General features: G+C 38.6%; 8 protein-coding genes, 1 long non-coding RNA gene and 1 pseudogene across 18 annotated transcripts; 5 read left to right on the forward strand and 5 right to left on the reverse strand.

Annotated features, from left to right (window-relative positions):
- Positions 1-200: 200 nt before the first annotated feature.
- PRDM13 (PR/SET domain 13) lies at positions 201-9,037 on the reverse strand. Its single transcript, XM_012444183.2, has 4 exons — positions 8,689-9,037; positions 6,958-7,089; positions 6,525-6,645; positions 201-2,816 (listed from the first exon to the last, which is right to left on the reverse strand). Exons 1-4 carry the CDS (start codon positions 8,830-8,832, stop codon positions 1,087-1,089), a joined length of 2,127 nt encoding a protein of 708 aa, XP_012299606.2. The 5' UTR covers positions 8,833-9,037; the 3' UTR covers positions 201-1,086.
- Positions 9,038-24,127: 15,090 nt separating this feature from the next.
- On the reverse strand, positions 24,128-25,586 carry LOC105711441 (uncharacterized). The gene is made up of 3 exons (XR_001106008.2): positions 25,006-25,586; positions 24,670-24,851; positions 24,128-24,498 (listed from the first exon to the last, which is right to left on the reverse strand). It is a non-coding gene; the product is annotated as an uncharacterized LOC105711441 (long non-coding RNA).
- An 8,571-nt stretch (positions 25,587-34,157) lies between these two features.
- On the forward strand, positions 34,158-34,688 carry LOC105711438 (U1 small nuclear ribonucleoprotein C-like). Its single transcript, XM_064360371.1, has one exon. The coding sequence runs from the start codon at positions 34,158-34,160 to the stop codon at positions 34,686-34,688; it is 531 nt and encodes a 176-aa protein (XP_064216441.1).
- A 3,185-nt stretch (positions 34,689-37,873) lies between these two features.
- LOC105711445 (small ribosomal subunit protein uS3-like) lies at positions 37,874-39,219 on the reverse strand (annotated as a pseudogene).
- A 6,056-nt stretch (positions 39,220-45,275) lies between these two features.
- CCNC (cyclin C) lies at positions 45,276-73,795 on the forward strand. Of its 3 annotated transcripts, XM_012444185.3 has the most exons (13): positions 45,276-45,511; positions 50,871-50,977; positions 52,136-52,220; positions 52,383-52,452; positions 55,288-55,339; positions 63,936-63,991; positions 64,814-64,849; positions 65,534-65,625; positions 66,260-66,327; positions 69,700-69,779; positions 70,984-71,102; positions 71,955-72,049; positions 72,549-73,795. In XM_012444185.3, exons 1-12 carry the CDS (start codon positions 45,480-45,482, stop codon positions 72,004-72,006), a joined length of 849 nt encoding a protein of 282 aa, XP_012299608.1. In that variant the 5' UTR covers positions 45,276-45,479; the 3' UTR covers positions 72,007-72,049; positions 72,549-73,795. The 3 variants fall into 3 exon arrangements, with proteins under 3 accessions (XP_012299608.1, XP_012299607.1, XP_012299609.1); XM_012444184.3 differs by lacking the exon at positions 71,955-72,049 and having other exon boundaries at positions 45,284-45,511; XM_012444186.3 differs by lacking the exons at positions 45,276-45,511; positions 50,871-50,977; positions 52,136-52,220; positions 52,383-52,452; positions 71,955-72,049 and adding an exon at positions 52,680-52,753.
- A 7,895-nt stretch (positions 73,796-81,690) lies between these two features.
- Positions 81,691-98,044, reverse strand: TSTD3 (thiosulfate sulfurtransferase like domain containing 3). The gene is made up of 5 exons (XM_064360372.1): positions 98,026-98,044; positions 93,522-93,704; positions 83,779-83,952; positions 83,524-83,683; positions 81,691-82,947 (listed from the first exon to the last, which is right to left on the reverse strand). The coding sequence occupies exons 1-5, from the start codon at positions 98,042-98,044 to the stop codon at positions 82,875-82,877; spliced, it is 609 nt and encodes a 202-aa protein (XP_064216442.1). The 3' UTR covers positions 81,691-82,874.
- Positions 98,045-99,157: 1,113 nt separating this feature from the next.
- Positions 99,158-176,253, forward strand: USP45 (ubiquitin specific peptidase 45). Of its 4 annotated transcripts, XM_021665520.2 has the most exons (18): positions 99,158-99,188; positions 104,730-104,839; positions 106,198-106,370; positions 107,414-107,517; positions 111,002-111,102; positions 125,816-125,958; positions 126,347-126,442; positions 131,450-131,580; positions 138,545-138,632; positions 145,361-145,442; positions 147,236-147,327; positions 148,856-148,912; positions 149,248-149,391; positions 160,764-161,430; positions 163,364-163,461; positions 168,076-168,162; positions 170,516-170,669; positions 172,789-176,253. In XM_021665520.2, exons 2-18 carry the CDS (start codon positions 104,740-104,742, stop codon positions 172,917-172,919), a joined length of 2,448 nt encoding a protein of 815 aa, XP_021521195.2. In that variant the 5' UTR covers positions 99,158-99,188; positions 104,730-104,739; the 3' UTR covers positions 172,920-176,253. The 4 variants fall into 4 exon arrangements, 3 of the variants coding, with proteins under 3 accessions (XP_021521195.2, XP_064216889.1, XP_064216888.1); XR_002477599.2 differs by lacking the exon at positions 160,764-161,430; XM_064360819.1 differs by lacking the exons at positions 170,516-170,669; positions 172,789-176,253 and adding an exon at positions 169,435-169,998.
- On the reverse strand, positions 167,274-167,784 carry LOC105711446 (small ribosomal subunit protein eS25-like). The gene has a single exon (XM_064360821.1). The coding sequence runs from the start codon at positions 167,715-167,717 to the stop codon at positions 167,337-167,339; it is 381 nt and encodes a 126-aa protein (XP_064216891.1). The 5' UTR covers positions 167,718-167,784; the 3' UTR covers positions 167,274-167,336.
- Positions 176,254-180,832: 4,579 nt separating the features above from the next.
- On the forward strand, positions 180,833-206,933 carry PNISR (PNN interacting serine and arginine rich protein). Of its 4 annotated transcripts, none has more exons than XM_012444187.3 (13): positions 180,833-180,942; positions 189,453-189,539; positions 191,134-191,252; positions 193,309-193,497; positions 195,091-195,314; positions 196,712-196,883; positions 198,300-198,490; positions 200,997-201,134; positions 202,152-202,251; positions 202,970-203,023; positions 204,171-204,341; positions 205,263-206,349; positions 206,583-206,933. In XM_012444187.3, the coding sequence occupies exons 3-13, from the start codon at positions 191,165-191,167 to the stop codon at positions 206,611-206,613; spliced, it is 2,445 nt and encodes an 814-aa protein (XP_012299610.2). In that variant the 5' UTR covers positions 180,833-180,942; positions 189,453-189,539; positions 191,134-191,164; the 3' UTR covers positions 206,614-206,933. The 4 variants fall into 4 exon arrangements, with proteins under 4 accessions (XP_012299610.2, XP_021521203.2, XP_064216890.1 ...); XM_021665528.2 differs by having other exon boundaries at positions 191,138-191,252; XM_064360820.1 differs by lacking the exons at positions 204,171-204,341; positions 205,263-206,349; positions 206,583-206,933 and having other exon boundaries at positions 202,152-203,063.
- A 5,760-nt stretch (positions 206,934-212,693) lies between these two features.
- COQ3 (coenzyme Q3, methyltransferase) lies at positions 212,694-237,772 on the forward strand. 2 transcript variants are annotated; one of them, XM_012444190.3, is made up of 8 exons: positions 212,694-212,867; positions 223,307-223,433; positions 226,212-226,364; positions 228,630-228,729; positions 229,955-230,197; positions 234,298-234,457; positions 236,024-236,277; positions 236,773-237,772. In XM_012444190.3, the coding sequence occupies exons 1-7, from the start codon at positions 212,762-212,764 to the stop codon at positions 236,242-236,244; spliced, it is 1,110 nt and encodes a 369-aa protein (XP_012299613.3). In that variant the 5' UTR covers positions 212,694-212,761; the 3' UTR covers positions 236,245-236,277; positions 236,773-237,772. The 2 variants fall into 2 exon arrangements, with proteins under 2 accessions (XP_012299613.3, XP_012299612.3); XM_012444189.3 differs by lacking the exon at positions 236,773-237,772 and having other exon boundaries at positions 212,696-212,867; positions 236,024-236,494.
- The last annotated feature ends 16,944 nt before the right edge of the window (positions 237,773-254,716 follow it).

The following is a 254,716-nucleotide window of genomic DNA, read 5'->3' on the forward strand; positions in this document are numbered from 1 at the left end:
TTTTCTTCTTGAAGGTCATGAGCTTCTTTCAGTAAACATGAAAACACTTAGCATGATTAACAATAGTTTTAGAAAACAATTGTTTTGCCTGCTGATTGGGAGCCTGTGAAATGCACATACCGAAAATGGTATATTCCCGTGTTATAATACAACACTGCTTGACACTATTTTATGAATAATCAAAGCATTCAAGTCTCCAATTATTTATTTATTACGGAGTCTCCTCGGAAATTGTTTTCAAATTAAACTACTTCTTTAAAATATCTGTTGAAATCACTAAGTGAACAAACTTTCGTTTGTTTCTTTATTTTTCTTAAAGATTGCACAATTTGGAACCAAAACCAAAATACTATATCCACTGTACAGAGTCATTATAAAACAACACACACATTTTTATTCTACCGAATAGAATATTTTCTTTAAAATTATATATTGCGTGCTCTTAGATTCATGCTTTAGATATTTTACATTTTTCATTATTCTCTCATAAATAATTGCAACTTGACCAATTTGTACACCTGCTACCACTATATATTCAATGGGGCAAGGCATAGTCTTTGACATGAGAATAGATAAAACGGAAACCAGTGTTTGAATGTCACATCTACCCAATTGTGACTAGTGTTTTGCCTATGCAATGAAATGCTAATGTAAAATACACACAAAACGTCGTTTCAAAAGGCACAATTTCCTCCACAGAAAAGTACAGCTTAAAAATACGTGGCAATTAAAATCTGCGCCCTCGAGGGCGCTGTGACGTTCACATTGATGTGGTCCTGACCACCAAGCGCAGACCGCCTGGGCGATTCAGGGTGAGCCCATCCAAGAAGTCCAGCGGCCCGGGGTGAGGAGGTACTGGTCGCCCTCAAGCTGTCCAGGTGGACAGATTTACCCCACCTCTGAACTGTTGCTCTGAGTTTCAGCACCAGACCTGGGACCTCTCACGGTTCCAAATCTGGCGCCCTCTCAAAAATAAAAAAGGTTTTGTCCATTGGGTCCCTCTTCCCACCACCAGGAGTTCCTCTTCTCCGAGAATAGACCCTCGACTCCGCTCGGCCCTCGCGCGCCCCTGCCCGGGAAGACTCGTTACAAGTCGCGCTCGCCGCCGCCCCCAGCCTCGGGGTCGCTCTGGTCGTCTGTGTAGCAGACATCCACGTCACTGTCTTCGCTCTTGGGATCCCCAGGCTCCGGGGGATAGCCGGGCTCGGGACCCGGGCCGTCGCCCGCCTTGGCGAGCAGACTCTGGCCGGGGTGGCGGGACTTGACGTGTCGCTCAAGGTCCCGGCGGCGCACAAGTACCTTGCCGCAGAACTCGCAGCGGTAGGGCGTGTTGCCCTCAGCGTGCAGCCGGATGTGCTTGTTGAGATTGCTGGGGTCGCCGAAGGGCCGCAGACAGACTTTGCACTTTAGTGGCTTGTAGCCCGTGTGTGTCCGCATGTGGATCTTGAGCCCGTACTTGCGCGAGTACAGCTTGCCGCAGTAGAGGCACAGGTGGCCGGTCTTGGGCTTGCCTGCGCCGCTGCCTCCGCTGCCGCTGCCCCCAGTGCCGCCCGCTGCCATGACAGCCGGTGGCAGCGTCCCCGAGTCCAGGCGTCCGCGACCCTTCCCCGCCGCCATCTCGGACAGCTGCTGATTGTGCATGGCGATCTCTCGATCGATGCTGGCCAGGGAGCCCAGCTCGGAGGGGCTTAGGGCGGCCGCTGCGGGCCCGCTGAAGTAGGAGATGGACTCGGGATACTTCAGCAGCCCGCCGAAGTGCAATTTGAGTGGGTAATAAGCGGTGGTGGCCGGTGACCCGTACAGCAGCTCCCCGTTGTAGACTGTAAAGGCCGGCATGACGGCGGGCAGGTGGCTGCACTCACCACCGGGATAGGCCTTGAGACCGCCAGTTTCGAGGGGCGGCAGCGCGCAGCGCTCGAGGGGCAGCCCAGGCGCAGGGGGCAGCTGTGCGTATCGCGCTCCTGGCAGCGCGGAGGCGGCGGGCGGGGCGCGCTCCACGTGCTTGAAAGCGGACGCCTCTTCCGGGGAGAGCGAGAGTAGAGGGAAGCCGCGCAGGGCCCCAGAGCATGGCAGACCAGGCGGCGGCGGCGGCGGCGGCGGCGGGTCCCCCGCGAGTAGGCACTTGGGTTGGTGGTGGTGGTGCGCATGGTGGTGAAGGTGGTGGCCTGCGCCGCCGCCCGCCGAGCTTTCCCCGTTTCCGGGGCGCCCGCCTGCCCGGCCCCCGCCCAGCAGCCTGCCCAAGGCAAGGCCGGCCCCCTGCTTGCTGCCGCTCTCCTCCCGGTAGGGGTCGCCGTGAGCGGCCGCAGACGCCCTCGCTAACCCCGTGGGCTTGAAAGCGGAGCGCACCGCGGGGTAGAAGGCCAGGCTGCCGACCCCAGCCGAGGAGCCGCCCACGATTCCGAGGAAGTGGCCTTGTCCTCGGGCGGCCCCGCTCATGTCCAGGGCACGGTCCAGTTGCTCCTTGCCCTTCTTGGGCTGCCCCCACTTGCCTGGGGTCGGCGAGGCCGAGGGCGCGGAAGAGGCCTCGCGCTTGATGCCCTCCCGCGCCCCGCAGGCCTGAGCTGGTGGCGGGCCCTGGGGGTGGGGTCGCAAAGTTCCTGCCTGGGAAGGCGCGGCGAAATCGGGCGCCGAGGGTTTCGGGGAGAGGCGGAGGCCATCAGCCGCTGAGACGGCGCCTTGGCGAGCCGCTTGTTCGTGGTGCAGGAAGGCGCCGCCTCCGCCGCCGCTGAACACGCAGTGAAAACGCAGGTGTGCCTTAAGGCTGTTGGGGTATCTAAACGTCCTCCAGCAGTACCAGCAGATGTAGCGCTCCTCCCCTGGGTAAGAAAGAATGGAAAAACGACACGGTGAGAGGCGAACCAGCGAGACTGAAAGAGAGCGCCAGTGCACCCTAGGCAAAACCCAAGTTTTGACCAGCGGTATGGGGAGAGGGTGAAATGTAAGTTCGGTAGCCCCACTGTATCAAGGACCCCGAAAAGCCCCAAATTGCCAACTCATCACTGTCTCCATCCTCTGGAACTACTCAGAGGCCAAGAAAGGTGACCGGAGCCTTTCCAACGAAGACTTCCTCCGGGCCATCCAAGCGAAATCTTCGTTGGAAGGGCAGCACTCAGGCAGGCTGGCCGGGTAAGAGCAAAGAGCAGCTGTTGCTTTAAATCAAGTGTTGAGGCTGTGCCGTGCCTGGGCCCATCTGTTGGCGTTTGCAGAATAGGTGGCGTATGTCAAGGAGTTTGGATAAACTGAACAAAGACCAATCTAATGGTCGTGAGCGCCTCATTACCAGGCGAGACAATATCCTGTATGTATAGGCCATATGTAATCATTCCTTTTCATAGAACAATGTCTTTTGTGTCCCCTACCCACCCATTTCACCCTCTTCCAGCCTTAAACACTTCGCCTGAGGTTTTCCTGGAGCGTGACCAACTGAAGGACCACATAGGGACTATGATTTGCCATTCTTCAGAATTATTGTTATCTTTATTTCCTCTTTAACCCTATTTAATTTGCTGGGAGAAAAGAAAAAAATCTTATACCCTGATACTCTAAAAAGGATGATGATAATCTAAGAAGGATGATGTTACATTGTCTTGTCTTGGCTGCCATTTGGTAATTAACTCGTAGATAGCTGCACAAATCCAAGCTTAGTAAAGTCTTTGGAGAAAATATGTTAGTTTTTTAATATGAATATATATAAATTATATAGCTCGATAAATAGATATAGATACTTAGCTTTTAATAATTCTGTACCAGGCACTATATACGTGTTTGGTGTCAAATCTTTTTTTGTGTTTAGTGGTATTAGCGTTAGTTTTTTAATTTTGCCAGAGTTTGTGAACACAATCAAGAGACACATATATGAGACATTCTGATCACATGCTGAAGTTAATTTCCACTTAAGGAGTCGCTGTGGAGAGAAATTATCTTGCAGTTGGGATTCTTTTAAAATATAGTTGATTGATAATACTGAAGGGAAAGATGTCTGTGAGAAAGAAATTAGTTGAACCGCAAGGAATTATCCAAAATATACATCAGTCTCATAAAATTTAACAGGAAAGTTAAATTCTCCCTTCACATATACAAGCAGCTCAACTTTCTGAAATATTACTATAAAAATAACAATAGGGAAAAATTCCAGATCTTCTTCCTTTTATGTATATTAACTTCTCGGTTTACATAACACAAGTAGCCTCCCCATGCCCACCCCGTAATACCTGTGAAAACTCAAGTGATGAGCACTCTATTCCAACTGAGTCCAAGGAGAGCAGAAAGAAAAATGGGGAGAGGAGTATGTGCCTATGAGACACTATCCTAATTGTTTATAGAAGACTTAGATAAAACCATTTCAATGTTCTGTTACTTTATACTAAACATTCATGTAAAATAAATCTTGGGAAAAAAAGAGAGAGAATAGACCTCCTAGGTTCTCTTGGTGGTTATGTTGTCTTAAATAACCTTCCTTCCAAGTTCAGAGCCTTTCTCTTTCTCATTTACCACTTTTGAAAGAGGGAGTTTCCAGAGTCTGCCGCAAAATGACTCAGCTCAATGCAAAGCCACATAAGCTTTTTTCTTAAAATGAAGGGGCAAGATTTTCCTCCATCTTAGTATGAAATTAAAACCCACTGAAGTTAGCTAGTATTGGGAGAATAGCAGCCATCCCTAATCATTTTTTCCTCTTTCCAAGCTTTAAGCAACATATGCTTAATATATAGTTTTTTCAGTTATCCTAACCAACTGACATGTTCTCCAGACTCTGAGATTCAAATCATGCCAAGAGTATGAAACACATTTCACAAGTGACTGCCTCCTTTTCATGTAACTCTAAGGTGGTCAAGAGTTCGAACTTCTCCAAGCTGGGGAAGTCAGGGTTCAAAGTCACCCATGCCTTCTCACCTCCAGAAAAAAAAAAAATGGTGTTTATTTTGACATCTGTTACCATATAATGTTTATAAGCTCTATTGGCTGAAAGGAAAACACAAGGACCACTATTCCAGTTGCTTTTGTACTATTTGGGAGTACCTAAGAAAGGGTATTCTGTGCAGAAATGGCTGGCTCCTAAAGGTGAGTGGCCCTCCAAATTTTATAGTGGCAGATTTGAGAGTTCTCCACTATGCGGCTTTTATTATACTTCTCTTTTTACTGGAAGAAGTTAACGAGAATTTATATAATGTGATGCAAGGAAGAAACTATTTAGGATAATTTGAATGCTATACATACAAAATGGACAGAATTAACTTACAGAAGGTGGTAATATGTTAAAGTCACTCTTAGTTTTGAATAAACTTCATTGTCTTATTCATAAAGTGTTTCCTAATTCACATATTTGTATTTCTCTAAACCTATTTCTAAAGTTAGGATGTGACTGAGCAGACAATTCAGGAGAAGAGCATGTTAAAATAATTCACAGCATTCTTTTTTATGTTAAATAATAAATGTGTCTTTAGGAGAAAACAGACAATTGGCAAGGAAAAAAAGCCATGGAAGCTTTATGTATGGAAATGAAGTCTCCAAGACCTTAACTATTCTAGCACCTCCTAGACTTCTTTCCACAGGAAGTGTTCTTGTGTTCAAGGGAAGGTTTAAAAATGTTTTTCTGTTTAGTTACTGCACCTTAATTTGCATAAATCCGCTCTTGACTTTGGAAGGAATCAAATAAATCTGAGAAGAAACTGGGATACATCCCAGATTCAAGTTAAGTAGGCAGGGGGAAATGAATAAATACCACTTAAATGGAAGGGTCTCAGTACCTGCCAACTGACCAGCTGTAAGTACCGTAATACTTCTAAAATGCCGTAGAAATGCATTGCTCTCCTGGAAAGCCAGTGGAGAAGAAATGTCCTTGCACTTTGTAAAACCATTCCAGGTTTGAGTATACTCTGTGGAGCTCATCATGTAATTACTGTAACAACAGCTTAAGGCTCCTTTTTTTTTTTTTTTTTGAGACAGGATCTCACTTGTCACCCAGGCTGGCATGCAGTGGTAACATTACAACTTACTGGAGCCTCGACCTCCTGGGTTCAAGTGATCCTCTTGCCTCAGCCTCCTGAGTAGCTAAGACTATAAGCATACACCACTACACCTGGCTAATTATTTTTTTATTGTAGAGACAGAGGACTCACTGTGTTGCCCAGCCTGGTCTCAAACTCCTAGCCTCATGATCCTCCTACCTTGGCCTCCCAAAGTGCTGGGATTACAAGAGTGAGCAGCTACCACATCTAATTTTTTCATTTTTAGTTGAGTAAATAATTGTCTCTTTGAATATGTAACAGAAAAAGGACGGCCCCATTAAGTTCATAAAGCATGCTTTTTCCCCTAACTTTGTGAGCCAGATTACTACTATCATTGTTACTGTTTATGGTTGATTTTAAGGAGGTAATGGCAACCTCTCTCCTCTTTGCCTTGAAATACAAGGAACGTGAATTCTGTTTTACGTAGGTCGAGCTAAAGGCCCTTCAAGTCTAGGGACTCGCTTCAAGTCAGGAGGAGGAGGGCTGGACTCTCCCCATCCAAGCTTTCAGAGGGGGTACCTTTCTCATCGTGAGTCGGAGTTGCTGTCGTGGGGATGTCGAACCACTGAGCCAAGGAGTTAGAATACCACACTGTCAGCTCCTCCCCTGGCTGGACGTCTCGCAATGCTCGGTAGAAGATCTGGGATGCAAGGAATAGGACAGTTTTCTGTCATTTCCTGGGTAATCGGTCAAAAAGCAACTGAGAAGAAAGGTTCAAATCCCAACTCTGATGCTGTGTGACCCTGGAGAAGCTACTGGAGCTCTCTGAACTTCACTTCCCTCATCCTTCAATGGAAAAACAATAGTATCTACCTTATAGGGTTGTTGAGACTTTTAAATGAGACATCTAGCTAAAGCACTTTGCTATTACTATTGTTGGCCACCGCAGGGACAATTAGGTAGATTGAATTGGCGGTGGGGTGTGGGGGATGTGGGGAGAAGCCCGCAGTACCTGTCCTCCGGGTAAGTCTGCAATAGCTTCCAGAGTCTGTTCCTGGGAGTTTCTGGCTGCCCGGATTAACCCTATCCACTCCAGAGGGGAGCCCCCCGACTCGTCCACCAGCTCCCCTCTCACCATGCGCACCTGCAACACAAGCAGTGGTCGTTCTCCCCCGCACCTTGGCCAGGCCCACAACCCAGACGGAAAGTTTATCCTCTACCCCCACCCAACACAGCAAAGTGGTTGGTTTTGGTTTAACCAGACCACTATGGGCTACTGGGAGGAGGAGAATTCCTTAGGACCTTGTTTGGGGAAGGGAGAAGAGTGAAGTCTACCTATGCTAACAGTACCCCCGCTTTCCTGCACCCCACCTTGGCAACACGGGGAGGTGGGAGGAGTGTTGAGAACATCCTCCCTGCCTGCTTAGGCACCTCTGGTACCAAGTTGCCCCCCACACCCTACCCCAGCTCTCTCACTTGCAGTTCTGAGAGAAGCCCTAACATACCAGGGCAGAGACATTTCTAAATAGGGCCCAGAGCGTCCCCCCGACAAACAAACAAGCAAAAAAAAAAAAAAAAAAAATTATCTCATGCCTCCTTTATTCTGTGTGCATCCCACCTAGGTGCCTGTGAGCCCTGCAGCAAAAGTCTCAGAATAAAGCGCAAGCAGGGGAAAAGCTTGCCCGCAGCTGGCAGGCCGTTTAAAAGCAATTAAAACACGTTTAAAGAGGAATGCTTGGTGGGCACCAAGCCCTGCTTTAGACTGTGGTGGGTAGCGTGATTGCAGGAGGAGCGAGGTGCAAGTCCCGCTGGCTGGACACCGGAGCTATTTCTTACTAGAAAGCTCCAAGCAAAGCAAGCTAAAGCCAAAGAAGTCAAGGTCTTCCCCTCTGCCCCAGCTTCTGCCTTCATTTCCTGGTCGCTGTTTGACGACCTTTGGCCGCTGGGACCACCCATCCCCCCCAAAGCGGGCGAGTGCCTTTAAGTCTCTCTTGTCAGGGGTCGCGACGGTGTTGAGGGTTGGGGAGTCAAAGCTGGTGGTTTGGCCCTGGAGCCTCCCGGTTGGGACTTTGGACTCTCAGAGCCCCGCTGCAAGCGCTCTGACCCTGTGCCCGGTGCGGATGACCACCCTTCGCCCTCTGAGCCCGCGTCAGAGCCAGCATCTTGCTCATCCTCTCTCCATATGCCCCAATCACACAAGCCGACATCAGCAAGGGAAAAAAATATCTGGGGAGCTTCTAGGAACTGAGAGCCTCCCAAAGATTCTTTTTTCCGGAAAAAAAAAACGGATTAAATTATTTTAAAGTTAAATTAGGCCTCAAATTGACATATTGAAGGGCAGAAGGGAAGAAAGGTTCTCGATGCACTGCGCCCACAGAAAGAGGGTGCTTTTGCAGAGAAAGCTGCGGACAGGGTGTGGTGGGGTAGGCTTCCAATCTGACTGAGGAGACCTGAGAGCGCAGGGGAAAACGCAAGCTGCAAATGGTCCCAGTATCTACAGCGTTCAGCGCACCCCACCCAGGGCTGTCCCCTCTCTGCCATATTCTCTCGTCTCAGTCCGACCCCTTCCAGCTCTCACAGTTAAAGAGACTACTTGCTCAGAATAATAGGAGTCCCTTTCCACCCGGCAGAATTAGCAGGTAACGACTCAGTCACTCTCTTTCTCCATTTCCTCTCTCTACCCCTTTCCCGGGTCAGGGGACTGAGGCGAACCGCAGAGGGCAGAGGTCTGAATGGCCAATACCTTTTTCTTGGGCCCGGGCTCCCTGCGGTCTGACAGGTACTTGCCCAGCTTGAAGGTACCGGGCACCGGTCCGAGGCGCAAGCCGGCCGGGATGCAGCAGTCGGCACTCACGCTGGTGGCTGGAGCTCGGGCGGTTGCGTGCATTGTTGCCGCCGCCGCCGCCAGGCAGGCGCTCGGTTGCGCCAGGTCCTCAGAAGGGCGCGAGTGACAGAGCTGGAGCTGCGCGCTAGCCAGGGAGCCGCGCCCCGACGTGCGTCCTCCGCCCGCGGAGTGACGCGGGCGGGCATGCACTGCGCCTTTTCAATCGGGGCGGGAGCCTTTTGGCACCGCGAGCGCAAGGGCGCGGAGTTTGGTGAGAGAGTTGCGCTGCGAAGCAGCTGCAGAGTCCCACCCGAGAGGGTCACATGGAGTGGTTCCCTCAGCCCCCTGCATAATCGAGGCCTCTGAATGGCTAGCACACAATGGTCCAGGCGACCTTCCCATTCCTAAAAATCCAATTTGTCAAGGGCGAAGAAAAGGCACTGGTGAATCAAAGGTCCGGCGGGACCATTAATCCTCAGCATGGGGTATTGTCCTCGAGACAGTTACGATATTTTAAGTGACAAATCCACTGTATAATTTCTCCATAAATTTTACTTCCTTTTATTGTTCCCCGACAAACCAGTTTTGGGAAATAAGTGACTACTTTAAGTCTACTTGGCTGATTCCTTTGAGCCTTGGTCTACTTCAAAGATTTTTAATTCTCTCCCCTTGGCTTTATTGTAAAGGAGATTAAACAAAGAGATGGAGGCTGTTTGGAGGACTTGTTAACTTCTATTGATTTCTGGCGTGTGCCATACAGAAATTAGGCAGGTACTTGATGGGAAAACACCAGAAAACACCTACACTTTTTAAATAACGACCATATTACCATTTCAGGGTATTGGGTTCAGGCCAGTCGTCTATTTAGGACCACTTTAATTGTCACCTCTGTCCCATTTCGTCCCCAAATATGATGAAGCCTCCAGAACAAGATGAGAAGGCGAGGTCAACTGTGCATCACTTTTCTCCGGTGCACCCTGAGCCTGCACTTTCTCTGGAGAATGGGAAATGGCCCCAGAACCAACAGTTTTGAAAGAGGATCCTGCGCCTCTGTCCGCGGTCCAGGGCTGAAGAGGAAGAAGTTCTACCAGTGGGTTAATCACATCCCCTGGAAGAGGTCCTTGGACTAACTCCCCTAGAACCAACATCCTGGACTTTTCTGTTTAAACACGCACACACACACACACACACACACACAGAGAGAGAGAGAGAGAGAATAAACAAAAACAAAAAAACACGCAATCTGTTAAAGGCTGTGGAGAAGAGGGGCGAGGTGGGCGTTTGGAACAACTCTCGCTTACACCTACTTTGTGAACTAACAAGACGTTGTACTTCAGAGTTAAACCGGAGAGCTCCCCGTTTTCTTTTAGGGAAGCCTCCTATTGGCGTGAGGACATTTATTTTCATAAATAGTAGCCGAGTAATCAAGTTCACCAGGTATTTGTGACTCCTGCGAGCACCTGCCGCGTGCTGCTAGTTATGGGCATAGCTCCCGAAATCCTATGCAGCCAGCACCCGAGCCCGATGCAGTTTTTCCAGGAGAGGCCTGAGTGGTGATGTATTTCCAAGCCTAGCGCCAGAGGCCCAATCACTGCACAAAAGGGAGGAGTGCCCTGAGCAGCGCCCATGCTAAGTTCTCCTCCAGGCTTTGCCGGCTGAAGGTCAGCTGGAGTGATTGTGGTTAGGAAGAGTGGCAGGACGCAAGGTGGCGACATCTGCAACTCAGCAGTTTATTTGAAGAGGGTCCTCAAGCTCCGTGTGGTACCCCTCACTCGAAACCTATGTTCAACACACTGGACAGGGCCGGGACACTCGGGATCATTCACTCTGTGCTCTCCCACTCAAGACTCGGGGAACCTTTAGTGGATTGCTTCGGAGCCTCAGCCTCCTAGTCTGTAAAATGGGAATGATGGATACAAACAGACCCTTGGCCCCTTCTCCGCGGTTCACTTAGGTTTGTAACAACGATCTTTAGAGTGAGTGCATTCTGGAAGCTCCAAAACTTGTTGTTTGCCTAATGGGAGAAACCGGGCCAGGTCAAAGGTCTCAAGTCTAACCATCTCAAGTCGGACCGTGGGAGGACACAAGGGCGGCCGGCCTCCGGCCAACTCCAGGGCCTGTGTATACATGGCTGCCGAGGCAGAGAAGAGCCGCTTGAAAGGTCTGGAGGGCCACACACTGTGGCCTCTGGGACCGACCGTGCAGCCACACCATGCCCAGGCCACTTTCTGAGGGAGCTGTCACTGATTTTTCCTCTGAAGCCTACGATTGCGCCTCTGAGGGCTTCGAAGGCTGCCCTCGACGGAGGAGAGGGAGCCTTTGATCCAGCGGCCCATGAATGGCAAAAACCGGGGGAGGGGAGGAGGAGAGGAAGCCTCTCCGAAGAGTGGAGGGCAATAAATTTAAGCCATGAACATGTCCCTCTAACCTCTGGCCTGGCGACTCCGGGATGACACCCAGTTTAAATTACCAGCACTGCAAGCGGGAAGGGGCGAGCGCGGGGCCTGGGTTCGGGGCGCCTCCCCGGCACTCCTTAATGAGTGAAAAAGCGTGAACGACACGCGAACAATTTTATCAATAGGACCATGTAAAGGCCGACTGTGAGGAAAGTTATTTATTAATATAGCCAATTGTGGCTGGTTCCCAGCCCCGCGAGAAGAAAGAGACTGCGCCAGAGGCATTCACACCAGCTCGCCGAGTTTTATTCTGTCCTGTGGCTCAGAGTTGAAGTTCCCCAAGTGAAATAAATTGTCGACAAAGGAGAAAAGGAACACATTTTCTTTTATTTTTCCTCCCCTAAAAAGCAAGGGTGAAACCAATCTAATGTGCCCAGTGGAGCAAGATGGGCCATGAAAGGCTGGGTGTTAAAAGTAAAAGCGGGCTGTGCAGCAAATGGGATGGAAAATTAAATGAAATTAAATAGCTTGAACGGCCGTATTGTCCCTTATTAAAAAGACACATTAATTACATGGTCTCAGCCTTATTCAAAGACAATGTTGAGACTCAATCAAAACATTCCACTCGGCTTTCCCCCACCCCCCGACTTAAAATGGGTGTCCAGAGGCCCCTTTAAAGCGAAATCCCTCCTACGCCAAGGTGCCGGGAAAGGCGGTTTAGGGGCGGTCCTGCTCCCTGCCCACCGTGGAACCTCACGGGCAAGTCTCCCGCACCGGTAACAGGTTGCCCCAAGCAGGCTGGAATGCTCACGTGCAGCCGCCGGCCCTCCGAGGGGCAGGCTGCGGGGAGCTAAGGCCCACCGGCCCGCAGCTTTCGTACCTCGCAGCTTTAGGGAGCGGCCCCGCCCGGCTTATAGTCGAGGCTGAAAGCAGAGCTGGGAATGCGGCCTGCCCCGAGCACGTGTGACCTGACTCGGCTCCGCCTAGAGGAAAGGAAACCCTAAAGACATTGGGGCTGAAATGAGAGGCTTCTATCAGAGCACACTTCTCCGGGGCTGCACGTCACGGTCGCTCAAAGGCCTTGAGTTTCAGGTCCCCACGGTGACCGAGTGAGCTGTCCCGAGGGGCGGGGCTCAGCCTTGGAGACCCTGGTGCTGGTGACTCACCAAACACCCCTCCCTCCCAGGTCGGCGTGGAATCCGAAACTGAGACCAGAGGAGTCCTGAACCCGGGGATGCAGGGAGCCGCACGGGGGTCGGAGACCCGAGGCGAAGGAGATTGGGGAAAGCAGAGACAGGCCTGCAGGCCCCGCGTTCAGTAGCAGAATTTTGGCCTGAGGTGGCCTGGGCTGCACCCCCCGAGGGTGTCCGCGCCGGCCGGGCGGGCGGGTCAGCTCGGACCAGCTGCGCGGCCCCCGAGGCGCGGGTGGGACATTAAGGCCGAGTCTGAATAGGGTGGCGGCGACGGGCTCTGGGAACGCCACCAGATGACACGCCGGCGATGAGGCCATTTTTCCCTTAATTGCGTGGCCGGTGGATGCGCGGCGGCCGGGAGGCTCCACAGTGGCAACCACGACGCAGCCCGGACGCCGCTGGTGGGTTTTGTGGTGCCTTTTTTTGTTGTTTTTTAAGTCTTCCTTTGGAAATGGCTCAATAAAGTATTCAGAATCCCTCTCAAGTTGCCTTTTAACCGGAGTTCTCCAACTTATTTCTTGGTTCTTTCGGTTGACATGGTGCAAAGAAAAGTCAGAGAGCGTGTTGCTGAATTGCAATGTCTCGGGGCACCTCCACATTCAGCGCTTCTCTGCCGGCCGCTACCGAATGAGCCCGCACTCAATTCGATTTTCCTTGCTGTTGGGCACATTTAGGAGCGCCTCTATTTGTGAAGTTCATTTCTAGGCAAATGTATTCAAGAGCTGATGGGAATGAATAGGACCGTGTGTCAGCCGCCCCTAATTGGGATTAAAGCACTTAGGAGCATATGCAGAAAGTGACAGAAATTCTCAGGTTGCATTGTGTTCAGACTTCCACCCGCTCGGACACTCCTCCTCCAGGGGAGATTTATAAAGATTGCACGGAGAAACTGAGGAAAGGAAAGCGAAACGGGAAACAACCGGGCTAATGGCTCATGATGGGGCTGCGGTTCCGCAAGTGGTGTTGACAGCTTCTGAGAAAAGATGCTGGGGAATAATTGAACGCGGGCGGGGGAGCAGGTCTGAACTCTTTAATCAGAAAGGCGGAGAGTTAAAAGGCGAAATAAAGATGTTGAGATTCCCAGACCGTTTCCCCCCACTTTTTTTTCTTTTCCTTGAAGAGCCTGGATTCATTTCTTTTTATCTCTGTCCTTTCACACTCACCCTAAATAACATATCCTCTCTTGGAGCAATAATAAGAACAATTTGGTACTCGAATTAGAGAAAGGAAAAGTCACAAAAGAAACAAAAATATCTTTTTTTTTTTTTTTTTTGGTATGTTGAAGACTTCACACCCAAATAAATCAACAAAAGTATTTTCTGACATATGAATGTGTGTGTGTAAAGTATACACACGCTATGTTAAACACAAGCAGAATACGTATTTATATAATTCAGACTATGTATAGGTATATGGTGTGGTAAATCTCCACCTGGAAGTGGCTGCTGAGTTTCTGAGCTGAAGTGACAAAGCCTCCTCCAATCCCCTGCTCTGTCACCCAGGCTGGAGGGCAGTGGAGTAATCATGGCTCACTGGGGCCTCCATCATGGTTCACTGCAGCCTCGACCATCTGGGCTAAAGTAATCCTCCCATCTCAGCCTCCAGAGTAGTAGCTGGGACTATAGGTGTGAGCCACCACACTCGGCTTTTTTTTTTTTTTTTTGAGATTCCAGCCAGGCTGGTCTCGAACTTCTGGGCTCAAATGATCCTCCCACCTCAGCTTTCCAAAGTGCTGGGATTACAGGCGTGAACCAAGGCGCCTGGCCCACAAGGACCTTTAAAACTTGAAAATCAACATGTAACTGAGGCTGGGACAGTTGTCTAAGCAGAGAGCAGTGACCGCCTCTTTTAGCCCTTAAGGAGCAGAGAAGCCAGAAAGGACCAATGAACACTAAACAAAAGAATGAGGAGGAAAGCAGACACTTCTGAAATTATCTGGATGTTCTTGTCTGGTTTTTTTTTTTTTTTTTTAATTCATCTGCAAACATCAGTTCCTAGGAAGAGTGGGAGACTCTGGTTGTCTAAGCTCAGGATAGGAGAAAGAATTCTCACTATATTCCTTTTGGTATCATTTTGGATTTGAAAAATAAGAATATATTTTCAATTAAAAGTTATTCTTGCTGGATGTGGTGGCTCTCACCTATAATCCCAACATTCTGGAATGCTGAGCCTGGGGGATTGCTTGAAAGTTTGAGACCAGCCTGGGCAACATAATCAGACCCTGTGTCTACAAAAAAAAAATTAATAGTAAGTTATTCTTGATATTACATTTTTAAAATCTATATAGGGGCAAAGGGAAAAGAGGGAAGAAATTAAAGGAATAGCAATGTGGGAATGTGAAGAAGAGATGACAGCCAGCAATTTTTGTAATCAATTCCTATTCAAAATTAGGCTCCCAAACTCACTCTAGAAACACCTGCTAACCACAGGCTTAGCCATGGTGAGAAGCTGTGTTCTCCAACTACAAAGGAGATTCTGGGTAGAAGGGATGACCATGTGACAGAGTGACAAGCTCCCCCCATCCAACCATGTCAAGCCAGGAGTGGAATATTTTCTTCTTTTTCAGTTTCTAAAAACTTCCTTCTCCCCCAGGCTAGCCCACCTCATAAAGAAAGAACTTGTGAATTTGTGTTCAGGAGGCATAGGATTTTCCTTTAGCCCCAAATCCAGTTTTAAACTTTTTGGAAAGTAGTGCATATCAGAGGAAGCCGGCCTGGCAGACATCTTGGTACTCCCCGGGACAACCTGTGAGCAGTTCGAGTTCATCCAGTGGTCATCATGATAGCAAAAGAAACAAAACAATACAAATTTCCAGCTTATTTCACAACTTCAAGCCAAATTTAGGTTTATAACCAGCAACTTCGAACAGCAATTAGAAAGTTCAGTATTAGGATCTGTGTGCTCTTCTACTATTACCACTAATTATGTGTTTGATGCAATGCTATAACTCGTGTTATCCACACTCATGTTATTTATATGCATGGACAAATGAGGATACATTTCAATTTCCCAAAAGTATATTTGAATTTTATATATCCTTCATTCTACAGTAGGATAAACATTCAGATAACCTTTCCAACACATAATCACAATCTAAAATTTTGTTAAGTTTACAAAGGTAAATTTTATGTACATACACATAAAGATATTTTTTAAAATAGTTTTATTGAGATTCACAAGCCATAAAATTCACCCGTTTAAAGTGTACAGTGTTTTTAGTGTAGTCACAGTTCACAGGGTTATACAACCATCACCACAATCTAATTTTGGAACATTTTTCATCTCCCTCACTCAAAGAAAGCTCGTACCCATTAGCTCCACTCCCCAGTCATCCCCAGTCTATCCAGTTCTAGGCAACCACCAATGTTTTTCAGTCTCTAAATATTTGCTTATCTGGACATTTTATCTAAATAGAATCATACAACATGTGGTATTTTGTGATTTTTTACTTAGCATGTTTTCAGGGTTCATCTATGTATCAGAGTTCATTTCTTTTTATTGATGAATAATATTCCATTGTAGAGATATATCAAATTTTATTTATCCATTTGTTAGTTAATAGGCCTTTGGGTTGTTTCCACTCCTTTGCTATTATGAGTAATGCTATTTTGAACATTGGTATACGTGTGTGTGTGTGTGTGTGTGTGTGTGTGTGTGTTTTATTTTATTTTATTTTATTGAGATGGAATCTTGCTCTGTTGCCCAGGCTGGAGTGTAATGGCACAATCCCGGCTCACCAACAACCTCCATCTCCGGGTTTAAGTGATTCTCCTGCCTCAGCCTCCCAAATAGCTGGGATATCTGGGATTACAGGTGTGTGCCACCATGCCCAGCTAATTTTTGTATTTTCGATAGAAACAGCATTTCACCATGTTGGCCAGGCTGATCTCGAACTCCTCACCTCTTGTGATCCACCCGCCTCAGCCTCCCAAAGTGCTGGGATTACAGATGTGAGCCACTTCACCTGGCTGTTTTTATTTCTTTTGGATATATACCTAGGAGTAGAATCACTTGGCCATATAATAACTATGTTTAATTTTGGGGGGACTGTCAAACTGTCTTCCAAAGCAACTACACCATTCCACATTCCCACTAGGAGTGTACAAGTCTTCAGTTTCTCCACATCCTTGCCAACACTTATTATCTGTCTTTTTAATTATAGCCATCCTAGTAGGGATGAAGTGATGTCTCACTGTAGTTTTGATTTGCATTTCCCTAATGACTAAATGAATAATGCTCGGGCATACTTTCGTGTGCTTTTTGCCATTCATATATCCTTTTTAGAGAAATGTCTATGTAGGTCCTTTGCCCATGTTTTAATTGGGTTGTCTTTTAATTATTGAGCACACACATTTTTTATAACTTTTTAAATGCCCAACACATAACAGGCTATTAGGCTGAATGATCATAACAATACTATGAGGTAGAATTTGTTATCTCTCTTTTACCCATGAGGAAAGCTTAGAGAGGTTAAGAAGCTTGTTGGGGTCACACAGTAAATGATGGAGACAGAATTCCTCTCACATCTTTCTTTTAAAGTCCAGGCCATTTATACTTGACCTCACTGCATTAAGGGGTTTAATTGATATCACAGGTCTGTTCTTCTCTATGCAAATGATTAAGTTATCACGGGATGTCCTAGTATCTGAGAGAGTGGGCTCTGCAGTCAGAGTGTCTACATTCAGATCCTGCATCTGACACTTAGCTATGCAAACTTGAGCAAGGGTAACCTTTCTATTCTCCAGTTTCTTCATCTGTAAAATATGAGTAATAAAAAGACCTACTTCACAAGTGCTCAGCAGAGCACTCAAGACATAGGATATACTCAGAAATGTTACTTATTAATATTCTTATAATGATACTATGCTTACCATTTACTGAGCCCCATGATAATGTATTGCACTGTTAGGCTAGGAATTATATATGATAAATTAAATGGAGCAGGACTTCTGGCACCAGAGGCTACTTGGGCAGTCAGATAAGATACAGTCATTCATAGCTCAGTGCAACAAATAATTGATGAAGGGAAGCCTTTTTTATAGATGTATTCTATCTCATAAATGAATAAAGAGTTTGAGAATTCAAGCATTATTGTTTTGCAACCCTTAGTGAAATAATGAATCCAGGCAATGATCATCAATGATGGCCAGCAGCACAAAAAGCAAGACAACTACATATTATGTGCTTCTGAATGGAACTAGGCGACACCGCCTGTGAAATAATCTTGCCAAAACAAGCAAGCAAGCAAATAAACAAAATCAAACCTGAATCTGATTGTTCTGATAATAGAAAATAGAAAGGACAGATGAACATAATAAACAAATCCACAGGATCCAATCAGCAAAAACAAAACAAAACAAAAACAGGCTGTGGGACCCTCTACTGGACAAATCATTTTTATTTTTAACAAATAAGTTACAAGGCAAAAGGGAGAGGGAGGAGGAACCAATACACTTAAAGAGATTTAAAGAGTGTGATGGTTTAAAAATATGTCCACAGATTCTCTAACAATTCACGCCTCAAAAAGCGGAAACTTAAGCGTGAGCAAAATTTAATCACTTGCTTGTTACAAAGAGAATATGGCAGAAGTGACGATGTGTGGTTTTTAAGACTAGGTTATTTCACATTCCTCCCTGATATCTCTAGAACACTGAGTAGATATTTAATGATATTAGGAATTAATGTTAATTTTAAATGAAATAATTTTAGTATGGTTATGTTTTTTAAATCCCTATTTTTCAGATACATGCTGAAAAATATTCACGGAAGAAATACTAGGTCTAGGATTTGCTTTACATGATTCTAAGGTGAGAGAGCAATGAGTAGAAGTATAGATCAGGATTTTTCAACTTAAGCACTATTGACATTTTGGACTTTGTTGAAGGGGCCGTCCAGTAAAGTTATGATATTTAGCAGCATCCTTGTCTCTACCCACAAGAAGCCAGTAATATCCCTCCCCCATTGTGGTTCCAGACATTGCCAGATGTCCCTGAGGGACAAAAATCATCCTCCATTGAGAACCACTGGGTATAGATGAAACAAAATTGGCCACAAGTTGATAATTGCCCAATTTTGTGACTGATGAGTACATATGCATTCATTACAATATTCTGTCTACTTTTGTATGTGTTGGAACTTTTCAAAATAAAATATTATTCAAAAATAAGATTTCCAGTAGGGGAGAAGAGATGTGAGGCAGGCAGTGGGTGTGTGCACATTCTCTCAAATCTGAGAGGAAAAACCAAAAGCAAAAACAGGTTCTTTGCTTCTGTAATCTTTTAAGAAGCTATACCAGAGATGGGCTAGAGAGAATGTGCTGAGTTGCACGGTCTGCAATCTAAATAGCTGCCTGGAATCTTCACAGCTACAGTGGTACTCTGCTAGACCTAAGAAATCCACAGGCTTCACAATTTAAAAAAAAAAAAAAGGTACATCTGTGGCATTAAATAAAACTCTTTCACTTCTTCTCATTTGGAATAGGAACCACCAAATGTGGTCTGCACTTAAGTCAATTATAATGGTCTGAATTCATTTTATTTGTATACATACCCTCGTTAAAAAATCAGTGAAGTTTTTCCACATTCATTCTTGACCTTTGAGCCTCAAAGTCATGTTTGGAAGATAGCATAAAGGAGAAGAGTCTTCATTATTATCCCTGAGTTTGGGGATACTGTGCTCCTAACTTAATATCCTAAGACATACCTGGATCAGTGAGGGTTCTGAGGTAATGTTGACCTGTGTCCTCCCAAAATTCATATGTTGAAGTCCTACCCACCAGTACCTCACTCAGAATGTGACCTTATTTGGAGATAGGGTCTTAACAAGATAACTAAATTAAAATTAAGTTATTAGGGTGATTCCTAATCTAATATAACTGGTGTTTCCATACGAAGAGGCATTTGGACTCAGACATGCATATAGGGAGAATGTCAGGTGAACATGAAGACAACCACCCATAAGCAAACAGAGAGGTCTAGAATATAGATCTTTCCCTCACAGCCCTCAGAAGAAATTAATCTTATCAAAACCTTGATTTTGAACTTCTGGCCTCCAGAACTGTGAGACAATATTTTTTTTTATTTAAGCCACCCTGTTTGGTGGTACTTGGTTAAGGCAGCTCTAGCAAACTGATACAGGTACAAATACCAAAAACCCTCTGTGAATAGTTGAAGCAGAAAAAAATAAGAGGTGGTTCTAATTCTATGAAAATGTAAGAAATACTGGTTTCAAGGCTACTCCCCCAAGAAAACCCAAATTAAACCATAAGATGGTTCAGCTGAAGATACCACAGCCATGGCACAGAACACAGACCCAACAAATTGCATGGCTACCTCTGAGAATGGCTCTCCACCTCTACTGCCTCAAGAAGTTTGATACTCTGCTGTTGACCTCACAAAAAGGGATTCCACACAGGCATTTGCTTTTTCACATTACTTATTTCTAAACCAAAGTCTTGGGTGGTAGTTTCTGACTTAGAATCTAAGCCATATTGCTATGTCCTATATGCAATAAGAAAGCTGAGAAAATGAGCATCTGATTTATAAATAGGGAAAGGATAGAGCCAGAAGGTAGGATATTCCCAGTCATAGTTGAAAGGTTTTCATAAGCATGATACAACTTCACTACATTACCTTAGTCACTGTAACAAAGTCTTCTATTAGCTTCCCAAGTATTCATTTTTTCCATCTTCTAAGAGAACCCTGATTGAATTATATCACTGCTAGTTGCATTGCCGTCTGGTACAAAGACTGTCACAGCTTCTATGTGGCTATGTAAGTTCTGGTCAATAAGATGTATAAAGAACTGTCTTTTAAGACTAAGGAGACAACTCAGCCCCCTTTTGACTTTCCATGTGCTTGAAATGCAGACATGATGGCTGGGGCCGCAGAAGCCATCTTGGTCCATGAAATGAACCTGTGTATAGAAGCCATGTACTGAGGATGGCAAACAGAAAGATAGAAGGAAACAAGATCCCAGACGACTTAATGGAACCACCACACCAACCCTGGGTTACCTATGACTAGACTTCTTTTAGGTGAAAATAAACTCTGATGTCTAAATCACTACTTGGCAGGGGGAGGAAGAAAGTCCCTTCACTCAAGGCTGATAGCAATCCCGAAGTGGTACTACTAACATATGGAAGGTGTTGGTTTGTTTCCTTTTGGGGGTTGGTTTTGTGTGTGTTATCAATGAATTAACTTTTTAGAGTTCCTTGTAATTTGTATTCATTTTTATATGTGAGAGGTTTATATATAAATAAACCTTTTAAAATATGATGCTATTGATTTTATTTTACCAAAAATATTTGGAGAATAAAAACAAATGTTTAAGTCATTAACATAGAAACTATTCTTCTGAAAATTGCTATCTAATGTTTAAAAATAAAGACATCCTTTGAATCCAGGGCATCATTGCTGTGCATTTATGAATTTGCAGTCTGTCTTGATTCATTTTGTGTTGCTATAAAAGAATACCACCAACTGAATAATTTACAAAGAAAGGAGATTTATTTCTTACAGTTCTGGAGGCTGGAAAGTCCAAGAGCATGGCACTGCCATCTGGCAAGGGCCTTCTGGCTGTTTCAACCTATGGCAGAAGGTGAACGGACAAGAAGGAGCTCTCGAGGGAGCAAAAAAGACAGAAGGAACAGAACTCACTTTTACAATAAGTCCTTCTCCCAATAACTAAGCCATTCTCAGGATAAAGATAACATTAATCCATTTATGAGAACAGAGCCCTTGTGACATCTCATTAGGCCCCATCTCTCAGAACTGTTGTATTGAGGATTAACTTTCCAACCCATAACTTTAGGGAACACAGCCAAACCAATAGCATGGTCTGTGGTCTAAATTCCAGATATTTTCAACCCCAACATTTAATTATATTTTAGTAGATGTTTAATGAAGGGTATTAAACTATTCACATAGCATCTATCTTAGTAAGAATTGATAAATTTATTCATTCCTAATCTTAAACCAGCTGTGTGGTATATTTTAGGCTTCCAAGGGAAAAGTAACAAATGCAAAAATATGGCAAGTGTAGGGAGAAAAAGTAGGTTCTCATCACTGAACATGAAAGAGATATCCATACATGTTTCCAAGGTCAACCAAAGGCTATCCTTATATGGTTCTTAATTTTATCACTGATGGTGATACAGAGGACTTTAAAAAGTTTAAGCTGCTTTATCTTGAGTTATGTGAGAGTTGAGATGATTTGATATAAATAAATAATAAGAAAGAATTCAGTAGAGAGCAATAGATGATAAAGGGGTGGGAGAGAAAAAAGGAAAAGTAGGGAGGAAGTGAGAAGCTAATAGAAAGAATTTTCTATACTTGGGCAACAGATAAAGATGGAATGATTTGCTGATTAGTATAACTGAAAACATGGCGGGGGTGAATTCTTCAGGACTCATCTGGATTAAATATTTGATAAGAAAAAACATAATTCAGCAAAAGTCTTTCTCTTCTATGATAACATGACAGACATTTCAGTGCCTACTCGCCTCAAAAAGTGGAGCTTGACACAGAGCAGCAATCAGAAGCTACTTACTCTTTCATCATTAGACCAGAAAGGAAAGGACATGTTTTTTAGACTATGTTGCTGAGTAATTAATGGAGTTGACAAGTTGAAGGCAATTTTCTGGTTCTTGTTTTAACAACAACTTAACTTTGTTCTTTATAACACAATGATGCTGGGTAAAATAAAACCATTGACAGAGAATAAGTCAGGACAGGACCCAGTTGCTTCTGAATATGAAAAATACCTAGAAAGATGTTTCATCTTTTTCCTTTACCTAATTCTGTTGCCCTCATAGCATACATGAATTAGGTTTTAATTACTTGTTATTAATTTTAAAAATATATCATAAATTATGCATAGCAAAAGTTTTATTCTATAGAATTGATACCTCTCATTTTTACATTTCACTCGGTCACAGCTTACAGAAGTTGTGTAATATTCCCAAAAAGAATGACTCTTTTGATTTTCACACAATTTTTCCAGTAACTGTTTTTACCTCTCTTCAGGGGTTAATTTCCTGTAGTAAACTATTACATAATCCCCAGTGAATCAAATCTCCTGGTATTCACGTTCTTGTATAATCTCCTTTCACAATGATTCTAGGCTTTGCCATATGACTTTGTCTGGTCAATGAGACATCAGCAAATGTGATACAAGCAGAAGTTTCAGTACTTGTACATTGTGTCATGCCCTTTTAATATGCTATTGATTGCCATATGAAGAAGCTGGATCCAGTCTTCTTAAAAGACGACACAGAGTGTGAGGCCCAGCCCCCAGATCGCCACCAAATGATTATAGCCAGTTAGTGAGCGTAGGTGAGACCAAGAAAAGATCCATCCAGGTAAACCCAACCCAAATTGCTGAATGGTGAACAGATACATTGTTGTTTTATGTCACCAAGTTTTAATAACCAATTAGTTATTCAATGACAAATAATAGATAGATAGACCTCCTCTGAATGAATATAATTAAATACAACAGAGAAAAATGGTGTGGGGGACTGCCTTGATTCAAATAATCAGTGGTCTAGGAATGTAAGAAGGTAAACTATTTAGACAAGAGATAGCCAACAAGCTGGGGATTGTGATTGAGCACAAGTATGAGAGATATTAAGATATCAACCAACAACCACCGTCCCCATGTGTTTTTTCTAACAGAACCCTGAGTTTGTGTATAAAGTGGTCAAATGCTTTAGGGAAGGCAAAGTCCCTCCAAAGTCCAAGAGGTGAATCTGGAATCTGGATTAATTTAAGTCAGTCGCGGTAGTTCCTTTACCCTCATTTGTGACTGATTTAGGAATGGGCATGTGAAACAATTCTGGCAAAAAAAAGTGAGAGCAAGTGTTTTAGAGGTTCCTGGGAACGGTTTTCTTCCATCTTAAAAGGGGTGTCTAAAAGAAAACAGTCTCGATTATTTTTGTCTTTGGATGTTTTATGAGAATGAGATTCTTAGAAAAGCAGCAATCAAATGTGAGGAAACAAACCTGAGGACAGAAACCAACACGAACATCAGAGAACAAAGAAATGTTAGGTGTTTATTTGAATAATTAGGCAACACTTCCTGTAACCTAAATGCAAGATGTGGGTATTTTGCTTTGCTTCTTTCTCTTGCACATTGGGAATTGAAATGAGAAGATGTTTTGACTAATTTTTCTAACTAATGTTTTGCCTCCTATGCTTACAATTTACCTTTAAGTATTGTTTGGTCTTTTTAAAACTGGTTAGAAACTTGTAAGAACATTACAACTCTATCCCCTTTTCTGAAAATAAATGCAAACAATCGATTCTACATTCTCGATACAGGAAAGGTTACAATGAACGCTAGAATCTCAAAAAGATTTCTCTCTCTGGAGCAATACAATTAGATTTTCCAGTGAATAAATGCGTCATCACCGACAAGAAATTATTGCTCAGGGCATAAGATTCTACTTCATTCCATCAAAGTGTTGCTGAAGTTCAGAAAGCACCTTTAGATATATAAACACAGACGTGGGAAAGGAATAAAGTTGTGAGACTCCATCAGTTTCCCCATTTGGTTCTTGAGCCCCCTTATAAAATTGTCTGACCTCAGGCATCTGCGAAAATGCAGACGCTGAGGAAGCACGGACAGAAGAGCGTTGCGGATCTCTGCGGGCCCAGCCTAGGCCAGTGCCTTGCAGCCGATGACTGATGTCCCAATCCCTGGGGGCTGGGGACTGGGGGCTGGGGCGACGCCACGCTGCTTTCCCGGGAGCGGGAAGACGGACTCCACCAGACTACCGAGCTCAAGTGCAGAAAACTCAAGGCCCGGCCTCTGCCTGTGTGCGGGGCGCCCAGGGAAGGAAGAGAGCCCTGGCTTCCTCTGGGGTGGAGGGATGGGAATGGTAAGGACGTAGCGCCGGGGTCCCTCTCAGATCTTGGGGCTGGAAGTGCAAGCCGGTCAGGCTGTTTTCCTACGAGGACGGAAAGGAAAGGCTAGCTCGGGTCTCCTCAATCCCGGAGCCCCGCGGAGGCCCCGTTTCTGCGCTGGAAAGTCGCCTCTTCCCTGCTGTGTCTACCCCATTGTCTCAGGCCGAGCTTATGCCCTCTTAGGGATCGGCTTCTCTCGCCTTGGCCCTGGGATGTCAAATCCTAGAAAACAGCCTGCGGAGACAGAACCGCGAGCTGAAGGGCAAGTGGCCACGCGCCTCCCGGCGGGCGCCCTCAGCTGCCTCCGGACAGCGGGCAGAGCTAGGCGGCTGCGTCCGTGGGCACCCCTCCCCCGCCGGGCACCACCGCCCCGCACTCGCACCCTGCACCCTATCTGTTGCCTACCTGGTGCCTCTTATCCGCCTCACACTCCTCGGGGAGCGCCGCTAACTTGCCGGGGGCACCGCTCAGTGAGCCGGCCTTAGGGTCCCGAAGCTCCCACAGCGGGACGAAGGCGGGGAGGGGAAGGAAGGCAGGTGCCTGCTGTGAATGTGCCAGGCTGGAATTGGACTCCCTAGGCAAGAAGCCTTTTAAAATAATTTCATTAAATGCTTTTTTACTGACGACAATGACATCAATAGTAATAAAAGAGATGCTGGCGCTCACATTAGTCTGTAAGAGTTAGCGGATCTCGGTATGAGCCTCATTCACGCTTTCCATGAACACTCAGTGAGTACTTACCGTGCGGCAGCTCTGCTGGTGCTTGACTAGCAACATCCTAGCCCCTCCTAGGCCTCTCAAATATGAACTTCTCCAGTGTTTTCAGGAGCACTGCAAGGTACATAGTTTTCAAAAGATCTGGAGACCCTGGTGACCATGGCAAAGAAAAGCACGATCGGTCATACACAGGAAAAGGATGTTTAATTTACTTGCATTGTTCCAGGCTCCATGCCAGAGTCAGGCCTAGGTTTTGATTCTTTGATGTACCAAAGTCAAGGGTTTGAGGGACGTCAGTCACTGCCCTGAGGAAGACTAGGAAGACTGGAAGGATTATTTTTCTCGTGCTTACTGTTTACCTTTTTTTTTTTTGAGACGGAGTTTTCACTCTTGTTACCATGGCGCGATCTCGGCTCACCGCAACCTCCGCCTCCTGGGTTCAGGCAATTCTCCTGCCTCAGCCTCCTGAGTAGCTGGGATTACAGGCACGCGCCACCATGCCCAGCTAATTTTTTGTATTTTTTAGTAGAGACGGGGTTTCACCATGTTGACCAGGATGGTCTCGATCTCTTGACCTCGTGATCCACCCGCCTCGGCCTCCCAAAGTGCTGGGATTACAGGCGTGAGCCACCGCGCCCGGCCCTTTTTTTTTTTTTTTTTTTTTTTTTTTTTTTAAGACAAGTTCTCCCGATGTTGTCCAGGCGGGACTCAAACTCCTTGGCTCAAGCCATCCTCCTGCCTCAGCCTCCTGACAGCTGCGAATGCCATCGTGCCCTATTACTTTTGTTTAAAAAGGTTTGAATATGTAAAATCAATTCTATTTAGTCAAAGAGTTACGATTATAGCTTAACCTGTAGTCACTATAAACATTCAGATCCTAAGAAAAAGCACCAAAAAATGATGACTGTGATTGTGAACAATTGATTGGTTTCCTGTGTCTATAGTGGACAATATTATGAAGCACAAACAGGAAAACATGTTTATTAAGAAGGGTATCTTTTTTCTTCCAGGAAACTCTGTAGGTGAAAATGTTGAAATTGTCAGTTGAAATATCTGGTGAAGTCTACATTACCATCAAATAAAATGCAAGTGACAGGAGAGTACTGATGTATATTCCTCTCGGGAGATTAACTCTCTCTGTTAGTTCCCCCCGACACCCCCACCCCTGAATTTGCCAGCAGCCTTGGTAGGGCCGTCCGTATTTGGGGATGCCGGGCAGACGTAATTTGGCTTCAGAGCGCCTTGCTTAAGCAAAAGGGTGTGTGTACGTTCCCCAGGCGTCCGAGGACGGACAGGCTGGCAAAGGCTGACCATGGGCACCGCTGGGAGAGGACACCCAGGGCTGGCTGCTGTTGCTACTGGGGCTGCTCCTCCCCGCCCCGCCCCTCTGCCGCAGCCGCGCTTCCTCCTCTGGGGCTCTCGCAGCTGTTTAGGTTTAAGGTACGAGAGGAATTTCAAGCTTTTTCTGATCCTACCCCACCCGTCCCCACCCTGTGAGACTGGCCTCTGGGCACCACCGGCTCTTCTGTCTCCATCCAGTTCAACCCGAGGCTTGGAGAGGAAGCCTCACAGCTGCGATTCGACCCTGCACCGGCCGACCGAGAAGAAAGTAGCCTGCGGAGGCCCTTCCGTCACCCGGCGCCGGCACGCGAGGGAAGACGCCCACCGCCCAGCAGCGCAGCCTCGGCTTTTGAAGCTGCCCTCTGTGCACTCCCCCCGGCTTCCAACCCCATGAACAGAGCGGGCTGGGTAAGGTTGTGCGGAAGCAGTGACCCCGAGGGGAAGAATTTTGTTTCTATTTGAGGCCCCGCTGCGTTTCTGGTCCCCAGCCTGGAGCAGGCGGAGCATTGCTCCCCAGAGTCCCACGGGCCTGGGCCACAGCTGGGCCGACGCGGTCGACAGGTGTGTGAGGCCGAACCCCGGAGCAGCGGGAGGCGGCTGGGAGCCAGGGCAGAACGCCCGGGGCGCATCCTCAGGGAGGAATCATCTGGCATTCAAGCCCCTCTCGGGTCTTTTGCTGGCTCTGCAGGTCGGCTCGCGCACCGGGAGCCCGAGGAGCAGAACCTGGGCAGGCCAGACTTTGCAGTCGCGCACGCCACCCAGTGCCCGCCTTGCGCTGGTCTCAGCCGGCGTTCCCTCTATTAGGCAGATCGCTTAGCGCCTGGGTCGGTTTTAGTTCTCCAGTGTCTCTCTCCAAAGGAAGCGCAGTGTAGTCCTTACCTCTCTACTCTCAGCTCCTAGAGCGATACCAGGCACACAGCAGCGCACAGTAAAGTATTGGTTCTTTCATTTAACAAGTGACTGTCGAGTGCTCACTGTGTCCTAAGCACTGCAAGGCCTCTGACCTCAGGAAGCTTAATTTCCAGTGGGTTGGATGAATGGGAAAATAATAAGGTATTGTTCTTGCATTGCTATGAAGAAATACCTGAGACCGGGTAATTTATAAAGCCAAGAGGTATAGCTGACTCACGGTTCTTCAGTCTTTACAGGAAGCATGGTGCTGGCATCTGCTCAGCTTCGAGGGAGGCCTCAGGAATCTCATCATCGTGGTGGAAGGTGAAGGGGGAGCAGACACATCACATGGAGAGAGCAGGAGCAAGGGAGAGAGGGAGAGAGAATGGAAGGTGTGATTGGAGGGATCTTCCACAGTGATCAGCTCTGTGTCCTGTGGACAAATTACATGCTTTCTATGGAATTTAGTGTATTTTCTCTTTGCCTAGGTAGAAAGATCTGTCTTTTAGGTATAAATGTAACCTGCAACTCCAGTCTTTTGGAAGAGGCCTCAAAGAGGACAAAAAATGAATAAAGTGAAAAGGGGTACCCAAACAATCCAACAATTAAAAACAACCCCATAGCCAAGCACAGTAGCATGCACCTGTAATTCCACCTACTCAGGAGGATAGTTTGAATCCAGGAGTTTGAGGCCAGCCTGGGCAATATAGTGAAACCCTCATCTCAAAAAAGATGCTAGGGCTAACAACATGTCCCATTTTCCCTTTTCACAAAGAAGCGGCATGAGTTTAAATCATATAAACTTTTCTCTGTTCTTAATTTAGATCAAGGATTGCCAATCAAAGGATTTAGAATCACAAATCAGGTATATCCTGATAACCTCACCCTGATGTGGGAATACCACTACCCCAATACTTCTAGCTTTCTCTTAATCCACTTTAGCTTCTTGCTTTGAAAAAGACCTGCGAGGCCTGAGGTAAGAGAAAAAGGACAATGTGTTTCTTCCTATGTTCTTTGAACAGAATGCCCCTGAGAGTCTAACCTCTGGGCGGCACACTTTTTTCACCTCAGCTCCTGAAAATGACTTTGTAAAGGAAAACTGATTAGTTTGGGTAGAGGGGTGATGGCGTCAGATTAAAAAGTCAGAAAAATAGGTTCAGGGAAGTAAGACCAAATGAAAGATCTTGAGTTATTAGTCAGACTTTTACTAGGTTGTGGAACTAGGTTTACAGTCTATGATTAGGAGGTCGAGCTATTTTTTTCCAAAAGTGTAGCACCCTGTCTCATGGGCCTCTTTGAACTTAGATTTGGGGTCTGTAAAACTTTTCATTTTTTTAAATCACTTTTTCTGAAGAACTCCATTCATAGTCCAATACTAGGAAGTAGGCCTAGCAGTTATTGTTATTCTAATTTTTTTAATGAGCCTCAGATAAGTTACTCATCCAAAGCCACATAGTTGGTTAATAGAGGAGCCCTTGTTAGCATCTGGGTCTGACAGCTCAGCATTCTGCCCATCATTTCTCAACAGGAAAAAAATTTTTAAACTTAACCAATAAATATCTATTGAGGACCTATTAGTAGCTGAGCACAGTAGGAAGGCCTGTGGAAGTATGCTATTTGCTGGTCCTTAATATATTCAACATTGACACATACCTGCTTTGTTCCTTCTCGGCACTATCAGTATAATATAGAAGTCATACACACTCTAGGCACACAGTCTGGAATTACTTCCTGGTTCCAGCATTCTACGGGCACACTTCATTTTATTTTCCTTCACACATATTGTGTTTTTTACAATAGAAAGTTTGTGGCAACTCTGCACTGAGTACATCTATTGGTGCCATTTATCTGTTATGGTGATCTGTGATCAGTACTCTGCGGTGTTATTGCTGCACTTGTTTTGGGGCTCCATGAACCACATTCATATAAGTCAGCAAACGTAATCAATAAATGTGTGTGTTCTGACTGCTCTACTGATTGGCAGTCCCCATCACTCCCCCTGTCCTTGGGCCTCCCTATTCCCTGAGACACAACAATGTTGAAATTAGGTCAGCTACACCCTACAATGGCCTCTAAGTGTAGGGTGAAAAGTGAAAGTGTTCAAGTGAAAAGTTGTAAATCTCTCGCTTTATATGAAAAGCTAGAAATGGTAAGCTTCGTGAAGAAGGCATGTAGAAAGCCAAGGCAGGCCCGAAGCTTAGCCTCCCACACCAAACCATTAGCCAAGCTGTGAATGCAAAGGAAAAGTTCTCCAAGAAAATTAAAAGTGTTATTCCTGTGACTACACAAATGATAAGAAACCAGAACAGCCTTATTACTGATGCAGAGAAAGTTTGAGTGGATTGGATAGAAAATCAAATTAGCCACAATATTCCCTTAAATCAAAGCCTAATCCAGAGCAAAGCCCTAACTCTCTTTAATTCTGTGAAGGGTGAGAGAGGTGAGGAAGGTGCAGAACAGAAGTTTGAAGCTAGCAGAGGTTGGTTCATGAGATTTAAGGAAAGATGTGGTCTCCAAAACATAAAAGTACAAGGTGAAGCAGCAAGTGCTGATGTAGAAGCTGCAGCAAGCTATCCAGAAGATCTAGCTAAGATTGTTGATGAAGGTAGTTATACTTAACAATAAATTTTCTGTGTAGGCAAAGTAGCCTTCTACTGGAAGAAGATGCCATCTAGAACTTTCATAGCTAGAGAGAAATCAATGCCTGGCTTCAAACTTTAAATGACAAGCCGACTCTCTTATTAGGGGTTAATGCAGCTAACATTAGGTGGAAGCCAGTGCTCATTGACCATTCTGAAAATCCTAGGGCCTTTAAGAATTATGTTAAATCTACTCTGCCTGTGCTCTATAAATGAAACAACAAAGCTTGGATGACCACACATTTATTTACAACAGAGTTCACTGAATAGTTTCAGCCCATGTTGAGACCTACTGCTCAGAAAAAAAAAAGATTTATTTAAAAATATTAGTGCACATTGACAATGTACCTGGCCACCCAAGAGCTCTGATGAAGATGTATAAGATTAATGTTTTCATGCTTGCTAACACAATATCTATTCTGTAGCCCATGGATCACACAGTTAATTTTGACTTTCAAGTCTTATTATTTAAGAACTGTATTTCTTAAGGCTATAGCTGCCATAGGTAGTGATTCCTCTGATGGATCTCAGCAGTATAAATTGAAAATCTTCTGTAAAGGATTCATTGTTTGTCATAGCCATTAAGAATATTTGTGGGCTGGGCATGGTGGCTCACACCTGTAATCCCAGCACTTTCAGAAGCCAGTGTGGATGGATCGCTTGAGCACAGAAGTTTGAGACCAGCCTGGGCAAAATGGTGAAACCCCATCTCTACAAAAAATAAATTAGCTGGTCATGGTGGCATGTGCCAGTCCCAGCTACTCAAAGCTGAGGCAGGAGAATCATTTAAGCCCAGGAGGCAGAGGCTGCAGTGAGTTGGGATTGTGCTACTGCACTCTAGCCTGAGAAATAGAGCAAGACTCCATCCTCCTCCCCCACCCCGGCTGGTGTGGTGGCTCATGCCTGTAATCCCAGTACATTGGGAGACTGAGGCAGGCGGATCACAAGGTCAGGAGTTCAAGATCAGCCTAAACATGGTGGAACCCTGTCTCTTAAAAAAAAAATTTTTTTTTAAATAAAAATAAAAGAGTAAAACCTAAAGTGTTAAAAAAAAATTTGTAATTCATGGGAGGAGGCCAAAATACCAACATTAACAGGAGTTTGGGAAAAGTTGATTCCAACCATCATATATAACTTTGAGGGGTTCAAGACTTCAGTAGAGGAAGTAAGTGCAGGTGTGGTGGAACTAGTAAGAGAACTAGAAGTGTAGCTTAAAAATGTGACTGAATTGTTGCAACTCATGATCATACTTGAACAGATAAGGACTTGCCTCTTATAAATGCGCAAAGAAAGTGGCTTCTTGCAATGGAATCTATTCCTGGTGAAAAGATGCTGTGAACATTGTTTAAATGACAACAAAGGAATTACAATACTACATAAACTTAGTTGATAAAGTATTGGCAAGGCCTGAGAAGATTGACTCCAGTTTTGAAAGCAGTTCTACTGTGAGTAAAATGCTGTCAAATAACATAGAATGCTACAGAAAAATGTTTTGTGAACGGAAGAGTCCACTGATGCAGCAAACTTCGCGGTTGTCTTTTATTTATTTATTTATTTATTTTTGAGAGAGAGATTTTAACACACCTCTTATAGTAACTGATAGAAAAAAAAAGATCAGTAAGATTATAAAATATTTAACCACATAATTAACAAACTCACTGTACCTGTATACTCAATGTATAATAATAAACATATACCTTTCAAATTAGAACACTTCAGCAAGTTTACTATGAATAAAGCAAATTGTAAGTTGTCTTAGTTTTTAAAGATTACCACAGCCACCCCAACCTTCAGCAACCACTACCCTGATTAGTCAGCAGCCATTAACATCAAAGCAAGAATCTCCACTAGCAAAAAGATTATGACCCACTGAAGGGTCAGGTGATCATTAAAATGTTTAGTAAGGTATTTTTTGGCCAGATGCTGTGGCTCACATCTGTAAGCCCAGCACTTTGGGAGGCGGAGATGAGCAGATCATCTGAGGTCAGGAGTTCGAGACCAGCCTGGCCAACATGGTGAACTCCCATCTCTACTAACAATACAAAAATTAGCTGGGTATGGTGGCACACGCTTGTAATCCCAGCTACTTAGGAGGCTGAGGCAGGAGAATTGCTTGAACCTGGGAAACGAAGGTTGCAGTAAGATGAGATCATGCCACTGCACTCCAGCCTGAGTGACAGAGTGAGATGCTGTCTCAAAAAAAAAAAAAAAAAGTTTGTTTTTTGTTTTTCGAGATGGAGTCTTGCTATGTCACCAGGCTGGAGTGCAGTGGTGCAATCTCAGCTCATCGCAACCTTCACCTCCCAGGTTCAAACAATTCTCCTGCCTCACTCTCCCCAGCAGCTGGGATTACAGGCGCCTGCCACCATGCCCGACTAATTTTTGTATTTTTAGTAGAGATAGGGTTTCACCATGTTGGCCAGGAGGGTCTGGATCTCTTGATCTGGTGATCCGCCCTTCTCCGACTCCCAAAGTGCAGGGATTGCAGGCATAATCCACCATGCCCAGCCTAAAGTATTTTTTATTTAAGGTACATACATTGTTTTTTAGACATAATGCCATTCCACACTTAATAGACTACAATATACTGTAAGCATAACTTTTATGTGCACTAAGAAACCAAAAAAAAAAAGTTGTGTGGCTTGTTTTGTTGCAATATTTGCTTTATTGTGGTGATATGGAAATGAACCTACAATGTCGCCAAGGTGTGGTCACACCTGTGTGGACTTGGGCTTGTTATTTAACCTCTCTCAGCCTAAGTTTTCTCATCCATAAAAAGAACATCATAGTAATACCTCCTTAGGAGGCTTATCAATAAGACTAAATAAAATGTGTACATGTAACTGTTTTTAACTATGCTAACATTTCAGGTAGATGAATTAGATTTTTACATAGGTAGATGAAGAATTTATTACCCAGGAATGGAATAAAGATTTCTGTTTTCAATAATGTGCATTAAAAGACTAATGAGATTAAATGTGTTTCTACTGGCTTTACAATTTATGAGGAAAAGTAGCATTACATAAAATAAAATCCTAGATTAAAAAGTGGCGGATCACTAGCTTACCAAATTTAAGTATTGGTTTTATCATAACTTGATTAAATCATGGCCTTCACATTAAGGAAAACTTTTAAATTAGCACATCCAAGGCCCTAGCAATAGGAACCTGATCTTCTTGCTTCCAGTGTTGTCAGTAATTGTCTCTTCTTAAAGAAACAGTTCCTGTAAGACCATTTAAACCTTTCACTATGCTCAAAATGCGATTTCCCCCCTTCTGTCACATTAGAAAGAGGGAGAAAAGCGGCCAACAAACATGAAAAAAAGCTCATCACTGGTCATTAGAGAAATGTAAATCAAAGCCACAATAAGATACCATCTCACTCCAGTTAGAATGGCGATCATTAAAAAGTGAGAAAACAGCAGATGCTGGAGAGGATGTGGAGAAATAGGAACACTTTTACACTGTTGGTGGGAGTGTAAATTAGTTCAACCATTGTGGAAGACAGTGTGGCAATTCCTCAAGGATCTAGAACCAGAGATACCATTTGACCCTGCAATCCCATTATTGGATGTATACCCAAAGGATTATAAATTATTTTACTATAAAGACACATGCACATATATGATTATTGCAGCACTTTCCACAATAGCAAAGATTTGGAACCAACCCAAATGCTCAACAATGATAGACTGGATAAAGAAAATGTGGCACATATACACCATGGAATACCATGCAGCCATAAAAAAAGATGAGTTCATGTCCTTTGCAGGGACATGGATGAAGCTGGAAACCATCATTCTCAGCAAACTAACACAAGAACAGAAAGCCAAACGCTGCATGTTCTCACTCATATGTGGGAGTTGAACAACAAGAATACATGAACACAGGGAGGGGAACATCACACATTGGGGCCTGTAGCAGGGCAGGGGGCTCGGGGAGGGATAACATTAGGAGAAATATCTAGTGTAGATGATGGGTTGATGGATGCAGCAAACCACCATGGCACGTGTATACCTATGTAACAAACCTGCATGTTCTGCATATGTATCCCAGAACTTAAAAGTATAATTAAAAAAAAATTTTTTTAAGGAGAAAGAAAGAAAAATATAAAGGCCTTTTCTCCATTTTTATGTATTCCCACTTACCCACTGTTTTAATAATTCACATAAAAATTATTTTCCGAGGAGGCGAGGGCTCTGGAAGTCTTCACACTAGTCTCCCAGGGTTCCTCAGTGTCTGCGCTGGCTGTGTGTGTCATTTCTGGGCATCATGGAACGGAGTGGCCAAGGGGCTGCAGAGCAACATGCCCAAGTTTCATTGTGACTACTGCGATATATACCTCACCCATGAGTCTCCATCTGGGGGAAAGATACACTGCAGTGATGGGAAACACAAAGATAATGTGAAAGACTACTATCAGAAATGGATGGAAGAGCGGGCTCAGAGACTGATTGACAAAACAATGGCTGCATTTCAACAAGGAAAGATATCTCCTACTCCATTCTCTGCTCCGCCTCCTGCTGGAACGATGCTATCACCTTCCCCCAGTCTTCTGGGTCCTCCTCGCCCTGGTATGATGCCAGCACCCCATAGGGGGGGCCCTCTCATAATGCCAATGATGGGTCCTCCTTCTCCTGGGATGATGCTAGTGGGAACTGCTCCTGGAATGAGGCCACCCGTGGGAGGCCACGTGCCAATGATGCCTGGACCCCCAATGATGAGACCTCCTGCCCGTCCCATGATCTTGCCCACTCAGCCCAGAATGACTCGAAGGCCTCATTGTATCAGGTTTATATTACCTGTTCTGCTTCATCAGGAGATCATGCTGCTGTGATGCTGGGTTTTCTAAACAGCATAAGGAAGACTTGGTACCCTGTCCTATCAAAGAGAATAGCTTCGGAGGGGAGAAGTGGGACAAAAAAGATGCAGTTTTCATTTGTATTGGGAAATGTGAGAATAAAATTGTCAACTCTTTAAAAAAAAACATATTTCTAAGTTTAGTTGCAAAAATGTTTCTAAGTTGCCATTTTTTTTTCTTTTTCTTTTTTTTTGAGACAGCATCTTGCTCTGTCACCCAGGCTGAAGTGCAGTGGTGCAATCATAGCTCACTGCAACCTCAAATTCCTGGACTCAAGGAACCCTCCTGCCTCAGACCTGAGTAGCTAGGACCACAGGTTCGTGCCACTGAGCCTGGCTAATTTATTTTTATTTTTATTTTATGTATTTATTTATTTATTCATTCATTTGTTTAAGAAAGGGTCTCTGTTCCCCAGGCTGGAGTGCAATGGAATAATTTAAATTTACAGAAAAATTACAAAGATAGCATAGAGAGCGCCTGTATGTGTTTTACCCAGTTTCCCCTAATGTTAACATCTTACATAATTATGGCACATTTGTCAAAATTGAGAGGCTGTTATTGGTTCATGACTATTGATTAATTTGCACAATTTATTCAAATTTCACCAATTTTTTTCTAGGTATTTTTCCTGTTCCAGGATCCCACCTGATGCCACATTATATTTAGCCATTAAGTCTCCTTATTCCCCTCTGGTCTGTGACAGTTTCTCCATCTTTACTTGTTTTTGATGACCTGGACAGTTTTAAAGAGTACTGGTCAGATGTTCTATATAATGTCCCTAAATCTGGGTTTGTCTGATGATGTTTTTTTCTCATGACTAGTTATAGGGTTATAGACCTTTAAGAGGAAGACCACAGAGGTAAAGTCCTCTTCCTATCACATCATGTCAGGGATACATATTAGAAAGATGACTTATCACTGTTGATGCTAACCTTGATCATTTTGTTAAGGTAGTGTGTGCCAGGTGTCTCTGCTGTAAAGTTACTATTTTTCCCCTTTACATAATCTACTGTTTGGAAGCAAGACACTAAATTCAGCCCATACTCAAGCGGGGAAGCTTTAAGTTCCATCTCTGGATGGGAAACTGTCTACATGTATTATCTGGAAATCTTTAGTAAGGAAGATTAATCTTTTACCTATTTATTTATTTATTTATTTATTTAATCATATATTTACATATGTATGTCAGCATAGATCCAGGTATATTTATTTTATTATTTGAGTTAAAATACTATACTATTTTGTTGTTATGATGGTTAATTTTATGAGTCAACTTGACTAGGCTAAGCATGCCCAGATAATTGGTAAAACATTATTGCTGGGTGTGGCTATGAAGTTGTTTCTCCTGGAAGAGAAAAAGGACATAGTAGGAAGATATTTGAATCAGTCAACTGAGTAAAGAAGATAGCTCTCACCAATATGGTGGGCATCATCTAAACTGTTGCATGATTAAACAGATCAAAAAGACAGAGGAAGGGTCAATTCACTCTCTCTTCTGGAGTCTGGATATCCATCTCCTCCTGCCCTTGGACATCAGTGCTCCTGGTTGTCAAGTCCTCAGACTTGGACTGGAACTACACCACTGGGTTTTCTGGATCTCCAGTTTGAAGATGGCAGGTTGTGGGATTTCTCAGCCTCTATAATCAAGTGAGCCAATTATACATATAAATTTCTGTTGGTTCTGCTTCTCTGGAGAACCCTAATATAGTTGTTCATTATCATGTGGTTGTTCCCATTATCATTTTAATGTCTTGATGTATATTCTTCCACTTATTTCTTCTTGCTTAGATATAAACATAAATAAGCAAACAGGCATATAAATATGTTTGTATGTGTACTTACTCTACAGAAGAAATTTGATCTGGGAGTTAAGTCTGATAAAGATTGTTTTAGAAGCACCCTCAAGGAACTCTAAAGCACAGTCAAGATTGAGGACCACCAACCATCCTAAGTCAATTATGGTTGTTCTCATCAGGGCTGTCCTAGTTGTGTGGGGCCCCAGACACAATTTTTTTTTTTTTTTTTGGTGTGAAACCTCTATCTATATAAACAAAGGAAATAAAGAGAGAATGAGGTAGAATGAAATTAAAGCTGAAAGTTCATGATGAAGAGAAAAACTAACAGCATACAAAACTAAAGTTACAATGCAATGCACAGACTATGAAGCAGACAGCAAATACACAGAATGGAGAATTAGTATAGGCGAGTTGGAACAGGAAAACAGGAAACACACAAAAAGAAATATGCCTCAATTCCGGACAGTTCTCTAGTTACAATTCTAGTGCCAATCCACGTTTCTTTTTTATAATGAACTGTAAATTTATGGAAGTAACTTTGCAACCAAAAAAGTTCAATTATAGTATATAGATGTGAAAAAAAGAATGAATGAAAACAAGAAAGAGAATTGACCAATGCTATAGGGATAAATAATGTAATGAAAGAAGTTAGGGGAGTATCCAGTTTATAGCCAGGAGGTGAGATCCACTCTGAGCTTTAGTTTGAAAAGTACATCAAAATCAATCATTTCAGAAGACCACTAGACAGATGGACTTCCCCAGAGTTTGTGGATCTGGTCTTTATTTTTGTAGACTCAGAAACGGGAGCTGCCAGATTACTAAGTCTACTCTACCTCTTGAGTGTAAATACATTGATCAAGCTCATAGAAACTCAGACATTAAAAACCCAACCAGGTGCAGTGGCTCATAGCTGTAAATTCCAACACTTTTGGAGACTGAAGCAGGAGGATCACTTGAACTCAGGAGTTTGAGACCAGTCTGAGCAGCAGAGTAAGACCCTGTCTGTATTTAAAAAAAAAAAAAAAAGGAAAAGAAAAAGAAAAAGAAAAACACCCTGCAAAAAACCTAATATATAATCTGTTGTCATGGGATTTAGAGTTTAAAAAAAAAAAAGAAAAAAGAATATTAACTAATTGATTTATAAAGATAATTGCCAATTAATGTGGGAAACCAAATTATTATTGAAAGATTGCTTTATAAGTATAAAATTAGGTCAATAGAAGTTGGTTGAAGTTAGTGCTATCAAGTTATAACAATCTGATGCATCCACTTCTATTCTAAGAACATACTTGCTGAAGAGCCTCGATACTTAAGTCTGTGGTCTAGAGCTGATGAACAATCTGAAGATATTGTAGTAGTCAAAATAATAGTACCCAAAGAGATCCTCATCCTAATCCCCAGAACCTGTGAATATGTTATGTTACATGACAGGGAGGAATTAAGGTTGCAGATGGAATTTAGGTTGCTAGTGAACTGAATTTAAAATAAGAAAATTATCCTAGATTATCCAGGTAGGCCCAGGGTAGTAATTACAAGGGTACTTTGAATGTGAAGAAGGAGGTACAATTTAGAGTGATGCAATGTGAGAAAGACTCAACTGGCCATGACTGGCTTTGAAGATGAAGGGGGCCATGAGCCAAGAAATGTGGGAACATCTATAAGCTGGAAAAGGCAAGAATACAGATTATCCTCTAGATTCTTGAGAGAGGAATACAGCCATGCCGACACCTTAATTTTAGCCTAGTGAGACCCATCTATGACTTACGTACTTTTTTCTGTCTTTGTACAAGATTTTATTAAAGTTATTTAAAAGCAACATCCAGACTCCAGACACAGCTGCCAAGGAGACCCTGTTATGCTGTGGTGACTGGTTGGGGCATGGCAGGTGGCTGTAGCTTCCTACCCTTCTGTTCTGAGATGGGGGTGGTAGGGAGTATCTTATCTTTGGGTTCCACGATGCTCATGTGGTTGGACAGGGGCTTACTAGGGCTAATCTTATCAGGTTCCCAGGGCAGCATGATCTTCACCTTGATTCCCAGCACACCCTGTTGGAGTAGCACATGGCACACAGTGGTGTCAACATAGTATTAATAGGGTCCCTGCTGTGGATCATCAGGCCATCCACAAACTTCATGGATTTAGTCCTCTGTCCTCAGAGTTTCCCAGACACCATGACCTTGAAGCTTTTGACCCCACTCTCCATGGCGAACTGCAGCACACCATAGCAGGCCCTCTGCACAGCAAACCCTCCTAGGAGTTTGTAACACTGAGACTCTGCCTGGGCAATGGCACACGGATCTCTTGTGGTCACCTTTTCGGCATAAAGTTCTACTTTCCCCTCTGGAAAGCCAGATCTCTTCTGAACTACAGCAGTCAATTCCCAAATCTGCCCAGCCCTTCTCACCAAGAACATTCTGTGTTCTGGTGACTAAGATAATGACTTCTGTCCTAGTTGGTGTAACTCAGACCTCAACTCCAGAGTAGCCATCTTCAGCCAGCTCCTGAGTAGAAATTCATTCAGTTCAGCTATGGAGATGCCATCAGTGACAAACTTCCTCTTCTTGGAAAACTGCACCACCATCTTGCTGTGGCACCCCAGTGAAAGGAAAGGATGACATGTAGGACTGCTGACTTCCAGAACTGTAAAATAAGGTAATTTGTTATAGCAACAACGGGAAATGAACACAGACACCCTGACAAAATTTGATATTTCTGACCTCTGTTTATGGATTCCATAAATTTTCCTTCCTTAATACCATCTTTTAAAGCAAACTAATATAATAGCTTGCTGTAAATAAGTTATTTACAGACAACTGCTCAGACAATAGGATTGCAGAGATCTGACTCTAAGTTTTCTTATTGATACATTTTGTTTTCTGAAAGGCCATTCTAGACGAACCAAAAAAGAGAGGTGAATTCTGGAATCCCCCCAAATGTCGGGGGACACCAACTCTAGGCATATACAGGGCAGAACAAAAGTCTAATGGCATGAGTAGGCTGACACATTGTAACCCAATATATTTGATTATTGTTCCTTGCAGAATACAACTGCATTACAGTGTCAAGGGCTTGTATTAAAAGACAGAGGATGTTCCTCTTTGTATCAAGCTAGATACAAAGATATCTTCCTCATCTCTGAAAACAGAGGTCTTTATAGTCCATGCTATAGAGTCTAAATTTGTTCTAAATTTAAAAAACAGTTACTGAACTCTTACCGTGTATCAGGCATGATTCTAATTTCATTTAAGTTCATTTAAACTTCACCACAACCCCATGACTTACCTATAATTATCCTTGTTTTATAGATGAAGAAACCGAGGCTCAGAGTGACTAAGTAGTTTGACCAGGGTTAGACAACTGGTAAGTGGCAGCTATTATTTGAACCTCGTCAGTCTAGAGACTGAGTTCTCAATTAATACACTTTATATTAGGGTTTGAATATGTCCCTCAAAGTTTATATGTTAAAAACTTGATCCCCAATGTCATGATGTTAAGAGGTGGGACCTAATGAGAGGTGATAAGGTTATGAGGCCTATGCCTTCATGAATGGATTAATGCTGTTATCCTGGGAATGCGTTTCTTATAAAAGGATGAGTTTGGCCCCGTCTTGCACTCTCTTGCATTCTCTCTCTCTCTCTCTCTCCTTCTCTTTGTCCTTCTGCCATGGGATGATGTAGCCCTCACCAGATGCCAACCCCTCAATCTGGGACTTCCCAGCATCAAGAACCTATGACCTAATAAATTTCTGTTCATTATGTGGAAGTTGTCAGGATCAAAATGGAGTCACTTGGGTTAAAAAATAAAAATAAAAAATAGAGCCAAAAAGGATCATGAAGGAAGGGTTCTCACAAATAAATGCCTGGTAACAAAAACTATCACAAAAGATGCTGCAAAAACCGTAGCATTGCACAAACACCACAGCAACCTTGCACATGAAACAGTATTTCTGTGAGGATATCTGCCTAGCAACTGCCTATCTAACCTTGGACTGGTGTCACCTTTGTAATTGATCCTTGTAGCCATGGCTAAATTATTTCAAAACAATTATGTAATACTTCTCATTTTTCCTTTAAAAACCTTTGTGTTTCTTTACCTCCCTAAATGCCCATATAGTTTACTAAGGGTGCACATACTCCTATTCCAATGCTCTATTCCTGAATAAAGATCATTTTCTTTTAGAGAGCCTCTCTCTGTTTGTTATCTAGGTTGACAATTGTAAATTACCCAGTCTGTACTATTCTTTTATAGCACAAAACAAAGACACTTTTCCATAACTTAGAAGTGTATTCATCTTTAACAAATACACGTATCCCGGAACTAAAATAAAGGGAAGCACAGGGGATGACTAAATAAAGAGGATGCTTTTCACAATAAGGACTATTAATACCAAAGCAAAGTAATTATGATAATAATTTAATTAAAATGAGAGGTTATCGCCAATAATTGTGTTTGAGAAGAAAATCTTGTGCTACAAACTTGTAATAATGTGCTTATAGTAGTTTAGTCATAGTAGTTTTCTTGAAACTGTCTAGTTGGGTAAAAAAGTTATTGCACTGTGAATCAAAAGAATCCGATTCTAATTGCTCTTGCCACTACTTAACTAAGTGAGCTTGGTAAAGCCACTAACCTTCTAGGCCCTAGTTTCCTAGAAATAGTATTCATTCTGCTGGAGAGAAGCACTGTAAGAAGAAAAAGGATAAATACTTTCTTGTCACAGGAGAGTAAATACTAGCATCAAGAATTTATTGACATTTTAAAATAACTAAAAGAGTATAATTGGATTGTTTGTAACACAAAGAATAAATGCCTGAGATGATGGATACCCATTTACCCTGATGTAATTATTACTAATTGCATGCCTGTATCAAAATACCTCATGTACCCCATAAAATATATATACCTACTATGTAGCCACAAAAATAAAAAAAAATTTTTAAAGAATTTATTGAACACACCCCTGTTTGAAAAGCACAAGGTAAGTTGAAAATTGGAAGGGACAACATTAATTTATTTCATCAAGTTTAAATTAGTGGGTAATGAGGACTGAAAAACAATACTCCCAACATTATTTTGAAAAGTTTAAAAAATCATCAGCAAAAAAAGGCAAATCTACTAGACAGCTCAGCATCTTTTTGCATCCAGGTAAGCTGGGATGTCTATGCATTTTAACAGATTTGTAAATTTCCCTATTCTACTAGAGACACACTTAAATGAAGCTAGCTTTTGGTTTAAGTCAATTTAATTCAAACTACATTTATAAAATGTCCTCAAAAGCAATTTACTCTGAAACTAAGGAAACCTAAGCTCCAGGCCTGTGACTTGCACAGACCCCATGAGCACTGGGAGCTGCTGGGCATTTGGTGGCAGCAGAAACCAGGTCACAAACAGGAAGAGGTTCTATGTAGCACTTACGGTAAATTGCCTAAAATTGTTCACAGAAGGAAGAGACCTGAATTTCCACAGCTCTAGTTAAGTTGTTGTGGCTCTTTTTGTATTCTATATATAGTATTCACTTTTCAACATAATTTTGTATTCATAACTTATATCAAAGCACATCCCCCCAATTCTATAAGAGATTTAAACACCATTATTTGCTATGCCTACTACGCATTATACCCTGAACTAATGGAGACACAAAGATGAAGGAGCTCACTATTTTGCAGGAAGAAGAGTGCAGACTTAGGTATAAAACAAAGTAGCAGGGTGGGTGACTTACACCTGTAATCCTAGCACTTTGGGAGGCCAAGGTGGGTAGATTACCTGAGGTCAGATGTTCAAGACCAACCTGACCAACATGGTGAAATCCCATCTCTACTACAAATACAAAAAAAAAATTAGGTGGGCGTGGTGGTGGGCATCTGTAATCCCAGCTACTTGTGAGACTAAGGCAGGAGAATTGCTTGAACGTGGGAGGCGGAGGTTGCAGTGAGCCAAAATTGCACCACTGCACTATAGCTTGGGCGACACAGCGAGACTCTGTCTCAAAAAAAAAAAAAAAAAAGAAATTAAGTGCTAGTCCAGTGATAGAAACAAAGTGTAATAGGATTGCTTAGAATAAAACATTAGTAATGCTAATTCGTTGCAGTATCCTTATCTTCTGGATGATGCCAGGCTGACAAAAACAAACAAAACAAATGCTGAGAGAATTGAAGAAATCCTCAATCTGTGAAACAGCCCATGGCTTGGAGTTTCTTAAGGTAGTGCCTTTTAAATATTTTTATTGTGATCTGTAATGCGAAGTGTTCATCAAGTATACTATGCACTCATCTATATTTTTCAGCTTTCTTCACAGTTAAATTGGAGACATGTGTCTATTCTGGTCAATGCCCATGAGAGGTGATTGGGTTGTTTCTGTTTCAAGGCCCTTAACACTGGGTAAAAGCTAGTGTGAGTCTTCTGTGATCTCTCTAGAAAGATTTTAAGCCTAGAAGCAAAGACCATCAAGATGGAGTAATTGAAAGATATGCATTAGATTCCTGAAGATCTGGAAGACAACCACCAAGGAAAGCAAGCAGACTTTATGGGACTTTATGGAAGTGACATATGACATGTAAAATACTTTTATATTAAGCTATGGTGATTGGGGTGGGGGTAGGGAGGTGTTACCACAATTTCGCCTAGTGTAACTTATCCAGAATAATTCATTCTTTTTTCTTTTTCCTTTTTTTTTTTTTGGTTTGGAGTCTCACTCCAGGCTTGAGTGCAGTGGCACAATCTCTGCTCACCACAACCTCCGCTTCCTGGGTTCAAGTGATGCTTGTGCCTCAGCCTCCCAAGTAGCTGAGACTATAGGCACGCACCACCATGGCCAGCTAAATTTTTGTATTTTTAGTAGAGATGGAGTTTCACCATGTTGGCCAGGCTGTTCTTGAATTCCTGGACCTCAAATGATCTGCCCACCTCAGCATCCCAAAATGCTGTGATTACAGGCGTGAGCCACTGGGCCTGGTGTAGACTAATTCTCACATGCAAATAAATGCATTTCACATCTTGACTGTGTATGTATACATATGTGTTTGCACACATATATAACTGAACCAAATTTAAATATAACATCCTTGCTATTTCAGATTTACCCAGTATTTTCTGTTCGTTTATGAAAACGATTACACTTAACTTTACCACACCCTAATTGGTCTCTACCCACAATGTGACAAATACTGTCTTTAGTTGCCTCAGATGCTGATTGTCTATAAACAAGTTTCAGGAGTGTCCAATTATTTAGAAAAAAATTAGAAGTTTTACAATAGGCCGGGCGCGGTGGCTCACGCCTGTAATCCCAGCACTGTGGGAGGCCGAGGCGGGTGGATCACGAGGTCAAGAGATCAAGACCATCCTGGTCAACATGGTGAAACCCCGTCTCTACTAAAAATACAAAAAATTAGCTGGGCATGGTGGCGCGTGCCTGTAATCCCAGCTACTCAGGAGGCTGAGGCAGGAGAATTGCTTGAACCCAGGAGGCAGAGGTTGCGGTGAGCCGAGATCGCGCCATTGCACTCCAGCCTGGGTAATGAGCGAAACTCCCTTTCAAAAAAAAAAAAAAAAGTTTTACAATAAATGCATTGGTACAATGAAAATGAAATGGAAAATACATTATTTAATCTTGTAAAATTAAATTGCGGCATTTTTGCAGTATGTTTATATTTGATGCATACATGCACATACGTGTGCATACATATATGCATGACTGCTTTTACATGTTCTGCAAAACTGGTGGCTCTGCTGCTCTCTAAATTTGCACTTTATCTCTCCAAAAGAACTCCATTATGATCGCTTGATCCAGGCCGGGCCTGGTAGCTCACGCCTGTTAATCCCAGCATTTTGGGAGGCCGAGGAGGGCGGATTACCTGAGGTCAGAAGTTTCAGACCAGTCTGGTGAAATCGCCATTCTACTAAAAATACAAAGATTAGGCGGGCGTGGCTGGGGGGCCAGTAATCCCAACTACTTGGGAGGCTGAGGTAGCATAATGAATCACTTGAACTCAGAAGGCGGATGTTGCTGTGAGCCGAGATTGTGCCACGGCACTACAGCCTGGGTAACAGAGCCAGACTGTCTCAAAGGTAAAAATAGGCCGGGCGTGGTGGCTTACGCCTGTAATCCCAATACTTTGGGAGGCAGAGGCGGGCGGATCACGAGGTCAGGAGTTCGAGACCAGCCTGGCCAACACGGCGAAACCACGTCTCCACTAAAAATACAAAAATTAGCCGGGCGTGGTGGCGGGCTTCCGTAATCCTAGCTAGTCAGGAGGTTGAGGCAGGAGAATCGTTTGAACCCCAGAGGCAGAGGGTGCAGTGAGCCGAAATCACGCCATTGCACTCCAGCCTGGGCTACAAGAGCAAGACTCGTCTCAAAAAAGAAAAAAAAAAGGTAAAGTAAAAATAAAAAAAAGGACACTTGATCAGCGAGAACAAAGTCATCTTCATTTATTCCTCTTTCCAATCACAGGAAAAAGAAGTCACAAAATCTTATACTTTATTATAATGCCATTGTCCTGTTTTTGAAGCACTGGAAGAGGTAATAACACAACCCCCGAACTAAGCTGCTTCCTCCAGGTCAGACCCACTCAGCAACTCCCGTACTGAGGACAGAAGACCGAATGGCTTGGGCCTTAGGCCAGAACCGGCAAGATACTCTCTCGAGAGCTTTCCAACCGCCGAGCCGCGAGCTCTCGCGATCTCTAGTTCCCTTCCATCTCAGCGCGCCCACAGGTCAACGCCTCCCTGCCGGCTCCCTCCGCTACAGCGGGCCGGAACTTTTGTCGATAGGAACGGGTTTGCACAGTTGAGTGTTGTCGGCCGGCGTCAAGGAGAATAGGGGGCCATCCTCTTCCTTTCGCCGCCGCCGCCGCGGAGCGGAGCCGAGCCGAGCTGATTTGATCGAGGAGCGCGGTTACCGGACGGGCTGGGTCTATGGTCGCTCCGTGGTCCGCTCCGCCGGCTGGTGCTTTTTTATCAGGGCAAGCTGTGTTCCATGGCTGGGAACTTTTGGCAGAGCTCCCACTAGTAAGTGATCTTCCGTCTTCTCACCTGGGGCCGGTTTTTTGGGGGGCTGTGAGGACGGGGCCTGCGACTCCCCTGGGCCTGGATCCCGGCCTCGGCCCCGAGTGCTGGGGTCCTCACCGGAGACGGCAGCGGCCAGAAGCAAGATGCACTTTTCTGGGGCGACTCCCCTCCCCTCCCCTAGCCCCAGTTTCGGGGAGGGAAGGATCTGTAAGGGGGAGGGGTGGAGGGAGAGTTTTGTCTCCCGGGAAGGAAAGATTTGGAGTTTAATTTCGGATTATTGGTTTAGCTAGGCCGCGGGGGGTCGGATGGAGTGGGCACAGGTATGGGAAGTGTGACTCAGCTCAGGACTGTGAGGCTACTTGTTCGGGACAGTTATGGCGTGCTTTTGCCTGGGATTTCTTAGGGTGATCGGCATTGTGATCTTTTGTCATTCACTTTATATCTTGAGTGGATTTATATTCCTAGGAAAGGAGAGGGTCGGGCTTGTTTCTGCCTACTGACCGCTTCTTGCCAGTACTTTATGTCTAGATGAAGTTTTATGTTGATAAGGTATAGGGCAGGTGACCTCAAAATTTATCCATTTCATTAGCCTGTGCCTTATATTTTGTTTTAAATGTGTATTTTCCAGTGATTTTGTTTACCTATTTCCTTAACCTTTTTCATGAATAAGTTCTTGTTTCTGTCAGTGACTGTGTGAGAGCTAGAATAATATTAAAAACACTTATGCCTGAATACATTTGTTTAAGCAGGCAGGAAGGTGCGTGATGGGGCCAACTGAGTATAGTTGAAAGATGAACAGAACTTGACAAAGAAGGTATCTTAGTATAATTTTTGATGCTAAGAAAGCATTAGTAAGTAATTTAAATTTCGATTCTGTGAATAGGATCTGTTCCTGATGTTCATTTTTTAGCCCTTTGCAAGGAGAAAAAAAGAAACCATGAGCTCGGTAACCTTTTTAAGGAAAAGCAGGTTTTCCTCTTGCTATAAAGTGGAGATGACATGTTAAAGAAGATTTACCACTGATTGTGTGTGTGTGTGTGTGTGTGTGTGTGTGTCTAATGCATTGTTTTCACACGCTGAAATATTGGGGCAAAATTAAAGTATCGAAAGTTTAGGTATTGGAGTTAGAGCTCCTGAAAAAAATTGTTTAAGTAGTGGAGAAGAGATACTCTGATAAACTAAGGAAGAAGCTGAGAGAATTGACAAGTAGCTGGCGTTGATTTGTCAGTTTTTCAACCTAAAAAAAGATCTTGCCTTTTTTCAATAAGTGTTCTCTTTGTGCTTTCATTTATTCGTAGCATTGTAAAAGCTTTTTTCACTTTTCAAATATAAAATTATTATAAAGTTAAGTATACTTCTTTAAAGCTGTTTTCTCCCAATTCAAATAGTCCTAAAGGAAGGGACCACTTTGCCTTGCTCAAATCCCTTGAGCAGTCATGGAGTTCCTCATCTAGAAAAGGTAACAAGTATGAAAGACAAGACAATTCTGGAAAAACAAACGAAAAGATTATGAAAGGCCATTGTCTTAGGTGAATTTGGTGAAAGAGAGCACTTGACGTTTAATACACTGTGTTTCATGCTTTTAAGATGCACATTTTCACACTTTAACATCTTTAAAATCAGCATAGCAATTTCTTTTATAGCATATGAAATAATGATGAATTCTAGATGTAATCTTAAATTTGATGAAATGCAGTATTTAGAAATCTTTTTAGTTTATCCTCCATACAAAGTTCTGTGAGGAAAACTCTTAAAATATTTGTGAAATTTACCTGTTTAAAAACATAAAATGACACTGGAGGTAAAATTAATTAGCAAACCACAATGTAGTTGAAGTAGAACAAAACACAGTTTGACCAAAATGAGCTAGAAGGGCACTGTCTTTGCTGGTTGATTGAATGCATTAATGAACAAGTAACAAAATTAAAAACTAAAACTGTGAATACTTTATTGTGTGAAAAAGGAAACTGAAAATACAATTACTTAATATCTAGAAAATAACATCATAATATATATGGAATGCAACCAAAGCTGACTATATTAGAAAATCAATATCCTGAATAACTGAGAAATAATAGAAATATTCTATTTAAGAATATTAAAAGGGAAACATGAAATAAACCTAAAGAAACAGAAAGAAGGACTTAAAATAGATAACATTGATGCTAACCTATTAAAAGGAAACAAATGTTTTTTTGAGACAGAGTTTCACTCTGTCCCCCAGGCTGGAGTGCAGTGGCGCAGTCTCATCTCACTGCAACCTCCACCTCCCGGGTTTTAGCGATTCTCCTGCCTCAGCCTCCTGAGTAGCTGAGACTACAGGCTCCTGCCACCACACCTGGGTAATTTTTTTATTTTTAGTAGAGAAAAGTAAATAAACGCAGGGGTACTTTTGGGTTATCTTCAGGACTTTAAATTTGAAAGCCAAAGCAAGTTAAGAATATTACCCAAGATTTATGCCTTATTTCATGGGTAAATACTTTCCATCTTTCAGGAGACTCTCCTTTTGAAATTGTTCCATTTCATACAGAAAGAAGAAAGGTTTTCTAATCCTCTTTATGAAGCCATGAAAACACTTAAAGAAAAATCTAGCAAAGGGAACACTAAAAACAGATTCACTTTTTAATATTGATGTCAACATTGTAAATGAATTATTACCAAATGCAATCTAATGTTACATTGAAATTATAAAACATGACAGTGGATTTTATTATAGAAATGTAGTCAGTATTAAGAAATCTGTTAAACAGTGAAGGCATTAAAAAACTAATACAATTCAACATTTATCCTTGACTAAAGCTCTTACTAAAACAGAAATAGGATGCTTCCTTAACATGAAAAACATGTCAAAGCATCAGCAGTGGTGAAACATTGAGATAATTAGGGTGCCTATTTAAGATTTTCTCAATATACTAGTCAATACAATTGATACAAATGAGATATAGAAAGAATGATGAAAGAATGACAGAAGAATGACAATTATCAATATGTGGAAATAAAATTTATGAGAAAACTCAAGTTAATTGAAAAGTTATTCAAAATGATAAAGGTTTAATCAGGTGACCAGTTACAAAATGTAAAAATAAAAGCTTTTTAAAAATGAATGATAGGTCCTGGTCTATCAACAATTGAGACTTTGTTAAAAAAAAAAAAAAAAAAAAAAGAAAAGAAAAAAGAATGATAGGAAAGTATAATTTACATTAGCAACAGAAAATATAAAATACAAAGGGAAAAATATAAAGAAATATATGGAAGCTGTAGGAAGAAAACTTTAAAAGTCAATTGTGGCACGTAGAGATTTTAATAGAGTTTGAATTCTCGGTAACATGTCATTTCTCCCTATGTTGATCTTTAAATGGAATTCAATCACAAAATTTGAATGGATATTCTTGGTTAGGACTTGACATAATGCTTCTAAAGTTTAGGTCTCAGAATAAAAATTGCAATAGGATAGTCAGAAATTTTCAGAAGAATAGTAGCAAGGGAATATTTTTCATACCAGCAATTACTTACTTAATTTTCTGTGTTTTAAAATAGCACAGCATATGAACAAGAAAAACAAAAATAGGAAATTATATATAATGATAGAACTATAAATCAGGATATACCTTAGCACATTTGGATAAGCATTTGACAAAATGTTTAGCTGGATCCTTACTTTATACTCTGTACCAAAATTCCAGATGGATCATATAAATTGAAGGAAAAAAGCCCTTAAGGGTATTAGAAAACATGGGTGAATAGTTTTTTTATCATTTTTGAATCAGGGAAGGACTTTCTATGCCTGACAAACATGAAAGTAAAAGATAGGTAGATTTAAGTAAGTAATTCAGCTTTCTCTATTTCAAATAATTAAATACTGAGAGATATTTAAACTTGGGAGAAATTTTGCACTTATTTGACAAGCAAATGACTTAATCCATACTATACAAATTTTATATCAGAAGACTCTCTTAATCATTAAAAAATAAGTAATCACATTAGAAAAATGGTCATATTAGAATTAACATTGTATAAAAGAAGAACTGCATTTGACCAGTGAAGATATGGAAAAGATGTTTAACCTCGAAAGTAAACTACAGGGGAAAAAACAGTGATATACTACTTTACCTTTAAGTTATAAAGTATTTAAAAGTGGCAATAACTCATAGGATTAAATATTTTAGGACTCACTCATGAACTGTTAATAGAAATGGAAATCAGTATAATGTTTTTGGAGGGTAAACTGACAGTGTGTATCATTAAGTTACCAGCAACACTGACCCATTAATCCTACTTCTGGGAAGTTACTTCAAATATATTATTAATCAAATGTGCAAGGAAAATTACAAAGATATTCATTAAAGCATTATTTGTAACAGAGAAAAAATGATAACCTATATTTCCATCAGTAGAGATTGGCTAAATGATCCATCCATAAAGTTATGTAGAAGAATGCTGAATAACAAGTTCCTTGACATAAGACTTCCAGTACATATTGAATGACAAACACAGATTCAGCATAGTTTTTTCTTTGAGTCATGTCAATTTCATATCTCCAGTTAAAAGTAGTACACTTGACTAGGCAAGAGGAGGAGGCTATCAGTGTTAACACATTCTGAGGCAGTTTTTAATATAATTAGATTTGTGAAATAAGGAAATTAAATGCCATAGTTACTCATGAACAGCTGAAAAACTATATACTTCAAACCTAAGCCACCATCAATTGGTGCCAAGTAATTCTACCATTATCTTATATCACTAAGAAAAAATAAACATGCTGCCAAGCCGGGTATGGTGGCTCACGCTTGTAATCCCTGCACTTTGGGAGGCTGAGACGGCCGGATCCCCTGAGGTTGGGAGTTCAAGACTAGCCTGACCAACATAGAGCAACCCCATCTCTACTAAAAAACACAAAAATAGCTGGGCTTGGTGATGCATGCCTGTAATCTCAGCTACTCGGGAGGCCGAGGCAGGAGAATCACTTGAACCCAGGAGACAGAGGTTGCGGTGAGTGGTGATCGTGCCATCACATTCCTGCCTGGGCAAAAAGAGCGAAACTCTGTTCAAAAACAAACAAACAAGAAAACATGCTGCCAGTTACAACACAAAGACATCACAGATTGTAAGACATATTTTGAAAGAGTCTTAGAATCAATGAAATATAAGCTTGTAACAGAAAGACTAAGGAGGAAGAAGGAAAAGATTAGAGCAGATTTTTTTTCAGTACTTATTTACATTTATTAGTGAGATATTATTCACATAATTGACTTTAAGGTTACTTTTTGCACTTTGTGCTTCTCAGAATATGAACAACCTGTTCAATCAGAGTGATTTCTCTGACTTTGCTTGTTGATTTTCTGTAACATGTCTTTTCTAGTTTGCAATGGATTTTGGATAAACAAGATCTGTTGAAGGAGCGCCAGAAGGATTTAAAGTTTCTCTCGGAAGAAGAATATTGGAAGTTACAAATATTTTTTACAAATGGTAAACTTTTTAAGAAATTGGTTGAAATGTTAATAGTTGATTACCTCTGAATTAAAATGTTTTTGTTTGGTAATTTGTGAGCTATTTTAGTCCATACCTAACATTTTTATTTATACATGTATTTTTTTTTTAACAACACATTCATTTATCTTTCTTTTTAGTGATCCAAATAAAGATTTTTTTGTGTGAATTTTACATGTCACAGGCACTCAAGACAATTTGAAAGTATTACCTAATCTCCCTAAGGCTTTATAATAATTATTAGACACAGTTCAAGGTTGGCTAAAGCAAAGTACTTTGAGGATAAATGAGTCTTTGGATTGACATCCTATAGTGGTCATTTCTAACTTAGAACTTTTTTTGAAGGGAAGAAGATTTAGGGATAGGTCTTTACTCTGCTTTGTAGTAAGTCCGTCACAATTTTTTTTAACCTTCATTACAAAATAAGTTTTGTAAACCTATTTCTCTGTTGTTTTGAGGATTTATTATGGATTTTTTTTTCTTGGTGAACTGTATAAAGTGGTAGTATTAGCTGGGTGTGGTGGCTCACACCTGTAATCTTAGCACTTCCGGAGTCAGAGGTGGACAGACCACTTGAGGGCAGGAGATACAAGACCAGCCTGGCCAACATAGTAAAACCCCCTCTCTACTAAAAATACAAAAATTAGCTGGGCATGGTGAGGCACAAGAGTCACTTGAACCTGGGAGGTAGAGGTTGCAGTGAGCCAAGATCACACCACTGCACTCCAGCCTGGACAACAGAATGAGATCTGTCTCAAAACAACAAAAAAAGTGGTAGTATTAACAAGTTTCATAGGCATCTAATATTTTCTTTTTATATTTATTATAAAGATAATATGAAAGGCCTTAAAAATATTTAGAAGATAGAGGGGAAATACTCAACTTCTTTAATGCGTGAATAATTTTTTGCTGTGGGGCAATTTCTATTTTGTTGTTGTTTATGCATTCCTATACATTTCTTAACACGTTTACAAATCCTCGTACTAGACCACTGTGGCTCATATAGAGCATGCATATGTTTTTTCCTTTGTTAAAAATTAATATAATTATGATTTAACCACATGGAAGTTGCTGTTCAATGTTAATATTATAATGATCCCAGAAGACACATTTAAAATATCATTATTTTCCCTTTAGTTATCCAAGCATTAGGTGAACATCTTAAATTAAGACAACAAGTTATTGCCACTGCTACGGTATATTTCAAGAGATTCTATGCCAGGTAGGATTATTTTTATTTTATTTATTTGAACTCTTATCTAATATGGATGAACCTTAGCACAGTGTAAATGAATCATGTGTCTGCCATAGAGTTATCTTGATTTTTTTTCCCCAGTGTGCTTTCTATATGAATGATAATTAACTTTGCTTTATCATATTTTAGGTATTCTCTGAAAAGTATAGATCCTGTATTAATGGCTCCTACATGTGTGTTTTTGGCATCCAAAGTAGAGGTATAAAACGATTTTTTGTTCTTCATCAAAGTGTAGTCAATGTATGTTGGTTAATCTGCCCAGTTTTCACATTGCCTATATAAAATTAATGGTAATTTATGCAAAATACTAAAATTGTACAAAGTCAAAGAAATATATACATATCCTTATATATTCACTTAACAGACACATACAGCACTTACTGTGTACCAACTGACTTAATCTTCGTAACAAACTGGAATACATAGTAGTAGTATTCCCATTTTATAAATGAGGAAACTGAGACAGAGAGATGAAGAACTTGCTTAAGATTATACAGCTGGTAAGTGTCAGAGCCCGTGTTTGAATCATGGGAGTCTCATTACCAATCCTGTGTTCTTAACTACTTTCCTCTGCTACCTTTGAGACATTTCTTGTTTGGCACTAAGTAGTATTCAGTAAGTACCACAGCTTGCCTACCATAGCCTGAGAATGTCCCTCTTCCTTCTCACCCATATGCGTATCTTCTCCTGTCTTCCCTCCTATCATTCTGATGATTGGCTGCCTACCAAGCCACAAGGAAGGCAAGGATTAGGGGACGCTATAGCTGTATAGATTCTAACAAGTAAAAGTTTGGGTTGTGAGAGTAGAGAAATAGGTAAGGGAGAGAAGATAGATAGGAACTTGCAGCAGAGACTGAATTTCTGTTCAGTTTTTTTGCCTTTGTAGTATTTTTGAAAGAGCTCAGCTAAAATCCAGAAAATAAAAGCAGGTATTGACTGTTTTCCATAAATAATTAGCGTAGTTTTTGTGGTATAAAATATTTGCTTTATATTTCTATTTTTGGATAATGTCTTAGAGTGGTAGTTTTATTCTTGGATATTGAATGTGATTTTTACCTAGTAAGTTTACATTCCTTTTGGTACCCACTTTGATTTAGTTGTGTTTTCGCCATGATTTAAGATTATCCATGACATCTTCCCCAATGTTTACCTAAATAATGACAGTTGCCTCTGTTAGAAATAATATTAAGACAAGCTTTCTAGAAGTTTGTTTTCTAATTGTGAGTGGTAGTTAAGGCAGAACCAGCTTTGTTTTTGTTAAGTTCTTTAATGGAAAAGAAAGTATTTATTAAAAGTCTTTATTATGGATTGATTTTTCTAATTTTAATAATTCTACTATGTAATATTTGATTTTATTTAAGTATTACCATGTAATAATTTTAAGTATCTTAAGCACAGGCAGTATGGAAGACCAAGACAAAAAAAAACTTTATAAATATTTAATCTTGTAGATTAATTTAAGGATTTTATTTGTTAAATATTGTTATTTGATTTACTGAGTAGAACTCTGTGATATGATTTACTGAATGAAAGTTTTCCCTTTGGGTTTTGGATAAAGAATTCCTAGGCCTGGTGTGGTGGCTCACACCTGTAATCCCAGCACTTTGGGAGGCTGAGGTGGATGGATCACTTGAGTTCAGGAGTTTGAGACCAGCCTGGCCAACATGACAAAACCTCATCTCTACTAAAAATACAAAAATTAGCCAGGTATGGTGGCAGACGCCTGTAATCCCAGCTACTTGGGAGGCTGAGGCATGAGAATCACTTGAACCTGGGAGGTGGAGGTTGCAGTGAGCCGAGATTGTGCCACCGTACTCCAGCCTGGGCAACAGATCAAGATTCCCTCTTAAAAAAAAAATTATTCCTGAAAAAGAGAATGTTTCAGATTTGTAACATTATTTTTTTATTTCTGTGACCACATCTTTCTGCATGTTCTCTAGTATTATGGAAATTATATAGAAATCTCATTTAAGAACATGTCTCAAGCTTTTACTTTTTCTTTTCAGTTATTATAGTTGGAGGTTTAGATGTAAAACAAATATATTAGTACACATACATTTTCCCTACACAGGATAAGGATGTAGGTTGAAGGTATTTGAATAGATTTTTAGCTTAGTTTCTTCTGTTGGATAAGAAACCAACTCTTGATTTTTTTATTTTAAAATGAAGTGAAAGCTTTAGGAATCTTACGAGGCAATAAATGAGACTGTGTATATATAAGGTGGATCATAATAAATTTTAGTATTTTTTCAATGGTGGTTATTCAGTTGAAAGAGGAAATGAAAACTTGACCTTGGAAGTCTTATGTAATTCTTATCTCCTTGTTCCAAAAAGGATAGTAACTGTTTATATGTTTGTTTGTTTGTTTGTTTTTAGGTTTTTGGTGATTAATTAAGATTTATCTTATTCACAGATTAAATTGTTGTGTCATTAAATGGCATGAAGTATCTGTTAGTACAGGTTGAATTGAATAGGAAACATACTTAATATTTATTCTTGCAATTAAGTATAGAATCTAAACAATCTTCTCGGAAGCTAATTTAAATGCAGAAGCTGGCACTGTAACTTTAAGGCTTGGTTTCTAATTTGGTACCTTTTATTGTTATTAAATTATGCAATTATTTTAAAATTTGTCTTAAGTTGTAGCAATTTGGGGGAATGGTAATAAAGGTTGAATATCCCTAATCTGAAAATCCTAAATGCTCTAAAATTTGAAACTTTTTGAACACTGACGTGACATTCAAAGGAATGCCCATTGGAACATTTTGGATTTCAGTTTTTCAGATTAGGGATGCTTAACCAGTGTAATGTAAAATATTCCTAAATCAGAAAAATTTCTGATCCTAAGCATTTCAGATAAGGGGTAATCAACCTGTACATTTAAGGGTTTAAGTACTTCATGGCTCAAATGGGTAGAAGGTGAACAGATTGTAAACAGGGGAGCAGGGAAATCCTCTGTTTTGAATAGAGTTCAGACACCCTTAGTTTCATTGGGTTCACATGTACCTGATCTCATCTGCTTTTCTTTCTTTAGGAATTTGGAGTAGTTTCAAATACAAGATTGACTGCTGCTGCTACTTCTGTATGTAAGTGCAAAAAGTATATCTGCTTTAAGGATATTATTTGAAGAAAGCTCCAGAGTACATACTTTTTTTTTTTTTGGTTTATGAGACATATGAGAGATTGGTTGACTTTGTTAAATTTCCTGAGGATAACTTTATGTCTAGTGTATTTGGCAAAAAATCAAGCTAAAAACTGTTTTGTTTTTTTAAAAAAAACACAGTGTTATGAGCATTAAAAAGATATTACTTTTAATGTTAAAAATAGATAGTAATTTCCAATGCAAGACACCAAGTAAAAAAAAAAATAGTAATTATCAATCCAAAAACATCAACTCAGTGGCTTTTAATCTTGTAAGAGTAAAGAAAAAATTTCATTTCCTAATTTTATTATATTGTATTGTTTTCTATTGACTATTATGTCATTCTTATGGGTGGAATAAACAATTTAGCACCCATGTCTGTCTTCGATGGGAATTAGATGCTTCAAACCTCCATATTTAAAAACACCATGCAGAAAAAAAGCTGACTCTGTAGTCAGTGGAGCTAACTTTTAGCTCCAGTTGTTACTAAGTAGCTATGTTTTTTCTTTTTTGAGACGGAGTACTGCCCTGTCACCTGGACTGTAGTGCAGTGGCGTGATGTCGGCTCACTGCAACCTCCACCTCCCAGGTTCAAGCAATTCTGGTGCCTCAGCCTCCTGAGTAGCTGGGATTATAGGCGCATACCACCATGCCCGGCTAATTTTTGTATTTTTCATAGAAATGGGGTTTTAGCACACTGGCCAGGCTGGTCTTGAACTCTTGACTTTTTGATCTGCCTGCCTTGGCCTCCCAAAATGCTGGGATTACAGGTGTGAGCCACTGCACACAGCCTACTAATTTTTATATTTTGGGTCATTCCCCTTTCTGAGATAGTATTATAATCTAATTCAGTCTTTTCCATGTCACATCTTAATTCTTTTAAGGGTAGAAGATTGATAATCAGTTTTGCCAAAAAGTTTAATATACCAAATATATCACATTGAAGAGGCATTAAATTGCCCTCTAAAAAAATCAAACTATTAAAAAATTGTAAAATGACTAGAAGGAATTCTTACCAGAATGTTAGCAGTGTTCATCTCTGCCCAGTAGATTATAGGGGTCTTATTTTCTTTTTTGTTTAGTCTCTGTTTTCTAAACTTTTTAGAAAGTTTATGTATTTCTTAATTTGAGGTACCTATTATTAAAGTTTGTTTATTTACATTTTTCATGCAAAGACTTAAAAAGTACATTCATAAGAGGTTTTGGTTACCAATAAATAGGAAAATCTTATAATAGGCTACTTTATTTATTTCATAAATTTTATAGTGTATTACATAGGCCCAGGCTGCTTGGGTCTCAGATTTTTTTTTCTTTTTTCTTTTTTTTTTATTGAGACGGAGTTTTGCTGTTGTTATCCAGACTGGAGTGCAATGGCGTGATCTCAGCTCACCGCAACCTCCGCCTCCTGGGTTCAAGCAATTCTCCTGCCTCAGCCTCCTGAGTAGCTGGGACTACAGGCACGTGCCACCATGCCCAGCTAATTTTTGTATTTTTAGTAGAGACGGGGCTTCACCTTGTTGACCAGGATGGTCTCGATCTCTTGTCATGATCCACCCGCCTCGGCCTCCCGGAGTGCTGGGATTATAGGCGTGAGCCACTGCACCCGGCCTGGGTTTCAGATTTTAACTCTAGTGCTTTCTGTGGGACAAACTGAGCAAAATTCTTCTTTGTGCCTTAGTTTCCTCATCTTGCAGATGAGGATATTAATATAATATCTATGTTGTTGGTTTGTTATGACGATCAAATGAGTTAATATTTATAAAGCTTTTAGAATAGTGCCTTGCCTACTATGTTACTTCGCTGAGGCTGCCGTAACAAAATGCCACAGAATAGGTGGCTTAAACAACAGAAATGTATTTTCTCATAGTTTTAGAGCATGTAAATCCAAGATCAAGGTGTCTGGCTAGTCATACATGGACTTTTCTCTGTGCAAAAACACTCCCGGTTTGCCATCTTCTTCATGTAAGGACAATAGTCCTATAGAATTAGGCCCACTTATGTCCTCATTTAATCTTTTTTTTTTTGAGACAGAGTCTCATTCTGTTGCCCAGGCTGGAGTGTAGTGGCTGGAGTGCAGTGGCACGATCTTGACTCACTGCAGCCTCCACCTCCCAGGTTCAAGTGATTATCATGTCTCAGCCTCTGAGTAGCTGGAACTACAGGCACGTGCCACCACACCGGGTTAATTTTTGTATTTTTTAGTAGTGATGAGGTTTCACCATGTTGACCAAACTGGTCTTGATCTCCTGACCTCGTGATCTGCCTGCCTCAGCCTCCCAAAGTGCTGGATTACAGGCATAAACCATCGTGCCTGGCCTGTCCTCATTTAATTGTATCCCTGTAAAGGCCATCTCTCCAAATCCAGTCACATTCTGAGGTACTAGGAGTTAGGGATTCACCATGAATTTTTAGAGGGAGACATATATTGGTCCACAATACTCAGTAAACTTTAGGGGCTATCATCATCTTCAATGACAACAACATTATTACTGGAAAACACTGTACCAATGCAGTGACATTGGCACCAAGATAAAATACATACAAGGAATTTAAGAACAACAACAACAAAAAGACAGACATATACAAATATTAATGTAGAAGGAAATAAATAGTATAAGAGAGTTACAGAGAATGCAGTGATTATTTTGAGTTGGAAAAGATTGTTGGATGAACCCTGAAAGGATTAAATAGAATTTAGTGAAGAAAGTTGAACTGGGGAAAGCTCATAAGTTACATTAACTAAATTGTGAGTAAGGAAATAGTGGGGAAAAAATCCTTACCTGACTAGTATCAGTTAATAGAGGGCCTTCAATGCTAGACGAAGGAACTTGCACTTTGTTCTATTGAAAGTAATTAAAGTTTTATTTTTATTTCTTTATTTTTATATTTTCTCTCTTTCTTTCTTTATTTTTGAGATGGAGTTTCACTCTTATGGTCCAGGCTGGAGTACAATGATACGATCTCAGCTCACTGCAACCTCCATCTCCTGGGTTTAATTGATTCTCCTGGCTCAGCCTCCTGAGTAGTTGGAATTACAGGCCTGTGCCACCACGCCCGGCTAGTTTTGTATTTTTAGTAGAGACAGGGTTTCTCCATGTTGGTCAGGCTGGTCTCCAATTCCCGACCTCAGGTGATCCGCCCACCTCGGCCTCCCAAAGTGCTGGGATTACAGGCGTGAGCCACTGTGCCCGGCCATGTGTTGTGTGTGTGTGTGTGTGTGTGTGTGTGTATCTTAATTTAAAAACAAAAAACTTCTGAAATACAGTGAAACTGCAAACTGTATTGAGTGCTGTCACTTACCACAGGGTGCTGGGAGAAATAAAACCTAACAAGTTTAAAGTGGACAAAATAATTTTTTAAGTTGCTGAAGTCATCCCAGTGAACACTAATAAAGGCTTACTAATGTATTGGCAGCCAGCAAGAACAACAAACGAGCGAGATTTGAGTGATGGAGCCAGCAGGACTTGTAAAAAGATGGGAGTTAAAAAGAGTTAGAAATGTGTTTTGAGGTTTTTTGCATGGGCATTGGAGAGCTGAATGTGGCACCAGAAAAAGAGAATAAGTGAGTTCTGAAAAGGATTAAATTTAATCTTTGGCATTCTAAGTATAAATGTGTAAAGTAGAACATCCTCTTAAAAATGTGAGGTCAGCAGTAGAAATGCGGAATTTGATAACATTTAAGAGTTGCATAGGCCAGGCATGGTGGTTCATGCCTGTAATCCCAACACTTTGGGAGTTTGGGGCTGGAGGATAGCTTGAGGACAGGAGTTCAAGATCAGCCTGGACAGCATAGCAAGATTTCAGCTCTGCAAAAAATTAAAAACTAACTGGGCATGGTGGCACAGATCTGTAGTCCTAGCTACTCAACTAGTCTGAGGTGGGAGGGTTTCCTGAGCCCAGGAGTTCAAGGTTGCACTACGTTATGATTATGACACTGCACTCCAGCCTGGGCAACAGAGTAAGACTCCGTCTCTAAAATATAAAAAAAAGATGGCTGGGCACGTTGGCTCACGCCTGTAATCCAGCATGTTGTCTGAGGCTGAGGCGGGCGGATCACGAGGTCAGGAGATCAAGACAATCCTGGCTAACATGGTGAAACCCTGTCTCTACTAAAAATAAAAATAAAAAATTAGCTGGGTGTGCTGGCACATGCCTGCAGTCCTAGGCTACTCAGGAGGCTGAAGCAGGAGAATCACTTGGACTCCTGAGGCAGAGGTCGCAGTGAGCCGAGATCGCGCCACTGCACTCCAGCATGGGCGGCAAAGGAAGACTCTCTCAAAAAAAAAAAAAAAAAGAGTTGCACAATGTCTTATGCTTGGGAGGGTTGCCTGAGCCCAGGAGTTCAAGGTTGCAGTAAACTACAATTATGCCACTGTACTCCAGCCTGGGCAACAGAGTAAAGAGTAAGACTGTCTCTAAAAATTAAAAGAGTTGCACAGTGTCTTAGGCTGCATAGAAAAAGATGTGAATCAAAGGAAAAAAACAGATCTTTGAGAGAGAACATAATGTCATTAACAATGTGGGGGTGGAGGTAAGAAGCCAGATTGCAAGGAATTAAGAAGTGAGTAGGTGCTGAGAAATGAATAATCTAACTATATTACAAAGCATATGAAACAACTTCAGTGAAGGGAATTAGGGGGAAAGGTGTCAACATAAGTAACTTTGGAAATGATTAGAGTGTAAGATTAAAGGCAAAAAAGAACTATACATAAGCACTTACTCTAGTTGATAAAGTTGTTACCCATGGGTATACAAGTTAACGATTCTGATAATGCTATACATGTATATGGGAATTAAATAATTATGTAAATTGATAGCAAATGTTTGCGAGCCAGGTTTCTCATTCTTGGAGTGGGAATTTACAGATAAGAAAAGGGTTGGAGACAGCATGAACTCATGTACCTTAACACAATATGGATGGTTACATATAGAAATATTTATAGATATATGTATATAAATGGGTTAATGTGTGTATTTCTTGGCTTTCTCAGCTGAAAGAGTCTATAAGCAATGATATTCCAGTAGCAGTGAGCTCACCTAGTACCCATATCTTGGTTTGTAATATCATTCTCCAATAAAAGATACCAGGGCTCCTTGGAGAAATGACTGATTCCAGGACTGGGGCAGGAAATACACACGATGGACCTGGAGCACCTCATAATGCCAGTAATTAAGAAGTATTCAAAACAAACAAGAAAAACAAAAACCTACGTTGATGAGGGTATGTCAAAAAGGATATAGTAGCCTACTAAGAGAGCTCCCACTGACCAAAGCTGAAAGAATTTGAGCAACAAAATTTTAAAAATAGCATTGGATAGGCCGGGTGCGGTGGCTCAAGCCTGTAATCCCAGCACTTTGGGAGGCCGAGGCGGGTGGATCACGAGGTCAAGAGATCGAGACCATCCTGGTCAACATGGTGAAACCCCGTCTCTACTAATACAAAAAATTAGCTGGACATGGTGGCACGTGCCTGTAATCCCAGCTACTCAGGAGGCTGAGGCAGGAGAATTGCCTGAACCCAGGAGGCGGAGGTTGCGGTGAGCCGAGATCGCGCCATTGCACTCCAGCCTGGGTAACAAGAGCGAAACTCCGTCTCAAAAAAAAAAAAAAAAAAAAAAAAAGCATTGGATAATAACTCAAAGTATAAACTAAATATCCATGAGTCCATATAAATGAGGGAGAAGAGACAAGTCTTCCACGCAGAAGAATTCCGAATAATATATGTAGCTACTCTGCCCTCAAGTAGAGTGAGCATAAATCCCCACTCCTAAGGTGCTGGCTGTACATGTTAACTTCCTGCTAATGTGTATAATTTATACATTATGGAAAGAGAGGAAAAAAGTAACTTTACAATGGAGAAACCTGACAAATACTGCCTTAGCCAGGCAATCAAGGCCAATAGCCAACAGTGATAAATCACATTAATAGCATGTATCCTTGATGTGATATGATGAGGATGGTACTTTATATCTGTAGTCTTCCTTTCAAAAACCCATTTTCTCTAGTCTGAGAAAAACATCAGACAAATTCCAGTAGAGGGGCATTCTACAAAATACTTGACTCTGGTACTCCTAAAAACTGTTGAAGCCATCAAAAACAAGAAAAGGCTAGAAAACTGTCACAGCCAAACAGTCTCAGGAAACATGACAAATAAATGTGATATCCTAGATGAGACCCTAGGATAGAAAAAGGACATTGGTACAAACTAAGGAGATATGAAAAAACTATGGAGTTCAGTTAATAATAACATTTCAATATTGGGTCAGTAATTGTTGCAAATGTGCCATACTAACGTAAGATGTGAATAATAGGGGAAGCTGGGTGAAGGCATGTCTTAGTCCATTTGGGCTACTATAAGAAAGTACCATAGACTGGGTGGCTTTCACAACATACATTTATTTCTCCCAGTTCTAGGGGCTGAGAAGTCTATAACAGTAGGTATAAGAGAACTGTGTGCATGATCTTCTGAGTTTTTGAGTCTACAAAAACAAAAGGCAGAGGAATACAATTAGGTAGTTCGTTTTGCTTTTTTTAAGGGAAATTTGAGCATATTAGTATGTGATGGAAGATTACTGAAGGAGGAAAGGTTAAAGATGGGAAAAATAATAAGAAATATCAATTGAATAAATGATAATAAGTGCCTAAGTGGTAAGACAAACAATAGAGAGGAGGGAATGTATTTTTCTCCAATTTGTAAGAAAAGGATTAGAAGACAGAAAAAAATGCAGAGCAGTTTTAGTGTGGAGTAACAGACATATTGTGACAGCATCAGGTAACTCTAATCTTGATAGAGGTGTTAGGTGTTAAGGTCCAGGAGATGGGGATGTAGATTTGTTTTATATACAGAGATAATTTTACCTTGATTGTCTACCATTATTAAAGAACCTGTTTTGCTGGTATGCTTTACATCTTATTGACATCACAAGGATTTGTAAAACTCAGAAACCTTAATAGGTCCATCTTAAATTAAAGGAGACAAGAAAGGAAAGATAATTTCCTAATGTCAAGTTTAAATAATTCTAGGTTTCAATCCTGGCGATGTTACACATCTAAGTTAGCTGTAGGGCACTTAATTTGCAAAACAAATCTTTGAAAATATGCAGAGGTTTCAGTGTGTTGCAGAGGTTTCATAGTGCTGGGCTCAGTAATTCCAGCACTTGGGAAGCCAAGGTGGGTGGATCACGAGGTCAAGAGATCGAGACCATCCTGGCCAACATGTTGAAACCCTGTTTCTAAAAATACAAAAATTAGTTGGGCATGGTGGCTCAAGCCTGTAGTCCTGGCTACTCGGGAGGCTGAGGCAGGAGCATTGCTTGAACCTGGGAGGTGGACGTTGCAGTGAGCCGAGATCACGCGACTGCACTCCCGCCTGGCAACACAACAAGACTCCATTTCAAAAAAAATAAAAAATAAAATAGAGTGCATAGAAGAAATGGAATTCCTTTTTTTTTTTTCTTCCCAGATAGTCTCACTCTGACACCCAAGCTGGACTACAGTGGCACAACATCAGCTCACTGCAACCTCCACCTCTCGGGTTCAAGCAATTCTTCTGCCTCAGCCTCCCGAGTAGGCGTGCTACAGACTTGTGCCACTATGCCCCGCTAATTTTTGTATTTTTACTAGAGATGGGGTTTCACCATGTTGGCCAGGCTGGTCTCAAACTTCTAACTTCAGGTGATCCACATGCCTTGGTGTCCCAAAGTGCTAATTATAGGCAAGAGGCACCATGCCCGGCCAGAAATGGAATTTCTTTTAATCTCAGTGAAATCACTTGGGCTTTGTACAAATGGAAGCTGACACCAAAAAGATCTTTTAGGATCTGTCAATAGTTACTTGGTTGAATTAAGTGTATTATAATGGCATGAATACAATTTTCTCAAATAGTACTTATATGTATATGCTCACAGCATTTTAAGAAGATGGGGGATGGATGGTTAACATTGTTTTTTCATTTGTACTTTATTTAGTGACTAATAAAGTAATAGATAATAGAGTAGTAACTTCATGTATGTGTGGCATTAAACAAAACTCTAGAGACCTTTGCACATATGTTAATGCTTTTATTAAAATATATATTTTGATAAATACCTGGTCATTGTAAAAAGTTTAGAAAATGGTGCACTATCCTCCCAATATTTTATATGTATATTTTTTACCAATTGTATATATTGTAAACACATACATAACCCCTGTGTTCCTTCTAAGCTCAGTCACTGGAAAACGGGAGAATACCATTCTGTAGTTGAAAACATTTTAGAAATGATAAAAGCCAGTGAGGTTTTTTTTTTCTGATCTTTTTCTTTTTTAAACGTCAGAACCCTTTCTTAAAGTAGTAATTATAAAATTAAAGCTGTCTTGGATGTCCTACCACCCAGTCTTTCCCCTTCCCTGAAATCAAAAATCTGGGTCCCTAAGTATTGCCAAGAATTCCTACTGAAAATAATTTTGCTCAACTCTCTAATATTCTGCTCTGTTAAAAGAATTTTGAGTTAATTCATTTCCCATTTTCTCAGTTAAAATTTTTTTTTTATTTTCTGCAGTAAAAACTAGATTTTCATATGCCTTTCCAAAGGAATTTCCTTATAGGATGAATCATGTAAGTATATGGTATAAAATAAAACACTTATCAAAGCTTTATATAAACTAGCTCTATTTTATATTAGACTAAATTTAATAGTTTCCTAGAAATAGCAGTTTCAGATATTACATGAATACAGACATTATTCTAAATTAAAGCTAAATAGCTTTTACCATTAAAAAAAAAAAACTTCATAGTAGTGATTATCAACCCTGGCTGCTCATTAAATCACCTTGGGAGCTTGTATATAATATTGATGTTGGATTTTCCAGAACAACTAAATTAGAACTTTCAGGCTTGGAGCTCCCAACATTGATACTGTGTAAAAGCTCCCAGGTGATACTACTATTCAGCTGGGATTAAAAACCACTTTAATGGAACAGTATGAAATATAAGGGGAATTTCTATTGACATTTTAATAGGCATGTCCTTCTTTTTCCACTTTGCAAGGGATTTGTTTATTCTCTTTAAGCTATATTGTTTTAAGTAGAAATAATTGTATTTTTGCATTTGCTGAGTAGAAAGTATACTGGAAAATCTGATGTTTTTACAGGATATTTTAAATAAAAGTGAGTAATAAGAATGCTTGTGAGAAGCTGGCTTTTCCTTACAAGGATTAAAATTTCTATAATCATAATTTGATATGTAATATAGTAAAGAGTAATTTTTATTGCATATATTGATTTTAATGTAAATTGTGTTTATTGTCTGGATTTTTAAGACTTTTTAGTAAAAATTTTTTATAAATTACTATAATGTCTATAATTTATATTAGATTAAGTAGACTTATCTAATTTGGTTTTAAGTTGACATTTCATTGATAGTCTTTTCTTTAAACAGATACTAGAATGTGAATTCTATCTGTTAGAACTAATGGTAAGTATATCTTCTGTGATTAATAGATTAAAACATTTTCAAATTTAATGAAGTTGGAAATTATTTAAAGAAATGATATTAGGGAGATACATTTTAAAACCGTCCACCTGATATGTGATAGTGAAATCATGGTAACCTATTTATATTAGCGTCTGTATTCTCTCTGAAGCCTGTAAAATACTTTATACATCCTACTTAGAATGGGAAAACTTTTCTATTCTATAGTAAGTAACTGTAATAAAAGTATTACAAACAGACAAGTCAGGACATTAAACCACTGTAAATTATGTGCACAATTTGTGTGTGCGTGCAGTGTTATTTAAAGATAGATTATGTCTTTGGCAGAATTCTGCTCCTCCAGTTGGGAATTATGGATTTATAGGCTAATAAGAGGTTTCAGTGTGTTGCAGATGTGACACTTTGAGTCTCTAAGGGAATGAATGGATGCTGACTGACTGCCAACCGATTTATCAAGGTATATTCCAGAGAGAGCACTGCCTTCACTATTATAGTAGAGTTTAGGGCTATCATACTGCTTCCTTAAGCAAATAAAAGGGAAGCAAGCATGAGTTAATGAAATTCACTTTGAAATAATACAATTACAAATGAGTTGGGTAATGATATCATTTTTGTGTTGTAATAAATCTGTTTTTTATACATACACATTTTTTAAACTGTTTCTAGGATTGTTGCTTGATAGTGTATCATCCTTATAGACCTTTGCTCCAGTATGTGCAGGACATGGGCCAAGAAGACATGTTGCTTCCCCTTGCATGGTAATTAGAACAGAAGTTATTAATAGTGTAACATGTTATTAGATAGGAAGGTTGACAACTAAATATGAAGTTCAGTATTTTTAAAGTCATTAAACTGTTGCCCCAAGATATTTTATGTTGAGCAAAATACCATTTGTTTAATTTTAATAACTGTAGTGGAGTAAATAACAAAATGAAAACCATCCTAAATTATCTGTTCTATAAATATACCTATTAAAATTTAATTTTATATGAAACACAGACTGTTAACATAAAAATTAAGACTGAAGCTATCTTTAAAGTAATCAGAATACTTTTTGGTAGTATGTAACGCACATATACATTTACTGTATAACTTCTGGTTTTTTAATTTGATTTTCTGATTTTTAAAAAATTAGAAAAATGTGTTTATAATTTATGAGATTTTGAAATTTAAAGTATATTTAGCTGTAATTTTATTCATTGATATATGTGTATTTGTTGTCACATTCATGTATCTATCCTTTTGCCTTGATGTTTTCACTTTTATAGCTGTGCTTCAGTAATATAAAAGGAAATAAATGTGTACAAAGATGGGAAATCTGGCCCTCTCTGGAGGAAATGTACAGATGAGGTAGATCTGCTTTCAGTAATAATATGATTTACATTTCTATAGGAGGATAGTGAATGATACCTACAGAACGGATCTTTGCCTACTGTATCCTCCTTTCATGATAGCTTTAGGTATGTAAGCATGGTGTGCCTTTATTAGTTAAATTGTTATAAACCTATTTAGGTCATCCTAAACTAAATTTCACCCTATTGTACTTTATGTTTCTATGTTCCATGAAGTAATAGACTCATCCTTGCATGTGAACTTTCAATAATATGAACTGCAACTGACACAAATCAGGATTATTGTTCCCCCACCCCCTTTTCTTTAGTTAAGTTTTTTCATTTTTTTTGAAACCATTCAAAGTAGTTTTAATCAGTGTCTGAAAAGAATGTATTTGTTTGTTTACAGGGAAAAGTTCAGAATTAAGCCAGTATTAGTTGTAGCATGTAAAATAATTGGGCTTGTCTTTCATATCCTGAACCCAAACACAAGTACTCAGGTTGAGTAAAGGAGCATTTGTGGTCCATAATGCCTGGCTAGAGAAAGAAGTTAGCTACATTCATTCTACTGTCTGTGGAAGGCAGTGCTGTAATGGGTGGAGTCAGATAGTCCTAGGCTTAAACTTTACTTCCTTTACAATTGTGGGAAAATTATCTGACCTTTCTGTGTTTGGGTCCTTAATTGTAAAATGGAGAGGATACTAATTCCATAGAGTCATTTGAAGAATTAAATGAGATAGTTTGTAGAGCACCAAATAATGCCTGCTATATATTGGGTACTTGTTAATTTCTTTTATTTTCCTTTCCCTTCTATTGATTTTTTTTTTTTTTTTTTTTTTTTGAGATAGAGTCTCGTTCTATCTCCTAGGCTGCAGTACAGTGGTGTGATCTCGGCTTACTGCAACCTCCACTCCCTGGGTTCAAGCACTTCTCCTGCCTCAGCCTCCTGAGTAGCTACAGGAGGATGACAGGTGTGCACCACCACACCTGGCTAATTTTTGTATTTTTAGTAGAGTTGGGGTTTCGACATGTTGGCCAGACTGGTCTTGAACTCCTGACCTCAAGTGATCCACCTGCCTTGGCCTCTCAAAGTGCTGGGATTACAGGCATGAGCCACCGCACCCAGTCCCTTCTATTGATTTTTATAACTCCGTCCTCTTGATTTTCCCCTTATTTTCTATTAGTTTCTCTTTGTTTCTTTGTTCAATTATTCCTTAAATGTTGATGTTTCTTGTCTTTCTTACATCAGGGCTGACAAATACGTTATACTTACACTTCTGTATTACTGGCAGCTCCCTGAAAGGACTGGATTTTAAGGGATTTTGAAGTGGTGTCTGGGTTCAGTGGGTAGGATAGGTAGGAAGGAAGGGATAACAGAACATGTGTCACATCTTTGCCATCACTGCTTTCTGTCTTGGGTACTTTCACTGAGATTCATAGCTTCCATAATCACTTATGTGCTGAAACATTGAAATTTCTTTAGCCAAGAGCTAGCCACTTGGCAGTTCTTATAACCATCTTCCTTTTACACAGCTCCACTTGGCATCTCACCAGCACCTCAGACTCATGATGAGGATTGAGCTCATCACTTTGTGCCAAAATATGTTCCTCCTTTTAATGTCTTTGCCAGCTTGGTGAATAGCACTAGTTGTTTACCTTAGTTGGAAACCCAGCAGTTAGGCCCTTTCGTCTCCCTCAATACCCACATGTAGTTGGTTACCAATACATTTTCTGCCTTCCTCTCTATTGTCCCTTCTGTAATCTCATAGTCGTCTTCTCATTTCTATCCATGTTACCACAGCAGTCTCCTAACTGGCTTATTACTACTCTCAAGCATTCCCATGCCCAGAGAGCTGATCTATCCTCCACACTGTTGAGCTAGGCTAGTGGTTTCAACGGGGCATAATTTTGTCCCCAAGGGCACATTTGGCAATGTTTGGTTTTAGCTGTCATAACTAGGGTTGGGTGGTACTGGCATCTAGTAGGTAGAAGCCGGGGATGCTGCCAAGCATCTTGTAGTATGCAAGACAGTGTCAAACAATTGTCCAATCTAAGATGTCAGTAGTGCCAAGATGGAGAAACCCGGCACTAGCAAGATTTGTCTCCTAACTTATATACATGCTATTTATCTTCTCCATTGTCATTTTTTTAAATAAGATTTGGCTTAGATACCACCTCTTCAGTGACCCTCCTCCTACCCTTTCAGCATCACCACAGTCTGGGTTTAGGATGCTTTCTCAATCTCCAGTGTACTCTATGCATATTCATGTTAATAGCATTTTCCACTGCATTTTAATTTCCTGTTTTTATTATTTCAGTCCTTTAGTTTTTTAACCCCTTCTTGACCTAAGCCCTACTCATAGCTTTGTCTTAGGGCAACCAGTGTGTAAATTCACATTTGAGTTGCTGTTTGCCTAGAATGTCATCCTTAGCAAAGTAATATGGGTAACCAGACCAAGGAATATAACTTAAGCTGGGGTGGGTTCAGGGTAGCCAGGCTGCTCAGTAGAAATTGTTCTAGGCAAAATTGTGATGTAGATTCTTTTCTTTGAACACTTTTACTATCTTTGTTAGTTTATATTGTATATAACATATATAACTAATATTGTATACAGTATATTACATTTGTTTTCATCTTTGTTTGATTACAATACTGAATTCTGTAAGGATGTGCCCAACTTTCACATAATGTGATCATATGTTCTAATAATGAAAGGAAAGAAAAAGGTGAGGCAACACTGCATTTTTGTGTGTGTGTGTGAGATAGAGTTTCATTCTTGTTGCCCAGGCTGGAGTGCAATGGCGCGATCTTGGCTCACTGCAGCCTCTGCCTCCTGGGTTCAAGCGATTCTCCTGCCTCGGCCTCCCGAGTAGCTGGGATTACAGGCATGTGCCACCACGCCCAGCTAATTTTGTATTTTTAGTAGAGGTGGTTTCTCCATGTTGGTCAGGCTGGTTTCAAACTCTCGACCTGAGGTGATTTACCTGCCTTGGCCTCACAAAATGCTGGGATTACAGGCGTGAGCCACTGCGCCCAGTGCAACATTGCTTTTAATTGAAATGTAGAAACATGGTCAACGTTGTTAAAACCTAGTGTGTTAATTGACATTTTTGTTTGTTTTTGTCACACTGACTTTTTGTCACACTGACTTCTGGGTGCAGTTTAACTGCTACTTTGTGTACTGCCCAGGGATAACTCCCCTTTTCTCTTCTCATTGGATGTTTTTCCCTCTTTAACATGCCTGACTCTCAAGGCAACTGCAGCATGACTGGCACACAGTAAGGACCAGACATCAAGAAACTTGATGTAATTTAGTAATTTTTTTCTGTCTCAGATTAAGTTGATGAGATGGTCAATGGTAACTCTCATATGTAGCTGTATAATTGTTTTAAAGAGTGTTGGAAAATACACAGGAAATTTGTAGTGAAAAATCTTTGTTAGAATCATATATTCTGTGTTTGTAGTTAAACATGGACAGTGGTCTCTCATTTTCATTTCAGCTTGCCTACATGTAGCCTGTGTTGTACAGCAGAAAGATGCCAGGCAATGGTTTGCTGAGCTTTCTGTGGATATGGAGAAGGTATTCTGTAAAATTCCCTTAGTTGTATGTAAACTTGAATGTCTAAAAATTAATGTCATATTTACTTATCATGAGCCTAAAATCTTATGATGTCCCCCAGGCTCAGAAGATTATTGGTTACAAAATATTAAGAAACATGGGCTGGGTACAGTGGCTCCCGCCTGTAATCCCACCACTTAGGGAGGCCCAGGTGGGTGGATCACCTAAGGTCAGGAATTCAAGACCTGACCAATATGGTGAAACCCCAGCTCTACTAAAAATACAAAAATCAGCTGGGCATAGTGGCACACACCTGTAGTCCCAGCTACTTGGGAGGCTGAGAGAATTCTTGAACTCGAGAGGCAGAGGTTGCAGTGAGCCAAGATCGCACCACTGCACTCTGGCCTGGGCAACAGATCGAGACTCCATCTCAAAACAAATCAACAAACAAAACATGTTTGGTGGGAAAAGTTAATGCTGATTATTTAAGTTATGTATCTCTTTTCAGTTTAGGATTAAGCATAATGGTAAGCTTTTGGTTTGATTTGTTGCAAAGTAGCCTCTAATTCCCAAGATTATTTTAAAAGCTCCCTGGTAACCACTGAATACAACCGTGAAGTGCTGTAACATAGCCTGTCTCCTGGCAAAATGGCTTTTGCTGTGTTTCTAGCTTTTTTGCTCAAATGTTAAATGCATTAAAATTAATCCTAATGTAAGAGTCTACTGAGGTGGGAAAAAAGGGCTAATTTGGAAACTAGTTATTTTAAATTTGTAGCTGCCGATTTTTCAGTACCTTAACTTATGTATAGTTAACAGAGAATCAAAACATCTTTTGTGCACTATCCCCCATTAAGTTGTTGAAAACAATTTATATTAGAGGAGTATGCTCTATAGTGGTATATTCCTTCATGATTAGAACCTTTATTCTTAGTAAGTTCCAGTTTAAAAGATGTCATCAGATGGAAGGAAATCAACTGTAGAGATAGATAAGAACGGACAGTACATACGTGCTGAAAAGTGAGGGGCCAGAAGGAAAATCCTAAACGGCACTGTAGTGAAAAATACTGCTTTCAGATTTATCAGGATTGTCTAACCTAACCTGAGCACTTAGGGACAGAGACTATTTACTGTTTTCTGAGGGTTGTCTAATAAGTGATTTGTGCTCTTTATATAAGAAATATTGCTTGTTTTTGCCACTAAGAACTTTTCTAATATTTTCTTCTAGATTTTGGAAATAATCAGGGTTATTTTAAAACTATATGAGCAGTGGAAGAATTTCGATGAAAGAAAAGAGATGGCAACTATACTTAGTAAGATGCCAAAACCAAAACCACCTCCAAACAGGTACTTTGTAGACTTTAATTATTGTCATTTAATTATATATAATACTTAACGTACTTTCCTTAGATTATGTTGTTTTGTATCTTTTTTAAAAACATTTCTTCCAAAATTTCATGATCCATGTTAATTTTATTTTTTAAATTTGTGACTTGATTATGTCTCATTTAAAAAAGTAATAATCTGATTAGTAACTTTTCCTAATGCAGTAGAGGTGTATTACAGGTATCTCTCAACATATGGTCATATACCATAAATTTAAAGTTGACAGCATTAGCAATTTCATCTGAAATTCAGGCAGAATTCAGAACTGTAGTACTGTAGTAGTTTCATGTCAGTTTGACTCTGTGCCATCGTTTTTTTTTTTTTTTTACTGCTGGCTATTGTCCTGTTTTATAAATTTCAGTAGCAATTTTCAAAAATTTCAGTGAATGATCTGATATTGTAAAGATAAATAATTTTGGTTTTTAAGTGACCCTAAGATCCACAGCACATAAGAATATAATTTTGCTAAAAATGAATCACCTGTGCTGAGATTTTTCTTGTTGTTGTTATTGTTGGGGGTGTGTGTGTGTGTGTGTGTGTGTGTTTTAAGTAGGATCTGTTCATTTAGTTCTGTGGTTCTTAGCCCTCACTGTATATCATTTCATTTGGGGCAGGGAGAAAAAGTCAGCAGAGAAATAAAGAAATGCTATCCATCTTCATTGTTTCTTTAGAAGAATGATGGTTATATAACAAGATAGATTTATGGATTGCTACTGATAAGTTAATGTTACAATTTGGAAAAAGTTAATATTTATTCAAGGAGCTGTTTAAGGCAGTCATTGAAACAGCTACCTTTGGATGCATTTTTTGCAGAAATTCCCTGAGTGATTCTCCACTAGTGGCAGGGCCTGAAGCTGCAAGATGATGGTGGACAAGATAAGGCAATAATCCTATTGCCACAGTTACTGGTATTTTCAGTTTTAGTTATTTTTAAGTATTCAGCATTTTCCAGGAAATTATATTTCTTTCTGACTTATAAAGGTTTGCTGTATTTATATGTTTTTTTTTGAACATTTCTTGTTTTTCATAAATAGTAGGAATAGGATTTTATATGTAAGATTTAATTTTATAGGAAATTTGTTTAGAAGAAGCTATAATCTCTATGTTGAGTGATACCTGTAATAACAATGAAATCCCATACCCTAATTTAAAGTTTTTGAGTGTATATGGACACTAACTTCCAGAATGCTTGTTATGTGTGAGGGCACAAAGTTACATAAGAATAAAAACATAAAACCAAATGTTAGTCTTCTGGATTTTAATTTTTCACGTGTCTTATAATGAGGAATGTCTTTGTTTTATATTGTTGTGCCATAGAATAATGAACTTTAAAGTTAGTAGGCTTATCAGGTTGTTAAAATGGATCTTTTAATTGGTATAAAATCTCTTTCTTCCCCATTTGAACAGTGAAGGAGAGCAGGGTCCAAATGGAAGTCAGAACTCTAGCTACAGCCAATCTTAAAACATTCCGAAGAATTCCATAGTGGACTGCTTGGAAATAAACCATTGGACAGATTCAGTAATGTCTTCAGTGGAACACAAATGAAAATGAATAGCTTGTTTCTGTCAAGCATATTGGAAAGTGATTTTATTTTTGCAAAATAAGTTTTTCTTTATCTAATATGATTCTAGTACATAATTGATTAAAATCTCTTGATTATAAATGTTTGGAAAGGTTCTAAGGGGACCTACAGACAGACATACATAGACATTTCAAAATTAATAGCTTTTGATTAGTATAATATTTCTTAATTTGGATAATAGAAATTGTAGCTTTTAATTAAGCCAGGAAACATGAAGCATAATTTGTTTAAAATTCTCTTTGGTCATTGAGGGACCAAAAAAGGACGTAAAATTTACAGTCAGTATATGAGGGGTTTTTTCCCCTCCTTAAGTTTAACTTTAAAATTGTATTTAAGGAATCAAATCTTACAAAATCCTGGAAGATTTTGGTAACGATGTTGATAATTTCAGGGAAATTAATCAAGTACCTATATTGATTTAAAAGTGTATTTTATTCAATAGTTTGAGGATCTTGCCATGGAAGATACTAGCCCAGCCTAGCAGAAAAGTGCAATATGTATAGCATACTTTGACATTTTAAAAGCTGTATTCCATAACCATTTTGAAATGCTGGGCAAACTACATGAAGTTATTTATAATTAATTCACAGCTAATCAGGCATTTTGAAAGCTTAATTGGATTAAAAAACCATAATGTTGGAATTTGATAAAATTTTAATGTTGATTTTTACTGTGAAAAGTTTTTTATAAGATAAACACACCCTAGTTTAATTTTGTGTCTTGGTGTGGATTTACAAATTTGCTACAAGTATTCTGAGCCAGGAACACAATCAGGTTTCAGGCCAGTTTGATAACTGGCTGTCCTTAATTCTAATATGAGAGTAGGACATCATACTAAATGTTATGTCAGTGGGACATACTGTCAGTGGGACGTACTGTCTGTGGAACTTAGCAAATTAATATTTTCTTCAGACTTGAAGGAGAGTGATAAATAAAATTTGGAGTCATAGGATATTGATGTACAATTGAAGGATTAAACATTTTTAATCAGTTGTGGACAATGGCTTATTAAATTAAATGTTGACTTCCTAGTATAAAACTGCAAGAATAAAAGTAAGTTCTCCAGCTTTATCGACCAGTGTCTTGAATTTATCTTTTTGAATTTGCCTGATGTTGTTTTTTGAGAATTCTTCCTTAAGTATTAAATCCTTTTATAGGTTGTCAAGGGGGTAATTTCAAATCGTTTATAAACAGATTTTAAATAGAAAATTTATTTCTGATGGAGGGTATCAGATGAGCTGGAAAGGGATGTGTAAAGTCAAACTGCTGATATATACAGGTTTCCTAGGCTTCTGTTAAGATAAGAAATAAAATGAAAAAGCTCTCCTCAGGTCTGAAGGAATTAATGTTGGGCTTAGGTAGGACCTATAGTCTTTGTAAGTTTTTATTTTTAAAATTAATTTATTTTTAAAATTAATACCATGCCTCATAGTTTTGTTTTCAGTCTCTTATTGTGGAAAATTTAAAACAACATATACAGGAGTAAAGTAGTGTAAGGAACCTCCATGTCCCTATCACCCATCTTCAGAAGTTATCAATTTACGGCCAATTTTATTTCATCTGAACTCCCACCCACTTCCCCCAAGTTACCATCCCCCATCTTATTTTGAAACAAATCCTGGATAGCATATAATTTTATCCATAAATATTTCAGCATGTATTCCTAATAGCTCTTTTAAAAAACTAAAAGTATTATTGTGCCTCAAAAAGAATTAGTAAAAATAGTATCAGATTTTCAGTTATTTCACAAATATAAAAATTGTTAAAGAGTTCTAGTCAGGATCTAAATAAGGGCCACACATTACAATTTATTGACAAATCTTTTGTCTTTTTATTATCATTATTTTTAGACAGAGTCTCGCTCTATTGCCCAGGCAGAAGTACAGTGGTGCAGTCTTGCTCACTGCAGCTTCTTCCTCCGAGGTTCAAGCGATTCTCCTGCCTTAGCCTTCAGAGTAGCTGGGATTACATGCCACCAAGCCTGGCTAATTTTTTGTGTTTTTTATTAGAGATGGGGCTTTGCCATGTTAGCCAGGCTAGTCTGGAGCTCCTGGCCTTAAGTGATCTGTCTGCTTCGGCCTCACAAAGTATTGAGATTACAGGTGTGAACCACTGCACTGGGCAATGTCTTTTTAAATTCACGAATTCCTTCTCCCTCACATTTTTAAAATTCCTGTTTTTGGTTTGCTTATCTACTTAGAGTCTCTCACCATCTGGATTTTGCTGATTGATTGCATCCTTGACATGCCATTTATTGTGTTATTTTCTCCTCCATATTTTCTGTAAATTGGTAATTGAATCTATAGGCTTGATCAGATTCAGGCTCACTTGTTTGCTTCTGTTTTTTTTTTTTTTTTTTAGACTGCTGTATAAATAAAATAGTAGTCTTTAATCAGGAAATAAAAAATGGTTGAAATTCTCTTTCTATGATTTAATAGCAGCCATTGATGATATATATTGTTTTTAAAAATCAAGTATTACCATAGGTGCACTGTCCAGTATAATAGCTGCTAACTACATGTCGTTATTGAACACTTAAAATGTGGCTAGTGTGAATTGAGATGTGCTGTAAATGTAAAAATAAATGTTGGGTTTCAAATAGTACAAGATCTCTAATACGTTTATGATTACATATTTTAAATGGTATTTTGGATACACAGGATTAAATAAAAAATTAAAATTAATTTCACTTTATTTTTAAATTTTTTAAATATAAGATTTCAAATCATGTAATAGCTTGCATTAAAATTCCATTGAGCCAGGTGCGGTGGCTCATGTCTGTAATCCCAGCACTTTGGGAGGCTGAGGTGGGTGGATCACTTGAGTTCAGGAGTTCGAGACCAGCCTGGCCAACATGGTGAAACCCCATCTGTACTAAAAAATACGAAAATTAGCCAGGCGTTGTGGCATGCAGCTACTCAGAAGGCTGAGGCAGGAGAATTGCTTGAGCCTGGGAGGCAGAGGTTGTGGTGAGCTGAAATCGTGCTATTGCACTCTAGCCTGGGCAGCCTGGACAATAGAATGAGGCTCTATCTCAAAAAAAGAAAAAAAATTATATTGGACAGTGTTACTGTAAGACACCAGAGAGTAAATGTTAGACCCCAGTCCCATTCTCCCTACCTCTCATTCCCATTCGGCAGAGGCAGCCATTTTCAACTTTTAGTCACTTCTCTGTTTACTTGTGCATTTCCAAGTAACAACGTTTTAATTATAACATTTATTTGAACGCTTATTAAAAATATGCCAATTATTTTCTAAGCTCTCTGCATTTATGAAGTAAATTCTTAAAACAGTCATTTTAGAGATGAAGAAACTCTGGAGCAGAAATATTAAGTAATTTACACAGTCACAGATTAAATAAGTGACAGAGTTTGGATTAGATTCTGATTCTTAGTATCTGGGCATTTGGCCAGACATGGTGGCTCACGCCTATAATCCTAGCACTTTGGGAGGTTGAGGCAAGAGGATTGAGGCCAAGAGTTTGAGACCAACTTAGGTAACAAAGCAAGACTCCTCTGACTCTGTTTATTAAAAACTAAATAAAGTCTTTTTTTAAATCTGGGGATCTAACCTCCAAATGTATTGCCATATTGCCTCATCTGCTTATATTTCCCTCATTTTTTAAAAAAGTATAAATATTATCTAATTCCCTGCTATGGAAGATGAAGATTATGCTTTTCATACTTCTCCCCCTATTCTCCTTCCCCAACCTGATCTTACACTGGCATGTCTACTAATTGTATAATTTTTGTTAAATTCATATCTAATATATAAACAAATAATATTGCCTTCTATAGTATACTATGATTACCATTTTCTTTTATATTTTTGTATTTCTGGAAGTAGTAATGGCCTTGGTTATAATTTGTTCAATTTCATTTGTATCTTCTATTAATCATCAGAATCATTTGTCATTATTCTCTAAATCACAGAAAAACATTCTTCTTGGAGTTCTACAGCCTTCAGTCTGGACTGACTACTGTCTCAAAGTCAAGTAACACAATTATCATAATAGAATTGATCATATTGGGACTTCCCTTTGTTTTCTCTTGCATTTAAGATATGGGGAATCCAAGTCTTTTTCTTTCACTATAGATAAGGTCTCCCTCTGTCACCCAGGCTGTAGAGCAATGGCACAATCACCGCTCACTGTAACCTTCAACTCCTTTGTTCAAGCAATCCCCTACTTCAGTCTCCTGAGTAGCTAAGACTATTGGCTCATGGCTAATTTTTAAAATTTTGTGGAGATAGGGGTCTCACTGTGTTTCCCAGCCTGGTCTCAAACTCCTGGCCTCAAGTGATTCTCCTATCTTGGCCTCCCAAAGCCCTGGGATTACAGGCATGAGCCACTGCACTTAGCTGGTAATCCACATCTTTTAAGTAGGACCTTGTTCTTGTGAGTGCAATATCTTCTCATAATTCTAAGGATATTAATTTAGGTTTTTTGGTTGTTTTAAAATTTTCTTTGTTCCCTGCATTAACATTACAGGTTGAGCATCCATAACCCGAAAATCTGAAATTCAAAATGCTCCAAAATCTAAAACTTCTTGAGTGCCTACATGATGCCTCAGTAGAAAATTCCATATATGATTTTATGTGACAGGTTACAGTCAAAACTTTGTTTCATATACACAATTAGTTTCAAATACTGTATAAAATTAACTTTAGGCTGTTTGTATTAAGTGTACATGAAATATAAATGAATTTTGTTTAGACTGGGTCCCATCCCCAAGGTATCTCTATATATAAGCAGATATTTCAGAATTTGAGACACTTCTGGTCTCAGCTGGTTCAGATAAGGGCATTCAACGCTGTATTTCCTTGAAGTTACTTTTTGCTATTTGGTTTGGTCATAGTCTTTCTTTCAAGTTAGAATCTTGGCTGTAACTTTCTCGGGATCCTTCATATTTGAAAGACACAGGGAAAGCTAATTGGAACATCTCTTGTGTGCATGGGTAGGACTTTTCTGTGGTGAGCTTCATTGTAGGTAAGGGAACAGCAAAACTTTTTCCTTAGCCATGCCTCATACCTTCAACATGATTTTTTAAAGGTTTTTCTTCAGGTTGGTTAAATTTTTCTGGAGAGGAATCTATCTCAGATAGTAGGAGATGGGCTGTCAGATCTCAGAGTAGAATAAAGGCAAGAAGCTAGCTAACTCATAGTTCAGTATTGAGAGTTTCACTTTATCTTCTTATTTTCAGTAAGGAGTCCACTGCCATTCCTGCCCCCAGATGTTTAGCTAGGAGTTTCACCTGCCATCTTTACCCATTAAAGTTAAATTAATGCAAACAGTAACACAGTATCAGCTGCCTACAAACAGGTACCATATTGTACATATTCACACAGTAATAATAGCAGCAAAGTATTAAATTACTGACATGTATTATCTGATTTAATCTTCACAACTTTACTATGAAGGACTGTTATTATCCTTATTTAAATTCACTTCAACCACATTCTGCCACTATAATAATACCTTATTAAAATTTCTCTTTTTTTCTTCTTATCCTTTGCTCCTGGAGAACCTTGTAGCATTAAAAAGTGGTGGTGATAAAATTATATTTTTTCATTAATAAAGTGCTATTTTGGGGGGCACTGAAAAGTATTTTTTACTGGATGGTAGGATAAGCATTCAATTTTTTTGTGTCTAATCATACAAAATTTCTCATAGATTAGCTGCTGATCCTACTTCTATCCAGTATTTTTTTCTTTTTGAGACAGAGTCTTGCTCTGTCACCCTGGCTGGAGTGCACTGGCGCGATCTCAGCTTACTGCAACCTCTGCCTCCCAGGTTCAAGGAATTCCCTGCCTCAGCCTCCAGAGTAGCTGGAATTACAGGCACCCGCCACCACGCCTGGCTAATATCCAGTATTTCTATGGCATATACATATTAGATGGCAAAAGGGCACATTATCAAAGAATCCAAGAAACCCCACTGAGATCATAAGCAGGGAAGAAAGATGATGTGAATGAAAAAAACCTGAGATACTTTAATTCAGAACTCTGAGGCTATCCACTGTTGCCAAAGGACATCTTCCCTCCATTACATTATGAAAGTGATGTAGAGTACATATAGCATTTAAAAATGTAATCTGGCTTTTCTCATACATATCTAAAACTTTTGTTCTACCCTTGTATTATTCAAGTAAAAGTGATATTCTCCCATTATTGAAATAAACAGACATTTATTAAATGATGTATTAAATCATATGCTTATATATTCACATTTTGAGGTCTCTGATACTACAGACTTTAATAATGGTTTTACTCATAAGGGTTTTGTTGCATAAGGCCAGGTGCTGTGGCTCACGCCTGTAGTCCCAGCACTTGGGAGGCTAAGGCAGGGTGATTGCTTGAACCCAGGAGTTTGAGACCAGCCTGGGCAACATGGTGAAACTCTACTTCTACAAAAAATAGAAAAATTAGCTGGGTGTGCTGGTGTGTGCCTGTCATCCTAGTTACTCAGGATGCTGAGGCAGGAGAATCATGTGAGTCACCCCAGGGGTCAAGCTGCAGTGAGCTGTAATCATGCCACTGCACTCCAGCCAGGTGACAGAATGAGACCCCGACTCAAAAAAAAAAAAAATTTCTTGTGTTAAGTCAGTGCAGTTTAAAAAATATAATGTGTCCAGAGGCAGTCATTGTAGTGAGCAGAGATCCCACCACTGCACTCCAGCCTGGGTGAAAGATTGAGACCCTATCTCCCTGTCTCAAAAAAAAAATATATATATATACACACACACACACACACACACACACACACACACATACACACATAAAATTTGTTAAATAGAATAACTGACAACTAAAATTGTCTTTATAAGTTTGATCTAATATAGAAGATACATTATTCTAATTTATTAATCCTTTGTTTATCTCATTAAATTTAATACATTATCAGTTTTTTTCCTTAAAAAGAGTACCAGGAGTCCAAAGGTATAATTGTACAGTCTTGTTCAAATGTAGCCAAGTGGGGATAACAGTTCCTGTCCCATACATAAGACAAAAATAAGTGCTTATCTACCAAACATATTAAGTAAAATTGTCAACAGTACTGTTAAAGCCTATTGTGTCCCTCTCCCTTCCCCCAGTGGAAACCATTCAGAATTGGATATTATTTTTGTAATTTATTTATACTTAAACTATATATGTCTACATGCCTAAATAATAATAATACTCTGTATGTTTAAAAACTATACTGGCACCTAAAACACAATAAATATATATATATTTATTGTACATATTGTGTGTATATATATATGTGTGTATATATATGTGTGTGTGTGTGTGTGTGTGTGTGTATATATATATATATATATATATATATATATATATATATATATAAACTATACTGGCTAGGCATGGTGGCTCATACCTGTAATCCCAGTGCTTTGGGAGGCAGAAGTAGTAGGATCAGTGGAGGATAGGAGTTTGAGACCAACCTGGGCAACATAGTGACTGCATGAATGAATCTAAAAATACATGGGTCTAAAGAGGCACAGACAAGAAGTACTGTAGTACCCTGTCTCTACAGAAAGTGAAAAAATTACCCAGGCATGATGTGATGGTGCATGCCTATAGTCCCAGCTACTATGGAGGCTGAGGTGGGAGGATTGCTTCCGCCCAGGAGGTATAGGTTGCAATGAGCTATGCTCTTGCCACTGCATTTCAACCTGGGTAACAGTGAAGACCTTGTCTCAAAAACAAAAAACAAAAAGCAACCTATACAGTATATGTTTCTGTAATTTGCTTTTTTCCCTCAACATTGTAAGAGTCATCCATGTTAATATATGTACCTCTGATTTTTTCCATTTTCACTAATCCTGTCATCAGGTGTGTCTGATCTGCTTTGTCTACCTCTATTGGGTGTTTAATTTCAGTTACTGTATTTTCATTTTGTCATCTAAGTTACTGACTATATTAATCACAGTTATTTTAAAGTCTTTCTGGAAACTCTAAGATCTTCTGTGGATCCGTTTCTCTTGTCTTGTTTTTCCCTGTTATTTCTCAATCATAAGGTCCTACTGACAGCTGTGCCTAGTAATTTTTGATAGAATACTGAAATTGTATGTGAAAAACTGTATGGGTAATTTGTGGCTCCAGCTCAGGGGTCTACATATTATTCCCCATGGACCAAATCTGACCAGCTACCTATTTTTGCCTGGCTTTAAGCTAAGAATATTTGCTGTATGTTCAAATGATTAAAAAATAATGAAATGAAGAATAATATTTGGCAACACATGAAACATAAAATTCAAACGTAAGTGGTGTAAGTAGAGTTACTGGAATAGTCACATTCCTTTATGTATTGTCTGTGGCTGCTTTTGTGCTACAACAGCTGACTTGAGCAGTTGCAACAGAAACCTAATTGGCTACAAGACTAAAAGATTTATTATTGGCAACTTCTTCTCTAGCTAGATAATGATATGTTTCTCCAGTGAGGATTTACTTCTGGTAGGCCCTTAAGATACTAGGAAAATCGCCTTAATTCATTCAGGGATTTAGTCAAGTCAAAGCTTGTTTTGAGTTTTTGTGGGGGTTATGAATTTCTGGTTCACCTTTACTTCTAGGTCATAGCCTTTCAGGGATTCTGACTAAAAGCCTGATGTATTTACCCAGAATCCTATTCCTTGATGAGCCCAATACTTCAACGTTGATTCATCATCTACAACTTTCCTTCTCCCTAAGATTATGGCTCTTCAGATCTTTGCTGCCTCAGTAATTAATGCCTTCAAACAGATCATACATACATACACACACACACACACACACACACACACACACAAATATATATATATATATTTCTGATATTGTCAGAAATAGAAGTTCAAGGTGATTGGATTGCATCCCACCCCAGATTCTTCAATGGCCTTCCATCTCGTTTAGGAAAAAACAACTCCTTATAGTTACTACAAGAATGACTGCATAAATGAGTCTAAAGATACATGGGTCTAAAGAGGCACAGACAAGACAAAACAGGTTTATTCTGCCACCAGTGCATTAGCACACTAATAAGTGTAGGACTTAACATTCCAAAGGAATATATATACCCATGCTAGTGGGAGTCATTTATATTTAGGCATTTCTGTTTTCATTATTTTTAAACAAACTGAGGTACAATCACTTATTGAATATGTACATTTTTAAGTGTTCAATGTGTTTTGACAAATGTATATACCTATACCTTGATTGAGGTATCAGTACATCAGTCAAGACAGAACATTTCCATCACCCTAGAAAGTTCTCTTCTTGCCTTTTTTTTTTTCTCTCAACTTTGTTGTTGTTTTTCTGAGACAGGGTCTCACTCTGTCACCCAGCCTGGAGTGCAGTGGCATGATCTTCCAGTGCTCAAGTGATTATCTCACCTTAGCCCCCAAGTAGCTGGGACTACAGGCACATGCCACCATACCTGGCTAATTTTTTGTGTTTTTTTTGTAGAGACTGGGTTTGCCATGTTGCCCAGGCTGGTCTCGAACTTCTGAGCACAAGCGATCCGCCTGCCTCAGCATTACAAATTGCTGGGACTACAGGCCTGAAACACCACGACTGGCTCCTCCTTGCCTTTTCCATTTAATCTTCTTCCCTCTAGAACAGCAACCACTGTTCTGATTATTTATCCCCATTATTAATCATATTAATTTTAGTTTTTTAAAGTGCAAATTTCATCACTAGCATGCTGGTCCTAACACTGCTATAAGTCTTTAGAAACCATTAATGTATTTTTCTTGTTCAAATTTCACCAACTTCTCTGGATAGGTTAATTGATTTTTTAAGGTCACACCTGCGTGTTAATCTGCATGTCTAGCTCATAGCCTCTTTGAATAGAAGGAATACTAACACAAATGTCATACATGATTAGATAAAGTAAGTAATCTGGTCTTTTAGAATACTATTGAATAATACTAAGCTACTTAAAATTAATTCCTATAATCCCAACCCTTATATTTCCATGGCAAGTAACATGCATTATCTCAGGGGAGAATGGCATTTTCAATTTACAGATGAGAAAATGATTCAACAACTAATTGACTTATACAAAAATCCCCTTACCATAACTAGTGGTGCCAGGACTAGATTTTTATTATCTTGCTCATTCCACTATCCTTGGCTGCATGTACACAAGGAAAGAGCCAACTTGTATTCCAAAAATTCAATTTCCTTGTTTCTTCTCTGAAAATTCATAGGTTACCCATTCTTTCCATCCGCCGGCGTAGTGTTGAGCACTGAAAACATACATCCAATAGTTAGTGCTATAAACGTTTTTTTTTTTTTTTTTTTTTTTTTTTAGATGGAGTTTTGCTCTGTTGCCAGGCTAGAGTGCAGTAGCGCAATCTTGGCTCACTGCAACCTCTGCCTCCCAGGTTCAAGCAATTCTCCTGCCTCAGCCTCCTAAGTAGCTGGAACTACAGGCACGTGCCACCATGCCCAGCTAATTTTTGTATTTTTAGTAGAGACTGGGTTTCACCATGTTGACCAGGATGGTCTCGATTTGACCTTGTGATCCTCCTGCCTCAGCCTCCCAAAGTGCTGAGATTACAGGTGTCAGTCACCACGCTCAGCCACTTCTGTACTTTATAACAGAAGACTGATAGGAAATTTGGAGATAAATAATTCAATGGCTATTCACCATACAATTTAGACTCCACACCTATTTAAAAAATTGTGTTGCTTTTGAGTTAGATGAAAAGAGGCTCTTAGTTTTGCTATCCTGCCTTTACTGACAGTAATTGTAAGAAATTCTTAAATAGACATATGAAAATGTAATATTTATGAATCTACTTTTTCCTTCATCTACACACCCGTGAAAGCCCACAGATATTGCTGTGTCCAGAGCCTTCTTGCTTCTCACTCCGGCTAAACAAGAAAACACTAGGTTGTCAGATTTGGATGGCTTTACTTCATTGTACTTCTCTTTGAAGTCTGTTGGGTTCATCTGTAGAGCCTCACCTACCTCATCCACTGAAAGAAAATGTTAAGAATTTCAATTAGATTTTAGATATAGTAAATTATTTATATGTTTTTTAATAAATCGATTTAAGACACATGTCACTTACATGGTATATTGATAGACCCAGGGATTTTTCCATACTCCAGAATTTCCCATGCCTCTCTAACATCAATTAACATAATATTTTTAGAATTCAACAGGTTTTTAAGTTCTTTATAAGTGACATCTTTAGAAATAGCAGTATAAAAATTGTGGTGGTTTCCCTTTATTGACTTTAAACCTGGAAAAAATAAAATTTAGGCAATTTCAATATTACTATTAATAGCTGGAAAGAATAGATTAAAAGAATTTTCCCCCAGCTCCAGTCAGTTAATAATTTATTTTTACTTTAATAAACTATGTATTTTATGTATTTTGTATAGTGACATAATAAATATATATTTCGTCTCTGCTCCTGGTTCCTGATACAAGAGCTCCTAAAACCCTTATAATTTCCTGAGTGATGGGGTTGGGGGGGGGCGGTGCTAGGAACATGTTTTATTTTAATGTATTTGGTCTTTTATTCCACTTCCTGAGACAGAGCTCCCAAATCCCTTGGAAGTACTAGGTAATAGGAGATTCTTTTGTTCTAATGAAGTGACTCTTGGTCGGCTCCTGGACAGCTTCAGGATGGAGGCTGGTCACCAGCAAGACCCAACTATGATTAGAAGCTTGGAACTCAGCCCCATTCTCATCCTCTAGGAGGTAAGAGTGGCTGGAGACTGAGTTAATAACTGATGATTACATGATGAAGTTTCCATAAATATCTCTAAACTATGGGGTTCAGAGAGCTTCTGGTTGGTGAACACATGCAAGTGCCGTGAGGATAGCACACTCCAACTCCATGGGGACAGAAGCTCCTGTGCATGGGACCCTCCCAGACTTCCCACTATGTACCCCTTCATCTGGCTGTTTATCTGTATTTTTATTATATTCTTTAAAGTAAACCAATAAATGTGTTTCTCTGACTTCTCTGAGCAGTTCTAGCAAAGTATCAAACCCAAGGAGGGGGTCAAGGGAACCCCCAATTTACAGCTACTTGTCAGAAGTGTGGGAAGCCTGGACTTGTGACTAGCATCTGAGGTAGGGACAGTCTTGTGGGACTGAGCCCTTAGCCTGTGGGGTCTGTGCTAACTTTGGGTAGTTAGTTCAAAATAAAATTTTAGAACATCCAGTTAGTGTCCACAGAGAATTGGAAAATTGCTTGGTTTTGGAAAACTCACATATCTGATGTCAAAAGTGTTGCGAGAGTATAGAAAATAATTTTTCAGCCAGGCATGGTGGCTCATGCCTGTAATCCCAGCACTTTGGGAAGCCAAAGTGGGAGGATCTCTTGAGCCTGAGAGGTGGGATTGCAGTGAGCCGAGAGCACATCACTGCACTCCAACCTGGAGGACACAGTGAGAACCTGTCTCAAAAAAAAAAAAAAAAGAAGGCCAGGCATGGTGGCTCACGCCTATAATCCAGCACTTTGAGAGGCAGAAGTGGGTGGGTCGCCTGAGGTCAGGAGTTTAAGACCAGCCTGACCAACATGATGAAAGCCCATCTCTACTAAAAATACAAAAATTGGTCGGGCGTGGTGGTGGGCATCTGTAATCCCAGCTACTTGGGAAGCTGAGGCAGAAGAATCTCTTGAACCCAGGAGGCAGAGGTTGCAGTGAGCCAAGATTGCACCATTGCACTCCAGGCTGGGCAACAAGAGCAAAAGTCTCAAAAAAAAAAAAAAAAAAAAAAAAAAAAAGAAAGAAAGAAAAAAGAAAAGAGGAGTTTTTCCATGTATGCATGTATCCTGACTCTGAGCATCAGGATGCAGCCTGTGCTGCCCTAAATATTTGATATTGGCCTTGTGTCAGTTTCATTTTATACTCTTTCCAAGCCCCTTAATTGGTGGGAGCTTGTAAACATACATTCAGCATCTGGTAACTGAATTATAGAAATAATTTGTAAATCTTAATCCAAGTTACAATATTAAGAAAATTTTAATTTCATTTCCCCTTGCAAACAAAGATATTAAGCCATACATTACATGTGGGGACCTTACATTTTATACTACACTTGTAAGTACTTAATGGCACTGTTTCTTTTTTTCTTTTTTTTTTTTTTTGAGACAAAGTCTCTGTCGCCAGGCTGGAGTGCAGTGGTGCAATCTCAGCTCACTGCAATCTCTGCCTCCTATGTTCAAGCAATTCTTCTGCCTCAGCCTCCCAAGCAGCTGAGACTACAGGCGCTTGCCACCATGACCAGCCAATTTTTGTATTTTTAGTAGAGACTAGGTTTCACCATGTTGGCCAGGATGGTCTCGATCTCTTGACCTCGTGATTCGCCCATTTTGGCCTCCCAGAGTACTGGGATTACAGGCATGAGCCACTGCACCCAGCCTGGCACTGTTTCTATCTCTTAACCTTTTGATATCTGAAGGGGATTGGTTCCAGTATTCCCTTGTATACCAAAGTCTGTGGATGCTCAAGTCTCTTATATAAAATGGCATAGTATTTGCATATAACTTATGCACATCTCCCATGTACTTTAAATCATCTGGCTTACTTAAAATCCTTAGTACACTGTAAATGCTATGTAAATAGTTGTCATACTGTATTTTGTTTTTGTTATTGTTGTTGATGTTGTATGGTTACTTTGGGTTTTTATTCCCGAATATTTTCTCTCTAGTTGACTGAATCCTTTGATGTTGAACCTGCAGATACAGAGTGCTAGCTGTAATTGTAACATAATATGGTATTGGATAATAACCCATAAAATAAATCCATGGGTTCATACTGATAATAAGGACGTAATAGAATAAATAAATGGGGAAAAGGGATTATCTTCCTTATATGGACTTTCCAACTGATAAATATAGAAGGAATGATGGGAACAGAAAATCATTAGGCAAACACTCTAGGTAAGAACCATTGATAGATATAGATCTAGAGGTGAAAGTGTGATGACAAATGAGGTAATATCTTCCCATGAGATACTTACTAATTACAGAGGGAGAAACCTGAAAGATACCACTTTAACCATTTATTCAAAGATAACTTCACTAGTAATAAGACATGTTGACAATATGTGCCTCCTGATATGAGGCCCTGAGAAGAGCACAATATCACTTCCTTAGTATTCTTGCAAAAAAAATTCATTTCCTGAATCTAATTAGAAGAGAACCTCAGACAAAAAAATCTACAAAATAACTAGTACTCTCTTTAAAAGTGTCAATGTCAAGAAAAAGTCTGCAGATTAGTTAATAGTATTATAGCAATATTAATTTCCTGATTTTAATAATTGCACTATATAAGATGTTTATATACTAAATGAAGTTGGCAAGAATAAAGGAAACTTACTTTGCAACTTTTCTACAGGTCTAAAATTATTTTTTAAAAAAGAATATCCAAAAGATTTTAAAAATGAAATAGCAAAAGAAGTAATAATGTTCATATTTCACAACAAAATGATCACTATAAGAAAGGAAAATGGCTCGGCGCGGTGGCTTACACCTGTAATCCCAGCACTTTGGAAGGCTAAGGCAAGCGGATCACAAGGTCAGGAGTTCAAGACCATCCTGGCCAACATGGTGAAACCCTGTCTCTACTAAAAATACAAACATTAGCCGGGCGTGGTGGCAGGCATCTGTAATCCCAGCTACTTGGGAGGCTGAGGGAGGAGAATCACTTGAACCTGGGAGGTGGTGGTTGCAGTGAGCTGAGATCACCCCATTGCACTCCAGCCTGGTAACAGAGAGAGACTCTGTCTTGGGAAAAAAAAAAAAAAGGAAAATAAGGCCAGGCATAGTGGCTTACGCCTATAATCCCAACATGTTGGGAGGCTGAGGTGAGAGGATCACTTGAGTCCAGGAGTTAGAGACAGCCTGGGCAACACAGTCAGACTCCATCTCTACTTAGTTTTTTTTTAAAATTAGCCAGATGTGATGGCACATGCCTGTTGTCCCAGTTACCAGGGAAGCTGAAGCAGGACGATCATTTGAGCCCACGAGGTGGAGGCTGCAGTGAGGCTGTGATGGCACCACTGCCCTCCAGCCTAAGTGACAGAATGAAACTTTGTCTCAGAAAAAAAAAAAAGTAAATGATACAGTTATGCTTCAAATTTTATTTAAAGTATTAAATATAGTAAAATTGATTTAAGTAGTGTAGAACTGGCAAAAGAAAAGGTTTAAAAGTCTTAAGTCCAGAAAAGAGACTTACAGTATACTTTATATGATAATTCATTATCTGCTAACAGTGACATTTCAAATTAGTAAGGAAATGATAGTCCATAAACAGGCCAACTAAGTAGGAGAAAACATGAAGCAGGCTGTTACCTCACTCCTTATGCTTAAATTAATTCTAAATATAAACCTAAAGTCTAATATCTTAAAAGTACTCATAGAAAATATGAGTGGATAATTTAAGTCTTAGGACAGGAAGGCCTAAACGTGACAAAAATCAGAAACCATAAAGGTTTGATCTCACAAAAATGCTAAATTTATATATGGAAAAAGAACAATGAACACTTTGAATACAAGTGACAGGCAGGAAGAAAATACTTGTAACATAGAAAAAAAAGATTAGTGTTAATAAAATAGAGTTCATGCAAATAACTAGGAAAAAGGAAAAAACTCATAGAAAAATGGTCAAACTATATGAACATGGAATTGACACGAGAAATACAAATAGCTAATAAAATGTGAGAAGGTGCCCGATCTCATTACTAATTAAGGAAATACAACATATAAACAAAATTTTGTTATTTTGTCAGGTTTGTAAAAATTAAAAGAATTTATAATATCAAATGTTGGTGAGGGAATGAGGAAATGGGTACTTTCATACATTATTGGTAGTGTATAATGTTACAAACTTTTGAAGGGAAATTTAGCTGTAATAACATTTTAAGTATGCATATCCTTTTTACCTCACAATTTTAGGAACCTATCCTACAGGAATCTTAGTATGAGTTAATACAGATGTATATATGTGTAATTATGTTCACGGGTAGCATTCTTTGTAACATTGGAAAACTACAATAACCTGGAAGTTCATCAGTGAGGCAACTGTTATATTATATGTGGTATATTTACACAATGGGATATGCATTATTTAATGTAAATTATCCAAAACAATATTGAGTTTAAAAAACTAGTTGTTGAACATTGTGTATAAACCTAAGGTTCCGAAACTTTCTGGGTTTACAATGCTCTTAATGCCTTGGTAATTTCTTGCAGAGCTCATAGGCCAAAAGAAATTTCCAGCAGTTCTACGTACTAAGTGCATTAAGAAAAGCCAAAAGTAAGTTGCAAAAAAAGCATATCTTCTTATAAAAAACAGACACACATCTATTTTATTTCTTTTTTTTTTAGACTAGTCAAGTGCAGTAGTGTGAAGGGGGAAAAGAGCAGAACAAGTTCAATCTGTAACTGACTGGACAATCAGTTGAGATAACTCACTACCTGCAGACGAGCCACACTTACCTATTTTCATCTGTCATTTTCATGGATAGCAAAATAACATAAAAATGGACAAATACCTATAAAGCTTTAAACGAACAGGTTTCCAGCTATTCCACTCCTATGTATATGCTCAAATGAAAACGGGCTCAAACAGATACTTGTACACTAATGCTCATATTAACATTATTCACAATAACCAAAAGATAGAAACAACCAAAGTGTTCATCAACAGATTCATAGATAAATAAAATGTGATGTATACATACAATGGAATATTAGTTGGCCATAAAAATGAATGAAGCACTGACACATGCTACAATATGGATGCACCATGAAAACATACTGAGTGAAATAAGACAGAAACAAAAGGACAAACATTGTATGATTCTATTTATATGAAATGTTTAGAACAGGCAAATTCATAGAGACAGAAAGTAGGTTAGAGGTTGTCAGGAGTTGGAGGGAGGAGGAATGGGGAGTTTCTGTTTGGGGTGATGAAAATTTTTGTACTGAAATAAAAAGTGTTGATGGTTGCATAACACTGAATATAATTAATGCTATTGAATTGTACATTCAAAATAGTTAAAATCACAAATACACAAATTTTATCACAATAAACAAAATTTAAAAATAAAAATATAGGTTTTCCCATCCCCTTCAGATTTGAAAACTAGAAATTCATTATGTCTACAAGATTAGATCTTAACCTGATCAAACTATTTCTCATCCAGCTAGCTGTTTTGGGAATTCCCAGAATATAAAGGGCCAGCAGGCTGAATTAATGCTTATTACTGCTTCTCATTGTTAGGAACTGGAAAACCATGGTAATTTTATCATTTATGTTAAACTCAAGATTCTGACTCTTAGCCACTGTGAAAGATAATCACAGCAAGTAACATCTTTAACTGGATAAAAGATACTTATGTTTTTCTTATACAGTCATCTAACTTATATTTAATTTTCTGTAATTCAATTATAGTCCTATTGGGAGGTGGAGCATGGGAGAATAACCAGTGAACACTAGATTTCTTGCTTTTCCACTCAGTGAGCAAAGCCTGAAGTAAACCCATTTCCTTGATGAGTCTCAGCTCCCCTAAGCCTCTCATAGATATAAGCCTCTATTCCATACTAATTATTTAAAGCTAATAGTGTGTGTTTTATGTACAGCATGTCCTCCACTTATAAATCAACCACTTGATCTTGTGCTCAAAGAAACACTAACCTGTTCCTATATTGAAGAAAAACTGGCTATTTGGGATTTACTGAGAGATAATGTGTGGTTCTCTAGAGGGATTTTCAAGAGTAATATAGATTGCACCTGATTTTCACCTTTTCAGCCTAATCTTTGAATAACCTCCAGTTTTTCGGTTTCCACATTAGTAAACCTAACCTCACCTGGATAGTCACTGCAGCATTACATCACAGGATAGAATCGAAGCTCCTTAGTATGTTCCTTAATGCCTTTCGACAGCCCCTTACCAAACCCACTCCTCCCCCAATTCCTCCTCTTAGGACCCAATTTGTCTACCCTCCAGCTACATCAAAAGTATATGTGTGCTCTAAATAGTTTTATAATGGAAAGAGGAGGGATTTTAGAGTCAGATAAACCTAGATTCACATTCTGGCTTACCCACTTATCTCTATAACCTTGGAGAAATTACTTAAACTTTATAGGACTTAGTTTCTTATTTGTAAAATACTAATATTATCATTTAAACCTATGAGATTTAAGTGAGGTAAACACATATACAGTGCAATCAATCAATATCTATTTATGCCTTTCCTTCGTGATTTATACACACCGCTCATGGATCTCGCATCTTTCTCCCGCATCTCTCCATGGAACACTCTTACTCTCCTTTAAGACCCAGTTAAATGTCCCTTGCCACCTCCCCTTTAATCTAACAACGTAGCATCTAGATATCTATTCTAGTAAAATAGTTGTACAAATACACAAAGTGGCATGTACAGTGATAATTATTGAACAACTTTATAGTAGCAAAAAATTGGAAATCAAAATGTTCATCAATAGGTGACTGGTTAATGGTGGAATATATGCAGCAGTTAAAAGAGTTACATGTGCCGTCATGGAAAGCTTCTGAATACCTTTTCTGAATTGCAGAAAAGTATGCACAGGTCACATTTGTGTATATATTATTTTTATGTACTTTTATTCATGTATACTTACAGGCAAGTGTGTAGAAGGATGTGTATCAAGCCATATCTGGGGAGAAGAGTGGGAGGGGGAGGATATATAAAGGTGCCATATGTTGTGTTTTGTTTCAATATGAGGATAGAATCGTGTAATACTAACATAATTTCATATGTATATTTATTTATTTTGAGACATGGTCTCGCTGTGGCGACCAGACTGAAGTACAGCGGCATTATCTCCCAGGCTCAAGCAATCCTTCCACTTCAGTCTCCTCAGTAGCTGGGACTACCGGCGCTCGGCTAATTTTTGTATTACAGCATAATTATTTATGTGAAAAAGGCACCTTTTTCTAATACTTTCTAGAACTCAGAGTCAGTTGTTCTTTCCATTCAGTGTCACTCGACTGGGCTGTGTGTGGTGATTACTTGTGTCTGCTTTCCCTAGAAATGGGTGAACTGAGCTGCAGAGGCCATTTCCCAAGCAGGAAGCCTGGCAGTTTAGCTCGATAAATGATTGGTTTCTCATTTTTGAGACAAGGTCTTGCTCTGTGGCCCAGGCTGGAGTGCAGTGGTGCAATCATGACTCACAGCATCCTAGACCTCCCAGACTCAAGCAAATGCCCCCACCTCAGCCTCACTGGTAGCTGGGATTACATGTGTGCTACTATGCTGGGCTTTTTTTTTTCCTTTCTTTCTTTTTTTAGTAGAGATGGGGTATTACTATGTAGCCCAGCTTTTTTTTTTCTTTTTTTTTTTTTTTTTTAGTAGAGATGGGGTATCACTATGTAGCCCAGGGTGGTTTTGAACTACTGGGCTCAAGCAGTCCTCCTGCCTTGGCCTCCAAAGTGCTGAGATTATAGGTGTGAGCCACCACACCAGTCCTAGAGCTCAATAAATGATTCTTTTTTTTAAGACAGGGTCTCACTTTGTCACCTGGGCTGGAGTGCAGTGATGTGATCTCAGCTCACTGCAGCCTCAACCTCCTGGGCTCAAGTGATCCTCCTGCCTCACCCCCAAGTAGCTGGGACTACAGTTGTGTGCCACCATGCACAGCTAATTTTTTGTAGAGATGGGGTTTTGCCATGTTGGCTTGGCTGGTCTTGAACTTCTGAACTCAAAAAGCTCAGCCTCCCAAAGTGCTAGGATTATAGGCAAGAGCCACCACACCCACCAAATGATTCTTGAATAAACGTGAAAGAAAACAATTTGTGGCCAGGAGCAGTAGCTCACACCTGTAATTCCAACACTGTGGGAGGCCGAGGCAGGAGGATCACTTGAGGCCAGGAGTTTGAGACCAGCCTGAGAAACATAGCCAAAACCCTATTCTACAAAAACAAAACAAAACAAAATCAGCTGGGCCTTATGGCCTCCGCCTGTAGTCCTAGCTGCTTGCAAGCTGAGGTAGGACGATCACTTGAGCCAAGGAGTTCCAAGCTGCAGTGAGCTGAGATTACAGCACTGCATTCCAGCTGGGGAGACTGAGCCAGACTCTGTTTCTTAAGGGGGAAAAAAAAGGAGAAAAGAAAAACCAAAAATTTGCATAGAAAAGCACAACTTAAACTACAGAGGACTTGCCAACAGTTAAAATAGAATGGTAGGTGGGGCTGCGGGGAAGCTGTGTTAATGCTGGGTCCCTGTAGCAGCATCCACAGAGAAAAGTTGGTGCTGGAGAGGCAGCATGCAAAGCGAAAAGAAGGGCCTGGAGGCCTGCTTTTAGTTCTAGACCCAACGCCTCCGGTAACTACCTTCACGTCTCTGGCTTCTGCTGGCTTAGCGGTAAAATGAGGGGCGGTATTTTTACAGCTTTAACACGTTATATAGATCTAGGTGGCTGTTTCATGAAGCGCTAAGCGCTGCTCTATAGCGGGTCACAAATGTAACTCTCATGGCTGGGACCGGCATTACGACTCTCGCGGGCAGGGACCGACCATCTTGCTCGCTCCTCTGAGTCGCAAGTTGACCTTTACTCATTGCTCAGTCAAGCACCATTACCAATATAAACGCCCTCCCACACGAGCTCGCTGAAACAATGTTTACCTCGGCCCCCGCGTCCCCAAAGAGCCCCCAGGTTCGTGTAGCCCGAGATCTGAAGGAACAAGAACTGCAAGTGGGGGTTATATCCCCAGATGCTAAGATTGATGGCTCCCCCACCAACGTTAACCCTTGCCTGAAGTCCAAGGTTAGGCGCTCTCCCTTTTCTCAGGGACCACCAAGCTCACCGCAGAGCGCAGCCTCCACTGACCCGAGGACCGCCCTGCACGCAGTCCCAAGCAGCAACCAGGGCAGCACCATTGCTTGGCGCCCGCCGCGCTGCTGACCACTTCCTCCTACTCCTCCCTCTCTTGCTCCGGCCTCCAGGCGCACTGCTCCGGGCTCTCGGGCGCCCTCCAGCCAGGCGCCGGCTGAACCGGGTAATGCCGCAAGGTGTAATTACTGCTTTAAAACTTAAAGACATTTGGAAAGAAACTAAGGGTTATGCTTACTCTTTAAAAAAATTATTATTTTTCAGGAGGCATAAAGTTTAAAAATAGAAAGCATAAAATGTGACAGATTAAAGATTTAAAGTAAGTAAACTTTTCCAATTTACCTTATAACATGATTTTCATACATTGGATTTGTTTAAAACAGACTGACAACATGGAAAGCTTTTCTAAGAACTGTTCTTAACTCTAATAGCTGGTTCAAATGATGTAGGCATTAAAATAATGTCATACTGTCATCTTTCCTCCACGAATTGATGATATTTGACTATAGCTTTGTCAGAGTTATGTCCAACTATTGTATAATAAGCATCAGTTTCCTATTGCTACTGTAACAAATTACCCCAAATTCACCGGCTTAAAAGTTTATTTTCTACAATTCTGTAGATTAGAAATCTCACTTGGCTAAAATCAAAGTGTCAGCGAGCCTGTGTTTCTTCTGAGCTCCAGAGAACGTCTTGACTTGTCTTTCTGTCTTGTAGTGGTTAACTGCATTCCTTGGCTCTCATGGTCTCCTACATCTTCGAAGCCAAGAGCTTTGGGCTTTCAGATCCCCGATTCTGACTCCTGCTTCTGTTATCACATCTCCTTCTCTTCCTCTGACTCTGCTGCCTCTTTTTTATAAGGACCTTTACATTCAGACTACAGAGATAATCCACGATAATCTTCTTATCTCAAGATACTTAATTTCATCACACCTTTGAAATCCCTTTTGCCAGTTAAGGTAACACATTCAAGTTTCAGGTTTGTAGAACGTGAACATCTTTGGGGCAGAAGAGCATTATTAGGCCTACCACATAAAGTTTCTCATTATCTTATTTTTTATTTATTCTCAGCTTGGTTCCCAAGCATAATAAAAACTATATTTAACTGCAAATAGATTTACAGTTAAAAATTAAAATATTTGGCCAGGCACTGTGGTGCACACCTGTAGTCCCAGCTACCAGAGTCTAAATCAGGAGAATCACCTGAGCTCAGGAATATGAGGCTATAGTGCACTATAATCAGCCTGGGTAACTGAGACCCCATCTCAACAAAACATTAAAATATTCATGTTTTAATGGCATTATTAAAGTGTATGTCCAAGGAATAATTTCATTAAGCATTTACTTTTAAATTATTCAGTTATCAATAATTTAATAAGTTATAAGCCATTTCAGATTTCTAGACCAATGAGATCATTTATAATTATTGTCCAAATAATTTGGAGCTTAACCATAGTCTCTGTCTCTATGTAATTTATTTTGTGGATTCACTTTGAACTAAGATATCACTTTATACTGTAGATTCATGTATTCTCTGTGGCATCCCCAATCTAAATATACATCATAAATCACAGGTAGTATGAACACAAGATAGGGAAACAATGTACTTGGTCTCAATGAATCATATTTAATCTGATTTCTGCTTTTGCAGGAGAAGTATTACTAAACAATTATTCTTTTAGGGCTCATGACTAATTATTATTTTAAAAATATTTTTATGTAGGATTTTTTTTTCCTGAGGAGATAAATATAACCTTCCATATATAGCACTCTGCTAAACTTAGTTTATGTAAGAGTCCTTGCAGCAAAAACATCTTGTCAAAAAGAGATTCTTGATCATTGTTCCTAGTTATCTTGATCATCGTGTCCAAGTTATTCCATCACTGTTAAGGAATAACTTAAGCAAGATCTAAAATGGGATAAAAGGGGGAGAAATAGTTTAACTTTTCTGAGAAAGATCTACTGGTGCTGAGTTTATATGAATCATTATTCTCAAACAGCTAATTTAATTTTTTGTTGTTACTCATGTGTTAGTGAAAGACTATTGGAAAGAAGACTTCTTTTTTTTTTTTTTTTGAGGCAGAGTCTTACTCTGTCGCCCAGGCTGGAGTGCAGTGACACTATCTCAGCTCACTGCAACCTCTGGCTCCTGGGTTCAAGCGATTCTCCTGCCTCAGCCTCCCCAGTAGCCACCGCACCTGGCTAATTTTGTATTTTTAGTAGAGACAGGGTTTCACCATGTTGGCCAGGCTGGTCTCAAACTCCTGACCTCAAATGATCCACCTGCCTCAGCCTCCCAAAGTGATGGGATTACAGGTGTGAGCCACCATGCCTGGCAGAAAGAAGACGATTTTTAAGAGACTTGGGATTTTCTCATTTCTTTTTCTTTTCTTTTCTTTTTGGCCAATGAAGTCACTTCACACCCATTTCTTTTAAAATCGACTTTAAGCCCCCATGTAGCAGACTAATAAAATGAAAAATTAGGAAATGTATGGCCTTTCATGTGATTCTTTTTTTTTTTTAAAAAAGAATTTCTATCAAAACTTTAAATGAGCATCTGTTGACTCAGCATTTTCACTGTGAATAGTTTATTTACCGAGAATATTTGCATTAGTAAGCAAAGACAAATGTACACTAACTGATAGAAAAAAAGATACATTCATTCACAAGAGACTTTAGCAACTGGTCAAAAGAATAAGGCTAATATGGCCTGGTGCCATGGCTTATGCCTGTAATCCCAGCACATTGGGAGACGGAGGCAGGTGGATCACCTGAGGTCAGGATTTCAAGACCAGCCTGGCTAACATGGCGAAACCCTGTCTCTACTAAAAATACAAAATTAGTCAGGTGCAGTGGCTACTGGGGAGGCTGAGGCAGGAGAATCGCTTGAATCCAGGAGGCAGAGGTTGCAGTGAGCCGAGATTGTGCCACTGCACTCCAGCCTGGGTTACAGAGCGAGTCTCTGTCAAAAAAAAAAAAATGAAGTTAATACGAAAATATGTCTGACATATACTGTTAAATGAAAACTTCAAGTCATAGAACAGATTGTAGACTGTAATCTAAGCTGTGTTATCTTTTAGCGTAAAGGTAGTCATATAAAAACATGGCACAAATGCATGTTGTATGCACAAAGGCAGTGCCTAAAACTACACCTAAGAAAACAGCAAGCAGAGAAGAGGAAATGGGAGTATGGGAAGGAAAGGAAGATGAAGAACTAGCAGGTATTACTTTTACAATAAACAGTGTATCTTAAAAAGTATACTTGATATCTGGCTTGACTTGGTGTTTGAAAAAAAGGAGTGGGGTGCTGCGGCTCACGCCTGTAATCTCAGCAGTTTGGGAGGCCGAGACGGATGGATTGCTTGAGGTCAGGAGTTCGAGACCAAGCCTGGCCAACATGGTGAAACCCAGTCTCTACTAAAATACAAAAAAAAAAAAAAAAAAAAAATTAGCTGGGCGTGGTGGCAGGCATCTGTAATTCCACCTACTAGGGAGGTTGAGGCAGGAGAACCACTTGAACCCAGGAGGTGGAGGTTGCAGTGAACCCAAACCATACCACTGCACTCCAGCCTGGGCAACAAAGCAAGACTTCATCTCAAAAAAAAAAAAAGAAAAAAAGAAAGAAAGAAAAAAGAAAAAGGAAAAAATACACTTGGTAGAAATATAAGAGGAATATATATAGCCTACAGCTTAACAAAGGAGTGCACATATTTTGAAACAGAACATGATGGTAAATTCAAGATATTTAGCATTATTTGGGAAATACACGGTTAGATATTCTTAAGCAAATCTATATTTTTATTTGATGTTTTGTTATAATGTCATTGTAATAGCAGTAAAAATATACTTACTGGATAACATTTAAAAATAATTTCCTTTCTTTGAATGATCCATCAAACAGTAAATTTTACATTCAATTAAGTAAAAAAAATGAGGAACATCAGAAATAAAAATTTAGTGTTAGAGAATTTTCCTCAATTTATGCCAAGTTTTGAAACAAAGATTGCAGTCTCTGAAGATTTTGGTTATGCTAAGGGTACAGCCACTGGAAATCAAGACAGCTTTGAAATTTGTTGTTTCCAAGAAAATTTAAGTATTATATGGTATTTGATTATTTCTAAATTTCTTCTTATGAAGAAAAGAACTTAAAATTTTCATAATCTAATTCAATCCCTTTTAAAAAATCAATCATAAACTGGGTTTCCACATATAAAACATATTTTTACAGTGACACAATTAGGATGCAAATTATTTAGATTTGTTAACACACTCTTTTACAGTGACACAATTAGAATTCGAATTATGTAGATTTGCCCAAGTGTGCTTGTTCTTGTTCCTCCAAGTTCTAGGTCAAATCCAACGTTAAAATATATGAAAGCTTTTGATTTATGAAGTAGACAATTTCAACCTATTCTTATTTCTTTTTCCCTAGGGAAAAAAATTATCCTACCCCCCAAAATGATAGAGTACCTCTGTACCCATAACAGCAACTGGCATGTCTGTGCTCAATTATATTTGTTAAATGTATAGTCCTTGTAAGTACAATATAAACAAATATCAACCTTCTTTGCCAAGGTCTCCACATTTAAATAATATTAGAAGAGTTTTTAAGGTAAAATTTAGAGTTTAAAATATTAACTCTCGTATCTTCTGATTTCTATGCCAATGCTCTTATCCTTAAAGCCACATCTGTCCCTTGGCTGAAGAGCTGTGAACGATCAGGAGACTTTTAGAGCCTATCTACAACCAGTGTTAACATCTGCACTATCCGTGATTCAAACATAGTATTTTCAAACCAACTACTTTTACTAAATATGCAATGTGCTGACCACTTTGATAACCGGGCTTTGAGGAGGTATAGGTGTATCACAAGAAATGTACTATCTAGTTGAGAAGAGAGAAGGACAGCTAAGACAACAGCAATGGGGAAAAAGCACAGTAATATATGACGAATGTTAGATGTGACTTTAAGAGTTCAGAGGAGGGGGCCGGGCGCGGTGGCTCAAGCCTGTAATCCCAGCACTTTGGGAGGCCGAGGCAGGTGGATCACGAGGTCAAGAGATCGAGACCATCCTGGTCAACGTGGTGAAACCCCGTCTCTACTAAAAATACAAAAAATTAGCTGGGCATGGTGGCGCGTGCCTGTAATCCCAGCTACTCGGGAGGCTAAGGCAGGAGATTGAGGTTGCGGTGAGCCGAGATCGCGCCATTGCAGTCCAGCCTGGGTAACAAGAGCGAAACTCCGTCTCAAAAAAAAAAAAAAAAAGAGTTCAGAGGTAACGGAGGGAAATCAGAGGCTGTTCCAGATGGCGCCCAGCAACAAGTGAGACTTAAGCCGGACTCCTGCAACATCTGAGATGCGCACCCTGGACCAGGATCCTAATAAATTGCTAGTCGATGGCTACTATTCTGAGATTACCAGGGGCTCTCCGGGCTCTGCGGATAGGCAGAACGCAGGCGCCGCGCAAGCCGGCCCCGCCCTTCCACCCCTCCCCGTGCTCCCCGGCCCCGGGCTCGCAGCCCGGAACACGCCTGGGCCCCGCTCCCGGCGGGTGGATGAGGCCCCTCCCCTGCCAGGCACGGGACAGGCGCGCAGGCGCGGTTTCTCCTGGTTGTAGACGCGGCGGCCCGGCCGGGCGGGGTGAGTTGGAGACCCCGCGCTGTGATAGCAGCGGCGGTACGGTCGCCGCAGTTTCTCGGTCTTCGCGTCGGCGACCTTGGTCCCTGTGGGTGGGCAAAGCTGGGAGAGAGGCTTCCTACCCTCCTCGGCTTCCAGATCCCTGGGGTGCCGGGCTGTCACCGAGGGCCGTGTGAGCGCAGCTCTGCCGGCTCCGGGTCCCAGCGGCTGCGGGAGAAGCCCGGGGAGTCGCGGCTGGCGAGGGGCCGCCCGGGAAGGGCACGAGTTCCCCGGTGACCAGGGCGCACGGCGGCCCCACGCCCTTCCGTACGCCTCTTCGCGGTGCATTTCTCTTCACATCCTCGCGGTGTGTGTGTTGGTGACCGGAGAAAGCGTGTCTAACCACGACTTTCTGGAAGCGTCTTGTATTAGGAGTTCTGGGGCCGGACTGCTTGGGTCCACATCTCCATCCGCCACTTACTGGTTCTGGGACCCCTGCAAGTCGCTTAACCTCTTTTTCTCAGTTTCAAGTGTAAAATGCGGAAAGTAATAGCAACCTATCTCCTAAAGTGGTTGTGAGGGTTAAGTGGATTAATAATCTGTGAAGTGCTTAGAACTGAGCGTGATAAACAGCAAAACCATTAAGTGCTGCTCATCTTTTTGAGCTTGGTATGTAAAAGGAGATGCACTTTTCTTTTCTTCCAACCCCCATAAATAATTGCCCAAGAGTAGAAAAAAAAATTTTTTTTCTTATGGATATGGGCTTTTCACATAGCCTGTTTAAAAACAAAGCTTTCTAAACACTTAGTTGCACATCCTACTTTAGAGCAAAGACAAGTGTTAAGTGATGGTGAAGTTGAAAACTGTAACGTTTGTTGTTTGGAAAACCACATGAGAATAATGGCCAGACCATATTTGTGCTAAAAAGAGTTAACAGGCCTGAGACTGCTGTCTTAGGAAGGACTGCTTGCAGTGTTGGTGCCTGTTTGGCTTCTGGGAACTTACATTTTGGGTTTGTGCTGAACAATATGTTTTATGCCGAAATTATCAGCTTCTATAAAAATCTGGGACACCAAGTCTCTAATGGGCGTCCCTGCGCAGAAACATTGTATACATGTTGCTGCATTTTCTGTGCTGGAGGAAGGGTGTGTTTTGTTTGACCCCACCTGGGAGACAGGCCGCATAAGGAGCCTACACGTGATTCCTCCAGACTCCACTGTGTCTTTTTCTATTATGATGAGCCCGTATATCCATACTGCATTGTGTAATAAATGTCAGTCATGAGTACAACTATATGTTGAGTCCCATGCATCCTATCAAAGCTCCAAATGTGGGGGAGGTCACGTAGATCTTCAGGCACAGTTTTTAAAATTTGTATAAAGGTAAGAGATGTAAGTGCAGTTTTGTCACAAGGATGTACTGCCTAGTGGTACTGGGCTTTTAGTGGAACCATCACCTGAATGATGTACATTGTACGCATTAAGTAATTTCTCATCCCTTACCTTCCCAGTCTCCAGTGGCGAGACACAATTTTGATGATAAAAAGTATTAGAAGCTTTAATAATTGGACTTTTAATTTTGTCTTTTTGCCTCAAATGGAAATTGGAAAACTACAGACAAATGGTTGTTAAATGGTGGGTTACTGTATCAAATGAGTCTGTCTGTTTAGACATATTACATATGGCAGAAAAATCATCAAAAATTGCCTCTACATTACCAAATTTTTTTGGTACAGTGTTTTGTGGTCAGTTTTTTTGAAAAAATGCACAGGTTGCTTACAGCATGTAGGTAAAATGCCTGGTTTTGTTTATTTTGCTAACATCTGTGTTAATGCTCATCTTTATCAAGAGTTCATCTGTACCATAGTGGGAAAATATAACCAGTTTTCTCATAGGCCCTTTTCCCTTTATTAGTTATACCTATCTCTTTTAAGGACATCAAATTTAAATTGATGGAGGTAGATTTGTAAATTTGGGGGTAGAAAGATCACATTTGCCATCTGCTTATGTCTCTTTTCCCTTTGTAAAAGACTAGATCAGTTTTTGATAAGTGAATGGGGAGATGGAGGAGTTGGAGGTTTAAGGAAAGTGAAGAATTGAAATGGCTTCATGGATAGTATGTAAGTTGATCTAAAGGTATAGTGAATAATAATGGACCTAGTCTGCTTTCTTATGAGACTTTCTCCCAACATGGAGAAAATGGTTAATTGGGTTCATCTCAGATTGGGTTCTGCCAGAAAGATGATGTCATCCTTAAGACTGTGCACAAGTATTCTGGTTCACCTCTTTTTGGGTACATGTAATGTTGCATTCTTTGTACATGGGCAGCCCCTCTCCGTGTCTACTTGAAGTCAAATGTGCCATGTGACTTGCTTTGGTCTGTAAAATATGAGCAGATGCGGCTTCCAGGTGAAGCTTTAGGAAGCAGCTCTCCATTCACCATTTCCCCTTCTCCATACCCTACCCTGCTGTAAGGATCGTGGAGAGACTTGTTGAGATGCAGCCTCTTGTCACCCTGGACACTATAGGAGAATATAAGTGGCTGATCAGGCAAGCTGGAAGAACTGGGAAGTTACGATCAGAGAAGGGGAAACTTAAATTCGTGATTTTATAAGGTGGAACTGTAAGTGCGAATAGATGAGGAAGTTTGGAGGGAGAAGGTAGAGATGAAGTGCTCAAGGAAGTCAGAGGTTTTATACATGTTCCTAACCCTGAAGCCCTTAATTTATTGCAACTCCCTTCAGTAGTGATGACTATTGGACTTAATGGTAAATTTGAAAGCTCCGTTATTGTGAAATATGGAATGAATAAATCAAGATTTGGAATTTAGTACTGAATTGAAGGATTCATTACTTTGATCACTGAGAAGTAAGTAAGCAACCAGGAAAACTGCGATATTGCTTAGCCAGCAGGCAGGAGAGTAATAGGTAGGCTAAGCTACTCTAACAGAGACTCCAAAATACAGTGGTTTTAAAAAATGCTTAGCTTGTATATAAAATCTTTTAGAATTAACTGAATTTTTAAGAAATATAAGGGATAGAGGTAAATTAACACCATTAAGAGACAAATTCAGTGTGGGACATTATACAACTTTGCTGTTAAAAGAGTACTCTAGGCCCCAGCAGTGGCTTCAGTTAGAAGCTTTTTAGATAGGTAGAATCTCAGGTCTTGTGCCAGACTTGTTCAGTCAGAACTTACATTTTGACAAGACCGTCAAGGTGACTCATGCACTGGCCTGATCTCTTTAAAAAGCTAAAGTCTTAGGCAAATAAAAGGTCGGAAGAACTGTTCTATTAATAGATTAAAAGATACTAAAGAGACATAACCAATAAAAAGTACAAACCTTGATCAAATCTTTTTTAACAAACCAGCTATAGAAGACAATTTGGGGTCAACTAAGGAAATTAGAATATGATGGGATATGAGATGATATTAGAGAATTATTAATTTTCTTAGATATGATTATGTTATGTAGGAGAATGTGTATTTTTTAAGAGATACATGTTGAAGTATTTAGGGCTGAACTGTCAAGATCTCTAAAGCTTATTTTCAAATAGTTCAACAAAAAAAGAAAATATATATACTCATAAACACATATGTGACTATACATACATATTGATATTTAGATAAAAACAAACATAGCAGATTTTTAATGGGTATGGAATTGGTGGGGGACCATGGCTCATACCTGTAATCCCAGCACTTCGGGAAGCCAAGGCAGGTGGATTGCTTGAGCCCAGGAGTTTGAGACCACCCTGGGCAACATGGGGAAACCCCATCTCTACTAAAAAAATACAAATAATCCTTACACTAAAAATGCAAAATTATACAATTTCTAGAAGAAAAAGAAGAAAAAAAATACAAATAAATTGTCTGGTTGTGGTGGTGTGCACCTATACTCCCAGCTACTTGAGAGGCTGAGGTGGGAGAATCACCTGAGCCTGGGGAAGTCAAAGTTGTGGTGAGCTAGAATAGGGCCACTGCACTATAGCCTGGGCAATTGGAGTGAGACCGTGTCTCAAATAATAATAATAAGTGTGGAATCTAAATACTATCTGAGTGTTCATTATACTGTTCTTTTAACTTTTGTAAATATTTAAAATTTTTCATAATAAGGCCGGGCGCGGTGGCTCACGCCTGTAATCCCAGCACTTTGGGAGGCCAAGGCGGGTGGATCACGAGGTCAAGAGATCGAGACCATCCTGGTCAACATGGTGAAACCCTGTCTCTACTAAAAAATACAAAAAATTAGCTGGGCATGGTGGCGCCTGCCTGTAATCCCAGCTACTCAGGAGGCTGAGGCAGGAGAATTGCCTGAACCCAGGAGGCGGAGGTTGCAGTGAGCCGAGATCGCGCCATTGCACTCCAGCCTGGGTAACAAGAGCGAAACTCCATCTCAAAAAAAAAAAAAAAGAGAAAAATAAAAAATAAAAAAACATTTTCATAATAAAAAATTAGAGTGAAAAAACTCCCAAAATGTAGCTTAAAAAGACAGCAGTTTGGCTGGGCACAATGGCTCATGCCTGTAATCCGAACACTTTGGGAGACTGAGGCAGGTAGATCACGAGGTCAGGAGATTGAGACCATCCTGGCCAACATGGTGAAACCTCATCTCTATCAAAAATACAAAAATTAGCTGGGTGTGGTGATGCACATCTGTAATCCCAGCTACTTGGGAGGCTGAAGCAGGAGAATCACTTGAACTTGGGAGGCGGAGATTGAAGCAAGCCGAGATCACGCCACTGCACTCCAGCCCAGTGACAGACCAAGACTCCGTCTCAAAAGAAAGATAGAAATTTAATTTTCTCTTAATATTCCAGTGCTGGTCATACAGCACAGTTAGAGTGACTTTACTCTGCTTAGCTTACAGCTTCTATCCTTGATCCAGTGTGGCTCATTCAGCTCCTACTATTTCCTTGCTAGCAGAAGGAAAGGGCAAGGAGAACTCATTATCCAGAAGCAACATTTGCTTTGTTGATGAAAACTTTAGTTTTGGTCATTCACCTGGACATCATATATTTAAGCCTGCTATAACAAATTACCATAGACTGGGTGGTTTAAATAACACAGACTTATTTCTCACTGTACTGGAAGCTGGGAAGTCCAAGGTGCTGGCAAATCTAGTATCTGGTAAGGGCCCTATTCTTGGTTTTTAGATGGCCATCTTCTCTTTTTATCCTCTTGTGGATATAAAGGTAGCTTTCTTATAATAAGAGGCCAGTTTCATTCATGAGGGCTCCATCTACATGACCTAATTACCTCTCAGTGGCTTCACTTCCAAGTACCATCACTTTGGGGATTAGATTTCAATATAGGAATTCTGGGTGGGGACACAAACATTTAGTCCATAACTGTATAGTTGGCAAAAGTCAATGGACTATCCCATGTGTATACTGATTTAACAAAGATTTATTTGATTTCAGCTGATGTTCCCCTCTTCTTCCTCTGTTGATTTCCCAGACCAGTTAAAATTGAAGTCATTTCAATTTTGATATGCATTAAATAAAATAAGAAATTTTAATTTTGAAGACTAAAATATGAATTTTTTTCCCCTCAATCCCTTCAGTAAATAACAGATGCGGGTGAAAGATCCAACTAAAGCTTTACCTGAGAAAGGCAAAAGAAGTAAAAGGCCTACTGTACCTCATGATGAAGACTCTTCAGATGATATTGCTGGTAAATTGTGATATTTGGCATCCCAAATAGTGTTGAGAAGAAGAAATAACATTACAGTTGACCCTTGAACAACATGAGTTTGAACTCTGAGGATCAACTTGTACACAAATTGTTTTCAACCAAACAAACATGGATAATACACTATTCTTGGGATGTGTGAAAACTGCATACTCGGCAGGCTGATTTCCTAAATGCAAATGCCACAGGACCCACTGTGGGACTTGAGTATGCATCGATTTGGGTATATGTGAGGAGGTCCTAGAACCAATACCCCCAACCCCCCACTGTCCCGCCTCAAGTATCTGAGGGATGACTGTATATGTTTTTAATTAAGAAATCTATTACTCTTTATTTTTACTGTTTTCTACATAAGCATTAAAATCAGCTTGTCTAGTTCCAAAAAATCCTGTTGGGATTTTTATTAGGATTTTGTTTGGTGTATAATATGAAGTAACTTAGATTGGCTTTTTTTTTTTTTTTTTTGGTCTCTTTGTCGTGGCCTGTTAAGACCATGTCACCAAGCCACCAGAGCTTAGCAGATGGCTTTTGGGAGCTGCTGGCATGAGGGCTTGGGTTTCTCTTTAGCCTCATGCTTTTGCTTTAGGCTTCTGAGGATTTTCCTCACTTTCTTGCCAGTTCTCTCCATTTAAAGAGACATTTTTAATATATTATTTCCATTTTAGGTGTGCATAGTTGCTTACAGCTATACACACACATACACTCACAGATGAGTGCATATGTCATGTGAAATCTGAAGAAGGTCTAAGGATTGTGCCAACATCAGCTTCCTGGTTTTGATATTTTACAATAGCAATGCAAAACATTAACATCAGGGGAGGCTCAGTGCAGGATGAATGAGACCTCCTTGTATATTTCTTTGTACCTTCCTGTGAATCTAAAATTAGTTCAAAAATTTAAACTGTAATAAATTAGGGAAATCAGGTAAGGTCCTAATGATATTTAAAGAGATAATTCAGACTTCCTTCAATGCAGCAAACTGATTATCCTGAAACATCATTCAATTTTAGTACATGTATAGCTTTGTATAACCACCACCAATCAAAATACTTGACTGTATGTATCATCACCACCCTACATGCTGTCCATTTACAGCCACACCCTCTGCCTTGCATTCATTGCCCCTTACAACCATGAATCTCTTCTCTCATTTTATAATTATGTTGTTTCATGAACATTATATAAATGGAATTATATAGCATATATTTTCTGAGTTATTTTGTGTGTTGAATCTCTGTGCTTTTTAGTTAACAGCATTTAATACTGCTGAGATTTGCTTAGTAATGGTAGCACTTTGGTGTAGCAAAGAAAATGTTCAGATTTTGTTTTATCTTATTCAGTGGGTTTAACTTGCCAACATGTAAGTCATGCTATCAGTGTGAATCATGTGAAGAGAGCAATAGCTAAGAATCTGTGGTCGGTTTGCTCAGAATGTTTAAAAGAAAGAAGATTCTGTGATGGGCAGCCAGTACTTCCTTCTGATATTTGGTTGTGCCTCAAGTGCGGCTTCCAGGTAAGAAAAGTGTTACTGTTATGTGAGTTTGTTTGAAATATTTTTCTTAAATGCTTATTGTGAGTTAACTATTGGTCATGTATAGGACTTAAGATAAACTTTTCCTAATTTAGACAGAAATTTTCCAAGAATGAATTTAAAAATGATTGTTAAAGTAAATTAAAACGTATGCTATGTTCAGAGAGTAATCATGTGTGGATTACAAATACTTGCAGAAGGAATTCAACCTGTTTGCGGTAGTTGCCATATCTGGACCTTTACCTTTTGTATTTACTTAGGAAATGGATCCACCTTTCAGATTACTTTTTTTCTCTCTCAAAAAGGATTATTCTGCTTCTTTTGCAAAATAATTTAAAATCTTAAAGTTTCAAAGTTATTGATATCTATAATAAAGGAATTCTCTAATGAAAAGTACATACTTAAAAAAAAATAAGAGGAATCTTCACTATCTTACACAAAATGTCCGGAAGTAAGGCCACTTCAGGATTAGTCAATTTAATGGAAGGAACATTAAAAACTGAGGTTTATTCTATTTTCTTCTGTGCCATCTTCTCTTAAAACCTTCCAGAGAAGATTCAGCAGATTTGGCTTCCCTTTGTGTTGCATTAACCAGAATTGCATCTTATTTCTTCACTTACCTAGTGAGGGAAATCGCTATGATTGGTATGTGTCTCACTAGTTCTCAGTGGTTGGGGTGGAGTTTGTGTACAGGATTGGGAAATGTGTGTTTGCAGGAGGGCACCACTGGCCTGCCAGGATGCTGGGTGTTCCACGGTGTGCAAGACAGAGAGTGTGTACATTTTTAAATGATGGAGAAATTAACTTTGCCCATGATTGTTTTAGGTAAATACTATATATTGAAAAGCATGTTAGCCTGTTTTCAAGAAATTATATTTAATTTGCTTTTCTTAAACTTTCTCTTCTGGCCTGAAATTAAAAACAAAGCAAAACTTTTCAGTACAAGTATGAGTATAATTTAGGTTTTGATTAATTTGAAACAAACATTTGTAAGTCATACAAAATAGCTTTCTGTTCATCTTTAGGGATGTGGAAAAAACTCAGAAAGCCAACATTCACTGAAGCACTTCAAGAGTTCCGGAACAGAGCCCCATTGTATTATAATTAGTCTGAGCACGTGGATTATATGGTAAGTTAAATTTTGTTAGTTCTTGTGACCACTAACACCCCCCCAATTTTTTTTTCTTTAAGCTTTTAAGGTAAAATATTTAAAGATGTTCTATCAGCTTATTTTTTTTAGCCTGAACACAATCTATGGGCTACTTCAAGAAAATTAGCATTACCCATGAATATAAAATTTAAGTTGGAAAAATTTTAACTATCTACTTTTCTTTCTTTTTTTTTTTCTCTGGAGATGGATTCTTACTCTGTCACCCAGGCTGGAGTGCAGTGGTGTAATATCAGCTCACTGCAACCTCTGCCTCCCAGGTTCAAGCAATTCTCCTGCCTCAGCCTTCTGAGGAGCTGGGACCACAGGCACATGACACCAGGCCTGGCTCATTTTTGTATTTTAGTAGAGACAAGGTTTCACTGTGTTGCCTAGGCTGGTCTTGAACTCCTGAGCTCAGGCAGTCTGCCCTCCTCGGCCTCCCAAGGTGCTAGGATTACAGGCGTGAGCCACATGCCCAGCCTCTCTACTTTTCTCTAACATTTTCCTTTTACTATAAAGAAAAATTCTTTTTGGTTGATTTTTTTTTTTTTTTTTTTTTTTTTGGTAGTGAACTTGCTAATACAGAATCCTATAGTTGTAGAGAAGGAAGATACTTCAAGTAGGTCATTTTCTGCAGGAAGAAGGAAAGCTGGGTATTAAGTAGCTCATAAAAACTTCTTAGGTGGTTCTGCTATTTAATCCTGGTTGAGAACCTAGTCCAGTTTCCTATGTTACGTTTAAGGAAACTATGTAGTATTTACCTTTTTGTGTTTATGAAGTAAAAATCCAGGTACTAAAACAAGTTTTTTGGGGCGCATGATGGCTCGTAATCCCAGCACATTGGGAGGCCGAGGTGGGCGGATCACTTGAGGGTCAAGAGTTTGAGACCAGCCTGGCCAATATGGTGAAACCCATCTCTATGAAAGATAACAAAAATTAGCTGGGCATGGTGGCGCGTGCCTGTAGTCCCAGCTATTCGGGAAATTGAGGCAGGAGAATTGCTTGAACCCTGAAGGCAGAGGTTGCCACTGCAATCCAGCCTGGGTGATAGAGTGATACTACGTTTCAAAAAAAAAAAAAACAAAAGCAAATTTTTTGATTTTCTAGTTTCTAGTATCATACTGTTTTGGTGATATAAATAGATATTATGTTGACATGTTTCCTCTGTGTTTTACAATAATTTTCCAACTTGACTCTATAGACTCCTAAGGGTTCCTTGAATGAAAAATTGAGGCGTCCTCAAATTTTCTTTAACATAAAAATATTTTGTCTAAAATTAATGTAAGGATATTTTGGCTCACAGAAGAGGTATCTTTAATACAGCCATAAGAGTAGGGCGCCTGGTGCATTTGTGTTTTTCTTTGTTGTTGTGAATCCAAAGTAGGATTATTGGGGAGAATGTGTTATTGGAGAGAATGAGGAAAAGGACAGAGGGAATTTAATATATAAATGATGTATTGGAAGCATGGGAGAGAGCAATGATGCTGTAGGTGGTTCAATAAGGATTTCACTTTAGTGGTCTCAAACTCTGGTGCATTAGAATCTCAGGGAGATCTTGTTAGGACAGATTGCAGCATCTTGGTCTTAGAAATTCCAATTTAGTAGTTCTGGAGTGAGAGATCAGGGGCCAGAGAATTTGCATCTAACAAGCTCCCAAGTGTTGCCAATGCTGCTGGTCTGGGAACCACAGTTTAAGAACTACTGAATTAGAAAAAGGTGGGTAAGAAGATTGTGAACATGTGAGTTGGCATTGATGTAATGCATAATGGGTTTTTTTTTTTTTTGAGATGGAGTCTCACTTCGTCGCCCTTGCTGGAATGCAGTTGCGTGATCTTGGCTCACTGCAATGTCTGCCTCCTGGGCTGGGGGTAGCTGGGATTACAGGTGCCCACCACGATGCCCTGCTAATTTATGTGTTTTTAGTAGAGATGGTGTTTCACCATGTTGGCCAGGCTGGTCTCGAACTCCCAACTTCCAAAATGCTGGGGTTACAGGTGTGAGCCACCACACCCAGCCATAATGGATTATGTTCATAAAACACTTTGAACACTTTCTAGCACATGTTCTTAAATGATCACTGGATCTCATGAAGATAAAAGAAACAGGTAATTATAATATACAGAAGAAACAAATTAACGTAATATACTAATGAGTAAACTTAATTATGGATAGTTTTCTGAAATGGAATGTGCTTTTGAAAATGTCTTACCCATCTCTGTAAGTAATCAAGCTAGAAGCTTGGCAGTTATTTCCTTCCCCTTTTTTATCTTATTTTATTTTTTAGCCTATTAACAAAAGTAGACACAATGGTATAATGAATTTTCCATACCCATCAACCAGCTTTAGTTTTTTTTTTTTCAGCTTTAAACATTATCAATTCACAGCAAGTCTTGTTTCATCTACGCCTACGCCAGGATTTCTTGATCTCAATACTGTTGGCATTTGGACTGTTAATTCTTTGTAATGAATTCCTTGTTGTGCTGTCCTGTACATTATTGGATGTTTACCAGCATCCCTCGCCTCTACCCACTTAAATGCCAGTAGTGGTCTGCTCTCCTCTCAACGGTTGTCAGAACCAAAAATGTCAAATGTCCCCTAGGTGGCAAAATCACTCCTCATTGAGAATGTCAGTGATTCTTAACACTGACATTGAGAATCGCTGACATTGTCTCACTCACTTCTCCCTACCCATGGCAATTATTTTGACATTGCTGTGTCCTTCCTCTTTCATAACTAATTTGTTACTGTTTTTACCTGAAAATATATATAATGAATGTCCATTTCTCTCCAGATCCTTTGCTACTATACTAATCAGTTTCTATTCCTAATGCTCTCCAATTCCTCTAATGTAGTTTATCACATTAGCAAGAGTGATGTTTTTAAAGTGTAAGTTGGGGATGGTCATGGTGGCTTGCACCTATAATCCCAGCACTTTGGGAGGCTGAGGTGGGTGGATCACTTAAGGTCAGGCATTCGAGACCAGCCTGACCAATGTGTTGAAACTCTGTCTCTAATAAAAATACGAAAATTAGCTTTGCCTGGTGGCACATGCCTGTAATCCTAGCTATTGGGTGGCTGAGGCAGGAGAATTACTTGAACCCTGGAGGCAGAGGCTGCAGTGAGCCAAGATCACGCCACTGCGCTCCAGCCTGGGCAACAGAGTGAGACTCTGTCTCAAAAATAAAAAATAAATAAAGTTTAAGTTGGATCATATCATGGCCCTGCTTAAAAACTCTCTCATGGCATTTCATTACACCTAAGATCAGCTGCCAAAACTTTCAACTGTGAGACTCTGTATGAATTGTCTCCTGCTTATTTCTCTAGTCTTACCCTGTGCCTTCCCCTTTGTGTTCCCGCTCATGTATTTAAAGACAAAAGTAACTAAATACCAACTTTGTTACCTGATATGCAGAATTTTTGAGGATATTTTCATAATATTTTCTTAACTTTTATATTTTTTCAGGTGTTATGAATGTGATGAAAAATTATCAACACATTGTAATAAGAAGGTTTTGGCTCAGATAGTTGATTTTCTCCAGAAACGTGCTTCTAAAACACAAACAAGTAAGTTAAGCAATATCTAAAGGAATTCGTGTTAAAATACAATATTTCATATAAAGAGTTTATAAATTCATAAAGAATACTTTAGATTTCACTGTGACAACCCAGTCAATAATTTGAATAAAGATATTATGAGTATCATGCATTCTTAGGTGGCAACCTTGTTATATGTTTATATAAGCAATTTGAGAAAATGTATGTCATGTCTAGATCATGGGCTTTGAAGTCAGTCCTAATAAGTTTGAATTTAGGCTCCCCCACTTACTGGCCATGGTCATTTTTACTGCTTAGTGTTCTTATTTATAAAATGAGGATTATAATTCTATTTTATGGAGTTACTATGAAGCCTAGAGATTTTTTTTTTTTTTTTTTTGAGACAGAGTCTTGCTCTGTTGCCCAGGCTGGAGTGCTGTGGTGTGGTCTTAGCTCACTACAGTCTCCGCCTCCCAGGTTCAAGCAATTCTTCTGCCTCAGCCTCCTGAGGATTACAGGTGGGATTACAGGTGCCCACCACCACACCCAGCTAATTTTTTGTATTTTTAGTAGAGACAGGAGTTCGCCATGTTGGCTAGGCTGGTCTCGGACTCCTGACCTTGTGATCCGCCTTCCTCAGCCTCCCAAAGTGCTAGGATTACAAGCTTGAGCCACTGCGCCTGGCTAATATATTTTAAAGGTTTAGAAATAATTCATGTAAAAATACTTGCATAGTACCTGTATCAATCTTTTCTCACATTGCTATAAAGAAATACCCAAGTTTGGGTAATTTATAAAGAAAAGAGGTTTAATTGGCTCATGGCGCCGCATGCTGTGCAGGAAGCATGCTGCTGGCATCTGCTCAGTTTCTAGGGAGGTCTCAGGAAACTTTCAATCATGGTAGAAGGTAAAGGGGAAGCTGGCATGTCTTACGTGGTGGAACAGGAGGAAAAGAGAGGGGGAGGTAGTACACATATTTGAACAACTAGATCTTATGAGAACTCACTATCACGAGAACAGCACCAAAGGGATGGTGCTAAACCATTTGTGAGAAACCCACTCCCATGATCCAGTCACCTCCCACCAGGCCCCTCCTCCAACAGTTGGGGATTACAACTGGACATGAGATTTGGGTGGGGACAAAGATCCAAACCATGCTAGTACTTGACACATATTTATGAAATGGTGTCTGTTATTTGTTACATAATTGCAGTGCAGTTCTGACACTAACTACTGGGAGTTGGGCCAGCCTTCACAGGCTAAGGGCACAGTTGCCCACAAGACTGCCCTCACTTCAGACACCAGATGCAAGCTCGAGGGTTCCTAGGCCACTGAATTTCTGACCAACTGTCTACAAATTTGGAGGTTCTTGCCATTTCTTCAGGTTCAATTATAATTTGCTAGAATGAGTCAGAGAACTCACGAAAGTCCTGTACTAACAATTATAGTTTTAATACAGCAAAAAAGAATACAAAACAGCCAAAGGAAGAGCCGCATAGGGCAAAGTCTGGGGAAGGTCCCAAATGTGAAGCTTCTGTATCTACTCCACAGGGAGTGAGGACACACTCTCCTCACCCTCCCCAGCCCATGCATTGGTGTGCACGGATATGCACAGAGTATTGGTAACCAAGAAAGTTCACTGGAGCTTTGGTGTGGAGAGTCTTTATTGGGGTTTCATTGTGTAGGCATGATTGATTGAATCGTTGGCCATATTGATTGAACTCAGTCTCCATGCCCTCAACACTCTAATCACATGGTTGGTCTTTCTGGCAGGGCCAGCCCCCATCCTGATTCGTCTCTTCAGCATAAACTGTGTAGGGGCCCACAGTGAGTCAGTTTGTTGACATAAACTATCAAATGTGGCCTGAGGGACCCATCATGAATAACAGACACTCTTGTCCCTCTGGAAATTCCAGAGATTTAGAGGGTATTTCCCAGGAACCTGGGAAGAAAAGCCAGCCAGATCCTATATTATACAATAGTAATATATTATATTTTATGTATTTTGTTATTGTATGCTTTGTTACCTAACAAATAAATAATATATAATGTATGTAAAAAATGTACAGGGAAAGCAGTTTCTTCATTCAAAAAAAAAATAAGTGCTTCCCACATGCCAGGTATTAATTTTTATTTAGCATGTAGTATTATAGTAAAACAAAAATAGTTTTAACTTGCCTTCTAGGTGTTTAGATTATAGTGGGAGCAACAAGCAAAAAATGCAAATATATAATGACTTCTGGTAAGTGCTGCAAAAGAAAGGAACAGATTGCAGTGCTAGGTAATAATATAGTAGTCACAGTGATTAAGAAAGGCTAATATTGCAGAAGTGTGGTTTGTTAGAAGAGAGTGGAAACAGATGAAGTTACGAGGTAGGTGAGCAGGTCATGAAGGATACTGTAATGAATTCCACGGTAAGGAATTTGTATTTTTTTGGAAGTGTAAGGAAGTTACTAAACTGTTTTAGGCAGGGGGGTGTCACAGTAATTTCATGGTTTTTTTTTTTTTTAATAAAGATAACTGTTATGTGGCACATAGATTGTAGGTAGTTAAGCATGGGGGTGGGGAGGTTATGAAGAGCGTTAAGGAGGTGATCGTGGTGGGGCAGGTGAAAGGCTGGTTGATACTTTCATGGAGAGTGAGTGGATTACATGCAGTGAGGGAGGAAGAGTGGGAGGAATCAAGTATTAAAACAAATCTCAGGATTTTTATTGAACAGCTGGGTGAATGGACAAGATAATTATGAGTTGCCTTTGAAGTGAGTTAAACTGCTTAGTAGGTGGCATCAGAAACTGAAAAGTTATATAAAAATACAGTTGTAAACAACAATATAGTGTTTTCTATAGCCCAATGTACAGATGTTTTTATTAGCCATTGCCCTAATGAGACAGTATGGTTCCTCTGGAGGAGGAACCAGAGAAGGTAAACTCAGGCTCCTGGACAGCAGAAGAAATGATTAATTTGATCACTTATTTATTTACTTATTCATCAAACATTTATTGAATTCTATTCTGCACCAGGCATACGAGTTGTAGCTCCAATTCTGCTCAAAGAACCAGGAAAATATGGCGTGAAAGACATGTAATACTACTGGAACTGAAGTTGATCATAATGCTGTCTGCTGAAAACTGGCATTAAGTTTTGTTGGCCATAATAATAAGATAGGCAGGGATATGATACCATAGATGATGAAAGTACAAGTTTAGAAATTACTTTCTCTGGATTTTTTTTACTTAGAGGTTCCCTAAGTTTAAGTACAAAACCAGTATGATTTTCATTCAATTTTACAGATTTCTTGAATAATTATTACAAGAAAGATGCTAGGAAGGGAGCATGAAATTACAGTATGATGGAAAGTACGTAACTTTGAGATTGGGCATGGTGGCTCACACCTGTAATCTCAGCACTTTGGAAGGCCAAGGTGGGCAGATCACTTGAGGCCAGGAATTGAGACCCTGGCCAACATGGTGAAACCCTGTCTCTACTAAAAATACAAAAATTAGCTGAGCGTGGTGGCACATTTCTGTAATCCCAGCTACTCAGGAGGTGGGGGCATGAGAATCGCTTGAACCTGGGAGGCAGAGGCTGCAATGAGCTGAGATCACACCACTGCACAACAGCGTGAGTGAGACTCTGTCTCAAAAAAAAAAGGCGGTACGTGTCTTTGAGTCAGGGGGTCTGGCATTCAAATTTGACTCTGTCACTACTAGATGTGTGACCCCAGGCAGATTACTGTTTATCCAAGCCTCATTTTTTCCTTTGCATTTTGTCTATATTTCTAGGGTGCTTCAGGGAATAGAGATTGATAAGACAGTCCCTAAAATCTTTAAGAGGCTAAAGATCTGAAAGAAGATGTAAGAGTAAAAAGTAATGATAATATAAGTAAATGTTAAAAGATTTCTGTTTTAAGTAACAATCAAAGTCCTTCAAATATTCAAGGAGGAATATAATGTTCAGTTGTAGGAACTAAAAAGGAATCATGGATGAGCTGGCTTTCAAGCTGACCCTTAAAGGATGAAACCTGGGCAGGTGACGATGAGAGAAGAAATAATTTCAGGTGGTGGGAAGCGCTAATATGAGCCTTAATTGAGTTTATGGAATCATGAATAGCACCTGGAGTGGTAGGGAACGGGCTCGTGAGGTAGTTTGAGAGTGGGTGGAGCTTTCAAAGTTTGGAAAATACATAGTCAGTTTAAGGCTTTCCGCAGTTCTAGGGCAAAATGTCATTATCCTTGTGGGTTAAACTACAGGATCTCTCAGGCAAGTTTGATTTAAAATAATATTCCTTGGCATTCTTGAATAAGTTTTTGGATGTAATAGTCTGCCATACTGTACCTTGTATGTGGCTTCAGTATATTTTTATAAGATATTTGGAAAATCAAATATGAAAGTTGTTATTGAGGTTTGTAAGAATGCTGGATATGATTTTGTAGTAATTTTAATGGTAATTGGGAAGACTATAGCAATATGAAAACACCTACATATGATAATTCAAAATGAATCTGAAACTGTATGTATTGTATTTGGGTGAGAGGGTATGATTTTAAAAGATTCTTTTTATATTTTTGCACCAAGTAAAAATAATTATTGGAAGAAAGCCTGTGCCTGTACCTTAAACACATTTTGAAGTTACGCATGACCAGAAAGTTTTTTTTTTCTCTCTCTCTTTAAAACATATCATTAATTCTTTTGTTCTTTTCTTCTTTTACTTTTAGGCATCACTATCCTAAAATCAGATAGTATATAAACTGGCAAGCTAATTATTATGTGGTTCCAAGCTAGGGGAATTGTGGGGCAGCAAGTTTTCTCTTTTTACTCAATCTTTACAGATTAAACTTCTCTTTAGCTGTAGAAATGCCTGTTATCAGAGCACTTTGGGAGGCTGAGGTGGGCAGATCACTTGAGTCCAGGAGTTTGAGACCAGCGTGGGCAACATACCGAGACTTGTCTCTAAAAATTAAAAAAAGTAACAAATACTATGCCATGTTAACACAAATCACATTTTTAGGAAAGATAATTGTTTCAAAACAGAAGTTTAATGAGTGGCATTGTCTTACATTTTAACAAATCTCTTAAGCATTTGGCTTAGGAGAAAGCAGCTGGATTCTCATATCTGCTTCTGCATTTAATCTTCTGTGATATCACATGCCTTATAGCCTCTGGAAAACAGCATTGTATAATTGAGAATGAATTTTAAAAAAGCAAATAAAATCTTGGGCTTATTATGAAAATACTTTTTACCTTAAGTACCTCTAAAAGGAGGAAGTTGTCTTCTGACCCACTTTGAGAAGTGCTGAACTGTGGCACATTTGTCTTTATATTTTCTGTCTTCAGCCTTACTTATCCATTAAGGCTCAGCTCAAATTCTATTTCTAGGATGCTTTCCCGATGCTTATCTCTCTTTTGGCACTCAGTGTCTGTGCAGCACACTTTAGAATCTAATAACACCATTTTTGATGTTTCATTTTTATGTTTGTACGTGTCTTATTTTCTCTCCTAAGACTGTAGGCTCCTTGAAGACTGGACTGTGGGTTATATTCTTTTTGATTCTTATGTGGGTAGACAGTAAATACTTGCTAAATTAAACCAAATAGAATGTGACCAGTTTTTACTGAGGAAGTAGATAGATAAGCTTTGCACTTGAAGCCCCAAAATCCTGAATATTAATATCAAAATTATTCAGTCTTTTAATATCTTTGAGTTTCTGTTTTGTATCAGATGTTGTGTTAGGTGTTGGGAGATGCAGTCATGAATGAGACAGATCTACTTCCTAGTTCATGTCATTACTGATCTTTTGGTCTATTGAGGGATATAAACAAATTGTACTTAGTTGTACTTGCTTGTTTAAATAGTGCTATGATGGAGCAAGTATCAGGGACCGTGAGAACACTTTGGAATAGTATCTAACATAGACTGGAGGAGCAAGGCCAATTCTATTTAGAGGAATATTCCAATTTAGATGAGAGCAGAATGATATCTAGAAATTCTCTGGGCAAAAAGGGAACGGATTGTGTGTTCCAGGCAAAGAAAATAGCTCATTGATGAGAGCTAGATAGGTTGAGGGAAGTCTAGAGAGCTGAAAAGTTGAGTTTTGTGGTTGTGGAAGATGGTGATAGGTGAGACTTGAGGTACGTAAGAACAGATATTTAAGGGCCTTATACGGATGGAGTTTGTTCTGAGGGCAGTGAGGAACCACTGTTAAGTTTTAAGCAGAGAAGTGGATGATCAGTGATTTTATATCTTAGATCTCTTGGTTTGACTTGTATGGAGACAGATAGGAATGTCTTTTATATGTATAACTGCCCATTTATTATGTTAATATCAATTTATCATATAACTAAAGATTTCTAAGGCTAATGGTTAACTGGGAGTTAGTAGATTTTGAGAATAAACTGGCAAGCTAATTATTATGTGGTTCCAAGGTACAGGAATTGTGGGGCAGCAAGTTGTCTCTTTTTACTCGCTCTTTAAAGATTAAACTTCTTTTCAGCTGTAGAAATGGGCAGATTACATTAATACTACATGACTGGTTTAGGTAATTGCATTAAGCAGTTGAGATGAACCCCAGCTCAGGTTCCCAGAAGAATGCTTACAGCTGTTTAGTTTTCACATCTGATGTTAGAATTTGCTTATAGAAACAAAACTCCCTCTACTTCCCCTGTCCCCATACATGTAATAAAAAGGTCATATATAATGCAAGATTGAAAATAGGCAAATAAGCATTTTTGTGAGTCCCATCCAGAAATAGGTATTATTAAAAAGTAGACCAGAAAACTTTGGAGACAGTAAAAAAACATTGGTTGCAAGGGTTTGAGAAGAAAAAGGGCTGAATAGGCAAAGCACAGAGGATTTTTTAGGGTAGTAAATCTACTCTGTATGATATTATAATGCTGGATCCATGTCATTATGCATCTGTCTAAATCCATAGAACATACATTGCCAAGAATGAATCCTGATGTAAACTATGTACTTTAGGTGATAATGATGTGTCAGTGCAGGTTCATCAGTTATAACAAACGAACCATTCTGGTGGGGGATGTTGATAATTGGGGAGGCTATGCATGTGTTGGGGTGGGGGAATATGGAAAATCCCCATTAACATATGCTTGGTTTTGCTGTGAACCTAAAACCTGCTTGAAAAAAAAATTTTTTTAAAGTAGGCCAGTGTCCTCTGAAAGGCTCGTGAAATTTTTCACTTTAATCTTTTAAATGTCATGAGGTGTTCTACAAATACTTAGAGAATATAGGAATTCCTGGTGAAATAGTATAGTTGAATATTGGTTTATTTTTTGTGAAATAGATGACTGAAAATCCCCATGTTCTTTTCTAAACCAATGCATTTGGCTCATAATTTTAATACTGGTAGGATGCCATTTTTAACAAGATGAAAGAGAAGACAAAATACTGTATTCTGCTGAATTTATTAAGCTTATGCTCCTGGTATACAATAGACATGAATTATATGGGTTTTATGAAGTATGAGTTTGCTGTATCTTTTTAATATTTTTAATAAAGTAAGTGGTGGTATGTTTGGGATCTGAAACTTCATCTGAGGATATTATGACCTGTTTCAGTAACAATTTGATTGCTATTTAATACTTAAAAGAGGTGATACATGCTGGGCACAGTGGCTCATGCCCATAATTCCAGCACTTTGGGAAGCTGTGGTGGGAAGATTGCTTGAGGCCAGGAGTTCAAGACTAGCATGGACAACATAGCATGACCCTGTTTCTATTTATTTTTGTCTGTTGTTTTTTCAGAGGTAATACAGTTCTCTAAAATGATAGTCATGTTCCTAAGAAATTTGCATTTTCAAAAATAAGTAGTAAAAATAGTTGTTTCAACGTATACAAGGCACTAGGCTCAAAAAGATAATGACATTTTAAAAACAATTTATTTTTACCTATAGGGTTTTTAATTTGGGATTCCTCATCTAAACTACCAAACACTGTATTAGAGTGACTATCCCAAAGATGTCACATAACTAGTATCCTTCCAGATACATGAGAAGTTACTTGCATACAGTGGGTACCTAGGATGTTAAGGCCTAATTTTCTAAGGAATCATTTGAGGAGGACTGCTACAAACTATGACTAAAAAAGCTATAAATCCAAACACAAAACACATCCAGCAACTGATTACATGCAGCTAAGAGTAATGGCTTTTCTATTTATATCGCCACTGGCATTTTGTTAGTGTCTTAAACTACTATCACACTTATAAATTGTATCATCTTTATTATAAAAGACAGTAGATAATGTTTAAGTGCATGAATTCTGAAGCTACACTGCCCAGGTTTGAATCTTCCCTCAACACTAACCAGCAGTATGCCTCAGTTTCATCTTTAAAATGCTTCAGTTCTAAAATAGGGACAGTAATCGGAGCTGGTAATTTAAGGGAGATATGCTCTGAAACTAGCTGCAAAATAAGTTTACTTCGCCCTCGCCTATGGGAAGACAGGGAAGAACCAGTATTCCCACTTTTGGTTTAACCAAGGCAATTCACAAATACACCTTTGGGAAAAGAAAGACACCAATTTAATACTGCTTCACAACAAACCCACTATTGGTTGTTTTCAGTTTTCTCCTGTGATAAACAAAGCTGTATCTTTGTATATTTGCTCTTTTATTGTGTAGGTTACATTTTTTTGTAATTTCTTGGCCAAAGTATACATTTTGATTACTGTTGCAAAACTGCCCTCCAGAAAACTTGTACAAAGGGTATACTTGACAACAGTGCCCATATTTCTATATTTAACTTTGTTTATAGTTCGGTTTTGTTTTGCCATAATGTTTTTAATGTCGTTGTTGCCAGGTCATTAGGCTTTTCTGTTTTTAGCCTTTGGGGTTATGCTTTGAAAGTCATTTTTGCTATCCAAGATTCTAAAGATATTCACCTAAAATTTGTTGGTACGTTGAGTTTTTTTATGTTTATGATTTAATATCCTTGAACTCTGGTTTTTTTTTTTTTTTAAATGGAGTCTCGCTCTGTTGCCCGTTCTGGAGTGCAGTGGCATGATCTTGGCTCACTGCAACCTCTTCTTCCTGAGTTCAAACTATCCTCTTGGCTCAGCTTCCTGAGTAGTTTGGACTGCAGGTGCACACCACCATGCCCAGCTAATTTTTGTATTTTTAGTAGAGACAGGAGTTCACCATATTGGCCAGGCTGGTCTTGAACTCCTGACCTTAAGTGATTCTTCCATCTTGGCCTCTCAGAGTGCTGGGATTGGAGGCATGAGCCACTACACCCAACCTTGAACTCAGTTTTTAAAAAGATAATTATAGGATTCTAAGTGTTGGAGTCATTTTTATGCTAGAAAAATTTGAGATTAGTATCTTAAGTTTTTTTTTTAAAGTTCTTAGACAAGCTGTTTTATTTTTGTTTTGCTGGTATTTCAGCCAGTTTTGTCTTAAAAGACTTGACGCATATACAAAACTTACCAGTCCTACTCAATCAGCTGCTTTTTGAAGACTCTGATTATAGGCTTAAAGGTAAACTACAGAGAGGTACAAGACTTTAAAAACTTCAAAGTGCTGGAAGCGTGCTCTCAATGTTCTTTGCATTCTAGGTCTACATTATCTTTTTATGTAAATGATGACGGAGTTAGTACTATAGAAGTGATAAGTAAGTAAATTAAATTGCTTTTATTTTTTATTAGTTTGTATTTCCCAAGGTGAGATAAATCCTTTTTAATAAAATAACCTAGCCTGGAAACTGTGTGATTACTCTTTCTGACTATGCACACCATTTTTTATAGGTGTGGGTAGAACTTTAGGAGAACAAAAGAAATGATAATGAAAATATTGTATACTTTGTCTTCATTGTCATAGCAGCTTTGTCCTCTTACACCATACTTAAAAACATCTCGAAGTTCATTCTCAGTGTATTTGGTTCTGTGTTTATAAAGGAAGAGGAGAGTTTTAAATATGATCTAAAATGTTTCCATTGCCAAACTGAGAAAGAAAAAAATTTGTTGTCTCTGAAAACAAAACAATCAAAATAATTCTTCAGTAGAAGCTGTAATTACTTTCTATTAAAACATACATATCTGCATGTATGTCAAATAATTGAGACTGATTCAGACATTCCTGTTTTAAACTAGAAGCATAAACTCTTAGTTGACAGCTTCTTAGTGAACACATGTGCAACATATATACTTGGTTTCTAAATGTTTTACTGAGATATTACAGTTATCATAAATCTAAGGCTTGACCAGCCTTGGTGGCTCATGCCTGTAATCCCAGTACTTTGGGAGGCCAAGGCTGGCAGATCACTTGAGGTCAGGAGTTCAAGACCAGCTTGGCCAATATGGTGAAACCCTGTCTCTACTAAAAATACAAAAATTAGCTGGGCATGGTGGTGTGCACCTGCAGTTCAACCTACTCAGGAGGCTGAGCCAGGAGAATTGTTTGAACCCAGGAGACAGAGGTTGCAGTGAGCCGAGATTATGGCACTGCACTCCAGTCTGGGCAACAGACCAAGATTCTGTCTCAAAAAAAAAAAAAAAAAATTAAGACTTAAAGTCTTATGTATCAATTCTTTATACTCCAATTATAAATAAGAAATCAGGTGTAAACAGTTATAATGGTTCATATAGTGCTGATACTTAAAGGGCATTGATAAATCAATTTAAATTGTTACATTGTGTAAATGTGCTACTTAGTAAAATGTAAAACTTGTACTTTTATTTTAAATAAAAGACTTAAATAGCTCTTAGAGAATGTTATTCTGGCTGGGCACAGTGTCTCACTCCTGTAATCCCAGCACTTTGGGAGGCCGAGGCAGGTGGATTACTTGAGGTCAGGAGTCTGAGACCAGCCTGGCCAACGTAGTGAAACCCCGTCTCTACTAAAAATACAAAAAGTTAACCAGGCATGGTGGCATGTGCCTGTAATTCCAACTACTTGGGACACTGAGGCACGAGAATTGCTTGAACCTGGGAGGTGGAGGTTGCAATGCAGCCAAGATCGCACCACTGCACTCCAGCCTGGGAGACAGAGCAAGACTCCATCCCCTCACCCCCCTACAAAAAAAAAAGAAAAAAAGGATGTTATTCTATTTTCTAGTTAAATTATCTTATCTGTTTAATACCACAGTTAATTTTTAATATTTTCTCACAGATTTACATGTAAAAGTCAACAAACAGCTCCTTGCCACTTGTGTGAAGTGGCTATTTAACCATGAAATAAACTCTTTTTATTGCCATTGCCCTGTGGATATGTTCTTTCTGGCAGTGCTGTCCATATTTGGTGGCTGTGCATGGAGAGCCAGGTGGTGCTGAAAATCATCGCACAGTGAAGCGTGGATATATCTAGGTTTAACATTTGTCATCCCTTACTGCTGAAGGGAGGGGGAAAATCTGTTTTTCCATATGTTTATGCTTTATTTTGCCTGCAGTTTTGTCCAGATGGTCTTATGAACATTGTTTACTTTGGGATGCTATCCCAGATGTTTTGAAAACTGTTGGATAAATGTGGCACACACATACATAAATCATTTGCATATTATGGTTTTTAAAATGTGTTTGTCTTTGCAAGATTAAAATATAATTTCTGGGAGTATTTTCCCAAGTGAATTATGTGTCTGTGTATATATGTATTTTTCTAATGTTTTTTAAAACAGGCTCAATGGGAGTCATGTATATATATATTTCATAAGCATATAAAATATATATAGTTTTTACCTATAGGTTATTTCTTTCACCCATTCTATTTTCATGTTAATAAGCTAAAAAATATTACGGCAACACTTATTAAGAATGTTAAGTCTGCTTCATGTTTTGGAAGAAACAACAACAAAAAAAAAGTTAAGGAGATACTTTTGAGGAGTCATATTTGTTTAGGGCTACATATAGCCAAATCTGTAAGAATCTTGACCTGTCTTTTAGTAATTCTTCCATTGTGCATAAATCACTGAAGAGAATTTAGGTGGTAAAATGACAATGGATTTATAATCAGAAGATTATCATTGTGACCTTGGGCAAATCACTTAACCTGTTGGAGATTGAGTTTTGTAAATGTAAAATCAGAGTTAACAGCCTGAAAAAATTGAGTAATGCTCGGATTTAATTACTCTCTCATCTTAAATCTCTTAAAAATGACTATGAAACTAGCTATTGGCAAGAGCAATAATGAGAGTCTGGAGAGTCTGAACCCTTCTTATTCTAGGTTCTATTTACAGTCTCAGATATAAACAAGAGGCAGACTGTTCTGTCTGCAAATCCAGCCAGCATCCATGTCAGGGTTCCTCTTATTTGTGTAATGCTTCTTAACTACTAACTGGCTTTTTTCATTTGCTTTTATATTCATTTTAATACTGCCTGGCCTCTTCCCTCTTTTCCATTTTTCCATGCCTGATGTTTGTACTTCAGTGACCCGCTTCATTGATTGTGCTGGCCTTTGCCCCCAAGCTCTAGTGTGGGGTTTATTTCTTATTTATTATAGTATCTGGAGGACAGGAGAAGAGAGTTATCTTCCTAATTCTTTTCTGCTTTAACTCAGGATGCTGGAGTTGGGAGTTAAAAACAGCTCCTTAATATCAACAGATTCCAATAACATTTAAAGAATAAGCAAACCAGGAATAAGGGGGGAAAACAGTTAATAGGATTTATAAAAAATATTGCAGCACGGGATAAAAGTTGTTAGTATTTAACACTGTTTTCCATGACATAGATTTACTTAATGAAAGAAACATCTTAGGCTGGGCACGGTGGCTCACGCCTGTAATCCCAGCACTTCCTGCTCCTTAAAACAGGGCCACCCCAACTTGGATTCATCTCCTTTAATGCTGTTTACAGTAGTGGGGCAGGTGTCTTAATTTATTTCCTCTTGAGAACTCAAGAAGCTAAACTTCTAGTTCTGCTATTTAATCTTGCAGATTTTATGTGTTTTGAATTTTTATTGTGAACGACATTGCTCTACCCCTTTGGCAGGAAAAGCAATAATAAGAGACATTCCCCTCTTTCCATCAGTCAGCCAAATATTTAAAAGTTAATTAGTAATGCAAGGCAGTATGTCAGTATTAGGTGAAAAAAACATGGAATTGTAAAGAATTATAAAAATCTGAGGGCTGGCCAGGTACGGTGGCTCACACCCATAATTCCAGCACTTTGAGAGCCCGAGGCGGGCAGATCACTTGAGGTCAGGAGTTTGAGACCAGATCGTCTAACATGGTGAAACCTCCATCTTGACTGAAAAAAAAAAAAAAAAACAAAAATTAGTTGGGTGTGGTGGTGGATGCCTGTAATCTCAGCTTGTCGGGAGGCTGAGGCACAAGAATCATTTGAACCTAGGAGGCAGAGGTTGCAGTAAGCCGAGATTGTGCCACTGCATGTTAGCCTGGGCTATAAAGTGAGACACGGTTAAAAAAAAATCTGAGGGCTGAAAGGAATTTAAAAGAACAACTAGTTAAAACTAAAACATTTCACAACTTCAGAATTACTTGTCAAACTTCAAACTAAAATTTTGATTCGAAGAATAATCAGCCATGTCAGTAAATGTTAGGAATTGTTCTTTGTTTTCATATTGTTACTAAACATGAACTGATAATATAATTTTCTTTCTTTCTTTTCGTTTTTTTTTTTTTTTTTTTTTTTTTTTTGAGACAGAGTCTTGCTCTCACCTGGACTGGCGTGCAGTGGCATGATTTCAGGTCACTGCAACTTCTGCCTCCCAGGTTCAAGCAATTCTAATGCCTCAGCCTCCTGAGTAGCTGGGCATGCGCACCACCACTCCCAGCTAATTTTTATATTTTTAGTAGAGATGGGGTTTCACCATGTTGCCCAGGCTGGTTTCAAACTCCTGACCTCAAGTGATCCACCTGCCTCAGATTCCCAAAGTGCTAGGATTACAGGCCTGAGCCATCATGCCCAGCCTAATATAATTTTCAGATCTGCATTAATTATACAAATCTGCAAGCACAAAACATGCACTTATGTGTCATACACTTAGATATTTTACTTTTTGTACTTCAATGGTGTTCTGTTGATTTTTTAAAACTTTGAATATGAACATTTTCAAATTTGCAGAAATGTTGCAAGAAAAATACAAAAATTGCCACATAGGATGGTGATTTTCCTAATTCCATCATTTCTTCTATTAGCTGGCATTCTCTTATAAGGAAGTCTCTTCCCTACTTTTTCTTTCTTTTTTTTTTTTCTTTTATTTAAAAAATTTGTTATCAATTCAGATTCATTCTGTGAATAAAAATCTGTTATACTACCTGCACTTATTTTTATGGTCAAATTATCCTCAATTGAACCAGTGGGAGCCTGGTCAAAATCCCTGTGTATTTTGACTATTCCCAATCACAGTTTTTGAGCACTTCCTTATTCTCTGGCATGGCAAAATGTTATGGGTTCATTTTGCGTCTTTGCTGCCCTAGGTTTAGAATCAGCCTTTTCCTCTAGAATTCCTTATTCCTTTTCATGGGGAATGGTATTTAGAAGCTTGATCTTTTCTATTTGTTTCTCGACTTTTCTTTTACCATTTAGTTTTTTAATTCATCTGCAGTTTATTCTGTAATATAGTGTGAGGTACTGATCTGTATGCTAAAGTTTAAATTAATTGCTCTAGCACTAAAGTATAAAACCAAAGACAGTTGTGTTTGTATTCTTCCCCTTCAGGAACACTGATTCAAGGAGACAATCTTATTTAAATTTAATTTTAAATAATGTATATAAATTATGTTAAATGACATATTTAACTTTCCATCTTGTGTCAGTTATTTTTTCTCTAACTTGTAGGTGCATTTTCTAGAATCATGAAACTTTGTGAAGAAAAATGTGAAACAGATGAAATAAAGAAGGGAGGAAAAGGTAGAAGTTTATCATCTGTAAGAGGACTTACAAATTTAGGAAATACCTGCTTTTTTAATGCAGTCATGCAGGTAAGAGTCATCAGAAAGCTTTGTAGTATGTAAAAGATTCTCTTAATTTATATGGTCATTGGCTGACCTGTAGACTGTCAAATGACTGTGAAATGTTCCTCTAGAAATTTGTTTCCTTTTTGTTTTACGCTATCTTGGGCCATCGCCCTGCCTACACATACCTTATTTTCGCACAATGCTTCTGAAAGGTCTTCTGTGTATTTTACCATGGCTCTATTAGTAATAGTCACCTTTACTAAATGTGAAATGTACTCAGCTAAATCTTAATGTCTTTTGAAATAAACATTTTTGCTATGCTAGATGAAATTTGAAACTTTGAGAGCATATTTCATAAAATCAGAGGCATAATGTAACTGAATCTGAAGACTTTAATTTTGCTTTCTTTTAGAACTTGGCACAGACTTATATTCTTACTGATCTGATGAATGAGATCAAAGAAAATAGTACAAAACTCAAGATTTTTCCTTCCTCAGACTCTCAGCTTGTGAGTAATAAGTATAACTGTTTGAATAATAGCTGCTTTCAGATGAGCTGCTGTTACCAAAATCTTGTTTCCTAATTCACAGATCTGTCAACTAAGACAGCAGTCAGGGGAATTAAAAAATAATTTAAAAGCATTCTGTGAAATTAATCAGATTTAAAATTTCTAAAATCATAACTTTAAGATATGTTATGGTTCCAATATGCCATGGATCAAATAATACAAAGATATTAAGGTAGCTTTAAAAGAAGCATACTAAAAAAAAAACAAAAGAGGTTTAACTTCATTGAGCAAAATTCCTAGGACCCCTATTTTGTAGTTTCTGGTGACATTTGTTTAAATTTAGCATTTTTGTTCTTTAAAAGTGATGAAATTTTAATAGTGAGCATCTAAAAGGTTTTTTGAAGCCTAGCCTGATGATAGGTTTTTAAGCTAGTGAGAAAGACAAAAAATAATAATAATAAAAAAAAAGATATTTAGAAGCTGGCCTGGTACCCACAGTTAGGCCATGTTATTCAGATAATCCCACAGAATAACAACCTCTTACTAGGTTTCTCTGGGACTATGATGAAATGAGAGAAAGCAAGGCCACATCATGATTTTGTCTAAACACAGAAAAAAACAAGTTCGTTTGCCATTTAGAAAATCTCAAACACCCTCTCTCAGCCAAAATGAGAAATGAATGCTAAGTTAGGGATTTATCCTCATTTTAGTCTCCCCTACCAACTGCCACAATATATAAGATTTATTGAGATGTCCAATAATAGAATTACCTCTGCTTTCTGAGGGCATTCACTCTAGAGTAAACCTCTGCTTCCTGAATATTACTCAGCCAGAGCCTAAATCCTGTGTAGGGTCTTTATAGCGCCCTCTTACTAGGACACCTGTAGTTCCCCATGCCATGTGTTCTCCCTCATGGCCACGAGTAATAAACCCACCTAGTTTAACGATAGGTGTGTTTCTGATGGACTTTGGCTGGGGGGTATTGATACTAGTAAGGATAATTTTAGTGAAAAATTGATCAGCATGAGTGTGTATAAGATAGACTATATAAATAGCTCATGATCTGACTTTTGAAAACAAAGAGTTCTAAAAATGCTTAGCCTAATGTAGATTGTTTTCCCAGTAGGCAGCTTTGAAAGGCATTACTGTTATTTATATATAGCTTTGAAAGACAGTAGTATTATATATGTAACAGTATGTTAGTTATATATATAATACTGCTTTCCAAAGCTGCCTCCTGTTTTATGTATATATATATATGTTTACTGTGTGTGTGTGTGTGTGTGTGTGTGTGTGTGTGTGTGTGTGTGTGTAGTGTTGAAAGGCAGCCTGTAAACATTTCTTATTAAGCCCCTTAAAAACCTAATGGTAGATTCCAGTGTCCTATTCTAAATAAAGTATAGTGAGATCCTTAAAACTACTAAAGGTAAGTTATTGCTTAGTCATTTACAAAGACCTATTAAATGTGATTTCCTATTAAATGCAACTGGATGTTGAGTTTAAATACTTGACTTGCAGAGCTGTGTCTCAGGATTGCTATATGCCAGTTAGATACTGCAGTTGATAACTTTAGGTTTGTATCATTCTAACAGGGTAATTTTCAATTGTAGGTCTTACGTTTTTAGGGCATAAAGTTGAACTGAGCTGTGGGACTATTCTTTGAGGTTACTGCCCTTTGAATCACCAGTTTATCTTTGTCTTTTGTCCATATTCCCTTTTTTTTTTTTTAATCTTATTGTGCTGGCTCAGATCTCCAGTAACATGTTGAATAGACATGATGGGAACAGGCATCCTTGCCTTAATCCCAAAATAAGGGGGAAAAACATTCAGCCTTCCCCCATTATTACATATGAAGATAGGATTTTCATAGGTGTTCTTTATAAAGTTGAGGACATTCCCTTCCACTGCTAGTTTTCTGAAAGTTTATCAGAATGTATGTTGAATTTTGTCAAGTGCTTTTCCCATGTTTATTGAGAGGATCATATGGTTTTTCTTCTTTATTCTGTTAATGTGGTGAATTACATCGATTGCTTCTTCACAAGTTAAATGTATCCTGTATTCCTGTTAGAAACCCCAGTTAGTTATGATATGTTATTCTTATATGCTGCTGGATTCAATTTAATATTTATATGCATATCAACAATGTGTTTGGAAAACTTTTTATTTAATGAAAATATTCTTTGTATTTAATGAAAATATTGGGTTTTTTTTGGTGTGTTTTTTTTTTGCTTTTGTTTTTGAGATGGAGTCTTGCTCTTTTGCCCAGGCTGGAGTGCAATAGCGTGATCTCAGCTCACTGCAACCTCTGCCTCCCCAGTTGAAGCAATTATCCTGCCTCAGCCTCCTGAGTAGCTGGAATTAGCCCACTACCACTCCCAGCTAATTTTTTTATTGTTTTTTTTTTTTTTCTTTTTTAGTAGAGACAGGTTTCACCATGTTGGTCAGGCTGGTCTCGAACTCCTGACCTTGTGATCTGCCCTCCTTGGCCTCCCAAAGTTCTGAGATTACAGGTATGGGCCACTGCACCTGGCCTGAAACTATTCTTAAAGATGTATATCATGAGTGTACAGCTTGATGAATTTTCACAGCTAACACACTTGTGTAATTAACACCTTGCTCAGGTAACATTACCAGCATCTGGAAGGCCCCTTCAGTTTCCCCTCCATTCATTACTTCCCTAACCCACATGAGTAATCACTAACCTGGTTTCTAACAGGATAGTTTGCCTATTTTAATACTGCATATAAATGGAATCTTACTGTATGCATTCTTATGCATTTGGCTTTTCAGAAAATCAACATTATATGTGAAATTCATCCTTGCGATTTCAGCAAACTTTTATTTTCAAAGTTTAAGTGTATTTTTAATTTTTATTTTATTTATTTATTTTTTGAGATGGAGTCTCACTCTGTCTCCCAGACTGGAGTACAGTGCCACAATCTCAGCTCACTGCAACCTCTGCCTCCTAGGTTCAAACAGTTCTCCTGCCTCTCAGCCTCCTGAGTATATGGGACAACAGATGTGTGCCACCACACCCAGCTAATTTTTTTTTTTTTTTTTTTTTTGTATTTTTAGTGGAGATGGAGTTTTGCCATGTTGGCCAGGCTGGTCTCGAACTCCTGACCTCAAGTGATCCCCCTGCCTCGGCCTCCCAAAGTGCTGGGATTACAAGCATGAGCTACTGTACCTGGCCTTAATGTGCTTTTTAAAACTGAGGTTATTTCCTCATTTCATTCTGAAGGTTTTTTATTCTAAAAAATGCTTTCATTGGGAATAGGGGAAGTACAACTTGGTACTTGAACTTTAAAATCGCCTTAGATTTTACTTTTGACTTTGAGGTAACTTTTAGTTAACATGGCAGAAAACACTTAAAAAAAGACTTTATTTTTTAGAGCAGTTTTAGGTTTACAGCAGAAGAGAAAACACTTTTTTTTTCTTCTTTGAGACAGAGTCTCATTCCGTCACTCAGGCTGAAGTGCAGAGACGCCATCATGGCTCATTGCAGCCTGGGCTTAAGGGATCTTCCCACTTCAGCCTCCTGAGTAGCTGGAACCACAGGCACGTGCCGCTTACACCTGGCTAATTTTTTATTTTTCTTTTTTTTGCAGAGATGGGGTCTCCCTGTATTGCCCAAGCTGGCCTCGCACTCCTGGGCTCAAGTAATCCTTCCACCTTGGCCTTTCAAAGTGTTGAGATTACAGGTGTGAGTCATGGCACCCAGCCCAGAAAAACACTTTTGATATTCAAAAGCTATGGAAGCACAAGCACCATGGCTCATTCCTGTAATCCCCTAGCGTTTTGGGAGGCCCAGGTGGGAGGATCACTTGAAGCCGGGAGTTTAAGACCAGCCTGGGCAACAAAGTGAGACCCCCCACCACCCCAATCTCTACAAAAATTTTAAAAATTAGCTGGATATAGTGGCTTGCATCTGTAGTCCCAGCTGCCCAGGAGGTGAAGGCAGGAGGATTGCTTGGGTCCAGGAGTTTGAAGTTACAGTGAGCTGATCACACCACTGCACTCCAGTCTGGGTGACAGAGTGAGACTTCGTCTCAAAAAAAAAAAAAAAAGGCCTGTCTTGTGTTCTCTGTAATTTTGACCGGGTGTGGTGGCTCATGCTTGTGGTCCCAGCTACTTGGAAGGCTAAGTCAGGAGGATTGGTTGAGCCTTGGGAGTTCAAGACCAGCCTGGGCAACAAAGTGAAACCCTGTCTCTTAAAAAAAAAAAAAAAAAAAACTATGGAAAATTATAGCCTGTCCTTTCTGTGATTATGGTGGATTTTTAAGTATAGTTGGTATGAAATACATATGTAAGAGGTATTTCATGAATATAGAAATAAGAAAACATGTTCAATAGTTGTCTTGGAAGATAAAATTCTTTAATGTCCCAAGTTTATATTTGGGATCTGCTTTCTATTCCTTGTCCTTTAGGAGAAAGGATTATTGGTGGGGATAATATTTTAGAAACCAGATTTGGAGGGGGAAAAAGTTCTAGAATTAAGTGGGTTAATCCGTCCCCCAATGTTAGCTGCTTTTGTCAAGCTTTATGTCTCTCCCCTTTAAAAGAGGGAGATGTTATGCTAATTTTGTCACATAATTCCTCATTCCTTATTTTACTAGTAAAATATTTGGGGAAAAGAAAGGTGTGGAGGTTTGCTAGTAAGTATAATTTACTAGCAAATAATGTATGATTATTTGTGGAGTTGTACAAATATTAAGTAGATTAGTGATTTTACTTATAGGAGAGTTCATTAAAGGACAGTGACAAGCAACTAAAGATTGGTGACATCATTCGAGCTAATAGTTTTATTAAGCAAAGGGCAGATGATATGAAAATACCTCTGTTTTTCAAGGCAGGTTTTTTGTTTTCCATTTTTATGCCTTAATTTTATTTCTGAAATAATAAAGTTTCTTAATACAGTTAAGGCAATATAGTTGCTGTTATTTAAGCAAAGTGTAACTCATAGATTTTTAATATGTTATTGACATAGAGTTGATCATGTTTTTAAAGGACCCATTAGTGGTGGAACTTTCAAGGCCTGGACCACTGACCTCAGCCTTGTTCCTGTTTCTTCACAGCATGAAGGAGACTGAAAAAGGACCACTTTCTCCTAAAGTTCTTTTTAATCAGCTTTGTCAGAAGTGGGTGCATCTACATTTTTAATATAACTAATTATAAGTTACAAAATACTAATGTATTAATCACTTAAGATGAATAGTTTCATTCTTACTGTAACTTTCCTATTATTGCCCAGACTATCAAGAAAGAACTAAGATTTATTAGTTACAGCTCTATGCTTTATGAAAATTATATCTCAGTCCTCTGAAGAAGTGGATTATCCTCATATATAAGGAAACGGAGACAGAAATTAAATGGCTCACCTAGTCTGAGTGAAAAACTGAGAATCAAATTGAGGTCTGTCCTGACTTGAATGCCTATGTTGTAATACCATAAAGTAAGAAAATCATAGAGTTGTAAAATCTAGGAAGTACTGTGAGATATCATGTAATCTAGCTTTCTTATTTTTAAAGATGAGCTCTGAGGCAAATACAGTTTAAGTGAATTTCTCAAGGTATTATACTATGTTTAAAAACCAAGTCCTTATGTGCCTGGAAATAAACACACAAAGGATCTGACTTGACTTTAATGCATTCATTCATTTATATAAAAAATAGAGAGCTTGCTTTTTATGAGGCTGTAATCCAGGGGTACACAATATATATTGCATTAAAAATGCACCCTGTCCTCATGGAGCTCACAAGCTAGTCCAGTCCATAATTACTGAAATACGTAGAAGGAAAATTCTTTAAATATGAGCTTGCATTTTTGTATATCTATAGACTTTAAAAGCTCATTTTAATTAAAACTAGTAATGTATGCCATGGTATTTTTAATATAGTCCAAAATAGAGGGTTTAGTGTATGTTTCATTTGGTTGGCAAATGATGTTTCTTCAAAGCTGGAAGACCAAAAACCTGCAAAAGTCTCAGAGGCATGAGTGTCTCACAGAGTTAAAACGTTTTTAGCCCAGCCATGATAAAGAATGAAATCATGTTCTTTGCAGCAACATGGATGCAGCTGGAGGCCATTATCCTAAGTGAATTAATGCAGGAACAGAAAACTAGATACCACATGTTCTTACTTATAAGTGGAAGCTAAACATTGGGTACTCGTGGACATAAATATGGCAACAATAGAGACTGGGGACTACTAGAGGTGGGAGAGATTGAGGGAGGAAAGGTTGAAAAACTATTGGGTACTATGCTTAGTACCTGGGTGATGGGCTCATTCATACTTCAGCATCACACAGTATACCCAGGTAACAAACCTGCACATGTACCCCCGAATCTAAAATAAAAGTTGAAATTTTTTAAAAATGTATTAGGGTATTATATGCTGTAGAAATTTGTTTCTGACTTTGCCAGAAAAAGCTGGTTGTATATAATTTTCTTCCTGATTATAAAGGTTTATAAACATTTTTATTTATTTATTTATTTATTGAGACAGAGTCTCGCTCTGTTGCCTGACTGGGGAATCAGTGATGTGATCTTGGCTTACTGCAACCTTAGCCTTCCAGGTTCAAGCAATTCTCTTGCCTCAGCCTCCTGAGTAGCTGGGAATACAGGCACGTACCACCATGCCCAGCTAATTTTTTTTTTGTATTTTTAGTAGAAACAGGGCTTCACCATGTTGGCCAGGATGGTCTCGATCTCCTGACCTCATTATCCACTCGCCTCGGCCTCCCAAAGTGCTGGGATTACAGGTGTGAGCCACTACTCCCGGCCAACATTTAAAAAATTATTATTAAAATAATGGGCACTCATAGATAAAAATTCAAACTCCTCTCTATCTTTGTGCCTCAGAAGTAACTATTATCTGATTCTTTCCAAAAGTAATTATGCATACACAGATATATGCAAATCGTTTGCAACTTGCTTGATTTACTTAATGTGTTTTATACATATTTCCATGTTAGTACATGTGTATATAACTTTGTTTTGTGTGTATACACTACTTGCAGAAATGCATCTGTAGGATAAATTCCTGGAAGTAGAATAACTAGATCAAACTTTATTTGAAGAGTTTTATTTATTTTTATTTTTATTTTTTAGGGTCTCACTCTGTGCCCTGGCTGGAGTGCAGTGGCCCGATCATAGCTCACTGTAGCCTCTAACTCCCGGGCTCAAGCATTCCTCTTGCTCAACCTCCCAAGTAGCTGGGATTATAGGCATGCGCCACCATGCCCAGCTAATTTTTTGTATTTTTAATAGAGACGGGGTTTCTCCATGTTGGTCAGGATGGTCTCAGACTCCTGACCTCAGGTGATCCGCCTGCCTAGGCCTCCCAAAGTGTTAGGATTATAGGTGTGATCCACCTCACCTGGCCGTTTTTTCTTTTCTTTTTTTTTTTTCTTTTTGCTTTTTTATGTGAATTATAGAACCAGATTGTCAGCTGGGATTGTTTTGAATGTGTAGATCAATTTGGGGAAAATCAACATCTTAACAATATTAAATCTTTTAATATGTGATATCAATTTTCTAGGTCTTTGATTTTTCTCATCAAGGTTGTATAGTTTTCAGCATACAAATCCTGCACATATTTTGTTAGATTTATCTTAAGAATTTCATGTTTTATGCTATTTATTGTAAATGGTACTTTTTTAAAAATGTAATTTCCAATGGTTCATTGTTAATATAGAGAAATACAGTTGGTTTTTGTATATTGACCTTGTTTCTTGCTACCCTACTCAACTTGCTTTGCTAGTTTTATTAGCTTTATGTAGATTCGTTGATATTTCCTATGTTGACAATAATGTCATTGGCAAATGAAGATTGTTTTATTTTTTTTCCAATCTGTATCTTTTTCTTATATCCCCGGCAAGGACAACCAATACATATTGCAATAATACTCTTCTTGGAAAAAAGAAAATGAACAAGGACTGCCAGTACAATGTTAGAATAATGAAATGGGCATCTTACCTTATTCCTGATAATAAAGGGAGAACATTCAGTCTTTCACACATAAGTGTGATAATAACTGTAGATTTTTCATAGATGCCTTTTATCAGGTTGAGGAGATTCCCAATTATTCTTAGTTTTTCTTTTTTCTGGGAGTTCTTATCAAGAAATGGATTTTTTTTCCAAATACTTTTTCATATCTATTAAAATAATCGTGGATTTTTTTTTGTCTGTTAGAATACTGAATTGTATTGATGGATATTCTGAATAACTTTACTGAGGTGTATTTGACATAAAATAAATTGTACATATTTAAAGTGTACACTAGGGCCAGACATGGTGGCTCACGCCTGTAATCCCAACAGTTCGGGAGGCCAAGGTGGGAGAATTGCCTGAGGCCAGTAGTTTGAGACTAGTCAGAGTAATATAGGGAGACTCTATCTCTATGAAAAAAAAAATTAGCCAGAGGTGTGATGGCACACACCTGTATTCTCAGCTACTCTAGAGGCTAAGGTAGGAGGATCGCTTGAGCCTAGGAGTTTCAAGTGTACAGTGAACTGTTAGTGTCACTGCACTCCTGTTATGCCTGTCTCTCTGAAAAATCAAGTGTACTATTGGATAAGTTTTGACATATCTATACATTTTGTGTGTATATATATTTTTATATATGCATATACATTCATTCAATATAATGAGTGTATCCATCATCCCCAAAAGTTTCCTTGGGCCCCTTTGTAATTCCTCTCTCTGGAACCTCTCCTCCAAACTCCATTCCTGTGTGGTATACCCCTTACCTGTATTTTTTGTCACAATAGATTAGTTTGCATTTTGTGGAATTCTGTAGGAATCGAATCATACAGTGTGTACTCTTTTTTTAATCTGACTTCTTTCACTTAGCATAATTTGTGGTTTATCCGTATCATGTATATGTGCTCATTTTTTGAAAGTTTACCCCATCTCTTGAAGTTTCTATTCCAGTGGTGATTATCAGATACTTTGACCACTTGTGATGAGCCTTATTTGGGAGCAAGGTCTTCAACTTTGTGGTTGTTGTTTCTTTTATTTGGTTTTCTGCTTTTGTGTTAGTTCTCTTAGGATGATGGCTTTCAGCTGCTTCCATGTTGCTTGCTGCAAAGGACATGATTTCGTTTTTTTATGGCTGTGTAGTATTCCATGATATATATGAACCACATTTTCTTTATCCATTCCACCATTTATGGGGACCTATGTTGATTCCATGTCTTTGCTATTGTGAATAGTGCTGTGATGAACATAAAAGTTGATTAAATTTCTTTTTCTTGACAGTCTCCTAATTTATGCTTATACATGTTTTTCTCTTACACCTTGAGGTTTTTAAAAGTTCTCTCCTCTTACGGTAATACTTTTACTAAAGTACATTTCCTGGGAGTATTTAGTGTTCTCCTTAGTTTGAATAGGCTGAATATTTTCATATGTTTGGTGATTTTTCTCTTTTTATCCTTTAATAAGTTTGAAAGTGTCTCTTGATATGGGTAGCTCAGATCGGTTCCACCATAGGGTTTATAAATCATTCTGTGATTTTTTTTTTGCCCATTCCTAGGTAAACACGAAAAAAACAAATCTAAGTTTATTAAATTTTAGTTTTTGCATTGGTTAAGGTGCAGCTATAGGCAGAGACATGATGAAAGCAGTTTCTTTTTGTTCAGAAATGATTTCGTTCCTGTGCTGTCTGCTTTGAAAGCCATAAACTGCTCCCTCCTCCTACCTACCCCTTGTCTAGTGAAGATCTCTGAAGGGTTCTCCTGTTCCCTATCCTAGTCTTCTGCTACTTCACTGGCCTTCCTTGGAATGTACAAGTGTAGGGTCCTGCAGTTTCTGCCTCTCCTGATGCCAGCTATGGAGGTCCAAATAGAATTAGAATATGTGTCCATCTCGGTTTCTGTCCTCATCTCTAATCTAGGAGGTAGATTCTGTTCACCACATGCAGGATGGGAGCCCATCAGGGTAGTAAAGTATTGTCAACATGTTGCTATGTGCTGCTACTTAGCAAGAGTGGCTGGAGTGGTGTTTCCTTTTACAGGCTAGACTGACTACCAGTTAATGTTTTAGCAGTCAGGGACTCACTTTCTTGGTATTATTAGGATGAGTATTTATCCTGAGATAATGAAGAATAACGCTTAAAGTACTGCACTTGGCTGGTCGTGATGGCTCACGCCTGTAATTCCAGCACTTTGGGAGCCCAAGGTGGGTGGATCATTTGAGGTCAGGAGTTTGAGATCAGCCTGCCAACGTGGTGAAACCCTATCTCTACTAAAAATACAAAAATTAGCTGGGCATGGTGGCGGGTGCCTGTAGTCCCAGCTACTCGGGAGGCTGAGGCAGGAGAATCACTTGAACTCAAGAGTTGGAAGTTGCAGTGATCTGAGATTGTGCCACTGCACTCCAGCTTGGGCAACAGAGCGGGACTCTGTCTCATAAAAATAAAAATAATAAATTAACTACTGCACTCCGTCAACAGACTTACAGTTATGTTAGTGGCACTTAGCTTATTTTTCAGTTTTCTCAAGCATAAAATAGAACTTATATTAATTATAAATTCCTGAACAGTGCTGTTTTGTATATCACATGAGATATGTTGTAAATACTATAGTTGTAAATTTGTCTTCTATAATATGTTCTCATTTTGTGTTTTGACAGAATTATTTCTTCATCTTATGTCAGAATGCTTTCTAGATTTAATACTTGTCTGCACTTGAGGCAAAATGTTCATTTTAGTATTGGAGTTTACTATAGTTTACTTTTTAAAGTTACTGAAATCAACCAAATATTTACTATGTCAATGTCTCCATGAATAGTACCTGATCTTTTTTTTTTTTTCTTTTTTTTTCTGAGACGGAGTTTCGCTCTTGTTATCCAGGCTGGAGTGCAATGGCGCGATCTCGGCTCACCGCAACCTCCGCCTCCTGGGTTCAAGCAATTCTCCTGCCTCAGCCTCCCAAGTAGCTGGGACTACAGGCCTGCGCCACCACGCCCAGCTAATTTTTTTGTATTTTTAATAGAGACGGGGTTTCACCGTGTTGACCAGTATGGTCTCGATCTCTTGACCTCGTGATCCACCCACCTCGGCCTCCCAAAGTGCTGGGATTATAGGCGTGAGCCACCGCGCCTGGCCTTTTTTTTTTTTTCTTTTGAGATGAAGTCTCACTCTGTCACCCAGGCTGGAGTACAGTGGTGCTATCTCGGCTCTCTGCAACCTCTGCCTCCTAGATTCAAGTGATTCTCCTGCCTCAGCCTCCTGAGTAGCTAGGATTACAGGTGCCCACCCCCACGCCTGGCTAATTTTTGTAGAGATGGGGCTTCACCTTTTTAGCCAGAATGGTTTCGATCTCCTGACCTGGTGATGCGCCCGCCTCGGCCTCCCAAAGTGCTAGGGTTACAGTCGTGAGCCACTGTGCCCAGCCTAATCTTTTTATTAAATTAAATACAGAGGAAATTTAATTGTCAAGTCCTTAAAAAATATATTCACAGGCAGATCAATTTATAGTCCTTTATTTAATATAAACACTCTATTGCTTTTCTTTTCATTAAGGTAGGAAGATAATATATCACAGTGGCTTGGGTTTGAATACTGTTTTTTTTTGTGTGTGTTCTCTTTGCTAGCTGTATGACCTTGCAAATTATTTAAACAATAACTCTGAGCCCTCATGTGTAAGTTGGAGAAAACAGTACATCCCAACAAAGTTGTTGGAGGATTATGCCTTAACATGTGAAAAACTACTAATACTGTGCTTCACATATAGTAGTTGCTTAATAAATGATAGCCATATTGTTCTCAGTGCACACTTAAGATCACACCCTAATTGGAACAGTAATCACATTTCATATATTTAGTTGAAAAAGTAGTAAACTGCATCTTTACCTCTATGCTATTTTGTATGTGTGCATGTGTGTTTTGGTAGAGAGGAGGTTTCACCTTGTTGCCTAGGCTGGTCTCAAACTCCTGAGCTCAAGTGATCTGCCCCTCGGCCTCCCAGAGTGCTGGGATTACAGGTGTGGGCTGCCGCACTTGACTAATAACTCTGCTATTTCAAGTGCATTTAGAGAAGAGTGTTGACGAACCATGGAATGATTATTCTTTTTTTCTTTCCTCTTTTGTTTTTAAATCACAGGGCACCTCGATTTAAAGATTTCCAGCAACAGGACAGTCAGGAGCTTCTTCATTATCTTCTGGATGCAGTGAGGACAGAAGAAACAAAGGTCAGGTTTCTTTATGTATATCATATATTGTCTTCAAGAAGAGGATACAAAACTAAGGAAGTATTGGGAGGCCAAGGCAGGGTGGATCATCTGAGGTCAGGAGTTCGAGACCAGCCTGGCCAACATGGTGAAACCCTGTCTCTACTAAAATACAAAAATTAGCCAGGCATGGTGGTGCATGCCTGTAGTCCCAGGTACTTGGGAGACTGAGATAGGAAAATTGCTTGAACCTAGAAGGTGGAGGTTACAGTGAGCTGAGATGGTGCTATTGCACCACGTTAGCCTGGGGGACAGAGTGAGACTCTGTCTCAAAAACTAAGGAAGTAATTTCTACTACAACTTAAAAGTACAGTTTATTAATAATTTTAAAAATAAATGTTCTAGATATTTTTTCTTCTGTAAGATATTTGCCTTTATCCTTTTACAGCCATAGTTAATGCCCTTTGGCTATAAATAAAATAATTTAAACTACCTTAAATAAAAATGAATTGTGGCCAGACGTGGTGGCTCATGCCTATAATCCCAACACTTTGGGAGGCCAAGGCAGGTGGATCACCTGAGGTCAGGAGTTCAAGACCAGCCTGGGCAACATCGTGAAACCCTGTCTCTACCAAAAATAACAAAAGTTAGCCAGGCATGGTAGAGCGTGTGCCAGTAATCCTAGCTACTTGGGAGGCTGAGGCAGGAGAATCGCTTGAACCTGGGAGGTGGAGGTTGTAGTGAGCCAAGATTGTGCCACTGCACTCCAGCCTGGGTAATAGAGTGAAACTCTGTCTAAAAAAGAAATCTTAAGGTGCAGGGAGATATTCCTGGGGGATGTAAGAACAGGAAGGTTGTCAGGAATCCAGAAAGCATTCTTCTTATTTTCCTAGTTTCTCTGGCTCTGTAGATTTTCTTCATTTATCTCCATGCAGACCAAGCAGTATTTGCATGTCATAGTTCCAGGTATGTAAAAACTATACTGGCTGTTCATGATTCTTGATTTTAAAATTCCCAGTAGAGAGAAACTTCATTATTCCATGTTGGATTAGATTCTACTCATGGATCAGTTGTTTATAGCTAGGACAGAGGAGTCCCAGCCACTTGGATGAGAGTACATTTCTCAGAAAAGGAATTGCCCATGGACTGGATAGATTCCCCGAACAGTGTTGATTGTAGGCCTATCTCCTAATTGATTAGCTATTTATTGACTTTAATGTTAAATTAGTTAAATTCAACTTCTTTTGGGGAGGGGCTCCCTATGCACATAGGATTCAGTTTATCAGAGAAAATGCAAGATACTAAGGTCAGATACACAGCACACACTCTCCGTTTTCCTCCTCCTTGCTCATAGAAGACATTGCTGATTGTTGCTAACAGTCCAGGTGAGTCTGGGTTCAGCCTCACAATTCTTCTGTGAGCACAGCACTGTGGGCAGCCCCTGTCAATCATAATTGGAATAATAGGTGAAAACCTGTTTTTCATTCAAGGCAAATATACTTCTTAATCTATATGGTAATATGTAATAAAAGCAGCCAAGTGTTTAGTGAAGTGCATATATGCTTGTGACAGGTAGTGCTAGACAAGATGGACCTTCCTTTTTTTAAAAAAAATTCTGCTGGGTGTGGTGGCTCATGCCTGTAATCTCAGCCCTCTGGGAGGCTGAGGTGGGCAGATCCTTGAGCTCAAGAATTTGCGACTAGCCTGGCCAATGTGGTGAAACTATGTGTCTACTAAAAACAAAAATTAGCCAGGCGTGGTGGTACACGCTTGTAATCCCAGCTTCTCAGGTGGCTGAGGCATGAGAATCGCTTGAACCTGAGAGGCAGAGGTTACAGTGAGCTGTAATTGCACCACTGCACTCCAGCCTAGGCAACAGAGCAAGAGCCTACCTTAGAAAACAATAACAACAAAAATCCTGTGTTTTAATTGTTGTGTGACACTGTCTCTGTATTCCTAATGACCAGTTTTCAGTAAAGAGAAAATCAGAGCTCTAATATATTCTTTAAAGTTTCCTTTAAAAATAAGGATTAATTACTCTATCTTCTACAAAACATCATGTATCACAATTCTATTTTTGTCTTTTGACTTTTTTATTAAGCTAATTGAAATCAGCTTTTAGAGGTGTTATTCCCTTTCTGCCACCTCTCTACTTGTATATATTTGATCATAAACCCTACCACTTTTTATTTAGATTTATGTAGCTATCTGTCAGCTTTCTTAGATTGTGATCTCTTTGAGGAGTGGTACTGTGTATTCTCTGTCCCATGTGCCTTGCACATAATAGGTGTTCTGTGAATTTTTGTTTGTTTTTGTTTTTTGTTTTTTTGTTGAGACACGTTCTCACTCTGTCACCCAGGCTAAAGTGCAGTGGCATGATCTCAGCTCACTGCAACCTCCTGCCTCAGCCTCCCGAGTAGCTGGAATTACAGGCGTGTGCCACCATTCCCGGCTAATTTTTATACTTTTAGTAGAAATGGGGTTTCACCATGTTGACTAGGCTTGCTTATTTATTTATTTATATAGAGTCCCTGTGATTTGCAGGAATATGTTTACTATGTGGTGGTCATGTATCATTAAATGGAATTAAAAATTATGTGAGTGAGCAGGGCACAGTGGCTCACACCTGTAATCCCAGCACTTTGGGAGGCTGAGGTGGGTGGATCACCTGAGGTCAGGACCAGCTTGGCCAACATGGTGAAACCCTGTCTACTGAAAATGCAAAAATTAGCCAACCATGGTGGTGGATGCCTGTAATCCCAGCTACTCAGGAGACTGAGGTAGGAGAATTGCTTGAACTTGGGAGGTGGAGGTTGCAGTGAGCTGACATCACACCACTGTACTCTAGCCTGGGCAAGGGAGTGAGACTCGTTCTCAAAAAAAAAAAAAAAGAAAAAAAATTATATAAGTGAAGTTAAAAGTCATGTGATTGGATTAAAATTATGTCTTTGGGTTTTTTTTCTGTTGGTATTATAAATAGAACAGTAAAATATATCCCTCTGATTTTTTTTCTATTTCATCTCTATAATTTGATAGCGGTCTTTGTTATAATTAAATTATTGTTTTGTCATAATGGTACATTGGGATGCACAGTATCTCAGGCAGCACAGCAGGACACATTGGTTTTGAAAGCTCTTATCTTTCTTGCACTATTTGAGGGCTTTAGATGGTGCAGTAAAATTAAAATGTCAAGTCTGTGGATCTATTCAATTTCATAATTGAGGACAGTCCTGGCGGTCAGCTACAGTGAGTATTGGGACAGGAGCTGCATTGTCTGGCCTGGGAACTCCACAGCTGTTAATCGTGCTGTTGTTGTAGTGTGTCACTGCCATGTGTTTCTTGATTGAGGAAAGGCTACAGTGTTATGTCTGCCACCAGAATCTTTTAGTAATGATGAAAAACTACTGACCTCCTTTCATATGGTTTCATTAAAGTCTTTCCTGAACTACAAAGTTGAGGAATATACCCTTGCTGAATACAGTGTTTGTGCAGAAATTGTAAATTTTTCATGAACAAAATCTGATTTCCTAGAAGTAGTTCTTTTATAAGGCAGTCTTTTTTATTTATAAATTTGGGCTTCTTTGTTTTTTCCTTCTAATTGGAGCAGTCACTAAATTAATGATAATTATATTTTTATTAAAGATGTTACTATAATACATTGTTGGTTAGAATTATTTTAAAGGCAGAATATCTTAGCTAACTTAAGCTGTACATTATTTTCATTCTTGTTTTTGAAAGAAGTTTAAGGTAGAGATTTGAAATAGTTGAACCTTGATATTGCTAATTAAGTGCTACAGTTATTAACAGCTCCCTGACCAAAGTATGTATCTTTCTTTTAACCTAAATTGTTCAAAGCCCAACTCCTAACAATAAGGGATTGTATATGGACCTAAACTCATTTATTTTCCTCAATTTGATAATTACCTATTAATTAACTTTTAAACAGTTTAGAGTGGAATATAAATTCATTGTTAGGATAGAAATTAAAAATGAAAAGTCTAATATTTAAAAGTTAATAATGTAAACAATTTCATTGTACTGTTTTTTAGAGTGTAATCACAGCTTTTTAGCTTTTTTTCTGCTGCTCAAATTGGTAACTTTTTGGCTTCTTTTGAGTGATATGGTATTTCAGGATATGTAGCAAAGGTTCATTAAATCATATCAAAAATCGTGTCTGAATTAGTAAAATGTTTAAATTGTAGAATAAATTTCTAAGTTGAGTTAGAAGTATTTCTCTTAAGTTGTTTGAAAAGTTATTTATGATTATATGAAATATTTATAGGTTGAGCCTTGGTATTTATTGGAATTTTTCATTTAAGTTCATTAAATATTTCTCCTGCATGGAATTTATAGCATTCTAATTTGCTTATTTTAGTTCAATAAATTCTTTTTATAAGGTGTGAAAGTCAACTTTAGCTTAGACAATGTCTGAATTATATCAACATTCAAATTTATTGAGTCCGAATTGGAAATTATTTCAATATTTAATAGCTTCTGGGAGACATTTTATTACTTTGATTTCTTTATAGTATATATTTCATGATTGTGTCACATGGTATGAATTGCTTTATATTTGCTTTTATCCCCTATTTTGTAAAATATTTAAGTGTTGGGGCTGGGCGCAGCGGCTCACGCCTGTAATCCCAGCACTTTGGGAGGCCGAGGCGGGTGGATCACGAGGTCAAGAGATCGAGACCATCCTGGTCAACATGGTGAAACCCCGTCTCTACTAAAAATACAAAAAATTAGCTGGGCATGGTGGCACGTGCCTGTAATCCCAGCTACTCAGGAGGCTGAGGCAGGAGAATTGTCTGAACCCAGGAGGCGGAGGTTGCGGTGAGCTGAGATTGCGCCATTGCACTCTAGCCTGGGTAACAAGAGCGAAACTCTGTCTCAAAAAAAAAAAAAAAAAATTAAGTGTTTTGAATCTTGTATTAATTTTCAAAATATGCTTGAGGAGAACAGTAAGCAGTTACAGGAAATGTGTGTTAATCACAGGCCAGTTAATAATAAGTGAAACTCGGTTTCACAGTTATTGGAGGAGAATGTGTTTTTAAAAAAAAAAAAAACAGAAGAAATATAAATGATACACAGCAGAACAATTCTGAGGGATCACACGTGTCTTCTGCTCATCCAGGCAGCAGGGCATGGAGTGAGAATAAATGTGAGCACCTCCCTCTCTGTATATTGTGTTTTCAGATTAAGAATGTGTTATAATGGCAGAGGAGGATCTTGGTGTTGACAATATGTCTGATTCATAAGTCTCACTGCTTCATGTCTGATGTACAGGTGTAACTCTGGAAGTCCTCTTGACCAGGCTTGTGGGAGTTCCCTTAGACTCTCTTGTGTTTTGGTCTTGTTTTTGCTTATATCCCATGTTCTTGTCTTTCTTCCTTTAAGCTCTTTTTTTCTTTATTCCAAAGGTGGCATATACTATATATAAAACTTTTTATACTTTTTTTTCATTTAATATGTCATAGTGGTCTTTCCCAATTAAAAGATAGGAAGGGCCAGGCACCACCTGTAACCCCAGCACTTTGGGAGTTCAAGACCAGCCAGGGCAACATAGGAAGAACCTGTCTCTACCAAAAAAAAAAAAAAAAAAAAAAAAAAAAGTCACGTGTGGCAGCTCATGTCTGTAATCACAGCACTTTGGGAGGCTGAGGCAGGTGACTTGCTTCAGCTCAGGAGCTCAAGGCCAGCCTGGGCAACATGACAAAACCCCATCTCTAAAAAAAATTTTAAAAATTAGCCAGGTGTGGTGGTGCATGCCTGTAGTCTCAGGTACTCGGGAAGCTGAGGCAGGAAGATCACTTGAGCCCAGGGAGGTCAAAGCTACAGTGAGCGGTGATTGCACTTCTGCACTCCAGCCTGGGCAACAAAGCAAGACTGTCGCACACAAAAGAAAAAATAATAAAAATTTTTTGAAAGATAATTAACAAACTTTTCCCTCATCCTACTGTCATAATCTGAATTAGGAAGATAAAATTCATCCACTAATTAGGGGCATAGTTAATGTAAAAAGGTCACTTATTAAGTTTTATTCTTGAAATATATAGTTTTATTCTGAATTTTTTCTGCGAGATTGGATCTTTCCTAAAATGTATACAAGAGATGTAAAAATAGTTAATATAAACATTGTCATTTACTGAGAGCTGCTGAAGATATAATCATTATTGACAACTAAATTTAAATAAAACCATAATTAAAATTTGGGGGATTCTTCTTGTTATGGACATTAATTGATCATTTTTTACTTCAGTTATATGTATATATAAATGAGGTAGTCCACATAGCATAGAGATTATAGTAACCAGCTTAATAGCTTCTTAATATAGAAAGGTCTTCTTCATAGACAATAAATTTTGTATGGTCTATTTTCCTTTTTAGTTCTAATTAAAAAGTGTCATTTTAGAGACAGGGAGAAGGAAGAAAGAGGGGAAATGACTTTAAGCCTATAGAAAAACAGGACTAGGCTGCTTGCTTTTTGTACACTGTTAAAAATACTTTACATTTAAGAGAGAACCTAAATGTAGAAATTCTGACTTGGGAAAATTTGACATTAGAGCTATTTATTCATGGAATTTGAGACCTGGAAGAAATTACATTTTAAACAAGTTTGGTCATTTTAATTTCAGACTAGGGAACTGAGATCCACAGTGTACCTTGCTGTTTGAAAGTACTTTTATTAGCAGGATGAAGCCTGAGTTAACTATTATAGACCAGAATCTATTAACTTTGTCTTACAGCGAATACAAGCTAGCATTCTAAAAGCATTTAACAACCCAACTACTAAAACTGCTGATGATGAAACTAGAAAAAAAGTCAAAGGTATGTTAACTCTTTAATTGTTAAAACTTTTTTCTAGAAGAAAATATTAACATTTTATTTTAGTTGGAAAAAGAACTGAGCATTATGTGAACTAATACAATAAAGTAGTAGTTTAAAAGGAGGGCATAGTTACTGCGATATCTGAAAAATACTTCAGTGAAACACAGAAAATGATAGAATGTATTCATGTGAATTTATAAAAATAAAGCTAATTCCAAATATACAGATTGATACTGATACTGATACCTTTATGTGAGGTCTTCTAAGGGAAACTTGAAAAGTTGTTGAAAGTAGCAACCACACTTGGAAGTTCATATTTATCATGTTATATCATTTGACATGTGTTTGGATCAGTGGATTTATGGATATTTTCTAGATTTAACTAGACAAAATGTTTAAGTGCTCTGAAGACTCCTGCAAAGAAACCATTTATTGAAGGAAGTGCTAATAAGTCAAGTTTAAGCGCACTTTGCCTATTCCTAGTGTTTACTATTCATCCGTAAAAATATGAGCCCCAAATGATGATTACCTAATTAAAGTTGGTTATTTATCATTATCAATACTACAGTGTGGGTTTATATAACTTGCCCTAAGTGTATATTCTGCATTGAGATACTAATGTTAGCATGAAGTCATCATTTTAGAAGACATTTAAAAATATTATGTTTTTTCTTTTGTTTTTGTAGTTTTATAATGTATGTGTTATATATCTGTAATTTAGAAACAAATATACATAATTGTTATTGTGTGCTTTGTAATTAAGGGTTCAAGATTTTTTGAAAATGTAGATGCTCAAGTATGCCTTGTTCTTTTGTGTTGAGATAGTGCCATCTCGTGGATGTTTAGAATAACAGCCCAGTTTTTCTTTCCCCTCTTTCCAGTTTTGTAATCTCTATTTCCGGTCCCTTTTAGTTTTTCTTAATGAAATATCTTTATAATCATACTATTTCTAAATATAACTTTAATTAATGTTTATTGATGTATTCAGATATATGTTTTCTGTCATTCAGTGGTCTAAATAATATTTTTAATGATTTTAAATACTATTTGTATGAAACTTGAAGATTAAGGCTCAAAAAATAAGTTTGAAAGAGGAGTGAATAGGTTTGTTAATATACTTTTTCCTCCCATGATTTATGATGGAAAGTTTCAAATTTTTATTAAAGTAGAGAGAATAGTATAATACATCCCCTTATACCTGTTACCCATGCATTCATGGTTTATGTTTAATCTGTTTTCTCCCAACCTCAGGTTATTTTAAAGCAAATCATAGGCATGCTTTTTAAAATTTATAAATATTTCCTGAGCAGAATAATTTTAACTTTTAAAAATATAACCATGTTCTTAACTGAGTTCTTAATTGCCTATGTTAATTCCTTACACTTGCCTTTTATGACTCTTATTTTCATAGCTGTGATCCTGGCGTCCCTAGTCCTGATAGCATAATCTCCGGTTCTATTCTTCTGTATACTTATAGGTTAGACATGAGGGTTTATAAGTTTTAATGGGAGTGGTTGAGGTGTGGTACGAATAGTGGTTATTGCTTTATTTGTTTTACCTCTTAAGAACAGTTAATTATTTCTTGGAGACTGAAGTAGTTGTTAGTTGTAATTCCTCTACAAAATCATAAAGGAGGAAGACATTAGAACATTGAATATATAGTATATATTATTACATGTAGTACAGATTATCTTATTCACATTACTATCTTTTGAATAACCAGAAGATAGCATATTATACTGTTAGATGGATGGTTGACATGTTTTTTGAATTAAAAAGTATGACTTTTACAGCATATGGAAAAGAAGGTGTGAAAATGAACTTCATAGATCGGATCTTTATTGGTGAATTAACTAGCACGGTCATGTGTGAAGAATGTGCAAATGTAGGTACTATAGAATTCATTTGGATGGAATGGATTACAATCACATCATTTTTATTATATTTTCTTTCACATGTAATTGTTGGCAGTCATGTTTAAAATTTGTGACAGATAATTACATAATTCTTGAAAGTCTTTTTATACCCTACACTCCTAGAAAGTAGATTTGATAATTTATGTATTTTAAAAAGTAAACGTGTTTTTGCATTATTTTATTTTTTCTCGTGACACACCTGTGAGGCAGTTTTAGCCTATCTTAATATACTGAAACTCATTAGTTGTTTGAAGTGAGAGAGAAACTTCTGTGAAGAGAGTTACTGTGTTACATTGCAGTGCCCTAAAATGTAGTTCCAGGCTGGGCACGGTGCTTTACGCCTGTAATCCCAGCACTTTGGGAGGCCAAGGCAGGTGGTTCACTTGAGGTCAGGAGTTCAAGACCAGCCTGGCCAACATGGTGAAACCCTGTCTCTACTAAAAAAAGAAATACAAAAAAATTAGCCAGGCAAAGTGGCGGTGCCTGTCCACTTGGGAGGCCGAGGCAAGAGAATTGCTTGAACCCAGGAGGCAGAGGTTGCAGTGAGCTGAGATTGTGCCGCTGCACTACAGCCTGGGTGACAGAGCAAGACTTAGTTTCAAACAAACAAACAAAAAAATCTAATTCCATTAGAAATAATTTAATGTATTAATATAATTTAGGGTGGTTATATCACATTTGATTTAAAGTGTTTATGACTTATTAAAGATTTTTGTATAGACTTCACTCATCTTTGAATTTAATAATCTTTATTTTGAATGCCATCTTTAACAACTTAAAGCATGTATGAATTTTTGTAGATTTTCAGTTGCTTGGTAAAGAATATTTCTGAAAGTGTATGGCTTACAGTATAACAGGTTTAAATTTCTGTTAGATTTAATAGTAAAAGGAGTCTTTATTCATTTTCCTGTCTCAGATTATGGAGTATTTTTCTGTCTTCTCTAGCCTTATAAAAGCAGGATTGTAAATTATATCTCATTCTAGCCTGTCACATTGAAACACAGAATGTATGGCCATGATTCTTTAAGTTTCTAGACTATTCAACACAGAAGTTGATTTCTCTCTCACAAGATAGAGAGTATCTTTTAAAACAGAATTATCCTAAAGAATCTACAAAAGACAGCCTGCTTTTTGTCATGGCTTTTTCTTAACATATTATGGCTTACTTATGTTACACCCCTAAGCTCACCAAAAATGTCTAGTCTCTTTACTTAATCAGTTTTATTAAGCAGTTCATTTTGAAGTTATTTTAAATATTACAGGCCAGTCATATTGACAGTAATATAAAATTCAACTGGACCATGCACTGATGTTTGAGAACATCTTGTTCTAATTAACAATGTGCTGCAATACCCAATTAAATCACTATTTGTTTCAGGAACATTTTTTAACATAAAATTTTAGGTTGCCAAGGAAGTTTGATTTCTTTGTACTTTACAAAACTATGTGTTTATATTAGAATTCTAACTGAAGTTTTCAATATGTTTTCCTTTTAAGATCTCCATGGTTAAAGATCCATTTATTGATATTTCACTTCCTATAATAGAAGAAAGGGTAAGGAGAAGAAAACTAATGATGAGGCTTTTGTGAAGAACATTTATTCATTTATTTAAACATTTGTCAAGTATATTACCAGATATCTGAAATTCATTATTTTTCCTATGTAATTGAATTTGTATTTGTAATTGAGTCTGGGGGCTTGGGGGTTTGTGTACGTATGCATAAAGTATGATAGTTTTTATTCTCAAGGAATTTAAACTCTTAAACACTCTTTATTTTGAGAATGTGTTAATTTTTTATGTTTCAAGTCAGTTAGAAATTTTAAGTTGAGGACATCCAGAATTTATTTGCTAAAGAAGTTTTGTGTTATGTACTTGGCATTTACATAGGTTTCGAAACCTTTACTTTTGGGAAGAATGAATAAATATAGAAGTTTACTGGAGACAGATCATGATCGATGCAATGGCAGTGTTGCTATAGAAAATATTCCTCAACCTAGAGCTGCCAAGAAACATTCTTCACCTAAAGATAAGGTAAGACCATGAGCATTTGTTAGACATCTGTTTTTTAACAGTTTATTAACAAAAGTTTCAAGCACATCTAAAAGTACAGAACATAGTGTAATAAACTCTCATGTACCCGTATTTTGGCTTCATAATGATCAACTTGGCTAATTGTTTGCTAACTATATCTATCTCACATCCTCCCCTTCCTCCCATCCCAGACTATTTTTGGATAATCCCAGATTATTTTTGAAATAAATCCCAAAAATATCATATACTTCAACAGTATGTATCCCTAAAAGAGAGATACTCTTTTTTTAGTTTTGCTCTTGTTGCCTAGGCTGTTGTGTAATGGCATGATCTTGGCTCACTGCAACCTCCGCCTCCTGGGTTCAAGTGATTCTCTTGCCTCAGCCTCACAAGTAGCTGGGATTATAGGCATGCACCACCACGCCCAGCTAATTTTGTATTTTTAGTAGAGACGGGGTTTCACCGTGTTGATCAGGCTGGTCTCGAACTCCTGACCTCAGGTGGTCCACCTGCCTCATCCTCCCAGGAGTGAGCCACACCCAGCACTAGAAGAGAGATACTCTTTTTAAAACCCCAAAACAAGCCAGGCGCGGTGGCTCACGCCTGTAATCCCAGCACTTTGGGAGGCCGAGGTGGGTGGATTACGAGGTCAAGAGATCGAGACCATCCTAGTCAACATGGTGAAACACCGTCTCTACTAAAAATACAAAAAATTAGCTGGGCATGGTGGTGCATGCCTGTAATCCCAGCTACTCAGGAGGCTGAGGCAGGAGAATTGCCTGAACCCAGGAGGCGGAGGTTGCGGTGAGCCGAGATTGTGCCATTGCACTCCAGCCTGGGTAACAAGAGTGAAACTATTGTCTCAAACAACAACAACAACAACAACAACAAAACCCAAAACAGAGTACCTTTATCATACCAAAAGTATTAATTCATTATAAATAATATAAGGAGTCAGTGATTATTTAAATTTCTGCAGTTGTCTCATAAGTACTCAGTTTTTTATTTTGCTTTCTAAAGTTTGTTTGAATTTAGGATTTAAAAGAGGTCTATAGATTGCAATTAATTGCTGTGTTGCTCTCTCTTTTTCTTTTTTTGAGACAGAGTTTTGCTTTGTTGCTCAGGTTGGAGTGCAGTGGTGCGATCTTGGCTCACTGCAACATCTGCCCACTGCAACCTCTGCCTCCCGGGTTCAAGCAATTCTCCTGCCTCAGTCTCCTGAGTAGTTGGGATTATAGGCATGTGCCACCAGGCCTGGCTAATTTTTGTATTTTTAGTAGAGACGGGGTTTCACATGTTGGTCAGGCTGGTCTCAAACTCCTGACCTCATGATCTACCCACCTTAGCCTCCCAATAGTTGCCATGTCTCTTAAATCTTTTGTAATTTACAGATTCCCTCTCCCTCTTTTTCCTCCTTTGCAATTTATTTGCTGAAGAAATTAGGTCCTTTTTTTCAGCAGCATGGTATTAACGAGTTCCTCTGTCACCTTTATTTCACCTCTGAGACATTTACATCTAGAGGCCTAGTTAGGTTCATGTTTAATTGCTTATTTAATTTTTAGCCAGAAAACTTTTAGGTGGAGGCATGTATACTTCCATCAGGTAGATGCACATAATGTTTTATGTCTCTCTATGATATTACCAGCCATTGATAACCATTGTCTAGACCTGTTATTTCACTAGAGACGTACCTGGTTTTTTCATGTAATAGAGTTACCTTTTTTTAGTTTTGATGGGAAAGAGGACAAGTTTGCATATGGTTCTAAAATGAACCATATGCGAACATGAAAATGGAAAGAAATCAATCTGAACTTATACTTCAGCGAAGAAAAAACTTTTTTATATGAAACGATTTGTATTAATTTGGCAAATTGACATACTGAATTTAACTTACTCTTTTACAAATTTTATTATTTATTATTATTGTTATTATTTTGAGACAGTCTCACTCTGTCACCCAGCCAGGCCGGAGTGGCACCATCTCAGCTCATTGCAACCTCCGCCTCCCAGGTTCAAGTGATTCTCGTGCCTCAGCCTCCCAAGTAGCTGGGACTACATGTACACATCTCCATGCCTGGCTAATTTTTGTATTTTCTGTAAAGACATGGTTTTGCCATGTTGGCCAGCTGGTCCTAAACTCCTGATGACCTCAAGTGATCTACCTGCCTTGGCCTCCAAAATTGCAGGGATTATAGTTGGCCTGAATTTAACTTACTATGTTAGAAGGCTTACGTTAGAAGTCACAAGACTTCAGAAAGGACAACATGTTTTCTTTAAATAAAAGCTAACTTTGCTTCATAAAATATATAGGGCAGTTAAATTCAGCGTGAGTATATGCTTTATTCTAATGGTATAAAGCAAAAGCATCTTATGGAGTTGGAAAAGGTTAAAGCATTGTGTTGCTGTTCCCCTAAAAAGCATTGTTATTAAAATATAAATGTGTAGTGATTTTTTTTCTTTATTTTTGCTTGAAGAGTTAGGAGATTCTGTGGTACTGGCCACAGTAGTTTTAATACATCCACTATCCAAATGTATGAGAAAAATACTTCCCACACAATACTGGTTAGGAACTGAGAATATGCATATAGGATATATTGAAACAGTCTATACCTCAAAGATCTGACACCACATGGATATAACTTGTGCTTATGCTGAACAAACTAGACCTGTTCTTTATTGAAAATTTATTTTCATATAATAAAGTTACTTTTTTTTGGTTACTTTTTAAAATTTGACCTATTTATTGAACGCTGTTTTCATGTAATAGAGTTACTTTTTTTTAGTTTTGATGGGAAAGAGGACAAGTTTGCATATGGTTCTAAAATTAGAAAAGTACAGTTCTTTTTTTTTTTTTTTAAAGACGGGGTTTCACCATGTTGGTCAGGCTGGTCTTGAACTCCTGACCACAGGTGATCCGCCTGCCTTGGCCTCCAAATTGCTTGGATTACAGGCGTGAGCCACCACATCCAGCCTAGAAAAGTACAGTTCTAATAACATCTTTAAGGCACTGTATTCAAGAAGCGAAAATTTAAAAATATATTTCAGTCATTAGGAAATTTATGTTTACAAATTATTTCCAGTAGTTCAACTACACAACCAGTTCAGTCATGGAACCAGAATAATTCAGTAGTTAACCAGTTTCACTACTAGTTTTATAAAGATAATAAAGTCTTGTTTTTCTGAATAGTAAAGCTGTTAATAAGAGTATAAAGATATTTTTGACAAACTTTTCTTTATGGTATTCATTAATCTCTTACGATAACAGAAGCACCTTGCATCTTTCAGAATTATAATAGAGGTACAAGTACTGATTTGATCATAAGTTTTTGAGTTTTTCACTTTTTCTCTTTGTCAAATTATATTAGTTATCTCATTAAAACCAGAAAACAGCTTAATATGAAGAATGATAAAAATACATAAAAATAACAGTGAAATTAGCTGAGAAAATCTTGCCCTCAAGTTGGAAGGTGTTATCTCTGAGTACCTTGGAAAAGTCATTTTATTTTGCTTACTGATAGCGGGCAAATAATCCAGTTAAAAAAAGTACTGTAAAACTAATATGTGCAATTTCTGGCCTAAATACAGAAAAAATAACAGGAGGCAGATACATTAAACAGAGTAAATAGCCATAGGCATATATAAAGGTCCTTCTTAAACCAAAAACTAAGGTAAGATCAGCTGCAACAAATGGCTACCAAAACATATTATGTGAAGTCTATTCCATAGTTTATTTTTCTTCCCTTCTTTCCCCTCCCCACAGCTTTTTAAAAAACCATCACGCTGATTGAATAAACGTAGAAACTGGAAAATCTCAAATTGATATCCCTATTTAAAATTCTTCCTCAGTTCATTAATTCAGAAAGAAATAAAAAAGTTCAATTCTCTGAGCCACTTCAACACATAAGTATATTAGTTATATGAAAGATGTTTTTTCAAAAATTTCATAAAACTTTAATACTTCTGCCAGAATCATAAGTGTATTGTGCCCTGGTGTAATTTACGTGAACCTTGGTTCCCACCCACCTGTTAGCTGCACAGCCTTTTGCCAATTAAGCTCTTTGAGACCAAGCTCCTGCATTCAATTATAAGACCATAATCTTGCTGTTTTTTCTATTTATCCCATCTGTTCTTTATTTCTGTTGCTACTTTTCATGCACTTTTGGTTTTAATTGAATAATTTTACGTTCCATCTTATTTTCCTCTGTTTTCTTTTTAGTTATTATAAAAGGTGTTATTATGGAATTGCTGAAACCTGTGTTGTGCCTCTCATTATTGAGGTTAAATTCAGAAAAACAGTCCTCTTTTTTACATGGAAAAAATAATGAAAATTTCAATTTTTCTATTCTTTTACCAATCAGACTAGTCACCAAAAGAATACTGGTATAGTTACAGTATCTATCAATATACTTAAAAATAGATTTGAGGAAAACCCTGTTTTCAAAGGGATCTTACCTGATTTTACCATTTTTCCTAAGGTGCTAAATTGTTCAAGGTATTATACAGAAGTATTTGAGAAAATGGCGACTTAACCTATGTAAATTTTTTAAGGATTAAATTGAACGGATACTTAGTTTTAAAGTTCAAGTAAAACAATTGCAAGGATGTTTTTGTTTATCATGTAGTATTGGCTCAATTTACTATTGGGAATTTTGGAAACACCCAAAGAAGGTCATATATTTCCCCTTTAATCATTTTCATTTCTTGTATTTTTACAGTTTAAAAGTAAACTTTTCCTCCCTACTTAGTGTCTGTAACAAAAAGAGAAGCTCCTTGCATCTTTTAAAATTAATAATAGAAGTACAAGTCCTGATTCAATAGTAAATTGAGTTTTTCACTTCTTCTCTTTGCTGAATTATACTACAGTTATCTCATTAAAACTGAACAAAGTTTAATAGGAAGGATGATAAAGTGGTGAGGAAGAAAGGAGAAATGAAACCAGGATATAGTATTGTGAATACAAATGAAGAAAGTTAGCACTGGTGGAAAGGCCTTAGTATTTTTAAGTTTAAAAAATAGTGAAAGGAAACAGTGAGTAGAAATTTTTTATTGGAAAATTATGTGAGACAAAAAAAGTACTACCCAAAATGTCTGAGGAAGAAGATAGGGAAGTATAATGTAGCCGCCTGATTGATTTTTTTTGTTTCCCTAGTCCCCATTCCTCTCCCTATTCTCCACCACCACTTGGTGCTCCACATTGCAGATGGCAATATTTCTAAAATACAAAACTGGTCCTTTTATTCCTTGTAGCCCTCAGAATAAAGTCTGATACATGCAGCTAACAGGCTTATGAAAAACTCAACACTGATCACTGGGAAATGCAAATCAAAACCACAGTGAGATACTGTGTCACACTGGTCAGAATGGCCATTATCAAAAAGTCAAAAAATAGCAAATGCTGGTGAGGTTGCAGAGAAAAGGCAATGCTTATACACTGTTGGTAGAAGTATAAATTGGTTCAACCGTTGTGGAAAGCAGTGTGGCGATTCTTCAAAGAGCTAAAAACAGAATTTGACCCAGCATTCCCATTACTGGGTATATACCTGAAGGAATATAAATAATTCTACCATAAATACACACATATGTGAATGTTCATTGCAGCACTATTCACAATAGCAAAGACATGGAATCAACCTAAATGCCAATCAATGACAGATTGGATAAGAAAATGTTGTACATATACACCATGGAATACTGTGCAGCCATAAAAAAGATCATGCCTTTTACAGGAACATGGATGGAGCTGGAGGCCACTGGCCTTAGCAAACTCATGCGGGAACAGAAAACCAAACGGGTCTTTGAACCGTTTATTCTGCCAGGAACAGTCCCATTCTCCTCCTGTACCCTCTGCTGAATTCCTACATATTTCTCTGATTCACTCAATTCTGGATTAGTTCTTTTCCTCTGAATATCTATAGCACTGTATTTCTCTGTCATAACAATAATTGTATCCAACATTTGAGTTCTTACGTCATGATCACTCTTTTCAGTTATTTACACCAATTAGTCAAGAGATGGATTAAATAACATGCCTAAGATCATAGAGGTAGCCTGTGGCAGAAATGGGGATTCAAACAGATTAAACAAGGATCATGTTCTTAAGCACATATACTGCCTCCCGCTGACTTGAATTTATGTTTTATCATCTTGCTTCTGTTGGGTTGGAGTGTAGGATCTACAAACAGGAACTGAGTCTGTCCTTGCTACTAAGTCTCAGGTTTCTAGTTCAGTGCTTGTACATAAATGGTATTTAGGGAAACCGTTAAGATCATTCTCATGATTGCTGCCACTAATAATAGCTGATACTGGCTGGGCATGGTGGCTGTCACCTGTAATCCCAGCACTTTGGGAGGCTGAGGCAGGCAGATCACGAGGTCCAGAGATTGTCACCATTTTGGCTAACATGGTGAAAGCCCGTCTCTACTAAAAATACAAAAAGTTAGTCCGGCATGGTGGCATGTGCCTATAGTCCCAGCTGCTCGGGAGACTTAGGTGGGAGAATCGCTTGGAACCTGGGGGGCGGAGGTTGCAGTGAGCAGAGATCACACCACTGCACTCCAACCTGGGCAACAGAGCGAGACTTGGTCTCAAAAATAATAACAACTGATGCTTATGCTGCTTACTATGGACTAGGTACTGCTCTGTGGGCTTTTCTGTATATTGTCTCATTTAACCACCATGACAACCCAATGTGGGTTGGTGCTTTCATTTTATAGGTGAGGAAACTGGAAAACTGAGATGTCAAGTAATTTTTTCAATGTCACCCAGCTAGTAAATTGGAGAGCCTAAATTTGAATCTAGGCAGTCTAGTTCCAGAATCATGCTCTTAACCTCTGTCTTGTATCACCTCTTTGATAGTAAGCTTTTTTCCTTGGAGTTTTGTTATTCTTTCAGAATAGATGAATCTTTGGTCCTAATTTATATTATAAACTTAGAATATTTTTAGTGAATTAAATCCATCATATGTCCACTAAGCAGAAAACAAGGATGGGAATGGGTACTTTTATATTTCACTGGGAGTAGAAGGGTAAAAGGGACAGATAGAATAGTCTCATTCAAAGTTTCCTAAGACCAGCTGATCATGAGAATCACCTCTTTATTAAAACAAATTCTCAAACCCAACCTCAGACATCATTAATGGGCATTTCTTGTGGTAATGCCTTGGATATGTAACTTTAAAAACAGCAAGCCCTCTTAGGTGATTCTGATAATCACCTGAGTTTGGAAACTATTCAATTAGAAATTAGATTAATTGGATTCTGGACACAGCTATTCATATTAATTATATGGCCTTGGACAAGTTAACTAAAAACCTGTATGGGTCTATATTTTTCCATTGACCATTAATAATTTTCTATTGATACATAATATTTGTTCATATTTATGGGGTAGATGTGATATTTTGATGCATGCATAGAATGTGTAGTGATCAAGTCAGTATTTGGGATATCAATTACCTTAAGCATTTGTCATTTGTTTGTATTGAGAACATTTCAAATTTTCTCTTTTAGCTATCTAGACACATATAATCTATTGTTAACTATAGTTACCGTACTTTTCAATGGAACATTAGAACTATTCCTTCTATCTAACTCTATCTTTGTACTCACTAACGTAATCTCCTCCACTACACCCCCACACACTGTCTTCTAAGCCTCTGGTGTCTATCATTCTACTCTACTTTCATGAGATCAACATATTTTTTTTTTTTGCTCTCACATATGAGTGAGAACGTGGGATATTTGCCTTTCTGTGTCTAGATTGCTTCATTTAGCATAATGACCTCCAGTTCCATCCATGTTGATGCAGATGACAGGATTTCAGTCTTTTTAGGGCTGAAGAGTACTCCATTATGGATATATACTACATTTTCTTTATCCATTCATCTACTAGTGGACACTTAGATTGATTTTATATCTTGGCTATTGTGAATAGTGCTGCAGTAAACATGGGGGTGCAGGTATCCCTTTGATATACTGATTTTCTTTTCTTTGCATAAATGCCTAGTATTTATGCAAAGTGGGACTGCTGGATCTTATGGTAGTTCTATTTCAGTTGTTTTTTGTTTGTTTGTTTTTTGTTTTTTTGGTTTTGGCTCTGTCGCCCAGGCTGGTGGAGGGCAATGGCACAATCTCAGCTCACTGCAACCTCTGCCTCCCAGGTTCAAGTGATTCTCATGCCCCAGCCTCCGCCTCCCGAGTAGCTGGGACTACAGGTGTGTACACCACCATGCCCAGCTAATTTTTGTATTGTTTAGAGACGGGGTTTCACCATGTTGGCCAGGCTGGTCTTGAACTCCTAACCTCATCTGATCCACCCACCTCAGTCTCCCAAAGTGCTGGGATTACAGGTATGAGCCACCATACTCTGCCCTATTTTAGTGTTTTTTTTTTTTTTTTTTTTTTTTTTTTTTTTTTTTAGAAATCTCCATACTGTTTTCAATGATGGCTGTACTAACTTATATTCCCACCAAAAATGTACCAGACTCCTTTTCTCCATGTTCTTGAAGGCATCTTATTACTTTGTCTTTTTTGATAATAACCGTTCTAACTGGAGTAAAATGGTATTTCATTACGGTTTTGATTTGCATTTCCCTGATGATTAGGGATGTTGAGCATTTTTTTCATATACCTCTTGGCCATTTGGATAGTCTTCTTTTGGGAAATGTCTAGATCTTTTGTCCACATTTTTAGTGGGATTCTTTTTGTTTTGTTTTGTTTTGTTTTTGCTGTTGAGTTGTTTGCATTCCTTGTGTATTCCAGACATTTGTTCCTTATAGGATGAAGAGTTTACAAATATTTTCTCCCATTCAACAGGGGATCTCTTCTCTGTTGTTTGTTTTCTTTTCTGTGCAGAAGCTTTTCAGTTCAATGTAGTCCCATTTGTTTTTGTTGCCTCTGCTTTTGAGGTCTCCATAAAATCATTACCTAAGCCACTGTCTTGAGTGTTTCTCCTATGTTTTCTTCTTGTAGTTTCATAGTTTTAAATCTTACATTTAAGTATTTAGTCTATCTTGAGTTGATTTTTGTATATGGTGAGAGACAAGGTTCTAGTTTTATTCTTCTGTATAAGGATAACCAGTTTTCCCAGACCATTTGTTGAAAAGGCTGTTCTTTCCCCAATGTTTGTTCTTGGCCCCTTTGTCAGAAATCAGTTGGCTGTAAGTATGTGGATTTATTTTTCTATTCTGTTGCATTGGTCTATGTGTATATTTTTATACCAGTACCATACTGTTTTGGTTACTGTAGCCTTGTAGTATATCTTGAAGTCAGTTAGTGTGAGGCTTCCAGCTTTGTTCTTTTGCCCAGGATTGCTTTGGTGATTCTGGCTCTTTTTGGTTCCATACAAATTTTTTTTTTTAGATGGAGTTTCACTCTTGTTGCCCAGGCTGGAGTGCAGTGGTGCAATCTCAGCTCACTGCAGCCTCTGCTTCCTAGGTTCAAATGATTCTCCTGCCTCAGCCTCCCAAGTTGCTGGGATTACAGGTGCCCACTATCACGCCTGGCTAATTTTTTATATTTTTAGTAGAGATGGGGTTTCACCATGTTGGCCAGGCTGGTCTCGAACTCCTGGCCTCAGGTGATCCACCCGCCTTGGCCTCCCAAAGTGGTGGGATTACAGGCGTGAGCCACTGTGCCCGGCCAGATTTCATACAAATTTTAGGGTTTTTTTTTCTCTTTATGTGAAAAACATTACTGGAATTTTGATAGGAATTTCATTAAATCTAGAAAGTGCTTTGGGTAGCATAGTCATTTTAACAATATTTTCCTGATTCATGAGCATGGGATGCTTTTTCGTTTGTGTCTCTTTCAGTTTCTTTCATCAGTATTTTATAATTTTTCTGGTGGAGGTCTTTCACCTCCTTAGCTAAATTATTCCTAGGTGGGATTTTTTTTTTCTTTTGTAGCCATTATAAATGGGATTACCTTGTTGATTTTTTTTTCCCGGCTAGTTTGTTTTTAGTGTATAGAAATGCTACTGATTTTTGTATGTTGATTTTATATCCAGCAACTTTACTCAATTTGTTTATCAGTTCTAAGAGTTTTTTGTTGAAGTCTTTAGGTTTTCCTCTATGTAAGATTATGTCGCCTGTGAAGAGGAACAGTTTGACTTATTTTCCAATTTGGATGCCTTTTATTTCCTTCTTTTGCTTGATTGCTTTGGCTAGGGCTTCTTAACCATTAGTATTTTATATATATAATAGGAAAGTTTTTTTTTCCCCAAAAAAGTACTATATAAATTTAGCAGAGTAGAACTTGTTGGCTGTTACCTTAAGCTTTATTACTCATCATTTATACCAAATACATGGTGAAAATAAATACCTTATTTTCATTCAATGAGTTCAGAATACTTGGTAAACACAGGAGATAATGTTATTTTTCCTGATTTTGAAGATAAAAATTGAGGCAAGACACTTTTTATAACTTACCCTTCTTCCCCTGAGTAACTAAAAGTGAGTATGAATTACTCATGATAGTCTTTTATTTTTTTGTCTTGACCCTTAAGCCAACCTATAGGGAAAGAAAAATGTAATTCAAGCCTTCAGCTGTGTGGAAACGTTAGTGAAACATTTCGGGTAGCTTAAAATCTTTAATTAAATTAGTTGATTTCCCCTTTCCCAAACTTAGATTATTTTAATTCTGTAATTTTATTCTGGCTCTTTTTGGTTCCATACAAAATTTTTGGCAATCAAGCAGCACTGTGTTGTAATAGTTTATAGTTTACTTTTGTTACTTTTTAATTGGTTTAAAAAATAGATTGTACATTTTCAGTGTTTAAAATGAACAAGTATGGAAAGGCTTATACAGCAACTGAAAGTCTCCTTTGGGAGGCCAAGGTGGGAGGATCGCTTGAGGCCAGGAGTTCAAGACCAGCCTAGGCAACATAGTCTTGTCTCTACAAAAAATTAAAAAATTAGCCAGGTGTGGTGGTGTATGCTTGTAGTAGTAGCTACATGGGAGGCTGAGGTGGGAGGATCACTCAAGGCCAAGAGTTTGAGGCTGCAGTGGGCTGTTACTGTGCACTGCACTCCAGTCTGGGCAACAGAGCAGGACCCTGTTTCTAAAAGAGATTTTTTTGTTTTGTTTTAAGAAAGACATCTCCTTCATAGCCGTGTTCTACAAAAGTCCTATTTCCTTCCCCACAAAGCGATAGCCACTGTATACACTGTTGTTAGTTTCTTGTGTGAAGATTTACTTTTAAAATAGAACCATTTTTTAGTATATCTTCTATTTATCTTAGTTTCAGTAGGCTTAGGAAATGGATCTGAAAGAAATGGTATTTCATAACTATGGTATGTTTAAATGAGACTTGTTGGCATTTATTTTCAATAAAGTTACAAGATTCTTTTCTTTGAAAACACTGTCAACTTACAGAATCAACTAATTCATGACCGAAAACGTATTAAAAAATTGTCTGGAGAAACTGTTGTCAGATACCAGAAAAATGAAAACCTTGAAATGAATGAGGATTCTTTAATGTTTGCAAGCCTCATGAATTCTGAGTCACCTCTGAATGAAAGCCCTACTGATGACAGTGAAAAAGAAGCCAGCCATTCTGAAAGCAATGTTGATGCCGACAGTGAGGCTTCAGAATCTGAAAGTGCTTCAAAGCAGCCAGGGCTGTTCAGATCCAGTAGTGGATCCAGTGTGCACACAGATGGACCCCTTTACCCTCCATCAGCAGGTGAAATGCTGTACACCAAGGAGACTGACAGTGGTGATAAGGAAATGTCTGAAGCTATTTCTGAACTTTGTTTGAGCAGCACTGTAACTGGAGACCAAGATTTTGACAGAGAAAATCAGCCACTAAATATTTCAAATAGTTTATGTTTTTCAGTGGGGAAGCATTTGAGGTCCCAAGGTCCCCAAAATGCTTTTCAGACCCTTTCTCAGAGCTATATAACTGCTTCTAAAGAATGTTCAGTTCAGTCCTGTCTCTACCAATTTACATCTATGGAATTACTCATAGGGAATAATAAGCTTCTATGTGAGAATTGTACTGAAAACAAACAGAAGTATCAAGAGGAAACCAGTTTAGCAGGTAACTGTTTTTTAATTAAATAATTATTGATCTCTCCATAGAGTCTAGTGAATTACAAATTTCAAATAGAGGAACCTGAGAATATTGTCTCTATACTTGTGCTATTTAGGCACAGAGATTATTTTACTCATATTTGTACCTAAGCACTTAACAATACTCGCTGGGCAGAACAGATTTTCAATAGATTTTTTTGTTTAAATAAATCGAAGAGCAGGAAATATACAGCTCTGCCTTGAAAATGCAAACCCATATAATCTTATTTGAGGGAACTAGCTATCTGAAATCTATCCAGAAGAAATATCCCTACAACTTTTAATCATATCACTAGTGAGATTAATGATGAGGCTAATGTGTTTCACACATCCTATCAATCTGTTGTAAACTCAACAGACACATTTTGAAGATCTTAAATAGTTGCATGTCATGAAGCTACCGCTGTAATTGCTATGATTAGTTGGCCGGAGAAAAGGGGGAAAAGAGGGAAAATAAATTTTCAGTTCATCTTTATCCTTGAATAAATGGAAAGAATACTCTGATTCTTAGTGACTACTTGTTTTAAAATGTAGGCTTTATTATTCAGGTATGGTGAGGCTAACCGATCAGGAGATAATTGTCATTGAAAAAAATAGTGTGTTACTTATTGTTCCCAAGAAGTGGGGGCCCACCATCCTGCACAGTACCACATAGGGAAGCACCAGTGTCAGTCAGCAGGTAGGGGAGTGAGGGGTAAACATGGGTAAGAGCCTTTGGTGTGATTTCTGAAGGAAGAAATGGATAAGGTAGGATAAGCAGGCTTAGGATTGGCTAGTTTGAATAATTTTAGTGAGCTCTGGGATATAGGAGCTGTCTCTAGTTATCTGATATGTGTTCCTAGAGTGATTAAACCAGGTGGATAGTGGCCCAGAGTGTAAAAGCCCAGTGCAGGAAGTTGTTGGGGTATGGGCTCTGGGTTCTGGATTGGTTTGCATATGAAAGGCATACTTAAGTTGTTTATTATCTCTAGGAATTGGCCCTGGGAGGGATTGTCCCTCCAATGTTAACAAGACCCTAGATGTCAAAGCATCAGAATAAAGACACACTGAATATGCTAGTAATAAAGAAATAACTAGATGGGAGCAGGAATAAATACCTACTTATATTAATCCAGGTTAAATATGCAATTAGCCATGTTCAAATACTATCATGTTCAAATACAAATGGCCATGTTCAAATACTATCCTAAATCTTAGGAATTTGGAAATTGGGACTGGGCACAGTGGCTCACGCCTAACACTTTGCGGGGGGCCAAGGCAGAAGGATTACTTGTGGCCAAGTTCAAGACCAGTCTGAGGAATATAGTGAGAGCCCATCTCTACAAAAATTTTTTTAAAAAATTAGCCAGGTGGGGTAGTGTGCACCTGTAGTCTCAGTTACTTGGGAGGCTGAGGTGGGAGGATTGCTTGTGCCTGGGAGGTCAAGGCTGCAGTGAGCCATGACCACTCCCCTGCACTTCAGCCTGGGTAACAGCAAGACCCTGTATCAAAAAAAGGAAAAAAAAAAAAAAAAGAAACTTAGAAATCTTTTCTAAACCCAAATTCTTCAACTACACCCGTACTTCTGATGATTTTTGGCTGGATGGCATTGACCCAAATTACTTCTAGTCTGTCTGCTTTCCACCTTCCAAATTTTGTTGCAAGTGTTATCGCTCCTATTCTTTGTTCTTAACTGTGTGCCTTAAAAAAAAAAAATTCCTTTACTTTCATTTTAGTAGAGTTTTGGGAAGGAGTAAAGACTGCCCTTTCATCAGAAGTCCACTTTCTTTAACATTTTAAAAACTGTGGTCACATGGTGAAAGCAGGAACAAAAGAAAAAAAAATGTGGTATGATGCGTCTGTATAAATGTTTATTATATGGTAGATAATGTAATTTTATAAATTTATTGTATTTTGTGTAGAAAAGAAAGTAGAAGGAGTTTATACTAATGCCAGAAAGCAACTGCTCATTTCTGCTATTCCAGTTGTCCTAATTCTCCATCTGAAAAGATTTCATCAGGTAAGTTTTTTCAGTAGTGCCATAATAATTTTCATCATGTGTTTCTCAGAGCTCTGAATTCTGTAGAATATTATCAAGGATTAAACAGTAACCACTAACTTACTGAATTTTAAAATGTTATGTGAGATTTACTGCTAGTCTAGCCATAATAGTTTACAGGACTTTCCTGATTAAAATTGTTTCACAATATTTGAAAATTTAGGCAGTAGGAACCTAAATGATATCTCTGTGTGTGTTTGTGTGTTAATAGAAAATAAGTTTTTTGGCTGGGGACAGTGGCTCCCATGGCCTTTGGGAGGCCAAGGTCGGTAGATCACCTGAGGTCAGGAGTTCGAGACCAGCCTGGCCAACATGGTGAAACCCTGAATCTACTAAAAATACAAAAATTAGCCAGGCAAGGTGGTGTACACCTGTAATCCCAGCTACTCAGGAGGCTGAGGCAGGAGACTCTCTGGGACCCGGGAGGCGGAGGCTACAGTGAGCTGAGATTGTGCCACTGCACTCCAGCCTGGGTGACAGAGTGAGACTCCATCTCAAAAACAAAAAAAGAAAAAATATTTTATGAATATTTAAAAGCAAGTAGCAAAGTGCATATGACTTTCTGAGCTTTCATGATTTCACTGAAGAGGGGTACTTAGACTGGGAGAGTTGGGTAAGATTGGAAGCAGAAGTGAGCTCCAAGGCAGGCCCCATAGCAATAGGACTCTACAGTGGGTGGCAATCTAAATATTTTTAATGTGTCAGGTTTTTCTTTAGTTATTTACAGTTTGAATCCAGTGCCTTGTCTCCATGAGATTTTTGTTTCTCTAGAAGAGTGAATGAAAATAGTAAAATACTTTTAAGAAGTTATTTTTTATACCCTTAAAACTAAAACTAATTGAAAGAATATGGTTGGAATTGTCAAGAAGTAAAACGAGTATAATGTAAAGCTATTACATTATGATAAAGGAAGAATTGGGAAAGAGGGCTGGATTGATTTTTGTAAAGGACTTAGGAAAAAATTGCTGTTTGAGGAAATAAAACATTTCGAGCTGTACTCTATACCATATATCCATACTAGTTTCTTTTTCTTAATTTTCCTTTTCTTTTTTTTGAGGCAGAGTCTTGCTCTGTTGCATAGTGGTGTGATCTCAGCTCACTGCAACCTCTAACTCCCGGGTTCAAGCAATTCTCCTGCCTCAGCCCCCCAACTAGCTGGGATTACAGGTGCCTGCCACCACACCCGGCTAGTTTTTGTATTTTTAGTAGAGATGAGGTTTCACTGTGTTGGCCAGGCTGGTTTCAAACTCCTGACCTCAAGTGATCCACCCACCTGGGCCTCCCAAAGTGATAGGATTACAGGTGTGAGCCACCATGCCTGGCCCATACTATTTTCAAATAAAAATTTTAACTGTATAAAACAAATTATCAAGAAAACAAGGAGAAAACATCAATGAATATTTAGCTTGACCTCTGTGTCAAGTTAAATTTAAAACCTAAGAAAGAAATCCCAAGGAAAACTATTGATAGTTTACGTATTTGCACCATTTTAAGTGGGATCCAGATGTGCCAGAAGAGATTTTTCTCTGTACTGCCATCCCTATCCACAGATTAGATTAAGTTCTGAATTCTTCTATAGCCAAGGCTATAGAAACTCAATGGAACTGAAATGGCACAGAGAACAGAAGCAGATGCATTAATGTCTCATCATATCAGAGTGCCTAATGGAAAGGGTACATCTGCAGTGATTCTGTGTATATAAGAGAGGATAATGCCAGATTGCAGAAGCTAATTTCATGATGCACCGCAGTTATTTTATATTTGGTACTTGCATCCCTGTTTGGAAACAACTTACAGAAATAATTCATGCCCTTAAAGGGAAATATTTATGGACATCCATTTAAAATATAATGTCAGCAAAGCTACATTCTCATTCCCAGGGTTTAGGCATTGGAGGGAGCAGAGTCCCTAAGCAATGCCTGCGTTTCTAGTTTATTGACATCCTTGAAAGCCTTCTCTGTGGTAATTTTAGAGCTGTATATCAGAAACAGCCGCAACACTTAAAGGCAAATCTGAAACTGGATAGAGATCTTTGTCATAAATTTGCCAAATTTTTAATATTTTAAGTATATGAAGACTTAAAGATCATTAAGAAAACTATCAGACCCTAATAATAAAATGGGAAAAGAATATCAACTGACAGTTCTAGAAGTCCAAAGTCTAGGCAAATATGAAAAAGGTCCATCCTTCCCAGCAAAAGAAAGGCCAGATAAAATGGCAGATTCTTTTTCAATCTGTCCAAATTAGCAAAGATATAGTAGTGTCGATAAGGATGAAGTGAGATAGAGACATTTTCATTTACCAGCATTGGGAGTGTAAGTTGGTAACACCTGCCAGAAAGCAAGTTAGTAATGGATATGAAGAACGTTGAGTAATTTTTTTTTTTTTTTTTGAGATGGAGTTTTGCTTTTGTCGCCTAGGCTCAAGTGCAATGGTGCAATCTCGGCTCACTGCAACCTCCACCTCCTGGGTTCAGGCGATTCTCCTGCCTCAGTTTCCTGAGTAGCTGAGATTACAGGTGCCCACCACCACGCCCAGCTAATTTTTGTATTTTTAGTTGAGATGGGGTTTCACCATGTTGGTCTAGCTGGTCCTGAACTCCTGACTTCAGGTGATCCACCCACCTTGGCCTCCCAAATGCTGGGATTACAGGTGTGAGCCACCGTGCCCAGCCAAGTAATGTTTTAACAATTTTTGAACAAAGCTAATTACTCTTGACTAAATAAGAACCTACCACAAGAAAATGGAGATACACACAAAAATGTGTGTGTCCCACTCATAGATCATGCCAGAGGTAAGGCCTAGCTTAAGTGTCCAGTGTGCAGTACATCAAATTTTTATTTTAATGAGGAAAATGCAGTGTATCATTCCATTAAAGGGAAAAAGGCAGGATATTTGCATATTTGTATATGTAAATATAAGTCTAGATATTTTCCAAAAATTACCTCCAGAAAAAGATTCATCTTGAAAGTCCTTCCCATAGTCTCTCATGTGATGGGGGTAATTTCTCAACAGCAAAGTAGTACTGATTGAGGAGAACACATTAGCCTGAAATGATCTCAGACAGTGCTGGTTATTGGGTGCTTATAGAGGTCACCTGATGAAAAAGGTAAAGAAATTGAATGTAGATTAAATATTCCTGGGATATGACCTCATAATTTCATGTCAGCTATTAAGCCTTCTAAAGATCACTTGAAAAAACAAATCATTAAGTGGATATACTTTGGCAAAAAATAAGAGTTTTTTGTCTTTAAAGAAAGGTCAGCAATAAAAAAAGCAACAGATTTATAGTAAAATTGTGATTCGTATGCAAATGAAATATCAGTCATTGATGTCATGAAAGGTTGCATCTTTTAGTTTTTGTCTACCCATTCAATTCAGATTTAGGTATCTTCTCATTCCAACAGAGTCTATTTCTATTTATAGGTCTCCTGCTCAATACTTTTGATAGTTTATTAGCTAGTTTTTATTACCATTACATAATGCAAAGCATACACTTTTTAAGGTTTGCCTTTGCAAATTAAAAATAGAAAAAGAGAGCTTATTTAAGAACATAAAAGTACATTTTATTTCTGTGATACATAGCATTTACTTTTACTGATAAAATGTTTTGAGTGTTTACATTTTTTATTTGTTTTAATGAATGAATATAACTGAATTTTAGAGCTGAAAAGGACCCAATCTCATCCTTTTATACCTGGAATCAAGTTGACAACCAGTCACTGAGTTAGGCCTAGAACACCATTCTTCTTACTGTTTAGTTGAATATATTTTCTTTTTTTTTTTTTTATTTAATAAAGTTTTATTTTTCCAAATGTACAGTTGGTTGGACCTATTCATGCATCTTCACCAGCAGCTGGAGCATCTCCACCCTTGGTATTTCTGGTGTAAATTACTTGAGCTCTGTGCTTTGAAACCAGTTTGATAAGTCCTTTGCTAAGGAGCTCCTGAAGGGCTGCCCTGGCAAGGGAACCTCGAATCTTCTTCAGTCTCTCAGAGACCACAGCTGGAGTTATAAGTTTATAGTTGGGAACTTCCTTACAGAGTTTGTCATAGGTAGCTTTGTCAAACAAGACTAAGTTATTGAGCTTGTCCCGAACTTTGCCTTTGGACCACTTCTTCTTTTTGGCCTTGTCCCCGGATTTGTTCACTGGGTCTTTGTCTTTCTTGGCCGACTTTCCGGCGTCTTTCTTCTTCTTGTCGTCCTTGGGCGTCATTGCGAAGCTCAGAGAGCAACGGCGAACACTACAACCGCGCTAAGATGTCGGACCTGAATATATTTTCATGATAGCATATGTGTCAGTAGCTTAGCTTTTATCATACTGAATTTATTTTTCTATAAGCATTGAAAAGCCACAGTGAAAGTAACTATTCTCCTTATTGTGTGTGGTAAATCTTTGCAGTAACAATTTATGAAACCTAATTTTTAATTTAGTCATATCAATTTCAGACTATTAATTAGTCATATTTTTTATCTATGAAAAAACTACTACAATTTCTCTTTTGGTTTTACTTAACAAATACAGTGCTTTAGATCTAATTGTTGCATTTCAAAAATGTTTTGCTCTTTTTAAGGCCGGCTTGAGTCTTCGTAAAGTAAACAGACATGTAGATTTTCCACTTACGCTCGATTTAGCACCATTCTGTTCTGCTACTTGTAAGGTACAGTATATTAAGATATTTAATTAATTTATAAATTATATGCTTGACAGTATCCTACATATGATTAGGCAATGCTTTTTTTTTTAAAGCTTCTCTTCTGAAAGGGAATTTTAATAGCTAGTGATTAAGTCAGTAATAGGTGGAACATTTAATACATTGAATATGATTTTTGTCCTTCAGGAGACAAAGGAAAATTGAAAAGGTAAGGCATGAGGCATGATGGTTATGAAGGTCTAAGCTGTTTGTAAATGCTACTGGAAGCTGATGGTTGCTGAGAGAATTAAGCAGGTTTTGTGTCTTCTCGTTCCTTGTGAACTATTTAATCGGTAGTAGTTTTATCATTTGCAGAGTTCTGTATCTTTCACAAATTAATGTAGTAGTGAATTGTCTTTTGTGCCACTTCATGTATACTGCTGAAGTAGTGTACTTGTCAGTGGAGTATGATACTTCAAAACTGCTGCTACTTTAATAATTAGGTACAGAAAGCAGACTGGCTTATCATTGCTTATTTTTACATGTAAGAATTATGTAGATGAAGTAGATGCTGTCTTCCTTGAGGGAAGCAGTTATGGGGTAACATGTTGTCCTGTTTATGATTACTAGCTAGAAGTCTAGGTTTTGTGGTATGTAATAGAATGCTTATTGAACTTAATACTTGCAGTATATTGGTAAAACAAAAATATCTTAAATGCAATTTTTGGGTGAATTCAGTGTATCTGCTGTGGAATACCAGCACTATCTGTCAATTATTAATACTCAGTATTCCTAGAATTTGATAATGTGCTAAATAATAATGAAATTTAACAAGCTCTGTGTGAAACTTGTCAAAACATACTTTTTAAAAGTACCTATTATAGAGAATTTCCATTATACACAAAAGCAAATAGAACAGTACCATGAACTTCAGCACCCAGTCCGAAAACCTTACATCCATGGCCAGCCCTGCCCCATCCACACACTAAATCACTCTCTTCTCCTTTATTATTTTCAAGCGAACATCAGGCATCATTTCATCCATAAATATTTCACTATGTATCTCTAAAAGATAAGAATTGCTTCCTCTATACTTTTTAACATGACCATCATATCATTTAATAATTCTGTCATCTAGTGTTCATATTTTCAATTGTCTCATAAATGTGATTTTTAAAATGAATTAGTATCCAGATGAGGACTGGATCTATTGTTCATTCGTGCAATTTTTAATTTTCATTTTTGGAATTTCTTCTAAAATTTAATGTTGTCTAATAATTATATAAAATATTTGTATAGGTCCAAAGTCAAATGTACCTAAATAAGGTAAATTCAAAGATGTCTGGCTTTTCTCCATGTCATTCTACCTATTTGCTGCTTCCCCTTATAGGTAACCATTTTAAAACTTACGGCTTATTCTTTTATGATTTCTTTTTAAAATATAAGCAGATAGGCATGTATATTTTCATCTACCCTGTTAAATAATGGTAGCTGACACTGTGTATCCTTTTTTCTGCCTTATTCTTAACATTATACCCTAGAGCTTATTCCATAGCAGCATTTAGAGATAGTCTGCACTCCATTTTTCAAGCAGCATAATACTCTATTTTGTGGATACATCATAGTTTATTTAACCAGTCCCCAATTTATAGACATTTTAATTCCAGTCTTTTGATATTAGAGATAATCCTGTAATTAATAGTGTGATACATGTCTTTTAACATTTTGCTCATCTATTTCTGGGATCAAATCCTAGAAAAAGGATTAATGAATCCAAGAGTAATACATACACAACTTAGCCTGATAATATGAAATACCCCTGCATAGGCTGGGTGCGGTGGCTTATGCCTTTAATCCCAACACTTTGGGAGGCCAAGGCAGGTGGATCACCTGAGGTCAAGAGTTCAAGACCAGCCTGACCAACATGGTGAAACCCTGTCTTTACTAAAAATACAAAAATAAGCTGGGCACGGTGGCTTACGCCTGTAATCTCAGCTACTTGGGAGGCTGAGGCAGGAGAATCGCTTGAACCCGAGAGGCAGAGGTTGAAGTGAGCCAAGATCATGCCATTGCACTCTAGCCTGGGCAACAGAGTGAGACTCTATCTCAAAAAACAAAAAAGAAATAAAAATAGATAAATATCCCTGCATAGGGATTATGCCCTTTGCATTCCCATATGCAATATGTGTGAGTGTTCTTTTCCCCACACACCAGCCAACAGAGAACCTTGTTTTTCAGTTTTGCCAGCCTAATAGGTATAGAAAGTATCTCAGTTTTACTATGCATTTTTCTTATGTTAAGCAGATATACATTTAGTTACTTTTCCTTACAACAGTATTTAACAAATATTACTAATTTGGGTTTTTTCTTTGTTTAAAAGAATGCAAGCATGGGAGATAAAGTTCTCTACGGTCTCTATGGCATAGTGGAACATAGTGGCTCGATGAGAGGAGGGCACTACACTGCTTATGTGAGAGTGAGAACACCCTCCAGGAAATTAACAGAACATATCACTAAAAAGAAGAATGTGCCTGGTATGCCATCCTAAGTTTATTTTATTGTTAAAAAATAAATGAGTGTGTGAATGAGTGTGTGCTTCCTTTTCTGAGAGAGCTAAGTTATTATTTCATAGCTGCCTCTAGTGGATTTTCTTTTTTTTCTTTTTTTTTTTTTTTGAGACAGAGTCTCACTTTGTCACCCAGGCCGGAGTGCAGTGGCACAATCTCGGCTCATTGCAACCTCCACCTCCCGGGTTCAAGTGATTTTCATGACTCAGCCTCCCAAGTAGGTGAGATTACAGGTGCGCGCCACCACACCTAATTTTTTGTATTTTTAGTAGAGACGGGGTTTCGTCATATTGGCCAGGCTGGTCTCAAATTCCTGACCTCAAGTGATCTGCCTGACTCGGCCTCTCAAAGTGCTGGGATTACAGGTGTGAGCCACCGTGCCCAGCCTCAGTTGGATTCACCTTAAGTTAGAATTCCCTCTAAGAGTGCTTAGAAAATCTTAAATATTATGAAGACTGTACCCTTCTAGGTCATATGAGATGACATGGTATTTTAAGGTACTGAGTCACTGTGTATTGCAGTGGAGTGGCATTTCATTTAACAATACAAAAAGTTTTTGAAAACATACCAGATTGTCAGAAGAGTTGGAGTTGAAAAATTGCTGGCTTTATTTATGGGTCATCCAACTAACTTTGCATTTTTTTTGGTTTTGTTTTTAAAATGAGGTCTCACTCTGTCACCCAGGCTGGATTGCAGTGGCACAATCTTGGCTCACTGCAACCTCTGCCTCCCCAGTTCAAGCAATTCTCCTGCCTCAGCCTCCAGAGGTCTCCTGGGACTACAGGCACGTGTTACCATACCCAGCTAATGTCTACATTTTTATTAGAGATGGGGTTTCACCATGTTGGCCAGGTTGGTCTCAAACTCTTGACCTCAAGTGATTACCTGCCTCAGCCTCCCAAAGTGCTGGGATTACAGATGTGAGCCACAGACAGTGCCCAGCCTGCTTTAAAAAAAAAAAAAAATCTCTGTTGAAAATGATTCTTGGCCAGGTGCAGTGGCTCATCACGCCTGTAATCCCAGCACTTTGGGAGGCCGAGACAGGCAGATCACTTGAGGTCAGGAGTTCAAGACTAGCCTGGCCAACATGTTGAAACCCCATCTCTACTAAAAATACGGCGATTAGCCAGGTGTGGTGGTAAGCCCCTGTAGTCCCAGCTACTTGGGAGGCTGAGGCAGGAGAATTGCTTGAACTCAGGAGGCAGATGTTGCAGTGAACTGAGATTGCACCACTGCACTCCAGCCTAGGCAACAGAGTGAGACTAGACTCCATCTCAAAAAAAAAAAAAAAAAGAAAATTATTCTTTTCCCTGAGCAATTAAGTATTTATAAAGCTAATATTTTACTAGATGGTTGAAGTGTTACTAACTAGACAGCATTTTTGTTTTTTGGTGTTTTTTTTTTTTTTTGAGATGGAGTCTTGCCCTGTTGCCTATACTGGAGTGCAGTGTCACTATCTTGGCTCACTGCAACCTCCGCCTCCTGAGTTCAAGTGCTTCTGCCTCAGCCTCCCGAGTGCTGGGATTACAGGCATGTACCACCATACCCAGCTAATTTTTGTACTTTTAGTAGAGATGGAGTTTCACCAGATTGGCCAGGCTGGTATCAAACTCCTGACCTCAAGTGATCCACCTGCCTCAGCCTCCCAAAGTGCTGGGATTAGAGTGCCACTCAGCATTATTAATTATCCCTATAATATTAATGCTTTAAAAGAATTCATTCCAATGAAAACACATGGACACAGGGAGGGGAACATCACACATCGGGGCCTGTTGTGGGGCGGAGTGCTAGGGGAGGGATAGCATTAGGAAAAATACCTAATGTAGATGACAGGTTCCTGGGTGCAGCAAACCACTATGACACATGTATACCTATGTAATAAACCTGCATGTTCTGCACAGAACTTAAAGTATAATTTAAAAAAAGAAAGATATTGTTAGTTCTGAAAAATGCCTAACTGAAGAAGAAACAGACTCCTTCAGTAAAATTTAGCATTAGAGTTTGTAATGAGTGTTACTGTTTGTAATTTAGAGTAAGAACCTACAGCATACTTATAGTAAAATTGTACTCCTTTTTGTTTTGCTAGGTTTGAAAGAGGCTGATAGTGAATCAGCAGGCCAGTGGGTCCATGTTAGTGACACTTATGTACAGGTGGTTCCAGAATCAAGAGCACTTAGTGCACAAGCCTACCTTCTTTTCTACGAAAGAGTGTTATAACTATTAATGGTAATGATTATTTAGGTCACTTATTTTTGAATGCTGCAGTGATAACTATAATATATAATGTGCCTTTGTAGTCTTCCCTCTTCTCTAGGAATAGCATGTTCCTCAAATGGTCCTGAACTTTTTCACCATTTTGGTGAACACTTTTAAAGTAAGTTTACTCAATGCATTAAAATTCATAGTCTTAAAATAAATGTGAATTTTGTTTCCAGGTATTTATTCTGGGGGACAAAAACCTCCCAGAATTTACAGTAGGAGAATAAACCCCTTTATGATGTGGCTCATTATTACAAGCATTCAGAAATGATGCTGCCTAAGTCAAATCATTCTTTACGACACAGTGTTTCCTACGTGTAATACCACCTTCCTGAACTCTCACATATTCTATATCATGGTTATTTTTTAAAAATATTTTTAGCCTTTTTTAACCTTTGTCTTGTTTTGAGCAATCATATTCCATGTTTTATGTGCTTTTATATTTTTTATAATAAACATTAAGATAAATATATAACTATTAAAGAAAAGTTGTTTATCCATGTACCACTTAACTTAAAATCATCTCAGGGTCATCCAGTGGTATATGTGTACTACCATTTAGGAAACTGCTATAACACGTAATTTCATGAAGTAACACCTAATATGGTACAGTTCCCTTGTCATATTTTATATGATTCAGCCATAAGGGTATCACTGTAATTTCAGTACTGTGGGTTTACAAATAATCTGCTGATTAGCTTATTACTCTGAGGTTTTCAAAAACTAGAAATATGTTGAGGCATTTCATAAACATATCATTTGCAGCCTCTTCATGGTAGAGTTAAGAATAACTTGCAAGTGGTTGGCCAAGGTCAAACTATAACTATAGATTATTATAACATGCAGAATTGGCAATTAGAAGTTGATAATACATATAGGACCATAGGATATCTTTGAAATATAAATTACCAACTTATATTTGTAAATGATAGAGAATTATATTCTTAACAGAAAAATATAATACTTTTTTTTTTCTTTTTGACTGCTTGTAAATGCTAAACATAGTTTTGGGGTTTTGAAGTCACTTTATTTTTGTCTTGCAAGCATCATTAATAAGTTCAGGTAAATTCAGCTTTTATTTTAATGGGGCATTAAGCTGATTTTCTTTTTAAATAATTAATAAAAATATGATTATTTTTCCCCTCTAGAATATACATTATTGAGCTGTCAAAACTTGGCATGAAAAATATTACTATAACTTAGGCTTAAATATCAAAACATAATGGCTACTTCAGTGTCATATTGTTGAAATAGAAACAAAACTGCATGGTTCAAGCATCCTAATCATTACTGCCAATGAATGATAGTGCAGGCAAGTGCCGGGTAAATGCCTAGTCCTACTTCACTCTCCTCCTGGGAAGAAAGGATAAAAGAATAGTGCCTGTGGATAATCTATGGAAATATTTAATCAAGACTCTCTTGAACACATAAGCATATCTAATGTTATCAAGGTTACCAGTGCTGCCTTTTGATATATGGATGAACCTAACAGATTAAAGATGGTAATAGTATACAAAATATAGAGCTTAAAAATATCATTGCATAAATTCTATTTTTAAGATGTTGAAATGTTAATAGTAGTGTTTTTCTTGATTTTTAACAGTGAAATAATCAAGAAATATATCTTAATCTGCAAAGTCAGGCTATGTTTTGTAAAGGTATTTTACAGCATTTTCTGTTTAATTGTAATCTGTTATCATTAGAGATCTCAGTACCAGAACAGTGAATTTTTTGAAAAATATTGAATGTCTTTATTCAAGTCAGCCATCTTGGTAAGAGCAATTTTCACCACTACCCCCCCACTGCCCAAATGTAAATATAGGTGACCTAATTTTTCTTACAGGAAAGATACTGTTAAGAGGCATGCACTTTTCATGGGACGGTCATTTGTTTCTTGTTTCAAAGATAAATATTTGGATAGATACCCATACTTACTATGAGTCAGTCACAGTGCTGACAGTATTTTAACATCATTTAAGATGGAAAGATCCGCATAGATTTTTGACATTATTCCATAAGTAACATGCAAGATATTTTTATTTTCATTTTCTTCATGTTAAATGAGCTAATTATGAAATCTGTTTTTTTATGGCCTAGCATTTATGAGTGCTTTTTCCTTGTCTTCTGAAAATAGAATACATTTGATTTTTGATACTTAAGAATTTCCTAAAGATAGCTTTTGTAACAGAGAAAGCATGTTAAATTACACATGGGTCTACATTAAAAATTTTGTTTTTATTTTGAATATTTCCAAAGCACATTTGCAGGGATAGTAAATTGCAGGGCTACTATAATAACAATAGTTTCTGGATCACCTCAGGAAACAGTATAAATAAGAATGTTTACATATCATCAACATAACTACCATAGTGTTTGAATGAATTTAAAGTAAAATAAGTTTCATTCACTTTATTTAGAAACCGGTTTACCCCAGCTTCCCCTAGTTTTTTCCAAATTTAAAATGATAAAATTTTGATTATGTGCCAATATTGTGTCATTTAATGTTTTAAAAACTTGTCAAGACCACCTTTTTAGGTAGCTGAGAAGAGTGATAGTTGGTATCAATTTATTAGCCAGGGATGGTGGCTCACACGTTGGAAGGCTGAGGCAGGAGGATTGCTTGAGCCCAGGACATCAAGGTGCAATGAGCTGTGATCATGCCACTGCACTCCTACCTGGGTGACAGAGTGAGACCCTGTCGCAAAAATAAATAAATAAAAAGAAGATAGTTGGTATCAATTCAGAGTAGTTGATATCTGTTCTCTTATTTTAGATATACCAACAGAGCTATTTTACTATATTTAATAGTTCTTAGCTTGCATGTGTGATGATTTCAATCAGTGATTTTATGCAATTGCTGAAAAAAATTTTCTGAAGATTAAGCTGTGAAATGTATCAACCCTCATCTGATTTTTGTAGTACAAAATAACATCCTGATTCCTTTTAAAAATTCATGTTTGTAATTTTTCTGCATGTACTGATAAAATAAGCCTAAACCAAATATGTGCAATAAATCAAGCCTTTAGATAGTATCTAGTGCATTGTTAAAAAAGATTATTTCTAGATATTTATGATTTTTGTATGTAGAAATCATGAATTCAAATCTGTTTAAAAGATGACTATATTTTCAATTTTGAGTAATACATTTATACTGTTATTCCATTATTCCTACTGTTTATTTTTTTCTTTTTTTTGCCATGTTTCTAGAAAATAGCTGTGTAACTTATTGAGCATTATTTTGGTGTTACTGTATAAAACATGCAAAATAAATATTAAATTCTTATTTATCTTATGTCACAAGATTGGTTCTGGAATTTTTGCAGTTTACATGATTGACAGAATGTTTTATCTATCAACACTGTATCTTAGTCCACTCAGGCTGCTATAATAGAATACCATAAACTAGGTGATGTATTAACAGAAATTTATTTCTCACCATTCTGGAGGCTGGGAAGTTCAAGATCAAGGTGCCAGTAGACTTGGGGTCTGGTGAGGGCCCACTTCTGCTCATAAAGACAGTGCCTTCTTGCTGTGTCCTCACCTGGCAAAAGTACAAGTCATCTCTGTGGGTCCTCTTTTATGCAGCCCATTAATGAGGGTTCCATCCTCATGACCTAATCACTTCTCAAAGGCCCTATCTCCAAATACTGTCATATTGGGGATTTGTGAATGTTGTAGGGGACATAAACCTTCAGTTCATAGCAGCTTTCTCAGCTATATTCAAAATGTCCTACATATTTTAGAAATTCTCTATTTCAAAACAAAATACCTTATTATGGGCCACTTTCACTCAGATTTCAGTATCTACCAAGGATGATCATCTTTCTTTCAGGGGTTTCTTAAAAGATCTGTTATTTAGACAGGATAATTATTAAGACAAGTTAAGGTCTTGCACCAGCAATTAGGAAATATTTTACCTACCCATTTGTGTCTAAACTTCTTTCAGGTCATGAAGCTCTTTGAGATTATGATGGAAGAGACCATCTTGTATTTGTCTGGTTATTTAATAAGTATTTGTTAGGCTGGGTGTGGTGGCTCATGCTTGTAATCCCAGCACTTTGTGAGGCCGAGGTGGGTGGATCACCTGAGACCAGGAGTTCAAGACCAGCCTGGCCAACATGACGAAACCCTGTCTCTACTAAAAATATAAAAATTAGCCAGTTGTGGTGGCACATGCCTATAATCTCAGCTACTCGGGAGGCTGAGGCAGGAGAATCACTTGAACCTGGGAGGCACAGCTTGCAGTGAGCTGAGGTCACATCACTGCACTCTAGCCTGGGCGACACAGTGAGACTGTCTCAAAAAAAATAAGTATTTGTTGAATACCTGTTATGTGGTAGGTACTAGGGACACAGCAGGCAACCTAAGAGCCAGAAACTAAGAGGTAAGGAAATAGACATTCTAAGAATGTAAGGAAAAGTTACGCTCATGGTAATAATATGGTGAAAAATCAAGCAATATGGACTCCCTATGAAGTCATGTAGAAATTAAGATACAGGGGATGAAGATACCCTAGAGATAAAAGGCATGGTGATAATAGTCCTCATAGTCCCTGAAGAGAAAGCTGAGTGTTGTAGGAAGAATGAGGTTGTAATTCTGTTAATTCCTAACATCTGTATGTTCCCAGAAAAAATGTATCTCTCTAATTTTTATATGATTCATGGACCCTTCTGAAGCCATTTCATACATATTTTAAATTGCACCAAAGAAGAAATATCTGAGATGTTTGCATTCCCATATGTATTAGGATAAGCTGGGTTGTGCTGCAGTACAACCCCAAATCCCAATGACTTAACACAAAAGTTATTTCTGGCACATCCAAATTTCACTCTGTGAGTCTGCACAGTCTGCAAAGGCAACTGTTCTCCAACTGGCGATTCTGGTAATCCAAGCTGATTCAGTCTGTGGCTGTACCATTTCAGCATGAGGTCTCCCCATTGTGGCAGAAGAATAAAAGATCTTGCACTAGCAATTAAGTTACTCATCTTGGACGTGTCTCTGACAACCCATTGGCCAAGCAGTAATCACATGCCCCTGCCTAACTGCAAGAAAAGATGGGTAGAAGAGTCTCCCATGGGCTTACAAGAAAAGAAGAATGGAATATGTGAGTTTAACAGAAGTCTCTACCACAGTCACCCCTCTGGTCACCAGTTTATTTTTCTTTGTATACATGGAACATAGTGACTCTTAGGGGCCCAAATGTCCAATCAAGGTAAAGTTTTATCCTCCAAGACCAGGCTCTCTGGAAGTGCTATTATCAGGTTTGGATGTTTGCTTCTACTGTTCTGTAGACCCAGGAATCAAAAGGATATGTTCTGTTTTTCACATACGTAACATACAGTGGTGGAACTGTATCCACAATAAACATTCAGAATGGGGAAGAAGCATGGGAGATACTGTTAGGATCCCTAACTCTGGGTATGGGGTATATTCATGATTAGGCTTCTTTTCTATCTCCTGTTCTCTGTGGCCCTAGACTCTATGCTCTGGGAAAGATTTTATTCTTTTTTTTAAATCTTCATGGCTACATCTGAACAGCTACTGAGGAATATATATGCCAGCTTTGGGAGTTGCACAGCTTTTTTTGAGACAATATCTTAGATGATTGGGGTCTACAATTTCATTTAATTTGGAATAGTCACAAGTTCTTTTAGCCAAGGTTTGTGTGTGTTTTAATACAATTCTTAAAATTTTAGTAGGATTCTTATCTGTAAATAGATTCATATGCCAGTAACCATACCAGAGTTTTTTGTCACAGTTCTTGGGTTTGCTATATTTCGTTGCTTTCCTGTCCCCACAATTTACGGCAAGTACTTAACAAGATTTGATAGAAGAGACATACTATACTCTTTGTTTTGAGACAGTCTTGCTCTGTCACCCAGGCTAGAGTGCAGTAGTGTGATCGCCGCTCACTGCAACCTCTGCCTCCTGGGTTCAAATGATTCTCCTGCCTCAACCTCCTGAGTAGCTGGAATTACAGGCGCCCGCCACCATACCGGGCTAATTTTTGTATTTATAGTAGACAGGGTTTCACCATGTTGGCCAGGCTGGTCTTGAACTCCTAACCTCAAATGATCTGTCTGCCTTGGCCTCCCAAAGTGCTGGGATTATAGGCATGAGCCACCGCATCCAGCTGGGAGAGACATATTCTTAATTACATTTTAACCCTCAGCCTTTTTTTTCCCCCAAGAGGAAAAAACGAAGGTTTCACATCTTTAATTAACCCATTGAAAATTTTTCCAAGATGGATAATAAAGTTTACATCCCTAGTTATCCTTGTTGCAAGCCTGAGTTTTAATAATCCCTTGTCACTTAAAAGCTTTCTCAAGTTTATCTTCTGCTAGCAGTTGAAAAACCAACCCTGGGAGGCTTGAAATTTTTGGTTGCCTCTGTTCCCTCTTGTTTCAGCTTTCATAAGTCAACTCTCTTTTCCTGAACCCTACTCTTTCAGGGAGGCAGATAATGTACATAATGAATTTTGAACTAGGAGAAGAGGTTTAAAAACCAGGTATTGGTGTGTGGTGGGCGCTATTGAATACACTAGACCAGGTATTACAAGAAAGAGTTGTCAGGTGTAAATAATGAAGGTTTCTCACAAGATAAAAATTTATTTTGAGGACCACCTGGATTGGAGGAAAGGCAGATGCTTAGCTAGTGAGGACTTTATTCTAATGCTAATTCAGGAGTTTCTCGTTTCCAGTGCTAAGGAAAACTCAATTTTCATGCAAAGGATATCTATATTTTCACATCTGTATATCTTTATCCATCTAGCTGTGCTCTTACTACTTTATTTCTACAGTAATTTGCTATTTCTTTTGCACAATTGCCAATTTAGAAATAATTTAGATACTTCGTGCACCCTCTGCAGTCACGCAAAAGTTTTCATGTTACTCTCTGGAAAGGCACTTCCCAAGATGTAGTTAACAAATACTGTATCTTTGGAACATTTTTGTTTTCCTTGTAATTTGTAGCTCCTAGTCTGGAAGTTGACACTTTCGATACCTGGACGTTGTTCATATAAAAACACTGTACAATCAACCTATTCTCTTTGAGGAATGGCAGTGCATATGTCCTTTTGAGAAGCCATCTTGTAGCTGAAGGAAAGAAGCAGGACGGAAACCAGACTTCCCCGCCACTGTTCCCTAAAGGTCACAGATAAAGAATGAAATACCGAGACTAGTTAAGCTAAAGAGAGAACAAGTGTCCCCGGGAGGGGGCGCGATGTGTTGAGGTTAACAAAAAGAACTATACAGCGGGGTCAACTGAGGTCTCTACTTTCGCTCCGACCCAGACTGGTCACCTTCACAAATTCCTGTTTCCCTGAGGCGGAACCCTCGGCAGCGCTCTAGCGAGAATATTCCAAACATGGAATATTCTCACTTGAGCGCTGGAATACTACTCTGAGAAGGTTTGAGCCGGATGTTGGACTGCAACTTGAACGGCACTAAGCAACTGGCCAGAGTTGGTTTGGTTTGACCCTGGGGTTCCCCCGTAGTCTGTAAGTGGAGTTGCGAATTCAACGCTTTCTCCAAGGCGGGAGTGTTTCTAGGAGAGAGCATACTTCCCCTTGAAGGAAGATCACGTTGCTCAAGTAAAAAATTTGAAGGCGCCCTATGTGTAGAACACTTACGCTCTTGGATTTCCGTCCACTATAAAGATAGAGATGAGTCGGGCATGGCGCCTGCTACATTAAAAAGTAACGTGCAGAAATGGTTCAGTTGCCTGGTGTTGACCAGAGTAGAGATGGTTTTACCCATAACAAAAATGGCGCCGAAATATGTCAATCGGCACAATCACGTGTTCACAAACCTGGATGAGAGATGGTTTGGCTTCAGATGACGAACGGATGTTATTATTATTTACTTCCGGGTGAGACAAATCGGGCGCCATCTTGTCTTGTTCCCGAGAAGTGGAAGCATCGAAAGCGTTGGAGAGGTATTACCGGAACAGTGGCGACAAAGGTGTTCCCGAGCTCGAGTGGGTAAGTGATGGGGAACGATTACACGTGGGCACTTGCTGGACCATTACAACCTTCTTGGTTTCTGTGGCGAAGGTAGCATAACTTAAAATAGGCTGCGTACGCTGCTTGGCGCGACCGCTGGAACCTCATTCCCTTAAAGCGGCGCCGTCCGCCAGACTTGGTAAATCAGAGCGGTGCTTTCGCTGAAAAAGAAATGACCCTGTTAAAGAGAGTGCTCACGACCCCGTCCTCTTAACAGAGTTTCCTCTCGGACGAGAAGGGACTAATTCTTGGGTTCCTGATCGGCCGTTAAACACTGCGCGTGCGCAATGGGAACCCCCTTGTGGGGAGGGGGCTTTTGGGAGGGAGGAGGCGGGGCCCCCCGACCTGGAGCTTATACCCTTTGAGGCTCCGACTACGCAAGCGCGATTCTTTAGTTTGTATTTTTCGTCTGTTCTTAATGATGGATATTATGTGTTAAGCTTCACGAAGGGAACAGGTAGTATCCGATATTTCAGTTTTTTACCCTATGGTGGATAGTATCGTCGTCTGAACAAATTGAGCACTAGACAAATTTGTTTGTGAGTTGTTAAATTAACATTCTAGCTTAAGATTTTAATTCAGCATTAATCATTTACATCTTTTTACCTCGCCCTGCCCCCAAATAAAACCAAATAAATTTGGAATTCCTCATTTGATTGCAGCAGGGCAAAAACAACAGAAACAAACCATAACGCTAAAGATTTTACTTGTGGGATTCTTTTTTAAAGTGGCAAAGGGCTTATAGGGAAAACAAAACAGTTCTTAAAGATGCTCTTGAGAGAGTTTTTTTTAACTTACTAATAGACTTTATTTTTTAGAACGGTTTTTTTAACATAAAAATTGAGCACATAGGATGTCCCCACTACACACGGTTTCTCTTATTAACATATATTAGTGTGGTACATTTGTTGCAACTAATGAACCAATAATCATAAATTATTAACTAAGGTACATAGTTTATTTCTACTTCCTCACATTTTACCTAAAGTCCTTTTTCTATTCCAGGATCCCAGCTAGAATCTCACATTATATTTAGTTGATGCACATTCTTAGTCTGTATGTTCTTGGTTGTGACAGTTTCTCAGGCTTTCCTTGTTTTTCATGACTGTTGGGGCTGAATTGTGCCCCTCTAGAATTCATATCTTGAAGTCCTAACCTCAGTAACCCAGAACGTGACTGTATTTGGAGAGAGGGTCTTTAAAAAGGTAAGATGAGGTCACTAGGGTGAACCTTACCCCAACATATTAATAACTGGTGCCCTTGTAAGAAGAGAGTAGGACACAGAGGGAGGACCACGTGAAGACATAGGGAGAAGACAACCATCTACAAGCCAAGGAGAGAGGCCTCAAAATGAAATCAGCCTCATAGATTTTAGATGATAAGCCTCCAGGACAGTGAAGAAATAAATTTCTGTTGCTTAAGCCAGACTTTGTTATGGCAAGCATATGAAATTAATACAGTGACCTTCACATTTTTGAGGAGTATGGGTCAGGTATATTGTAGAGTGCCCTGCTATTGAATTTACCAGACGTTTTTCTCATGATTAAAATGGTCTTACAGACTATGTCAGAGGACAATCACAGAGGTAACATGCCCTTTTCAGCACATGCTATCAAGGGTATATACTATCAAGGTGATTTATCACATTGATATTGACCTTGATTATCCATCTGGACTAGTGTTTATTAGATTGCTCCATTGTAAAGTTACTTCTCGACCCTTTTTTATCCTGTTCTCTTTGGAAGGAAGTCACTTTGCAGAGCCCATGCTTACTAAATGGAGAGTTGTGCTCTTCTCAGTTAAGATGGAATATTTACGTAATTTATTTGGAATTCTCTGTGGGAGATTTTGTCTTTTCCCTTCCATTTATTTGTTAATTTATCATATCAGTATAGGCCTGTGAATTTTTATTACATAACTTGTTTTATAACCCAGTACTTCTTTATTTTGTTGCTCAAATTGTTCCAGCTTTGGCCATTGGCAGCTCTTTGAGTTGCCTACTGTTCTCCTTTGACATGCTCCCATCAATTTTTTTTTTTTTTTAGCACTTTATTACTTCCAGGCAGTACACATGCTCCAGACTCATATTTCCTGTCCAGTCCTAGAATCAGCTATTTAAGGATCCCTGATTCCTTTTATTGAGTGATATTAAAGGTGTGCTTGTTGCTACTAGGGTGTCATTTTGGGCCCTGTCTCTACATATATTTTTAAATTATTGTTATTTGGGGGATATTTATAACCAACTGTCCAATTCTCCAATTTTTTTTTTTTTTTTTTGAGACAGAGTCTCACTCTTGCCCAGACTGGAGTACGGTGGCACAGTTTTGGCTCACTGCAACCCCCACCTCCTGGGGTCAAGCGATTCTCCTGCCTCAGCCTCTCAAGTATCTGTGGCTACAATTGTGCACCACTATGCCTGACCGATTTTTGTATTTTCCTTAGAGCAGAAGTTTTGCCATATTGGCCAGGCTGGTCTTGAACTACTGGCCTCAAATGATCCAACCACCTTGGCCTCCCGAAGTGCTGGATTTACAGACATGAGCCACGATGCTTAGCTTCCACTTTTAAAAATATGCCTTTTGAGCTACAAACTGCAAGTATTTTCAGTATATACTAAAATGTGTGTCACATAAAGTAGCAAAATTTTTGTTTTCCATATTTCAAATGATCATAAGATTAATCTTTACCAGTGCCATTTTTACCTAACCTGAATTAAACAAATTCTTTTTTGACTTTGAGGTCAATCATCTTGTATATAAGACTGAAATGTCAGGGGTGAAGAGGATTGTGGTATTTTCTGGCTCCTCAGCTTTGTGGTTAATGTAGAAATATTTCATCCTATGCATCAAATGATAGTTGTGTTTCTGCAGCTCTTTGATTTTGTAGTTGATGCTCAAGGACTTTAAAATACCACATTTTAATTCTCGTCCATCTCTTGTCACAGCCTCTGAGTGACTTTTGTAAATATTAATGATTGTCATTTTGGCCAGGCTAGGTGGCTCATGCCTGTAGTCTCAGCACTTTGGAGGCTGAGGAGAGTGGATCATTGAGGCCAGAAGTTCGAGACTACCTTTGGCAACATGGTGGAACTCCATTCCTACTAAAAATACAAATATTAGCCGGGTGTGGTGTCATGTACCTGTAGTCCCAGCTACTTGGGAGGCTGAGGCATGAGAATTGCTTGAACCTGGGAGGTGGGGATCATGCCACTGCATTCCAGCCTGTGTGACGGAGTGAGACTGTCTCAAAAATAAGTAAATAAATGATTGTTATTTAAACAAATTGTTTTAGGAACTTCAAAGCAATGAAGTTCTAATATAGATCCATTTAAGAAAAGGATAAAATAAATAATGGTCATTTCTGGTTGTATTAGTTTTTTAGGGATACCATAGGAAATTACCACAAGCTGGCTGGTTTCAAACAACAGAAATTTATTCTTCCACTGTTCTGAAGGCTAACAGTCTGAAAAAAATTGAGGTTTTGGTAGGGCCATGCTCTTTGATGGCTTTTTGGGGGATCCTTGTCTCTTCCTAGCTTTTGGTAGTTCTTGTCAATCCTTGGTGTTCCTTGGCTTATAGAGCCATCTACTCCAATGTCTACCACTGTGGTCATGTTACATTCTCCCTGTAAATGTCTATGTCTCCTTTTTAATAAAGTACCCCCAGTCAAATATGAACTCATCTTAATTGGAATACATCTGCAAAGACTCTATTTCCAAATAAGGACATATTTACAAGTATCAGGAGTTAGGACTTCAGCGTATCTGTTGGACAGGGTCACAATTCATTCCATAACACTGGTGATAGCCATCACTTGATTTTTTTGCAGCAGTGTGTGATAGTTTTGATGATCTGATACAAACTTTGATTATTAATCTTTCTGTTCTTCCCAGGCCCCATTTGTTTTCCAAGGAAATAGCATAAAGAGCAATACTCTTAGGAAAGTCTTGCAACCTTACCCGTCACTAATCAGATTTCTTCAAACTTGAAAAGTTGAGCCTAACAGACTTTAAAACTAAGACTAAAGGAAGAGTGAATAAATTGGAATCAATGTTTGATGTTATAAAATCACAGCAATATTGGAATGTCATTTTTATGGTTGAATATTAATGTATTTACTTGCTAACATTTCAGTGAATTATAAAATATTTAACCACTTAATATGAACAAGACACTATGGAGAATTTAAATTATTATTAAATGTTTTCTCTCCCCAAAGAAGATTCTTGTTTGAGCCAAGACAAAAACATGAAAATTTAATGCACACCCTCTATAAAAAGTATTGTACATCATCTTTAACTTACTAAATGGAAGCTTTCAAACAGTGGAAAAGAAGAGGGTAGTAAATGCCCATCTTTAAGTTATCAACATTTTCCAAATCATTTTTAATGGTAAACGGTTATGTTATTTCGTTAAACCATAGTGAAATTTTAAAATAGGTATCTATTGATTACTGTGTGTTGTGCCTGTGTATTCCTTCTGTTTTCCAGGTTTTGCATTCTTAGATTTGTTAGTAGTGAAGATTTTTTTTTTTTTTTTTTTTTTTGAGACGGAGTTTTGCTCTTGGTACCCAGGCTGGAGTGCTATGGCGCAATCTCGGCTCACCGCAACTTCCGCCTCCTGGGTTCAAGCAATTCTCCTGCCTCAGCCTCCCAAGTAGCTGGGACTACAGGCGTGCGCCACCATGCCCAGCTAATTTTTGTATTTTTAGTAGAGACGGGGTTTCACCTTGTTGACCAGGATGGTCTCGATCTCTTGACCTCGTGATCCACCCGCCTCAGCCTCCCAAAGTGCTGGGATTATAGGCGTGAGCCACCGCGCCTGGCCAGTAGTGAAGATTTTATGGTGAAGATGAAAGAAGAAAGATGTAGCATTCCTAAATCCTTACCATAAAATTACTTATAATCTGACTCTTTAATTAAAAAATAGTTAATGAAACCCCTTAAGCAAGCATTGTGCTGTGTATAAGTCCAAATTTAGTTTTCATGACCAGAGTTACATGTTATGAGTGAGATAATAAAAATTTACTCTAATTCCTATAAGAAAATGTGACAGGACATTTGCCCAATGTCTTACAGTTGAAGAAGTTTGTATAATTTTTACTGCCTGTACTAGTCATTATGGACCATCTTCATTAGCTTCATCTGATTCTTTGTATCTTTAAAAATCTATATTTTTCTAAAAATATACATTCATAGAATAAAAAAATTTAAAGAGGCCGGGCGCGGTGGCTCACGCCTGTAATCCCAGCACTTTGGGAGGCCGAGGTGGGTGGATCACGAGGTCAAGAGATTGAGACCATCCTGGTCAACATGGTGAAACCCCGTCTCTACTAAAAATACAAAAAATTAGCTGGGCATGGTGGTGCATGCCTGTAATCCCAGCTACTCAGGAGGCTGAGGCAGGAGAATTGCCTGAACCCAGGAGGCGGAGGTTGCAGTGAGCCGAGATCTTGCCATTGCACTCCAGCCTGGGTAACAAGAGCGAAACTCCATCTCCAAAAAAAAAAAAAAAAAAGAAAAGAAAAATTTAAAGAACACAGAAAGATATAAAGATTAAAATTATCTGATCCCTATTTCCAATCCTTAGAGCTTAGCAGTTTTGAGAGGATTTTGTAATTTAGGAATTGTCTATACATAACTGCATTCTTGAAAAAGCTTCAAGTGGCATCATTTTTCACGCTGTATCATGTAAATTTTTTTTGCTTAATGCAGTTTGTACAGCAATACATACCAGTATATAAAAGTCTACCTTATTCATTTTAACGGCTGAATAGGGGTCTACTGTATGGTTCACTCTAATTTATTTAACTTGCCTTTAATTAAATGTCACTGAAACCAGATGTTTACTGTTATAAAATATGCTGCTGATTTTTGAATTATGGTATGAATATTCACATTCATGGTTTAGGTTTAACCGGTGGAATTGCTGTGTCAGGGATGTGCATGTACAGTTTTGTTAAGATGCCTTGATGGTAAATTGTCTTTTAAAAAGACTGACCATTTGGTGTTCCACCTCTGCCCTCATCCAGTAGTCATCCTCTATGACTAAATCATGTTTCTCAGCTCCAGACTTGAGTAAAGCACTTTAATAAATAGCCCCAACTTCAAACTTCCTTAAATTACCATCACCTTCTTCACTGTTTTTTTTTTTTAATTTTGCTCTGTTTCTCACAATTTCACATATTTTTTTATTTTTCTCAGCCTAAGTATCCCAAATATTGTACTAATTGAATAGTAGCTTCCATTAAAACTTTGGGAAAGAAAACCTTCTGAAAACATAGCAAAAGTAGAAGTGGTTGTTTTAAACATACAGAAAAATGATTACTGGTGATACAAATCAGACTCTTGAAAGTATTCAAGTTTATATATCTCTTTGTGCATAGGAAAATGTTTGTGTGTGTGTGTGTGTTTGTGTTTAATAATAAAAGCTTCAGCCAGGCATGGTGGCTCACACCTGTAATACCAGCACTTTGGGAGGCCAATGTGGGCGAATCACCTCAGGTCAGGAGTTCGAGACCAGCCTGACCAACATGGTGAAACCCCGTCTCTATTAAAAATACAAAATTAGGGCCGGGAGCGGTGGCTCACGCCTGTAATCCCAGCACTTTAGGAGGCCGAGGCGGGTGGATCACGAGGTCAAGAGATCGAGACCATCCTGGTCAACATGGTGAAAACCCGTCTCTACTAAAAATACAAAAAATTAGCTGGGCATGGTGGCGCGTGCCTATAATCCCAGCTACTCGGGAGGCTGAGGCAGGAGAATTGCCTGAACCCAGGAGGCGGAGGTTGCGGTGAGCCGAGATCGTGCCATTGCATTCCAGCCTGGGTAACAAGAGCGAAACTCCGTCTCAAAAAAAAAAAACAAAAAAAAAATTAGCCAGGTATGGTGGTGCATGCTTGTAATCCCAGCTATACTCACGAGGCTGAGGCAGGAGAATCACTTGAACCTGAGAAATGAAGGTAGCAGTGAGCCAAGATCGAGCCATTGCACTCTAGCCTAGGCAACAAGAGTGAAACTCCATCTCAAAATAAATAATAACAATAATAATAATAATAGCTTCAACGTATAAACTGATAAATAGGGACAGGAAGTCAAATTTAGACTAAAGAATTCTTTCAGAGATAAAGTGAAACCTCTAAGTTTTAGATTGCTTCTGGAGAAGAAAATGGAGTTGAGCAGAAGTGGGTTGGCTTGATCATCTTTTTTTTTTTTTAACCCCCTAATAGTTGTTAACTTGAAAGTGCTACCAGAAGTGGTGATGAGAAAGTTCTGGTATTGATATTAACCACCACGAATTGAAGCTTCTGATGCTTAGGTTTTATGTGTTTCTTATTTAATCCTCATAATAATTGTTTGGGGTGTAGACATTTAGGTCTTTTGTTTTACAGATTGTAAAACAAAGGGTTAGAGCATAACTTACCCATGTTTACACCACTAACAAACGGATGTAGATAGGCATCCTGAACCAGAGCCTGTGCTCTGAAGTCTGGGTGACAAGTGGTGACCAGAAAACATAAAAAGGGAACTAAAAAAGTTGTCCATGGCAACCATTAAACATGAGTAAGAAAAAGAACCTTTATTTAGTTTCTGGAAAAGTAAATTTATGGATTGGGAATGATGGTAGGGAGTCATTATACATCATTTTCATCATTAAAATGGTTTTAGTAAGTGCACATTGTCAGTTTCAGTAGGCACATTGTAGAGCTGTTGATAATGTCTGTATTATATGCGTTTACAATTTAAGACAGAATAACTGTGCATTGAACTCTGATAAACTGTTAAAGCATTGGAAAGCACAGCAAGCTGTTCTTACTCCAGCTTTTTGATGCTTATAAGTTAACAGCTTCCTTATCATTAGCCTGTAAACAGAAAATAAGAGCTAGAAACTGCTTATTTATTTATTTGGTATTTATTTAGTGCCTGCTATGTGCAAGATGCTTTCTTGTACCTTATTGAAGATCAAAAGATGGATAAATTTGTCTTTCTGTCAACTGTAAAAAGCTGTTGATTGAATAAAAGGAAACTAAATCATTTCAGGAACAAACTGTTCTCTCCTTGCTAATGTTAATTTCTAAACATAGAATTCTGTAGAAAAATTTAAATTAATACATTTTATTAATACATTTTATTACCTTGTCTCATCTGAGTTAATAACAGGTAGACAAGGTCTTCATTTCAGATGTTTGTTACTCCTTTTTTTCTTCAATCCCTAAATTGTTTGAGATTGTTTTTTTATTATAAATGAATTGTTCGACTAAATGAAAGATATTTGGAAAGAAAAAAAGATGTTAAAAAGCTTTGCCTCTTCATTTCTGGTGTATCTCTTTTCCTTAACTTTATTGTGATAAAATAATTCCCCATTATAAAGTTAATACAAGGAAAATTGACTAACTTGGAGATGATCACACTTTCATGTTACATCTCTAGAATTTATTTTTATGCTAATCATGATAATCTATAAGCAGACATCTACTTTTTGCCCCCCAGGGCTTAAATAATCTTGCTGCTATGCTTCGAAGCTGTAGTCTGAATCAACCTGAGTTTTAAAGAGAAGGTGAACAGTGAGCCTCTGAGGTAAGTTTAAATAGCAGTTGGTATTTCTTCTTGTTTTTTTCTGTTTATTGACTCTTAATTAAAGTTGTATGTGAAATTACTTTTCAAGGGCTCTGATAACCTATTTAGCCTTAAAGGGCCCTAAAGGTGTACTTGGGAAACTGGAGAGGACAAAAAGGGGAGGAAGAAGGAAACACTGAAGAGAGGTTAGAAGAAGAAGTATATTTAGCTTGGAACTGATACCCAAACCAGTTGTTGGCCTCATTTGTGCTATGTAGTGCCTATTTTGCCATATTCTAATAATGCCATTGTACTTGATTACATTAGTTTAACTTGAAGACAGGTACATTTGACTCATAAGTAAATCAAGGTAACAAAGAAATACACCCCCATAATTCACAGTGTTCTTTAGTTGCAAGATTAGGATCTGCTGCTGATAGAACTATACCTGTCTGGGGTTCTGGGAATTCTGTGAAGACTGGAGTTGGAAACTTTTAAAAGCCTGGATTGTAATCGCCAGTTGTCCTATTAGAGTTAATGTCTCTATTTTTTTGCTATCTGGCTTTCCTACTTTTTGCGGTAAAGGAAAGGATCAATTTACAAGGATTCATTTAGTAAACATTTATTAAATGCCTGCTATGAGCTAAGCCTCAGGATACAAAAGTAAAGAAGAAACCATGCCCTGGTTATGTGAGTCACTGGTTCTTGAACAGAATTGTATATCAGTGTTGGATAAAGTACAGAGATATTAGACTTGTAAGAATTTTAAACCTTTTATTAGGAACATTTCTGGATTAGCCTACAGAAAAATTAGGCTAGCGTGATGATTCCCTGCCCTATACCATTTCCTAGATTTAATAGTTATTAACATAAAGTACCCTCCCTCTATCTTTTTCATGCTATTTCTATGTTAAGAAACCAGGTCTTGGAGGCTGTCTTACCTTCTGGATTTATAGTGTTTATCTCATTTCTTTATCTCCCAAAATTCCTTTATATTGGAAGTAAAATCCAAAAGGTCATTTGGACTTAAACATTTTTGATGAGAATTCTTAGTGATTCTGGGAGCATAATAGATAATGTGTAGGGATGATATTTTGGTAACCTTTGAATTTCTGATTTCTCATCAACTTTTCTTGTAAGGGTTCCTAAATTAGTATTTTATTACTTTTGGCAATACGATAGTTTTCTAATTCTGTTCTACATTCTTTGTTTTTATTAGCTGTAATTATTTATGAGAAAGAGTTTTTCTTCATCAGCTGAAGCTGTTTGGTTACTATCTTAAAGGAATCTTGACTGGAGAGAAATGAAATCAGTTTTTCTTATAATCTTCAAAATAATTATCCAGAAATTTGTATCGTACAAAAATTAGAGTTTTTAAAGTCTTTTTCAGCTGAACTGATTATAGTTATGCTTGCCATCAAATTCTGAGATCAGCATTAACATAGAATTTTCTACTCTTGTTTGGTACCCTAAAAATTCTAGTTGCCTCTGGCAACCTATTGACCAGAATTTTAGACCTCTGATGAAATAAATGTTCCATCATATAATAATTTCTGCTGTGAAGTTTTAAGATTAAATAACTCATTATTTTTAAACTATGTTTAATTTATTGAAGATAGAAAATCAAGTATATTTTAAAAGAAGGGATGTGGGATCAAGGAGGACAGCCTTGGCAGCAGTGGCCCTTGAACCAGCAACAATGGATGCAGTCATTCCAGCACCAACAGGATCCAAGTAAGGAAAAAAATTGAATGTGGAAGGGCGGGATTGGATGTATGGAAATGGGTAGGAAATACATGATGGGGTTAAGGGATATGGAATTAAGATTGGTATATTGGATCATTTTATGGTCAGAATTTAATTTTCTCATAAATAGACTTGCCATACCATTTATAGCAGAAAGTGGACTTCCCTTTGGAAGAGTCTAAAGGTAGAAAGCTTTTTGAAGATTTTACATTTTTTAAACTGATTTAGTCCTTGTTTTCATAAAGAAAGAGAAAAGTCTAAATGTGTTGCTTAAGTAGAACACACTTGTATGAAATCTCTTACAGTTGTATCTATATCATATTGAACTAGATGGTATGCTATATCATTTAAAATTTTCTTTTTACTGTGGACTATTTCTGGCACATATACAAAGGTAGAAGAGTATAGGGAGCCCCCATTTATTACTTATCTTTAACAGTTACTAAGTAGTGGCCTATTTTGTTTCATCCATAAGACCACTTACGTCGCTCAGCCCTCACTGGGTTAATCTGATGGTATTTCTTTTTTTAATAGCCATGTATCATTCTGTTGTAGGACAGTACTATAACAAAGCCACTTTTGGTTGTTTTGTTATTTATAGCTTTTCCCTTTTTAAAACAATTAGCATAATCTTGTATACATATCATTATTCACTTGTCCAATTACTTTCTCACCAAAAGAACTAGGTTTGTTAAGTCATGGTAATTTCAGGTGCCCATTGCCATGTGTAACCCCATAGGGGTTTTGCCAGTGTTTCAAACTGCAGGAGAATGCCTATTTAATCTTCATTATGTTAAGATGCAGAAAACTGTATCTTACTCTACTTTGTTTATGATCTTAATGCATTCTTGGGTGGATTTGCAAAATAAAAATTATTAAAATGATCTTAAAATGTTAAATATAGATACTTGAGAGGCCACATGCACACCTGTAATCCTAGCACTTTGGGAAGCTAAGGTGGGCAGATCACTTGAGCTCAGGAGTTTGAGGCCAGCCTGGGCAACATGACGAAACCCCATTGCTACCAAAAATATAAAAATTAGCCAGACTTATAACCCAGATAATCGATCGATCGATCGATCAATAGATAGATAAATAGATAAAAATTTTAAAAATACCTCTTGGGAAGAGAGTCTTCAAGATAGTGGGGAAAATGCATTTTGAGTAAAGATTGGCTAACAGGTTGTAGCCTGACTACACTAGTCATGTTTTGACTAGAGAAGGGAGCCTTACTTAAAGAAGGGCAACCGTAAGGAAGAACAGAGTTAGGTAGCTGCACTTATCCAAGGCCTACAGGCTCGAATGCAGGCCTGAAAAAATAAATAGAACATGTTAAAGGAAGAAATTATTGTGTCAGATTTATTTTGTGGTGATATTTTTTCTTTTTAAGGGATGACATTTTAAACGACTCAGTAAACTAAGATGCAGGGGATAAATTTTGTATGAATTAATATTAGAAATGGGTTAAGAGTGTTTTTGTCAAGTTCTTTTCTGAAAGTGTTAAGTAGTTTGTATTACTATTATTATTTGAGACAGAGTTTCACTCTTGTTGCCCAGGCTGGAGTGCAATGGTGCGATCTCAGCTCACTGCAGCCTCTGCCTCCCAGGTTCAAGCAATTCTCCTGCCTCAGCCTCCCAAGTAGCTGGGATTACAGACATATGCCACCACGCCCAGCTAATATTTTGTATTTTTAGTAGAGACCAGGTTTCTCCATGTTGGTCAGGCTAGTCTTGAACTCCCGACCTCAGGTGATCCACCCGCCTCAGTCTCCCAAAATGCTGGGATTACAAGTGTGAGCCACTGCGCCCAGCCAGTTTATATTAATTTTTAGCCTGAATATGGGTTATTTGCTAAGCATACTTTCAGACACAGCATGCTTTAATGTTTAAGATCTCATTAATTTTTTTTTCTAATATCCCTCATACCCTCTCTGTCTGAAATATTTAAGATCTCTTCTAGGGAATAATTGAGATGCTTGTTTTACATAGAGGCACTGTTCTTTTATCTCCTACATTCTGAATGCTTAATGTTAATTTACATTAGGCCAGATTGACTGGGCTGCATTGGCCCAAGCTTGGATTGCCCAAAGAGAAGCTTCAGGACAGCAAAGCATGGTAGAACAACCACCAGGAATGATGCCAAATGGACAAGATATGTCTACAATGGAATCTGGTCCAAACAATCATGGGAATTTCCAAGGGGATTCAAACTTCAACAGAATGTGGCAACCAGGTTTGTTGTTTATGGTTTCAAAATTTTAGGACTTTTAAAAAATAAGATTATTATTAAGTTTTTTAATTTGCTTAGTTTTATGACTTCTCAAAATTAATACTCCTTAAAGAATAGGCAGTTTTCAATTTGATTTGACTTTGACATTTTGTGGTTAAAATTATTCTGTACTCAGTCTGCTAGCATTGTGGCACTCAGTTTGATTCTTTTCTTGGTTCTTCATTCCTAGGCTGACAGGGGCTGGGAACACTCTGGAAACCTCACTTGGCATCTAGGGAAGAGAGCATTCTTTGTCTCTCTATTGCAACCTCTGGCCTTTTCAGAAGCAGCACTGGCAGAGTAAAACATGTCTAGCCTCTAATTAAAGAAAAATTGTGTCACTGTGTGACAAATTAGTCTGTCAAATATACTCTGCCCCTACCATCCCGCCTACCTTTTTCTTCCCTTTTTTTTTCAGATAGTGAAGATTCATAAGTTTTTGTGTGTTTTACTTTTTTCTTTGTTTGTTTTATTTCACAGTATGATGTAGATTTCTTGATGCTAATTCAGTCTTCCATAGCTTGTGTTACTCTTCTTTAATAGTCACTTGAAATTATGGAGGAATCAGCCTCACATTTGGGTATGCTGATGGTGAAGTCATAACCTCCTTTCTGTATTAATGCTTTTTGTTTCTCCTTATAAGCATGGAGACCTCAGTTGAGACCAGCCTGGACAACATAATGAGGCCCCGTCTCTACAAAAAAAAAAAAGAAACTTAAAACTTAGCCAGGCATAGAGGCGCATGCCTATAGTCCCAGCTGCTCAGGAGGCTGAAGTGGGAGGATTGCTTGAGCCCAGGAGACTGAGACTGCAGTGAGCTTTCATCATGCTGCTGCACTCCAGCCTGGGTGACAGAATGAGTCTCTCATTTAAAAAAAAAAAAAAAGAATTCAAGAAGTAATTCCATGCTATTACTTTTTAAAACATAAATATTCTAGTCTTTGATACTGTGAGGTGGTTCATTTTTAGCTTTCTTGAAAGCGAAATTTCCCCATATTTGAAAATGTTATAATTCTTAAGTTTAAGTTCGTAAATGACTCCCCTGGCATCCCTACCCCTTAGTTTTACTCTACTGGCTTTCTTTGTGACCCTGGGCAAGTGATTTACTTCTGTGTGCCTCAATTTTCCCTTCTGAAATTGGCAAAAATAATACCTGATTTCTCCCTACCTCACAGGGATGTTGTGAGGATAAATGTGTTCGTGTAAGAAAGAAATTATATAAAACTTCAAGGTATTATTTTTGTGCTGTTGTTACTAAACAAAAATATAAAAATTCAACAAAAATAGTGCTTTGGATTTTGTTATATTTGTTAAAAATAACTTTGGGCATTTGGTTAGAATATGAATTAGAGTGGAATTAGCTCATTTTGAATTACATATGACAGTTTAGTTCATTGCTTATTTTTAAGATAGACGAAAGGAATTTGACCAAGAAGTCATAAGTTGTTTTTTTGAAATCTGTATGTTTACTGAAAAATCTTTCTTGAGCTCTTAAAATTTTGTGTTGATTTTGTTATAACCCCCTGTTGAATGTTTTTATGCCTAAATCTTAAATAGAATGGGGAATGCATCAGCAACCCCCACACCCCCCTCCAGATCAGCCATGGATGCCACCAACACCAGGCCCAATGGACATTGTTCCTCCTTCTGAAGACAGCAACAGTCAGGACAGTGGGGAATTTGCCCCTGACAACAGGCATATATTTAACCAGAACAATCACAACTTTGGTGGACCACCCGATAATTTTGCAGTGGGGCCAGTGAACCAGTTTGACTATCAGGTGAAAGATATTTTATTGCTTTAATATTGTAGATGTGCACGTAATCCATTCTTTGGAAGTGTCTCATCAAGAATACCTAAGATACGTGTTTCGTTTTTCAGACTTGTACAAAGAAGCATATTCTGTCTCAGAAAAGTTATCGATTTTTGAGTATTAAAATAATTAGAATTTTGTTTTCTGATTTTTTATTTCATTAGGAAAATGGTATAAAAGATCATTAGGGAAAATTTTTGAAAAATTAAAAATGTGTAAGTGCAATAGCTATATGATGTTTTCTAATTCCTATTTCAAAATGGCATATTTAAATGTTAAAGACTAGAGAATGCACGGTAATTGAATATAGATTATGGTTAAGACATGAATAAAAAAGATGAACATAGATGATTTTCCTAAGTGTAATTCCTTGTGCTACGTAGAATTATTGCTGTTTTTCTAGTGTCATTTTTTTTTCCATTCTGACATGACATGTTAATGGAATTGTATATAATTTCCTCTGTAGCATCCAATTCATTCCTAGGGACATAGAACTCTGTGGGGAATAGTATCATATGTTGGGCTTAATTTACTTTATTCCCTCTTTGAGGGTCTACCCTTAAATTATAGTGCTAGGTGTCATTTTGAAATAACTGATTACAACTAATAATTTATAAACTATCATAATTTAAAACTTTGAAAAAAAAATTATTTTGTGAATTCTAAGGTAGATTTGATAATGCATATATAATATTCACCTTGAGATGATAATCCTCATTAATAAATATCCACATGCTTGTATACTTGGTATACAGATACGACAGTTTTTATCTTGTTTGAAGAAATATAATGGCAGGGAGCATCTGCTTACCCCACTTTTACGTGGTAGATCCCATGTAAACAAGGCAAAGCTGTATTGGCAGCTGGCCTAGAAAAGCCTCTGAAAATAGCAAAATTGCAAAAAATATTTAATGTAATGATTCAGTAACCTATCTTTGCTTATAAATGAATATATCTTGCAAGATTATACAAACAGCTTAAGTTGTTTAGTTCACTTTTTATTCACTGTAAGTAGGTTGTTGAAATTGACAAGTATTTCTAGTTACAGGAAAATTAATATGTATTTGATATCTTAGTGTTGGTAGGATTAGCTTGTAAATGGATTCAGAATGAAAAATTTTGTACACTTCTTTGAAGTAGCTTATCAGCTGGCTTTTAGAAGGCTCTTTGCATTTACATAGCCAGAAAATCTTAAGTAAGCCGAGGTTCTTGGGAATATAGAAGTATCGGTGGATATTAGAGCCATGGAATTCTTGGATGTGCTGCACACATGGATTTCTACTGTCCCAGTTCATAACACACATGTGTCCCAGAGAGTATATTGTATTTATTTGAAGAAAAAATAAACTGCAATACTCTTTCAGCATGGGGCTGCTTTTGGTCCACCGCAAGGTGGATTTCATCCTCCTTATTGGCAACCAGGACCTCCAGGACCTCCAGCACCTCCCCAGAATCGAAGAGAAAGGCCATCATCATTCAGGGACCGGCAGCGTTCACCTATTGCACTTCCTGTGAAGCAGGAGCCTCCACAAATTGGTAGCTATTTAACTTAGTTTAGTGGACCACATTGGCATAACTTTTTTATCATATAAAAAGGATGTCTTGTTTTCTTAAAATTGTTCCAGTACCCCTGGTATGTTAGGAGTTAACACTTTAATACCCTGTTTTTTATAAGTCATAAAGCTTAAAATTACAAAAATGATACTGGTCTAAAATATTAAAAGGTTTGAATAATTTTCTTTAAATCTTTACATTAAATTCCAGATTTTGTGATGAAGTATAAATTTTTGCTAGCCATAGCATTTTGGTATTTTCTTCATTATAGGCATTTCAGTACATTATGCAGATATATGAGCCCTTCTCCTTTTAAACCTAATTGTTTAATCTCTGATCTCTTTTCATTCTCAGTTCATCTGATGTACTGCTGTCAGATTAATTTTCTCTGGTTATTTCTCTTTGCCTAAGTATTTTGGCAGAAAATTTCAATTTTTAAATAACATTTTAGAGCTATCCTATTTCAGGTGACAAATACGTATTTATGCCACTTTATATCTGGAAAGTTCTAAATCATTCAATATTTAATGGACGAGAGCTTTTTTTTTTTTTTTGAGATGGAGTCTCGCTGTGTTGCCAGGCTGGAGTGCAGTGGCGTGATCTCAGCTAACTGCAACCTTCACCACCTGGGTTCAAGCGATTCTCCTGCCTCAGCCTCCTGAGTAGCTTGGATTACAGGCACGCACCACCATGCCCAGATGATTTTTGTATTTTTAGTAGAGATGGAGGTTTCACCATGTTGGCCAGGATGGTCTTGATCGCTTGACCTCGGGATCCACCTTCCCTCGGCTTCCCAAAGTGCTGGGATTACAAGCATGAGCCACTGGAGATTAAGTAAAATCTCCAACCTGAAACTCCACGTGATAATCTTGTTTGTGTGAGATAGATATTTTAGCCTACAGAAAAGTATTAGGGTGATGTTCCTAAGATTACATTCATTAAGTATATTGAGGATTATGTTTTTGTATTTTATTTTATTTTGTTTTGAAATCTCCCAAAGTGCTGGGATTATAAGCATGAGCCACTGCACCCGGCATAAGAGCGTTTATTAATAAATCTTTGCTTTTTACATTTTAGGAAGATTCTAACTTTACTGCTTTTTTAACTTACTAGCAAATCACTTAATTTTTTCGAGTCTCAGTTTCCTCACCTGTGGAAAAAAGTGGAGACATAGTAGTGATCTCTGAGGGCTTTTGTAAGGATTAATTAGATGATGGTTTAACATGATTTCTTGTGTCCTGGCAAATTGTAAGCACTAGAGCAGTGTTCCCTGCTGTTAAAAGTGATGGCTTTTAAGAAAAGCATGATATTTAATGATATGTTTTTTAAATTTACTCACAAGTTTGTAGAAATATTTTTATTTAACTGACTTGTATATATTTTTCCCATGTGAAACAGATGCAGTAAAACGCAGGACTCTTCCAGCTTGGATTCGTGAAGGTCTTGAAAAAATGGAACGTGAAAAGCAGAAAAAATTGGAGAAAGAAAGAATGGAACAACAACGTTCTCAGTTGTCTAAAAAAGAAAAAAAGGCCACAGAAGATGCTGAAGGAGGGGATGGCCCTCGTTTACCTCAGAGAAGTAAATTTGTAAGTAAAATCTCCAACATGAAACTCCACGTGATAATCTTGTTTGTGTGAGATAGATATTTTAGTCTATAGAAAAGTATTAGAGTGATATTCCTAAGATTACATTCATTAATATGTTGAGGATTGTGTTTTTTATTTTATTTTATTTTATTCTTTTCTTTTATTTTTGAGACAGAGTCTTGCTCTGTCACCCAGGCTGGAGTGCAGTGGTGCAAACTCAACTCACTGCAGCCTCCACCTCCCGGGTTCAATTGATTATCCTGTCTCAGCCTCCCAAGTAGCTGGGACTACAGCCGCACACCCCCACGCCTGGCTAATTTTTGCACTTTTAGTAGAGACAGGGTTTCACCATGTTGGTCAGGCTAGTCTTGAACTCCTGACCTCAGGTGATCCACCTGCCTCAGACTCCCAAAGTGCTGGGATTACAGGCTTGAGCCACCGTGCCCAAACGAGGATTGTTTTTATATTTATGTTACTGAAGATAGAGTAAGGAGAAAATGGGACGGTAAGTTTATAAACATTCCATTCCAGAGAGCTGGTTAGATCTTGTTAATAGTCTGTATTCGTTCATTGTGGTACAGCTGACTCCCTGGTGGTAGATTATAATACAAATCTACATTAAAATAAGTAATAGAGAAATAAAATCTGCCTCTTTAGAATATTTAAACTATACCTGAGAATGTAATGATTTTAATTGTTTTGACATGAGCACTGGAAGTATGACAACATTTTAAATCTTTAAATCTTCATCAGTTAGATGGCTTGAGTGGTTTAGAAACTTTTTTATTCAACAGATATGATAGCCACAGCACTTTTTTATTCAACAGATATGATAGCCACATGCAACTCATGGAAATAAGTCTCTCTTCCACAGCCATTTTCTGCTTTAGAAATAAGTCTCAAGGAGAGGAAAATAACTAGATTTTGGCAAGTATTAGTTTTGCTTAAATTATTTTTCCCAAAAGCCCTATGCCAAACCAGTGTTTTTATTCTAGTTGTTAACAAAAATAAGAACAGGAAAACACTATTAAAGCTTATCTTTTTTTTTTGACAGTTGGGGAAACAGGGTCTCACTCTGTTGCTCAGGCTGGAGTGCAGTTGCACAATCAGAGTTTACTGTAGCCTTGAACTCATGGACTCAAGCAATCCTCTCACCTCAGCCTTCCAAGTAACTAGGACTAGAGGCGCACACCACCACTCCTGGCTAATTTTTGTATATTTTGTAGACATGGAGTTTCATCGTGTTGCCCAGGCTAGTCTTGAGCTCCTGGCTTCAAACGATTGTCCCACCTCGGCCCCTCAAAGTGCTGGGATTACAGACATGAACCACTCTGCCCAGTCTTTTTTTTTTTTTTTTTAATCTTTACATGAAATAGTGGTGTTCCAAATTTTATTTTATTTTATTTTATTTTTATTTTTTTTTTTTTTTGAGACGGAGTTTCACTCTTGATACCCAGGCTGGAGTGCAATGGCGCGATCTCGGCTCACCGCAACCTCCGCCTCCTGGGTTCAGGCAATTCTCCTGCCTCAGCCTCCTGAGTAGCTGGGATTACAGGCACGCGCCACCGTGCCCAGCTAATTTTTTGTATTAGTAGAGACGGGGTTTCACCATGTTGACCAGGATGGTCTCGATCTCTTGACCTCGTGATCCACCCGCCTCGGCCTCCCAAAGTGCTGGGATTACAGGCTTGAGCCACCGCACCCGGCCTTATTTTTTTTAAGCATCAAAAATTTGTTTGGAAATTATCCTTCTTCTTTCCTCCCAAATGCCTGTGGGATTGTGTTACATATATTTTTCCCCTGGTTCAAGTAGCCTTTCAGTAGTAGTATTTAGATGTTCATCTTGTCTTTTACCTAGTAAGATTATTAAAAGTGACTAGGGGACACTTCTCTGACAAAGGAAAGGGTCACATGCTGTCTGGATACTGAAACCTAAAACCATACAAAGAAGACAAACTGCTGGCATTTGTTAAGTCTGAAGTGTAGACCTCATTTTTATCTGTTCATTATGGAGCTAAAAAGAAGCAAGTTTTACTGAGTTTCAGGGCCAGCTGAGATCTTGACCCTGAAAAATCTGATTAGAGAGTTTTGATTTTAAGTCATGCAACTTTAGGTAAAGAGCTTCAATATATAGCTGTAAAAGTTACAATGAATAATATGTCTATGGTCAGTTGCCTAAAGTTCTATTAGCCTCTCATTTCATGTCCGTCATATGTAATAGATATTAATTAAATCAGTCTCTGGGCATAATGTTAAAATTGACTAAGGGAAAAAGACAGTTGAAAAAAAATTGATTTTCCTGAGCCATCTTATAATCTTATATTTTTCCCAGGTTATACTTTTTAAATTATCAAATGAGATCTGTAGTAAATGTAATTTAGATAGCAATTTCTCTCATATTTCTGTTTCATAGACTTTAATTTGAGGTTTAAGATTTTTGATATGTAAGATAAGAATTTTACAGTATAAACATGGATTTGGATTACTATACTATTATTTTTTATAGGATAGTGATGAGGAAGAAGAAGACACTGAAAATGTTGAGGCTGCAAGTAGTGGGAAAGTCACCAGAAGTCCATCCCCAGTTCCTCAAGAAGAACACAGTGAGCCTGAGATGACTGAAGAGGAGAAAGAGTATCAAATGGTAGAATGTTAAATTTCTTACTATGTAGAAGGATTTATTTTGTTTGCAATTTTTTTTTGAGACAATTTTAAAGGAAAAAATAGAAACTAGAGCTGCCTACCAATATTAAATGAAGAGATACTCCTTTCAACTAAAAATGTTTATAGAAACTTTTATTAATAGAGACTTTTTAAAATGTTTTGATTTCAGGCTGGGATAATCTTAGTTTCAGGGAGCCGAGACAGGAGGATTGCTTGAGTCCAGGAGTTTGAGACCAGCCTGGGCAATACAGTGAGAACTTGTCTCTACAGAAAATTAGCCGGGCATAGTGATGTGCAGCTACCTGTACTCCCAGCAACTTAGGAGGCTATGGTGGGAGGATTGTTTGAGCCTGGGAAAGCGGAAGTTAACAGTGAGCCGAGGTGGTGCCAGTGCCTTTCAGCCTGGGTGACAGAGTGAGACCCTGTCTCAGAAAAAAAGAAAGAAAAAAGTGTTTTGAATTCAGTGTCTATGCTATAAAGATACATTTATAATATTTTTTCTTTGATCCATATGATTCTGGAATTTTTTTGAAGTTTTGATGTTACAGAAAAATGTTCAGGATAGTTTATTCCTTGGAATGGCTGCTCTGATGTCTAAAAATATTTTATAAAATGGCTTTGCTGTTGGGCATGGTGGCTCACACCTGTAATCCCAGCACTTTGGGAGGGCAAGGCAGGTGGATCACTTGAGATCAGGAGTTGAAGACCAGCCTGGCCTACATGGTGAAACCCCATTTCTACTAAAAATACAAAAATTACCTGGGTATGGTGGCACATGCCGATAGTCTCAGCCACTTGGGAGACTGAGGCAAAGAGTCACTTGAACCCTGGAGGTGGGGTTGTAGTGAGCCAATATTGTATCACTACGGTCCAGCCTGGGCAACAGAGTGAGACTCTGGGGAAAAAAAAAGGCTTTGTGTTTTAATATTTTTGAAAATGTCATACTATTAGTTAACTATAATAATTAGAAATACTGTATAAAATACTCTTTTTTTAGATGTTGCTGACAAAAATGCTTCTGACAGAAATTCTACTGGATGTCACAGATGAAGAAATTTATTATGTAGCCAAAGATGCACATCGCAAAGCAACAAAAGGTATATTTTGGTGTTTTGGGTTTTGCTTTTCCTGGGATGTTTTGGTTCTGATGACTATTTTGGACTTTTTTTGTTGTCCTTGTTGGATTTCTACCAGATATTTGAATATTCTCTTGCATGTTTTAACTCTTAAAGATTAGATTTGTAGACACCATATTAAAGCTATACACAACTATTTTTGTTTTATCTGACCTTCCTGAGTACAAATTAGCAATCATGCTGTTGTCCTCTAAAATGTATTATGGAAAATTCCTGATGATAAGTTTATTTCACCTGATATTTTTTTTTATAGATGTCATGGCATTGGTGTATGACTTCTAGTACAGTTTATTTTGACTAATGAATTTTGAATTATCAACCTACAGTTTTTAGTTTACCAGTTATCTCTTACAGAAGCAAATGATTCCCTACCCCTATATTTTTAGTAACACTTAAAAATGTATTGAAAAAAAGTTAGGTTTCATAATCTCAGAAACAGACATACAGATATACTTGTCAACATTTTTTCTCATTATAAACCAATTTCAGCTCACATCAGAGTTATAATTTCAAAGCCAGACGTGATACTGGTTTAAAATGAATGTTATGTTTTTAATGTTTCTTCTCTCCCCAAAAAGCAGCAATAGTAGTAGATTTAACAATACCATAGACTCTCATGACTATGAAATCGTGGCTATTTGTGTTAACATGTTGTTCCTGTTGTTGATGTGATACAAAGCTCCTGCAAAACAGCTGGCACAGTCCAGTGCACTGGCTTCCCTCACTGGACTCGGTAAGTGTTTTTCATATTTGTGAGAGGGCCTAAAGGGAAAAAATCACACATACATTGTCTCTCTACGTGTTCTGTTTTGAAACTGTATTAGTCCTACTCAGTTTATAAAAACCTGGGTCTTAGGGTTATGTCAGTGTCTAAAAAGGTTTGCCTATTTTTTTTTACTAACACATTCACAGTGAGAAATTTATAAATGTGATTGTTAATTCATAGTTTATTGGGGCAAGTTATATTGGAGGCTTTCCTTATTGCTCCAGTATTGCATTATATATAATTATATATGAACACCTAGAGTTTGTACTTACTAATTCATAATTTAGCCATGATAGTATCTAAGCTCACTTTCAGAATTATTGCATACATGCCTTAGGGAAGAACCTATCCACTAATGCTTTCAATAACTACTTTTTTATATAAATTGTGTTGCAGCAAGTCAAGTTTAAATATAGAGGAAAGGGTTTATCTTATCATAGTATAATAGTAGTGATGTGTTCATAATTTACTATTTGCATGGAATATTATCAAGGCTGTAAAAGCTTGAATTTGCCTTTTCCACAAATTCTTCATTTCAAATTAATTTTCGTGAGGACCCAGAGAAGTGGGTAGAACCAAATGCTCATGTGCTTTTGTTATGGTTATTTAGATCATTTCAGGGTGGGGAGTAGTTTCAGCACCATGATATTTCTGTACCGGGGAGATTACAGTATTCTAATTTTTTTAGGGAAAAAATTGCTTAGCTAGAGATTTCTAAACTTTGAACAGTGTAAGTTAATTTTAGAAATATTTTCAGGATCATCATAAATTTCATTAAGGTAATTGAATTGATTAAGCTTTAGTGTGGCTTTGTTACTGCCCTGTTAAGTAGTTTCGTTGGTTAGCATGGACAGTACAACAAACCCATTATGATTCCTTTACAGTGAGAAAAATATGAAATATTCCAGAAAGAATAAGATAATAAGTAACGTTTGCCTGAAAGTTCTGTGAACTCCTTAGGCGTCTGAATATATACTTCTCCCCACCCCGAATAAGGATATTCTTCCGGGAAAAGGCAATGAAAAAAGAAATGAGCTTTCTTCTCAGACCTTGAAAAGTTTTTAGTGCATAGTATGATTTTTTTCATATGATAGACTGAGCTTTATGCACACAGGTGGACTGGGTGGTTATGGATCAGGAGACAGCGAAGATGAAAGGAGTGACAGAGGCTCTGAGTCATCTGACACTGATGATGAAGAATTACGGCATCGAATCCGGCAAAAACAGGAAGCCTTTTGGAGAAAAGAAAAAGAACAGCAGCTATTACATGATAAACAGATGGAAGGTGTAGTATACCATTTAGACTCAATTTTGGTCCAGTTTTGTATTTCTTTTTATTTTTTAAACCAACCTAAAAATGTTAAAGGATAAAATAAAGGCTAGATTGTAGGTAATATGTAATATAACTGAAACTAAAGTCAAACTTTCTGTTTGGTTGTTTTAGGAGCCATTCATTGCAGTGGCTATAAGCCAAGCTATTTAGAGTATTTTTGTTTCTTGTTAAAATTCTTGAAATGAAAAAGATGACTTTTGAAATGGTAAAAATATATTTGTAAGACTATTGAAAAGTAATTTGTAGCTAGGATATGGAAGGATAATAGAGAAGTTTTTTACTTAAGATACTTTACATAATAATGCTAAGAATAACAAAGGAGAAAATTTACTTAGAATTTCTTCTTTGAAAAATCTAAATTGGACAATTTGAAAAGTAATTATTAAGAGTGACTTTTCTATAAACCACTTATTTACCTTTAAAATTTTGCTTTAATTGGACAAAAGGGAAGACTTTTCTTACTTGCCTCACATGCACCTCTACATCCTGATACTGTATTTTGCTACACTGCCTAGGAGGGTAACTTGACTAACTATATGTAGCTATAGAGGACTTGAAATGTGGCTAGGCATGTGCTATAGGTATACATTACATGCTAGCTTTCAAAACTTTACTTAGAAAAGAGAAATCTCACTTTTTAAAAAAAGTTCATTATGTATTGAAGTGATAATATTTTTGGTATATTGTGTTATTTACCTGTTTCTTTTTACTTTTTTAATGCAGTTACTAAAAATCTTGAATTACTTACATGGCTTGTATTGTAATTCTCTTGAACAGTAGTGTTCTATTGTTATAGTCTGGTAGCTTGAAATTTGGTAGTATGAAAATTTTACATTCAGATTTTCTTAGTATTTTTGTCTTTTTCTGTTTCAGAAGAAAAGCAACAAACAGAAAGGGTTACAAAAGAGATGAATGAATTTATCCATAAAGAGCAAAATAGTTTATCACTACTAGAAGCAAGAGAAGCAGACGGTGATGTGGTTAATGAAAAGAAGAGAACTCCAAATGAAACCACATCAGTTTTAGAACCAAAAAAAGAGCATAAAGAAAAAGAAAAACAAGGAAGGAGTAGGTCAGGAAGTTCTAGTAGTGGTAGTTCCAGTAGCAATAGCAGAACTAGTAGTACTAGTAGTACTGTCTCTAGCTCTTCATACAGTTCTAGCTCAGGTAGTAGTCGTACTTCTTCTCGGTCTTCTTCTCCTAAAAGGAAAAAGAGACACAGTAGGAGTAGATCTCCAACAATCAAAGCTAGACGTAGCAGGAGTAGAAGCTACTCTCGCAGAATTAAAATAGAAAGCAATAGAGCTAGGGTAAAGATAAGAGATAGGAGGAGATCTAATAGAAATAGCATTGAAAGAGAAAGACGACGAAATCGGAGTCCTTCCCGAGAGAGACGTAGGAGTAGAAGTCGCTCAAGGGATAGACGAACCAATCGTTCCAGTCGAAGTAGGAGTCGAGATAGGCGTAAAATTGATGATCAACGTGGAAATCTTAGTGGCAACAGTCATAAGCATAAAGGTGAGGCTAAAGAACAAGAGAGGAAAAAGGAGAGGAGTCGAAGTATAGATAAAGATAGGAAAAAGAAAGACAAAGAAAGGGAACGTGAACAGGATAAAAGAAAAGAGAAACAAAAAAGGGAAGAAAAAGATTTTAAGTTCAGTAGCCAGGATGATAGGTTAAAAAGGAAACGAGAAAGTGAAAGAACATTCTCTAGGAGTGGTTCTATATCTGTTAAAATCATAAGACATGATTCTAGACAGGATAGTAAGAAAAGTACTACCAAAGACAGTAAAAAACATTCAGGCTCTGATTCTAGTGGAAGGAGCAGTTCTGAGTCTCCAGGAAGTAGCAAAGAAAAGAAGGCTAAGAAGCCTAAACATAGTCGATCGCGATCCATGGAGAAATCTCAAAGGTCTGGTAAGAAGGCAAGCCGCAAACACAAGTCTAAGTCCCGATCAAGGTAGTATACTTTTTAAAGTATTTTGTCTGATTTTTTAAAAAATTTGACTGAATTTATACAAAGTTGAAAGTGTCCTTTCTCTCTCTCTTTGATAAACTCAGTTTGGTATTTGATAAATAATCATAGTCTTAAATGTTAGAAATCCTATATAATATTATTTATTTAAAATTGCAGATTTTTAGTTTAAAATACATTTTTATTTTTAAATTTTGTCTTTTCCCTTTTTTTTTCAGATCAACAACCCCTCCTCGTCGTAAACGCTGAGGAATGACGTGGCAAGAATGCCATGATGTTGTTATAAAAAAATTCCATGAGTTTTAAGGGCTTGTCTCATTATAGAGGCACATTGTGGCTGTGTAGGTGAAACCAGAATCTTTTTTTTTTTTTAATCTGTAAATAGGTGTACTTTTTCCAATGCTGCTCCAAGTTACTTAATAGGATTTCTTTGTATTACTTTTTTTTTCAAAAAAAATAGTGCATAATAAGACTATAAACATGCCATTCTCTTTCAGCTGTAATGTTCTTAAAATTATTCTTGAATGTACTGTGATGTCAATAAAGCTCTTTAGTTCATTTTTGTTAAACTCTTGCACCTTAATTTTATGGTTTTAATCTAAGGAACGTACTTTTATAAAAAGGCAGCTGGAATTTTGTATAACAGGTTTTAAAGGTACCTTCTCTTACCTCCCCCAAAGAAAATGATTTTTACTTAATAGTTTGTCAAAGTTTGTAAATTGTACCCATGGACTTTTGCCAGATTCCAACTTTAAGGGTATGAAAGAGGGCTAGAAATAGACCTTTATTTTCATTTGGAAGTATTTGACAACTTTCTAAACTTTTCTTCCTATTTTGGGGATTTTCAAGTAATATATTCTCTGTGTGTATAAAGTGTGGTTAACTCCTGTAAAATGAAATTGCTGGAATCAATCAAGCCAGTGCACCAATAGAGTTATTTGTAAGGAACGATTGTGTTTGACACTAATAGTCAAGTCTGGAACTATATTCTACAGTCACCCACTTCTGTTTTAGAAGCATTTTGAAACACTTTTTGGGGTTATAGAAATAATACTCATGATTCAATATTTTTATTTATATTTTTAAAGTATAATATGACCTCAAATCAATGGAGGAATGCTGTATTATGCAGGTTTGTGTCAATTTCATAACATTAAAATGGTCTGATTTTGTCTGTTTCTTAAAATTATGAACAGTGAGTGGTCTAACAGTTTAAGGCATTCATAACTTACGAGTAGAATGGGGCTCTCAAAGCTTTTTAACTTAAATACTCAGTTGCTTTCAGGGTCCATTTTTTAATGTAATCACTTATGCAGTGATAAATGAATATATGAAAACAAATGCTTTTACATTTTAATTTAAAAAGAAAGCAGGTGCAGGCCACAGAAAAGTTTTAAAGTATGCCTTCTTACCAGCAATAGTTCATTTTAAAAATCATACCAGATTTTTGCCAAGATCAGTGTTTCCTCAAAATGAAGATAGAAATAGATTTGTATAGTGTGCTCTTGTACCTCTACATAGGTTATTATATAATTTTGAGCAGTTATGCATTTATCTAAAGGAAATCAACTGTGAATAAATGCATGTTTACCAAAATGGCTGTTTACAGTGCATTTAGTTCTGATATTTATAAAGATGACATTTTACAGAATAACTTTAAAATAGTTTGGAATTCTATATAGTTTAGACATCAGTCACATCTGAAGACAAAGGAAAATGTGCAATATTTTTTATGTAGGCAAGCTAACACAGTGTACCTAATTGCAGAATTATCTGATTAATTTGTAATAGATAAGTTGTATAACATTTTCATATCTTAAAATGTTTTTTAGATCTTGAAGTGAAACCTTATTTTCAAAATAAAATTCTACAGAAAAATTCTGTTGGCTATGATATGCACATTTTTGGGCAAGATAAGAACTAGAGCCAAAATTAGTGTTTGACAGTTTTATTTACTCTGCTGTAATTTTCAAGCTTATCAGTTAAATCTGTAGGGTTTTTTTTTAAGCTGTCATGACATTTGTGATTATTAGTAGAAATCAGTGTTATAATTTGAAATTTGGGTTTTTCAGACTTTTAGTGGCAGATTTAGAAGGTTCATTATTTTCTTGACATGTGATACAGTATTTGCCTTGAGTGGTAAGGTTTTATAAGGTAGGGCTTTCATGATTTAGGATGTGAATGCAAAAACTTAACACGTAAGTTAATTAGATGTATAATTTGGTTATGAAATCTATTCTAAAATAACACCACCAGAAAATTAACAGATTCCATTTTTGAAGCAATCCTTGGTCTGGATTGATTAATGAAAACGTCTTCTTTAAGAGGTTCTATTAAAAAATATTTCTAGTGTATTAGTTATTGTTTTTGTGGAGAGGGGGTAAACCACACCATTAAGGGAATAAAATGTTAATTTAAAAGAGGTGATTATAAGATTTGTTTCAGGCCCCAAATTATAAATAAAGATTGGTGTGGAATCTCATTAGTGTATATGTTTTCTGCCATTATAAAATTACCTTTTTAGCGTCTGTTTCTAGTGGTCTAATACCAAGTAGATAAATTTTGCAAACAGTCTATTTTTAGTGTCTGAGTTTTTTGTTACCTAAAACACCTGAAAGGTAATACTAAAGAATTGTTGATTGTATTTGGGAATTTTTACATAGGAGTTGTATTAGGTTTACAGTCCCTGTAGTGTTGCCTTATAGAAATCTTTACATCTAGAATGAGTTTTTCTTCCCTTACATAACTTTATATGTATTTTAATTTGTTGAAACCTCTAAAGTGTACTGAGTACAGTCACACATCACATAATGACATTGCAGTCAATGACAGGCTGCATATACATCAGTGGTCCCATAAGATTATAATACGGTATTTTTACTGTACCTTTTCTGTGTTTAAATACACAAAACCATTGTGTTACAGTTGCCTACAGTATTCAATATGGTATTCGTAGCCTAGGAGTAATAGGCTATACCATGTAGCCTAGGTGTGTAGTAGTCTTTACTGTCTAGGTTCGTGTAAGTATACTCAATGTTCACATCACAATGAAATCACCTAATTGACACATTTTTCACATGTTTCCATGTTAAGCAACATGACTGCGTAGTTATTATTTTTGTTTGTTTTTGAAATGGAATCTTGCTCTGTCGCCCAGGCTGGAGTGCAGTGGCATAATCTCAGCTCACTGCAACCTCCGATTCCTGGGTTCAAGTGATTCTCCTGCCTCAGCCTCCAGAGTAGCTGGGCTTACAGGCACCCACCACCACAGCTGTCTAATTTTTATATTTTTGGTAGAAGCAGGGTTTCACCATGTTGGCGAAGCTGGTCTCGAACTCCTGACCTCGGGTGATATGCCTACCTCAGCCTCCCAAAGTGTGGGATTACAGGTCTGAGCCACCATACCAGGCCAGGTTTCTCAGTTTTAAGTAGAATTTGTTTGTAATGTATAAAATTTAAAAGAGAAAATGGGCTTTAGCTTTTAAAATAGCACACACGGGTTATATTTATACCATAAAGGTTTGTTAAAAAGAATTTTTTTTTTTTTAAGCACTGTGGTTTGTACAGAGAGTTTGTTGTTGTTTTTTTAAAGAGACTGGTTGGCCAGGTGCGGCGGCTAACACCTGTAATCCCAGCACTTCGGGAGGCCAAGGTGGGCGGATCACGAGGTCAAGAGATCAAGACCATCCTGGCCAACATGGTGAAACCCCGTCTCTACTAAAAATACAAAAATTAGCTGGGCGTGGTGGCATGTGTGGGTGGTGGCATGTGTCTGTGGTACCAGCTACTCGGGAGTCTGAGGCAGAAGAATCGCTTGAACCCAGGAGGTGGAGGTTGCAGTGAGCCAAGATTGCGCCACTGCAATCCAGTCTGGCGACAGAGCAAAACCCTGTCTCAGAAAAAAAAAAAGACTGGTTAAATCTGCCACATTCTAATTATGGTAGTTATGATAGAAGTTACCAATTTATGTAAGTTGTTTTTTTTAATGTAAAATTTTTAAGTAATTGTGAAAACTTGCCAGTTAAACAGTGGATGTAGTACTATATCAATTTTTTTTTTTTTTTTTTTTTTTTTTTTTGAGATGGGGTCTCACTCTGTTGCCTAGGCTAGAGTACAATGGTGTGATCTCGGCTTATTCCAACCTCTGTCTACCAGGTTCAAACAATTCTGCCTCAGCCTCCGGAGTAGCTGGGATTACAGGTTCCCGTCACCATGTCCAGCTAATTTATGTATTTTTTAGTAGAGACAGGGGTTTTACCTGTTGGCCAGGTTGGTCTCGAACTCCTGACCTCAGGTGATCACCTGCCTTGGCCTTCAAAGTACTGGGATTACAGGTGTGAGCTACTGTGCCCAGCCATCTATCATTTCAAAACTACAAGGGAGCACTTTACTCTTGGATGAAAAAAAAATGTTTATAAAATTGAATTACAAAATAGACATTAAGAGTTTTATAGCAAAATAAATATGTAGACTTTTATGGGTGAGACAATAATAATAGTCTGGGAAATATCTCCAACAATGGCCATATACTGCATTACAGCCAATAAAACTTTCCAACACTGCTTAGGTTTTAGGGTCATTGGGAAATCCCTTTGTTGATGTTTGTAGCAAGAAGTACTATGAGCTAGTTTTGCTTATCTGGGCCAGACTAGTTCTGGGTGTTCAAAAGATGTGCTGCTTGTCAGCATTAAGGCAAATCATTGATTCCCTTTCCTGTTAAACTAAAAATGTAGCAGAAAGGCTCTGAAGCCCAGTGAAGTGTGGTACATTCAAAGAAAGTACCTTTAAACAAAGCTCCTGGAACTTTAATCATGCTTGCACTTTGCTTTTTCCTTGGATGTGTCACTTCAATAAATAAAACACATGTTTTCTTTTGCACAGAGCTTTCTGCCTTCATCTGGAGAGATGATCATGTATCTAAGGGGAGAGAGCTCTGAAGAGGACATAGCGACTGAAAAGTGTAACCACTCTTAGGAGGAGGTCAATATTTTAGCAAAGAACCATAAATGGAAGACTATTCCTCGCTGGGTGAGGTGGCTCACGCCTCTAATCCCAACGCTTTGGGAGGCTGAGGCAGGTGGATCACCTGCGGTCAGGAGTTCAAGACCAGCCTGGCCAAAGTGGTGAAACCCTGTCTCTACTAAAAATACAGAAAATAGCCAGGCATGGTGGCAGGCGCCTGTAATCCCAGCTACTTGGGAGGCTGAGGCAGGAGAATGGCTTCAATCTGGGAGGTGCAGGTGAGCCGAGATCGCGCCATTGCACTCCAGCCTGGGCAAAAAGAGCAAAACTGTCTAAAAAAAAAAAAAAAAAAAAAAAAAATCAGCCAGGAGTGGTGGCATACGCCTGTAATCCCAGCTACCGGGGAGGCTGAGGCACAAGAATCACCTGAACCTGGGAGGTGGAGGTTGCAGTGAGCCGAGATCATGCCACTGCACTCCAGGCTAAGCAACACAGTGAGATTGTCTCAAAGGAAAAAAATACTATTCCTGAGTAGTAAATTTCACTAATTGAAAGAATCGAAGAACCCTTTACCAAGGAGATTTGTCATTGTTCTTACCCAAAGAAAGACTTTTTGTGCATTTAGAAGTAAAATGTTACTGATCACTGATCAGCTCTAATGAAGATTGCCTAGACTAAGCCACAAAAGCCTCCTACTACATGTATTATATACCTTAAGTTAATAGACAGTCACTTGCAGAAAATAAGTTTTAAATTTGGCCTTCTGGCCCTCTAATATTTGAGTGCCTTGAAAGGGGAAACAATTCTTCCCTTGGGGAAGAAGTGCTCCCATACTCATGATTCTTAGCATTAGGGTCAGTGTCTTTACAGCAATATAAAAGTCCTTGAAATGACATCTGTTAAGTGTTAAAGAGAGCTACATGGCAATAAAAGATCACACAGCACAAAGGAATGGCCTGACTGAGGTGGTCATATAGAAATAAAGGATCTTCAAAGTTGTTTATGGTAGTAAAAACATAGTTTCATTGCATGTGCAATTTGCTAGATGAGCATGATGAAAGTATAGCAATACATACATAACAGTTAACAATACAATCATGAAAGTCGGCTGCAGGCCGGGCGCAGTGGCTCATGCCTGTAATCCCAGCACTTTGGGAGGCCGAGGGGGGTGGGTCACCTGAGGTCAGGAATTCCAGACCAGCCAACATGGGAATCGCTTGAACCCAGGAGGCGGAGGTTGCAGAGAGTTAAGATCGGGGACTGCATTCCAGTCTGAGCAACGGAGCAGACTGCTTATAAAACAAACAAACAAACAAACAAACAAAAAAAAAAAAAAAAAAACGTCGGCTGCAGACAGCGAAAGTGGATCTCGGAACCTTTTTGTTGGGGATATTTTGCGGGAGGGACCGGAAAAGAGGCGGGATCGTTTGTCGTGATGTGGGGCGGCCGTAAGCTGGGCTCCTCCGGGAGTTGGTTTTTAAGCGTGCTGGGGCCTGGGGGCCGGAGTACACAAGCTACACGTCCTCTAATTTCCTCGGCGGGTAAGTGAGCCTGTGTGCAGAGGACCCTCGCACGCAGTCCACTGCGGGAGGGGGTGGCTGGCGCCTCTGCGCATGCGCTGGGGGTGGAGCGATGCGTTGTCGCTGGACCTCGGAAGGGGTCAGCGCGAAACCTTAGGCTTGGCCCTGATCCCAGCTCTCTCATTTGTAAACCTGGCATAATCCCCTAGGTGGACGCCGGGGAAGAGAGCTCAGGACCAGTGGTCCTGCCTGGAAAAGCGTAGGCTGCGGGTCGCCGTGCGAGCCTTGTCTCGTTGTTCAGCTCCTTGCCCCAGGAGCCGGCGACCCGCCGTCTGTGTGCTGGAGTCTGGAGGTCATCATGCATCCTTCCTTTGTTGGGGCAGGAAAAAGTCACGCCTCGTAGTTATGCATAGCTTTGTATCTGTGTTTTGTTTGCACAAAGCTTGCTTTTTTTTCCAGAAAGAATTTAAGACAAGTATACTACTTTTTGATTAATAGGTTAATTCAACAGACTGTATTTGCAAATGAAATCAAGAAAATAATGCACCGCTCAGTGCTTGTAGACTGCTGTCTCTGATTTTCGAACTCCCAGTATTAACTAGAAACTTAAGCTCATCTTTTACATGGAACTCAACAATTACTGTATGCCAGACACTGTTGTGGGCACTGGGAATTTAAAAATCAATGACACCTCAGGTAGGCTTTTATTTTTCTTGAGACAGAGTTTCACTCTTGATGCCCTGGCTGGGGTGCCATGGCATAATCTCAGCTCACCGCAACCTCCGCCTTCCGGGTTCAAGCGATTCTCCTGCCTCAGCCGCCAGAGTAGCTGAGATTACAGGCATGCCCCACCACACCCAGCTAATTTTGTATTTTTAGTAGAGACGGGGTTTTTCCATGTTGGTCAGGCTGGTCTCGAACTCCTGACCTCAGGTGATCCACCCACCTTGACTCCCAAAGTGCTGGGTTTACAAGCGTCCGCCACCGCGCCCGACCCAAGGATCTCTTTTAAAATGTTAGGATAAACCTAAGATCAGGATATAATGAGCAAAAAAATGGGAAAGCTAACCACCCATCAATAAAGTTTATTAGTTGGTACTATCATACAGTGAAAAATAGTACAACCAATAAAAATGATTTAAATCTATTTGTACCCACATGGAAAAATAATAAGATACAGTGTTAAGAAAGTAAAGTGTCATTGTTTCCTGCAAGTAGCCAAAAAAAAAAAAAAAAAAAAGTTACAAATCAGTATGTATAATGAACTTAGAGTTATAGGTGGAGATACATAGAGAAATTTTGCAGTTTGCAATCAGTACTGCAGATTGCCTGTGGTAGAGTAGGTGATTTTTCTAACATTTTATCATCCTTTATATACTTTTCTTTTCCTGAACTTTTTTTCAGTAAATATATGTGTCTTTTATAATCAGATATTTAGAAAAGATACAATACGGCCGGGCATGGTGGCTCACACCTGTAATCCAAGCACTTTGGAGGCCAAGGTGGGTGGATCACCTGAGGTTGGGAGTTCAAGACCAGCCTGACCAACATGGTGAAACCCCGTCTTAAAAAATAAATAAATAAATAAATAATAAAAATTAAAAAAAGATACAATAAACCTAGTTCCAATCTTTGAGGGGTAAACATAGAAGGAGTATCTAATCCGTATTTGGAATCAAGGAAACTTCTTGGATGGGGTATTTAGAAAAATCTTGAAGGAGGTGGCCAGTTTTAGAAGCAGTTGGCTGACACAGGCAGATCACTTGAGGTTAGGTGTTCGAGACCAGCCTGGCCAACATGGTGAAACCTCGTCTCTACTGACAATAGAAAAATTAGCCAGGTGTGGTGGTGGGCGCCTGTGATCCCAGCTACTCAAGAGGCTCAGGCAGAAGAATCTCCTGAACCTGGGAGGCAGAGGTTGCAGTTAGCCAAGATCACGCCACTACACTCCAGCCTGGGTAACAGAGTAAGACTCTGTCTGGGAAAAAAAAAAAAAAAAAAGCAGTTGGAGAGGGTAAAGGACCAGCTTGAGAATCTGTGAGAAAGTTTGTGAGAAACCACAAAGGGTTCCTTAAAAAGTAGTGTGTAGGTGGAAGGCAGAAGGTAAAGGCAGGGGGTGGCAAGGGATGAAGCAAGAGACCTTTTTGGCCATGACACGTTCATGAAAGGCCACGTACACCTTCTGAGGTTGACTATCCTGCAGACAGTGGAAATTACTGAAGAAGCAACATGGGCAGATTTATGTTTAAGAAATAACACTTGGCAGCTGTCTACGTAGAAAGTGGGACGGAGACAGGCAAGTCTAGGCCTAGGAAGACCATAGAGTAATCCAGATAATAAATTATGATTGCTGGAAATAAAGTATTGGCAGAGTAAAAGTCTGTCACCTGTTTTATTTACTGTCAGTGTGGTGCCTGGTAAGTGCTGAATAAATGACTTTGAATAAATAAAATGAAAAAACTTTTCCCATGTCTTTAAAATCTCAAATACCAGGATGATCACAGATTCAAAGTAGAGAAGGAATGGGTAGCATTCTGTTTAAATACAAACTCAGTTACTCTCTTAAAGTTGTGGTAAGGTGATTTTTATTTTTACTTTTTAAATTAATTATTTTTTTGAGACAGGGTCTTGCTCTGCATCCCAGGCTAGTGTGCAGTGGCACAATCACAGTTCATGGCAGCCTTGGCCTGTCTGGCTCAGTTGGTCCTCCCACCTCAGCCTCCTGAGGAGCTGGGACTACAGGCAGGCACCACCACGCATGGCTAATTTATATATTTTTAGTAGAAAAGGGGTATCACCACGTTGTCCAGGCTGGTCTTGAACTCTTGGGCTAAGTGATCTGCCCACCGCGGCCTTCAAAAGTGTTGGGATTGGGCTGGGCGCAGTGGCTCACGCCTGTAATCCCAGCACTTTGGGAGGCCGAGGCGGGTGGATCACGAGGTCAAGAGATAGAGACCATCTTGGTCAACATGGTGAAATCCCGTCTCTACTAAAAATACAAAAAATTATCTGGCCACGGTGGCGCGTGCCTGTAATCCCAGTTACTCAGGAGGCTGAGTCAGGAGAATTGCCTGAACCCAGGAGGCGGAGGTTGTGGTGAGCCGAGATCGCGCCATTGCGCTCCAGCCTGGGTAATAAGAGCGAAACTCCGTCTCAAAAAAAAAAAAGTGTTGGGATTACAGGCATTGAGCCACTGTGCCTGGCCAAAGATGGTTTTTAAACCTCTTGAGAATTGTAGCAATACTGATGACTTAAGGATTCATTTTCCAGAAATAGAGGAAGAGAGAGATCAAGAGTCGTCTGTCAGTAGAAGGCAGGTATTGTTAAAATTTCTAAGACTTAGTTTCATAATAGTAATACCTTATATGTCCTTATCTATTTATCACAGTTTACATAATTAAACTTTAATTATTCTTTAATAATATCTCATTTATCTACCTAAAGTCATACAGGAAGTGATATTTGAACTGGGTCTTAACAGGTAGTCCAGAAAGAGTTGATGGAAAAGGGAATAAAATGAACAAAAGCCAGGCCAGGTGCCATGGCTCAAGCCTGTAATCCCAGCACTTTGGGAGGCCGAGGCGGGTGGATCACGAGGTCGAGAGATCGAGACCATCCTGGTCAACATTGTGAAACCCCGTCTCTATTAATACAAAAAAATTAGCTGGGCACGGTGGTGCGTGCCTGTAATCCCAGCTACTCAGGAGGCTGAGGCAGGAGAATTGCCTGAACCCAGGAGGCGGAGGTTGCGGTGAGCCGAGATCGCGCCATTGCACTCCAGCCTGGGTAACAAGAGCGAGACTCCGTCTCAAAAAAAAAAAAAAAAAATACAAAAAAATTAACTGGGCCTGGTGGTGTGCGCCTGTGGACCCCGCTACTGGATAGGCTGAGGTAGGAGGAGCACTTGAGCCCAGGAGGTAGAGGCTACAGTGATCCACGAACCCACCACTGCAGTCCAGCCTGGGCAACACAGCAAGACCCTGTCTCAAAAAAATAAAATTTAAATAAAAAAATAAATAAAATGAGCAAAATTCTAGACACATGAACTTCATTTAAAAAAGAACATTGTAATGGATTTGAGATGGACTGTGAAGAGCTGATTAAAAAAACAAAACAAAATAAACATAAGCTCAGGAGAAAAATGTGCAGAGACTACAAAAAGACAAGATATGAAATATAAATGACCATTAAATATAAGAAAGGATACTTAACTTCATTCATGATAAATTAAAACTACATTAGCTGGGCATGTTTATAGTCCCAGCTACTTGGGAGGCTGAGGTGGGAGGATCGCTTGAGCCAGGTTGGCGGAGGTTGCAGTGAGCAAAGGTTGTGCCATTGCACTCCAGCCTGGCTGACAGAGTGAGACCATCTCAAAAACAAAAAATTAAAACTACACTAAGATACCATTTTCACGTATTTGATTAGCAAACAAAAATGTTTAACACATTGTATGGGTTACGGTGTGGGAAAACTAGACACTCTCATATATTACCCATAGGATTGTAAATTGGTTCAACATCTATTTGGTGGCAGTTACAAATTTACGAATGCACATACCCTTTGACATAATTCTTGAGAATTTACCTGCAGTTACTCTGAAACACATATGAGATGAAATAATGTATGTAATTTAATCTCTAGTTGTTGTTGTTGTGTTTTGAGATGGAGTCTCACTCTTTCGCCCAGGTTGGAGTGCATTTTGCTCACTGCAACCTTTGCCTCCTGGATTCAAGTGATTCTTGTGCCCTCACCTGGCCCTAATCTCATAATTTTGATAATTACCCAAATGCCCGTTATTAGGGAACTGCTTAAATAAATAATATAGCCATACAATGGATTACCACACAGCCTTTTAAAAAATATGAAATAATCTCCAAGATACGTTGGTTGGTGAAGAAAAACATGCAGAAGAATGTGTGTATTTTGCTATATTTTATATAAAACTAGAGAAACTGATACTTTAAAATAATTGATTGCATGTGTATAAAATGCCTCTGGAATCTTACATACAAATCTAGTAAGATTGGTTGTGTGTAGGGGGAGAAACTGGATAGCTACAGTCAGAGGTAGGAGAGATACTTTACTGTACACTTTTGTACTTTTTGATTTTTAAAAATTTTTTATTTTGAAATAACTTAAGACACAAGAAGTGGTAAAAATAGGACAGAGAGGCTGGGTGCAGTGGCTCATGCCTGTAATCCGAGGACTTTGGGAGGCCAAGGCAGGTGGATTACTTGCAGTCAGGAGTTTGAGACCAGGCTGGCCAACATGGTGAAAGTCTCTACTGGAAATACGAAAAGTTAGCCAGGCATGGTGGCGTGTGCACCTGTAGTCCCACCTATTTGGGAGGCCGAGGTGGTAGAATCACTTGAAACCAGAGGTGGAGATTGCAGTGAGCTGAGTTCGTGCCTCTGCAGTCCAGCTTGAGCGACAGAGTAAGATCTTGTTCTCCCAGAAAAACAAAAAACCCAAACACACACACAGAGAATTTTCATATACTATTCACCTAGTTTATTGGTGATACCATCCATAGTACATTGTTGAAGCCAGGAAATCAACTTTAGTATGATAATTGACTCCACTACAGACCTTATTTGGTTTTTGCCACCTGTACATGAACTCATTGTGGGAGAGAGTAGGGATGTGTGTGCGTATGGGTGTACATAAGTGCTTTATTTATTTACTTATTTACTTTTTGAGATGGAGTTTTGCTCTTGTCATCCAGGCTGAAGTGCAATGGTGCCATCTTGGCTCACTGCAACCTCTGCCTCCTGGATTCAAGCGATTCTCCTGCCTCAGCCTCCTGAGTAGCTCATATTACAGGTGCCCACCATCACGACTGGCTAATTTTTTTATTTTTAGTAGAGACAGGGTTTCACCATGTTGGCCAGGCTAGTCTCCTCAACCTCCCAAAGTTCTAGGATTACAGGCATGAGCCACCACACCCGGCCTCTTTTGCCTTTCCTTATAAATTTTAAAATCAGCATATCTGTGTCTACCAAAAAAAAAAAAAAAAAGCCATGGAGATTTTGATAGGAATTATATTAAACGTATAGATCAATTTGGGGAGAAGTGATGTTTTTACTATGTTGAATCTTTCAGTATGTCTCACCTTTATTAGGCCTTTGATTTCTTTCATCAATGTTTTGTACTTTTAAGCATATAGATTTGTACATGTTTTTGTTTGATTTATGCAACATTGAAAATATTTTTTGGAATGATGTAAACTGATAAAGCATTTTACATTTTGAATTTTGCTTTCCACTTGTTCATTGTTAGTATATAGAAACATGACTGCACCCAGAACTTAAAGTATAATGAAAAAAAAAAAAAGAAGAAAATGTTTATTGCAGAGACGTCTTGGCATTTTGCATAATGTGTATTTGTCAGACCTAGAAAAAAAAAAAAGATACATGACTGACTTTTTTTGTGTTGGCTTTGTAATCTTTTGACCTTTCTAAATTCACTTATTAGTTCCAGGAGCTTTTTAAAGATTTCTTGGGATATTCTGCATAGACACTAGGGACAGTTTAATTTCTTCCTTAACGTTCTATATACCTTTTATTTCCTTTTCTTGCCTAATTGCACTGAATAAGACTTTCAGCACCATGTTGAATAAGAGTAGTGAGAATGGATGTGCTTACCTTGTTTCCAATTTTAGGGGGAAAGTGCTTAGTCTTTCACCATTAAGTACCATGTGAGCTATAGACTTTTATAGCTGTTGCGTAAAATAATTTCTCTTTCATTCTTAGTTTGCCAAAAGTTTTTAATCATAATGGATATGGATTTTGTTAAATGCTTTGTTTGTATCAGTCAACATGCTTATGTTTGGTATTTGTTTTGTTTTTAGTTTTCATTTGTTTGTTTGTTTGTTTGTTGAGACAGACTGTTGCTCTGTATCCCAGGCTGGATTGCAGTGGTGCAATCATGGCTTACTGCAGCCTCTGTCTCCCAGGCTGAAACAATCATCCCATCTTAGCCTCCTCAATAGTGAGGACCACAGGTGCATACCACTATCCCTGGCTAATTTTTTAAAGTTTTTCCTTAGAGATAAGGTCTTACAGTGTTGCCCAGACTTGTCTCAAACTCCTGGGCTCAAACAGTCCCCACATCTCAGCCTCCCAAAGTGCTGGAATTACAGGTGTGAGCCACCCCACCTGGTGTGTTTCTCTTTTTTATTGTTAATATGGTCAATTATATTAATTGATTTTTTAATGTTGAACTAGTGTTTCATACCTGGAATAAATTCCACTTGGTTGTGCTGTATTGTTCTTTTATATGTTACTGAATTTTATTGTGTTAATATTTGCTACAGATTTTTGTGTCTGTTCCTGAGAGGAATTGGTCTGTAGTTTTTGCTGTACTCTTTGATTTTTGTATCAGAATAATGTTAGCTTCATAAAATGGGTTGGGAAGTATTCCTTACCCTTCTATGTTATTTAAGAGATTAAGTAGAATTGGTTGTTACTTCTTGAAGTATTTAGTAGAATTCACAGCAAAGGCATCAAGACTGGAGAACTGATTTTTTTCAGGCTTCTAAATATGAATTCAATTTCTTTATAGTTATCAATTATTCAGGCTATCTATTTTATCTTACATGAATTTTGGTAGTTTGTGGTTTTTATGGAATTAGTCCATTTTGTCTAAATTGTAGAATTTCCGTGTGTAATTTGTAGTATTCCCTTGTCAACCTTTTAATGTCTATTGGGTCTATAGTAATATTCCTTCTTTAATTCTTGATATTGGTGATTTACATCTTTTCTTTGTCAGCCTTGCTATAGGTTTATCAATTTTATTGATTTTTGCAATGAATTAACTTTAGGTTTGATATATTTTCTCTGGTTTTGTTTTCAACGTCAATGATTTTATTTATTTATTTATTTATTTATTGAGCCAGAGTCTCATTCTGTCACCCAGGCTGGAGTGCAGTGGCACCATCTCAGCTTACTGCAACCTCTGCCTCCCAGGTTCAAGCGATTCTTGTGCCTCAGCCTCCTGAGTAGCTAGGATAGGCATGTGCCACCAAGCCCAGCTAATTTTTATATTTTTAGCAGAGACAGACTTTTGTCATGTTAGCCAGCCTGGTCTTGAACTCTTGACCTCAAGTGATCCACTTGCCTCGGCTTCCCAAAGTGCCGGGATTACAGATGTGTGCCACCTCACCCAGCTGATTTCTGTTGTTATCATTTTCTCATTTCTGCTTGTTATATGTTTATTTTGCTCTCCTTTTTCTAGTTCTTGAAGTGGAAACTTAGATTGTTGATTCTAGGCCTTCCTTCCTTTTCTCTCTTTTTTCTTTTTTTTGAGACAGAGTCTTGCTCCATCACCCAGGCTGGAATGCAGTGGCACAATTTTGGCTCACTGCAACCTCCACCTCCCAGGTTCAATCGATTCTTCTGCCTCAGCCTCTCTGTAGCTGGGACTACAGGCATGTACCACCACCCTTGGCTAATTTTTGTACTTTTAGTAGAGACAGAGTTTTACCACGTTGGCCAGGCTGGTCTTGAGCTCCTGACCTCATGTGATCTGCCTGCCTCAAGCTCCCAATGTGCTGGGATTATAGGCATGAGACACCATGCCTGGCCCTTTCTTCCTTTTCAGTATGATTATTTAAGTGATATAAATTACCCTCTCAGTGCTCCTTTAGCTACATCCACCGATTTTTATATATAGTACATTTATTTTTCATTTACTTCAATTTTTAAAATATCCCTGAGACTTTGTCTTTGGCTTATGGATTGTTTAGAAATATGTTGCTTAATTTCCAAGTGTTTTGCTTTTTAATGTTATTTTTCTATTTTTTATTTGATCCTGTTGCAGTCAAAAATATAGTTTGTGTTATTTCACTTGAAGTTGTGAAGATTTGTTTTGTGTACCAGGATATGGTCTATCTTTATGAATTTTCCATGCATGCTTGAAAGAACGTGTATTTTGTTGTTTGGGACAAGTGTTTTATACATTTTAAGTGGATTTTATTGAATAATGGTCTTGTTCAGTTCTTCTTTATCCCTGCTGGTTTTCTATCCAGTGGTTCTATCAGTTATTGAGAGAGGAGTATTGAACTCTCCAACTACAATTGTGGATTTATTTCCCATTTCATTTCTATGAGTTTTTACTTTATGTGTTTTGAAATTCTGTTGTTTGGTGCATACGCTTTTTTTTTTTTTTTTTTTTTTTTTTTGAGACAGAGTCTTGCTCTGTCGCCCAGGCTGGAGTGCAGTGACTCGACCTCGGCTCACTGCAGCCTCCGTCTCCTGGGTTCCAGCGATTCTCCTGCCTCAGCCTCCTGGGTAGCTGGGATTACAGGCACATGCCACCATGCCTGGCTAATTTTTGTATTTTTAGTAGAGGCAAGGTTTCACTATGGTGACCAGGCTGGTCCTGAACTCCTAACCTCAAGTGATCCTCCCACCTTGGCCTCCCAAAGTGCTGGTATTACAGGCGTGAGCTAACTTGCCTGGCTGGTACATACACATTTAGTATTGCTTTTTTTTCTTGGTGTATTATCCTTTTTATTGTGATGTAATGTCCCTTTTTGTTTCGGGTACTTTTCTTTGCTCCAAAGTCTACTTTGTCTGAATATTTATTGAACAACTGAGTGTTCTGCAGCACAGCAACTGGCTCATAAAGCAGGCCCCTGTGTAAGTTGAGCATATAGACCGGGTGAATGTTTATTTTAGGATACGTATACACACATCTTATTTTCCTCTGTAAAGGATATTAAGCATATGTAAAAATTCATTTCATGTAACTAATATAGAATTGACAGAATTTGAACTAGAGTTGACAAATAATTTCAGAATTAATATTATCCTAGTTAAAAAGTAATACTTTATATTTGAATATCATTCCTGTCATTTTATGTACATAATGTAGATGTAAGAACTAATGGCATGAAAAACTTTGTAAACATATGCATTACTTGTTTTTGCTAATTATAATTTTAGAAATGTCTGGGTTAGAGTTAGATACCAGAATGTAAGACCTTTATTTTAATTTTTAGGTAAAATCTTAAGTAAAAAACAAAAACGCTTTCTTTATCAATTGTAATGTAACATAGCATTACCATATAAAATAAAATTTTGTCCAGATGCAGTGAATCCCAGCATTTTGGGAGGCTAAGGCGGGAGAATCTCTTGAGCCCAGGAGTTTGAGACCAGCCTGAGCAACATAGGGAGACCCCATCTCAACAACAATAACAACAGAAATTAGCTGGGCATGGTGGCATGCGCCTGTAGCCCCCCTACTTGGGAAGATGGGTCAGGAGGATTGCTTGAGTCAGGAGGTAGAGGCTACAGTGAACCATGATTGTGCCATTACACTCCAACCTGTGTGGCAGAGTGAGACTGTCTAAAATAAAATAAAAAATAAAATAAAATAAAATCTTCAATTACATGCATATCAGGGATTCTTACTGTGCAATGCTTTTCTCTAGATATTTCTTTTTTTTTTTTCAGTTTATGTGAAGAACCAGCTCAGTTGGACTCTACAAATTAAACCAGGGGTTTTCAATGAATACAGAACCATGTGGTTCAAATCCTACAGGATGACCTTTTCCTATTTGAACAGAATAAAGAATTTCAGGTGAGTTTATTATTACTGTGGCAAATAGTTTTTTAATATTATGTTTAATAAATCCAGTTCATGTGGTTTGATTAAAGTAGCTGTGTTTATTTAAGTAATCTTAACTAATTTATTTTCCAACAATTTTTAGATTTGAGGAGTTTCAATCCCACAGAAACGGTGATAGAATAATACAGTATATAGACAATACATAACCTTCATTCAGATTCAGAGATAGCTTTTATTTACAATATAGGACAATTACTTAGAGAAGAATTTTTATTTCCTCATAATGTTCTTATGACAAGATACAAACAATGCAGTGCTTAAAATCATCAATATTACTTATAATACATAATACAATATTTAAAAATTTTTAGAAACATAAGTGATTTGGGTGCAGCATAAATATGATAAGGTAGTAAATTGAACCAAAGTAATATCTTTCTGTACTTGTATTTTATAAACCAACTTCTAACCTTGTCAAAATATTGCATAGCATTAATACTTGAACTCTGTTTTTTTTTTCTTTTTTGAGATGGAGCTTCACTCTTGTTGCCCAGGCTGGAGTGCAATGGCATGATCTCAGCTCACTGCAACCTCTGCCTCCTGGGTTCAAGTGATTCTCCTGCCTCAGCCTCCCGAGTAGCTGGGATTAGAGGAGCTGCCACCACGCCAGCTAATTTTTTGTAGAGATGGAGTTTCACCATGTTGGCCAGGCTGGTCTTGAACTCCTGACCTTAGGTGATCTCCCCTCCTTGGCCTCCCAAAGTTCTGGGATTATAGGTGTGAGCCACCATACCTGGTCTTGAGCTCTAAGTGCTTACTTCTCCTTCTTGTAAATGAGCCCCTTTGAGATTGGGTGTATGTGAAATCATTCTTAGTCAAATGAGCAACCACCTACTGTTATCTATTGTAAATTAGTCCTTGATTACTGAGGCTTTACATTAAGTATGGAAAAGGGGGCTAATATTCCTAAGATAATATTAAAGAAGAATGACATTTGAATCTTAAAAGAATAAAAAGTAATGAATATAGAATATGCTCTCCATATGTAGCTAAGAAAAACTTAATAAAAATTTAAATGGCATTACCACATTTCTAACTTAACATCCTTATTATCTTTTACCCAAGCAGCCCTTTGAAGGATTTTTCTATACGATACACTATGACATGGAAGTCAGTGTAAAATTTTGTTTAATTAAATGGGATCTAACCCCTCTTTGATCCCATTTAATTAAATAAAATTTTAGGCAAATTATATACTTTTCTGGGCATTTTCCTTCAGATTATTCATTTGAGCACCGTGTTTCAGGAACTGTACTAGTCACTAAGAATAAAATGGTAAGCAAGACAGTCCATGTCTTGCCTTCATAGTGCTTGTGGTCTAGTGGTCTATTGGAAGACAGACATGATCAGATAATCACACAGCCCCATGAAGAAGTACAAAGTGGTATAGGAATTAAAAATTAAAATAGGGGAATGAGGGGAACATAACCCAGTTTTGAAGATCAGGGAAGATTTTTTTTTCTTTTTTTGAGACAGACTCTTGTTCTGTCACCCTGGCTGGAGTGCAGTCACATGATCTCAACTCACTGCAGCCTCCACCTCCCTGGTTCAAGCGATTCTCATGCCTCAGCCTCCCAAGTAGCTGAGATTACAGGTACCCACCACCACGCCTGGCTAATTTTTGTATCTTTAGTAGAGATGGGTTTCGCCATATTGGCCAGGCTGGTCTTAAACTCCTGACCTCAGGTAATCCACCTGCCTCAGTCTCCCAAAATGCTAGGATTACAGATGTGAGCCACCGTGCACAGCAGACCAGGGAAGATTCTTAGATAACATTCCGTTGAAACTAAAATCTGAAGGATGAGAAGGAATTAATTAGGTGTTTGGGAGAGGAAAGGAAGGAGGTGGGAATGTTCCAGGCAGAGGGACAACCTATGCGAAGTGCCTGAGGAAAGAGCCTGTGCAGCCAGTCCAGAGAACTGAAAAAGGACCCATGTGGTTGGAGTGGGAATGATAAGGAGAATAGAAGGAAATGAGTTTGGAGAGGGAGGAAACTGGGCACTAAATAATTCAGAACTTTGTAAACTATACTAAGGATTTTGGTCTTTTTTTCTAATGTCATTGGGAAGATATGGAAGCATTTTATTCAGGAAAATAACCATCAGATTTCCATTGTGGAACACTCACTGTAGATGCATTATGGAGAACAGATTGAAACGGGATGAGGTAGGAAGCAGCTACTGGTTAGAAGGCTAATTCAGGCAAGAGATGATGGGTGCTTGGGTTAGAATGCTGGCAGTAGAAATGGAGCAGAGAAGATGGAGGCACCTGCATTCACATCCCGGCTCCACCATTTACTTAATCTTTCTGAGTCTCCCTTTTCTTATCTGTAAAATAGGGATAATAATAGTACCCATCTTGCAGAGCCATTGGAAGGATTAAGTGAGGTGATATATGTGGAGTTCTTAAACAATACCTGAATTTAATAAGTGTTCAATAAATGGTAGCTATTATTATTATTATTAGATATGACCCAGAAGGCTAAGTTTTACAAAGTTCCATTTTGAATTGAAACTTACTTGGAAAGTAATTTTGTTTTGTCTGTGAATATATATGTTTGTAAGCAGTGTGATTATAGGAAAACTTGGTTTTAAAGCATCGATATTGAGCAATATACAGATTTAGAATATAATAAATTGTAAATAAGACTATGTTTCTATATAATATATCCCATGTTAAACTTTTCTTCAAAACAGTGGTATTTGCTGGTTCTTCATTTTCGCCTCATAGGTACCCTTGGGCAAAACTGTACAGTACTTCCCAAACCACTGTCGACAGCGGTGAGGTGAAAACCTTCTTGGCCCTGGCTCACAAATGGTGGGATGAGCAAGGAGTATATGGACCTCTTCATTCCATGAATGACCTGAGGGTGCCATTTATTAGGTAACATTCCAGAAACTCTAAGTCTTTTTAAGTGGAACTTTTTAAGAATTCATATTTTACATTCATTTTTGTTTTGGTTTATACCTAGTTAAAAATGCTGCACTTTAAGTTTGCTTTGGAAGTTAGAGAGATTCTTTTCAGTGGCCACTGTTTGAAACCATTAATTTTTAATAATATCACCCAAGGTCCAGGCTGCTTTCATAGCTTAATTTGGAGCATATTTGTACATTATCAAGTCAATTAGGATTAAGTCCTTATAAAAGCAAACTAGGGTCTTATAGCTTCAAGCCCATTTTATTTTATTTATTTTATTTTTCATTTACTTGTTTATTTATTTATTTTTGAGATGCAGTCTCGCTCTTGTCACCCAGGCTGGAGTGCAATGGAGAGATCTCAGCTCACTGCAACCTCCACCTCCTGGGTTCAAGCAATTCTCCTGCCTCAGCCTCCCAAGTAGCTGGGATTACAGGCATCCGCCACCATGCCCAGCTAATTTTTGTATTTTTAGTAGACATAGGGTTTCACTATGTTGGCCAGGCTGATCTTAAACTCCTGACCTCAGGTGATACACCCACCTTGGCTTCCCGAAGTGCTGGGATTACAGGCATTAGCCATCATACCTGGCCCAAGGCCATTTTATGCCTGTAGACCTACAGTGGCCTCATTGATTTAGGCAGTTCTGGTAAAGGGAATTCTGCTGTGAAAGTTTGATTCAACAAATTTTTCTGAGAACTTACCTCATACAGAGCTCAGGGGCTAGATTGTAAAAGATTCTAAGATGAATGAAGCATAATCTATGTGGTTTGGGAACTTATAGGGTGCTGTGGGAGTTAAAGAAAGGCTAGAGTTCATCAGGGCTTACTTTTAAGACATTGTTCATTTGTTCTTCTGTCCTTTATGTATTCATCAAACAATTTTGGGCAAAGCATTTTAACAGACACAGAATATCTGACTCAGACTTTGCCCTCAAGGAACTTCCTGGTTGGTTTTTGCTGGTTCATCCAGAATCAGTGTAGCAAAAAGAGAAATACTGGCATGCTTTAATACTACTGACTTTGTGGACCACTGCAACAAACAGTAAAGCAAAGAAAAACAGAAATGTCGTTCATGTAAGCTAGAACACTAGTTCTCAAAGTGTAGGCCCTCGACAGTGACATTAGTTCACCTAGGAACTCATTAGAAATGCAAATTAGCAGGTCTCATCAGGGACCTACTTCTCTGGGGAAGGGACAGCACTCTGTTTTAAGCAAACTTTTCTGGTGATTCTTTCTGATGCATAGTAAGTTTGAGAATTAATCTATTCAAACTACTGTGACACCTTTAATTAGACATCGTACATAATAACCTAGGGCAGTGCAAGGTATGGTTAAAAGTTTAGATTTTATTTTGAGCATAATTTGAAGCCATCAAAGGAAAGTGGTATGATCTAAATTATGATGTAAAGAAGTCGTTTTAGCTGCTGCTTAAAGAATGGATCAGACTTCATTTGAAATGGGTCCTTTTCACTATCCTTGTTATTCTTAGAATTCAATTAATTTTAATGGCAACAGAAGATATCTTAAGATATCCTCATTATGAATAATATTTATTTTAGGTATAATTAAAGCTTATATATAATCCATATATATTTATATGTTTAGTTTACATACTGTTAGGTGTGCATATATACTTGTGTGTATATGTGTGTATACATATGTTTGTATAGGTAAAGTATTATTGTGATTATCTTAGAATTAAGTTTACTTGATTTAGATGCCTGTTACATGCTCATACATGAAAACACCACTCATTTAGAAGATTAAAAGAGATTCCATTTCGAAGGGAATATAGACAAATTCTGAAAATATAGGTCTCTTATCTATCTGCTTTTCCGAAGCTCTGTAAAATAACCTATTTGTTACTGACATGAAATAGGTCTAGCAAGTATTGACAGCAAAGCCAAAACGTGTGTCGTGCTACCTTAAGCAACCGAAATTAGGTTAATCTAAACTAGATTGTTTTGAAATTTTCCCTTTATCTTATTACTAAAACAATAATTAAGTCATAATTACTACTAGATTATTTCAGACCTTTAAGCCTCCTGCTTTTGATTATTGAAAATGTTCTATAAATTAAGTATCACTTAATGTTGAAAATAAAAGACCTGTTTATCCAAAAATATAAATAATCTATTTAAATGGGAGTTAATATTTCCTTGAAAACTACATACATTTAAGACTTTTCGTTGATAATTATTTATTTTGGTATGTTTTGAATTTTTTAAAGAGACAATCTTCTGAAAACAATTCCTAATCACCAGCCAGGAAAACCTTTGTCTGGGATGAAGATTCTTGATGTTGGCTGTGGTGGTGGGCTGTTAACTGAAGTAAGTGACAGTTTTCCTGCCATTTTTAACTGAGGGAAAAAAATTAAGAAGTAGATTTGTGCCTCATTTATCCTTTCAACAAATAATATTATTCATTAAAAAAAGAAATGCATATTGGGAGCCCGGGGTGGGTGGATCACCTGAGGTCAGGAGTTTGAGACCAGCCTGGCCAACATTGCAAAACCCATCTCCACTGAAAATACAAAAATTAGCCAGTTGTGGTGGCAGGCATCTGTAATCCCTGCTACTTGGAAAGCTGAGGCAGGAGTATCACTTGAATCCAGGAGGCAGAGGTTGCAGTGAGTTGAGATTGTGCCATGGCACTCCAGCCTGGACAACAGAGCAAGACTATGTCTCCAAAAAAAAAAAAAAAAAAAAAAAAAACGCTTAATGTTGATTTTTATCTTTTTTTTTTTTTTTTTTTTTTTTTTTGAGTCAGTGTTTCACTCTGCCCAGGCTGGAGTGCCATGGCATGATCTCAGCTCACTGCAATCTCTACCTCCAGGTTCAAGTGATTCTCCTGCCTCAGCCTCCCAACTAGCTGGAATTACAGGCACCCGCCACAACCCCTGGATAATTTTTTGTATTTTTAGTAGAGACAAGGTTTCACTGTGTTGGCCAGTCTGGTCTCAAACTCCTGACCTCAGGTGATCTACACGCTTCAGCCTCCCAAACTGTTGGGATTACAGTCAGGAGCCACCATACCTGGCCAACCTGTGTTTAAAAACTTGGACATGTCATGGGAAATAACTAAATACAAAACCTGAGAGAAGAATTAGCTATGAAAAAATTATTTCTAGTCAGTCAGATAAAAAAACTTGAGAAAAGATTGTTCTTTAAACAATTTGAATACTTCAGAAATGATTGCTATTTTTACAGTGACTTGTTACATTTATTGCACTTTAACTGTGTTAATACTGTACTATGTACAAGTAAATGTGCATAAAGTACATAGGCAAAATTGTTGTCACTGTCTTCAAGTAGTTTTTTTTAAACCAGTTTTTGCTGTTTTAATTTTAATTGTTCTTCTTACCTTTAAGAGTTTGATTATCGAAAATTTCAAATGTGTACAAACTAAAGAAAATGGTATATGAATTTCCATGTACCCATAAATGATGTCTAGTATTTATCACCTCATGGTTAATCTTGTTTCATTTTCGGTAAGTTTTTTATTGCTAACGTGTTCTATTTTCTTCCTGAGGGTAACAGTTTTTTATGCCATTAGCCTCTAGGGCGGCTTGGGGCTTCAGTTATTGGAATTGATCCTGTGGATGAGAACATTAAAACAGCACGGTGCCATAAATCATTTGATCCAGTCCTGGATAAGAGGATAGAGTACAGAGTGTGTTCTCTGGAAGAGATTGTGGAAGAGACTACAGAAACATTTGATGCTGTTGTAGCTTCTGAAGTTGTAGAACATGTGATTGATCTAGAAACATTTTTACAGTGCTGCTGTCAAGTGTTAAAAGTAAGGTTTATGGAGTTTACATCTTGACTTCTTCTTCTGAGTGTGTGTATAAGTATCTATAGCAATAAAATGATCCATAATGCATTAGCAGTCCAGCAGGCAAGGTATAGTAGAGATGAAACCAGGAAGCCGGGAGAAGGGGGCAGCATCTCTTTTGTAGATTCCTACTGTCCCTCAGCTTGCCCTCACTACCAGGGTTTTCCTGTGTTCTTTTAGTATCTTGGATGTCCAGGGATCTTGAAAAATGTTGGTGCTGGCTGGACATGGTGGCTTACACCTGTAATCCCAGCACTTTGGGAGACCAAGGCAGGCAGATCACTTGAAGCCAGGAGTTCAAGATTAGCCTTGGTAACATGGTGAAACCCTGTCTCTACTAAAAATACCAAAAATTTGCTGAACATGGTGGTACACGCCTGTAATCCCAGCTACTCGGGAGGCTGAGGCACAAGAATCACTGAACCCAGGAGATGGAGGTTGCAGTGAGACGAGATCACGCCACTCCAAAGAGTCACGCCACGTCTCACCAGAGTGAGACCTGGTCTCCAAAAAGAAAAGAAAAATATTGGTGCTGAGCACTGGAAAACCATACATTTATAGCAGTATTTTTCCATTGGTATAGTCGGGATTAAATACTTAATAGATATTGAATTACAATTAAAAAAAATTGATTTGGATAAATACTTAAAAATCAATAAAAATTATTAGCATAAATTTAATTAAATAAGATATGTAATTCTGTATGTGGTAAATACATAATAGTTTTTAACTTTTAAAGAATATTTCATAAATATGTTCTCACTTGATCTTACCTACAACTAGGTAAGGAAAGAAAGGCAGGTATTGTTATCACATCCTTTCGCCTGTGAGGACTCAGGATTTGTGAGATGTCAGAGGTCACTAGCCATTTAAGTGGGAGTTAAGGCCAGACCATTTGACTGCAAGGTTGGTTCTCTCCATTACTTATTATGCTTATATAGTATCATTTGCCATAGACTTCATCCTCTGAATGTGGTTCTAAGTTTTCTTTTAATAAATGCCCTTAAAGCATTATTATTATTACTACACTGACTCTGTTGTTCACACACTCAGGAGGTGACATCCTAAGGTCAAAAGCTAAAACAATGAAATGCTTAGCTCTTAGCAAAACAGAGCTTTTTTAAAAAAATTATTTTTAAGAAATTTTAAATTTATAGCAAAATTGCAAAGATGGTACGGTGTTCCTTTCACCTGTCTTCCCCTTAGGTTAACATCTCACATCATAAGGGTGGGAGCTAGGTTGAGTCAAGTGAGGCACTTAGGGCACGAAATTGTAGGAGACAGTCCCTCTCAGGTGCTGACCCTGCGCTTGCACACTCTGAAAGGGGTTGCCTATTTCAATTCTGTGCCCTAGAAGCCTCACTTGCCTCATAGTCCTAGCCCTTTATATAACCCATGGTACAGTTCTCAAAACTGAGAAATTAACATCAACATTATACTTGTTAACTGTACTGCAGAGCTTGTTAAATTTTATTAATTTATTTTTGCTAATGTCAGTTTGCTGTTAGAGGATCCAAACCAGACTCCTACATGTATTTAGTTGCCATTTCTCCTTAGTCTCTTTCAATCTGTGACAGTTTCTTGGTGTTTCCTCTTTTTTTTTTCTTGACAGGGTCTTACTCTGTCACCCAGGCTGGAGGGCATTGGCAAGATCACAGCTCACTGCAGCCATTTCCTGGGCTCAAGCCATGCTCCTATCTCAGCACCACAAGTAGCTGGAACCACAGGTGTATGTCACCATGTCTGGCCAATTTTAATTTTTAATTTTATATTTTATTACTTTTTTGTAGAGACAGGGTCTCATTATGTTGCCCAGGCTGGTCTCAAAATCCTGGGTTCAAGGGATCCTGCCGCTTCAGCTTCCCCAAGTGCTAGGATTACAGGTGTGAGCTACTGTGCCTAGCCCTTGTTTCCTCTTAAGTGGAGTTTCACTAGGCTTATCTCTTATTTTCCAAATAAGATTTCTTAATTGATTGTTAATTCTTATTTTGTATGTCAGTCAGTGTGTATGAATGGAGCTTCTTTGACACATATGAGGGATGCTGGCATTGTGGGCTCTAAAACTAATTTTTGCTTTAATGGAAAACCTATATTTTAAAAATGACTATTGCTTACCATCATTTCCTTAGAGTATGATTTTGTAGAACACAGATTAGATATTCATAAGTAATTTTTTTTTTTCAGAGACAGGGTCCTTCCTCTGTCACCCAGGCTGGAGTGCAGTGGCACTATCATAGCTCACTATAACCTCAAACTCCTGGGCTCAAGTGATCTTCCTGCCTCAGCCTCCCAAGCAGCTATGTCTACAGGTGCACACCACCATGCCTGACAGTTTTTTAAAATAAATTTTTTGTAGCTATGTTGACCAGGCTAATCTTGAACTCCTGGCCTCAAGCTGTCCTCCTGCCTCAGCACTAGAATTATAGGCATGAGCCACCATGCCTGGCCTGTAAGTAATTCTTAAGATATTTTAGAATTTTAGAGTTTGAAGCTGCAGTGAGCTATGATCACACCACTAAAGGAAAAAAAAGATATTTTAGAATACTGGAGCTTTACAGAGAGAAGTTAAAATGTGTGATAATATAGTATATGATATTTTTGTTTTTAAAGGCAGACCCCAATATTTCAGGGCCCCCCACCTTATCTTTTTTGGTTTTGGCTTAGAGTGGTATCTAAGATATATTATCTCTTTCTCCCAACCCCCTTTTCTTTCTCTCTTTCTTTCTATATGTAATATGATTATTTTGGAGGGAATCTTTGGCATTTTTCTCCAGTCAGGCTAATGTCAATATATAAAAGAGAGAGGAGACATTAATATCCTTGCCATTGTGAGACAACATAAGGAAACACCATCAATATAGTTACTATAAAATGCCAGACTGAGTCCAGGAGTGCTGGCTCACACCTGTAATCCCAGCACTTTAGGAGGCCAAAGCAGGTGGATCACGAGGTCAAGAGTTCGATACCAGCCTGGCTAACATGGTGAAACCCCATTTCTACTAAAAATACAAAAATCAGCCAGGCGCAGTGGCAGGCATCTGTAATCCCAGCTGCTCAAGAGGCTGAGGCAAGAGAATTGTTTGAACCCAGGAGGTAGAGGTTGAAGTGAGCCAAGATCACGCCACTGCACTCTAGTCTGGATGACAGAGCAAGACTTTGTCTCAAAAAATAATAAAATAAAATAAAATTGCAGACTGAATAGTCCCATAAATAGTCCCATAAATCCTTTACATTCATTCCAGTGCTTATCTTGTTCTGGAATGAATATAAAGGATTTATGGAACTATTTATAAATCCCATAAATTTATAAATAATGAGAGAGAGAGACAGAACCTCCACATCCTGTGTTCCAGTGATGTAGCTGGGAATACAGGCACGTGCCACCATGCCCAGCTAATTTTTATACTTTTAGTAGAGATAGGGGGTTTCACCATGTTGGCCAGGCTGGTCTCAAACTCTTGATCTCAAGTGATCTTCCTGCCTTAGCCTCCCAGAGTGCTGGGAATACAGGTGTAAACCACCACGGCAGGTCAGTCTTTATATTTTTTATAAAAATGAAATCAAAACAAAACAAAAAACGTTCAAACCTAATCATTAATGTTTTAGTCAGAGAACACTTATTGGTAGTACTTCCCTGCATAAGATATATAGCTCTGTGCTGTAACAAATGAGTTAAGACAGGCTCAGCCCTTAATAGTGAAAACCGTTTTGACATATGTTAGAATGTGAATGTGGACATGTAACAAGGAAAAGCAGCCTGATCTCATTCTGTATTTTATCATAAAGTGATATATATAAAAGAATGTATAAATATAAATCATAATTATGTATGATCTTAAGAGTTGTAAGCACTGTTGTATATACTCACTGAGTACATCTAAAATGCCTTTTATAGTGAATTTCCCAAGAGAAAAAAATAGTTGGTGAATTATATTTTATTCAAACATATATATCTTAATGGCACTCAGATTATTTGGAAGAAAGGAGGAGGGAGGGGAAACTTACCCTTAATTGATACACCTAACATTTAACATTTTACTTCTATATAATTTCATTTCTTTCAGCCTGGTGGTTCTTTATTCATTACTACAATCAACAAAACACAACTTTCCTATGCTTTGGGAATTGTTTTTTCAGAGCAAATTGCAGGTATTGTACCAAAAGGTACTCATACATGGGAGAAGTTTGTTTCACCTGAAACACTAGAGAGCATTCTGGAATCAAGTAAGTATTAAGAGCATTTTTTCCAGTTTTCCAGGCCTAACTGAACTTTTAATGTCCCAGTAATTATAAATCACTTAGCCTGGCACTTAATAAAATAGGTCACTATATTTTTGGATGTTGGTTTTATCTCCTCAACTAGGTCATAAACTCTTTGATGTTAGGATTAAGTAATACATACCACTTCCCTTTTACCTGTTGCCCCCAACCCAGGGCCAAGCAGGTAACAGATTATCAGTGAATACTTTTTGGCTATTTAATCCTCACTTGTTTCAGAATGAGGTACAGATGTCTGCTATTTACACATTCTCAGTCTGCTCTATTGAGCTCAGCTTGTATCAGCTTATCTTACATATTATTTTTCCTGATTCTGCCACAGTTACACATATTTTGAACTTCAATGTCACTTTTTATGTATTTTATATGATTTACAACATGACTTTATGGTTATTTTGGTGGTTTTTTCATCCTTTTAAGGCCTGTAAGCTTCTTGAAGGCAAGACTATGTCTCCTTTTTGTACTCTCTACAATGCCTAGCTCTGCTTTACACATAGTCAATTTATGTCATCAATTCCTGTCAAGTAATAGTGTTTGTCAGTTCATTTACTTGGCATTTGGTATTTCTGTTGAGTACTTAGATTCCTATATTTCTAATTTTTTTTCATATAACTATCAATAAACTTGATTTTACTTGGAATATTATCAGTACATAGCAATGTAGTAAAGTCTAAAGATTTCTGTGAGTAACTTTGTTGAAAATAAAGTAAGGCTGTGCACAGTGGCTCATGCCTGTAATCCCAGCATTTTGGGAGGCTGAGGCAGGCAGATTATTTGAAGTCAGGATTTTGAGACCAGCGTGGCCAATGTGGCAAAACCCGTCTCTACTAAAAATACAAAAATTAGCTGGGCACGATGGCACATGCCTGTAATCCAGCTACTTGAGAGGCTGGAGCAGGAGAATTACTTGAATTCAGGAAATGGAAGTTGCAGTGAGCCGAGATTGTGCCACTGTGTTCCAGCCTGGGTGACAGAATGAAACTCTGTCTCAAAAAAGAAAAGAAAAGAAGGAGGGAGGGAAGTAGGAAAAAAATGTTTTAAAGATGAGTTATGGGGATGATCTCCTGTTGGCAGGTGTTTTTTAATAACAGCTAACATTTATTGAATGCTTACCAAACTCCAAGCATTGTGCTAGTTTACACACATAGCTCATCTAATTCTAACAATTCTATGATGCATGTTCTGTACATGTAAGGAAACTGAGGTTTAGAAAAGTTAAGTGACTTGCCCACTGTCACCATATAATAGGTGCCTGAGCTGGGATTTGAATCCAGGCACACTGCTTTAGAGTATGTGTTCGAATTGTGACTTACTGCAGTTCTGTAGTAAATTGTGATTAGTACATAGTTACAAAATATGTTTGCCGATTAAGTTAGGAATCCTTTCTTTTTCCTTCTTTTCTTATCCATTTAGTGTCCTCCCAGCATTTTTAATACAGAGAGTTGCATGAAACTCTTGAAAATTGGAAGGTAAATATTTATTAAATCTATTCTTTCTGATTTTTTTTTTCAGATGGTCTGTCAGTTCAAAGAGTGGTAGGAATGCTGTATAACCCCTTTTCAGGTTACTGGCATTGGAGTGAAAATACCAGCCTTAACTATGTAGCTCATGCTGTAAAATCCAGGGTCCAGGAACACCCAATGTCTGCTGAGTTTGTTTTAAAGAGAGAAACAGAGGAGCTCCAAGCTACTGCCTGCACCAATCCAGCTGTGCATGAAGAGCTGAAGAAATGAATTGTTCCTGAGGATTGTAGTAATATGGCTTGGGTATGTGATGTTTGCAAATATAAGAAATGTACAATTTATCCTTTGAGAGAGAATCATGAAGAAAAGAAGGTCAATAAAAAGGGCTAAAACCTTGGACAAAAGTTTTTGTTATTTCATCTAGTAGCTGCTTTCAAGGGATTCTATGAATAAAAGTTGTGTCAAGGTATTATTGTGTGATCTAGGAGTTTAAGTTCCTTAACCTTTGTTGTATAGGGTATGCATATTCATTTCATCTCACAAATTATATATATATATATATATATGTTCTCATGTGTGTGTGTGTGTATATATATATATGCTGTAATTTGATTTTGTTTTGAGACAGGGTCTCACTCTGTTGCCCAGGCTAGAGTGTGGTGGTGTGATCATGGCTTACTGCAGCCTCAGCCTCCAGGGCTGAAGTGATCTTCACATCTCAGCCTTCTGAGTAGCTGGGACTATAGGCATGCACCACCATGCCTGGCTAACTTTCTTTTTATTTTTATTATTTTTTAGATGGAGTCTTGCTCTGTCACACCCAAGCTGGAGTGCAGTGGTCCCATCTCGGCTCACTGCAACCTCCGCCTCCCAAGTTCAAGCAATTCTCCTGACTTAGCCTCATTAGTAGCTGGGATTACAGGCGTGGCCACTACACCCAATCCATAACTAAATTTTTAAACTGAGTTTTTAAAAAATCCTTTCTACTTAAAAAAAAAAAGTACCATAAAACCTTTAAGGAATAGTATACTGAAGTATGTCCAAATAACCTGAAATTCTTGATATTAATATTTGAATCCAAATCCAGCACATATTTAACAACTCATTTGCTTTCCAACAAAGTAAAATTTAAAGGAAAAAAATATATTTTATCTTCCCAAATATGTGATATGCAGTTATTACTGAATTATCTTGAAGCAGTTACTACTGAATCATCTTGAATTTCTAGTACTTAACAATGTATATTTTTAACAACAGTGAAAGTTAGGCATCTCTTTCTACAATAAATGAATTTTGTTTGGGGCACTGCTTTTGAATCAATTCCATTACATATTTCTTAGATTAATCTTTAATACTAATGCCTCTTCTTCCAACAGATAGAGTGAGGAGGCTTTATTTACTAAGTAGATGTAGGGGTTCACTCAGGGTGGTGGGAAAAAATTATAAAATAGAAGCAAATCTTCTTGGAAGGCCAGAAGGTTTTTTGCAAAAGCCTCAGGAAAGAATAAGTTGAAGGCAGTGGTTCTTACCCAGAGGCAATTAGGCAGAAAGGAATGTAAGGGATTTTACCTAAAGAGCTTGTTTACCAATGTGGTTCTAAGACCAACCTTTGAACATCCACAGGCACATGACTGCTCTCTACTCAAGGGGTCAACAGTGTTATTACCCACAAATGGTGTTTGCTTTAAGCCTTGGAACCTGGCCTTTAATAATTATCCACAAGTGTGTTGACTCAAAGCCTCTGTCACTAAATCTATACTGAATAAATTCCTGGAGTGCCAGCTGGTCAGGGCTGCAGCTGCTAACTCTTTACCAGACCCTTCTTGGTGTCTGTGAGTGGCCTGGACCCCTAGTCCATTCTTTCACTGGATATTTGTGTCTAGTGTATTTGTTCATCTGTTGCTGGGTCAGGGTCTACCAGTAGGACCCGGCAAGAAAACTACTAGAAAACAAACTAAGAATCAAACTTTCAGATGAAGTCCAATGGAAACTCCTAATTTTTAGTCCCCTAATTAGTCATTGGCAAATGAAGTTAAAATTTTTCTTCCAATTCTTCTCTTTCTTCCCCTAAAATGCCACTGAAAAAAAAATAAGCTAAGATAGTTGGGAAGTGTTTGCCCAGGGAGCCTAAACCAACAAGACATTGACAAAGGAATATAAAAAAACCTATGAAATGAAAAGTGGAAAAGGCAGAAAGTAAAAGCTGACCTCTACATGGGCCACACACTGTCCATCTGTGTTGTCACATTCGGCCAACACATTCTGTGTATGTCCTTATGCAGCATCCAAATTTTCAGAAAAAGCCAGAGACTCATGTACTTCCAGAGGCATAAAAGCATATTTCAAGTTAATCCTTTTAATTATAAAAATGTTGTTAGCTGAAAAAGGAAGTTTTCATAACTAAATATTTGTTGTTATTGTTGAGACAGAAACTTACTCTGTCACCCAGGCTGGAGCACAATAGTGTGATCTTGGCTCACTGCAACCTCTATTAGTGCCTATGGAATTAATAGATGAAACTATATCTTGCCTCTGTGCCTGATCTAATTTGATCTTGCAGGCCAACTTCAGTCATATTCCAGAAGAAATCGACTTTAAAAAGACATTACAATTTTCTTAAATGTATATTTGTAAAGTGAGGATTACCCAGCTGAAAAGTTCTAATTTTGAGAACCACCTATGTTTGAAAACCAGGAATGTAGCAATTAGGGTTATAGTAGGGACTTCAATATGCAAAACTTCCCTTAGGAACCCTGGAGCCATAAGAGTCCCCTGCAATAAATAATGATGTAAACTTTAGGGCTGATAGTCCAGCAAAAGAGTGTAGATCTGTCTTAGGAAGAAAAAGAACGAGGCTGGAGTGAGCAGGAAGGTGAATTTGCTTGGGATTTTGATTTGGGGTCAGAGGAACAGCTGTGGGAAACTGAGAGATGACCTGAATGAATATGCATACTTTACTTACACAAGTAGATGACTCACCTAGTCCTCATGAAGGCAGTCAAATTGCTCAGTGGGGCTACTAATTATAAAAACTCCTAGACCATTTAAGGTTGGCTCCCAGAGCTATGTGCACTATGAGAGCAAAACTTGCAGCACTAGGAAGTAGTAATGAATGACAGAAGGAAGAGTCACAAGGCAAGGTAGGTGGCGACAAGAGAGAAGTCAAGTGGTGTAGCTTTTTTGAAAACATCCGTGCGGAACCATAGGCACCCAGCACACACAGAAAACACCTGTAGAACCTAGAGGAGCTTTCTGGCAAGATTCCAGAAACTAGCAATCAGTAATAAATAAAATCAGTAAAACATCATGTGCATATTCTACATATTTCCTCATGGTAAAACATGACAACAAAAATCTTTCTTTTATTTTACATCTTACATGAGGCACTAGAATTGTCAGCATCCCTTCCTTAAATTATCCCTGAGTGTTCTCAAGTGAAAGTGTCAATGTTACTACAACTGTAAGCTTAGAAAACTTCCTATTTTTGATAATGTTAGGATTCAGAAGTCAGGAGTATCATTTACACAATCTCTATGTAAACAAATCTCTCAAATTATCTATTTTGAGCATGCCATCTCTTTCCTGCTGGAGCCCTCACAGATGTACTGACCCCATGCCCCAACCTCTTCTTCAGTGGTTTCTCACTGCTCCTAAGATACAAGGCCTAAATCCCTTAACATGGCTACCAAGTTCCTACATGATCTAGCCCTACCTTCTTCTCAAGCCTGTTTGTTTGCTTTTTGACAAGCTTGCTGGATTTGAATAACAGAATAGTTCATTACAAGTCTTTTGCATTATTTTATTTTATTTTATTCTATTTTATTTTTTGAGATGGAGTCTCACTCTCATCCAGGCTGGAGTTCAGTGAGGTGATCTCACTTAACTGCAACCTCTATCTCCTGGGTTCAAGCAGTTCTGCCTCAGCCTTCCAAGTAGCTGGGACCACAGGCTACATGCTTGGCTAATGTTTTTTTTTTTTTGTATTTTTAGTAGAGATGAGAGTTTCACCATGTTGGCCAGGCTGGTCTCAACCTCCTGACACGCGATCCACCCGTCTTGGCCTCACAAAGTACTGGGATTATAGGTGTAAGACATCACGCCTGACCTTTTGCGTTATTTTAAACTTTACATTTAAAAATAATTTCAGACTTAGAATAAAAGGTACAAAAGGAATACAAAGATTTCCCATATATCCTTTACTTATCTTCTCCAAATGTTAACAATTTTAATCACATTATAATTATATAGAAAATTACATTGGATACAATACTGTTATCTAAAAAGTTTATTTAAATTGTATTAATTGTGCCACTAGTCAGGTTCTTTTTTCTTTCGAAACAAGATCCCATATTGCATTAAATTGTCATGTCTTCTTAGTTTAATTTGGGATGGTTCCTTCATCCTTCTAACATTCAAGACTTTGACACTTGAAGAGCACTGGAGAGTTATTTAGAATGTACCTTAACTTGAGATTTTCTGAATTTTCTTTGTGATTAAGTTCTGATAATGCATTTTGGGAAGAATACCACAATCATGATACGGTGCTCTTCTCCACGTCAGTGCATCCTATCAGGAGACACATTATGTCAACTTGTCTTGCTATTGGTGCTGTTAACTTTAATTGCTTCACTAAGGTAGTGTCTACTAGATTCATTCACTGTAAAGTTAGTATTTTTCCCTTTGAAATGAATGAGTATCTTGTAGCAAGATAACCCTAGGAATATATAAATATTCTGTTTTTCATCATATTTTGCCCACTAGTCGTATCATCCATGGATGATTCTTGCTTGAAATTATTATGACTATGGTGTTTGTCTCTTTCTACACTTATTAATGGAATTTTTCTGAAAGGAAGAGCTGTCCCTTTTCCTCCATTTACTTATTTATTTATTTACATCCATATAGACTCATGGATATTTATCATTGATGGGTTATTATTCATTACCATTTCATGAAATGATTATTCATTATTTTTTTTAACTTGTCCCAGATTTGGCCATTGAAATCCCCCCTGTGTCCTTTCATGTCCCAATAATTTTTTTTTTTTTTTTTTTTTTTTTGGTGAGACGAAGTCTGCTCTATAGCCCAGGCTGGAGTGCAGTGGTGCAATCTTGGCTCACTGCAAACTCCGACTCCCAGGTTCAAGCGATTCTCCTGCCTCAGCCTCCTGACTAGCTGGGATGACAGACACCTGCCACCACACCTGGCTAATTTTTTTGTATTTTTAGTAGAGATGTGGTTTCACCATGTTGGCCATCTGTCGCCCAGGCTGGAGTACAGTGGCGCTATCTTGGCTCACTGCAACCTCCACCTACAGGATTCAAGCAATTCTCATCCCTTAGCCTCCTGAGTAGCTGGGATTACAGGCATGCACCACCACATCCAGCTAATTTTTGTATTTTTAGTAGAGATGGGGTTTCACCATGTTGGCCAGGCTGTCTCAAAACTCCTGACCTCAGGTGATCCACCTACCCTGGGCTCCCAAAGTGCTGGGATTACAGGCATGAGCACCTGGCCTACCCAGCTAATTTTTAAAAATGATTTGTAGAGACAGGGTCTCACTACGTTGCCCAAGATGGTCTTGAACTTCTGGCCTCAAGTGATTCTTCTGCTTTCACCTCCCAGAGCATTTATTTTACAGGCATGAGCCACTGCATCTGGCCTGTTATTTCATTTTGGGCCTGTCTTTGCCCACATCTTGGCTACTTTAAATTATTTGCTTTGGAATATATGCCACTAACGTAGTTCTAAAAGTCAGAACTATACAAAAGCTATACTTAGAGACATGTCACTCCCCTATATCCCTTCTGCGGTTTTCAATTGCCCCATTCTTTCCACTCCATTCCTGCTCACTCATTGTAAGTAATTAGCCTCATTATATTTCTGGGTTTGTGGGTTTTGCAGAAATAAATAGAAATGTGTATTATTTCCCCTCTTGCTTCCATGAAAAGTAGCCAACTATTGGAACTGTTTTGCACTTTGTCCCTGTCCTCATGTTGTTACGCTGTTATAGAACTGTTGCTCAGTTCTCCCTCCACTGTCAGGAGCATTCAAACTCTCTCACCACTAGCCACCCACCCCTCACTTAGTTCACTCTACTTCTCCTTCAGACCTCAGCCCAAGCATCACCTCTCCTGGGGACATTTCTCTGACCTCCCCGACTAGGGCAAATGCCCTTTTAATACTACACTTGATTTCCTTTCTTGTAGCACATATCACAGTTGCAGGCTTAGATTTATTCATGTGAATATTTGATTCGAATTTGTCTCATATAAGTACCGTGTGGGCTGGGACCACTGTTCTGCTTGTTCACTATTGTATCCCCTAATCGAGCTGAGTTCCTGGCTCATGATATGTGTTTATTGAATGAAAATATGAATCAAGTACTGGTAATATATTCCAACAAAGTTCCAATAAAGTCAGTAATTTGACTATCTGACAGGTTTCTACTGTAGGCTTTCTGTTTTTTTTTTTTGAGATGAAGTCTTGCTCTGTCACTCAGGCAGGAGTGCAATGACTTGATCTCAGCTTACTGCAACTTTCTCCTCCCAGGTTCAAGCAATTATCCTGCCTCGGCCTCCTGAATATCTTGGATGACAGGCGTGAGCCACCATGCCCAGCTAATTTTTATATTTTTAGTAGAGACGGGTTTTCACCATGTTGGCCAGGCTGGTCTCAAACTCCTGAACCTCAGGTGATCCACCTGCCTCGGCCTTCCAAAGTGCTGAGATTATAGGTGTGAGCCAGTTTTTTGAATAATAGCTTCAAAACTTAACGCTTTCTTCACTTTGGGACTACCACCTTCAGAGAAGGCCAAGTAAACAAATATAATTTTCTTGAGGTTTTGAAAAGTACTCAATGTACTTGTCTTTATTCTCAATTTCCCCCTATCTCTTCCTAAGAATATGGCCTGTTTTCCTCTTTCTGAACATTAACCCATGCCATCCCCAGTGTCTGGAGAGCCTCCTTTTTTTCCCCACTAACTGCTCCTCAGTTACCCTCCAGCCACCTGTGAACAGACATAGGTAGCCAAATCTGATATATGTTCCCTAAACCTCTTCCCTTCTGTAGCAAAATAATTTCATATTTCAGCTACATTTCTCAACCTTCTTTGCAGTTAGATGTGGCCATATCTTTTAGTTATGGCCAATGAACTTGGCCATAAATAAATAGAAATAATATGTGTAAATTTTAAGAAGTGTCCTTAAAGAAAATGTATGCCCTTTTCTATGCCTTTCCTCCTTCCTGCTGGCTAAGAGAAGACATGATGGCTTAAGCTGGAGCACTCATCTCAGACTCTGATTGGAGAAACAACCTCTGGAAGCCTGAGATGTGAAGTACTATATTAGCCCTAGGCTGTTTACTTCCAGACCTGAGAGAAGAGAGAAAGAGAGAAACACAGAGAGGCAGAGAGAATCAACTTGTTTGAGCTACTGATGTTTGGGCTTTCTGTCACTCACAGACAAGTCAAATCTTAATTTATTGTAGCTTGCTTTACCATAACATCCAGACCTAGAGCCAAATTACCACTTAGAGAACGGGGATGAATAACCCAAACAAACCTCACATGTGTTGATTGGAGAATCCCACACAAAGAAAAGCAATGATTTAAGAATCCTCATAAGAATGGCCACTTTAGGTCTAGGGGACCATGGTGATATAAGGATGAAGACAGTTGAGAGGCAATGACAGATGTCCATGTCCTTATTCACTCAGCACTCTTCTCTCTCTTGTCCATTGGGTGAGTAGCTAACCTGCTTCCAGACTCAGCCCAAAGATCACCTCCAAGAACCCATTCCTGACCAGCTTTCTTACTCAGGTAGAACTGATTATTCACATCTTAGAGCCACCCTTTTCTATCCTCTACCTGCCCCCTCTGTGATTCTATATTTATTCTATCAAGTGTTTACAACATCTTAGTACCCTTAGTTCTCTATTAGGAAGCTCTTTGTGAGTAGGAACTGCATGTCTTATCTCAATATTTCTAGTGTAATTTCTGGTACATACAGTCACTATTAAATATACAAGTTGAAATGAATAAATACTTGTCTTATGAGATCCAGCAAAGAAACATATACCTATAAAACAAGATCATTTTTACACATGGTGGAAGAACACAATTTCCAAGCCCTTGGTGACTTCTGTCAACTGTTAGATATTCTCTAAGCCCTGTCTCTAATCTTTTTTTAAAACTAACATATTCAGTCACTCAAATGGAAAATTAAAAGCACTTGCATTGCCTACAACATAATAATTGATTCAGACAACGGTCATCCATGAAAGGTGTCAGTCTAAAATAAGCAACAGAGAGATTGACTCTCCAAAACAAAGAATTTACTTGGGAATAGCAAGAAATTGCCATTCTGAATTTGATTCACCATAGGACATACAAAGAGGCTGGGGCAGGGGGAAACTTTTAAATGAAAAAAAAGAGACATCCATGTAAGCTGCTTTGAAACAAAGACCATTGGCTACAGAGGCTTGTTGCAGGAGTTGGCACTGGCTTATTATTGGAGACAGCCATTGTCAGGCAGGTGTTCTTTGCGAGTGGCTTATCCGGAATAGTGCGAGTTTGAGGAATTTCTTGCAATAATTTATATTACAGATATACATGTGTGAGGGCTCCTTCTTCATGGCTTCCCAGCTACATTTTGATAGAATATGACTTAAGTGACTCCATTTTGGTACTGATAACTTCCACAAAGCTAAAACCATTGATATAAAAGTTGAGGGGAACAGGATGTTTATTGGACGTCAAAGTATCACCCAACAGATGACTTCCTAATTCCAAATGAATAAGTATTCTTTTACAATGGAAAGATTAAACTTAGCATCACCTACAGTGGGATTGCCTTACATCATGTCCTCCTAATATGATGCAATATGAATACATGATATTTGTGGTGTGTCCTTGCTAAAAAAAATAAAATAAAATCTATGCTTCTAGGCTTAAGTTTCTAAAAATACAGGTCAAATGGTAACAAGTTAAAAGAAACTATAAGGGGAAAGCCAGACAAATCCAAAATGTGAGGCATTCTACAAGTTAACAGGCCTAAACTGGGATGTGGGTTAAAAGTGACCAATGCAATGCAAGACGGGATTCTAGACAGAAAGAGCAGTGGCAACAACCAAACAACTAGAAAATACGTTTGAGGCAATTCAAAAAATTTGAATATGGTTTGAATATGTACTGGACATGAGATAGCATTATGGAATTATGTATTTCCTCGTGTGTGATAATATTACATTTGTGAAAGAAAATGTCCTGGCCAGGCGCGGTGGCTTAATCCCAGGACTTTGGGAGCCCTAGGCAGGCGGATTGCCTGAGGTCAGGAGTTCAAGACCAGTCTGACCAATATGGTGAAACCCCATCTCTACTAAAGATACAAAAGAATTAGCCATGCGTGGTGGCATGTGCCTGAAATCCCAGCTTCTCAGGAGGCTGAGGCCGAGGAATTGCTTGAACCAGGGAGGTGGAGGTTGCAGTGAGCCTAGACTGTGCCACTGTACTCCAACCTGGGCGACAGGGTGAGACTGTCTCAAAAAAAAGAAAAAAGTAAAAAGAAAATGTCCTTGTTCTAAGGAATTGCATGCTGAAAAGTAAAATACCTGCAACTTATGTTCAAAGGGCTAAAATATGAAAACAGGCCATGTTGTTAGAAAGTGATAAAGAGCAAATGATATCAGATAAAGAGAGACAGATGAGGTACTTTTCAGAACTGTAAATTTCTGAGAGTATATGTGTCCCTGCTTCTGCAGAAACACAGAGAAAGTAAATGTAGCAAAAGACTAACAGTTGATGAGTCTAAGTGAGGGTACACAGGCTACTATTCCTTCAACTTTTCTGTTAATTTGAAAATTTTCAAAATCAAAAGCTAGCAGAAGATGTTAGTGAAACTGTGATTTTGAGTTGGCCAGGAAAAGAAGGCCTACATTGATTACTGTCAAATTCTGTCTCATATTGCTTTTTAAAAAGAATTAATGATTACTTTTGGTTACTCCCTGTAATCCTTTGGATTTATGAAGTGCCAAATATTGTGCTAAGTGCTATGCATGTGCAATCTCATTTAATCCTCACAACAGCCCCACAAGGTAGAAACTATTGTTAGCTTCATTTCACAGAAATGCTGAGTGACACTGACATGTTCAGCATCACACAGCTATGAAGGCAGAGCCAGGATCTGAAGCCAGGCAGTCTTATTCCTGAGTCTGCACACCTCACCACTTTTATACTTGTGTCTAGCGTCCATGCCATCATATGGTCACAGCAGTAGCATAGCCATGCACGACTGGATTATAATCACATGTTTGAATTGTCTGTTTGCAAAGCAGCATCTTCAAAAATATTGAAATCAGACAGAACATGAGCAAGTCTAGAGTCTGGGCTCTTGCCTCAGTTCTCTTAAAGCTTCATTCCCCTTCTGTGATTAAAACAACTATGAGCTACGAATTGCGACTTAATAAAAATGCTTTAAAGACCCTGCAAAAATTATATCCTTACTCTCTGTATTGTACTTAGATGTTTTACTATTTTATTAGTGACAAATTGAAGAAAAGCATCAAGTTAAAACATGATACATCAAAAGTATCTTAGTCAAGCACAAAAGTCAAAATTTTGGGCACCATTTGAAATAGACCTTTGATGTGTCCTAGGGACACTCAAGAGGGCTTCTGTGCTACTAGTGGCATGGAATACATATAACATTAAGAAGCATCAAGTTTTAGAGACTGTTCAGTAACCAGGCACAAGCTCAAGTAATGCTTACTGGGAATATTTTTTAAACCTGAACTTCTGAGGTCCCCACAATTCCATTTAACAAATTTACATTATTATAGGCTACGGAAGAAGATTGGAACATCTAAAAAAATGTCAGTATAGAAATAAAGATGGAAACAAGACCAGATAAAGATAGTTAGTATAACCAACACATAATTATTCTGATTAACTTACAATGTTAATTAACATACAATGTAACTCTATTAGAAGGGAGATTCTTACTTGACAATTACTAAAGATGCAAATGACATACAAACTTTTTCTGTATCAAAAAAGCTGTCACTGCCTGTTTGCATGATAATTAAGTAAAAAAAATGGATTGTGAGATCAATAAACCTCTTGTATCTGAGCAAAAAAGTGATGTGGCACATATAAAGAACCATTGTCTAGGAGATAAAAGGCACCAGTTGGACCCAAAGAAAAAAAATATGTTCTAAAGATGATGTGGTGGCAGAGCTGAGAAGGGGAGTACAGAGTTTCAAGGTAAATATAGACATGAGATGTTCCCACTTCAGCTAGGTCTGAATCCTCGTTTCTCATTGAGGGACAGAACCAAATGGATATAGAATTCCCTGATATCCCATAAGCTCTCCATTCCTTTGTTGACCTTAGAACAGGCTTAGTATTTGTCTCTGTGCTCCTTAGATGATACCTTTTCCTGAGAACAATCAGTTCAAGCACAGGTCACTGGTGCTCCAGGGAGCTGTGAGGCCAGATGGTTGTGCCATTCCTATAGCCTGGTAAGGATCTCTACTATCCCTGGTCATTGCCCAACATGTAGACACCCCATTTCTTAAATTTTTCTTGGCTAACTCCCACTGATCTTCTATACCTTTCTGCTATAACCTCTGTAAGGCCCGTTTCATGATGGACCAATTACCCTGCCTTCTCAAGTGCTCTTTGTAGTGCCCTTTACTTCCTGCCTCAACTGAAGCCTGCTCTCCTATGAGGACATGATTTCACCCGGAGGAAGTTCCACATGGTCTATGAATCTCAGAGACTTTGGAGATGGGGTTTATGTCCTCTTCACTCACTGCCTGCCATTACTTTTGGGTAAAAGCTCATTCTTCTCCAAGTTTCAGGTCTAGCTCTCCCATCCTCTACTTCTCCTCTGTTCCAAACTCCCACTTCTGTTCACACCCCTTAATCACAGCATCTTTTTTCTTTTACCCTCCTGATCTTCCCATATTCTTGAATAACTCCTCTGTCCTTGCGGATGGTCTGTGTCTTGTCTTGTCAGCAACAGATCCTTATCTCTAGAGGCTTCCATCTTCCTAGTCACAACTGACAAAGACTCTCTCCTTGACCAAATTTTGGTCAGGCTCCACTAAGCCTTCTTCTTAACTAAACCTCAACATTTGAACTTCTGTGTCCATGTTTGCATTGCTCAATTTTAGAGAGAATGCTGCTAAGTCAGTTTAGCCAGATTCCCCCATCCTTGATATTTGATCACTTTCAGTATCTATTCAAATTTCTCATCTCCCAGGTGGCATCTGATCACCCAGGCTTGTCTTCATCAGGAATCTCATTAGGCCACGTTAGCCTCCTAGCCTTGATGTCTTCTCATAGTAATCTCCATCTCCTCACGTCTTCCCCCTTCTGCCACTTGGCTGTAAATCCTCACTTTTCCTTGTTGTATTTGGAATTAAGCTCAATCTCTCTCCCCTATTGCAAAGTCCCATTGCAGTAGTCCCTTGTATAAGGGATTATTATTACTTTTTTTACATTTTTAATAGTTTTCCTTACTGTCTTTAACTAAAGTATCAGAATAATTTTTTCTTTAATACACCCCAGCACTTGAGGTCACCCCAGAGCATTGAAATAATAGATTGGAGTATCCCATTCAGAGGATAAGACCAGTCTAAAACTATGATAGAAAATCAAGAAGCCATAGAAGAAAAAATTGAAGGAGAACGGGCAGTGGCTCATGCCTGTAATCCCAGCACTTTGAGGGGCTGAGGCAGGCAAAATGCTTGAGCCCAGGAGTTTGAGACTAGCCTGGGAAACATGGTGAGACTCCATCTCCACAAAAAAACACACAAAAAATTAGGTTAATGTGGTGGTGCCTGCCTATAGTCCTAGCTACTTGGGGTGGCTGAAGTGGGAAGATCGCTTGAGCCCTGGAGGTAGACGCTGCAGTGAGCCGTAATCATGCCACTGCATTCTAGTCTGGGTGACAGAGCAGTTTTGTCTCAAAAACAAGTAAATAAATAAATAAAAGAAAAAGAAAAATGGAAAGATAAACTGCAGAAAATATTTGCATCACTCTGATTTACAGACCAAGAGTTATTTTTCTCTATTAAGATCTCATATAAATAAATAAATAAATAAATAAATAAAGCCAAGTGAAAAATTCATAGTTCAGGGCAAGGTGTGCACTTATAATTTCAGCTACTCAGGAGGCTGAGGTGGACGGATCACTTGAGCCCAGGCGTTCGAGTCTAGCCTGGGCAACATAGTGAGACCTCACTCTTAAGAGAAAACAAATGAACAGTTCACAAAAAGATAGAAATGAATCTTTCCAAAAAATGCATTCAACCTCACACATAATAAGAGAGGCACAAATTCAAAACTACAAGGAGACACTGCTTTTTCAAATTAGGGAGGACCAAAACATTCAAGAATATCATGTATGGTAAGGGTAAGACGAGGAAACAGACACTTTGAACACTACTGACAGTAACATTTTTCAAGCTAGTTTCTGCCTCCTCAGCACTTGAACGGCCTTACCCACCAAGGTCAGTGACGTCTGCCCTGCTGGCTAACTTTATTTTACTTGACTTTTTGGGAGCATGTGACACTATTGATTCTAACCCTAAATTTCTTGAAACTCCCTGTTCCCGTCTGTGGCCCTGACACCCTCCCACCTGTTGCTCCTTCTCAGTTTCCTGGATAGTCCCCTCTTTCTTTGCCCATTCTCTAATTATGGTGTTCTTAGGGTTCTGTCCTTTGCCCTGGCAAACTAATACACTGCCCAAACTCAAAATGTTCTAAACTCTTCTCATGATTTACCTCCTCAATTGCCTCTCACTCATCTGAGCATGGTTATTATTTGTATATCTTTTCTCAGCATCAAGTTAATCTTGCAGGACATGCTTTCTGAGAATTGCATAGTAGTTTGTAAAATGCTCAAGTCCAGTGGATCAGAAAGTATATAGGCAAAGTCATCTTATGGTGAGAAACTGGCTTATAGCTATAATGTTTGTTAGGATTCATAGTTCTCCTATGCACCGGGTGCAGTGACTCACCCTTGTAATCCCAGCACTTTGGGAGGCCGAGGCGGGCAGATCATGAGGTCAGGAGTTTGAGACCAGCCTGACCAACACAGTGAAACCGCATCTCTACTAAAATACAAAAATTAGCTGAGTGTGGTGGCAGGCTCCTGTAATCCCAGCTACTCAGGAGGCTGAGGCAGGAGAATTGCTTGAACCCAGGATGGAGGTTGTAGTGATCTGAGATCATGCCACTACACTCCAGCCTGGGCAATAGAGCTAGACTCCATCTCAAAAGAAAAAAAATTATATGTCAGGTGGGTGGTTTGGTATGAGATGTCCTCTCCACAAATCAAGCCAAGAAAGCAGAAGCTTATGACAAAATTCAGATAAATATTATCAATTAAATTGTCTATATTTGAATAACATAGAGATATTTTAATGCAATTGCATAGTAAATGTTTCTATGTAAAAACCAGCAATAGTGCCACATCATATCCATTTATTACCATATGAGCAAGGCTTTAAATCTCTTGAGCTCTATTTTAAAACATCAAGTATAATATTCTGATAAAAGACTTTTAGGATAAATCAAATATGTAGATTATTTTGTTCATTTGTTTATGCTATTTGTATTGGTGCCTGAAAAATGTTCCATGATATTATTAATCACCCAGGTAGTGAAACAAAGACATGATGAGTTGCCTATTCTCTCTCTCTTCTCTCCTATCCTCTCCCCTTATATCTCTCCTGCCCTGTGACTTCCTCTCTCAGCTCCCAGCACTTGGGCATCAGGTCAGTCTCTCAGAAGGAATATGCATTACTCTCTGTTTCTAATTGTTCTTCTAGAGTCTTGATATATTTTCTTCCTATTTCTCATTCAAGTACTGCCTCAACTCTTATCTGCAATGTATGATGTCCAAACAATAAAAGGTGGTGACTTGATTGGGTTGATTAGAAACCATCCAACACGGGATGCACCTGGTGGGCAGAGTTCTTGATCTTCCTCACAAGCCAGTGGTATAGACAATTGCTACACAAACTGTGGTCTGGTATCACCTGGAAGCTTGTTAGAAATGCAGACTCTGAGGCCCCACCCCAGAACTGCTGAGTCAGATCTTGCATTTTAATAAATAACCTCATATACACAGTAATATTTGAGAAGCCCACACTCAAAATGTCCTAAACGTTTCTCATGACCCACCTTCTCAATTGCTGTGATCTAATTGTCTCTTGTTTGATCATCACGACAGAGCCCCAGGTGACACATGTACTTTAAGGTTTGGGAAACACTGATTTAGTTGTCTTTACCCAATTGTCTTGGCAAGGCTGTAGACCCACGTGACATAGGGCGTGCCAATATCTGCATAAGAAAATATCTGAAGTTACCTTTTTCAGAAGGTGACAGTATAACTGGCAGGCATTTGACACTTTGTAGTTATTCAGTTGAGACAGTTCAAAACTGAGCCCTACACTAATAGTGTAAAGCAGGAATACCATGGACAGCGCTCCAGCACACACACTGTTCTTGGTGTGGGAGACCCTGTAGGTCAAAACCTCATCCAAACTGGCAGCCCAGGATTTGAATGTGGCCTAACACAAATTCGTAAACTTTCTTAAAACATTATGAGATTTTTTTTTTTGCGATTTATTTTTAAAGCTCATCAGCTGTCCTTAGTGTATTTTAGGTGTGGCCCAAGACAATTCTTCCAGTGTGGCCCAGGGAAGCCAAAACACTGGACATCCCTGATGTAGGTGGTGGAGCGCCCAAGGGTGGCTGGTGTGAGACATGCTTGGATCCAACATCACCTCACTCTGGGAATTGAACTTGTTAATTGCCCCCTCCGAGTCTTAGTTTCTTTCAGTTGTAAAATTGAAATGACAATACTTATCTAATATAAGTTGTTACTGGAAAAAAATCACTATACAACACAAATAGGTGTGCAATCAATATTAGTTCCTTCTTTTTTCTTGTCTTATAACACCTCAATTAAAGTTAATTAAGAAAAAGTCCTTGAAAAAAAAATAAGTTGCCTCTAGCTTGGAGCTAATGTCCATGCGTATGGCACCAAAGCTGTCAAAATTAATGGGCCGGGGACAGTGGCTGATGCCTGTAATCCCAGCACTTTGGGAGGCTGAGGCAGGCGGATCACAAGGTCAGGAGATCGAGACCAGACTGGCTAACACGGTGAAACCTCATCTCTACTAAAAATACAAAAAATTACCCAGGCGTGGTGGCATGTGCCTGTAGTCCCAACTACTCAGGAGGCTGAGGCAGAAGAACTGTTTGAACCCAGGAGGCAGAGGTTGCGGTGAGCTGAGATCACGCCACTGCGCTCCAGCATGGGCGACAAAGCAAAACTCTGTCTCAAAAAAAAAAAAGTCATCAGAATTAGTGGTGGTGGTGGTAGAAGGGGCAAAGTAGAGATGCCCAGCTTAATGCCCAGTCTTCAGATTTTCTCACTATAGGAGCCTGAGGAGGAGAGCTGGGGTGCAGACATGCTCAGCTCCTGCACCTTCAACCTCAGGGTGGGGGCTCCATAGCTACTGTGGCTTTAGTCTGGGATGTGGTTCTACACTGGGGATTCTGAGGATCCATTCTTTGAAGAGTCAGCCTCTTTAGCTCTCTTGTTAACCCAGCTGTGTTCAGTTCCCTTCTGCTGAGTTCATCGCACCGCAATCACTCCTCTGGGGTTGAGTCCCTTGGCCCCTGAGCCTGAGTCTCTCATCTTTCTGCAGCTGGCTTGCACCCCTTTGTGGAACAGCTTTTCCCTCTGGTACTCAGTCTGACCTTGTATGAAGAGTTGGCTGAGGCCTGCATCAGTCGGTGCCTTCACAGCTGGAGCTGCTTTCCTTGCTCCCCAAAGGTTTGTTCTGATGTTCTTCTTCTCCTTCTTCCTCTTCCCCTCCTCCTCCTCCTCCTCCTCCTTCTTCTTCTTCCTCTTCTTTTTTGAGATAGAGTCTTGCTCTGTCACCCAGTCAGGAGTGCAATGGCGTGATCTCAGCTCACGGCAACCTCCACCTCCCAGGTTCAAGTGATTCTCCTGCCTCAGACTCCCAAGTAGCTGGGGTTATAGGGGCCCACCACCACTCCCAGCTAATTTTTGTGTTTTTAGTCGAGACAGGGTTTCACCATGTTGGCCAGGCTGGTCTCAAACTCCTGACTTCATGTGATCTGCCCACCTCGGCCTCCCAAAGTGCTGAGATTAAAGGCGTGAGCCACCACACCATGCTCAGCCTGTTCTGACTTTCTGATACCAAACATTTGTCCAACTCCTAGATTTGTTGTCTCCTTAGTCTACTCTTCCTCCTTTCATCATATACAGCCCTAGCAATAATGATTTTCTTATCTTCTTTTTTTTTTTTTGAGACGGAGTTTCGCTCTTGTTACCCAGGCTGGAGTGCAATGGCGCGATCTCGGCTCACCGCAACCTCCGCCTCCTAGGTTCGGGCAATTCTCCTCCCTCAGCCTCCTGAGTAGCTGGGATTACAGGCACGCGCCACCACACCCAGCTAATTTTTTTGTATTTTTAGTAGAGACGGGGTTTCACCATGTTGACCAGGATGGTCTCGATCTCTTGACCTCGTGATCCACCCGTCTCGGCCTCCCAAAGTGCTGGGATTACAGGCGTGAGCCACCGCGCCCGGCGATTTTCTTATCTTCTATGCCATGGATCTAAAAGTTAAAGTTAATCTGCCTCAGATTAAGAAGACATTTTAGTTTCTCTTGTGGGATTTTATTTTACCTATATCATCATCATCTTCTTCTTCTTCCTTTTTTTTTTTTTTTTTTTTTTTTTTTAAGATGGTGTCCTGCTCGTGTTGCCCAGGCTGGAGTGCAATGGCACACTGCTCACTGCAACCTCCGCCTTCTGGGTTCAAATGATTCTCCTGCCTTAGCCTTCCGAGTAGCTGGAATTACAGGCGCCTGCCACCAAGCCCAGCTATTTTTTTTGTGTGTGTTTTTAGTAGAGACGGGGTTTGAGATGTAGTAGAGCTGTTGGCCAAGCTGGTCTCCAACTCCTGACCTCAGGTGATCCACCTGCCTCAGCCTCCCAAAGTGCTGAGATTATAGCCATGAGCCACTGTGCTCAGCCCACATCTACTTCTTTTTTTTTTTTTTTTGAGACAGAGTCTTGCTCTGTTGCCAGGTGCTAGGCTGGAGTGCAGTGGCGCCAGCTCGGCTCACTGCAACCTCCGCCTCCCGGGTTCAAGCAATGCTCCTGCCTCAGCCTCCCAAGTAGCTGAGACTACAGGCGGGCGCCACCACGCCCAGCTAATTTTTGTATTTTTTAGTAGAGACAGGGTTTCACCATGTTGGCCAGGATGGTCACGATCTCTTGACCTCGTAATCTGCCCGCCTTGGCCTCCCAAAGTGCTGGGATTACAGACGTGAGACACTGCGCCTGGCCCACATCTGCTTCTTAAAGACGTTTACTGCAGTGTGCCTCTAAACACTTAAACCATGTTTGAACTAGAGACCGGATGAAGCTCAACAGTTGTCCGATACTACCAGGAAGCAGCAGTGGGCCCCTGGCCTGCATGAGTGGGTAGGGCAGGTCACCATGAGTGAGAGTGAATTGTAGTCAGTGGCTTTCTGAGATAAAAATATTACACTTCCTCTGGTTTCTAACTTATTTTGGGACATAAGATTTGTCAGGATTGACTCTCCTTTTTTGCCTTCCATATCAAGGTAATTTATGCCCATGCTTAGACCTAGATACGCAAATAATGTGATTCCAAATATCAAACT

Source organism: Aotus nancymaae, unplaced genomic scaffold, assembly GCF_030222135.1.
Source record: "Aotus nancymaae isolate 86718 unplaced genomic scaffold, 86718_ANA_hifiasm-v0.15.2.pri h1tg000040l, whole genome shotgun sequence".
NCBI lineage: Eukaryota > Metazoa > Chordata > Mammalia > Primates > Aotidae > Aotus > Aotus nancymaae.

Excerpts from the sequence above, each read along its gene's own strand:
- PRDM13 (XM_012444183.2), bottom strand. The coding sequence starts at position 8,832 with ATGCACGCAACCGCCCGAGCTCCAGCCACCAGCGTGAGTGCCGACTGC. Across the intron at positions 6,646-6,957 it reads CAGACTTACCCGGAGGACAG|ATCTTCTACCGAGCATTGCG; the intron begins GTACTGCGGGCT and ends CTTGCATCCCAG. Across the intron at positions 2,817-6,524 it reads TCCGACTCACGATGAGAAAG|GGGAGGAGCGCTACATCTGC; the intron begins GTACCCCCTCTG and ends TTTCTTACCCAG.
- LOC105711438 (XM_064360371.1), top strand. The coding sequence starts at position 34,158 with ATGCCCAAGTTTCATTGTGACTACTGCGATATATACCTCACCCATGAG.
- CCNC (XM_012444184.3), top strand. The coding sequence starts at position 45,480 with ATGGCTGGGAACTTTTGGCAGAGCTCCCACTA. Across the intron at positions 52,453-55,287 it reads TTTTGGCATCCAAAGTAGAG|GAATTTGGAGTAGTTTCAAA; the intron begins GTATAAAACGAT and ends TTCTTTCTTTAG. Across the intron at positions 71,103-72,548 it reads CCAAAACCACCTCCAAACAG|TGAAGGAGAGCAGGGTCCAA; the intron begins GTACTTTGTAGA and ends CCATTTGAACAG.
- TSTD3 (XM_064360372.1), bottom strand. Across the intron at positions 83,953-93,521 it reads AGTGGAGGCTGCGCTCTGCG|GTTTAAAGTCAATAAAGGGA; the intron begins GTGAGCTTGGTG and ends TATTTTTTCCAG. Across the intron at positions 83,684-83,778 it reads TGGGTCTATCAATATACCAT|TGGATGAGGTAGGTGAGGCT; the intron begins GTAAGTGACATG and ends ATTTTCTTTCAG.
- USP45 (XM_021665520.2), top strand. The coding sequence starts at position 104,740 with ATGCGGGTGAAAGATCCAACTAAAGCTTTACCTGAGAAAGGCAAAAGA. Across the intron at positions 147,328-148,855 it reads TGTGTGAAGAATGTGCAAAT|ATCTCCATGGTTAAAGATCC; the intron begins GTAGGTACTATA and ends TTTCCTTTTAAG. Across the intron at positions 163,462-168,075 it reads ATCTGAAAAGATTTCATCAG|GCCGGCTTGAGTCTTCGTAA; the intron begins GTAAGTTTTTTC and ends GCTCTTTTTAAG.
- LOC105711446 (XM_064360821.1), bottom strand. The coding sequence starts at position 167,717 with ATGACGCCCAAGGACGACAAGAAGAAGAAAGACGCCGGAAAGTCGGCC.
- PNISR (XM_012444187.3), top strand. The coding sequence starts at position 191,165 with ATGTGGGATCAAGGAGGACAGCCTTGGCAGCAGTGGCCCTTGAACCAG. Across the intron at positions 201,135-202,151 it reads AGGAGAAAGAGTATCAAATG|ATGTTGCTGACAAAAATGCT; the intron begins GTAGAATGTTAA and ends CTCTTTTTTTAG. Across the intron at positions 204,342-205,262 it reads ACATGATAAACAGATGGAAG|AAGAAAAGCAACAAACAGAA; the intron begins GTGTAGTATACC and ends TTTCTGTTTCAG.
- COQ3 (XM_012444190.3), top strand. The coding sequence starts at position 212,762 with ATGTGGGGCGGCCGTAAGCTGGGCTCCTCCGGGAGTTGGTTTTTAAGC. Across the intron at positions 212,868-223,306 it reads TCCTCTAATTTCCTCGGCGG|TTTATGTGAAGAACCAGCTC; the intron begins GTAAGTGAGCCT and ends TTTTTTTTTCAG. Across the intron at positions 230,198-234,297 it reads GCTGCTGTCAAGTGTTAAAA|CCTGGTGGTTCTTTATTCAT; the intron begins GTAAGGTTTATG and ends CATTTCTTTCAG.